We start from the raw sequence: 288,358 nt of genomic DNA, 5'->3' as shown, positions 1-288,358 counted from the left end.
TGTGGGACTTGAAGGGGAAGCACATGGAAAGTAATAAAGGAAATGGTCATTCACGCTGTGGTATATAAGGAAGGCCAGTGGTCAGTGACACCACTCTTTCCCCCAAGACCTGTATCCAGTGCCGGAAGAAGTTTAATGACCACACATGAGTAGTCAAGGTGAGTGAATGCATCAGCAAATGCCATATCCCACCAACTGCACCACTAGCCTCACACACTGCTCAATGCACCACACCCCCACTTACCAACAATCTCTAGCAATCACGACTCAGATCTCACAATCATAGCTTCCCCTCACCCTCACACACCTAACACTGTTGCAAGCCTCACACCCACATCTTGCACCTTGTATACAATGCCAGCTATTCAACCATGTCCAGCACATATTCTAAACACATTGCACCACTGTCACTGATACACTTCTCTTTCTCTTGTAGGCCAAGGTTACTGACAACCACATGAACAGGAGCTAACACGCCGGGGTCAGACACGGCTTCACAATCTGACCCAGCTGCAGGAGAGAAATCTAGAGATAATTGGAGGGGCCATCACTAAGGCCGTGGCAATGGGTAAGGCTGAAAGCATTCATGATAACGGTATGCTCACACCTAATCCTTCTTCTCACGTCTCACTTCCCCCTCATCTCACAATCTCTTCTCACTTACAAGCTGCTGATGGTGTATGCAGGGATATCTTGTGTTTTCCACCTTCCCTCAACTCAAACCTACACTTGAGCCTTTCTCCTTTCATATATCCAATAACTGCCATGAGCATAGCCAGTGCAGGAGTATGTGGAGAGACGGGAGATCACTGAGGCAGGCACATAAAGGCCCAACACAGCGGCAGTTCGGGGAGTGCGTGGAGAGGCGGGAGATCGCTGAGGCAGGCCTATAAAGGCCCAACACGGCGGCAGTTCGGGGAATGCGTGGAGAGGCGAGAGCAGCGTGAGTGAGGCCTATAAAGGCCCAGCTTGTGCAGCTGCAGCAGGGAGAGAAGGCAAAAACAAAGTAGAAAGAAATCGAAAGGTGACGTCACAGCCAAGGGGGTAAGTGATTGGCTGGTGATAGGTAAGTAGCTTTTCTTTTTCTTTTCTATTTCAGTAAGTAACCTTTAGCATTGTTGTTGCCAAATTAAGTTAATCTAGGGGTTAAGTCATGGCAGGAGAGCTCGGACACATGTTATGCTCTTCCTGTACCATGTGGGAAATCAGGGACGCCTCCGGTGTCCCTGACAACTACGTGTGCGGGAAGTGTATCCGCCTCCAGCTCCTGACGTACTACGTTGCGGAACTGGAGCTGCGGGTGGATTCACTCTGGAGCATGCATGATGCTGAGAATGATGTGAATAGCACATTTAGTGAGTTGGTCTTACTGCAGGTAAAGGGTCCACAGCCAGATAGGGAATGGGTGACCAACAGGAAGAGAAGTGCAAGGAAGGTAGTGCAGGGGTCCCCTGCGGTCATCCCCCTGCAAAACAGATACACCGCTTTGGGTAATGTTGAGGGGTTGACTCATCAGGGGAGAGCAGCAGCAGCCAGGTTCATGGCACCATGGCTGGCTCTGCTGCACAGGAGGCCAGAAAAAGAGTGGGAGAGCAATAGTGATAGGGGATTCGATTGTAAGGGGAATAGATAGGCATTTCTGCGGCCGCAACAGAGACTCCAGGATGGTATGTTGCCTCCCTGGTGCAAGGGTCATGGATGTCTCGTAGCGGGTGCAGGACATTCTGAAAAGGGAGTGTGAACAGCCAGTTGTCGTGGTGCATATAGGTACCAACAATATAGGTAAAAAACGGGATGAAGTCCTACGAGACGAATTTAGGGAGCTAGGAGTTAAATTAAAAAGTAGGACCTCAGAAGTAGTAATCTCAGGATTGCTACCAATGCCACATGCTAGTCAGAGTAGGAATTGCAGGATAGCTCAGATGAATACGTGGCTTGAACAGTGGTGCAGAAGGGAGGGTTTCAAATTCCTGGGACATTGGAACTGGTTCTAGGGGAGGTGGAACCAGTACAAACCATACGGTCTGCACCTGGGCAGGACCGGAACCAATGTCCTAGGGGGAGTATTTGCTAGTGCTGTTTGGGAGGAGTTAAACTAATATGGCAGGGGGATGGGAATCTATGGAGGGAGACAGAGGGGAATAAAATGGAGACAGAAGCAAAAGATAGAAAGGAGAAAAGTAAATGTGGAGGGCAGAGAAACCCAAGGCAAAAAACAAAAAGGGCCACTTTACGGCAGAATTCTAAAGGGTCAAAGTGTGTTAAAAAGACAAGCCTGAAGGCTCTGTGCCTCAATGCGAGGAGTATTCGGAATAAGGTGGACGAATTAACTGCGCAGATAGCAGTTAACGGGTATGATGTGATTGGCATCACGGAGACATGGCTCCAGGGTGACCAAGGCTGGGAACTCAACATCCAAGGGTATTGAGCATTTAGGAAGGATAGAGAGAAAGGAAAAGGAGGCAGGGTGGCATTGATGGTTAAAGAGGAAATTAATGCAATTGTAAGGAAGGACATTAGCTTGGATGATGTGGAATCGGTATGGGTGGAGCTACAGAATACCAAAGGACAGAAAACGCTAGTGGGAGTTGTGTACAGGCCACCAAACAGTAGTAGTGAGGTTGGGGACAGCATCAAACAAGAAAGAAGGGAAGTGTGCAATAAAGGTACAGCAGTTATCATGGGCGACTTTAATCTACATATTGATTGGGCTAACCTAACTGGTAGTAATGCGGTGGAGGAGGATTTCCTGGAGTGTATTAGGGATGGTTTTCTAGACCAATATGTCGAGGAAACAACCAGAGAGCTGGCCATCCTAGACTGGATGATGTGTATTGAGAAGGGACTAATTAGCAATCTTGTTGTGCGAGGCCCCTTGGGGAAGAGTGACCATAATATGGTAGAATTCTTTGTTAAGATGGAGAGTGACAAAGTTGATTCAGAAACTAGGGTCCTGAACTTAAGGAAAGGTAACTTTGATGGTATGAGGAGCGAATTGGCTAGAATAGACTGGCAAACGATACTTAAAAGGTTGAGAGTGGATAGGCAATGGCAAACCTTTAAAGATCATATGGATGAACTTCAACAATTGTACATCCCTGTCTGAAGTAAAAATAAAATGAGGAAGGTGGCTCAACCGTGGCTAACAAGGGAAATTAAGGATAGTGTTAAATCCAAGGAAAAGGCATACAAATTAGCCAGAAAAAGTAGCAAGCCGGCGGACTGGGAGAAAGTTAGAATACAGCAGAGGAGGACAAAGGGTTTAATTAAGAGGGGGAAAATAGAGTACAAGAGGAGCTTGCCGTAAACATAAAAAACGATTGCAAAAGCTTCTATAGATATGTGAAGAAAAAAAGATTAGTGAAGACAAACGTTGGTCCCTTGCAGTCAGAATCAGGTGAATTTATAATGGAGAACAAAAAAATGGCAGACCAATTGAACAAATACTTTGGTTCTGTCTTCACAAAGGAAGACACAAATAACCTTCCCAACGTACTAGGGGTCCGAAGGTCTAGTGAGAAGGAGGAACTGAAGGATATCTTTATCAGGCGGGAAATTGTGTTCGGGAAATTGACGGGATTGAAGGCCGATAAATCCCCAGGGTCTGATAGTCTACATCCCAGAGTACTTAAGGAAGTGGCCCTGGAAATAGTGGATGCATTGGTGATAATTTTCCAATAGTCGATCGACTCTGGATCAGTTCCTATGGACTGGAGGGTTGCGAATGTAACACCACTTTTTAAAAAAGGAGGGAGAGAGAAAACGGATAATTATAGACCAGCTAGCCTGACATCAGTCGTGGGGAAAATGTTGGAATCAATCATTAAGGATGAAATAGCAGCACATTTGGAAAGCAGTGATAGGATTGGTCCAAGTCAGCATGGATTTATGAAGGGGAAATCATGCTTGACAAATCTTCTGGAATTTTTTGAGGATGTAACTAGTAGAGTGGACAGGGGAGAACCAGTGGATGTGATGTATTTGGACTTTCAAAAGGCTTTTGACAAGGTCCCACACAAGAGATTAGTGTGCAAAATCAAAGCACATGGTATTGGGGGTGATGTACTGACGTAGATAGAGAACTGGTTGGCAGACAGGAAGCAGACAGTCGTGATTAACGGGTCCTTTTCAGAATGACAGGCAGTGACTAGTGGAGTGCCGCAGGGCTCAGTGCTAGGTCCCCAGCTCTTTACAATATATATTAATGATTTGGATGATGGAATTGAGTGTAATATCTTCAAGTTTGCAGATGACACTAAACTGGGTGGCGGTGTGAGCTGTGAGGAGGATGTTAAGAGGCTGCAGGGTGATTTGGACAGGTTAGGCGAGTGGACAAATACATGGCAGATGCAGTATAATGTGGATAAATGTGAAGTTATCCACTTTGGGGGCAAAAGCACGAAGGCAGAATATTATCTGAATGGCGGCAGATTAGGAAAAGGGGAGGTGCAGCGAGACCAGGGTGTCATGATTCATCAGTCATTGAAGGTTAGCATGCAGGTACAGCAGGCGGTGAAGAAGGCAAATGGTATGTTGGCCTTCATAGCAAGGGCATTTGAGTATAAGAGCAGGGCAGTCTTACTGCAGTTGTACAGGGCCTTGGTGAGGCCCCACCTGGAATATTGTGTTCAGTTTTGGTCTCCTAATCTGAGGAAGGATGTTCTTGCTTTTGAGGGAGTGCAGCGGAGGTTCACCAGACTGATTCCTGGGATGGCAGGACTGACATACGAGGAGAGGCTGGATCGACTGGGCCTGTATTCACTGGAGTTTAGAAGGATGAGAGGGAATCTCATAGAAACATATAAAATTCTGACGGGACTGGACAGGTTAGATGCAGGAAGAATGTTCCCGATGTTGGGGAAGTCCAGAACCAGGGGACATAGTCTGAGGATAAGGGGTAAACAATTTAGGACTGAGATGAGGAGAAACTTCTTCACTTAGAGTGTTGTTAACCTGTGGAATTCCCTACCACAGAGAGTTGTTGATGCCAGTTCATTGGATATATTCAAGAGGGAGTTAGAAATGGCCCTTGCAGCTAAAGGGATCAAGCGGTATGGAGAGAAAGCAGGAACGGGGTACTGGAGGAATGATCAGCCATGATCTTATTGAATGGTGGTGCAGGCTCGAAGGGCCAGATGGCCTATTCCTGCACCTATTTTCTATGTTTCTATGTTTCTAAGTCGAGGAGGAGAGTGATGGAGAACAAGAGACACCATCACTGGATCTGACACTCGCAGGCATGAGCTCAGAAACTGCGCGAACTTTAGAGGGTAGAATAGAGGCGGGATCTGCATTTGGTGACTCTCTAGGCATGTTATGAGTCACCGGGCACTAATGGGCTGCAGCCAGGCCATGAGGAAAGGGTAGCGCAGGTGCCAGTTCCTTAGAAGGCAAGGTTGCACACAAGTTCAGCTGCAGAAATCTCAGATGCGGACTTTGATGGGCTGCCTTCAGAAGAAGGGTGATGGGCATGCACACAGAATTGCTTGGTGCAGTGGGAGTCCTGCCAGAGAGCCTGTTGTCACTGTCAAGGAGCATGGAGGAGTCTGGCTCCAACATTGCATGGGTCTTTGCACAGAACTTGGAGATCTGATTTCTGGGATGGAAGTGATGGGCAATTCCATTAGTGCACTTTTAGACCCAATCCTGATGCTGGGTGTGAAGGCCAATGTCGCAGCTTCCATTGCAGCACAAGCGGAAGCGACCCAATGTCTGAGTGCTGCAGCGGAAGCTCAGACTGCTGTCATGCAGGCTCAGCTTGCTGCTACGCAAGATCAGATTGCTGCCATCGTGGCTGCCACCTGCAGGGTGTCATGGCAGCCCAACAATCTATCCTCCAACAAATGGCTAGGATTGCTGAGGCGCGCCCCGGGGGAGTAGCAGTGGCTCCATGTAGCAAGAACCTGCTGTCCACTCTCAGGATGACAGTATTCCTACTCCCACCACTGCCACACCACCACAGCTATTGCTGTAAATAAAAAATCAGACAGTAAGAGCTTCTACAGATATATAAAAACAAAGAGAGTAGTTAAAGTAAATGTTGCTCCCTTAGAGGATGAGACTGGGGAATTAATAATGGGAAACAGGGAAATGGCCGAGACTTTGAACAAATATTTTGTATCGGTCTTCACGGTAGGAGACTCAACTAAAAGTATCCCAATAATAGATAATCAAGGGGCTATAGGGAGGGGGGAACAATCACTATCACTAGAGCAATAGTACTAGGTAAAATAATGGGACTAAAGATGGACAAGTCCCCTGGACCTAATGGCCTGCATCTTAGGGACTTAAAAGAAGTGGCTGCAGAGATAGTGGATGCACTGTTTGTAATCTACCAAAATTCCCTGGATTATGGAGAGGTCCTAGCTAATTGGAAAACTGCAAATGTAACGTCCCTATTTAGGAAAGGAGGGTGACAAAAAAAAGGAAACTATAGACCAGTTAGCCTAACATCTGTCGTTGGGAAAATGCTGGAGTCCATTATTAAGGAAGTAGTAGCAGGACATTTAGAAAATCATAATATAGTCTAGCAGAGTCAGCATGGTTTTATAAAAGGGAAATCATGTTTGACAAATTTGCTGGAGTTCTTTGAGGATGTAACGAATAGGGTGGATAAGGGGGAACCAGTAGATGTCGTGTATGTGGATTTCCAGAAGGCATTCGATAAGGTGCCACATAAAAGGTTACAGCACGAGATAAGAGCTCACGGGGTTGGGGGTAATATATTAGCATGGATAGAGGATTGGCTAATCAACAGAAAACAGAGAGTCAGGATAAATGGGTCATTTTGAGGTTGGCAAACTGTAACTAGCTGAGTGCCACAGGAATCAGTGCAGGGGCCTCAACTATTACAATCTATATTAATGACTTGGATGAGGGGACCGAGTGTAATGTAGCCAAATTTGCTGATGATACAAAGATAGGTGGAAAAGCAAGTTGTGAGGAGGATGCAAATAATCTGCAAAGGGATATAAATACGGTCAGTGATTGGGAAAAAATTTACAGTTGGAATTTAATATCGGAAAATGTGATGTTATCCCCACTTTGGTAGGAAAAATAAAAAAGCTAATTATTATTTAAATGGAGAGAGATTTCCGTGGCGGGGGGGGGCACTGCAGATGGCCTTGCAAAATGATCTTGAGCATCTCTCAGCCTAGAAGGCCCGGCTGCAGACTGCACCACCTCCACATGGGCGGCAGCAGTTTGGGCTTGCTGGCTGACATATAAGAAATAGGAGCAGGATTAGGCCTTGAGCCTGCTCTACGGTTCAATAAGATCATGGCCGATCCTCCCAAGCGGTTAAGTCAGCAGAGCCATTGCTTTAGCACTCCAATGGTCTGCTCGATGATATTCCTAGTGGCAGAATGGCTCTCATTATATGAGCGCTGGCCGGAGTGGTGGGGTTGCGGAGGGGAGTCATCAAGTAGGTGTAGGGTGGATAGCCCTTGTCTCTGAGCAGTCACCCTTGGGTTTGACGTGGTGGCTGGATGATTGCTGGCACAGTGGACTGGCACAGGATGAAGGCATCATATCTGTGGCCAGGATATCGGGCATTCACCATCATGATGTGCTGGACCTTGGTCACACATCAAATGCACATTAAGTGAATGGTAGCCTTTTTGGTTATGGTACATCTCAGGATTGATGTGCGTCGCTCACAAAGCCATGTGTGTGCAGTCAATGGTGCCCTGCACCATGTGGAAGCCCGATATCCTGGCAAAGTCAAGTGCGCTCCTCCGGTTTCTCACTGTTTAGAGAGAAGACAATAAAGTTCCGTCGACTAGAGTACAGAGCCTCTGTAACTTTCCGGATTCAGCAATGACTGGCGAACTGCGGGATGTTTGCCATGTCACCTGTTCTAAACTGGAAGGATCCGCTGGCAGAAAAAGTTACGCCCACGATCACCTTGATGGCCACTGGCAGCATTGTCATGCAGCAGACCACTACAAAATGCTCTAAGGCTGCAGGTCTTGTTGCCAGAGGTGGCAGAGTTCTGTTATTACTTTCTTGGCTTAGGTGCAGGTAGGAGAAGTGTTTCCTGAAGACCCCAGGGAGGATTCACTACTGGCTCTAGTAATGGGATGTGAACCAGAGCAGATAAGAGAAATAAAAGTAGGAAACATCTAGTCAAAAACGACCGGAATATAATATGGTTTAGGATAATAATTGAGAAGGATATTAGAAATAGGAGAAATAGGAGCAGGCCATTCGACCCCTCGAACCTGCTCTGCCATTCAATAAAATCATGGCTGATCTTCTACCTCAACTCCATTTTCCTGCACTATTCCCATATCCCTTGATTCCCTTAATATCCAAAAATCTACCAATCTTTGTCTTGAATATACTCAATGACTGAGCCTCCACAGCCTTCTGGGGTAGTAAATTCCAAAGATTCACAACCGTCTGAGTGAAGAAATTTCTCCTCATCTCAGTCTTAAATGGCCGACCCCTTATTCTGAGACTATGACCCCTGGTTCCAGACTCCCCAGCCAGGGGAAACATCCTCCCTGCATCTACCCTGTAAGAATTTTGTATGTTTCAGTGAGATCACCTCTCATTCTTCTAAACTCTAAGAGAATATAGGGCTAGTCTAGTCAATCTCTCCTCAAGGAAAATCCTCCCATCCCAGCAATCAGTCTGGTGAATGTTCGTTGCACTCCCTCTAGGGCAAGTATATCCTTCCTGAGGTAAGGAGACCAAAACTGTACACAATACTCCAGGTGTGGTCTCACCAGGGCCCTATATAATTGCAGTAACAGCATGTAGAGCCTCTATGACTGGAAGCAAGTGATGTAGTCAGAGGCCTTCCAGTCGCAGCCAATGCCTTCCTAATGTCCAGCAGCACTCCCTGCACACTTTGGGCTGGATTTTCAGCTTTTGAGATTTTGGGGCGGTAATGGCAGTGGGGCGGTCCTGATACCGCTTGGAAAAAGTTTTGCACCCTCATCTGCAAAATTCGGCAAAAATTGAAGTTTCGTGATCGGGAGTGCAAAATCAGGTGTTACACAAGGAAGTTTTTGCACCCCAGCTGAAAATCGCGGTGTTAAAAGGGTTTTGTTGAGTTAAGAGACGTGGTTCAGTGCCATGCTACATAACTTTGTGTATTTTATGATGATGATGATAATGACATAACTTTGTGTATTTTATGGTTTTATTTTGGTGGGGGGAGTTTTTGTTACTTTGTTGCAGTAAGATATATGATTAATTCTTTGCCATTGGTGTCTTGTGTATCATTCCAACGTTCACCGGAGATATGCCTTTATGGAGGCACATAGCGTGTCCAGTATTAACTCCATCCCTCAGTTTCCTCCACTTAGGAGAACCGGTCGGTCCATTATGAGATGGCAATGTGCGACACTCGGTCCAGCAGCATCTCCACACTACCTCCCCTGTGACTGGTGTGGATATTCAATGGGGACCTCACCAGTCTCCTCTTTGTCGTCCTCCTCCTCCTGAGGTGGGCCTACAATCCCCACTGGCAATACCTGGCCCCTCATGATGGCCAAGTTGTGCAACATGCAGCACATCACAATGAATTCAGATGACTGTTGAGGGGAGTATTAAAGGCTACCTCCAGAGTGGTCCAGGCATTGGTCTGCCTGTAGGAGATGGCATAGCTCTATCAGCACTTCCTTTTGGATGCACAGCCTTCTCACACACTGCTTCTCAGAGAGTGGGAGGTATGAGTGTTGGTGCCTTTAACCCATGGGGGTTAAGCCCTCCTCCCCAAACGTCTTCAGCCTCTCCTCATCCGTGTGCCGCCATGACCAAGAGTTCTTCTTCTAGCTTGACGCCGCCTGGCAATAGCATGCAGCATTTAATGCTAGCGAACTAGTACGGCCCCCATTAAATTCTCCCACTGGCATTGTAAGGACATTGTAATGGCAGATAACACTGCTGCTTTCAAGTTGGAGCTTCACGCAGCATGATGTGCGCAACCATTGCAGTCAATGTAGGATCCTCATCCCTCCATTTAAATACACCACCAAGACCACCTGCTACACCCTGGGCATGCCTGGTTTTTCAGACGTTTCCTGGGGCAGGCGTTTAATGAGGCATTAGGGCCGAATTTTGCATCTGGAGCGCATGTGAAGCGTTGCACGATGCTTGACGTCATGATCTCAGTGAAACTAGAGGGCAAAGCGTTAAGTTTTTGCGCTGCCGCAAACCATGAGCTGAATTTGCCAGCCAAGCGTTAAAAGCTGGATGCCCGCCGTAACGCCTAGATACAACCTTTACCACCCCATCAGGATGCTAACTGAGGTGCAAGCGAGCCAAAAATCCAACCCAAATTTAAGAACTTTATAAATGTCTCCTAGCAAGCCAGTGTTGACATAAACTCTGCAAGGGCCAGTACAAGAAAAGTCAGCTTACCTGCAAGTTGGATGTATCCCTTTGATTGGGGGAATCCCTCGTGCAGCTCAACACACGTTCAACTGTGCGGGTTTAGTAGAGGGCATTGATTGGAGCAACAACGTCTAAAAAGGATGGTTGTGCATCAAATCAGACATCACGATCTGCCTTCTCTGCATACTGCCGGCACACACACGCTCCATCCACGTTATTGCTCTCACCAAGTTGGTGACCAGCGCAGGCTGCATCAGAAGTGGGTGAAAGCAAGGTGGCCACCATTTTTTTCTCAGCCTTGATTGCTGGTGCTAAGGTGCCAATTTAGCAGCCTTAGTGTTCCTATGGGAAATTAAGTTAGCAATGTATCTGTCTACTGTGCTAACTCTTGCAACAATGTTTAGGGTGCAGGAAAACATCTCAATTTTTTTTCTTCTTTCCCACCCCACTCCCAAATTTTCTCCCTTTAGCTGGAGTACAGTTCCACAGATACCTACAACCCTCTGGTACATCAAACAAATGGCCATTTTTCATGCATGAGCCTAGGCAGTGAGTATTCAAGTGGGTATTCAGTCATGGAGAGTATAACAGACAAGTCTACTCCTATTCTCACCTGATGCTCACACGCTTTCCAACAGGCTACTGATTTTTGGCTGATTTTCCCCTCCCTAGCTCAGGTACACCGAGGTCACCTTGACACCCCAATTGGTGAGTTCAGCTAGAGTTAACTGACCTCAAAGCTACGCAAACCTAATGTCCTTGAGTTACTCTGGGTGATCAACAGCAACAGAATTATATATCACTGCAATCTGAAACCTCAATACCCAGCAGATCCCCTACTCCTTATCATCAAGCAACTCTTGTTCAATGTAAATTATAGAAGGGTATACAAGCAACAGCACCAGGCATTCCTTAGCATGAATGCCAACCAGTTGAAGCCATAACAGAGGGTTATCTGCATGCTAAACACCACAAGCAGCAAGAGATAGCTGGTTTCATAACCAACAGCCTTGAATGCAAGAGTTAAATATCAGAGTAGAGGTGAGAGTAACTACTCTTGACATCAAGGCAGCATTGAATCAAGTATGGCACAAATGTCTTAATAACAAGGGGCACCATGCAGCGAATGTCCAGATTGTGTGACCAGATGCAAAGGATCCTTTCCACAAATACCAGATTTGCTGGAAGTCGCTATGATGCATTCATCCTGAGGAAGTCTGCCCTCTCTGAAGTCGTCAAGGAAGATAGTGAAGTGAACAGATGGCCTGTGGATGACAAGGTGCATCCCTTGCTGCCATGGATAACGATCCTGCTAAAAGTTACATGACCAGCACTTCAATGAGGCACATGCTGTTACCAGAGTGAGTCATTGAGAGGACCATTGGGCTTAAAGGGGCGATTTGACTGATTTCACAAATCAGGAGGGGCTCTGCAATATGATCGATTTTAAGTATCCTACATAGTTGTGGCTTGCTGTGCCCTATACAACTTTGCCATTCAAAAATGTCTGGGCACCAAAATTCCTGGAGAGGTGGCCCTAGCTGCTTTGAGACAAAATAGCATGGAGTAGAGCACCAAGAGGACTGTTACTGAAGGACTCCTCAGTGACAGCTGCAAGGGGCATCAGAACTCAACTTCACCATGAAGTGTTCTCATGTGTTTAACACAATATACTAAAGGCATAACTTCCAGAATGCCTTCTCCCCCATCTTCAAATAAATGACAAATCCTCAATCCAGTATCCTTCCTCCAAAATTGCATCACATCAGAGTTATTTGGCCTACATTACCATGCAAGTCTTAGTCACCTGATTAAATAACTCAACAGAACATGTGTACCTCTTCCTGTGTGACGATAATTTCCATGAAATCAGAGCATGACATAAGTGCACATTCTCCTTTAATACAAGCAGCCCCCAAAACTGACCTTAAGCAAATTTACTCTTTCTAAATGTGCCTTTCCTTCTCTTTTTTTAGAGCTTCTCCTAGTTATTACTTGAGGACCAGTATTGTGAGAGATAGTTGGCTGCTCCTCTGGTACAAAAGACCTATGAGAATGAAATGGCTCTCCTTCCATGGTAACTTGTTGTTGGGAGGGAGATGTTGGTATCATCCTGTTAAAGTGGAGGAAAAAGTGAAGGAATGGATTGTAAGATTCTGCATGCAAATAATTGTTGTTAAGGGAGATGGCAACTTTGAATTAGTGCTTCCCTTAACTACAATGCAGTGTAAAGGATGACTTGTGGAGTTAGTCATTTTAGAAGGTGAAGTGTGCTACTTGTCGATCTTATTGAATGGTGTTGCAGGCTCGAAGGGCTGAATGGCCTACTCCTGCACCTATTTTCTATGTTTCTATGAAGGAAGAAATGAGACAGTGACCAGTCTGTTATCTTTCCTGCCCTCAGCAGGCTATTGACCTTTGTGGGCACCCATTTGCAGTACTGGGCATGAGAGGTGGGCCACCGCTAACTCTGTCATATGAGACATTTTTCTCTGGTTTCCAACCATGGGCATTCAGATACCTTTCCTTTGCTGAATCTCATCCAGGAGCCTCTGTCGGTAGATCCCATTAGAATTGTGTGCTCTTCTGCCCTCTTACAATGCCCGGCTCCCTTCTTTGCGTGCCTCTGCCAAGTGCTTCTATTACAAACAACAGTCAACTCATCGTACGAAATAGCCTCTAACTTACCTGCTGCTCCTTGAACCTGTTATTGCAATCTTCAGTCATCCTTGACATTTTAAAAGCTGCCCTTTTAATTGCTAGCCCCTCCCCCAGCTCAATACTCCTGTCAAACAGGAGTTGAGCTACTGAACTACCACAGGATATTTAAATGAGTTCAGATCACAATTTACAGTGGAGTTAGCACTGGACAACAAATTTCTCGACTCAGTGCAACTGGCAGAAAGGACCCCATGGAATTTTGGGGCTTCGATATTAAAGGCAATTGTTTTCATATACTTTCATTTTTACATGCTTTTTTCAGATTGAAAGACTTGTTACGTTAAATCCTGAATGATTCCAATTGCATAAATTTGGAAAACAGCTTTTTCTTGTTTCATCCATGAGGAGAGAATAATCAGAGAAACACAAATAGAAAAGTTTGTGTATGGGAGCCAAAGGCTGTTGGAAAAAAAATTCTACACCAAAGTTATAACTTGAAGGTCTTGTCTGCGTTCCAAATCCTTATGTAAAGTGGGAGTCCTGGTAACATGATCTCTTCACATCTGTTGAACAAACCATGGTATTGTTTTGAATTTCACACCCAGAATTATCAACTTAACAGTTACAATAAAATAACCAAGTTTCATAAACTGGAGCCATATTAACCTTGGACCAAATATCTTTTTTCCCTGTTGAGTGCAATGTTTATTAATCTAGACACCTGCACGGATTATTACTATTTCTCTATCTGCTGCGGAGTTGGGGGCAGGGAGGGGTGGGGGTAGTGCAGAAGATCATGGATAATATTGTCAGCAACTTGTTAAATATATAAAACTGTTAACATCTAAAACATATAAAAGTTGAACATTTTGTAGAACTAAACAAACATTTTTTCTGTGAAAAGATCACAAGCTCAGTAGTTGCACCAAGGCAGCTCACAATTAAGGGCAGATCACAAGACTTTATAATTACAATACAACACGTACTTCATACGTTCTCTTTTGATGAAGGTTAAGAGCAGAAAGTTGTGTAATTAATGTGTTTGCATTTTGATTCTGTTTGAGAGTTTATCAAGAAAATAAGCTTTGTCGAACATAATATTTGTATTTGAGCAAGCAGAGTGGAAGGGAAAATGGGGTGGAGGGCAGGAAAGAACAAAGGGGATCTATGAGGGTAGAAGGCAGGCATGATTAAATCAACAACAGAACCATTACCACCACTGCTTTCTGAAAAAATGGGAAAAGAGGTTATGATCTGAAATTGTTGAACCGATGTTGAATCCAGAAGGCCGTAAAGTGCCGAATCAAAAGATGAGGTGTTGTTTCTCGAGATTCCATTGAGCTTCATTGGCAGGAGAACAAGGATAGAGAGGTCAGAATGGGCCAGAGAATTAAAATAGCAAGTGACCGGAAAGTCAGGGTCACGCTTGCGGACTGAACAGAGGTGTCAGCAAAGCGATCGCTCAATCTGTGTTTGGTCTCCCCAATATAGGAGACCGCATCACGAGCAGCAAATGCAGTATATTAAGTTAAATATGTACAAGTAAATCTCTGTTTCACTTGGAAGGGGTGTTTAGGGCTCTGGACAATGGGAATGGAGGAGGTGACAAATCAGGTGTTGCCTCTCCTGTGCTTGCATGGAAGGTGCTGTGGAAGGGGTGTTGGGATGATGGAAGAGTGGACCAGGGTGTCTAAGAAAGAACGGTCCCTTCGGAATGCTGAAAGGGAAGGGGAAGATGTGTTTGGTGCTGGCATCGCGCTGGAGGCGGCTTCTCTGCTCTAAGGAAAACAATCCCAGCTTCTCCAGTCCCTCCACATAACTGAAGTCCCTCATCCCTCATACCATTCCAGTAAATCTCTTCTGCACCCTCTCCAAGGCCTTGACATCCTAAAGTCTGGTGTCCAGAATTGGATAAAATGGTCAAGCCCAACCAGTGTTTTATAAAGGTTAGCATGACTGCCTTACTTTTGTGCTCCATGTCTCTATTAGTAAAGGCAAGGATCCCATATGCTTTTTGAACTGCCTTCTCAACTTGCATGGGAAGCTGCCACCTTCAAAGATTTGTGTACATACACCCCCAGGTCTCGCTGTTCCTACACCCCCTTTAAAATTGAACCATTTAGTTCATATTGCTTCTCCTCATTCTTCCTGCTAAAATGTACCACTTCACACTTCTCTGAGTTAACTTTCATCTGCCATGTGTCTGCCCAGTTTACCAATCTGTCAATGTGCATCGGAAGTCTGTTACTATCCTCCTCACTGTTTCATGGATGTCTGGGTTTCATGTCATCTTGAAAACTTTGAAATTCTGCCCTGTATACCTAAGTCCAGGTTATTAATATATATCCAAAAGAGCCCCGGGAATACCCCTGTCTACTTCCCTCCAGTCTGAAAAACAACCGTTCATCACTACTCTCTACTTTCTATCCTTTAGCCAATCTTGTATCCATGTCAATCACTGTCCCTTCAATCCATGGGCTTTAATTTTGCTAACAAATCTAATATAAAACCAGACTATTCGCAACCTTAGTGTCACATTTGACCCTGAAATGAGCTTTCGACCACATATCCGCAGCATAACTAAGACCACCAATTTCCACTTCCGTAACATCGCCCGTCTCCGCGCTTGCCTCAGCTCAACCGCCGCTGAAGCTCTCATCCATGCCTTTGTTACCTCTAGAGTTGATTATTCCAACACACTCCTAGCTGGCCTCTCACCTTCTACTCTATGTAAACTTGAGGTCATCCAAACCTCAGCAGCCCGTGTCCTAACTCGCACCCAGCCCTGCTCACCCATCACCCCTGTGCTCGCTGACCTACATTGGGTGCCGGTTAAACAACGCCTCAATTTCAAAATTCTCATCCTTCTTTTCAAATCCCTCCATGGCCTCACCCCTCCCTATCTCTGTAATCTCCTCCAGCCCCACAATCCCCCGAGATGTCTGCGCTCCTCTAATTCTGCCCTCTTGAGCATCCCTGATTACAATCGCTCAACCATTGGTTGTCTTCTGTTGCCTGGGCTGTTAGCTCTGGAACTCCCTCCCGAAACCTCTCTGCCTCTCTACCTCTCTTTCTTCCTTCAAGATGCTCCATAAAATCTACCTCTTTGACCAAGCTTTTGGTCACTTGCCCTAATTTCTCCTTTTGCGGCTCGGTGTCAAATTTTTAATCTCATAATACTGCTGTGAAGCGTCTTGGGACATTTCACTATGTTAAAGGTGCTATATAAATACAAGTTATTATTGTTGCTTTGCTACTACTATACAATAGAAGATGTACTCATTTAGTACCTGAGCCATGACCTCTGTCTCCACAGGAAGATCTGCCTTTTGGCGCCACCCTTCCTTTGACTACTCTTTTAATATTAAGGGGCTCAATTTTCCCTAGTTATCTGCGCCCTTTTTTTGGTGTGTGCCGCTTTTTTTGGCCTAAATTAAAATATCCAAGTTTTCCCAAAGATTGTGCGCCAGCGTAACTCAGTTACTTACGATGTTTTAGGATACATTTTTTTTGCGTCATAGGTAACCTGATGACTGTGCCAGTTTTGCAAATTTATGCAAGTTTGGCAAACTTACATTTTTCCTAGGACGGTGTATGTGACCACTCCCAAAAAACCTTCTGGGCACTTAAGAAAAATCAACGCACATTAAAAAACCGGCGCAGAAAGAAGCCATTGTTGTTAGGCGAAGTTTTGAAGGGAGTCAAGAACACTTTAATTATGCATCATGAAGCTTAATTTTTTCAAACTTAAAATGCAGAAAATGGAAGTTTAATGCAATTCTTTATTTTTGGATTTTTTTCAAAATGCCATGCCACCACCGAATATCTCCAAACTGGGCTCGAGGGTCGGAGCGTCAGCTGGCAGAATCGGTTCCTTGCCCGAACAAGGGCTCGGGGCTTGGCTTCAAAAGAAGCCCGGGAGGGTGGGAGGCTGTGAGTGTGTGGAATCCAAACTGAAGGGATGAGAACCCTTACACTATGCAACAGCATCAAAACAAGCCCGGGAAGTTGGTGATGGGGAGAGGGAGGTGGGAATGTGTCGAAGCTGAACTGAAGGGATGAGAACTCTTACACTATACAGCAGCATCAAAAGAAGCTGGGTTGGGGGGAGGGGAGTTGTTTGACGAGCCCCTGTGTCCGGACGAGGGAGCGAATCTGCCGGCCAACCCTTGAGCCGGATGAGGAGACGTTTGGTTGGTGGTGGGATGGTACTTTGAAAAAAATCTAAAATTAAAGATTTGCATTAGACTTCGTTGCCCCAAATGTCCTCATTTGAATGCCTAGCTTCCCGTTCTAAGTAAGCCTATTGCGCATGCACAGACCTAGGTGTGGTCCATACTATGGCGTCGACCTTTGGGAGAGAGAGAACAAATAAGCTTGCCCTGCTGTTTTGAGCTTCTTGCAAAGGTGCAATTTAATTATGGGGGCAATATTGGCAATGCCATACCTCGTGCAAGCCTTCTGCATGATGGTGCTGCGGAGGAGACAATTGATTCGACGTCATCGTATGAGGAACCTCAGAGCACGTAGGATGATGGACAGGAGGCCTTACCACACCAGGTATATCAAGACAGGCATTTGTACCTGCACCTGAGTGATGCAGACTGTGTGAGAAGGCTGCGTTTATGCAAAGAAGTTGTAACCGAGATCTGTGAGTGAGCAAAAACAGACCTGCAACCTAGAAGCGTCAGGAGGACTGCTTTGTCAGTTGAAGTGAAGGTTACAGCTGCACTTTCATTCTATGCATCTGGATCATTCCAGGCCACAACTGGGGATGTGTGCTCCATTTCTCAACATGAAACACACATCTGCATTTGGTAGGTGACTGCTGCACTATATGCCCGGAGGAGTGACTACATAAAGTTCCCCATGACCGCCCAAGCAATGCGTGAAAGGGCTGTGGGATATTCCAGGATTGCTGGCTTCTCAAAGGTACAGGACTGCATTGATTGTACTCACATCATCTTATGAGCACCTTTGGAGGATTCCGAGATGTACAGGAACAGAAAAGGCCTCCACTCTGTTAATGTGCCGCTAGTGTGCGACGACATGCATTGCATCATATCAGTTGATGCGAGATACCCTGGGAGCACCCATGATGCGTTCATCCTACATAAGAGTGCTATATCTGCTATATTTCTGCAGCAGCCAGAAGGGCAGAGCTGGCTACTGGGAGACAAAAGGTATGGCCTCGCCACCTGACTTATGATGCCCCTACACGTAACCCGGACGGAAGCTGACCGGGAATACAACATGTCGCACATTGCGATGCACAGCATAATAGAGAAGACCATTGGCATCTTGAAACAGCATTTCTGATGCCTGGACCATTCCGGAGCTACTTGCAATACTCCCCTGGGATTGTTGGTAAGTTCACTGTTGTGCGCTGCAAGCTGAATAACTTAGCCATCATGAGGCAGCAGCAGCTGGTAATAGAAGACCCACCTGAGGTGAGAGTGGCTGATGATGAGATGACGAAGAGGAGAAGGAGGAGGAGGACGAGGAAACCATGCAACTACCTGAACCTGGAGCATGACAGCGGAGGAGGGCGGGCCGTCTTGTCCCTTTAACGATTGCTCGAGCCTTGTACCAGCAGCTCATCCGTGAATGTTTTGCTGCTATTCCACATGGACCATGTTTACTGTTTGGACCTGTTCCGTAATGTTGTGTTGTGTTAATGGAACAAATAATGGAAATGATTCTTCTTTACTTCAAAAAGTTGTTTTAACAATGAAACAAATAATGGAAATGATTCAGTTATAATTTAAAATATATTTTATTCAAAAGTTTAAGAAACATTTGTTTGTACTTAACTTTAATAAAAATATTTCGTATCAAACTTTAAAGTTTTCAGTTAAGATCAATTACAAACTTTAAGATCACTTACAAACTCTAAGATCACTTCAAAACTTTAAGATCAATTAGAAACTTTTAAATTTGTAAATTTACATAACTTACAAAAAACTTTGAAATTGAGAACAGTTACAACAGTAACAACAATAATAAGAAGAATAACAACAACAACAACAACAACAGCAGCAATTCTAAGACCACCCACTGTGCTTGGTCTTGTTGACACTCCAACCCTGCCCGCAGGCGGTGGTGCAGTGTTTCACGGGTTGGTACCAAGCTTATTCTTTCGAACGTCTCGGGTAATGCACACTTCTTGATGGAGGGGGCGGCGGGGCAGGCGGTAATGTGGATGGCCCGGCTTGGGCTTCTTCAGAGGCTGGTCTGGGGATTGGAGTGGGAGTGGCAATTGATCTGTCAATGGACGTGGGGTCTGGGCGTGTTCCTTTATTGCAGCAGCTAACTCCAACATTATCTCCCTCATGTTCCCTAACAGTGTCTCAACTACCTGCAACAGTCCCTCCCTCATGTTCACCGACAGTGTCGCAACTACCTGCAACATTCCCTCCCTCATATGCACCGACCTTGTATCACTTGCCTGCAACATTCCCTCCCTCATATTCCCAGACGGTGTTGTTACTTCTCCTGACAGTCCCGATACCTCATCACCCACCCCACTGATGGTGTCCAGGAGTGATCATGTAAGGTCAATGCTCTCCGCACTCTTTGCCATCACCTGAACCACATCTGTTAGATCCTGCATCTCAGGAGAGCATTATCGAGCTCTTCTTCCTCTCCTCACCCTGGGTGTGGCTCGCTGCATCCCACTGGGACCCGCAGCCTCTAACGGTGGGGCCCTGGGTGTGCCTCACTGCACCCCACTGGGACCCGCAGCTTCGGACGTTGGGGCCCTGGGTGTGCCTCACTGCACCCCACTGGGACCCGCAGCCTCGGACAGTGGGGCCTTGGGTGTGCATCACTGCACCCCACTGGGACCCGCAGCCTCGGACAGTGGGGCCTTGGGTGTGCCTCACTGCACCCCATTGGGACCCGCAGCCTCGGAGAGTGGGGCATTGGGTGTGCCTCACTGCACCCCACTGGGACCCGCAGCCTCGGACGGTGGGGCCTTGGGTGTGCCTCACTGCACCCCACTGGGACCCGCAGCTTCGGACGTTGGGGCCCTGGGTGTGCCTCACTGCACCCCACTGGGACCCGCAGCCTCGGACAGTGGGGCCTTGGGTGTGCATCACTGCACCCCACTGGGACCCGCAGCCTCGGACAGTGGGGCCTTGGGTGTGCCTCACTGCACCCCACTGGGACCCGCAGCCTCGGACAGTGGGGCCTTGGGTGTGCCTCACTGCACCCCACTGGGACCCGCAGCCTCGGACGATGGGGCCCTGGGTGTACCTCACTGCACCCCACTGGAATACCCAGCCTCAGACTGTGGGAAACCATGGAATGTCCCAGCACTCCTACCACTCAGGAAATGACCTGGCCCCTCAATGGGCAGCACCTGCACCTCCTCCAGAATGAGTACAACAGTATGGGCTTCATCCATCACCTCCACCTCCCCCTCCCTCTTGAGTGAAATTCCGCTCTTTGGGGTTATTTCCCTCCGATCTAGAACTCGATCATAATGGGGGCGGTACAGCAACTGAGGGGCGGAAGCTGGAGACGGTGCGGAGTAACCTTTGGGATGACGTCATCATGGCGCCCCATCACCACGGCTCTCCCCTTCACTTAAAGGGGAGAGCCTTCGCGATTTTAAAACTTCGGGCCACTGGACCACCAAGGAGGGTTTTGGCTGGGCCTGCGGCCTGGCACCCAAGTGGGGGTGTCAGGCTGCCTGTTGGCGGCTCAGCCGAGCCCGGGGGCATATTTTTCGGGCCGACGTGGCAGTCGGCCGACAAAAGAAAACATGACGGCAGTGGCAGTCGGTTCCCTTTAAGGGAAGCCGCACCACCATTGCAGAAGGCCACAGCCTCACTGGACCACCCAGGAAAAAGCTGGTTTTGCCACTGCCGGGTGGGCCGAAGGGTTCCGGAGGGGAATGTCACCATCAGGGGGTTAGATCGGTGGTGCGCGCGGTGATGACGGGTCGGTTGGAGCGGTAGGACGGGGATCAGGGCACCGCCGGGAAATCCCGGAAGGGCAATTGGGCTATCAGTGATCATTCCACGAAAAGTCAGCAGCCACTCCACTCCACAGTGTGGCCACCAACTTGCGGTGGTAACAGGCCTTAAGGAAGGGGGCAATTTTGCCCTCTATATCTTTAGTCACCTTAGGAGCCCTTCCTTTCTCTCTCATAGGAATGTGTCTACTCTGACCATAAACCATCTCCTCTTGAAATACCTCTCATTGTTCAATTGCTGTTTTGCCTACCAATTTTTGATTCCAATCCACCTGGGCGAGATCCCATTTCAACTCACTGAAGTTAACCCTCCTCCAGTTCCACTTTGTATATAGAAACATAGAAACATAGAAAATAGGTGCAGGAGTAGGCCATTCAGCCCTTCTAGCCTGCACCGCCATTCAATGAGATCATGGCTGAACATGCAACTTCAGTACCCCCTTCCTGCTTTCTCGCCATACCCCTTGATCCCCCTAGTAGTAAGGACTTCATCTAACTCCCTTTTGAATATATTTAGTGAATTGGCCTCAACTACTTTCTGTGGTAGAGAATTCCACAGGTTCACCACTCTCTGGGTGAAGAAGTTTCTCCTCATCTCGGTCCTAAATGGCTTACCCCCTTATCCTTAAACTGTGACCCCTGGTTCTGGACTTCCCCAACATTGGGAACACTCTTCCTGCATCTAACCTGTCTACCCATCAGAATTTTTAAACGTTTCCATGAGATCCCCTCTCATTCTTCTGAACTCCAGAGAATACAAGCCCAGTTGATCCAGTCTTTCTTGATATGTCAGTCCCGCCATCCCGTGAATCAGTCTGGTGAACCTTCGCTGCACTCCCTCAATAGCAAGAACGTCCTTTCTCAAGTTAGGAGACCAAAACTGTACACAATACTCCAGGTGTGGCCTCACCAAGGCCCTGTACAACTGTAGCAACACCTCCCTGCCTCTGAACTCAAATCCCCTCGTTATGAAGGCCAACATGCCATTTGCTTTCTTAACTGCCTGCTGTACCTGCATGCCAACCTTCAATGACTGATGTACCATGACACCCAGGTCTCGTTGCACCTCCCCTTTTCCTAATCTGTCACCATTCAGATAATAGTCTGTCTCTGTTTTTACCACCAAAGTGGATAACTTCACATTTATCCACATTATACTTCATCTGCCATGCATTTGCCCACTCACCTAACCTATCCAAGTCACTCTGCAGCCTCAAAGCATCCTCCTCGCAGCTCACACTGCCACCCAACTTAGTGTCATCCGCAAATTTGGAGATACTACATTTAATCCCCTCGTCTAAATCATTAATGTACAATGTAAACAGCTGGGGCCGCAGCACAGAACCTTGCGGTACCCCACGAGTCACTGCCTACCATTCTGAAAAGTACCCATTTACTCCTACTCTTTGCTTCCTGTCTGACAACCAGTTCTCAATCCACGTCAGCACACTACCCCCAATCCCATGTGCTTTAACTTTGCACATTAATCTCTTGTGTGGAACCTTGTCGAAATCCTTCTGAAAGTCCAAATATACCACATCAACTGGTTCTCCCTTGTTCACTTTACTGGAAACATCCTCAAAAAATTCCAGAAGATTTGTCAAGCATGATTTCTCTTTCACAAATCCATGCTGACTTGGACCTATCATGTCACCTTTTTCCAAATGCGCTGCTATGACATCCTTAATAATTGATTCCATCATTTTACCCACTACTGAGGTCAGGCTGACCGGTCCATAATTCCCTGTTTTCTCTCTCCCTCCTTTTTTAAAAAGTGGGGTTACATTGGCTACCCTCCACTCAATAGGAACTGATCCAGAGTCAATGGAATGTTGGAAAATGACTGTCAATGCATCCGCTATTTCCAAGGCCACCTCCTTAAGTACTCTGGGATGTAGTCCATCAGGTCCTGGGGATTTATCGGCCTTCAATCCCATCAATTTCCCCAACACAATTTCCCGACTAATAAAGATTTCCCTCAGTTCCTCCTCCTTACTAGACCCTCTGACCTCTTTTATATCCGGAAGGTTGTTTGTGTCCTCCTTAGTGAATACCGAACCAAAGTACTTGTTCAATTGGTCTGCCATTTCTTTGTTCCCCGTTATGACTTCCCCTGATTCTGACTGCAGGGGACCTACGTTTGTCTTTACTAACCTTTTTCTCTTTACATATCTATAGAAACTTTTGCAATCCGCCTTAATGTTCCCTGCAAGCTTCTTCTCGTACTCCATTTTCCCTGCCCGAATCAAACCCTTTGTTCTCCCCTGCTGAGTTCTAAATTTCTCCCAGACCCCGGGTTCGCTGCTATTTCTGGCCAATTCGTATGCCACTTCCTTGGCTTTAATACTATCCCTGATTTCCCTTGATAGCCATGGTTGAGCCACCTTCCCTTTTTTATTTTTACGCCAGACAGGAATGTACAATTGTTGTAGTTCATCCATGCGGTCTCTAAATGTCTGCCATTGCCCATCCACAGTTAACCCCTTAAGTATCATTCGCCAATCTATCCGAGCCAATTCACGCCTCATACCTTCAAAGTTACCCTTCTTTAAGTTCTGGACCATGGTCTCTGAATTAACTGTTTCATTTTCCATCCTAATGCAGAATTCCACCATATTATGGTCACTCTTCCCCAAGGGGCCTCGCACAATGAGATTGCTAATTAATCCTCTCTCATTACACAACATCCAGTCTAAGATGGCCTCCCCCCTAGTTGGTTCCTCGACATATTGGTCTAGAAAACCATCCCTTATGCACTCCAGGAAATCCTCCTCCACCGTATTGCTTCCAGTTTGGCTAGCCCAATCTATGTGCATATTAAAGTCACCCATTATAACTGCTGCACCTTTATTGCATGCACCCCTAATTTCCTGTTTGATGCCCTCCCCAACATCATCACTACTGTTTGGAGGTCTGTACACAACTCCCACTAACGTTTTTTGCCCTTTGGTTTTCTGCAGCTCTACCCATATAAATTCCACATCATCCAAGCTAATGTCTTTCCTAACTATTGCATTAATCTCCTCTTTAACCAGCAATGTTACTCCACCTCCTTTTCCTTTTATTCTATCCTTCCTGAATGTTGAATACCCCTGGATGTTGAGTTCCCAGCCCTGATCATCCTGGAGCCACGTCTCCGTAATCCCAATCACATCATATTTGTTAACATCTATTTGCACAGTTAATTCATCCACCTTATTGCGGATACACCTTGCATTAAGACACAAAGCCTTCAGGCTTGTTTTTTTAACACCCTTTGTCCTTTTAGAATTTTGCTGTACAGTGGCCCTTTTTGTTCTTTGCCTTGGGTTTCTCTTCCCTCCACTTTTCCTCATCTCCTTTCTGTCTTTTGCTTTTGCCTCCTTTTTGTTTCCCTCTGTCTCCCTGCATTGGTTCCCATCCCCCTGCCATATTAGTTTAACTCCTCCCCAACAGCACAAGCAAACACTCCCCCAAGGACATTGGTTCCGTTCCTGCCCAGGTGTAGACAGTCCGGTTTGTACTGGTCCCACCTCCCCCAGAACCGGTTCCAATGCCCCAGGAATTTGAATCCCTCCCTGCTGCACCACTGCTGCACCATATCTCGGGTACACCTACACTGTAACTGTAATGGCCTGAATATTATCGGTATGAAATTGATTCACTTTGTATCAAAGCTGCAGTTATAATGTAATGGAGCTTAAATCCAGTGTGAGTGCTTGCCATAAATCAGGACGTGGGGATAGTTGAAATAATTACAATCTGACAGAGAACCAATAATATTTATCAGCCTCTGACTGTGCAGTAGTGATGCGTAACCTCTTTTGTCTCTTTTCCTCCACTCTCCTCTCCTCGCTGCAGTACTTTAAAATAATGGCATAATCCAAGGAATCTTGTCAACTGAAGTTTATATTTCAGAATCTGAAGCAGTTTTTCATTACCTTGGAACTCTAAAATTACAATGATACCTGCTTTTATATAGCATTGTATCACTTGAAATGCAGTGACAGTTGCTATGTGGGCAAATTGCAGCGTGAATTTCAGAGCACTCGTAACTGCGCATGTATAATTGTCAGAAAGTCACAATCACAACTTTAATTTCTTGCTGCGGACCATCACTAATGTAAGGGCAGCAATCACATTGTAAGCAACAACAACAACTTGTATTTATATAGCACCTTTAACATAGTAAAACGTCCCAAGGTGCTTCACAGGAGCGTTATCAAACAAAATATGACACAGAGCAACATAAGGAAATACTAGGGAAAATGACCAAAAGCTGAGTCAAAGAGGTAGGTTTTATGGAGCATCTTAAAGAAGGAGGGAGCAGTAGCAAGGCAAAGAGATTTAGGGAGGGAATTACAGAGCTTCGGGCCTTGGGAGCTGAAGGCAATGCCACCAAAGGTGCAGCAATTAAAATCTGTGATGTTGAAGAGGCAAGAATTGGAGGAGCGTAGATATCTCAGACAGTTGTCGGGCTGAAGAATACAGAGATAGGGAGGGGCAAGGCCATGGAAGGATTTGAAAACAAGGATAAAAATGTTAAAATTGAGACATTGCTTACCCAGGAACCAATGTAGGTCAGGGAGTACAGGGATGATGCGTGAACTAGACTTGGTACGAGTTAGGACACAGGCAGAAGAGCTTTGGATGGCCTCAGTTTACAACGGGTAAAACATTTACAGAGCGTTTAAACATTCAAGCTAAGAGTTCAGCCTCCCCACAGACAGAAACTATAATGTCCAGCAGCATAGTGTACCAACAGTGGTACCTATTTGTGTTTGGCACTGACAGTGTTGCATTTCCAGGTATATATGGAGGAATCATTGTGATATATTCTTTATGACATCAAAAACACACACATACACAAATACAAAAGCAAACTACTGCGTGTTATGTATAGAAGAACTCCACGAGGCTGAGTACTGTGAGCTAAACATAGTATGACCTTAGTCTTCTTTATTAAAGTTCCAGAGTGCCTAAACAACATGGCAGACAACCTTTTATACTGGCCCTGCACGTGTGTGCAGGTGACCATTCGGACTCCAACAGTCGCGCCCTCTGGTGGCAAGTATTACATAGTTACATACATAACATCACTCCCCCCCCCACCCCCAGCAAAGTCTTCGCTACAAGTTATTTACAAGTTGAGGCGATCCAGAGGCCGTTCACTCCCTTGATCGTCTAAGTCCAAACCCTGGCGTGTGGGAATTGGTCGGTCCATTGCTGCACTGCACTGCGCCAGGTCTGACCGGACTGTCAGGAACGGTGGGTTCATCCTCGTGACTGACAGTGAGGTCGATTGCTGGTTGGGTGTGTGTTGGTGGATCGTCGATGGTGATGTCCTCTTCAAGTCGTTCCTGGTTGTCAGTAAATTGCAATTTGGTCTGAAATAAATGTTTTCTGCATGTTTGGCCATTTAACAGTTTGATTACAAACACCTTATTCCCTTCCTTGGCCAAAACAGTGCCAGCAACCCACTTGGGACCATGACCGTAATTCAGGACAAACATAGGGTTGTTAACATCAATGTCGCGTGAAACAGCCGCGCCATCATGGTACATGTTCTGCCGGTGTCGCCGGGTTTCCACGTGACCTGGGTGGACTAGGGAGAGCCTGGTTTTGAGGGCTCTCTTCATGAACAATTCTGCTGGGGGAACCCCGGTGAACGAGTGGGGTCGCGTCTGGTAACTGAGCAGAATACGAGACAAGTGGATCTGCAAGGAGCCGTCCGTAATGCGTTTCATGCTCTGCTTGATTGTTTGGACTGCCCGCTCCGCTTGACCGTTAGACGTGGGCTTATATGGAGCAGACCTGACATGCTTGATGCCATTGCGGGTCATAAACTCGTTGAATTCCGAGCTGGTGAAACACGATCCATTGTCGCTGCAAGGACGTCGGGCAAGCCATGGGTGGCGATCATGGCACGGAGGCTTTCAATGGTGGCTGTGGACGTGCTGGATAACATGATTACGCATTCAATCCATTTGGAGTAAGCACCCACTACTACTAAAAACATCTTTCCTAGAAAGGGGCCGGCAAAATCTACGTGGATCCTGGAAGACAGTTTGGAGGGCCATGACCACAGACTCAGTGGAGCCTCCCTTGGTGCATTGCTCAGTTGCAAGCAAGTGTTGCAGTGATGCACGCATGACTCCAAGTCCAAGACAATGCCGGGCCACCAAACATGCGACCTGGCAATTGCCTTCATCATGACAATGCCTGGGTGGGTACTGTCTGTGGGGGGGGGGCAGGCCACATAGTTCTCATGCCAGATGCGAGACTCCCTAAGCAAGTGCTTTATGTGGAGCTCCGGCATGGTAAACGAGCCAAAGGTGGGCAACGGAAGCGTTACAAGGACACCCTCAAAGCCTCCCTGGTAAAGTGCGATATCACCACTGTCACCTGGGAGACCCTGGCCGAAGACCGCCCGAGGTGGAGAAAGTGCATCCAGGAGGGCGTTGAGTTCTTCGAGTCTCAACGCAAAGAACGTGAAGAGGTCAGGCGCAGACAGCAAAAGGAGCACGCAGTAAACCAGCCCCACCGACCCCTTCCCTCGACGAATGTCTGTCCCACCCGCGACAAGGTCTGTGGCTCTCGTATTGGATTGTTCAGTCACCAGAGAACTCACTTTGGGAGTGGAAGAAAGTCTTCCTCGATTTCGAGGGACTGCCTATGATGGACTGTGTAGGTCACGTATAAACATTTCCCTGCCTTTTTTTGGCAAAACCACGCGATTACCCCATAAGAAACAATCCGACTGGATGGACATTTCATCTTTGCGTCGGTGAAACGGCTTAATTTCATTTTGCATCTCCTTGGGAATGGCCGACCAGTTCCCATTTAGGGCACAACTCTTTACTATTGATAGCACAGGATCCTGGCTGGTCCAGGTCCTGATCTGACGAGCCATGACGGGTGAGCCCTCACTCTCAAAAGTATCCATGACCAGTAGCAAGTCTGTGGGCTGTGCCACTTCAACCCCGGTGGTGGGTAATGGTAGCCGGCTGAGAGCATCGGCACAGTTTTCAGTGCCTGGTCTGTGGCGGATAACATAGTCATAAGCGGATAATGTTAGTGTCCATCTTTGGATGCAGGACAAAGCATTGGTGTTTACACCTTTGCTCTCTGAAAACAACGAAATGAGCGGCTAGTGGTCAGTTTCAAGCTCAAACCGAAGTCCAAATAGGTATTGGTGCATTTTCTTAACCCCATATACACATGCTAATGCCTCTTTCTCGACCATACTATAGGCTCTCTCAGCGTTAGACAGACTTCTAGACGTGTGGGCAACCGATTGGAGATTGCCCGATACATTGGCTTGCTGTAACACACAGCCGACCCCGTACGATGAGGCGTCACAAGCTAGCACTAAACGTTTACATGGGTCATAGTGTACAAGTAACTTATTTGAACAAAGCAGGTTCCTGGCCTTCTCAAAGGCTGTGTCTTGAGATTTGCCCCAAACCCAGTCATCACCCTTACGTAGCAACATGTGCAAAGGCTCTAACAACATGCTAATCCCGGGTAGAAAGTTAACAAAATAGTTGAGGGGTCCCAGGAACGAACGTAGCTCCGTCACATTCTGGGTGAATTCTTCATGGCCTTTGTCATTGAGCCCTTGGGCCTGATGCCATCTGCTGCAATCTTTCTCCCCAGAAATTTGAATTCTGGTGCCAGGAAAACAAACTTGGAACGTTACAGCCTGAGTCCCACTCTGTCTCGGTGACTTAGATCCTCTTCCAGTTTGTGCAGGTGTTCGATGGTGTCACGACCTGTTATCAGGATGTCGTCTTGAAACACAACGGTGTGTGGAACAGATTTCAGTAAACTCTCCATGTTTCTCTGGAAAATGGCTGCAGCCGAGCGAATCCCGAAAGGGCACCTGTGGTATATAAACAGCTCTTTGTGTGCGTTGATGCACGTCAGTCTTTTCGAAGATTCAGCCAGCTCTTGTGTCATGTAGGCGGAGGTTCGGTCCAACTTGGTGAACGACTTCCCCCCACTAACGTTGCGAACAGGTCATCTGCCTTGGGCAGCGGGTACTGATCCTGTAGTGTGACTCGGTGAATCATTACCTTATAGATTCTGACCATGCCATCGCTTTTCAACACCGGAACAATTGGACTGGCACACTCGTTGAACTCGACTGGCGATATGATTCCTTTGTGTTGGAGTCTGTCCAGTTCGATCTCGACTTTCTCTCTCATCATGTATGGAACCGCCCGAGCCTCGTGATAGATGGGACGTGCATCAGGGCCTAGATGGATCTGTACCTTGGCACTGGTGAAGTTGCCGATGCCTGGATCGAATAGTGAGGGAAACTTGCTTAGCATTTGAGCACACAAGTCGTCATCCACTGAAGATAGTGCTTTGCTGTCGTTCCAAGTCCATCTATTCTTTTCTAGCCAGCTTCGGCCGAACAACATTGGGCCATTGCCTGGAACAATCCACAATGATAGGTCATGCACAGCTCCATCATACGATACCTTAACTGCCGCACTTCCAATGACTGGTATGAGCTCTTTGGTGTAGGTACACAACTTTGCATTAATCGGGCTCAGTTTGGGCCTTTGTGCCTGTTAAATATGTAAACTTGTATTTACTCTGTACAGGCACCAGAGGGCTCATTCCCTGGAGTCCCAAGGGATCCCACAATCCCTTGGGAGCACAGGTATTTAAGGAGGCCTCACAGGTTGGAGAAGAACTCCGGAGACTTGCAATAAAAGACTAAGGTCACACTTAACTTTGAGCTCACAGTGTTCAGTCTGACTCTTTCTCCATACATAACAACTGGCGACGAAATACAGATAGCGAACCCAAAGATGCAGAGAACAGTGGGCATCCTGGAGAAATTCTTGGAGGGAGATGATTGGGAAACTTTTGTGGAGCAACTCGACCAATACTTCGTGGCCAACAAACTAGATGGGGAAGAGAGCGCTGCCAAAGGAAGGGTGATCCTCCTCACCATCTGTGGCGCACCCACGTATGGTCTCATGAAGAATCTGCTCACTCCAGCGAAACCCATGGAGAAATCATACGATGATCTGTGCACACTGGTCCGAGAGCATTTGAACCCAAAGGAAAGCGTTCTGATGGCAAGATACCGGCTCTACACCTACAAAAGGTCTGAAGGCCAGGAAGTGGCGAGTTATGTCGCCGAGCTAAGACGCCTTGCAGGACATTGCGAATTTGAAGGACATTTGGAACACATGCTCAGAGACATTTTCTTATTTGGCATTGGCCACGAAACCCTAACCTAACCCTAACCCTAACCGCAACCTTGAGTAAGGTCATAGCGATAGCCCAGGTGTTCATTGCCACCAGTGACAATACTAAGTAAATTTCTCAGCACACAAGTGCTGCTGAAAGCACTGTGAGCAAAGTGATGTTGTTTTCGAATCGCAATGTACAGGGCAGGTCACACATGCCTGCAGCTGCACGTCCGCAGATGTCTCAGAGTCCACCATCAAGGGTGATGAATGCAAGGCCATTAACACCTTGTTGGTGCTGCGGAGGTGATCATCGTTTCCATTCATGCCGATTCAAAGGGTATGTTTGCAAGGGCTGTGGAACAATGGGACACCTCCAGCGTATGTGCAGGCTACTAATCCTGTTAAACCTGCAAACCACCATGTTGCATAGGAGGACAGATCCACGGAGGATCACGATGAACCAGAGCCTCAGACCAAGGAGGCAGAGGTAAATGGGATGCACACATTCACCACGAATTGTCCCCTGATAATGCTGAATGTTGAACCAAATGTACTCCCGGTGTCAATGGAACTAGACACGGGCGTGAGCCAGTCCATCATGGGCAAAAAGACTTTCGAAAGGTTGTGGTGCAATAAGGCCTCAAGGCCAGTCTTAACTCCAGTTCGTACGAAACTTAGAACTTATACGAAAGAACTGCTTCCCGTAATCGGCAATGCTACTGTAGAAGTCTCTTATGATGGTGCACAAGCTACCACTCTGAGTGGTGCCGGGCAATGGTCCCATGCTGCTCGGTAGGAGCTGGCTGGGAAAGATACGCTGGAACTGGGACGACGTCCGAGCGCTATCGCCCGCTGACGACACTTCGTGTGCCCAGGTCTTAAGCAAATTTCCTTCGCTGTTCGAACCAGGCATCGGGAAATTCCAAGGAGCAAAAGTGCAGATCCATCTAATTCCGAGGGCGCGACACCACCATAACAAAGGTGAGTGCAGTTCCATACATGATGAGAGAAAGGGTAGAGATCGAGCTAGACCGGCTGCAAAGAGAGGGCATCATTTCCCTGATCGAGTTCAACGAGTGGGCAGCCCGATCCTTCCTGTCCTCAAGGGAGACGGCACCATCAGAATCTGTGGCGATTACAAAGTAACTATCAATCGTTTCTCCCTGCAGTCCTAATACCCACTACCAAAGGCCGACGACCTCTTTGCAACGCTGGTGGGAGGAAAGATGTTCACGAAGCTGGATCTGACTTCAGCCTACATGACGCAGGAATTGGAGGAATCATCGAAGGCCCTCACCTGCATCAACACGCACAAAGGTCTTTTTATTTATAACAGATGCCCGTTTGGAATTCGATCAGCGGCGGCGATATTCCAGAGAAACGTGGAAAGCTTACTGAAGTTGGTCCCGCACACCGTGGTCTTACAGGACGACATTTTGGTCACAGGTCGGAACACAGTCAAGCATCTGCAGAACCTGGAGGAGGTACTTAGTCGACTCAACTGTGTAGGACTCAGGTTAAAATGCTCGAAGTGCGTTTTCCTGGTGCCTGAAGTGGAGTTCTTGGGAAGGAGGATTGCGGCGGATGGCATCAGGCCCATCAACGTGAAGATGGTGGCAATCGAGAACACACCAAGGCCACAGAATGTGATGGAGCTGCGGTCATTTCTGGGACTCCTGAACTACTTTTGTAACTTCTTACCGGGTCTCAGTACACTTAGAACGACTGCATGTCTTACTACGAAAAGGGGACGAATGGGTTTGGGACAAAAGCCAAGAAAATGCCTTTGTAAAAGCGAGAAAATTGTTATGCTCAAACAAATTGCTTGTGTTGATTGATCCATGCAAGCGTTTGGTACTAGCATGTGATGCGTCGTCATATGGCGTCGGGTGTGTATTGCAACAAGCTAATGATTTCGGGAAACTGCAACCAGTTGCTTATGCATCCAGGAGTCTGCCTAAGACTGAGAGAGTATAAAGCATGATTGAGAACTAAACATTAGCGTGTGTCTATTGGGTAAAGTAAATGCATCAATACCTGTTTGGGCTAAAATTCGAATTGGAAACTGACCATAAGCCACTCATATCCCTGTTTTCCAAGAGTAAAGAGATGAATACCAGTGCAGCGGCCCGCATCCAGAGATGGGCGCTCACGTTGTCCACATACAACTATACTATCCGCCACAGGCCAGACACAGAAAACTGTGCCGATGCTCACAGTAGGCTGCCATTGCCACCACGGGGGTGGAAATGGCACAGCCCGCAGATTTAGCCATGGTTATGGAAGCATTTGAGAGTGAGCAATTACCCGTCACTGCCCAGCAGATCAAAACCTGGACGAGCCAAGACCCCTTATTATCCTTAGTCAAAAAATGTGTTCTTCAAGGGAGCTGGTCTAGTGTCCCAGTGAAAATGCAGGGAGAGATAAAGCCGTTCCAGCAGCGCAAAGATGAAATGTCTATACAGGCAGACTGCCTTCTGTGGGGCAATCGTGTAGTGGTTCCAAGAAGGGCAGAGACAACTTCATCAATGATCTCCACAGTACCCATCCAGGCATCGTAATGATGAAAGCAATTACCAGATCCCACGTGTGGTGGCCCAGTATCGATGCGGACTTAGAGTCCTGCGTTCACAGATGTAATACATGCAGTTAAGCAATGTACCCAGGGAGGCGGCGCTAAGTTTATGCCCTCCAAACCGTGGTCTAGGGTACACGTCGACTATGCAGGCCCGTTCTTGGGTAAAATGTTCCTCGTGATGGTAGACGCATACTCCAAATGGATTGAATGTGAGATAATGTCAGCTAGCATGTCCGCTGCCACTACTTAAAGCCTGCGGACCATGTTTGCCACACACGGCCAACCCGATGTGCTGGTGAGCAACAACGGGCCATGTTTTACCAGTGCTGAGTCCAAAGAATTCATGACCCATAATGGGATCAAACATGTCACATCTGCCCCGTTTAAACCAGCAGAGAGAGCAATGCAAACCATCAAGCAAGGCTTGAAGAGGGTAACTGAAGGCTCACTGCAGACTCGCCTATCCCGAGTCCTGCTTAGCTACCGCACGAGACCCCACTCGCTCACTGGGATCCCACCTGCTGAACTGCTCATGAAAAGGGCACTTAAGACAAGGCTCTCGTTAGTTCACCCTGATCTACATGAACAGGTAGCGAGCAGACGGCTTCAACAAACTACATACCATGATAGCGCAAATGTGTCATGCGAGATTGAAATCAATGATCCTGTATTTGTATTAAATTATGGACAAAGTCCCAAGTGGCTTCCTGGCACGGTCGTGGCCTAAGAGGGCAGCAGGGTGTTTCGGGTCAAACTTTCAAATGGACTCATTCACCGGAAACACTTGGACCAAATCAAACTCAGATTCACGGACGATCCTGAGCAACCCACTTTGGACCCTACCTTCTTTGATTCCCCCAACAAACACACCAGTGGCAACCGGCACCACGGTTGGCCACGAAGCAGAACCCATCATCCACAGCAGGACGCAACACACCAGGCAGCCCAGCAAGGCCAGCAGCACAGCAGCCCAGCGAGGGCCCAACAAGTGATCCAGCAACACCAGCTTTCACATCAAGATGATCAACCAGGGCAAGAAGTGCCCCAGATCGACTCCCATTGTAAATAGTTACACTATTGACTTTGGGGGGGGGGAGTGTTGTTATATATGTAAACTTGTACTTACTCTGTACAGCCACCAGAGGGCTCATTCCCTGTAGTCCCAAGGGATTCCACAATCCCTTGGGAGCACAGGTATTTAAGGAGGCCCCACAGATTGGAGAGGCACTCTGGAGACCTGTAATAAAAGACTATGGTCACACTTTTCTTTGCGCTCACAGTGTTCAGTCTGACTCTTTCTCCATACATAACAGTGCCTTATTGCCCCACAGTTTCTCGAAAGCCTTCTGGCTCATTATTGACTGACTCGCACCCGTGTCCAACTCCATGGATACTGGAACTCCATTTAATTTGACTTTCAGCATTATAGGAGGGCTCTTGGTGGTGAAGGTATGTAACCCATACACTTCTTCCTCGGGTTGAGTTGTCTGTGCTGTGTGATCCGCCCGGATCGATTATCCTCTGCCATGTGGTGTGTCGCAGCACATTTGCACATTCGCTGGAAGTGCCCCATTATTGCGCAGCCTTTGCACACGTAGTGCTTGAATCAACATTGATGGGCCCAATGATTAACCCCGCAGCGCCAACACGGTGCTAATGGATTCACATTTACACCTGATGGCGGACTTTGAGTCATCACAGGTCTTACAGCCGCAAACGTATAGGCCCTGCCATATGCAGTTCGGCCTGCTAGCAACGTAACTTTATGCACAGTACTTGCCGGTGAGCTTCGATGTTGAGAAGATATCTGTTTGGTATTATCGTCCGTAGCCATGAATGCCTGGGTGATCGCGATGGCCCTGCTCAGGTCTAGGGTTTTGGCAGCCAGCAGCTTTTGAAGAATGACCTCGTGGCTGATGCCCAGCATGAAAAAGTCGCACAGCATTTGCCCCAACGCAGCTCCAAAATTGCAAGTTCCCGCGAGCTGTCTCAGGTCAGCGATATAATCCGCCACGTCCTGGCCCCCGGAGTGATGGTGCGGGTAAAAACGATACCTGGCCTGATGATACTCTCCTTCGGCTTGAGGTGGTCCCGAACCAGCATGCACAACTATGTATATTCCTTCTCCGTTGGTTTTGTCGGTGTGAGCAGATTCTTGATGAGGCCGTATATTTTAGGCCCACAGACGGTGAGGAGAACCGCCCTGCGTTTGGCCGCGTTAGTGTCTCCTTCCAGCTCGTTGGTCACGAAGTACTGGTTGAGATGCTCGACAAAGGCTTCCCAATCATCACCCTCTACGAATCTCTCTAATATTCCAACGGCAGCCATGGTTGCATGAAGGTTCATATTCTGTTACTCATCGCCAATTGTTAGGTATACAAGAACTCCACAAGGCTGAGTACTGTGAGCTAAACTTAGTGTGATCTTAGTCTTCTTTATTACAACTCCAGAGTGCCTAAACAACATGGCAGCCAACCTTTTATACTGGCCCTGCACGTGTGTGCAGTTGGCCATTAGGACTCCAACAGTCACGCCCTCTGGTGGCAAGTACATAACATGATACATACATAACACCGATGATTACCCCCGCAGCGCCAACGCGGTGCTAATAGATTCACATTCACCCCCAATGGCGGACTCTGAGTCATCACAGGTCTTGCAGTCGCAGACGTGTAGGCCCTGCCATATGCAATTCGGCCTGCTAGCGATGTCATTTTATGCACAGTACTTGCTGGTGAGCTTCGATGTTGAGAAGATATATGTTTGGTGTTATCGTCCGTGGTCAGTCATGCCTGGGTGATCGCGATGGCCCTGCTCAGGTCTAGGGTTTTTGCAGCCAGCAGCTTTCGAAGAATGACCTCGTGGCCGATGCTAAGCATGAAGAAGTCCTGCAGCATTTGCCCCAATGCAGCTCCAAAATCGCACGGTCCCGTGGGGCGCCTCAGGTCGGCGATGTAATCCGTCATGCCCTGGCCCCCGGAGTGATGATGCGTGTAAAAACGATACTTGGCTATGAGGATACTCTCCTTCGGCTTCAGGTGGTCCAGAACCAGTGTTCACAACTGTGTATATTCCTTCTCCATTGGTTTTGTTGGTGCGAGCAGATTCTTGATGAGGCTGTATATTTTAGGCCCACAGACGGTGAGGAGAACCGCCCTGCATTTGACTGCGTTAGTGACTCCTCCCAGCTCGTTGGTCATGAAGTACTGGTCGAGACGCTCAACGAAGGCTTCCCAATCATCACCCTCTATGAATCTCTCTAATATTCCAACAGCAGCCATGGTTGCGTGAAGCTTCATATTCTGTTACTCATCGCCAATTGTTATGGTTAGAAGAACTCCACGAGGCTGAGTACTGTGAGCTAAACTTAGTGTGACCTTCGTCTTCTTTATTACAACTCCAGAGTGCCTAAACAACATGGCAGCCAACCTTTTATACTGGCCCTGCATTTGTGTGCAGGTGACCATTAGGACTCCAACAGTCACGCCCTCTGGTGGCAAGTATTACATAGTTACATACATAACACTGCGGATACTGGAATCTGGAATAAAAACAGAGTATGCTTCCACTCCACAGATGCTGCCTGACCTGCTGAGATTTCCAGCATTTTCTGTTTTTATACACACATACACAAGATGGCTCTACAGGAACTTCTGTTGCTGTGCTGATACTGACGGCAGGGCTACTCTCCTTGGTAGCACTATGCAGTAGGAGGATCTTAACTTTCCCACTAAACTGGGTCTTTCTACTAAATTATTAACTGCTTTCAATTTTGTCTCTCCAGGTAACTTTCAAAATATCGGTGATTTAGATGGGGTGTTCAAGCTTCTATCTTGAAGGGCCACATAGGTTCATACTATGAAGTCTCTGGGCCACATATGATGTTTGAGTCAATGTTTACATGTATCTTAGGCCACTGATACTTAGGATTTATTAATCAATGAGGCAGAAATTCTAACAACAGTCCTTTCCAAACTTTCAGGTTCATAAGATTCAAACAGGGTAAATCAGCTGTCACATTTTGTGGTTTCAAACTATGCTGCCACATTGTGGGGGGAGGAACACTTAGGGGCTGAAATTGCCCCTTTCCTTAAGGCCTCTTAACACCGGAAAGTGGCGGCCATGCTGTGGAGTGCAATGGCCACCGACTTTTCGTGTAATGACCGCCATTATCAAAATTCCGCTCCCGTGTTATCCCAGTGGTGAGCCATTTCCCCCCCCCCCCCACCTCGCCACTGCTGCCAATCCGTGTTAAGTGCATCATCACAGTGCAGACCCCTGATCTACCCCCCCAAAGGCGAAATTCTGCTGTGAAAATCTTCGGACCGCCTGGCGGTGCAAAAACAAGCTTTTCCCCGGTGGTCCAGTGAGGGTGTGGCCTTTTGCAATGGCAGCGCGACGTCCCTTAAAGGGGAGGACCTACTGCCACTGCCGCCATGTTTTTTTTTGTCGGCCGACTGCCAGGTCTGCCCGACAATTATGCCACTGGGTTCAGCTGGGCCGCAAACAGGCAGCCTGGCACCCCCTCTTTGGCCCCTTGGTGTAATATATGTCAACAATACTATCATTGAGTTCAACTTCACCAAGTAAATTCACAGGATAGCAGGAATTAAAGGTATATATTCGGCTGTAGACAAGAATCTAAACCAGCATGCTGTAAACAATGATAGATAGTTTGGCATTCCAGTGACCATTCACACTCATTGCTGCTGCATCAGCTCTATTCATTTGAACTTAGCAGGGTTCATTGCCAAGTTAGGCTGGTGGATTCCATTATTGTGGGGTGTAATCAGTTTGGCTAAAAGCTGATACGATTCAGCCTTTTCACTTAGTGAGTTGCATAGGCAAGAGGCCTGTCAGGCACCTAGGTAGCTACCAGACCGATGGAATACTGAAAGGAGCAGTTAGAAAATTAGTTTTAAGTCAAACAAAGCAACCCACTGAAGTAGGGTAGCATAACATTTTCATTGTTTTTACATTATTACGGAAAGATAAGGGGTCCAAAATTCAGGGTCCCAATAAGGCCCGTTACCGCTGGAATGCGACGGCCAGGCGGTAGAATTTAATGGCTGCCGATTTCTGGTCGAATGGCCGCCGCCAGCCAAATTCAGCAGGGGGGGGTTTTCTGCTGGTCTCCATTTCCGCCCCGTTGTTGCCGAGCGGCTGTAAGTGCGTCGTCAGTGCACGCACCACTGGGATCCCCCACCTCCGTCGTAATTCAGGCCGAGAAATCTAATGCCCGCCGCACGGTGCCACCAACAGCTTTCTCTGTCGGTGCACTTTGTATTCTCTCCGTGAGCCATGGCTGCGCGGCGGCCATTAAAGTCAATGGCCCACTGCCGTGGCCACCATTTTATTTTTTTTACTGTCCGACTTCCATGTCGACCAGACTATTGTGCCCCCAGGTTTGGCCGAGCCACCAACAGGCAGCCTGGCACCCCCTCTTGTTACATGCAGGTTTTACTTTTCTACAAGTAGATATAGGGCAGCGTAAACTCAAACCACTTAAACAAGCAATTGACACCAAGGGCTCAACTTTCCCCAGTCATTTGCACTGTTTTTTGGGTGCGCGCCGTTTTTTATGGCCTATTTATTTTTTTCCAAGTTACCCCCTGAGATCTGCGCCGGCATAACTGACTTAGTTACGATTTTTCTAGGCCAGTTTTTTTACGTCATAGGCATTTCCTCATGTCTGTGCCGGTTTTTGTAAATTTTCACAGTTTGGCCAACATTTTTTCCTCCTAGGTCGGCGTATCTGGCCACTCCCAAAGAACCTTCTGAGCACTTAATAAAACTAGCACACATTGAAAAATCGGCGCTGAAAGACTCCATTGTTTTTAAATCAAAGATTTTGGAGGGAGTCAAGAACACTGTCAAAATCAATAATAAAGTTCAACATTTTTTACCTGTCAACGTAGTAAATTTGTTGGATTTCAGAAGTTTTCTCATTTTTTTACTCACTCACACGCCACCACCGAACATCTTGAAGCAGAGCTGGAGGGTCATAGCTTTGGCCGGCAGAATCGGCCCCGTGCCCGGATACAGGGGCTCAAGGGTCGGCTAGAAAACATGCCGTGAGGGGGGCAGGGGAGAGGAGAGAGAGAGAGCGAGGTGCCGATCGGAAGGCTTCTGAAGCCTGCAATGAGTGGGGGAGGCGGGGGGAGAGAGAAGGGGAGAAGTCATACGACTGCAATTAGTTATGTGGGCGGGAGAGAGGAGAAGTCACAAGACCTTGGGTGTGGTCCATCCATACAGAACGTGGGGAGAGAGAGAACTGCAAACCTATCCTGCCTGCTTTCCTGCCGTTTTGTGCATCTTTCAAAGGTTAAATTTAAATATGGAGGCAATACTGACAATGCCATATCCTGTGCGAGCCTCTGCACCATGGTGCTACGTAGGCAATAATTGATTCAACTTCATTGCATCAGAAACATTACAGCCCATACGATGCTGGGCAGGAGGCATTACCCACCTCGGGTATATCGAGACAGGCATTCGTACCTCCACCTGAGTGATGCAGACTGTGTCAGAAAGCTGGGTTTCCGCAAAGAAGTTGTAACTGAGATCTGTGAGTTAGTCAAAGCAGACCTACAACCTAGAAGCATCAGGAGGACTGCTTTGTCAGTTGAAGTGAAGGTTACAGCTGCACTTTCATTCTATGCCTCAGCTCGTTTCAAGCTACAACAGAAAAGGCTTCCACTCTGTTATAGATATAAACCTGTAAATACCTTGTTTAACCACCAGAGGCCTCATCCCCTGGAGTCCCAAGGGATCCCACAATCCCTTGGGAGCACCTGTACATAAGGAGGCCTCATAGGCTGGAGAGGCACTCTGGAGACCTGTAATAAAGGACTACGGTCACACATTACTTTGAGCTTACAGTATCTGGTCAGATTCTTTATTCAAGACACAACAACTGGTGACGAGATACAGATGACGATCTCCACCACAACAATGTAGAGAACTGTGGGCATCCTGGAGAAATTTTCGAGGGAGATGATTGGGAAACCTTCGTGGAGCGACTCGACCAATACTTCGTGGCCAACAAGCTGGAAGGAGAAGCGAACGCTGACAAACGAAGGGCGATCCTCCTCACCGTTTGCGGGGCACCAACGTATGGCCTCATGAAAAATCTGCTCGCTCCAGCGAAACCCATAGAGAAGTTGGCGATGATTTGTGCACACTGGTCTGGGAGCATCTAAACCTGAAGGAAAGCGTTCTGATGGCAAGGTACCGGTTCTACACGTACAAGAGGTCTGAAGGCCAGTAAGTGGCGAGCTACATCGCCAAGCTAAGGCGCCTTGCAGTACATTGCGAATTTGAAGGACACTTGGAGCACATGCTCAGGGACTTCTTTGTACTTGGCATTGGCCATGAAGTAATACTTCACAAACTTTTGACTTTAGAGACCTCAACCTTGAGTAAAGCCATAGCGATAGCCCAGGCGTTCATCGCCACCAGTGACAATACCAAACAAATCTCTCAGCACACGAGTGCTGCTGAAAGAACTGTGAATAAAGTAATGTTGTTTTCGAATCGTAACGTACAGGGCAGGACTCACATGCCTGCAGCTGCACATCTGCAGATGTCTCAGAGTCCACCATCAAGGGTGGTGAATGCAAGGCCATTAACACCTTGTTGGCACTGCAGAGGTGATCATCGTTTCCGTTCATGCCGCTTGAAAGGATACGTTTGCAAGGGCTGTAGAACAATGGGACATCTCCAAGGTTTGTACAGGTGAGCTGCAAACCCTGCTAATCCTGAAAACCACCATGTTGCAGAGGAGGACAGATACATGGTGGATCATGACAAACCAGAGCCTCAGACTGAGGTGACAAAGGTATATGGGGTGCACACATTTACCACAAAGTCTCCCCTGATAATGCTGAAGGTTAAATTAAATGGACTCCTGGTGTTAATGGAGCTGGACACGGGCGCGAGCCAGTCCATAATGAGCGAAAAGACTTTTGGTAAATTGTGATGCAGCAAGGCCTCAAGGCCAGTCCTGACTCCCATTCATACTAAACTGAGAATGTACACAAAGGAACTGATTCCCATAATCGGCAGTGCTACCGTAAAGGTCTCCTATAATGGAACGGTGCACAATTTACCACTCTGGGTGGTACCGGGCAATGGCCCCACGCTGTTCGGCAGGAGCTGGCTGGGAAAGATACGCTGGAACTGGGATGACATCCGAGTACTCTTGTCTGTCGATGACACTTCATGTACCCAGGTCCTAAACAAGTTCCCCTCACTGTTTGAACCGGGCATCGTGAAGTTCCAAGGAGCAAAAGTTCAGATCCACTTGATTCCGGGGGCACGACCCATCCATCACAAGGCGAGAGCAGTACCGTACATGATGAGAGAGAGGGTGGAGATCGAGCTGGACCGGCTGCAACGAGAGGGCATCATTTCGCCGATCGAATTCAATGAGTGGACCAGTCCAATTGTTCTAGTCCTCAAGGAAGATGGCACCATCAGAATCTGTGGTGATTACAAAGTAACTATCAATCATCTCTCCCTGCAGGATCAATACCCACTACCAAAGGCAGACGACCTATTTGCGACGCTGGCGGGAGGAAAATCATTCACGAGGTTGGACTTGACCTAGGCCTACATGACGCAGGAGCTGGAGGAATCATCGAAGGGCCTCATCTACATCAACACGCACAAAGGTCTCTTCATTTACAACAGATGTCTGTTTGGGATTTGATCGGCCGCGGCGATATTCCAGAGGAACATGGAAAGCTTGCTGAAGTCAGTCCCATGCACCGCGGTCTTCCAGGACGACATCTTAGTTACAGGTCGGGACACCGTCGAGCATCTGCAGAACCTGGAGGATGTTCTTAGTCGGCTTAATCGTGTGGGGCTCAGGTTAAAACGCTCGAAGTGCATTTTCCAGGTGCCTGAAGTGGAGTTCCTGGGGAGAAGAATCGCGGTGGACAGCATCAGGCCCACCAATTCGAAGACAGAGGCAATCAAGAACGCACCGAGACCACAGAACGTGACGGAGCTGGGGTCGTTTCTAGGACTCCTGAACTACTTTGGTAAGTTTTTACCGGGTCTTAGCACACTGTTAGAACCACTGCACACTTTACTGCGTAAAGGAGATGAATGGGTATGGGGTAAAAGCCAAGAAAATGCCTTTGAGAAAGCTAGGAAACTGTTATGCTCAAACAAATCGCTTGTGTTGTATGATCCATGTAAGCGTTTGGTACTAGCATGTGATGCATCGTCATACGTTGTCGGGTGTGTATTGCAACAAGCTAATGAATCTGGGAAATTGCAACCGGTTGCTTATGCATCCAGAAGTCTGCCTAAGGCTGAGAGAGCCTACAGCATGATCGAAAAAGAAGCGTTAGCGTGTGTTTATGGAGTAAAGAAAATGCATCAATATCTGTTTGGGCTCAAATTCGAATTGGAAACCGATCATAAGCCACTTATGTCCCTCTTTTCTGAAAGTAAGGGGATAAATACGAATGCATCGGCCCTCATCCAGAGATGGGTGCTCATGTTGTCCGCATACAACTACACCATCCACCACAGGCCTGGCACAGAAAACTGTGCTGATGCTCTCAGTAGGCTGCCATTGCCCACCACAGGGGTGGAGATGATTTAGCTATGGTAATGGAAGCATTCGAGAGTGAACAATCACCTGTTAAGGCTCAACAGATTAGAACCTGGACGAGCCAGGACCCCTTACGGTCCTTAGTAAAAAACTGTGTGTTCCACGGGAGTTGGTCTAGTGTCCTGTTAGAGATGCAGGAAGAACTAAAGCCGTACCAGCAGCGCAGAGATGAAATGTCCATACAGGCAGACTACTTCCTATGGGGTAATCGGGTAGTGGTGCCAAAAAAGGGCAGGGACACCTTCATTAGTGACCTCCACAGTACCCACCCAGGCATTGTAATGATGAAAGCGATAGCCAGATCCCACGTGTGGTGGCCCGGTATCGATGCAGACTTAGAGTCCTGCGTGCACAAATGTAACACATGCTCACAGTTAAGCAATGCACCCAGGGAGGCGCCACTAAGTTTATGGTCCTGGCCCTCCAAACCGTGGTCCAGGGTCCATGTCGACTATGCAGGCCCATTCTTGGGAAAAGTGATCCTTGTGGTTGTAGATGTGTACTCCAGATGGATTGAATGTGCGATAATGTCAGCAAGCACGTCTGCTGCCACCATTGAAAGCCTGCGGGCCATATTTGCCACGCACAGCCTGCCCGATATCTTTGTGAGTGACAATGGGCCGTGCTTCACCAGTGCCGAGTTCAAAGAGTTCATTACCCGCAATGGGATCAAACATGTCACATCTGCCCGTTTAAACCAGCATCCAATGGTCAGGCAGAGTGAGCAGTGCAAACAATCAAGCAGAGCTTGAAGACAGTAGCTGAAGGCTCACTGCAGACTCGCCTATCCTAAGTCCTGCTTAGCTACCGCACAAGACCCCACTCGCTCACTGGCGTTCCCCCCCACTGAACTACTCATGAAAAGGGCACTTAAGACAAGGCTCTCGTTAGTCCACCCTGATCTACACAAACAGATAGAGAACAGGCGGCTTCAACAGAATACATATCATGATCGCGCAAATGTTTCACGCGAAATTGAGATTAATGACCCTGTATTTGTGTTGAACTATGGACAAGGTCCCAAGTGGTTTCCTGGCACTGTCATGGCCAAAGGGGGGAGTAGGGTGTTTCTGGTCAAAATTTCAAATGGACTCACCTGCAGAAAACAAACTCAGATTCACGGACTATCCAGAACAACCCACAATAGACTCTACCTTTATCAACCCCCCAACACACACTCAAGTGGCAATCGACCCAGCGGTTGACCACGAAGCAGATCCCATTACCTGCAGCAACCCAGCAGGATTCACCACCCCAGCAGCCCTGCAAGGCCAGCTGTGCAGCAGCCCAGAGAGGGCCCAACAAACGACTCACCAAAACCAGCATTTGCACCGAGACGATCAACCAGGGAAAGGAAGGCCCCAAATCGACTCACATTGTAAATAGTTACACTATTGACTTTGCAGGGGAGTGTTGTTGTAAACCTGTAAATACCTTGTTTAACCACCAGAGGGCTCATCCCCTGGAGTTCCAAGGGATCCCACAATCCTTTGGGAGCACCTGTACATAAGGAGGCCTCACAAGCTAGAGAGGCACTCTGGAGACCTGTAATAAAGGACTACGGTCACACATTACTTTAAACTTACAGTATCTGGTCAGATTCTTTATTCAAGACACAACACACTCCATTAATGTACAGCTCATGCGTGACGACATGCATCATATCATGTCAGTCAATGCAAGATAGCCTGGGAGCACCCATGATGCGTTCATCCTACGTAACAGAGTTATATCTGCCATGTTTCAGCAGCAGCAGCCAAAAGGGCAGAGCTGGCTACTGGGAGACAAAAGGTACGGTCTCTCCACCTGGCTCATGACGCCCCTACACGTAACCCGGATGGAAGTTGACCATGAATACAACATGTCGCACATTGCGACACGCAGCATCATTGAGAGGACCATTGGCATCTTGAAATAGCGTTTCCGATGCCTGGACCATTCTGGAGGCTACTTGCTGTACTCCCCTGAGATTGTCGGTCAGTTCACTGTTGTGTGCGGTATGCTGCATAACTTAGCCATCATGAGGCAGCAGCAGCTGGTAGTGGAAGACCCACCTGCGGTGAGAGTAGCGGATGATAATGATGTGAACATGCAGATGACGAGCAGGAGGAAGATGACGAGAATGAGGAAGCCATGAAAGTGCCTGAGGCCAGAGCATGACAGCGGAGGAGGGCGGGCCATCGTGCCCCTTTAACGATTGCTGGAGTCTTGCACCAGCAGCTCATCCATGAAGGCTTTACTGATTCCCGAGGGCTCAGCGACAACTATTCCACATGGACCATGTTTACTGTTGGGAGCTGATCTATAATGTTGTGTTGTCTTAATGCAACAAATAATGCAAATGATTCAGTTTTAATGTAAAATATATTTTATTCAAAAGTTTAACAAACAGTTCTTTTGTTCTTAACTTTAATTAAATGATTCTTGTATCAAACTTTACTTTAAGATCACTCTTTAAGATGACTTAAAAACTTTACGATCACTTACAAACTTTTAAACTTGTAAATCTACATAACTTACAAAAAACTTTTAATTTGAGAACAGTTACAACAGTAATAATAATAACAACAACAACAACAGCAAAGAAAGGCTGCACCCACCCATCTCTCCTCCACCTTATTCTAAGACTACCCGCTGCGTTTGGTGTTGGACATTCCCCCAGCCTTGCCCGCAGGCAGTGGCGCAGTGTTTCTTCGCTTGGTACCAAACTTATTCTTTCTAACATAGCGGGTACTGCGCACCTGTTGAGGGGGTGGGTGGCGGGGGGGGGGCGCGGAGGCATCGGTGGCAGGCGGCAAGTTGGAGGGCCCGGCTTTGGGCTCTTCAGAGGCTGGTTGGGGATTGGAGTGGGAGTGACAGTTGATTCTGACAGTGGGCACGGGGTCTGGGCGTGTTCCCTTATTGCAGCAGCTAACTCCAACATGCTGTCCCTCATGCATCCTGACAGTGTCTCAACGACGTGCAACATTCCCTCCCTCATGTTGAGCAAAACTGTCTGAACCACCTGCAACATTCCCTCCCTCGTGGTCAGTGACAGTGTTTGCACTATCTCTGATCTTCCCTCCCTCATGGTCACGATTCCCTCACTCATGGTCCCGGACATCGTTCCCATTTCACGTGTCATTGCTGTTACTTCTCCCGACAGTCCCGCTACCTCATCACTCACCCCACTGATGGCTTCCAGGAGTGAGCGGGTAAGGACAATGCTCTCCGCACTCAATGACATCATCTGAACCACATCTGATCAATTCTGCACCTCGGGAGAGCGCAATCGAGCTCTTCCTCCCCACCTCCCATGGGTGTGGCTCGTACCTCAACACTGGGACCCGCAACCTCGGAAAGTGGGGCCCTAGGTGTGCTTCGCTGCACCACACCACTGGAACCTGCAACCTCGGAAGGTATGAAACCATGGAATGTCCCACCAACACTCAAACCACTAGTCACGGAAGGGGCTGTCACCGCAATGAGCGACACCTCCTCCAAAGTCAGTACAACAGTAGGGGCATCATCCAACTCCATCCCCTCTCCCTCCCCTACCCCCTCCGCCTCCCCCTCCCCCCCCCATGTTCTTGGTCTGGATTGGAAGATGTTTTCCTCTTCTGGCTCTTCCGCATCTGAATCTTTTTTTGCATTGTCAGGGTTGGCCTCAAGTTCTGCAAAATATCACAGAACAGTCAAATGGTTAGCAGCAGAGGAGGGGCAGGGTGGGTGGCATGAGTAGGCTCACACATAACAGGCCAGGCAGCAGCCTGATTTGAAGGACCACGATGAATTTGCAGGACCTACCCTCTCCCTCGAGTGTGGGCCCAGCTTGTGCAGTACTGATTGCTTTTTTCCAGGCAGGACCCATCAAAGCAGTGACCCTCCTGTTCGAGTTCTTTCCCTTTTATTATGTGCCACCTTCCTCTACATAGATGAAAACCTAACTTTTTAGAGAGGGTGTCTTTCTGCTGGGTGGGACGTACAGATGGTCACATTTACAATTGCAATTCCATTGAATAAATGAAAATATTACTTACACTAACTACTTGATCAAGGTCTTGCCACTTCTTTTTACACTGGCCTCCAGATCTTGTGATGGTCACCATTGCACAGTAATCTTCTGCAACTTGGTTCCAGTGTTTCTTCATTTCTTTGGTTGGAACTTTTATGTGACCACAGCTGGTGTCCAGCTCCTGCCATCGGTTCTCAATCACAGTAACGAGTGCCTCCACTTCTCCCTGTAAGAAATTCTTGGTCCTTGCACTGCGTTGCATCTTGTACTGGTGCAGCTGGGATTTTTCCAATGCTCTCACACAGCACAACTGGCACTTTAAAAATGGCCGATTGCCAACGAGGAGCTGTATTGCGCAAGCGCATCCATTGCAACGACGTCAGGAACGTAACTTTTTTTGTCGCACATGTGCGGAAGGTGCGGCATAGTTTTTGGGTGCAGACAGCTGGCTCCACTCCCCGAGGCGACTGGACACACTGCGCGGCGCCAAATTCGAATTATACATCCGGGAAACTTTGGCAAATTATTTCCGCTGCATTTCTGGCCTAGAAAAACGGGCGTAACTCTGGCAATACGCTAAAAAACGGGCTTGGGCAAAAATGAGCCCCAAGAAAGCACCTATGGCAGATCAGAATTTGTAAAATCAGTGAATTAGAAATAGAAACATAGAAACATAGAAAATAGGTGCAGGAGCAGGCCATTCAGCCCTTCTAGCCTGCACCGCCATTCAATGAGTTCATGGCTGAACATGAAACTTCAGTACCCCCTTCCTGCTTTCTCGCCATAACCCTTGATCCCCCGAGTAGTAAGGACTTCATCTAACTCCCTTTTGAATATATTTAGTGAATTGGCCTCAACTACATTCTGTGGTAGAGAATTCCACAGGTTCACCACTCTCTGGGTGAAGAAGTTTCTCCTCATCTCGGTCCTAAATGGCTTACCCCTTATCCTCAGACTGTGACCCCTGGTTCTGGACTTCCCCAACATTGGGAACATTCTTTCTGCATCTAACCTGTCTAAACCCGTCAGAATTTTAAACGTTTCTATGAGGTCCCCTCTCATTCTTCTGAACTCCAGTGAATACAAGCCCAATTGATCCAATCTTTCTTGATAGGTCAGTCCCGCCATCCCGGGAATCAGTCTGGTGAACCTTCGCTGCACTCCCTCAATAGCAAGAATGTCCTTCCTCAAGTTAGGAGACCAAAACTGTACACAATACTCCAGGTGTGGCCTCACCAAGGCCCTGTACAACTGTAGCAACACCTCCCTGCCCCTGTATTCAAATCCCCTCGCTATGAAGGCCAACATGCCATTTGCTTTCTTAACCGCCTGCTGTACCTGCATGCCAACCTTCAATGACTGATGTACCATGACACCCAGGTCTCGTTGCACCTTCCCTTTTCCTAATCTGTCACCATTCAGATAATAGTCTGTCTCTCTGTTTTTACCACCAAAGTGGATAACCTCACATTTATCCACATTATACTTCATCTGCCATGCATTTGCCCACTCACCTAACCTATCCAAGTCACTCTGCAGCCTAATAGCATCCTCCTCGCAGCTCACACTGCCACCCAACTTAGTATCATCCGCAAATTTGGAGATACTGCATTTAATCCCCTCGTCTAAATCATTAATGTACAATGTAAACAGCTGGGGCCCCAGCACAGAACCTTGCGGCACTCCACTAGTCACTGCCTGCCATTCTGAAAAGTACCCGTTTACTCCTACTCTTTGCTTCCTGTCTGACAACCAGTTCTCAATCCACGTCAGCACACTACCCCCAATCCCATGTGCTTTAACTTTGCACATTAATCTCTTGTGTGGGACCTTGTCGAAAGCCTTCTGAAAGTCCAAATATACCACATCAACTGGTTCTCCTTTGTCCACTTTACTGGAAACATCCTCAAAAAATTCCAGAAGATTTGTCAAGCATGATTTCCCTTTCACAAATCCATGCTGACTTGGACCTATCATGTCACCATTTTCCAGATGCACTGCTATGACATCCTTATAACAGAATATAGGATTGAAAGATTTGAGAGGCGGATTGCCAGGACGTAGGGCCTGCAGGTTGGAGACTCGACTCTTGGTTTAAATTAGAAAATGTAAACAGAATTGATCAGAAGTGAAATTTATTGCAATCGATAATTAAAGGGTTGTGAAAACATAGAGCTTTTCTGTGTTCATAGTATTCTCAGTGGATTCAAAACATTGCTGTTACATTTTTATGTTATATTGATTCCCTCACAGGGGTATAGCTGCAAATCTGTACAAGCAGCCATTTTGAGTTAAGACCTCTGGTAAAACAATAGACAAAGGAATTTGATACATATGCTAGTGTCAAACTATTATCACATAGTGTGATTTCCAAGTTATTGAAAACAAGATGAAACTATTCCTTCTACTCATCATCATAGACAGTCCCTCGGAATCGAGGAAGACTTGCTTCCACTCTTAGCATGAGTTCTTAGGTGGCTGTACAGTCCAATATGAGAACCACAGTCTCTGTCACAGGTGGGACAGATAGGCATTGAGGAAAAGGGTGGGCAGGGAGCCTGATTTGCCGCACGCTCCTTTCACTGCCTGCGCTTGAATTCTGCATGCTGTCGGTGACGATACTCGAGGAGCTCAGCGCCTTCCCAGATGCACTTCCTCCACTTAGGGCGGTCTATGGCCAGGGACTCCCAGGTGTCAGTGGGGATGTCGCACTTTATCAGGGAGGCTTTGAGGGTGCCCTTGTAACGTTTCCTCTGCCCACCTTTGGCTCGTTTGCCGTGGACGAGTTCAGAGTAGAGCGCTTGCTTTGGGAGTCTCGTGTCTGGCATGCGAACTATGTGGCCTGCCCAGCGGAGCTGATCAAGTGTGGTCAGTGCTTCAATGCTGGGGATGTTGGCTTGGACGAGGACGCTAATGTTTGTGCGTCTGTCCTCCCAAGGGATATACAGGATCTTGTGGAGACATCGCTGGTGATATTTATCCAGCGACTTGAGGTGTCTGCTGTACATGATCCACGTCTCTGAGCCATACAGGAGGGCAGGTATTACTATGGCCCTGTAGACCATGAGCTTGGTGACAGTTTTGAGGGCCTGGTCTTCAAACACTCTTTTCCTCAGGCGGCTGAAGGCTGCACTGGCGCACTGGAGGCAGTGTTGGATCTCGTCGTCAATGCCTGCTCTTGTTGATAGGAGGCTCCTGAGATAGGGGAAGTGGTCCACGTTGTCCAGGGCCACGCCGTGGAGGACCTTTATCTTACTAATGTTTAGCGTAAGGCCCATGCTTTCATACGCCTCGATAAATATGTCGACTATGTCCTGGAGATCAGCCTCTTTGTGTGCACAGACGCAGGCTTGGTCTGCGTACTGTAGCTCAACAACAGAGGTTGGAGTGGTCTTGGATCTGGCCTGGAGACGGCGAAGGTTGAACAGCTTCCCACTGGTTCTGTGGTTTAGTTCCACTCCAGCAGGGAGCTTATCAACTGTGAGGTGGAGCATTACAGCGACGAAGTTTGAGAAGAGGGTTGGGGCAAAGACGCAGCCCTGCTTGACCCCGGTCCGGACTTGAGTGTTTTCGACTCCATTCCATAGCATGCTACCCACCACCACTTCAGTGAGACCCCGACACTGCACGAGGTAGAAAAGGCCATAAGACAGTTGAAAAAAAACCAAGGCTACGGGAGCGGATGGAATCCCTGCTGAGGCACTGAAGTATGGCGGAGAGGCACTACTGGTGCGAATACACAACCTCATCTCTCTCATCTGGATGGAGGAGAGCATGCCAGGAGATTTTAGAGATGCCGTGATCGTGACCAACTTTAAAAAAGGGGACAAGTCCGACTGTGGCAACTACAGAGGATTCTCCCTGCTATCAACCACTGGGAAAGTCATCGCTAGAGTTCTCCTCGAGCGACTTCGCCCCGTGGCCGAGGAGCTCCTCCCGGAGTCGCAGTGCGGATTTCGTCCCCTCCGGGGCACAACGGACATGATTTTTGCAGCGCGACAGCTGCAGGAAAAATGCAGGGAAAAGCGCCAGCCCTTATACATGGCCTTCTTCGACCTTACAAAGGCCTTTGACACTGTCAACCGTGAGAGTCTATGGAGCGTCCTCCTCCGTTTCGGATGCCCCAAAAAGTACGTCACCATCCTTTGCCTGCTTCACGATGACATGCAAGCCATGATTCTTACCAACGGATCCATCACAGACCCTTATGCTAAGTTGGCATTCACTAAAGTGGGCATTGTCAGTACAGGCAGAATTTAAACCAACAGTCTATCAGTTATCACATTTATTGAAAATCCAATGATGCCTTTTTAAATGACTGAGCTGACAAGTAAACATTTATGGGCAGAAAAACGATACTTCTCAATGAAAATATTTTTCCTTGATGAATTCTGGTGACACCATGGCCGGAATCTTTACCTTGGAGTTGGATTGCGTGCATGCGGGCTGCGTAGTGGGCCAGGAGCCCAGAGATTTGAGCAGCGCATTCTGCATTACATGTTTAATTCAATGGCCCCAATTAAAACAGCCATGCATGCTTCCTGGTCCAATTAACTGATGATTCATTTCCAGATATTTAATGCAGCCTTGCACACATCTCATTTGAAGCTTGTTGTAGTAGTGTTGAAGGTGATTTCCAGAGCTATAAATTGCTGAATAAAATTGACAATTCTGTGGGTCATGGAGACACAAAGGCAGAGGGCAGCCCCAAGATTCCCAGATGCCTCCCTGGAAGTGCTGATCCAGGGAACAACAGCAGGCAGGGAGGTCCTCTTCCCTGTGGATGGAAAAAAAAGACCAGCAAAAGCGACAAAGAGGGCATGGCTAGACATCACAGAGGAGGTTAGCAACATGGATGTGGTGAGGAGGACATGGATCCAGTGCTACAAGTGAGTCAATAATCTCATGAGGTCAGGAAAAGTGAGTGCAATGCCACATCCACCTACATCCTGATGAGCCTGTCACCCCATCCCCATCACTCTCCTACCCAAGCCTACTTCTGCACATCACTCCTCACACTAACCACATTGCAGGTCTACCCTCCCTCTCTGTCTATGCACCTACTCACATCCCCATCTGACTAACCACCACTGACACTGACCCTCATCCTAATTCAATCATAGCAACACCACAGAAGGAAGCCATTTGCCATTGACACGTCACTCACTCCTAGTCACTCTCAACAGATGTTGCCCATCCATTCCTTACACTCATTCCATCACTCTCACTCAAAATTCTCTTCTTGCCCTCTTTGTAGGAGAAGAGAGCCCACAACAACAGGAAAGGGCAAAGAATGGGAGGTGGCCCTCCAGTCTTCACTAATTTGACTCTAGCAGAGGAGGAGGCGGGAAAGATCTCTGGAGTTGCAGATCTGCTAGCAGTGGGAGATGGAAAGAGGGAGATCTCCCAGTGAAATATCATCATCTGCATAATGGTAACATTACCCATTCTTAACATAGCACTTTAAATTCATCTCTTTACTCTCCTCCAGGTCCATCAAGTGTATCCAGCCCATTGTCTAGCGGAGGAGGAAGACGACTCCTCAGAGGAAAATTCAGCCTCTGAGGGTGCGGCGTCAGCAGACCCATGTGCACCCAGCCCCAGTTCAGGTACGCACATCTCAGTGGGTCCTGTGTGAGATAGAGTAGTGTTGTCACCTGGTGCCTCACACATCACAAGTGAGCAAGAGCAGGTGGTGTTGATAGGGACAGCAGTTTAGACTCCTCGCCAGATGCAGATGCTGAATCTCAGAGACCATCAACATTGAGAGTGATTTCGGAGGAGCAGCAACAATTGCATGAGGCTCTGACAGCTTTTGTAGCCGTGATGTTTAAAAATATACAGAGAATGGAGGAGTCCATCTCCAACATGAGCACCACCATGTCACAGGTGATGGCGACGGAGTGCTGTTCCATCGAAAGGATGGCCACCTGCATGGAGCAGCAAATGCGCCAGTCCAACTAGAACATGCTTGCTGTGAACATTAGATTGCGGAAACTCATTGACCTCATCTCGAGAAGGGATATTAACATAGACTTGGGTGTTTATGGCCCCACTGATGTGCAGCAGGGTGCTGTCCAGCTCCTTGCTACCAGGAAAGTGCGGTTCATCCATGAGAGGGGACATGGAAGTGGAAGGTCCTCTCAAAGCGCTCCGACTTCTCCCCCATTGCCTCCCCCTCAGTCAGAGCCCCACATGCTGCCTCAGATCCCGATGGCCAAGTCTTCCCCTGCACAGTTGCAGGAGGAGCAGTCTTTGGCGGGGCCCTCACAGGCTCCAAAAGTGTCTATGCAGTGCAGCAGGGAAGAGAGCAGGCTGCCTCTACCTCTGCTGAAGTCACAGGGGTTGCACCTCATAGAAGCACTCGGAAAAGAAAAAAGACACAGTCATAGGTGCACAAGAGAATGCACATGAATGTATGAAAAAATGTTAATGTTAAGTTTCAGTTATATTTATGACGCATATAAATTTATTTTTTTTGCACAAATTAACCAGCTTGTCCATTTTATGCCTGCTACCTGGGAAGTGGCTTTGTCACTTGGAGTGAATGATAAGACATGTCTTAACTTTGAGCAATGGGGATTTGGGTGACAGGAATGGTTTGGTCATTGTAGGACTGCTTTGTGGTGTTATTGCGGGGAGAATGTTAGTAAAGCATCTGGCAGCCATAAGGGTGCACTGGTGCAAGTTAAATAAATCTGGCCATTATGGGACCATTTCAGGCCTCTCAGGTTGCAATGTACCATTGCTGGTGCCATCTCCACCTCGCATTCCTCCTGCTCGTGCTCCACCTGTCTTCTTCCAGCAAGCTACAAATGTCTATGATGACCTGGAACAATAGTCTGAGCCTCATGAAGCACTGGTGTTCAATTATGTCCAAGAAGCTCATCCTCTGCTTGTATACCCTGTGTTGGGGGCATCGCTTCCAGTGTGGTGAGCCCTGTGCTGATCCCCTCTCTCCTGTGAAGAGAAGGCTGCTTATATAGTGTATGAAATTATACAATGAACTACGTATAGTGAGCCAATGACCAGTCTTTAATGGCTTCCAGAAGTGAAGATACAAAGCTGAAGTTCAGGTTATATACCGGGCCCAGCACGAGTGTACCTATGACCCTAGAATCTCCAACGGTAGTGCCCCATGTTGGTGGGCAGATCTTATGTACATACATTACATCATTCCCCCCCCCCCCCCCCCACCACCCCTGTTCTTGGCACAAGTCCATCTGGGCCCCAATCAGTTATCTCCAGGTGCTCGACTGTGTTCCGACCTGTGACCAAGATGTCATCCTGGAAGACCACGGTGTGCAGGACCGACTTCAGTAAGCTTTCCATGTTTCTCTGGAATATCGCCGCTGCCGATCGGATTCCAAACGGGCATCTGTTATGAACAAAAAGACCTTTGTGTGTGTTGATGCAGGTGAGGGCCTTCGATGATTCCTCCAGTTCCTGCGTCATGTAGGCTGAAGTCAGATCCAGCTTTGTGAACGTCTTTTCTCCCGCCAGCATTGCAAAGAGGTCGTTGGCCTTTGGTAGTGGGTATTGGTCCTGCAGGGAGAAACGATTTATAATCGCCACAGGTTCTGACGGTGCCGTCTCCCTTGAGGCCTGGGACGATAGGACTGGCCCACTCGTTGAACTCAATCGGGGAAATGATGCCCTCTCTTTGCAGCTGGTCTAGCTAGATCTATACCCTTTCTCTCATCATGTATGGTACTGCTTTCGCCTTGTGATGGATGGATCGTGCCCCCGGAATTAGGTGGATCTGCACTTTTGCTCCTTGGAATTTCCCGATGCCTGGTTCAAACAGCGAAGGAAATTTGTTTAAGACCTGGGCACACGAAGTGTCGTCAGCAGGCGATAGCACTCGGACGTCGTCCCAGTTCCAGTGTATCTTTCCCAGCCAGCTCCTGCCGAGCAGCGTGGGACCATCGCCCAGTACCAGCCAGAGTGGTGGCTTGTGCACCGCTCCATCATAGGAGACCTTTATGGCAGCACTGCCGATTACAGGAATCAGTTCTTTCATGTAAGTTCTTAGTTTCGTGCGAACTTGAGTTAAGACTGGCCTTCAGGCCTTGTTGCACCACAACCTTTCAAAAGTCTTTTTGCCCATGATGGACTGGCTCGCACCCGTGTCCAGCTCCATTGACACCAGGAGTCTATTTAGTTCAACATTCAGCATTATTGGGGGACAATTCGTGGCGAATGTGTGCACCCCATGTACCTCTGCCTCCTCTATCTGAGGCTCTGGTTCGTCATGATCCTCCGTGGATCAGTCCTCCTCTGCAACATGGTGATTTGCAGGTTAACAGGCTTTGCAGCTCAGCTGCACACTCGTTGGATGTGTCCCATTGTTCCACAGCCCTTGCAGACGTACTCTTTGAATCGGCATGAATGGAAACGATGTTCACCCCCACAGCGCCAACAAGGTGTTAATGGCCTTGCATTCATCACCATTGATGGTGGACTCTGAGACAGCTGCGGACGTGTAGCTGCAGGTATGTGTGACCTGCCCTGTACATTACAATTTGAAAACAACATCACTTTGTTCACAGTACTTGTAGCAGCACTTGTGTGCTGAGAGATTTGCTTCGTATTGTCACTGGTGGCAATGAACGCCTGGACTATCGCTTTGGCTTTACTCAAGGTTGGAGTCTCTACAGTCAAATATTTGTGAAGTATGGTTTCGTGGTCGATGCCAAGTACGAAAAAGTCTCTGAGCATGTTCTCCAAATGTCCTTCAAATTCGCAATGTCCTGCAAGTGTCTTAGCTCGGCGACATAACTCGCCATTTCCTGGCCTTCAGATCTTTTGCAGGTGTAGAACCGATACCTCGCCATCAGAACGCTTTCCTTCGGGTTCAAATGCTCTCGGACCAGTGTGCACAAATCGTCGTATGATTTCTCCGTGGGTTTCGCTGGAATGAGCAGATTCTTCATGAGGCTATACGTTGGTGCCCCACAGACGGTGAGGAGGATCGCCCTTCGTTTGGCAGCGCTCTCTTCCCCATCTAGCTCATTGGCCACAAAGTATTGGTCGAGTCACTCCACAAAAGTTTCCCAATCATCTCCCTCCGAGAATTTCTCCAGGATGCCCACTGTTATCTGCATCTTTGTGTTCGCTATCTGTATCTCATCGCCAGTTATTATGTATGGAGGAAGAATCAGACTGAACACTGTGAGCCCAAAGTAAAGTGTGACCTTAGTCTTTTATTGGTAGTTCTCCAGAGTGCTTCTCCAACTTGTGAAGCCTCTTTAAATACCTGTGCTCCCAAGGGATTATGCGATCCCTTGGGACTCCAGGGGATGAGCCCTCTGGTGGCTGTACAGAGTAAATACAAGTTTACATATATAACACATACATTACAACTGGTGTTGTTCCTACTGGTGCTGGTATTGTGGTTGCTGCTAATGTGGTTGGTGTTGGGGCTCATCTTGGTCCAATTCTGAAGTCCAAGGTGAGACAGCAAAAGTTGCACCCATGCTAGTCTAATAGATGGCAGGTAAAGTAAAAATCAGAGGTACAATTCTTCAGTGTTCTGATAGTGACTAGCAATGTGGTGAGAGTGGCTTCCACGATTACAGAAATGACCTGCAAACTGCTGACAGCTAAATCTCAGCACAAACTGGAGTCAGCAAGAGCCTTTTCATTTGGCAAGGAAGCAGTTGTAATGTGGGAGCAGTTACGTGTTTTTTCCAGTTGTCACTTAATGGACTCGCACAATTGTCACTGAGCTTCCACCTGGCCTTCACAGGCGAGGTTCCTGAAGTGCGTGAATACCGTGTGTCAGAAGTTAAAGCCAAAACCTGATGTTAAAAACGCAGTTAAGGGTCTCTCAACAAGCAGTTAATGACCTCAATGTGGGACGCCTCGAAACACGCTCAAGTTAAAGGGAGAAGACGGCAGGTTGACAGCAAATTGTGACGTACTGTCAATTTCCACGAATTTAACTGCCAATCTGCCCCCAGACACGCACGTTCGGCACTGGGAAAATTCTGACCATGAGCCAGGGTAGGCAGCTAATAGCTACAGCTGCCAATTTCTGTCTCTGAACCAAATCCACGGGCAATGTTGAAACAGCCTGCCTGCACCATTGCTCCAACGAAAGTGGCCAGAAAGCTGTCAAATGACCCTACATGCCCCCAGGTCCTTGGTTGGGACCCAATAAATCCTGCCCCATTCTCCCTCCACCCACCCCATCTCTTTGCTTAAGACCTATTCCTGCCCTTAAACTTGTTAACCATGAGCACTTGAAGCACCAGCACAGAGAAGTGGGCTACAGCTGTCTCCAACAGCTGTACAAGGAAAAGAGCTGAATTACAGTCACTCTTTCACGACAGCTGGCATCATAAGTGAGAACTGCTGCAGCTAATCTGCTAGCTTCTGGCCATTTAAACTCGCTGCTGGAAATACAGGTAACAAGAACAACTTGTAGTAAAATGCCAAGGCACTTCACATGAGCGTTATCAAACAAAATTTGACACTGAGTCACATAAAAAGATATTAGAACAGGTGAGCAAAAGCTTGGTCAAAGAGGTGGATTTTAAGGAGCGTCTTAAAGTAGAAGAGAGCAGTAGAGAGGCATAGGGAGGCAATTCCAGAGTTTAGGGTCTCACACAATTCAGACCACCTCACAAGGTTAGAAGGAGACCACAAGCCCCACAAAGGGCTGCAACCTTACCCAATATGGTCATAGGAACCTTGATATTATCATTTCAATCATCCCCCAGCAATTTGTCAAACCCGCTCACTGCCATACTAACTAATCTTAAATGTACAAATGTATTCTCCTATCTACCATGCGACAAAACTGTACAGTGACTTTACAAAATATATCTATGTATTATCTATTCTTTTAAAAGTACTCAATACCCTAGGTTACAAATTTCAATTCTGTCTTAGATATTCTCTTGGGTCTAGCACCACTCCTGTGCCTCATGTTTAGGAGCGTGTCTGTACTGTCCAATATCTAATCATATGAACCCCTTTGTGATCTGAACTGGAAGTCTTTCGCACATAGCCTCACATGTTCCAGTGTACTATTCCCATACAGCTACATGACTGGCATCTATCTGACAATGTGGAAAAATGCCAAGGTAGGTCCTGTCCACAAAAAGCAGGACAAATCCAATCCGACTAATTACCGCCCCATCAGTCTACTCTTAATCATCAGCAAATTGATGGAAGGTGCCATCAACAGTGCTACCAAACGGCATTTGCTCACCAATAACCTGCTCACTGATGCCAGTTTGGGTTCCGCCAGGACCACTCGGCTCCAGACATCATCACAGCCTTGGTCCAAACATGGACAAAAGGGCTGAATTCCAGAGATGGGGTGAGAGTGACTGCCCTTGACATCACAGCATTTGACCACAGTGTGACATCAAGGAGCCCTAATAAAACTAAAGTCAATGGGAATCAGGGGGGAAGCTCTCCACTGGCTGGAGTCATACCTAACACAAATGAAGATGGTTGTTGTGGTTTGAGGTCAATCATCACAGCCCCAGGATATCGTGGCAGGAGTTCCTCAGGGCAGTATCCTAGGCTAAAACCCTCTTCAGTTGCTTCATCAATTACCTTCCTTCCATCATAAGGTCAGAAGTGGGCTTGTTCGCTGATGACTACACAGTGTTCAGTTCCATTCGCAACTCCTCAGATAATGGAGCAGACCATGCCTACATACAGCAAGACCTGGACGACATTCAGGCTTGGGCTGATAAGTGGCACGTAACATTCGCGCCACACAAGTGCCAGGCAATGACTATCGCCAACAAGCGAGAGTCTAACCACCACCCCTTTACATTCAATGGCATTACCATCAACATCCTGGGGGGTCACCATTGACAAGAAACTTAACTGGTCCAGCCACATAAATACGGTGGCAACAAGAACAGGTCAGAGGCTGGGTATTCTGCAGAGAGTGTCTCACCTCCTGACTCCCCAAAGCCTTTCCACCATCTACAAGGCACAAGTCAGGACTGTGATGGAATACTCTCCACTTGCCTGGATGAGTACAGCTCCAAAAACACTCAAGATGCTTGACACCATCCAGGACAAAGCAGCCCGCTTGATTGGCACCCGACCCACCACCTTAAACATTCACTCCATCCACCACCGGCGTAATGTGGCTGCAGTGTTAACCTCTACAAGACGCACTGCAGCAACTCACCAAGGCTTCTTCGGCAGCACCTCCCAAACCTGCGACCTCTACCACCTAGATGGACAAGGGCAGCAGGCGCATGGGAACACCACCACCCCCATGTTCCCCTCCAAGTCACACACCATCCTGATTTGGAAGCATATCGCCCTTCCTTCATTGTCGCTGTGTCAAAATCCTGGAACTCCCTCCCTAACAGCACTGTCATCATCATCATCATAGGCAGTCCCTCGAAATCAAGGAATACTTGCTTCCACTCGAAAAGTGACTTCTCAGGTGACTGTACAGTCCAATGCGGCAATTACAGTCTCTGTAATAGGTGGTGCAGAGAGTGGTTGAAGAAAAGGGTGGGTGGTGAGTCTGGTTTGCAGCACCGCTGCCTGCGCTTGATTTCTGCATGCTCTCGGCGACGAGACTCGAGATGCTCAGCGCCCTCCCAGATGCACTTCCTCCACTTTGGACAGTCTTGAGCCAGGGATTCCCAGGTGCCGGTGGGGATGTTGCACTTTATCAAGGAGGCTTTGAGTGTGTCCTTGAAACGCTTCCTATGCCCACCTGGGGCTCGCTTGCTTAGGGAGTCTCGTGTCGGGCATGCAGACAATGTGGCTCGCCGAACAGAGCTGATTGAGTGTGGTCAGTGCTTCAATGCTGGGGATGTTGGCCTGACCGAGAACACTAATGTTGGTGCGTCTATCCTTCCAGTGGATTTGAAGGATCTTGCGGAGGTAGCGCTGGTGGTACTTCTCCAGCGCTTTGAGGTGTCTACTGTATATGGTCCACATCTCTGAGCCATATAGGAGTGCGGATATCACTACTGCCCTGTAGGCCATAAGCTCTGTAGACCATAAGCACCACTAACAGCACTGTGAGAGTACCATCACCTCATGGACTGCAGCGATTCAAGAAGGTGGCTCACCACCATCTTCTCAAGGGCAATTAGGGATCGGCAATAAATGCTGGCCTTGCCAGTGATGCCCACATCCTGTGAACAAATAAAATAAATATAAAAATGCACTTTTCCAATCATTCATCAATGCCAGATATGAATTGAAAAGGTCCTTTATTTTATGGGCAGCATGTTCAGAAGTGAACATTCAGAGCAATAATTAAAATCATTACATCATTTGACTTCAAATTCCTTATGAAGAAAAAGAATAAACTATGCCATCCTATTGCATGTTAGTGGCTAACTTAATTTTCTTGGTTAGCTTTCTGGTTCTGATCAGCTCTGATCTTAAGATGAACAACTTTCATCTCACTAAGCGAAGCTTCCTTCCAAGCCTAATTGACTGGTTTAGCCCATGTGTTTCTTGCTTTGTTTGGTCCAGGAAGTCAGAGGTCTTGGCTTCTGAACGCTCCCTTGTCCAGGTGTTGGTTAGTAGAGCTGCCGATTACACCAGTACCACCCTCAGCCCAGTGGACTTCTGCCACACAACCTCCACCGAGCTTGCAGCAAAGTGAAGATTTCAATGTACCATGTGTAAATACAGGCTAGAATCCTCTAAATTTGTTAACAGCTTATTTATTTGTCTCAACCTGATAAAGATAACTTTTTCGATAGCTAGCCTATTCTTTCCAAGAGAACCCTTTCTGGGCCCATATTGTTCAAATAACTCTAGCCTTTTCCTTTGTTGAATAAAATATGAAGCACTTTATACATTAAAATCTTAGACTATTAGATTTGACTTCTTATGGAGGCTAGATTGCAGCTTAAAATACCTCTGAAATAGACTGTAATCCAAAAAGCAACACTTGAGAATCTGATTTTACTTGAAGAAATATTACAGGCAATTGTTTGTTTTTGTAAAGTCTGGCATTTGCCATCAGTAGTGAACATGTTAAAAAAAACTCTATTAGACCAGTAGCCTCTGTTCTCAAGAGGGGCAGGATAGCCAGGCCTGTCTGGATAATATCCTCATTCAGCATAGATTTTACAAGCTCTATCATTTATTTGCTGAAGCACTCAATTTCCATCCTTCTATGTTGGTCTGGATAATGTAAAGATTGGAACATGATGCCACAGGAGGTAAATTTTGCTCTGCATTAGCTTCAGAAACTTATCAGAACAGAGAACATGCTAGTACAAATGGAAATATTCTCTCCTGTTTTGATCACAAAACCCCTCGAGTTAAGGCAAGTAGATTAGAAACTGGCTTGTGGTATTTTGACAGCTGCATTGATACACCAATATGAATTCACACACCTTCAAAAGTGTCTTCAAGATTAATTATTTATAAGGAGCAGATATTGTATCAATGATATAGAATCTCTATGGTGTTAATGTTCCTACACTAGGCTTACCTAATAGCATCCCAGGATATAGTGATGACCAATAAATGAGAGTCCTAACAGGTCTGCCTGGCCCCTCATTAGGAGCGGAAAATATTTTTACAACAATGTCTGGGTAATTGTTTTGCTGAGCTCCAGAAACTGGTTTACAATGACGCCTATTGATTTATTTAAACAAACTCCCAGTGGAAGATGTGTGTAATGTTTATTTGTAGCAAATTACTGCACATTTAATTGGGTTTCACGAAAGCTATCCAGAAGGTTTCTGAGTACCAGATGCATTCATTAGGGAACACCATGTTTCACATGGTTTTATGGTACTACATTAAAAATGTTGAAATTGCTATGCCGTATGCGGGCCCTTAAATCAGTGTAACTATTGTACTGATATAAACCTCTGTACAGCAGGTGTTCTAAACTCATACAGCATGAATCTATGTTTAAATCACCAGGAGCAAGTATTGATGGTTTTAGAATGATGGCTTAGTGGACACAATTCCTTAAGTTTGCAGAAGTGTATAAGCTTACATTCAATTCACAGGGGACCCTGGATGCATTTTCATGAAGCACAAACCCAAACAGATCTTATTTTATTCCATTTAGTAGCTTATGGATGCCTGAATGTTATCCCTACCAGTTTATACTGAGCTTTCTTGTATGTGAAGTCATTGCAATGTGTGAAAATTTCCCTATTAATTAGATCACAAGATAAACATAAATGAAGAAGGCTGTTCAGTCCATCTTAGCTAGATATTTATCTAGAAAAATGAAGTCACAGTATCCAACTGCCTCTTAAGGTGCTTTTATACAATATGAGTGCAGCCATCACAAGGTGACCTAGTCTTCCTCCATCACGTGCATCCCATAGTATAAACAAGTCTGGCTAGATCACCTGCATCATAGAGCCATGAAACTGGGGTCCAGGATTCTAGTGCTGTGGTAAGGATTTATGGTAGTGTAGTGGTTCCGTTACTGGACTAATAATCCAGAGATCTGGGGGCCGAATTTGGTCAAGGCCTCCACCCGCCCAAGTGCCGCCCAAAGTGCCGCTGATGGCCGCCAACATACCGGACAATACTTTCGGTGGGGTTTTCATCACCGAGGTCCCTCGAAGGTCAGCGGGCAACAAATGAACAACGTATGTCACCAATCTGGGTGGCAGCGGGCAGGAGGTCTCATTCTCGGCGGCAGAGGCACTTGCAGCCCAAGTGCCGCCGAGGATGGAGTCGGGCCCACAGAGGGTCAAACAGCTGAAAATAAAAATCATCAGGAAAAAAATTTAAAAATTATCGGAAGACCTTCAGGGGACCTCATCTAGGTAAGTCGCTGTGGAAAAAAAATGTTCACTAACCTTTTTTTTCAGGATCTTCAGACTTACCATCGGGGACAGACCAGTTTCCAACCAGCGGTCCACCCCCGTTCTGGCGTCGACTCCTGACTACTCCCACCCACATCAATATGGGAGCTCGGCGGGCGGGAGGTCAGTTGTGCCACTCAGCCGTCCGCTGACATCAGTGGTCGGTCCCAGTGGCTCTCTTCAAAAGTGGCACTTGGCATCTTCACGAGGAATGTCAGGGGCAGTGGGCAGTAAGTTGATAAATGGATTCATTAACCAGATGAATGTGAGTTCAAATCCCACTATAAAAGTCTGAGAATTCGAGTTCAGTTACAAAGAAAATCTGGAAATAAAAAACTGAAGTTGACCACAAAAAGTGACCAAGTGATCCTGAGAATTGAAAAAGGATAAGGGAAGGGATTGAGCAATATAAAGACAGGGAACCAATCTATTACATTAGCTTTCTGTGGGGCTCTGTGTAAAAACAAAGCTCAGTGCACTTACAGATACCATCTCCCCACTGCAAATTTAAAAGAAGTGCCAAAACTAGATAGTGTTTAAGTTAAAAGTGTGCTTCAGAATTTTCCCCTCCCCCACACCACCCGTCCAAATGTAGATCATTATTTGTGTGATGAAACATTTCCTGACATTGGTCTCTCACTTGTGTGAAACTTGCTCTTCTTTCATGATCTACCTCAAAGTAATTTTTCTATGTTATTTACTATCTTTATACTCCTCTATATGATACAGCTTACGGCAGGGCTTCTCAACGTTTTGCTTCTGAGCCCCCCCCTTCCATGTTATAAAAAATGAGACAAACCCCCTGTGACATAACACAAGTATTTTATAGCTGCTAAGAGAAGGGAGGGAAGCAGCAGAGGCAGCTGAACGAATGGTCCCAATCTTAGTGACAAGGAAGTCCATGAGCTCCTCGTACTTGATGTTGGAGGTGAGGGTGGAGGAGATAGCGGAGAGGGGTTTAAGAAGACTAATGGAGTGAATGGTTTATAGTGCAAAAGCCTATTTTCATTCATGCAGCAGAGAAAAAGAAACTACTGTAGATATTGTTTTTTTAATGTATTACTCGGGTAAACAGCTACCTCCTGTCATTTATTCCTGCTCTTTTTTCTGTTTTATCGCTTCTTCCTTCTTGTTTCCCATTAATTCAGTTCGATACACATTCAATGAGTCAATCAATCAGTGCTGAATTCTCTTTTGCTGGCTTGCACATTTTGCTCCTTTGAATGCCCAAACGCGGTTCGCAGTGGTCAAACCGGCTCCTCGTGTCCGCTTGGGTTTCTACCCGCTGATGCCGGGTCTTCTCATCTTATGTGTGCGCTGTGGGAGGCCGGGGGCTGAAATCTGTACGCACACAAGGCAGGATCTCATACATTTACTTCATGCTTCCTTGGCTCACCTTTTGGACCATGTGAGCAGAGGAAGGGAAAGGAAAGGAGCTCTGCGACTGATACCAAACGCGACTGATTTATGATGTAACTACAAAATCTTTCGCAGTCTGCCCAGTCTGGTTAGACTCTGTTTCAGTCGCTACCAGCTCCCGATACCCGCCTTTCATTTATTGTTAGGGAAGTCCGCTCCGAATGTTGCTGTCACTTCTGTTCTTAACAGTGGAGCCGTTACATTGTAGCGACAGAGTGAGATGCCGGGCTGCTGCTGTTACTACTGCTGCTCCTCTTGCCGGACCTGGACAACTCCCGGCCTCTCTCTCTCTCTCTTCCGGGACCTCCTCTCCCTTCTCCTATGCTAAAATGCACGGGCTCCGGATACTCATCATGTCTTGGAGGAAGGGACTGAGTGTAATGTAGCCATGTTTGCCCACGATACAAAGATGGGAGGAAAAGCAATGTGTGAGGAGGACACACAAAATCTGCAAAAGGACATAGACAGGCTAAGTGAGTGGGCAAAAATTTGGCAGATGGAGTATAATGTTGGAAAGTGTGAGGTCATGCACTTTGGCAGAAAAAAATCAAAGAGCAAGTTATTATTTAAATGGAGAAAGATTGCAAAGTGCTGCAGTACAGCGGGACCTGGGGGTACTTGTGTATGAAACACAAAAGGTTAGTATGCAGGTACAGCAAGTGATTAGGAAGGCCAATGGAATCTTGGCCTTTATTGCAAAGGGGATGGAGGATAAAAGCAGGGAAGTCTTGCTACAGTAATACAGGGTATTGGTGAGGCCACACCTGGAATACTGCGTACAGTTTTGGTTTCCATATTTACAAAAGGATATACTTGCTTTGGAGGCAGTTCAGAGAAGGTTCACTAGGTTGATTGCAGTGATGAGGGGGTTGACTTATGAGGAAAGGTTGAGTAGGTTGGGCCTCTACTCATTGGAATTCAGAAGAATGAGAGGTGATCTTATTGAAACGTATAAAATTATGAAAGGGCTTGACAAGGTGGATGCAGAGAGGATGTTTCCACTGATAGGGGAGACTAGAACTAGAGGGCATAATCTTAGAATAAAAGGTCGCCCATTTAAAACTGAGATGAGGAGAAATTTCTTCTCTCAGAGGGTTGTGGATCTGTGGAATTCACTGCCTTAGAGAACTGTGGAGGCTGGGACATTGAAAAAATTTAAGACAAAAATAGACAGTTTCTTAAACGATAAGGGAATAAGGGGTTATGGAGAGCGGGCAGGGAAGTGGACCTGAGTCCATGATCGGATCAGCCATGATCATATTAAATGGCGGAGCAGGCTCGAGGGGCCGTATGGCCTTCTCCTGCTCCTATTTCTTATGTTCTTATGTTCTTATTGTTATGTATGCAACACCTTGTAACCAGCATTCTACCGCCACCAGAGAGTGCACCTGTTGGAGTCGCAAGGGATCCCAGCATCCCTTGGGAGCACTGCATATAAGCAGGCCTCCCATGCTGTGCCAGCAATCTGGAGCCAGAATAAAGAGACTAAGGTCACACTTGCTGAAGTCTACAGTACTCAGTCATATTGCATTATTTGAGACATAACAACTGGTGACGAGTAATAGATAATGAACCATCACGTGAAAATGCAGAGAACTGTTGGTGTCCTGGAGAAATTCTCAGAAGGTGATGATTGGGAAGCCTTCATGGAGCGACTCGACCAATACTTCATGATCAACAAGCTGGAAGGGAATGAGAACGCTGCCAAACGAACGGCGATCCTCCTCACCGTCTGCGGGGTAACATAAAGAATCTGCTTGCTCCGGTGAAACCAACAACCAAATCCTATGAAAACTGTGTAATCTGGTCTGGGAGCACCTAAATCGGAAGGAGAGTGTTCTGACGGTAAGGTATCGCTTTTATACATGTCAACGGTCTGCAGGCCAGGAAGTGGCGAGCTATGTTGCCGAACTAAGGCACCTTGCAGGACATTGCGAATTCGGTGGATTCTTGGAGCAAATGCTGAGAGACTTTTTTGTGCTTGGCATTGGCCATGAGGTTATCCTTTGCAAACTACTGACTGTTGAAACACCAAACCTGAGCAAAGCCATAACGATAGCCCAGGCATTTATGTCCACCAGGTATAACACCGAACAAATTTCACAGCATAAAGATGCATCGGCAAGTACTGTACACAAAGTAACATCGTTTTCAGACAGGAATGCACATGGCAGAACGTACACACCTGCAGCTGCACGACCTCAGATGACTCAGAGTCCGCCATCAAGTGTGAATGCAAGGCAGTTAACACCTTGTTGGCGCTGCGGAGGTGATCATCGAGCCCATCAATGCCGCTTCAAAGGCTATGCGTGCAAAGTCTGTGGAACAATGGGACACCTCCAGCGAATGTGCAGATGAGTTGCAAACCCTGCAAACCACCACGTTGCAGAGGAAGACCGATCCATGGCGGATCAAACTGAATTAGAGACTCGAACCGAGGATGCAGAAGTGTACGGGGTACACACCTTCCCAACGAAATGTCCACCGCTCATGTTAAAAGTTGAACTGAACAGAATTCCAGTATCCATGGAATTGGACATGGGTGTGAGTCAGTCTATCATGAGCAAAAAGGCCTTCGAGAGACTGTAGTGCAACAAGGCACAAAGTCCCAAGCTGAGCCCTATTCATACCAAGCTGAGAACTGACACTAAAAAGCTGATCCCTGTAATTGGCAGTGCAGCAGTAAAAGTCTCCTATGATGGAGCGGTGCACGAACTACCACTATGGATTGTACCAGGAGATGGCCCCACACTGTTCAGCAGAAGCTGGCTGGGAAAAATCCGCTGGAACTGGGACGACAACCGAGCGCTTTTGTCCGTCGACGATGCCTCATGTACCCAGATTTTGAGTAAGTTCCCGAGGTTGTTTGAGCCAGGCATCGGAAATTTCTCTGCAGTGAAGGTGCAGATCCACTTGGTTCCCGGTGCACGACCCGTCCACCACAAGGCATGTGCAGTGCCATACATGATGTGAGAGAAAGTGGAGATCAAGCTGGACAGGCTGCAATGAGAGGGCATCATCACGCCGGTTGAGTTCAATGAGTGGGCCAGTCTGATTGTTACCGTTCTCAAGGGCGATGGCATGGTCAGAATTTGTGGGGACTATAAAGTAACGATTAACAGTTTTTTGCTGCAGGATCAGTACCCGCTACTCAAGGCAGATGACCTATTTGTGACGCTGGCAGGAGGGAATATGTTCACCAAGTTGGACCTGACCTCCACCTACATGACACAGGAGCTGATGGAATCTTCAAAAGGCCTCACCTGCATCAACACGCACAAAGGTCTGTTATAAGAACATAAGAATTAGGAACAGGAGTAGGCCATCTAGCCCCTCGAGCCTGCTCCGCCATTCAACAAGATCATGGCTGATCTGGCCGTGGACTCAGCTCCACTTACCAACCCTTATTGGTTAAAAATCTATCTATCTGTGATTTGAATACATTCAATGAGCTAGCCTCAACTGCTTCCTTGGGCAGAGAATTCCACAGATTCACAACCCTCTGGGAGAAGAAATTCCTTCTCAACTCGGTTTTAAGTTGGCTCCCGCGTATTTTGAGGCTGTGCCCCCTAGTTCTAGTCTCCCTAACCAGTGGAAACAACCTCTCTGCCTCTATCTTGTCTGTCCCTTTCATTATTTTAAATGTTTCTACACGACCACTCCTCAACCTTATGAACTCCAACGAGTAAAGACCCAGTCTACTCAATCTATCATCATAAGGTAACCCTCTCATCTCCGGAATCAGCCTAGTGAATCGTCTCTGTACCCCCTCCAAAGCTAATATATCCTTCCTCAAGTAAGGTGACCAAAACTGCATGCAGTACTCCAGGTGCGGCCTTACAAATACCCTGTACAGTTGCAGCAGGACCTCCCTGCTTTTGTACTCCATCCCTCTCGCAATGAAGGCCAACATTCCATTCGCCTTCCTGATTACCTGCTGCACCTGCAAACTAACTTTTTGGGATTCATGCACAAGGACCCCCAGGTCCCTCTGCACCGCAGCATGTTGTAATTTCCCCCCATTCAAATAATATTCCCTTTTACTGTTTTTTTTCCCAAGGTGGATGACTTCACACTTTCCGACATTGTATTCCATCTGCCAAACCTTAGCCCATTCGCTTAACCTATCTAAATCTCTTTGCAGTCTCTCTGTGTCCTCTACACAACCCGCTTTCCCACTAATCTTTGTGCCATCTGCAAATTTTGTTACACTACACTCTGTCCCCTCTTCCAGGTCATCTATGTATATTGTAAACAGTTGTGGTCCCAGCACCGATCCCTGTGGCACACCACTAACCACCAATTTCCAACCCGAAAAGGACCCATTTATCCCGACTCTCTGCTTTCTGTTAGCCAGCTAATTCTCGATCTATGCTAATACATTTCCTCTGACTCCGCGTACCTTTATCTTCTGCAGTAACCTTTTGTGTGGCACCTTATCGAATGCCTTTTGGAAATCTAAATACACCACATCCATCGGTACACCTCTATCCACCATGCTCGTTATATCCTCAAAGAATTCCAGTAAATTAGTTAAACATGATTTCCCCTTCATGAATCCATGTTGTGTCTGCTTGATTGCACTATTCCTATCTAGATGTCCCGCTATTTCTTCCTTAATGATAGCTTCAAGCATTTTCCCCACTATAGATGTTAAACTAACCGGCCTATAGTTACCTGCCTTTTGTCTGCCCCCTTTTTTAAACAGAGGCGTTAAATTAGCTGCTTTCCAATCCGCTGGTACCTCTCCAGAGTCCAGAGAATTTTGGTAGATTATAACGAATGCATCTGCTATAACTTCCGCCATCTCTTTTAATACCCTGGGATGCATTTCATCAGGACCAGGGGACTTGTCAAGCTTGAGTCCCATTAGCCGGTCCAGCACTAGCCCCCTAAGTGATAGTGATTGTCTCAAGGTCCTCCCTTCCCACATTCCTGTGACCAGCAATTTTTGGCATGGTTTTTGTGTCTTCCACTGTGAAGACTGAAGCAAAATAATTGTTTAAGGTCTCAGCCATTTCCACATTTCTCATTATTAAATCCCCCTTCTCATCTTCTAAGGGACCAACATTTACTTTAATCACTCTTTTCCGTTTTATATATCGGTAAAAGCTTTTACTTTCTGTTTTTATGTTTTGCGCAAGTTTACTTTCGTAATCTATCTTTCCTTTCTTTATTGCTTTCTTCGTCATTCTTTGCTGTCGTTTAAAATTTTCCCAATCTTCTAGTTTCCCACTAACCTTGGCCACCTTATATGCATTGGTTTTTAATTTGATACTCTCCTTTATTTCCTTGGTTATCCACGGCTGGTTATCCCTTCTCTTACCACCCTTCTTTTTCACTGGAATATATTTTTGTTGAGCACTATGAAAGAGCTCCTTAAAAGTCCTCCACTGTTCCTCAATTGTGCCACCGTTTATTCTGTGTTTCCAGTCTACTTTTGCCAACTCTGCCCTGTACAATAGCTGCCCATTTGGGATTCAATCAGCCTCGGCTATTTTTCAAAGGAACATGGAGAGTCTGCTAAAGTCGGTTCCGCGCACTGTGGTTTTTCAGGATGATATATTGATCACAAGTCAGGACACCATCGAACACTTGCAGAACCTGGAAGAGGTTCTAAGTCGGCTAGATCGTGTAGGACTCAGGTTGAAATACTCGAAGTGTGTTTTCCTGGTGCCAGAGGTTGAGTTCTTAGGGAGAAGAATTGCGGTAGATGGCATCAGCCCCACCGATGCCAAGACAGAAGCCATCAAGAACGCGCTGAGACCACAGAATGTGACGGAGCTGCGGTCGTTCCTGGGACTTCTCAATTATTTTCGTCATTTCCTACCCGGGTTAAGCACCTTGCTAGAACCTCTACATGTGTTGCTATGCAAGGGAGATGACTGGGTATGGGGGAAATCACAAGAGACTGCTTTTGATAAAGCCAGAATTCTGTTATGTTCCAACAAACTGCTTGTTCTGTATGATCCATGTAAACGTTTATTGCTAGCTTGCGATGCGTCTTCGTATAGGGTCGGGTGTGTGTTACAACAGCAAACAAATCGGAAATATTGCAACTGGTCGCTTATGCGTCCAGGAGTTTGTCCAAGGCCAAAAGGGCCTACAGCATGATTGAAAAAGAAACTCTGTCATGCGTTTACGGGGTGAAAAAAATGCACCTGTATCTGTTTGGGCTTAAGTTCGAGTTAGAAACTGACCATAAGCCGCTCATATCGCTATTCTCAGAGAGCAAAGGTATCAATACCAATGCTTCTGTTCGCATCCAAAGATGGACACTCACGCTGTCTGCATATAACTATGTAATTAGCCACAGGCCAGGCACAGAGGACTGCGCTGATGCTCTCAGTCAGCTACCATTGCCCACCACCGGGGTGGAAATGGCACAGCCTGTAGACTTGCTCTTGGTGATGGAGGCATTTGAAAATGAATAGTCACCCATTATGGCCCGGCAGATCAGGACCTGGATCAGCCACGATCCTTTAATGTCCTTTGTAAAAAACTGTGTCCTCCATGGGAGCTGGTCCAGCTCCCAGCGGAGATGCATGAAGAGATCAAGCCGTTCCAGTGGCGCAAAGACGAAATGTCCATACAGGCGGACTGTTTTTTGTGGAGTAATAGCATGGTTTTGCCTAAGAAAGGCAGGGAAAGGTTCATACGTGATCTACACAGTACCCACCCAGGCATAATAATGATGAAAGCTATAGCCAGATCCCATGTGTGGTGGCCCGGCATCGACTCAGATTTGGAGTCTTGCGTGCGCCAATGCAACACTTGCTCTCAACTGAGCAATGCACCCAGGGAGGCACCGCTAAGTTTGTGGTCATGGCCCTTCAAACCGTGGTCTAGGATCCACGTTGACTTTGTGGGCTTGTTTCTAGGCAAAAGGTTTTTGGTTGTTGTGGATGCTTATTCAAAATGGATTGAGTGTATAATAATGTCTGTAAGCACGTCCACTGCCACTATCGAAAGCCTACGAGCCATGTTTGCTACGCACGACCTGCCTGATGTCCTTGTCAGCGACAATGGGCCGTGCCTTACCAGCGCTGAATTCAAGGAATTCATGACCTGCAACGGGATCAAGCACGTCACATCTGCCTCATTCAAGCCCACATCTAACGGCCAGACAGAACGGGCAGTCCAAACCATCAAGCAAAGCTTGAAATGTGTGTCGGAAGGCACCCTGCAGATCCACCTGTCCCAAGTCCTGTTCAGCTACCGCACAAGACCCCACTCGCTCACTGGGGTTCCCCCTCTCGAACTGCTCATGAAAAGGGCACTCAAAACAAGGCTCTCTCTGGTTCATCCTGATCTCCATGATCACGTCGAGGGCAGGCGGCATCAACAAAGCATGTACCATGATCGCATAAATTTGTCACGTGATATTGAAATAAATGGCCCTGTATTTGTACTCAACTATGGACATGGTCCCAAATGGCTTGCTGGCACTGTCATAGCCAAACAAGGAAGTAGGGTGTTTGAGGTCAAACTTACAAATAGACTAATTTGCAGAAAGCATGTGGACCAAACCAAATTGCGATTCACAGACAGCCACGAGCAACCTGAAGAGGACACCACCAACTTCGACCCTCCGATACACACACAAGTGGCAACCAACATCACGGTTGACCACGAAGCTGAAATCATCATCCCCAGCAGTCTAGCAAGGCCAACTGCGCAGCAGCCCAGTGCAGGCTCAACCAACTCACCTGCACCTGTGTTTGTACCGAGACGATCGACTAGGGACTGGAAAGCCTCTGATCATCTCACCCTGAAAATAATTGTACTATTGATTTTGAGGAGGAGTGATGTTATGTATGCAACACCTTGTAACCAGCATTCTACCGCCACCAGAGGGCGCATCTGTTGGAGTTGCAAGGGATCCCGGCGTCCCTTGGGAGCACTGCATATAAGCAGGCCCCCCATGCTGTGACAGCACTCTGGAGTCAGAATAAAGAGTCTCACTTACTCAAGTTTACAGTACTCAGTCATATTGCTTTATTTGAGACAGAACACTTATGTCCCCCAATTCTGAGACCATGAACACATTATATCCCCAGGCAAGAAAATGACCTTGCGGCAGAGAGGTTCCATCTGGCCAAGGAGCTTCTCCTTGGTCAGCTGCTAGTGACTTTGACGGACGCCTTGAAACCGTCTCGCTTAACCCTAGCGAGCTACGGACCCCCAGTTAACAACCCCTAGCTTAGGGGGACTTTACCTGAGTTAACTATCAGGCAGTAAGCTAGCCACACATGTGGGAAGCCCACCCATGAGGCTCGGTCCATTTTAACATCCCACTGGCCAGCTGCCCGACCAAAACAAGCATCCAGGAACAACTCGCCGGCTTTGGGCCTATAAAGATTGGGTGGCCCTGAGGTCGCCAAGCGGGGTTTGGATTTGGGAGGGCGAGCCCGGGTTAGCTGCATCCTAAAATTTCTTTGTGTAGTCAAAAGGAGCAGTCCTGCACTGCCAAGCCCCACAAAGATAAATCTTATACTTATCATACAGGACCTCTGCTGTGGATCTGCCAGGTTTTACGGAGTGGGGCATCCACAGCAGACACCCCACTCAGTAGGCAGTTAAAGTAGCAACAGGGTTCTATCTAAGTAATGACTCCAATTTACATATACCCCTGCCTGAGTAAATAGCGGCTTTAAAATCATCGCGAGGTGGGAAACGAGCAATACATGTACGGCTTGCATGTTAACTCCTGTGCCACCCAGTTCCCGCTGGGTGGAACAGGAATTAAAATTCTCCCTCTTGTTTCAAGAATGAAGAGCCTAAATTTCTTCAGTCTTCATAAAGTAAATTTACTGATGAATATTATAAATATTCAGCAAAATGATTTAAATTCTGCTCCAAGTTTCAGAATGATAAATTCTCGTGTCAGCTCTGTTTAGAATTGCTGCAATTTTGGCATTGAACGTGAGGCCTTTGGGGATTTAAATGATCTCGCTTGAGATGAAAGGATTTGTACCATTAAGGCAGCCAACAAGTTGGGCTTAATGTGTTTAAGGGGAATGTAATTTGATGGAGAAATTTAGTAGCACACGTTGTGCATCATTTCCGGCAGATGGGTCTCCTCACCTTTGTTGGTTCATGTATCCAGGTTTTATTTGACAGAAAAGATGTTCAATGAAATACATCAAACAAGACTTGTGAGCTGCTTAAAATGTCAAACTTGTGCTCTGCAATAGTTTGTTTCACGAAGTGAACTTTCACAGTAGTCAATTTTATTGGTTTCTTATCTTTCAGATTTTATATTAAACTTGTCTGTTTTTAAAAGATTCTCTCTTCTCCGTCCCTTCCCGCATTACCTCCTGCTAGCTCAGTTGAAGTATTTGAAAAGAAATGTACTCATTCTGAACTCTGCAGGGATTAGAGTGATATGGGTTTGGAATAGTTTAATGCTTGGATCAGTGAGCTGGGGGCTAAATGGCCTGTTTTCATCCTATAATCTGGTTCATAAATCTTATTTTGAAACAATAGACACTTAAAGGGATTATTCCTGTCATTGACTTCAAAACCTCACGTGTGAAAATATTTAAATGATATCACATACCCTTTGTAATATGAATTGGTAGATGTTATGTATCTCACACCACTGTATATAACTGTATCTTACCATGCTATACATGATTGTAACTAGATATGACCTGTAACCAGAAGCATACTTTACCACCAGGGGTGCACTTGCAGGAGACACTGCATACCTGTCCCACACAGGTATATAAAGGCAGATCTCAGGCAAGTGTGGCACTTGAGAGCTGTGAAATAAAGGTGCAAGTCCAGAGAGTGACCTTGACTTCAGCATGTGCCTCGTGTAAGTCTGTACTGCAGGGTCAGGACTTTACAGTAGCACACTGCTTTGGATACATATTCCACAAAATGAGTTCTCTAGGTGCAAGTTCGGGGTGAAGACCAGGGGCAAGGATTTTCACAGAACTCTTCACCCCATGTTCCATTTCTGAGGAATCACCTGCCTACAGCTACCTGACTGCTCAACTGAGATCAGGAACCCACTATGTAGAATTGCACACATAGCCCACTGGACCTGGCTAGATAAGCAATAGGAAGCTTACTAGTAGTCCATGCTGGCAGGCTGTATGGATTTAAATTCCAGCAGTACCCGCCCTGAGGTCATTATCATCATAGGCATCATAGGCAGTCCCTCGGAATCGAGGAAGACTTGCTTCACTCTTAGCAAGAGTTTCTTAGGTGGCTGTGCAGTCCAATACGAGAACCACAGTCTCTGTCACAGGGGGGAGAGACAGTGGTTGAGGGGAAGGGTGAGTAGGGAGCCTGGTTTGCCGCACGCTCTTTCCGCTCTTTGCGCTTGATTTCTGCATGCTCTCGGCACATCCTCCATTTAGAGTGGTCTTTGGCCAGGGACTCCCAGGTGTCAGTGGCTATGTCGCACTTTATCAGGGAGGCTTTGAGGGTGTCCTTGTAATGTTTCCTCTGCCTGCCTTTGGCTCGTTTGCCATGGACGAGTTCCGAGTAGAGCGCTTGCTTTGGGAGTCTCGTGTCTGGCATGCGAACTATGTGGCCTGCCCAGCGGAGCTGATCAAGTGTGGTCAGTGCTTCAATGTTGGGATGTTGGCCTGGACGAGGACGCTAATGTTTGTGCGTCTGTCCTTCCAGGGGATTTGTAGGATCTTGCGGAGACATCGCTGGTGGTGTTTCTCCAGCGACTTGTGGTGTTTACTGTACATGGTCCACGTCTCTGAGCCATACAGGAGGGCGGGTATTACTACGGCCCTGTAGACCATGAGCTTGGTGACAGTTTTGAGGGCCTGGTCTTCAAACACTCTTTTCCTCAGGTGGCCGAAGGCTGCACTGGCGCACTGGAGGCGGTGTTGGATCTCATCGTCAATGCCTGCTCTTGTTGATAGGAGGCTCCTGAGATAAGGGAAGTGGTCCACGCTGTCCAGGGCCATGCCATGGATCTTGATGTCTGGGGGGCAGTGCTGTGTGGTGAAGACAGGCTGGTGGAGGATCTTTGTCTTACTGATGTTTAGCGTAAGGCCCATGCTTTCATTTGCCTCGGTAAATACGTCGACTATGTCCTGGAGTTCAGCGTCTGTTTGTGCACAGACGCAGGCGTCGTCCGCGTACTGTAGCTCGACGACAGAGGCTGTGGTGGCCTTGGACCTGGCCTGGAGACGGCGAAAGTTGAACAGCTTCCCTCTGGTTCTGTAGTTTAGTTCCACTCCAGTGGGGAGCTTGTCAACTATGAGGTGGAGCATGGCAGCGAGGAAGATTGACGAGAGGGTTGGGGCGATGGCGCAGCCCTGCTTGACCCCGGTCCGGACGTGAATTGGGTCTGTGATGGATCCATTGGTAAGGATCATGGCCTGCATGTTGTCGTGGAGCAGGTGGAGGATGGTGATGTACTTTTGGGGGCATCCGAAACTGCCATGTATTCAACCAGCATTGTAACCCATGTATAAACTGACCTAAGTTGTACACCGTGATCACACTGACCACTAGGTGGGAGACACTCCTAACCTGGACCTTCAGGTATAAAAGGGGAAGCTCCACCCACTTCCATCACTTGAGTGCTAAGGAATAAAGGATAGGTCACAGACTGACCTCCTCTCAAGCATGGGCCTCGTGTGCATTTATACTGTATAGTAAGGACGTATCAATGGCGACAAGAAACTGGGATTTAAACCACGCGAGCATGGCCACTAGCAGAACAAACAAGAGGTATTGTGTTAAGGAATGGTTGGGACAGAGATTCAACATTGTTAAAGCAGCACACAGTTCTCCAGGCAGACAAGGGCTGTCGGGCATGCCCCAACATGTAGTCGAACCCAGAGGGGGAGTAAGACAGAGACAATGGCAAGCTGAACAGCGATTCAAGCCATTGCAAGGGACAATGCAGCCAGTAATGGGGCCATCAACACCTGGTAATGGTGCACTCAAGGTCAATAACAGGGGCAGTCAGGGACGATCGACTGGCAAGGGACCTTTTGTTTCAAACCGCAACTCATGCTGAAGGGGTGGAGGCATACACTCAGCCGGAGTTTGCAGAGATGAGCAAAATACCTGCAGAAATTGCAGAAATGGACACTGGGGGAAATCGCTGGAAGCTGAAGTTCAGCGAGTTCATGTGGAGCACGTATACAGTTCATACACCAGGACGCCACCGATAATGATGAAAGTGCTGCTCAATGCCATCCCAGTATCAATGGAGTTAGACACAGGTGCCAGCCAGTCCCTGATAGGTATCAAACAGTTCGAAAAGTTGTGGGCATCCAAGGCCAGGAGGCCAAAATTATCGCCGATTGACGCACAGCTACGGACTTACACAAAGCAGATCATTCCGGTGCTAGACAGTGCCACGGTAGTCGTGACCCACAAAGATTCGGAGAACAGGTTGCCACTCTGGATTGTCCCAGGGGGCGGTCCCGCACTACTGGGGAGGAGTTGGCTTGCTGTCATGAACTGGAAATGGGGCGATGTCAATGCAATTTCATCTGTGGAGCGAGTATCATGCTCACAGGTCCTGGACAAATTTGACTCATTATTTCAACCCGGCATTGGCACTTTCATGGGGGCCAAGGTAGTGATTCACATAAACCCGGATGCCAGGCCAGTACACCATAAAGCCAGAGCGGTGCCGTACGTGATGCGGGAAAAGATAGAAGGCGAATTGGACCGCCTGTTGAGGGAAGGCATCATCTCGCCAGTCGAATTCAGTGACTGGGCGAGCCCGATTGTGCCGGTGCTCAAGGCGGATGGGTCGGTCAGAATATGTGGCGATTACAAGGCCACCATCAATCGGGTGTCACTCCAAGACCAGTACCCGCTACCGAGAGCGGAGGACCTCTTTGCGACGCTATCCGGTGGCAAATCTTTTTCAAAATTGGACCTGACCTCAGCTTACATGACCCAGGAGCTGGCGAGTGAGTCGAAGAAGCTGACCACCATCACGACACACAAGGGGTTGTTTGAGTACAACAGATGTCCGTTCGGGATTCGCTCGGCCGCCGCGATCTTCCAACGAAATATGGAAAGCCTCCTCAAGTCGATTCCAGGAACAGTGGTTTTTCAGGACGACATCCTCATTATGGGTTACGATACTGAAGAACACCTCCACAACCTGGAGGAGGTGCTACGCAGACTGGACCGGCTAGGTCTGCGACTGAAAAAGGCGAAGTGCGTCTTCCTAGCTCCAGAGGTAGAATTCCTGGGGATGAGGGTAGCAGCAGACGGGATCAGCCCTACTGCGTCCAAGACGGAAGCGATCCAGAGAGCACCCTGACCCCGTAACACGACGGAGCTGCGTTCGTTCCTGGGGCTCCTGAACTATTTTGGTAACTTTCTTCCCAAATTGAGCATGCTGCTAGAGCCGCTACACATGCTCCTACGCAAAGGTCGCGAATGGGTCTGGGGGGACAGCCAGGAAAGGGCTTTTAATAGAGCACGCAATTTGTAATGTTCCAACAATCTGTTAACGCTATATGACCCATGTAAGAAACTTGTGTTAACGTGCGATGCGTCGTCCTATGGTGTCGGTTGTGTGTTGCAGCATGTTAATGCCAAGGGTCAGTTACAGCCGGTAGCTTATGCCTCCAGGAGTCTGTCCCAGGCAGAAAGGGGCTACGAGATGATAGAAAAGGAGGCGCTCGCATGTGTATATGCGGTAAAGAAAATGCACCAGTACCTGTTTAGCAGGAAATTTGAGCTGGAGACAGATCACAAACCCCTAACGTCCCTTTTGGCCGACAACAAGGCCATAAATGCAAACACATCGGCCCACATACAGAGGTGGGCACTCACGTTAGCCGCCTATGACTACACAATTCTGCACAGACCGGGCACCGAAAACTGCGCCGATGCACTCAGCAGGCTCCCACTATCCACCACTGAGGGGGTTACCGAGCATGCTGCTGAGATGGTCATGGCTGTTGAAGCTTTCAGAAGTGAAGGCTCATCCATGACAGCCCGTCAGATGAAAGTCTGGACAAATAGAGACCCGCTATTGTCTCTAGTCAAGAAATGTGTCCTGAATGGGGACTGGGCAGCCACGTACAGGGCATGCCCTGAGAAATTTAAACCATTTCACAGGCGCAAGGATGAACTCTCGATTCAGGCCGATTGCCTACTGTGGGGAAACCGCGTAGTCATGCCCCAGATGGGCAGAGAGGTGTTCATCAGAGAACTCTACAATGGACACCCTGGCATTGTCACGATGAAGGCAATTACCAGGTCACACGTTTGGTGGCCAGGGATAGACGCAGATCTGGAACTTTGTGTTCGCAGGTGCAATACATGTGCCCAGCTGGGCAATGCGCCCAGGGAAGCCCCCCTTAGCCCCTGGCCATGGCCCGCCAAGCCTTGGTCACGCATCCATGTGGACTACGCAGGTCCTTTCATGGGGAAAATGTTTTTGGTTGTAGTCGACACCTACTCCAAATGGATCGAGTGTGACATTTTAAATTCAAGCACATCCTCTGCCACGGTAGAAAGTCTACGGGCAATGTTCGCCGCTCACGGTCTACCGGACATCTTGGTCAGCGACAATGGCCCGTGCTTCACAAGCACTGAATTCCAGGACTTCATGGCAGGCAATGGAATTAACCATGTTAGAACGGCACCGTTCAAGCCGGCCTCAAACGGCCAGGCAGAATGGGCAGTGCAGATAATCAAACAGGGGATGCTCAGAATCCAAATCCAAAGGGGTTCCCTACAAACCCGCTTATCGAATAGCAGCGAACCTGGGGACTGGGAGAAATTTAGAACTCAGCAGAGGAGGACAAAGGGTTTGATTAGGGCAGGGAAAATGGAGTATGAGAAGAAGCTTGCAGGGAACATTAAGACGGATTGCAAAAGTTTCTATAGATATGTAAAGAGAAAAAGGTTAGTAAAGACAAATGTAGGTCCCCTGCAGTCAGAATCAGGGGAAGTCATAACGGGGAACAAAGAAATGGCGGACCAATTGAACAAGTACTTTGGTTCGGTATTCACGAAGGAGGACACGAACAACCTTCCGGTTATAAAAGGGGTCGGGGGGTCTAGTAAGGAGGAGGAACTGAGGGAAATCCTTATTAGCCGGGAAATTGTGTTGGGGAAATTGATGGGATTGAAGGCCGATAAATCCCCAGGGCCTGATGGACTGCATCCCAGAGTACTTAAGGAGGTGGCCTTGGAAATAGTGGATGCGTTGACAGTCATTTTCCAACATTCCATTGACTCTGGATCAGTTCCTATGGAGTGGAGGGTAGCCAATGTAACCCCACTTTTTAAAAAAGGAGGGAGAGAGAAAACAGGGAATTATAGACCGGTCAGCCTGACATCGGTAGTGGGTAAAATGATGGAATCAATTATTAAGGATGTCATAGCAGTGCATTTGGAAAGAGGTGACATGATAGGTCCAAGTCAGCATGGATTTGTGAAAGGGAAATCATGCTTGACAAATCTTCTGGAATTTTTTGAGGATGTTTCCAGTAGAGTGGATAAGGGAGAACCAGTTGATGTGGTATATTTGGACTTTCAGAAGGCGTTCGACAAGGTCCCACACAAGAGATTGATGTGCAAAGTTAGAGCACATGGGATTGGGGGTAGTGTACTGACATGGATTGAGAACTGGTTGTCAGACAGGAAGCAAAGAGTAGGAGTAAATGGGTACTTTTCAGAATGGCAGGCAGTGACTAGTGGGGTACCGCAAGGTTCTGTGCTGGGGCCCCAGCTGTTTACACTGTACATTAATGATTTAGATGAGGGGATTAAATGTAGTATCTCCAAATTTGCGGATGACACTAAGTTGGGTGGCAGTGTGAGCTGCGAGGAGGATGCTGTGAGGCTGCAGAGCGACTTGGATAGGTTAGGTGAGTGGGCAAATGCATGGCAGATGAAGTATAATGTGGATAAATGTGAGGTTATCCACTTTGGTGGTAAAAACAGAGAGACAGACTATTATCTGAATGGTGACAGATTAGGAAAAGGGGAGGTGCAAAGAGACCTGGGTGTCATGGTACATCAGTCATTGAAGGTTGGCATGCAGGTGCAGCAGGCGGTTAAGAAAGCAAATGGCATGTTGGCCTTCATAGCAAGGGGATTTGAGTACAGGGGCAGGGAGGTGTTGCTACAGTTGTACAGGGCATTGGTGAGGCCACACCTGGAGTATTGTGTACAGTTTTGGTCTCCTAACCTGAGGAAAGACATTCTTGCTATTGAGGGAGTGCAGCGAAGGTTCACCAGACTGATTCCCGGGATGGCGGGACTGACCTATCAAGAAAGACTGGATCAACTGGGCTTGTATTCACTGGAGTTCAGAAGAATGAGAGGGGACCTCATAGAAACATATAAAATTCTGACGGGGTTAGACAGGTTAGATGCAGGAAGAATGTTCCCAATGTTGGGGAAGTCCAGAACCAGGGGTCACAGTCTAAGGATAAGGGGTAAGCCATTTAGGACCGAGATGCGGAGGAACTTCTTCACCCAGAGAGTGGTGAACCTGTGGAATTCTCTACCACAGAAAGTTGTTGAGGCCAATTCACTAAATATATTCAAAAAGGAGTTAGATGAGGTCCTTACTGCTAGGGGGATCAAGGGGTATGGCGAGAAAGCAGGAATGGGGTACTGAAGTTGAATGTTCAGCCATGAACTCATTGAATGGCGGTGCAGGCTAGAAGGGCCGAATGGCCTACTCCTGCACCTATTTTCTATGTTTCTATGTTTCTCCTGTTGGCCTATAGATCCCGACCACACTCGCTCACAGGGGTTCCACCCGCAGAGCTACTAATGAAAAGGACGCACAAAACCCAGTTATCCCTTATACACGCCACCATGAAAGAAATTGTCGAGAGCAGGCGCCAGTCACAATATCACTACCATGACAGGAATGCGAGGGCGCGATGTATTGATGTAAATGATCCTGTTTTTGTCCTCAACTACGCGCAGGGCCCAATGGCTAGCAGGCACTGTGGTTGCCAAAGAGGGAAATAGGATTCTGGTAGTTAAACTTACCAATGGACAAATCTGCCGCAAACATGTGGATCAAACAAAAAGGAGGTTCAGCAACCCCATAGAAGAAGCAGAGGAAGAACACGATATAGAGTTCACTCCACCACAGGTGACCGAACACCAGAACCAAAGGGAGGAGAGCCCAGTCACTGTGGGCAGTCCGGACAGGCCTGAGGCACCGCAAACAGCAGGCACTCAGGCCAGCGCCCAACAACCGGAGCCCCAACTCAGGCGCTCTACAAGGGAGCGTAAACCACCAGAGAGACTCAACCTGTGATCACAATAAGACTTTGGGGGGGGAGGTGATGTCATGTATTCAACCAGCATTGTAACCCATGTATAAACTGACCTAAGTTGTACACCGTGAGAACACTGACCACTAGGTGGGAGACACTCCTAACCTGGACCTTCAGGTATAAAAGGGGAAGCTCCACCCACGTTCATCACTTGAGTGCTAAGGAATAAAGGACAGGTCACAGACTGACCTTCTCTCAAGCATGGGCCTCGTGTGCATTTATACTGTATAGTAAGGACGTATCAGAAACGGAGGAGGACGCTCCATAGACCCTCGCGGTTGACAGTGTCAAAGGCCTTTGTAAGGTCGAAGAAGGCCACGTGTAAGGGCTGGTGCTAGGGCACTTAAGGACTCAGCTAAGAGAGCCCATTACAGTCAGCGCCTCACAGCTAACCTGGCATGCCTTGATGATCCCGAGACACAGAATGTCCACAGCGTTTGGTCTGCCCTCCAGGCCTCCATAACCAGTGCCTGCAAAGAGACGCTCGGTCACTCAACCAGGAAACACCAGGACTGGTTTGATGAGAATGATCAGGAGATTCAAGAACTAATAGATTGTAAGCACAGGGCATTTCTGAGCCTTGAACAGCAACCCAACTCGGGAATCAAAGCAACATTACAGACGGCTAAAGGCTAAGGCCCAACAAAAAACCCGGGACCTAAAGAACAGGTGGTGGTGGATGGAGAAAGCACAGGAGATACAGCAGCTGGCCGACAGCCATGGTGTGCGAGGATTCTTCACCGCAGTCAAGGCCACATATGGACCAAACTCCCAAGGCCCCACCCCACTGCTGGCCAAGAACGGGGAAACATTCATCAAGGACACCGAGGCAGTCAGGGCCTGCTGGAAGGAGCACTTCGAAGATCTCCTCAATCGAGACTCTGCCTTTGACTTGAGTGGTCTCGACTCCATTCCGCAGCATGCTACCTGCCACCACCTCAGTGAGACCCCAACACTGCACAAGGTAGAAAAAGCCATAAGACAGTTAAAAAGCAACAAGGCTACGGGAGCAGATGTAATCTCTGCTGAGGCACTGAAGTATGGCGGAGAGGCAGTGCTGGTGCGAATACACGACCTCATCTCTCTCATCTGGAGGGAGGAGAGCATGCCGGGTGATCTTAGAGATGCAGTGACCGTGACCATCTTTAAAAAGGGGGATAAGTCCGACTGCAGCAACTGCAGAGGAATCTCCCTGCTATCAGCCACTGGGAAAGTCGTCGCCAGAGTCCTCCTCAACCGTCTTCTTCCCGCGGCCGAGAAGCTCCTCTCTGAGTTGCAGTGCGGATTTCGTCCCCTCCGGGGCACAACGGACATGATTTTTGCAGCGCGACAGCTGCAGGAAAAATGCAGGGAAAAATAAGGTCATTAACCCTCGGCTCTGCCAACTGTGTCTAAACTCTCTGGAGTTGGTTGAAGTGGTGAGAGTGTGCACTCCATATTGGGCAAACAGAAAATCCAACTTTTGTCAGTTTCTCAGCAGCTTTCTGTGCTATAAACTTCTACTGTTTTATCCACTATTATAGCCCAAACATTTTCTTGATTCCTCTTAACAAGATTATTCTTCATTTATAACAATATTTTCTAATCTAAAAGGCGAGTTTATTATCATATATTTCTCAATATTAGATTCAAGTTTCTAAGTTTGGTAGAAATCTAAATGTTATCTTTTTCCTGTGCACATCTTGCAATTTCCACACAACATATTAGCATTGGAAAATCTACTTTTAATAGGTTCATCAATATTATTTGCAAATACTATGAACTGCAGAGGTCCTAGGATGGATCCCAGGGTATTCTATATGCTGCTTAATTAGAACTACTACCATTGATCACCCACCTTTCCTATTATTGCTTCCAATTTATTATTTTCTGTTTTATTGAGAGCTTTGCTTTCCCACAAGGCTTGCGATGCTCATTAACAAATGACTTCTGAAAGTCAAAGATACACTACACTGACAATAATACTAATTATGTTATATCCTCAAATAATTCTAATAAATTCATAAGGAATGGCTTGCCATTCATAAATGCATATTGACTTAGAATTATTGACATTGGATGTGGGCGTCATTGGCAAGGCCAGCATTTATTGTCCATCCCTAATTGCCCTTGAAAAGATGGTGGTGAGCTGCCTTTTTGAACCGCTGCAGTCCATGTGGTGAAGATGCTCCCATAATGCTGTTCGGGAGGGAACTCCAGCGTTTTGACCCAGCGATGATGAAGGAACAGTGATATATTTCCAAGTCAGGATGGAGCTGATGGTGTTCCCATGCACCTGCTGTCCTTGTCCTTCTAGGTGGGAGGTGCTGTCAAAGAAGACTTGGCAAGTTGCTGCAGTGCATCTTGTAGATGGTACACATTGCAGCCACGCTGCATCAGTGGTGGAGGAATGAATGTTTGAGGTGGTGGATGGGGTGCCAATCAAACAGGCCGTTTGTCCTGGATGGTGTCAAGCTGATTGATGCTGTTGGAGCTGCACTCATTCAGGCAAATGGAGAGTATTCCATCACTGTCCTGATTTGGGCCTTGTAGATGATGGAACACTTTGGGGAGTCAGGAGTTGAGACACTCGCCACAGAATACCCAGCCTCTGACCTGCTCTAGTTGTCACAGTATTTATGTGACTAATCCAGTTGAGTTTCTGGTCAATGGTGACCCCCCAGGATGTTGATAATGAGGGACACAGCGATGGTAATGCCATTGAATATCAAGACTCTCTCTTGTTGGAGATAGTCGTCGCCTGGCACCTGTACGGCACAAATGTTATTTGCCATTTATCAGCCCAAGCCTGAATGTCATCCAGGTCTTGCTGCATGCGGGCATGGACTGCTTCCTTATTTGAGGATTTGTGAATGGAACTGAGCATTGTGCAATCATCAGCGAATATCCCCACTTCTGACCTTATAATGGAGGGAAGGTTATTGATGAAGCAGTTGAAGATTGGGCTTAGATGATTGGCCTCCAACAACCACAACCATTTTCCTTTGTGGTAGGTATGACTCCAGCCAGTGGAGAGTTTTCCCCCTGATTCCACTGACTTCAATTTTACTAGGGCTCATTGATGCCACACTCGATCAAATGTTGCCTTGATGTCATGGGCAGTCACTCTCACCTCATCTCTGGAATTCAGCTCTTTTGTCCATGTTTGGACCAATGCTGTAATGAGGTCTGGAGCCGAGTGGTCCTGGCAGAACCCAAACTGAGCATCATGAGCTGGTTATTGGTGAGTAAGTGCCACTTGATAGCACTGTCAATGACACCTTCCATCAGATTGTTGATGATTGAGAGTAGATTGATGGGGCAGTAATTGACCGGATTGGATTTGTCCTGATTTTTGTGAACAGGACATACCTGGGCAATTTTCCACATTGTCAGGTAGCTGCCAGTATTGTAGCTGTACTGGAACAGCTTGGCTGGAGTCGCGGCTAGTTCTGGAGCTCAATCTTCAGCACGCAGCTGGGACGTTGTCCACCCCATAGTCTTTGCTGTATCCAGTGCACTCAGCCATTTTTTGATATCATGTGGAGTGAATTGAATTGGTTGAAGACTGGCTTCTGTGATGGTGGGAACCTCAGGAGGTGGCCAAGGTAGATCATCCACTCGGCATTTCTCGCTGAAGATGGTTGTGAAAGCTTCAGCCTTGCCGGGCTCTGCGATCATTGAGGATGGGGATAGTCATGGAGCCTCCTCCTCCCATTAGTTGTTTAATTGTCCACCACCTTCATGACTGCATGTGGCAGGACTGCAGAGCTTTGATCTGATCCGTTGGTTGTAGGATAGCTTAGCTGTGTCTATAGCATGCTGTTTCTGCTGTTTAGCATGTATGTAGTCCTCTGTTGTAGCTTCCCCAGGTTTGGCACTTCAGATTTAGGTATGCCTGGTTCTGCACCTGGCATGCTCTTCTACATTCCTCAATGAACCAGGGTCAGTTCCCTGGCTTGATAGTAATGGTAGCGAGAGGGATATGCCAGGCCATGAGGTTACAGATTGTGGTGGAATATAATTCTTCTGCTGTTGATGGCACACAGCGCCTCATGGATAAACCGTTTTCAGCTGCTCGATCTATTCTGAATATATCCAATTTAGCACGGTAGTAGTGTCACAAAGCATGATTGAGAATGTCCTTCGTGTGAAGACGGGACTTCGTCTCCACAAGGACTGTGCACTGGTCACTCCTACAAATACTGTCAGGGACAGATGGATCTGCGACAGATAGATTGATGAGGACGTGATCGAGTAGGTTTTTCCCTCCTGTTGGTTCTCTTACCTCTTGCCGCAGGCCCAGTATGGCAGCTATGTCTTTCAGGACTCTGCCAGCTCCGCAATAGTGGAGCTAATGAGCCATTCTTGGTGATGGACATTGAAGTCCCCCACCCAGAGTACGTTCCGTGCCCTTACAACCCTCTGTGTCTCTTCCAAGGGGCATTGCTCTTGAATTGCTCTTTTATAATAGACTAGGGGGTGAAATTGCCCACCGCTGGAAACGGGCCGCACCTACCCTGTTTCTATTGTTTTTACCGGCACGGGGATGTGGTGGGCTCTAGAGCAAAATTCCGTGCTTTGGTTTTTTTTCAGTGGACCGGAAGTCGGTCATAATGGGGGCGGATGTGTGGCGGTGAGCAGAGGTTCGCACACTAGAGGGGTGGAAGTTGGGAGCGGATGTAGTGACTGTCAGCGTAGTGCTGATGATGTCATCATGGCGCCGTGTCACCATGGCTTTCACCTTCACTTAAAGGGGAGAGCCTGCACGATTCTTTAAGTTCAGTCCACTGGGCCACCAGGGAGGGTTTCAGACGGGCCAGCAGCCTGGCACCCAAGTGGAGGTGCCAGGCTGCCTGTTAGCAGCCCAGCCGAACCCGGCAGCATAACTGTCGGCCCGACATGGCAGCTGGCTGACAAAAAAAAAAACATGGTGGCAGTGGCAGTAGGTCCTCCCCTTTAATGGGAGCCACAGCGCCATTTTAGAACTACTCCAAGCTCAGTGCACTGGCAGAAAAAGCTGTCAGTGGCACTGACCAATGGGAGCAAGATTTTTTCATTGGAATTTCGCCATCAGGTGGGAACATCGGCGGTGCACACTCTGATGATGCACTTAGGACAGATTGGCACCAGCGGAGTGGTAATGGGGGGAACGGGTCACTGCCTGGATACCGCAGGAGCAGAATGTTCAAAATGGCAGTCATTACACAAAAAAATTGCTGACCATTGCACTCCGCAGTATGGCCGCCGATCTCTGACAGTAACAGGCCTTAAGGGAAATGGTCCTATTCCTGGATAATAAACTAATGTCTTTGCAACTGTAGATGTCAGTTTATAAGCTTTGTAACTCCCAGGGTTGTATTGTTTTTTATTGGAATATTTCCAGCTTTCTGGTAATAAACCTATGTTTAACAAATTTCAAAAAAATGTCTCCCACTTCTTTACTAATTTCCTGGGTTAATTCCACTTACTCCTGTTGTTTTGTGAATATTCATTCCTTTTAAGTGGCCATTTGGTTACCAATCTTAATTTTGTTTTCAAACACAGAGACATCACCAGCCCTTCTCAGTACTATACTGAGAAGGTAATTCGACCATTCTCTGATCATTGAGGAACCTCACTTGTTTCGTATTCTGCTTACTAAAAACACAGCAACATTCCTTGCATTTTCTTTTCTCTTTCTCTCATTCTCCATTTCAATTGCATTTTCAATTTGTTTTGATTTTAAGTTTATAGTTCCATGCATTTCCATCTCATAATTTTCCATTTTTTAAATATTTGCATTTTTTATTTGAAATATTTTAATTTCCCTTTTTGGATTTAGGTTTTACTGTTAATCTTCTGGCTATCAAATAAATCACGTACATGTTATCAGTATCCTTTTCAACATTTCTTTAAATATACACTAAAAATATTAGGCCTGAGCACACTTCCTGTCAACAACCTTCACTTCTTGTTATCACAATTTTGTCACACTTTTATGTCAGCACGTAACATTGAAATACCTCCATTAAAGGTTTCACTTGAAGGCCTAAACCTCTCTCTAAAGTCGAGGATTCAATTGGATATTATTACCTCATAGCAGTTGGAGAGGCTTTAAGGCAAGAACATAAAAACAGGAAGGGGGTATCTTGAGGGTGTAAAAGTGACTGTGGAGGAGGAGACTGATGGACAGGAACCTGAAGGGAGTTGGAACCTGATGATTCAAAAGGGGCAAAGGTAGCTTGGGTCCCATTCTCCTAAAACATACTCCCATCCCACAAAGCTGTTATACCCTGAATACTTCTAAATCCAAGCAGCACCCAATACTGTCATACTGCCCACCTTGTGCATCAACCCCCGCCCCCCTCCCCCCTCTCCTCAGTCTTGCTGCACCCACCTTTCCAGAAATATTTCCACTTGGATCCCAGGACCGCAACTCCATGCTCACAAACCTCTAGACCTCATTTCCAGAGCTCCCAGAACAACATTAATTCTCATAGACCCCAAGACCTCTTTTCCAAATGCCTCTTGGATCCCAAATCCCAGGACTAACTCCAGTGTTCACTGAACCCCAGACCTACTCCTAATGCCCTTAGACCCTCCTTAAAATACTGCTTGACCATGAGATCCCATCCCAATATGGTCAGACATTGGATGCTCTTTCCACCCCTCCCTCAATGCTGATAATTCTCTGCCCCTAGTAATACTACTTAATATGTCAACCCGATACTCATAAAGCATCCCATACACCAGGAGCAATGTCACAGAAGAGCTGATATCATCTTTAAAAGCATACTACTTTCATAGGAATAGGAGGTCATTCAGCCTTTCAATCCTGTTCTGCCCTTCAAATAGCTCTTGGCTGATCTGTATTTTAAATCCATCTACCTTCCTTGGTTCAGTAACCCTTAATCCCCTTGCTCTTTTGGTGTTTTTTCCCTCTAGCAATTTTCCTTAGAGTGATCAGCAGCTGAATCCGATTGGGATGGTTGAGAACGGGTCACCAGACTAATTTAATAAACAGCTGCTTGCGGAAATGCAAAGGTGATAGAGTTGGTGGGCACTCGATCTAATGTTTGTTTTGTATTCCCTAAAAGAGTTGTGGTAGAGTTGGTATTCTGGAAGGATGAGATCAAATTAGCCTCCTTCATCCAAATCCTTGTGACCTTAAATACTTTCATACAAACCTTATATTGTATTTTAATATTAGTATATTACACACTGGTCCTCCAGATAACCTGAAGTGACAGAGCCACAATGATCATGTCTGTCACTGACAATGGTCTGGGTGCAGAGGAACGGGTTACTGCAGTCTGATCAGCACATCCACATTGTGTCCCTTCTACTAGCTGTGTGGATGATAGATGGCAGAAACACAATATTAACACTTCCACCTCCAACTCCAATTGATGCTTGCCACTCCTTTAAAGGGATGGTGCAAGTCCATAATATAAAGCTCTCCACAATTCAACACAAATTGGTAATTTTACTCAGAAGTCACAAATATAAAGGAACAGTTGTGAGAAATGGAAAAATTCACAGTACTGCAGAACTGTGTGATCTTTTGGGGTTGTGTTTGAGTCACTTCATTGTAGTGTATATTTCATTATAGGAAAACAAGATGAAATATGTTAACATATGCTGCAGTGAACATATAGTCCTGCTTAGAAATTGTACAAACCTGGTCACTTGAATGAACACTGATGATATTAAAAATATATATTGTGGGAGATGGGGGGGGGGGGCGGGGGGGAACCAAATGGCCTTCAGGAATTGGGAGCTCTGTCTGTTTACCTTGGACTTAGGTTTGATTCCAGCTCAGGCTCACAGAATAGTTGAAAGGGATGGTGCAAGTCCATAATATAAAGCTCTCCACAATTCAACACAAATCGGTAATTTTACTCAGAAGTCACAAATATAAAGGAACAGTTGTGAGAAATGGAAAAATTCACAGTACTGCAGAACTATGTGATCTTTTGGGGTTGTGTTTGAGTCACTTCATTGTTCCTGTTTAAAGGATTTTACTCTGCATATGGACCAGTGTGCTCAAAGCTGAGAGGCAAAGTGGTGCAGAATGGACCATTATTCCATTACCCAACACAGTAATTCAATGTAAATGGGATACAGATGTATTGCAACAGATTAAGTGCACTCCAAAACATGAAATCAATCAAAAGTTAATGTAACATTTTAGTAACCTTCAGGGCTCTGGAAGAATCATGACACTCAAACCAATAAATATACAGCAGAACAGTCTGTTTTATTACATTATGTAATAATTAAAGAGTTTTTTTATACAACATACAATTGAGTTGTGAATTGGATGTTAGGGATGTGGAGCTGAGGGAAAGAGATTGTGTCAACATCACAATATTTTACATATTACACAACCAGTATCTGACTGTTGTATCTAAGAGTGTATATCAAGGGTGAGCTTCAAAGGCACGCATAGGGGCAAAGAGGGGTCCACAAAGATACTGCCAGAAAAGAAAAGGCAGCAAATAGCATACTATTATTCATTTATCTCAGGGTATTACATTTTGAATCAAATCAATTCTTGTGAATACTACATTGGCCTTTCAATATGAACTTATCAGGTCTCTTTTTGCATCAAAAGTATTGTGGTGAATTCTTCAAGTTAAAATCCTAAGAACGTATTAAAATTGCACTCCGAGTTAACTTATAAACAATCACACAGCATGAACATAAAGACGGCATGAAAACAGCAAACATATCATTTGCCTGAAACACACACAGTTACATTTTTAAAAATCTGTCTTGAAGGAATGCATCAAGGCTAGCCAACATAATGAAGTACAGGTAATGCAAATGGAGGACATAGAAGTAGAATGTGTATGCACCCTTGTTACACACTTTGGTCTAGTTCCTTCTGGAATAATCTAGCTACCATTCTAAACACTAGCCAACTTGCAAGTAAGTGTCCAATTGAGGAAAAGAAAACTGCAAAAGCAAATAAGTACAAAAATAAAAAAAGAACATTCATACAGCTCAATAGATAAAAACCTTATTTCTACAACATGTTGACAATTATTTAACAGGTAAAAACACTCAGCGTGCATGACAAACTGAAAAATGTAAAGGAAAGACAATAATTAGAAACAGTTGTGCCAAAGGTTTTCACTATCCTTCTGGCTGTACCTATTATAGCAGTGTCACTCCAGCAGGAACCAGCCTGCTTTAAGACTGCCTTGCCAATTCACTAACATTTACAATGTAGGTTTCGTGGTGCCATCAACTGAGGCACTAGCCAATTGGATAATTTATCAGATCATTGCGATTGCCCACCTGTCACAAGTAAAAACATTATTAAAGCACATCCGTCTTTCTGAATTAGCCAGTGGGAATACATCATATTACAGTACTGAAATAAAGTAAAAATGAAAGGAAACATACCCAGAGAAATGTGGATGAGTTTCAATTTTTCTGTGATTACAGGGTGTTGGAAGGGCAAGATTGGCACGACTGTGGATGATCAAGCAATGTGATAGTACCCAGATTTCTCTGGGAATTGAGGAGTCAGAACTTATATATTCTTTCAGATAGCATTTATTCCAAATGGGCAGAAAATATTTAGCAGAAATAGATTTTTTTTAAAGGGGGAAAATGTTTGCAGTTTACTAGCTAGAACTGTACACACTTGATGTTGTAAGGCACAAATTTACACATGGAAGAAAAGAGGCTTGTCAGACAGATGTATTCCCAGCTAGAGCCAGCGTGATAGAAGTATGATTTATGCATGGTAACAGCACGCCCCATCCATTGCTATCATTTGCTGTGCCACGTGCAAAATTGAGTTGGCTAGCCCATGATGTGCCGGTGCCTGAATTGCAAATATCAATTACTGGCAAAACCAACAGGACTGTTAAATCCTCATACATCCTCTTCATAATAGATGGTGACTACACCTGTGTGCATGGTATCAGTCTTTCTTTCCCTCCCTCTCCTAGTCCTCAGGGGAACAATCCTGGACATTTTCATTGATGTACTCCCCCTTTTAGCTCGCCATGGACCATGAAATGAACCTGTCACAATAAAATAAATATCCCCCTTCTTTTCTTGTCTTCTCCCCTCCCCAAGCACTTTGATAACCCTGTCAGCAGCTGAATAGAAACACTGAGCTCAGTTTTCCACCTCCATATTGTTAGTGGACAGTTACTTTAAAAAAGAATTGAATGTCTCCAGTTAATTGACTTGACTTAAATAATTACAAACATTACATTTTAGACTTCTTTCTGATTTTTTGTAAAGAGATATCCATAAATTCATTTGAAGGAGTCAGTCATATTTTGAAATAGCACTTAAATAATAAATACCAGGAGCTATTAGTGTTAATAGTCACATTAATCATTACAAGAAGGACAATAGCAGAGATGTAGGCCAAAGCCTTGCCTAAATGGCAAATATCTGCTGTGACCAAGCGGATGTAACACTGAGAGGCATTTCACAGTATCTGCAAATAGTAAACTTCAGCTATCGTTAAGTCTGAGTCAACTTCTTCAGTGCTTTGTTTTTAAAACACATCTCCCTGGAGAATAATATGCTGTAGAGTCAAGGAGACATTACACGTTTGCCACAGTTTTGTGCTTTTGGCTCATCATTCCATTATCCTGTTCATGTGCATCAATCATTAACCCCCTCAGACAGAAGTCCAATAGCTGCTAACCCCACCTTTCAAATGCTGAGTTCAGTAGCTGCAGCAGTCTTAGAAAATATTCCACTTTTCCCAGGGAGGAGGGATAAATATCCTCAGCTTAACAACAGCTTTTTTTTAAAACACAAAACTAGTGTTGCAGTTGCAGAGCACTGACTCAGGAAGCAGGGTCCACATCATTTTCTACCTCCCACTGTGATTATGTACACGTGTCATTTGGCTTGATGGAAGCTGAAAGGGGAACAAATGTGGGTTTTGGTGGAACATCTGGTTTTATGGAGGGTGTGCGTTTGATCCCCGATCTTGGCAGAGAGTTGTATGGTGCAGTGATGCTAGATCTCCTAGATACGGTTACAGCCTGTGTCTGAGACTGACCTGCATTCACTAGCATAGAGTCTACTCTTTGTGGTGCAGGAGGGGGATTCTCTCCTCTGTTAAAACTCTGGTTCCTAGAAAGGTGAGAGGAATTGGAAGAGTTAGTATTGTGGTTTCTTTTGAATGCAGATGTTTGAGGATTTCTTTGCAATGAATTGCTGGGATAGTTTCTCTTATATTCAATTGCATATGAAGGAGAAGGAACATCCAGTCGCTTGCCCAGAGCATTCTGAGGCAGCCCAGAATTAGTGGATCCAAGTGAGGCTTCTCTCTGAGGAACTTTAGGTGGCACGTGAGCTAGGTTTGCAACTAATCCGTGACAGGGACTTTTCATACTTCTGTATTCCAGTGTGGCATTCTGATCTTCAATAGTAATTTGTGCCATTTCTGATCGGTGTCCTTGATCTCCATATTCATGCTGGAAACTCTGTTGAGTAGTTGGGAGGACCACAACACTTGGAATGTGGTTGGGAGAAGCATGAAGAGGAAGATCCATGGGTATCACTGGTGATCCCATAGAAGCCAAATCTTTTGTGCAGGCATTGATTAGATTCTGGTTCCTTTCCCATTGGCTGCTCCCACGGCTGAGCTTTCGTTTCTGCTGCAAGGTTGGTGTTGACTCTGGAGTGGGCAGAGCTGTCAGGTCCAAATGATGCTGGTCAGCTTTTATCAGCAGCTTAGTTGTGCCATTTGGTGTTACTATTTTACCATTATGCATTAGAGGAGTCAGCAGAGCTTCTGGTTTTGGTTCCTTTGTCTGAGCATCAAACAGACCACCGAGTTTTGTGACACTGGCCATGGAACCCCTGCGAGAATGAGGCAAGTCTTTCTCTTTTCTTTGGCCTACATCAATGTCTCTGCGCCGGTGATCACATATGCAGTAAACAATTATTCCTGAGAAAACTGCCCCCATGACAAAGGCGAGAATAACTGCAATAGCCAAAAGGGTGACTGGAACAAGCTGATCGTGACCTTTGAGGTAACTTTCACGGATTACTCCTGAAACATTAGATAGTAGACAGAATTTAGTTTACAGGAAAACTATTTCTAATCTCTTATAAACTTAGAGGCCATCATTAACTACATGATTTTAACTTATAAAACAATGCATTTTCTTCACCTTCCAGGATAACTGCTGACTGAAAGACATACATACCATACTGAATGACTACTTTATTTTCCAATCCATCAAAGTCAGTTATCTGGTAAGAAACAAATCAGCTAGGGTTTCATCACTGATAGTTATTTAATGACATGCGCTGTAAAATGTGTGTGCACCTGAACAGGATGGGCTTGGCTGCTGTGACACTTAGGGGGAGAAATTGGCCTGGTTTGCACCTCCCGTTAGTGCCTGGGGGGGGGCAGTAACGGGGAGCTAAGGGATTAGCGACTGGGCGTGGCAAAATCACCGATGCCCGCGAACATCTCTGGTGGTTTTGCGCTGGCGCTAATACTTACCGTCTCACTCTCTTGTGACGCCATCTGGTGTGCAGTGCCCCGTAACTACCCTGGATGTGATATTCACTTCCGCCCCCTGCAGCATCGCCGAATGTCAACAACGGCAGCTGCAGGAGGCACTGTCATCTCGGTTGGCCGCTTGGGGAGTGATATTTAACGGCAGTGGTGGTCAGGTAGGGCAAAATATATTTATCTCTCCATTCTGGTGCCTCTTGCTTTCTTTTGCCCCCGTGATTGCTAGGCCCTGCACTCTCTTAGAGTGCTAGGGGCTATGCATGTATCGCAGGTGCCATGGCCTAACAGACACAGCCTGAAGATTCATTCAAACCAACTCCCTTAATGGGAGGGAAGGAGCCTGTAAAGACAACAGTGCTGGCCCGAACATTGCTCAGTGTTCTGCCGATACCGCCCCCTCACTCCCTTTAGCGCTCTAAGGGAAGTTGTAGCGCTTGATTTACTGCTCCACTTACCTCTTGGAGCACTAAAGCAGAAGTTCCCGCAGAAGCAAATCTTTTCCGCCCAGCTCTACCTTTGCGCTCCCTGAAAGGTTATTGTCCCAAACGGTGCGCTACGCAATTTCTAGCTCTAACTGCCTGGACTCACAGCTGGAGATTGGTCACTTGTTAAGATGTTGGATAACCATTTGTATCTGTGGAACTATAGTTTAGTATGAGTAATCCTTTCGGGAGAAGAAGGGAAAGACACAAACCTTGTCCTTCTCCATCAACCACTTGCTGCTTTGTTGTGGATAGACTCAGCTGCAATTTCACAGTGTGCATGGAATAGGTGATTCAATGGCAACCAGAGGTTCTGATTCTACGTCAACCTACTTCCAATTCTGGAGTATTACCTGCTCATTATTTACCTCACTTCCACTGAACTATCATCCAATTTGTTATTACTTCAAAGGATAATTTCTCCAACATTATACTTGCTCGCCTCTGAAGCTCTAAGCTGCACAAATTCCCAACTCATCCAGATTTATGTGGCACACACACTATTCCACAAGCCTGTCCTTGTTAATCCCCACTGACCCCCTGCTCTTCCATATATTACTTTCAAAATCTTTACTTTAGTCTTTTCATCTCTCTGACCTTGTCCCACCTTACCCCTGCAATTTTCTCTTGCCCCATTTCCCTGTGTGTAACTTCAACTCCAACTCTTGTCTACTGTACATTCCTCGTGTCTCTGTGAGAGGCACTTCCTCCAGTACCACACCCCCTGCACACTGGAACCTTCTTCTTAAACCGCTTTGCCTTGCTGCCTCATTCCAAACTTTTAAACGCCCAAAAGTGTACACCGAGACCGTGCCTTGTGTCGTCTCCCTAACTTCTTTCCTATTTCTTAATGTCCACCACTCAACATGAAAATCGCCTTGGTGCATCTAGTTGGAGATGCTTTCCTTAGGATAAGACACGAGTGACAAATTGCTACTGCAATATTTTGATGTGAAAAGTGAATGATAGTCAAAAACTAGAATAGTGTTGGTAGGGATCAAGTAACAGATGTGTAGTTAAGAAAATCAAAAAACATGTAGGTACACCACAACAATAATTGTCCTGGTGGGGGCCAGATTCAATTGGCTAATCTGGCAGTGTTCAACAAGTAGCCTGTTACTCAAATGCAGCCCACACTTCTTACATTAAACACACAAAGCTGGTTTCCACTACAGTTTGTTTCATTGGAAACTGAAATTGGCTTTGTACACTTAACATGAGAAGGGGTAGGACCGGATGAACTGCTCAGCTGCAGTTCTTTTAAGTTCCTGGGGCTGGAAGACTAGAAAAGGCTGCTCCTCATTTGGGGAGCAGTGCAGTCTTTTTGCACCAACCACTTCTCCAGGAGGTTTAAAGAGTTAAATCTTCCCTGTTTTCAATCTTCAGAGAAGAGAGCATATTGGGTGGGGGAGATGGAATAAGGCCAGGTGGGAGAGGTTGGAGAGAGTAAGCAAACACTGGCAGTAAGGATAGAGAGAGGAGAAGTTGGTGGCAAAAGGAAAGGTGTTGAACACTGTCGGGGAGAAATTCAGCTGCTTTGTGCCTCCTGTTAGCAACTGTGGGGGTGGTAATGGGGCACCAAGAGGTCACCAACCAGGTGCGGTGAATTCAGCAACACCCACAAACTTCCCTGGTGGTTTTGCACGGGCATTAACGCTTATCGCCTTGCTCTCTTGCGTCCCGTAGATGGTGACGTTATCTGATGCACAGCGCCCCGTTACTGCCCTGAATATGATATTGGCTCCCGCCCCCTGCTGGGCATCAAAAATGGCAGCTACAGGAAGCATTGCCACCTCGGCTGGCCACTTGGGGAGCGATATGTAAAGGCAGTGGTGTTCAGGTAGAGCAAACATTATTACCAGCAGCAGTCTGATGCCTTCTGATTGATTTTGACTGCTAATTTCTGTGTAATTCACCAGCCCTCCACTCTCTTAGAGTGCTTGGGGCAATCATGCACAAAGCACAGGTCCCGTGGCCCCAGAGAGAGAGCATTAACATTGATTCAAACCAACATTGGCCTTTCCCTTTAAGCGAGGGAAGGAGTCTCTAAAAATGGCAGCACTGCACTGAACATTGATCAGCGCTCTGCCGCGACCGCCCCCTCACACACTTTAGCGCTTTAATGGAAGTGGTAGCTCTTGATTTAGCCATCATCATCATAGGCAGTCCCTCGAAATGAGGATGACTTGATTCCACGCCAAAAAAGGATAAGTTCACAGGTGTTCCAATGAAGGACCTAAAATTCCAGGTCCTGAACTAGATCCTGAAGGGTGGAAGATGCCTGTGTGTTGATTTTTTAACGTGTGGTGGCCATTGCACACCAGCCACCACACGGGCTTGACAGAGCTAGGTCTTGGTCCAGTGGCAAGGATTACCCAAGGCGACTGGAGACCTGCTCTGCTGCACGGACCTAGTGCTTGATTTCGCACTCCACTCTTGGAGCACTAAAGCTAAAGTTCCTAGGAGCAGCAAATCGTTTTTGCCCGGCGATACTTTTGCGATTCTTCTAAAGTTACCGTCCCAAATGAAGCGCTGCGCAATTTCGAGCGGTATGTGTTTGGGGCTGTCACTTTTTATGTTGGGGTGTCTGGATTTTTGTGTGTATTGCAGAAAAGGGTGTTTTCTGTGTCTGGCCTCCTTTGGTATGGTGGCCTACATAGCTAGGGGATTTGAGTATAGGAGCAGGGAGGTCTTACTGCAGTTGTACAGGGCCTTGGTGAGGCCTCACCTGGAATATTGCGTTCAGTTTTGGTCTCCTAATCTGAAGAAGGATATTCTTGCTATTGAGGGAGTGCAGTGAAAATTCACCAGACTGATTCCCGGGATGACAGGACTGACATATGAGGAGAGACTGGATCAACTAGGCCTTTATACATTGGAGTTTAGAAGGATGAGAGGGGATCTCATAGAAACATATAAGATTCTGACGGAACGGGACAGGTTAGATGCGGGTAGAATGTTTCCGATGTTGGGGAAGTTCGGAACCAGGGGACACAGTCTTAGGATAAGGGGTAGGCCATTCAGGACTGAGAAGAGAAGAAACTTCTTCACTCAGAGAGTTGTTAACCTGTGGAATTTCCTGCCGTAGAGAGTTGTTGATGCCAGTTGATTGGGATATATTCAAGAGGGAGTTAGATATGGCCCTTATGGCAAAGGGGATCAAGGGGTATGGAGAGAAAGCAGGAAAGGGGTACTGAGGGAATGATCAGCCATGATCTTATTGAATAGTGGTGCAGGCTCGAAGGGCTGAATGGCCTACTCCTGCATCTATTTTCTATGTTTCTATGTTTATTTATGGACGGTCTCGGTTTATGGGAATTTGAATTTTTGCGTTTGAAATTTTGCATGCATCAGGACTTGCATTTCTGTGAAATCACACCGCTCTTTCATTGGAATTGATGTGAATATCTGGCCCCAAGGTCCAAAGGTTGGCAATCCCTGATCTGAGTCACAAAGTTGCTTGTCAGAGCAGGGCAACTGAGATCAACAATTGACCCTTCACTGACATAGTCAATCGAAATGTTTAAAATCCAAATGTATACTGTTGTCAACTTCTTTCAATGCAATGTACTGTTAATGTTATGGACTGATCATTTGTGCAACTTAAGCATTTAAGTAGTTCACGTGAACAGCAACATAATTTTTTGTAATAAAGGTATAATTTCAGGGTTTCAAACTGTTGAACACTGCTGTTGAATAAAGGAGTCATAAGAATGTTAAAACAATGCTGTTAAGTGAAGAAAACTGGATGGCATTTGGATTTTCACCACAAGCATATTTTATAATGTAAATTACATTAAAATTAATGCTGACTGACATAAAATGGAATTACCATTATATGAAAACCATTGAATGTGTTTCAATTTAGACACCAGTAAATAACTGTTCAGAATTTTTAAAAGAGGTAAGAATATTCAGTGTGAGACTTTCATCTCTCTTCTACATACCGACAACCTCATTTGTGTTTACAGTGTTGAATCATTTTCAGGAACTATTGTAGACATAAACAATAATGCCGATCCTAATTGCACTGCAAGACTTCTTTATTTAAAAATGGAAACAGTAATAAAAACAAATTTTCTCTGCTAGTATTCCACGCCACGCACTAACTGGCAGTGAAGATGGGAATGTGCCCTCCTCCCAATTCCACTAGACAAAGTTTAAATGAGGAAAGAAATATTAAAGTTAACCAGAAATTCTTGGTAAAATTTTATCTAAGGGACTCCTATTAATGGCTTGTCTAGCTGCTCCAATTTTGAAAAAAAAATCTATTATCTTTAAATAGTATCCACTTCTAAAGACTCTTCTGAGGGTGAGATGGGCTCTGCCATTTGGCTGCGGTCAGCTAACTCAGCACAAGATGGGGGTTGAGCGTAGGACCTTCTTAGTCTGTACGGCTCAGCTGCTCACTGGCTTGACCAGCTGAGCCATCAGGGCAGCTAAAGTTACAGCTTCAAGCTACAGAGCTCCCCATCTCATAGAAACATAGAAAAATAGGTGCAGGAGTAGGCCATTCGGCCCTTCGAGCCTGCACCACCATTCAATAAGATCATGGCTGATCATTCCCTCAGTACCCCTTTCCTGCTTTCTCTCCATACCCCTTGATCCCCTTAACCGTAAGGGCCAAATCTAACTCCCTCTTGAATATATCCAGTGAACTGTCATCAACAACTCTCTGCCGCAGGGAATTCTACAGGTTAACAACTCTCTGAGTGAAGAAGTTTCTCTTCATCTCAGTCCTAAATGACCTACCCCTTATCCTAAGACTATGTCCCCTGGTTCTGGACTTTCCCAACATCGGGAACATTCTTCCCGCATCTAAGCTGTCCAGTCCCGTCAGAATCTTATATGTTTCTATGAGATCCCCTTCTAAACTCCACTGAATAAAGGCCCAGTTGATCCAGTCTCTCCTCATATGACAGCCCAGCCATCCCTGGAATCAGTCTGGTGAACCTTCGCTGCACTCCCTCAATAGCAAGAACTTCCTTCCTCAGATTAGTAGACCAAAACTGCACACAATATTCAAGGTGAGGCCTCACTAAGGCCCTGTACAACTGCAGTAAGACCTCCCTGCTTCTATATTCAAATCCCCTAGCTATGAAGGCCAACATACCATTTGCCTTCTTCACCGCCTGCTGTACCTGCATGCCCACTTTCAGTGACTGATGAACCATGACACCGAGGTCTCGTTGCACCTCCCCTTTTTCTAGTCTGCTGCCATTCAGATATTATTCTGCCTTCGTATTTTTGCCCCCAAAATGGATAACCTCACATTTATCCACATTATACTGCATCTGCCATGCATTTGCCCACTCACCTAACCTATCCAAGTCACCCTGCAGTCTCTTAGCATCCTCCTCACAGCTCACACCGCCACCCAGTCATCTGCAAACTTGAAGATATTACACTCTATTCCTTCATCCAAATTGTTAATGTATATTGTAAAGAGCTGGGGTCCCAGCACTGAGCCCTGCAGCACTCCAATAGTCACTGCCTGCCATTCTGAAAAGACCAGTTTATCCCGACTCTCTGCTTCCTGTCTGCCAACCAGTTCCCTATCCACGTCAGTATATTACCCCCAATACCATGTGCTTTGATTTTGCACAACAATCTCTTGTGCGGTAACTTGTCAAAAGCCTTCTGAAAGTCCAAATACACCACATCCACTGGTTCTCCCTTGTCCACTCTACTAGTTACATCCTCAAAAAATTCCAGAAGATTCGTCAAGCATGACTTCCCCTTCATAAATCCATGCTGACTTGATCCGATCCTGTCACCGCTTTCCAAATGCGCAGCTATTTCGTCCTTCATGATCGATTCCAACATTTTCCCCACTAATGATGTCAAGCTAACCGGTCTATAATTACCCGTTTTCTCTCTCCCTCCTTTTCTAAAAAGTGGTGTTACATTAGCTACCCTCCAGTCCATGGGAACTGATCCAGAGTTGATAGACTGTTGGAAAATGATCACCAATGCATCCACTATTTCTAGGGCCACTTCCTTAAGTACTCTGGGATGCAGATTATCAGGCCCCGGGGATTTATCGGCCTTCAATCCCATCAATTTCCCTAACACAATTTCCAACCTAAGGATATCCTTCTGTTCCTCCTTCTCACTAGACCCACTGTCTCTTAGTACCTTCGGACGGTTATTTGCATCTTCCTTCGTGAAGACAGAACAGAAGTATTGGTTCAATTGGTCTGCCATTTCTTTGTTCCCCATTATAATTTCACCTGAATCCGACTGCAAGGGACCTATGTTTGTCTTTACAAATCTTTTTCTCTTCACATATTTATAGAAGCTTTTGCAGTCAGTTTTTATATTCCCTGCAAGCTTCCACTCATACTCTATTTTCCCCCTCTTAATTAAACCCTTAGTCCTCCTCTGCTGAATTTTAAATTTCTCCCAGTCCTCAGGTTTGTTGCTTTTCCTAGCCAATTTATATGCTTCTTCCTTGGCTTTAACACTATCCTTAATTTCCTTTGTTAGCCACGGTTGAGCCACCTTCCCCGTGTTATTTTTACTCCAGACAGGGATGTACATTTGCTGAAGTTCTTCCATGTGATCTTTAAATTTTTGTCTCAGGTATGTTGATGTAGGAATGTATTATTTCGAGGCTAAGCACTTCCCCAAGAATGAAAGGAGGGACATAAGATTAATCCTTGACTTGCTCTCTTTCCTCCTAATTTCACACAGCTTTGGAAGAGGCCCAAGAGGAGGTCAGTGCCTATCTTGGCAGCCAGTTAATGTGTGGCCTTGGAAGAATAGAGGAGAAAGTACAATAATCACCTGCATTAATATAGTCCCTTTAACATGGCAAAAGCTTCCCAAGGCGTTTCATTCAGCTAGGCTCAAGTGGATAGAGACGGAAGATGGAAACAAAGTGGGAGATCTTTAGGAGGCTTTTAGAACATGAGAAAGGATAAAGCAAGTAGGAAGGATTTGGGGAGAGAAATCCAGATATGGGGGCCAGATGGCTGATGGCCCTACCACCAGTGATGGTACACAGGAAAGGGACAGATCAGAGTTGGATAGTATGAGCAGACATGTATGGATGGAGGGAAGGAGGAGGTAAACAGTGATGAGATTTTTAGATGAGCAGGAGCATGAATAATTTTGAAGTTGATGTATTGAAGGACAGAGAGCTCGTGGAGGTCAGCAAAGATTGAGGCAACAGAATTTTCTATTGGATAGGGTGGCTGCATTGGAGATATCTATAAGTTGGTGTCTACAAGAGTGGAGATCAAGAAGTCAGCAAGAAAAGCAGAGCCTGGAGAAAGCAACGGCATGAATGAGGTTTCAGGGGCAGTGAGTCTGTCACTAAGTACCTCCACGTCTGAAATAGGAGCTAGATGTGGAGTTTGAAACTCTGTCCACCATCGAGCAGGATACTGAGGTTCTGCACTGTCTGGTTTAGGGGAAAGATTGTCCTTTAGAAGGGAAATATCTTTTTATTTAAATTATTTTGCAATACAGTTGCAGAGTCAGGATTATATTTTAATTAAACTGTGCGATCACAGACCAGGCCACAGGATTAGTTGCAACAAAGAATATTCCTATGTATGTGGACCTCCCAAAGAGGGTGGAATGTATTCATATAGAAAAGTGTGATTAGTAGTAGACGTTTCTTTTTGGTATGTGACTTGTGCTTGCAGGTCTTGTGAACAACTGACCAAGTAACTAGTTTGTCTTATATATGGGTTGAAGAATTTCTTAAATAGCAAAAAGCTGAAGAAGAGACAATTATAGAGTTTGGATATGCCTACAGTTATCTGGTAACATTTGTGGTTCATTAGTTTGGGGTGGTTTAAATGCTGAGATTTCTGGCTTCATGCAAGTATTACCATGGAATTTTCAAATAAGGCCGCATTTTTGCATCAATTTGCAATTGGACAAAATTCAATATTTGTGAATGTGGCAGTTATAAAGGATTATTTAAATTAGTTAGCAGGTTAAGAGAAGCTGCGATAGCATGATGATATAAAATTTATCCAATGATTTCACCAAGCCAATCAATTGTGGAGGTGAAATTCAATTTTCAGCACAAAATGGGCACCGCGATCCAAACCTGCGCCGGAAGATGTTGGCAAATGGTCCGAGCCAAATCAGGTATCGCTGTTTCATTTTAATTAAACTGGTGAAATGTGGAGTATAATTGGGTATTGCTATGCAGATCGCCGATTGGGGCCTTAGGAACTTTGGTTCTGATGCTGAGCTGATCTTCAGATAGTTCTGGGGAGGCAGGGGGAGAGATGGCGATAAGGAGGGGAGAGAGCCTGCGCCAGCAGAGGCGCGCAGTATTTCGTCGATCCTTTTTGTGGGCAGCAGTCCGTTTAAAAACCACTGGAAACCCAGAATAATGGGGCAGAGCAAGCTCGGCCCACGTGATGACCAATTTTGCATTGGGGGTCCTACAGTTGCTGTGATGGCCTTCATTTGCATAGGTATTGTTTCTAATAGCCTGTGTCCAATCAGTAAGAGGCCGACGGCTTCCAATGTGGCAGCTGACACATACCATGGAATATTGAGCGTGGCTGATTGTAACCCAAAATTCGTTCTCTCAACACGGATCCTTTGCCCAAAAAATTGACCTGATGATGTTCAATTTCTCCCCCTGTCTTGAACTCAAATGTTTCTTCCCCCATCCTAATGGCTAAAACTCAAAACTCACGCACTTAATTCATCTTTAACTTATAGTTTGCTGAAGTATTATCTAATCACTGCTAGTTTTAATTAACCAAAATCTGCAATCCATTAAACACCAACTGTGAGATGATGAACAGGCTGATGTTGATTTTACTGAGGGAAGGTCAAAGAGATCTGAAGAAATATGACCCCGCTCCATCTTGGTGTCAGCCACTGAACAGAGATTATTTGTCAGGCATTAAGACACAACTTTTAAAACAACACAGTACAAAAAAAGGCCCTTAGAGGAATAAATTACTTCCTGGAAGCCAGGCTACCCCTGTCACACAGCTAATACAGGCTTGGTGCCACCTTATATACATCTGTATAGTTTCCATTTACTTCATGTTCCAAATAGAATAAATCAAAGCAGATAAGCAGACTTGTCATTCGAGTGTTTCCCAACAAATTATATTTGAATCATAGATCATAAACACATTGACTCATGAGGCAGTGCTCTGGTGACAACCTGTAATAATTATAATGAATAATCCAAGACTATAAAACAATAATGCACTTTTGTTACACTTTTTCATATTAATCGGAGGCTGACAGCCTTGACTAATATTTGTCACCTTAAGTTACAAACAAAATGACTGAGCATGTGTCTTAAACAACTCACAAATCCAGTGAACAGAAAATGTATTAAATGTAATAGTTGTAAGGGAAAAAAGCCTAAATAGACTACAAAAACCTTGTATTTTACAGTTTGCTGAATACAACATAAGAAAGGGAAAACAAATTTTGGCAAAGTGCCTGCAAAAACACATTTCTATCGTACAGCAGCAACCCAAACTGTAAACTGTACACTAGACGTTTGTTTGTAAGAGCACAGCCCTCAATCTTGAGGCCAGAGGTTTTAATCTTTGCCCAGACTTCAGCCTCTCTTTTCACCAGCCTCCTAATCAGTGAGGAGATATTAACATCAGGCACAAGATGAAGCAACGTCTGTGGCAAAAAACAGTTTCTCACGTCTGCCTGAATAATTAAGTACAGATGGCTTAGCAATGCAGTCCCGAATGCAGATGTGACAGAATTCAAGACAAAATAAGATGAAAATATCGTGATACCTGTACTTTGCAGTTGGGAACTTTATCTGGAAACCTACGTGTTCAATACTTTATGATTATGAAGAGACACATAAATAAAAATTGCAAGTGTAAAAGCGTAAGAGTTAATCTGCCAAACCAACAATTCTAAGCTATTGCCTGTATGAACTATAATATTCATATCATCGAGACAGAGACTGTACCGGCTCCAGACATCTGGCAGCTGAGATAAGGGGGAGCAGAGAAGAAGGGCTATCCTTGACTCAGGCAATTGAAAGATATCAGAAACTACTAAACAAGGGTCACAAGGACATGCAGACATACAGCACAAGGAGGAAAGAGGGAAGGGTCAACTCCTGAAAGGGGAAAAAAAGGAGAGCTAGTTTATGTTCTACAGTACTGCTGAGTGATTGTTCTTTCCTCTATTTCTGTTATTAGTAATGAATCATACTACATACTGTAAGGCCTTGGATCATTTCATACAAGGAGATGAAATGTTCAGTGGGGTGGGGGGTGGGGGGGGGGGTGGGGGGAGGGGGGGAGGTCCTCAATACAATGGCAGCAGAAGGGAAGGTTAGACTGGAGGGTTAAATTCATTTTCTGCTAAGGTGAGTCATACAGTTAGCTTACCACACAAAAATACAGCAGAAAGAAGTATACTCTGAAAGATTTTTTTTAATAGAAGTAAAAATGTCCAGCCAATATGGTTGTATTTGAATAAATAAAAGCAATTTTTATTTTTGTAGCCGCTTTGAAAATGTTCCAGAGTATATTTAATATCAGAAACTGCTGCACACACACAATGTCTCGCCCACATGAATTGGCCTGTCAGGTCATTCCATAAATCCTGCAACAACGGGAATAATTTTTTTTAAAGTGCAACTCAAAGGAAGCTGATCATGTGGGTGTGACATCTCCAACGAGCCAGCGCGTAACATAGAAAGCAAATGGTTAAAAAGAGCAGTATTTAGCAAACCAGCAGAGGCGCAGACACAACAGTGGATACAGCCACATCACACGTGTTTATTCTTTTAAAAAATAGTGATGGGAAGCAAGTCAGCAAAGTAAGAAACGTGAAGTTCTAACACGGAAGAACTCCATGCGGCATTGTGCAAAATAAACTGAACTGAATTCTCAAGTACCAACAGAAAAATCACACCACAATAACCATAAAAAATAAACGAAAAAATAAACAAACAAACCAACCTATTTTCCAATAAAACCATAAAATACAGTCGAAACCAAGCTTTACAGATAATTTAGTGTATTAAAAAGCACACCCACACACCAGAATGTCAGATCCATGCAGTACCCTCTGCTACCATTGTTGTTCACAACGAGGTAAACTGCTTCCAGCTCTGTCAGTACTAATCATAATGATGCCCCACAGTGCACCAAAAAATTAAAATGACCTTGTTAGGTGCTAATAAGGCTCTTGGGTCACTGCCATTCTCTGTAATAATCACAACTGAGCATAACGAGAATTAAAACCAAGTGAACACAAAGCTTTGAAAGGAAATCAAGTTGGACTCGGGCCAGTTACCAGTAAAGCCTGTCTGTGGGTCAACTTTTGTCTCCATTCATAATGAAGTTACATTTTTTGTGCAAATTTTCTTTTGTTTCTACCCCCACTGAAGGTAATCTTGCTGAGGTGCAGCCCAAGTGGCCACTCTTCATCTATAAGCTAAGACATTGTAAGCTAATAATCCATGAAGGGCAGCACACAGCAGCCCTGATCATGTTCTCACCCAAGGTCCACATGCAGGCCCAACAGGCTAGAAACAAATCACTTGCACTCAGCTGTAAATTTAGTACTTTTGGGTAGAGGTGTGGTGGCAGGAAACTAGGAACAAATTTTTTAAAATATTTTAAAATCGTTCAATAAACTTACACTACCCTTTAAAATGTTTTTATAGTTGAATAAAAATGTCAGACTATGAATACAGCAGGTTTAATAAAAGGAAAAAATGGATGAAATATTAGATGTGCTTTGCTCATAAGAAAATGATGTATAAAATACTATTCTTGAAAATAAACTATCTTATGCATGAACTGTCTGGTTCAGATATTTGGGAGTGACACCAAGAACCAATTAAATCCCTATATATATATTTTTTTAATGAGATGCCAATTGGTTATATCCAGCTGGAAGCAGCTACACTGCTGTTTACCCCCACCACAGGAAATAAGTGCTTCCAAGGCCTTACCGTTGGTATCATGGTGATTGTGTGGAGGGTTGGCCATGTACGGGTCTATGTTTTCTGAGGATGCAACAACATTCTTCCGATCCAGAATCCGCCCTTGGGCATCATAACCCTCCTTAATTGCTGTAGGAGGGGTGGTAGTGGAAAAGGCAGAACTGAAGTGGCCTGTCGTTATTGTAAACACAGTCAAGGTCATTCTATTCTACTCAGACTAAGAATCTGAACTTTTTGTTAAGTCAGGAGAAAAAAGAAACATCTGCTGTAGTACAACTCAACTGTCATTTAATTTTACATTAAATAAACTCAATCTTTTTCCCTTTCACATTGAATCTGCAATGAGATACGTAGGCAAGAGTGACAACTTATACCCAGCGTCTGGCACAGTGCATCTGTGTGACAGGAGTTCTGAGTAACTATGACAGCAATAAAAGTTCTCTTTGAGAGACTATCGGGTGGCTACCTTAAGGATTGTTAACTATGATTTTGCCACAGGATCGTCCCTCAGTCTGCAGGACCTAATCATTAAAAGGGATTTATTTTGCTTGACGCTACAGGCTGAAAGATTGCTCTGACAGGAACATTTCATTACTCACCATCAATTGTGACAGGAAGTATTGCTTTAGCAGCTGACATTATTAGTGCAACCCGAGGGTGCGTTTATATTACAAGGAAAAAAATCAGGGGGGCGGGGGGTGAGGAGGGAACAGCTTGCACTGTTAATGCCTCATTTTACAGAGGAAAACTATTCTCATGGAAATAAATGGCTGGGAAAACTGCACATTGTGGTTAAAAGACAATTGTTTGAAATGTCTTAATACGAGCACGCTATAATTATCTGAAATGATTAATTGCACAATAAAACATTTAAGCATGCAGAAATGTTGCATTGTCACAGCATAAAACTATTACTTGAGGTCAAGGGCAATATGGTTATCTATTAACGTTAACCTGCCTTTAACATTGTTGCTCAACATTCCCCCCAGAGTTTCTCCAACATTATATGAGAATTTGTCCATAGTTATCTTCTCTCCATCCCTTTTCACCCCCTCCAATTATACAAAATAAAAGGTTCAGAAAGCCCGAGATATTCACAACAGGGAGACTTAAGAAATACAACCTGCTGAATTTGCATCAACACAGAAACTTGTATGCAATCTAAAGGATGCTCCAAAAATCAACAGAATAGGTAAGAAAGCCATGACATACTGAAATTGTTAAGCTCTGAACTTCCTCAATGGGCAAATGCGGTATTGAGCCCTACAGATCAGGGCAGCCCAGGTACAGTCCTTGTCCTATGCTCAGTTAATGTAGATTAAATCGGGGTGCTACAATTTTCCTTATTGCCATTGGGTTGGGAAGGGCAGAAGATGAATGAAAAGAAGGCAGGATACTGGCTCCTGATAACTAGTCAGTAGCTCCTCTTAGACAGTATAATGTGTGTGAATGTCAGGGGAGGACAGCATTGGATTGTCTTTGCTGTTCTCCATGAATGAATCGGCTGCCAACCGTCTAGACTCACACATGAAGAATGAGCACTTGAGCTGGAATCATCGTCGAGCAAGAATCTGTGCTTTCAGGAGAGGCAGGAGAGGAAAAAGAAAGAAAACGATTGGACAAGGGAGGGATAATGAAGCTTAATATATCTCAATCTCTACTGGACAGAGAAACTAAACTCATGTCTTCACTTCTTATTCTTCCGCTAATTTCTGGAACAATCCACAGATAAGACCTTTCCCAGGACTTTCTTTGTGTTAAATTTTTACTTAGACAAATCTCTGTTTGAGGCGCAAATCTTATCCAAAATTTGAGAATGCAGTCAGACACAAGGAAGGGTCCAACATTGTAGAATGCAGGATATCATATGCAGGTGTATGCAGCCCGCTAGACAAGACAGTCCTGTTTATCTTCAATCAAGTACAGACACTATGATTAGGCACTACTATTGCTCTAATCAGCAAAACCTTGGACCTTGTATCATGCTAGTATCTACAAAATGCTAATTAGAAATGTTGAATATTAAATACGAAAGACAGACAAAGAAACCAGGTAAAGAGCAGCTAAATTCGTAGATGGATTGATTTTAAGATTAAAATAAGTGCATACTAGAGTAGAGTAAAGTCAATAAAATTGGGTTAAAAAACACACTGACCATGTATTGTATCACGAGACATTTCATGTGGAGTGGTTGAAAAGTCTAAGAAGAAAACAACGGTGGAAATGAAAAAAAAGGTGCTTCAAAAGAAGGAAGGGGAATAAAGAATAACAGTAATAAAACATCTTGAATGCGAATACCAATGTTAAAATGCAGTTAGGAGTTGGGAAAGGTGCATCATTAACTGAATGTTTATGGCACCAATTAAGCGAACAATAGAATCACAGCAGGCTTACCATTCAGTGCCACAAAGGAGTCTGCAAAACAGGGGAAAGGAAAAGGTGTCAAAATGGTAATTTCGACACAATAAACTTACATAATAAGGGTTACATAATTTGGTAACAATTTGTAAGGATTCTTTTACAAATAAAAAGCTATGGAATAATTAGATATAATTTTCAAAGCAAATTATAAATAGTATTGTGTTACAAGAGGCATTTCAAAAGCAACAGGGAATATATCAATTCAGAACTAGCAAAAGGCAAGAGGCGACACCATTGTACTGAATGCATTGCCTGTACAGTCTACTCCATATATAACATGCCTTACAGATATCGCATTAACCCCATTCATTTCAACAGGAGCCATTCAGCTAAGTGAATAATATTAATAATAATCTTTTTGTAAAATCTATAAGATTTTGTCATCTATTTTCACTCTCATTATTGTAAATGTTAATCCTTTATCTACATACCAGCATCTGGTTAGACAATAATCAGAGTCTGAGGATTATATAAGAATGGATTGCATAGGAATTATTCCTATACAGTATCAAGTACTCCTCAATACCTAGATATTTAGAAAAAGTGGTAAAAATTATCTCCCATTTGCTATTAGATTTTAATCACTTTTTCTGAATATTTATATAAAGATATTTATATTGAAGATATTCCCAAAGAATCTCCTTTAATTTGACTTAATATTTACAATTATGGGAAAGATTAACATTATTTCTGCACTTATTGCCGTTGTGTATTTCACTGTTACTCTTAAGTTTATCATCCAGACAAATGTTTAATAAATTGCAGAAAATTATAATAAGAACTTAAGAAATAGGAACAGGAGTAGGCCATACGGCCCCTCGAGCCTGCTCCGCCATTCATTAAGATCATGGCTGATCTGATCATGGACTCAGCTCCACTTCCCTGCCCGCTCCCCATAACCCCTTATCCCCTTATCGTTTAAGAAACTGTCTATTTCTGTCTTAAATTTATTCAATGTCCCAGTTTCCACAGCTCTCTGAGGCAGCGAATTCCACAAATTTACAACCCCCTGAGAGAAGAAATTTCTCCTCATCTCTGTTTTAAATGGGTGGCCACTTGTTCTAAGATCATGCTCTCTAGTTCTAGTCTCCCCCATCAGTGGAAACATCCTCTCTGCATCCACCTTGTCAAGCACCCTCTTCTGAATTCCAATGAGTAGAAGTCCAATCTTTCCTCATAAATCAACCCCCTCATCCCCGGAATCAACCTAATGAACCTTCTCTGAATTGCCTCCAAAGCAAGTATATCCTTTTGTAAATATGGAAACCAAAACTGCATGCAGTATTCCAGGTTTGGCTTCACCAATACCCTGTATAGCTGTAGCAAGACTTCCCTGCTTTTATACTCCATCCCCTTTGCAATAAAGGCCAAGATTCCATTGGCCTTCCTGATCACTTGCTGTACCTGCATACTATCCTTTTGTGTTTCATGCACAAGTAGCCCCAGGTCCCGCTGTATTGCAGCACTTTGCAATCTTTCTCCATTTAAATAATAACTTGTTCTTTGATTTTTTTTCTGCCAAAGTGCATGATATTGCACTCCCTTGAGGGAGTGCTCTTATTCAGAATTAACAATACACTTTCCTGTGTTGTCCATTGGATTGCAAAGCCAGCAATTCAATGTGTACTTGGCACCCTATAATAATGTGGCAAGTGCCAATTACAAGGCTTGTGTTGATGAGTGAGCCATTGATCTTCAAAGATTTCAACTTGCACGTCAATATATTTCTCTTATTGCACTTCCGTACCGTTAGAAATGACGTGTAGTATAAACACTATCCTTTTGAAATAATATTGCTGCTAGGACATCAAAAACGTATTTTAACCCAACAAAAATACAGGATTGCTTACTCTGGCAGTCTCCCAGACCATCTGTGTTGCCATGCTCGATGTCTTGCTCAAATGCTGATCTATGTTAGAGAGAGACACATCTAAATGGTTACGAACAGTAAAATGATACATATTAGCACGTGAAGCTCTGACATGTAGAACTCAGCTGATGGTTCAGTTGGGATTGACAGTGTCCAGCATGGAGCACACACAGACCAAAAAATCACAGGGGCGAATCGCTGGATAGCTAATCTCAGATTAGGCGGAGGTAAGAGTACAACTATTCTCCTAGCTTCTAGGCTAGAGAAGGGGTTGGGGCGGGAGGGAGGGCGGTGGGGGTCGAAGAGATAGGGGACAACAGTTAGGATCCTTGCTTGTGAATGGACCTTCACGACTTCCTACATCTGACCTCTGAAATTGGGTCAGCTAGCAGATGCATTAAAATGTTCGATTGCTGCTGCACCTCACTGTTTCAACATTTACCACACAGCTTTGTTCTTCCCCACTGGTTGATGTAAAAATCAGGCAGCAAATTGCCACCAGACCACCTCGTATTGACTGTTTCAGCAGCAACAGTGCTATGACCTGGCAGAATATTTTGCCTGCCCTGCTGCTGCTGTATAGCCTGAGGAAACCTGAGAAGATAAAGAAAAACTTGGGGGAAAAGGCTACGCACCCACAAAAACATGTTTTTTTATTGCTCTGTATTATGATCAACAAATGTATTCTATAATTTTATCAAAATCACCACCTTTTCAGTTTGAGTTCTAATCTCAAGACCACCAAGAAGTGAGTGTTCAATTAGAATAAAAGAGGGCAACCAGCCAATTTGCCTGCTATTAGCAGATGGCATTCAACGCTCCAAGAGAACTCTGGGGAATATGCAACAAACAATTTCACAGTATTCACTTCGACAGTGAACATTTGCCAGAAAGGCTCAGCCCTTGAGCTTATTTGGTCACCCTCACTGTTACTTTAACTTCTCTGCTCACCTCTTCTTCTTTATTTAAAGGGGACCACTTACGTAGTTGCTGGTGACAGCTGCGCACAAGATCCCTCCTTCAGCCAACCACAATAAGGGTCTCGAGATGCAACACAAGTCCTGGGGAAAAAAAAAAGCTTCAAATGCATATCCTGGACATCATCCATGTAAATCACAGAAGTGAAATACTGCCAACCTCCACCCCAAATCACTTCACTATGATTTATTTTACCTAACCTTCTTGCTGCTTCAAAAGTTAATGGTCTGCAAAACACTTTTGAAAAGCAATTTTTAATATACACGTGTGCCGGTGGAACACCCTCAACTCACTTTTTGCACTTGCTATAACGTTCACATCGAGCAAGAGGCACCCTCACAACACAAGTGGAGAATGCCACAAAGAGAGAGTTGCTGGGCTTATCGAGCTGCATACCCACAATTCTTCTGTCTTCCACACCATCAACACTGCACCTAACACAGAAGGGCAAAATTTACATTAGGAGAGTTACACCAATCTACTTTTGTACAAAATATCTCTGAAGCAGCACTGCTCTAATGAGGGCAACGTGTTACAAGCATTCAAGCAGCACTTACCACATACGTTTATCTGTAGAATTAAAAACTTGATTTGCAACAATTTTCTCCCCTTCTCTCCTGAAAGCACTCAGCTGTGCGTGGTTACATGTCCATGGGTGTCAGTGGCTCTCCAGTTCCCTACCCTAAGGGATTATTCATTCACATATTTGCCTGGATAATGAGTGTCACTGACTATTCAACCTCAGGGGGAATAACAGCTAAGCCTGATCCTGTCTTCACCCAATATCCACACACATACACCAGAAGCGGGACTCTTGGCTGATGTTCACCTGCCAAGTCCAAAGATTGCTGAGGTCAACTGTAATCCATGGTCTCGACTGGGATCAGTTACCTTAGCATAGATCAGAAACCAAACTTGGCATCTTACTCATCTAAATGGCTGAGTACCACACCAGGCAGTGCATTCACCCACTAAGCTATTGAGGAAATTATGCATAAAACTTCAAGACATTTCACTCAATTTGATGCAACAGTTAAGGTATAGTAATGTTTGATTTCCTGTTTTAATTAATAAAACAATCTCTGTCTAATGCAATTTAGTACTGATGTGATCATCTATCCTATTTTGATTCAAAGACCAAAGCCTTGCTTTTAACACGGGGCATGAATTCAACAAGGGGGTGGCGGGGCGAGCGCCACGTTTGCATGGCCCCTCTGGATTGAGGCCCGAAACATTTTACCTCCGGGCCTCATCCCCATCCTGCTAGTGCGTCTGCTGCATGATGCTGGCAGGAATCAGTCCCTTGGCCAGTGGGCAGGAATGAGATATCAGGGTGCTGCTCAGGATGAGCGGGAATGGTCCCCGGGAGTCAGGTAGATGTGCTTGGGGCCGGGAGGGTCCAGTAGCGATTGAAGTCAGGGGAGTGGGGGGGAAGCCCAGGTTCCTCCCAGTCCACAAGGAAACGTAAACTTTAAAAAAAAATAGCTTCTCAGCCCACTCCTGCTTTGCAAGGTTTTGCTGATGAGGCACTGCTGCTTGTTAAAATTGCTTCGGGGTCCTATTAACATAATAGGTCCCTGATATTTACGAGTCCCTCACTGGCCTGCAGAGATGGCTTCAGATGCTGCCCAAACTTCGCCTGTAAAAATGGTGCACAGCGCAAGTGCAGCAAGGTGAGTAACACGTGGCCCCGATTTTAACTGTCCCGCCCGGCCTGTTCTTGTCGGGCGTGGGGTTTTAAAATTGGGCCTGAAGAATCTTTCTGCTTAAATCGCAGCTGTGAACTGATGCACCTACTTTTCTACATTGTAGATATTAATCTCTTCCAGGAAGATGCTGTCATTGATGAATCCCGTGTTTGCTTTGGCCAGAAACTTTAAGACAATTCCTTTTTCTGACCCCAGAAACACCACAGTGTAATTCTGGTAGGGACCTGCAGCATTGTCCACGGCAATTTTGGTCAATCGGTACCTATTAAAAAAGAAGCAAATGAGCAGGTTTAATTTAGTTTATTATAAAACTCAACTATATTGTAAATCTGATCATGCAGAACATTATGAAGGAACAATTAAAAAAAAAATTTACATTTCAGTATCATCTCAAAAGAACATTTATTTTATTGCATGGAAATAGAACAAAAGCAAACCAAAGGAATGCTGTCCTGCCCAGGATGCATTGGAAAAAGGAGAAGCGGCAGCAAGCTCTCAATGGTAAAAGCAAAATGTAATGGGTTTCTTCACAATGTAACAGAAGGCTTTTGCTTATATGTAAACTATCAAGTTCACTCCTTTAACCAGTTAGTTCCCATTCAACAGTAATATGCAGACTGCTTCAAGAAACAGACAAGCTCCCCTTTGTTTACCTACACTGGCAGATCAACTGAGCTTTTAAAAAAAGCTATTCTTTAAAAATGCTAAATGCATCTATACCAAGGGCTGCATTATTCAACCCATGAAGTATGATTTTTATAGAACTGTTCTTTCTCTATATATGGGCATAACAGTGCACTCACTGTTAAACTCTTAACAGCTGTGCTGCCTTCACCCAATTGCTACAGAAAGTCACGCACTAAACAAACATTTCCCCAGCAACCACACTGCTACCAATGAACAGGAGTTCACACAAGCCAATTGAAACAAGTATCTGTGCTCCCAGCCAGAACAAAAGAACCACTTTTGAAAAAAAATGAAAATGCCAGAAATGTATACCAGGTCAATCAGATCCTGAAACGAGAAGGATAAGTTAATGTCTCAAATATGCCCTTCGGAAGGTTAACCCCTTTTTCTTTTAGATGCTGTTTTCAGCATTTTCTGTTTTTGAATTTCAGACTTCCAGCACCTGTAGTTTTACTATGTTTGCTTTGAAAGGTGTCATTTCTTTTTTGATTGCATGGCATCACCGTAATCCATATCAAATCTCATTGCAAACACTTTAGAAAGTATCTTTGCTGGTTGTGATTAAACCATAAAAACAGAAAACATATTAGCGAGCCATTCTATTTCAATAAGTATGCACAATGGTTCCTGCCGTGCATTGGCTATTTAATAAAATATACATAATATTGAAAGAAATCATCCAAAAAAAACTGCAGACAAAATAAAATTCTTCTCAAGCACTGAAACTGGTTTAATTTTCTTTGGGAATAATGCCAGAACAAGCCAATAAAAAGGGATGGTGGCACTTTAAGTTAAGACCGAATAAAGGGGACCACCAACCTGACCATCGTCCTCAAAAACCACGGCCTATTGTCAATTGAAGGTACAGCTTCATCCAGGAGAGGATGCGTTTTAATGAAGTTGAGGGTATCATCCGGGAATCTGTTGGAGGTCCCATATCTTTCCAGTAATACTGAACCTGCACAACAGCCAGGCCTGTGCAAGAGAACAAAGATGAAGATTGTTAAAGAGGGAAAAAGCAGCCAGAAGCACCAGCTTTGTAAATTTGGTGCTTGGAAAAATTTTTGAGGATTATGGTGGCATTCTAAGATGAGGTGGTAAAAGAAGTTAAACAAGAGCGTCTTGCCCACTAAACTATTCATGCGCTTCCTTTGGGTGCTTTAATTTTTCAATGGGACTTGAAAACTGCTTTCTTCTACAGCATTTGGATCCCTACCAACTGCTCAGCTAATCCACACAAGGGTGGCTGTGCTATAAAAAACGTACAACCCAGGGATTTTCTCATGAACAATCACAGAACTTCCATCCACTATGTACACTATTTTCTTTTTAAAATGTTTATCCATGTCCCCATTTCTACTGTAAATTATTTATCAAATAAACTTAATTATTCCCATTGTGAATCATAATTAGAGTCCTATTTTATATATGAAGCTGAAAAGGGACTAATTGCTTGATAAATACTGTGGGACACTAGTGCACACTTATGCAACTGTAGTAATCATAAGAACATAAGAAATAGGAGCAGGAGTAGGCCATACGACCCCTCGAGTCTGCTCCGCCATTTAATACGATCATGGCTGATCCAATCATGGACTCAGGTCCATTTCCCTGCCCGCTCCCCATAACCCTTTAATCCCTTATCAGTTAAGAAACTGTCTATTTCTGTCTTAAATTTATTCAATATCCCAGCTTCCACAGCTCTCTCAGGCAGCGAATTCCACAGATCCACAACCCTCTGAGAGAAGAAATTCCTCCTCATCTCAGTTTTAAATGGGCGGCCCCTTATTCTAAGATTATGCCCCCTAGTTCTAGTCTCCCCTATCAGTGGAAACATTCTCTCTGTATCCACCGTGTCAAGCCTCCTCATAATCTTATACGCTTCACATTCTCTCTGTATCCACCGTGTCAAGCCTCCTCATAATCTTATACGCTTCAACAGAAGACATTAACCTGTTTTAAGTTAAATAGGTTAACACTTCTGCTAAAACAGCAGAGTGAGGAAATTCAGACAAATATACTGAGTATTTGTACATACGTTTTCCACAGCGTATTTTTACAGCCTAATTACCTATATTTAGGGGTTGTACTTCTGATATATTAGCTAATATATTTTATATGGTCAAAATGCTAAAATTCCCTCAAAATGTTGGTCTGGCATGTTTATAGGAAATCTTTTTCTGTTGTTTATTCAATGGTGCCCTGGCCAATATTTATCCCTCAACCAACATCACTCAAAAAACAAATTATCTGGTCATTTATCACATTACTCTTTGTGGGATTTTGCTGTGCAAAAATTGGTTGCTGTGTCTCCTATATTACAACAGTGACTACACTTAAAGTACTTTATAGCTGAAAAGCACCTTGGAACATTGTGAAAGGCACTATATAAATGCATGTTCTTTCTTTTCTTTATACTGTTACAGATGTAATGGTAGGGGTTACTTGGCATCTGGTGGTAGCGTAGTGCACCTGGAATGAACCCTTGTTTTAGCTCCCATTCTCTCGTGTGCGCCAGGGTTCGACAATTTTCAGCTGTCAGCAGATACAGTGCTGCACAACAGCTAAAAACATCATTTCAAGCAGAAGGCAAAATGGAAGAGCTAAGTTCTGTCCCAAAGCAACACACTTCCCATCAATAGTCCATGGAGCAGAATTATCAGTGGTCATTGAGCCTAGAGTCTGACCTATCTCAGCTAAAAGGCAGTGATGTCAAGTGGAAACAACAAAACATTTTATACACAATTTGAATTCATTTTGTTTCAAGGCTCAAAGATCAGAGTTAACCACATTGCTGTGGGTTCGCAGTCACATATAGACCAAGTAAGAACAGCAGATTTCCTTCCCTCAAGGACTTTAGTGAACCAGATAGGTTTTTACGGCAATCTGGTAGTTGCATTATTGATTCTAGCTTTATATTCCAGATTTTAAAAATGTAATTAACTGAATTTAAATTCCCCAGCTGCCATGGTGTGATTTGAATTTGTGTCTCTGGATAATTAGTCCAGACTTCTAGATTACTAGTCCAGTAACATCACCAGTATGCTACCGTTCCGATAAAGTGCAGATGTCTAATGGAAAAAGAACCCAGATAAAATTAACTATCATAGAATCATCGAATGATACAGCACAAGCCATACGGCCCATCGTGCCTGTGTCTTTGAAAGAGCTAGCCAACTAATTCCGCTCCCCTGCTCTTTCCCCATAGCACATCAAAGGTTTTCACTTCAAGTATTTATCCAATTCCCTTTTAAAAGTTATTATGGAATCTGCTTCCATCACCATTTCAGGCAATGCATTCCAAATTGCAACAACTCGCTGCATTATTTTTTCCCCCTTAGTCTTTTATAAACATAATGGATAGTCAAAAGAATGAGTGGTGCTAATTATGGGCCAAAAATGAGATCTTATAGAGGCAGAGGGAATAGCTGAGGTACTAAGGGCTCAATTTTCCCCAGTGATTTGAGCCGCTTTTTTGGAACTTTTTCTGGCCTAACTTAAAAATCTGCAGTTTCTCCAATCAATTTGCACCAGCGTAACTCATTTAGTTACGTTTTTTTTCATCCACCAGCCACCTATGCCAATTCTGGCCATTTAGTGAACGTTGGCCAGCTGATAGTTACTCCATTTCTGCTTTGGCCAGCGTATGTAGCCTCTCAAGAAAACCCTTGTGGAGAGTTAAAAAATAGGCGCAGGTAAGTAAATTGGAGGCCATTCGGCCTGGGCTAGGGGCAGGAAGCAGAGCGGTCCGGGACCGGCACTCACTTGGGACCAGAGAGGCTTGGCGGGGGAGGGAGCGCACTGACTGGTACTCACTCAGGGCTACAGCGGACCGGGAATGCACGCACTCGGGGGACACAGCGGACCGGGACCAGCACACACTCAGGGACTGGAGAGGCTCAGCTGGGAAGGGAGCAATATGACTGAAGGGAACACCAAAGGGCAGAAAATGCTAGCGGGAGTTGTGTACAGACCACCAAACAGTCATAGTGAGGTTGGGGATGGTATCAAACAGGAAATTAGGGGTGCATGCAATAAAGGTACAGCAGTCATCATGGGTGACTTTAATCTACATATAGATTGGGTTAAACAAACTGGTAGCAATATGGTGGAGGAGAATTTCCTGGATTGTATAAGGGATGGTTTTCTAGACTAATATGTTGAGGAACCAACTAGAGAGCTGGCCATCCTCGACTGGGTGTTGTGTAATGAGAGAGGATTAATTAGCAATCTTGTTGTGCGAGGCCCCTTGGGGAAAAGTGACCATAATATGGTAGAATTCTTCATTAAGATGGAGAGTGTAATAGTTAATTCAGAGACTAGGGTCCTGAACTTAAAGAAAGGTAACTTTGACGGTATGAGATGTGATTTGGCTAGGATAAACTGGCAAATGATAATTAAAGGGTTGATGGTGGATAGACAATGGCAGACATTTAAAGATCACATGGATGAACGTTAACAATTGTACATCCCTGTCTGGCGTAAAAATAAAATGGGGAAGGTGGCTCAACCGTGGCTTATAAGGGAAATTAGAGATCGTGTTAAATGCAAGGAAGAGGCATATAAATTGGCCAGGAAAAGCAGCAAACCTGAGGACTGGGAGAAATTTAGATATCAGCAGAGGAGGATAAAGGGTTTAATTAGGGGAGGAAAAAATAAAATATGAGTGTAAGCTTGCAGGGAACATAAAAACTGACTGCAAAAGCTTCTACATATATGTGAAGAGAAAAAGATTAGTGAAGACAAATGTAGGTCCCTTACAGTCAGAATCAGGTGAATCAGGGAACAAAGAAATGGCACACTAATTGAACAAATACTTTGTTTCTGTCTTCACTAAGGAAGACACAAATAACCTCCCGGAAATACTAGGGGACCGAGGGTCTAGCGAGAAGGAGGAACTAAAGGAAATCCTTATTAGTCAGTAAATTGTGTTAGGAAAATTGATGGGATTGAAAGTTGATAAATCCCCAGGGTCTGATAGTCTGCATTCCAGAGTACTTAAGGAAGTGGCCCTAGAAATAGTGGATGCATTGGTGGTCATTTTCCAACATTCTATAGATTCTGGATCAGTTCCTATGGATTGAAGGGTAGCTAATGTAACACCACTTTTTAAAAAAGGAGGGAGAGAAAACAGAGAATTATAGACCACTCAGCCTGACATTGGTGGTGGGGAAAATGTTGGAATCAATTATTAAAAGATGTAATAGCAGCGCATTTGGAAATCAGTGACAGGATCCGTCCAAGTCAGCATGGAGATATGAAAGGGAAATCATGCTTGACAGATCTTTTAGAATTTTTTGAGGAGGTAACTAGTAGAGTGGACAAGGGGGAGCCAGTGGATGTGGTGTATTTAGACTTTCAAAAGGCTTTTGACAAGGTCCCACACAAGAGATTAATGTGCAAAATTAAAGCACATGGTATTGGGGGTAATGTATTGACATGGATAGAGAACTGGTTGGCAGACAGGAAGCAAAGAGTAGGAATAAATGGGTCCTTTTCAGAATGGCAGGCAGTGACTAGTGGGGTACCACAAGGTTCAGTGTTGGGACCCCAGCTATTTACAATATACATTAATGATTTAGATGAACAAATTGAATGTAATATCTCCAAGTTTGCAGATGACACTAAGCTGGGTGGCAGTGTGAGCTGTGAGGAGGATGCTAATAGGCTGCAGGGTGACTTGGACAGGTTAGGTGCATGGGAAAATACATGGCAGATGCAGTATAATGTAGATAAATGTGAGGTTATCCACTTTGGTGGTAAAAACAGGAAGGCAGATTATCTGAATGGTGACAGATTAGGAAAAGGGAAGGTGCAACGAGACCTGGGTGTCATGGTACATCAGTCATTGAAAGTTGGCATACAGGTACAGCAGGCAGTGAAGAAGGCAAATGGTATGCTGGCCTTCTTAGCGAGAGGATTTGAGTATAGGAGCAGGGAGATCTTACTACAGTTGTACAGGGCCTTGGTGAGGCCACACCTTGAATATTGTGTACAGTTTTGTTTTGGTCTCCTAATCTGAGGAAGGACATTCTTGCTATTGAGGGAGTGCAGCGAAGGTTCACCAGACTGATGCCTGGGATGGCAGGACTGACATATGAAGAAAGAGTAGATCGACTAGGCTTATATTCAATGGAATTTAGCAGAATGAGAGGGGATCTCATAGAAACATATAAAATTCTGGCGGGATTGGACAGGCAGGAAGAATTGTCCCAATGTTGGGGTAAGTCCAGAACCAGGGGTCACAGTCTAAGGATAAGCGGTAAGCCATTTAGGACCGAGATGAGGAGAAACTTCTTCATTCAGAGAGTTGTGAGCATGTGGAATTCTCTACCGCAGAAAGTTGTTGAGGCCAGTTCGTTAGAAATATTCAAAAGGGAGTTAAATATGGCCCTTACGGCTAAAGGGATCAAGAGTTATGGAGAGAAAGCAGGAAAGGGGTACTGAAGTGCATGATTGGTCATGATCATATTGAATGGTGGTGCAGGCTCGAAAGGCCGAATGGCCTACTCCTGCACCTATTTTCAATGTTTCTATGTTTCTCCACTCTCCGAGACGACTGGCCATGCTGCACGAGTCCGGATTACAGCAGAAACATTGGGGAAAGTTTGGACATGTTTTTCTGGCGCATTTCTGGACCTAAATAAGTGGCGTACCTCTGGCAATATGCCAGAAAGCGGGCTTGGGGAAAATTGAGCCCTAAATGAGTACTTTGCATCTGTCTTCACTAAAGAAGAGAATACTGCCAATGTAGCAGTAAAGGAGGTGTAGAGAAATTGGATAGCATAAAAAAAATCAGTAAACCTTGGTTCAAGAGACAAAGCAGTGAACTAATCTGTTGACCCTCTCTTTAACTTTTACGTAGTGTATTTTGCATGATAAGATGTTGTCATTTGAACTATATTAAAGTGAGGATGAAGTCATATTCATTCAACAAGTGTGTATGGGGGTTAGGGGTGGTGGTGGAAATTGTGAATATGTTGCTGACTGAATTAAGGACAAAATCTTGTGTTCTTTCTTCAAATCAAATACTTATTCTCATCTCATCCATTCATTCTAGTGGAAAATTAGAAAACTTTCAGGGTCACTGCCAAGAGACTTTTACACTGTTTGAACATTTCTGGCTGTTTCTTAAAGAATTTTCTTTGAAAATATTTTTTAAAGACAGCCAGCATACCTTGGCTTAGGAACTCGGTCTTCAGGGACTGGCGTCCACGTGGAATCAGAGGACTTCTGCTCTTTGAATCGCCCCGTGAAAACAGTGGCAATGTCCTCCATATCATACACGCAGACAGCTGAGCCAGGGATGCTGCAATGTGACATTCACCAGAAAAGCATTGTAAACTCAATAGCTATGCAGCAAATCAATCCTTAACACATTCTTCAAAGTTGGCTTCCTGTTCCCCTACTAACAAGCTACTCCATAATGAGCTCCCACACAGCTTGAGGGGTTTCTCTACCCACTCCCCGCCCGTGTTGCCCTTCCCCGCCATCCCTGTAAACACAGCCCCATGCAGAGGACATTGGAGTACTGTAATAGTACATATGCTGTGACAGGTTATGCTTGTCCCACAAACTTTTCCAGCCTTTTCGGCTTTTAATTTATCCTTGCTTTAGTCAGAAAACGACGGCCAATAGAAAAAACTTAACAAGATAAACTACTACTAGTTCTATGATCAAAACAGAACAAAGCAGTAATAATGAGACTAAACATTACAGATTCTAGTCACGCTTGGAAAGAGATGCTGTGCTTTTGTTCATTGTGGCAGTTAATGCAACCCAAGAAAAAGCCTCAGAGATATAACACTATCGACATATTCATAAATATCAGCCATTTTGTAGAGTAAAAATGCAAGTGCATGCAATTAAATTTTCATTTAAAATAACAAGTCCCTAAAAGGAAAGAAATTGCACAGAATTATCATGTGTGTTCCAGAAATGTTATTGTGGGACCCCAGTAAAATTACATTTGACCTACACTTAATAGCAGCCTTCAGCTTACAGAGAGTTCTGCGCTGATAATTTAAACAAGCAATGTGATTTCAAGATATTCATTCTAATAGCTTTAGTCTTGCATCTCAAAGGCTCCCTACAAAACATTTACCTGTTATAAGGGGTAGAAAACGTTGCTAGAATGACATCACGGCCGTTAATATGGACAACATCCGTCACGGACTGCAGGATGTTGAAGTAAAAGTGCGAGTCCCCTGGTACGGAACAGTTGAGCCGAGCCTTCACGAAGGATGTCCATTGCTTCTCCAATACTCTTTGAGAACCTCCCCTGTCATTTTTACAGACTCGGGCAACTCTCGGGAAAAGCACCTGAAAGAGATATAGGCATGAGTTTTGAAACTCCCTTCAGCTCTTAAGCAACCACTTTAGAACATCACTACACAGCCCCTGCACTTAAAACTGAAGTCTGTACAATAAAAATATTAGACAAATTGAATCAGGTCTCCAGTGGAGCAGCATATGAGTACATGAATATGCTTTGCCAAAGAATGCCTTATATGGATTTAGCCTCTACAGACGCCTGCAAATTAAATTAACAATTTCTGAAGGAGATGGTAACTGGAAGTTAGTTACTTTTACTGAGTTTAAACAAATTTAATTAACACACATTCCCAGGTCTTTACCAGCAGATTGGAGTTAGGGTGGGCTGCCTTCCCCACCCTAATTCCAAACTGCTGGCAGAGGCCTGGGAATGGATTGGTTGCCCCTAGCACAGTTGGCAAAAATAGAATATAGAGAAACCACATGGATTATGCAGAGAAAATGAATCATTAAAAAGGACTGTTTTTTAAAATCAGACAGGAAGTAATATACAACTTGAAATTAAGATCTCTGTTGTTATTCATCATAAGCGGTCCCTCGAACGAGGATGACTTACATAGAAACATAGAAAATAGGTGCAGGAGTAGGCCATTCAGCCCTTGCTTCCACATGAATTCACAGATGTTTCAATGAAGGACCTGATGTTCCAGTCCTGAACTCCATTTGAAGGGGTGGAAGATGCTTGTGCGTGGATTTTTTTAACGTGTGGTGACCGTTGCACATCGGCCCACACGGGCTTGACAGAGCTACGCCTTTAAAATCATGACATCAAACTGAGATGAGGAGAAATTTCTTCTCTCAGAGGGTTGTAAATCTGCTTCAGAAAGCTGTGGAAGCTGGGACATTGAATAAATTTAAGACAGAAATAGGGTTTCTTAAACGATAAAGGGATAAGGGGTTATAGGGAGCGGGTGGGGAAGTGGACCTGAGTCCATGATCAGATCAGCCATGATCTTATTGAATGGCGGAGCAGGCTCAAGAGACCGTAAGGCCTACTCCTGTTCCTATTTCTTATGTACTTATGTTTATCCAGTGGCAAGGGTTAACCAGGAGTGACTAATGGGCTGTGCCAGATACTGCAGCTTTGTAGCAAAGTCCAAACATTATTCCGGTTAGTGTTAAATGACAAATCCAGCTCCAACCCCACACGTAAGGTAATAGCACACTGAAATTGGATTTAACTTTAGGTCAGAATTATGTTCAAAGAGCAAAATGTGGATTTTGTGTCATTTTTCCATTATTCTGTTTGTTTTGAGTTATACTCTGACCAATTATAAAGCTCACAGGAGCAATGCTGCAGACCATTCATTAACAGAGACACTGGAGATTAGCTAATATTTGAATAGGGAAAGTCAGCGGGAGTGATACTGGGAAGGAAGTGGGAGCACTTTTTGTATTAAAAGTACACCTGGCTTTTATAGAAGAAAATTACAAACTCATCTGAAATTTGACAATTTTTTGTGCTCTCCCGCCACCCCCTGCCGCCCTCCCCCTCCCTGCCCTCACCACCAGCAGACTGTTCCAATTACATTATTTATAGGGAGCACCCTGGAATGACTTGATTGAAACAGCGAAGAGGGACAATTGGCTGCTATGGACCCACCTAGCCTGGAAAATGTAAGTTTCCAACCTGTAGCATGGTTTAGAGGGGTCAGGTGGCTCCAGAGCAGTTCTCATGCAATCATGCTTCATGTTGTAGATGATGGAGCCCCTCTACAATAGTCCCATAACTGATCCCAGATAGACTAGCAGTGAAGGAGAGACTAAATGCTTACAAGGAAAACCAGTGTGTTTTTTTAAAGTGAAATAAATTTCAGGTTAATTTATCATTTTCTTCTACCAAAGGGAATGGGGAATATTTCTCCCAAACTTGCTTTCCTCCTTCAATCTGAACCTAACCAAGAAAAAATGGATTTTAGCTGGCAAAAGGAAATAAAAGTGATGAGTTGTCAGCTGTGAAAAGTTAATTCCTGCTCATGTAGGGTGGGGAAAAAAGGCTCATAAAGTCTTTTTTTATAAACATAAATTCCATCTAAAAAGACAAGATGCCATTTTTATTTTTGTTTCCCTACATTGCAACAATGACTATACTTCAAAAGTACTTCATTGGCTGTAAAGCACTTTGGTACATCTTGAGGTTGTGAAAGGCGCTATATAAAGGCAAGTTCTTTCTTTTTTCACCACAGTAAAAATCTTAGTGTGTATTTAATCTGCTAATGATTCAGTCTTGATTTACAACAAGAATGTAAGATATCAGCTTCTTCCCCATAGTAGCTTATTTTCTGCTCTTCCATAGTTTACATTTCCCTACCCTGGCAGGTTAACTTTGAAGTAAATGCAAGTCCTTCACATGGCATCTTATAACGTGTTCTTACAGGCCCTAGGGATATTTAAAAATGAGTTGTTGTGGAGAGCACAAAAATCTTTTCTAGATGCCAAAATTAAATCCAGAATTCTTTCCTTGGTGATTAAAAGTCAAACTGATCTTGCCAATTCAGCCTTGTTTATGAAAATGTAACATACAAACATACCAACAATGACAGACCGGTAAGGACCCTCTGGTCCATCCAGCTTGTCACGCGCAATACTCTCCACCCCACCCGAAACCATCGTATCGCCTGGGAGAGGCGAAAAAACAGCTCAAAACCCCAGGCCAATTTTGAGGGAAAATCTGGGAAATTCCTCCCCAACCCAAGTAAGCGATCAAAACTAGTCCAGGAGATCACGCAGATCATCCCAGTGTCAGCAACTCATTTGAATATCTCAGCTTTAATAGGTTTACTAAGAAGGTGGTAAAGATGGCAAAATCCCCATTGATGGGTCAGTATGCCACCTGATATGGTAATGAGTCATAAGGACAAGGTTATATTTCTGGTCTTCCTGGAGTAAGCTAATCTCCATCAGGTTAGTGGTTGGGGTATTGCTCCAGTTGCGGGTGTTGGTAACAGTTCCCTGTGATATGCTCCTTTTGTGAGGTATTGGTAAAGAATCTTGACCTTGAGTCAGGGCCTTCAGGAATGGAAGAAAATTGGGATAGAGTGGGGCAGTCTTCTCCAGTTTGGGTTTATACACAGTGTAGAATCAACATAGGGGAGCACCTTTTTTTAAAAAAAATTGATTTTAAATACCACTTTTACAAATAATACTAATGTTTCATCCTAATGCAATACTGTATTAACTATTTCCCACCTACACATTTCTAATTTTGTATGGGATGTTTTCATGTTATGGGTAGCACAGAGTTACTATATAACAATATATACTGATGTAGATACAAGCATCAGACAGGGTGCAATGAGCATGGCATTATCTTAACTTGTGTCTAATGAATTAGAAGTTCTTACTGCCATTTCTCAGGGCAAAAATAAATGATGTTTCAGTGTTTTGTAATGTCATCTTGTGCTTTAATGAGCACAGAAGTTGTACTTCATCATCCTTTCATTTGCTGATTAATCATATTACAAATCTGTTCCTTTGAGTTTCATATTTACATACAAGGAAAACAAGTCCTCTATTTAATTCAATCCACTGATTTTTTGAGAGCTGATAAAAAAGAATAGTTTCTTTCTCTTCATTACGAAGGCCCATGTGGGCTGATGCTGCAACTCCTCAAGGCTGACATTTCAGTACAACCATTGAAATCTCTTTGGAGCTCCATACACTATAATTGCCTAGTTTCAAATGTTGGAAACTCATTTCATGTCGGTTGCTTCGCTTTCAGTATAGGCCCTGGCGAACTCAAACTCTGCCCGCCATGTAGGATTGACTTTGACAAATAAACACACTGAGAAACAAAAGCAATATCACATCCGCAATCTCGGTGACCCTCTTTGCGTGATGCTGGATTTTTGGTGTTATTATCACTTCCTAAATAAATACACAAGCTATTCCAATTTTTTGTTCTTGTACTTTTCCTCTGTTCACCGTCAGAGTTCTTCCTGTTTATTCAGAAACTTTGTACAGCTGTCAGCATATTTCATTACAATACTCTTTTGTGATAAGGTAATATTATTAGGATTCTTGCGAATAAATGAGGTCTTCCCTCTCAGTTATGTGTGCACTGATGTACAGCTATTAATTAATAGCCAGTGATGCTGCCTCACTGTACAACCATCAATTGTTCTTTTGTCATCTTCGTGAATTAGTTTGAAGCTTCTTTTCAACAACAAGTATTTTAGTTAGTAAAAATGCATTAAGCTTTGCTCAATGGTAGCACACTTGCCCCCCGAGTCAGCAGGTTGTGTGTTCAGGCCCGATTCCAGCACTTGCAACATATAACCTATGCCGACACTTTAGTGCAGTACTGAGGGAGTGCTGCATTGTTGAAAATGCCGTCTTTCCAATGAGACGTTAAATTGAGGCCTAGTCTGCCTGCTCAGGTGGGTGTAAAATATCCCATGGCACTATTTGTCGAAGAGCAGGGGCGTTCTCTCAATGCCCTGGGCACCACTTACCCCTCAACCAGCACCATGTAAAACAGATCAACTGGTCATTTACCTCACTGTTGTTTGTGGGACCTTGCTGTGTGAAAATTGCCTGCTACATTTGCCTACAAATAAGTGACTACACTTCAAAAGTAATTGATTGGTTCTGAAATATTTTGGGATGCCCTGACATCACGGGCCGGATTTTCGGCTTTTGGGGTTTTTCGCCGAAAACGGTAGCAATACGTGAAACTTACCGTTTTCGCTGCGCTACCATTTTTAGGCCAAACTTTCGGCCTTTACATCCCAGTAAGGGAGGCATTGCACAAGCATTCGCGGCGCAAAACGCGAGTTTCGGTAACTTTAGTCTGAGGTCGTTTGCGCTGAGAGAGAGGCCTTGGGTGTTGGGGGGTGGGTGGGGGAATGTCCAAAAAACATTTACAAGACCCTTAACTAAGTAATCACTGCAAAAAAATAAAAAAATAAAAAAATAAAAACTTTAACTTACCTTTTTTGCAGGTTTTCATACTTACTGCTGCTGGCCGGGCTGCACCGACGGGTTTGACCTGTCGCTATTCTGGGCGCGGCGTACGGGTCAGGAGAAAGCCAAAACTTGGATGCAAATGCAATCCGAGTCGTTGCACGTCATCGCACCTCTCCCCAGCGGTACTTGGAAGCGCCGCTGCAAACAGATACCCGAGGATCCCGCCCAGGCTTTGCAATCGGGTTTTCATCGTGGAGGGTCAAATCGCGGCGAAAACCCAGTTGCAAATCTGCCGAAAGTCCAGCCCAATATTATATAAATGCAAGTTTTTTCTTTAAAACATAAGTGTAAACAATACAATTCTATGCAGCATGGAGAATGCCCCATTTTTTTAAAAAAAGAATGCTTTCACAAGGTTCTTTTAAAGGATGAGCATGTAGCTTATTTGGAGGTTGTACAAAGCATCCCAACAAAAACAATATAAAGTGAATGCAAGATATTTAGAATTGTTGTGTCAGAGCTTCCTAGTGGGTAAAAACAATACCTTATGTACTAAGTCCTACAAATAGGTTACAGATTTAATCGCCAGTCTGCTGAGTGAAACAGGAATCAGGGTGCTACAGCCTCAGCACGCTCGGGTTGAGAAAGAGCAAAAAAGTGATAGCCACGGTTTCTGCTCCTGATCATTATGAAGTGATCCTACTGAACATAAGGTGAGCTCAGATTGGGCTCAGTTGTGATACCCGCCATTACTACATCACCTGCTGACACTATTGAAGCATACACACCAACAGTAGGCAATTAGCCCATGGAACGATATCCGAGCAAGAATCACCATCATTCGGAGAGATGGGGAGATGGAAGGGAGGGGTAGACCATCAGATCAATACACGTATAGTAACCTTCCCCTTTTAGGGATGGATCTTTGTGACCTGTACAGCTACCATGCCAAGAGACTGGTGGCTGATAAAAAGGATATTTGTACACTTTTCTGTTGGATAAAAAAAAACACAACAATCAACGGTCCCGGTACATCAAGCGAGTCTTACTGGTTATAACCCCATGTCATTCAATAAAGTTTTGATTCCTACCTTTCCCATGGTGTTATACTCTACAGCTATTTCCCGAAAGAAGAAGTAGATATAATCATCGTAGTTGACAGTCTGGACAAAATAAGGTTCTGTAACAGAATAAGGAAGCACACATTAAATCCTTCAGCTATAAACATAGTTCAGACTTTGAGGCAGGAATTTTCCCAACCTGGGTGGATCCGGTGCAGGCAGTGGCCATGGCAGATCATGACCAATTACTGGCTCCATCACGCTGCCCAAAATTACTTTACATCAATAGGGCCTATTAAGCCCGCCCTGTGCATTATCCGGCCCAATTAAATGGTGCAGGTCTGCTGATATCATCTCTGACATGTTTTCAGCTGGGATATTTAAAGTGGCCATGGCCACATTACTTTTCAAGGCCAATATAACATAGTTCTGTCAGTGTACTACAGCATTGGAGTGCTGCACCCAGGTTTTCCAATGATTCCCTGTGTATGGAGGGAGTCAGAGCATGCAGGCAGGTCCTCTTCCCTTCCAATGGGTGGAAGAGCCCTCCCCAGGAAATTGAAACAGCCTGGTTGGAGATTGCAGAGGAGGTGCACAGCAGGGATGTGGTCAGGATGACCTGGGTGCAGTAACACAAACATTTCAATTATCTTATTAGATCAGAAAACTAAGCGCAAAGCCACACTCAACTTTATTCTGCTGCACCTCTCATCACATCCCCATCACTCTGCCTTCCCAACCCTGTTCCTGCACATCCTTACTCACACCAACTTACCTTGCACGTACATCCATCCCTCTCTCTCTATCTATGTTATGACATCCCTTTCTGACGAGCCGTCCCTCACACTCACCCTCATCCTAATGCAATCATACCAACGAACAACATACAAGGAGGCCGCTTGACTTTGGCACCCAATTCCATCATAGTCTCGCTCTAAAGATGTAACCCATCCATTTCTTACACTCATTTCATCACTCTCACTCAACCTTCTCTTCTTTCCCTCCTTGCAGGAAAAGAGAGATCACAATAAGAGAAAGAAAGAGAGAGAGAATCAGCAGTGGTCCTCCATCATTTGCAAACCGTACAACAGCAGATGGTTTAGAAATATCAGGAGTGGCTGAGCAACTGGAGGTGGAAGATGGAGAGAGGGGGGCATCTCAGCAACCTGGTGACAGAATTACATGTCATACAGCTACATGGCATACATCTGTCACTCATATGTTAACTGATGTCAGCAGCCACTGAATGGTCATCATGTGCAGGATATAACATGTAAATGGCATAACTAACTCATCTCTTTACTGTCCCACAGGCCCATCAAGAGCACCCTCCCCCACCGTCCAGGAGGAACAGGATGACTCCTCAGAGCAGCCTCCAGCCTCTGAGTGTGCATCAGACATAAACGCACCCAGCACCAGCGCAGATACACACACCTCGGTGGGTCCCACATGACATAGAAGAGTGCTGTCACCTGGTGTCTCACAACTCACGAGTGAGCAAGAGCAGCTGGTAGAGATAGGGACAGCAGTGCAGTGTCCTTGCCAGAGGGTGCAGGATGCTCCCCGCTCTGCTCAGCTGCATGCAGACGCTGAGCCTCGGGGGCCATCCAGCAAGAGGGTGATCCTGGAGGTGCAAGAAGTGCAAGAGGCTCTGACAGATTTTGCGAATGCGATGTTGGCAAATATTCAGAGAGTGGAGGAATCCATCTCTAACATGAGCACCACTGTGTTGCAGACGATGGCGACTGTAGGCTTCGCCATGGATAGAATGGCCACCTGCATGGAGTAGCTAATGCACCACTCACAAGAGCACATGGGCTCTATGGAGAATAGATGGCTCTCTATGGAGAATAGCTGACAGAGGCTCATAGACTTCCTCTCTGGGAGGGATGTCAGCATAGACGTGGGTCCTCATGGCCCCACTGGTGCAGCAAGGTGCTCCCAAGCTAGTTTGCAGCATCGAAGTGAGCAGGCTACCTCTGCTGAGCCACAGGACTAATACCTCGTAGAAGCATGCGGAAGAGAACGATGACACGCAGGTAGATTCACAAGGGTAGCCACTTGGATGTTTTATCCAATGTTTATGTAAAGTTTCTGTTAATGTGCTGTCAAACATAAAAATCTTTATTTTCAACACTTTCCAGTCTTGGACAGTTTTGTGTGTACACTGCTGATTCTCTGTCTCTCTCTTTCTCTCTTATTGTGGGCTCTCTTTTCCTTCAAGGAGGGAAAGAAAAGAAGGTTGAGTGAGAGTGATGGAATGAGTGTAAGATCTGGATGGGTTACATCTTTAGAGGGAGACTATGATGGAATTGGATGCCAAAGTCAAGCGGCCTCCTTGTGTGTTGTTAGTTGGTATGATTGCATTAGGATGAGGGTGAGTGTGAGGGACGGCTCGTCAGAAAGGGATGTCATAATATAGATAGAGAGAGAGGGATGGATGTACGTGCAAGGTAAGTTGGTGGCTTAATGAGTTGCTGTGAATGGTGAGACAAAACGGTACCTCCAGCAATGATGGTGAGTTTGAAAGGAATGGCTTGGTCATTGTAAGGATGCTTTATGGTGTTGGTGTAAGGTGGTGCCAACCTGGCACATCATGTGGCAGTGATATGGGTGTACAGCATAAAGTTAAGTAAATCCGGCCATGATGAGGCCATTCCTGGCCTCCCGGGCAGCAATGTGCTGATGCCCTCTGTCCTGTACAGCATCAGGAGATTGCAGAGGAGTTTGGTGGTGTTGTTGTTGGTGCTGCTGGTGTGCCTGGTGCTGCTGGCGTTGGTGGCTCATCGTGGTCAGATTCTGAGGACCAAGGTGAGAGAGTATAAATGGCACCCATTTCGATGGAAGACATGGCAGATGAAGTAGAGATGACAAAAGCAATCTGTCAATGGTGAGAGAGGTTCTTCCAATGAGGTGACAGTGAGTGGAGATTTTTCTGGAAAGACTTACAGACAGCAGAAAGCTCAATCTGAGCTAGTAATGCGGTCAGCAAAAGCTGCTGTCTGAGGAAAGTGATCGGCTGTCAGGTGGGAGCTTTTATACTACATTTGATGCTGTCAACTAATCAACTGCTGCCTAAGGTTGACAGACATAGTCCCTGAGCAGCGGGAGTCCTATGGGCATCCAGTAAAATTGCAAATGTAAGGTTAAAAAGACTCTTCAGGGTCTTACAAGCTAATAGTCCTTTAAATTGGATCGCCCTCCTCTGCCGGTCGGGTCGCTGTCGTGCTGACAAGACGCGCCCGTGGAAAGTCTCGTGGGGGTGGGAATGGCGGCATATCCCGACCTGCTGCAGGAAATTTCAACTTTCACACGTGCACGAGCCTTGGAAAACTTTGGCCTGAGTCTCAGAGTGTCACAAATTACACGGCACAATCCAATGTTTCTATTTAATGCTCGTGCACAGTCCTATTTCAGCTGTGCATTCGATGTGTAGGATAACTGCCAGAGTTAGTTCTCAATGGCACTGGTGTGGGATTCCCCCAGGGGCAGAGCTTGGCAGTTAATGTCAGATGGTACAGTGTGCGCAATATCATCAGCACCTTCTGCAAGTGCTTTTGTGCCAAAGAATGGATTTTGAAAAATCAAAGATGTAAGATGGAGATATGACAAACATTCCACAAGGAGCCTGTGGAGTATTTCTATATCCTATGACATCCTGAGGTGTGCCTTACTAGTATTCAGTGACACCACTTGGAGTTCACTCGAATCAAACCACAAAAGATAAATCCTGCCTCGCTCAAAGAAAATAAAAACCACAAGATCTTTAGAAGTAAGAGATAATAACTTTTTGGAATCTTGACAACACAGTCATCAAACACAATCTGTTTACTCACCTTTCAACCATTTTGAGTCATGTTTTACTGTCCGCAGTGTTGGACTTTCTCCAAGGCTCCGATAAATAACAGCATCAATTGCAAGGAAGTCTGTTACAGTTGCTGAATAAAGCTTGCCTTCTGGAAGGAATATAATAAAAAAAAGACATTCTACATTAACTGGTATCATTTTGATGGGAAATATGCAGTAAGAACTTTAGATAAAATTGGAAAAGGGCACCAGTTATTACACTGAATCACAGTTGTTTCAGGTACATCTTAAGTATGTTGTCCAGGTAATAGTTAACTTTGCTCAACAGGTTAGCCCACACATAAACTCTAAATTATTTACCTAAGTTGGCAATCACACTACTAATCAATAGTTACAAATCAACAGTGACTACTAACAAATCAGCCTCAAGAAAAGCAACAATACTATTATCGTACAGATATCTCAAAAATGCCAGGATGTAAGGTAACTGTTATAACTTAAGTCTGATTTGGATATTTTCTCCAGTACAGCTGTACTCCTATAAGTAGCCTAAACTTCTCGCAAGCACCATTCCCGAGAGCAAGAAAAATAATAACAACTACACGTTACCAATGTTAGAAAATTGCTTAACTTTTCATGGTTAGCTTTCTGATTCTGACTAGCTCTGGACTAGAGGAGCGAGTTTCCCCGCCCCAGGTAATACTCCCCCGCCCCCCCAGACCTATCTGGCTATCGGTCCTGTGTCTCTTTTTTTCTACACGCTTGAGTATTTACACAAAATGGAAGGGTGGGGCATCAGATTCCTTCCCCGTTCAGGGTTTCACCGGTAGGCCAATCAACCTAATCTTTCAACAACAGACACCTCATGTTGGGCTGACAGAAACAGAAACATCCCTCCCCTCCCCCAGCCCCCCTCAATAGATGTGGAGGTGTGGGTGTTCACTGTTTCGCATTTTTATTGTTTAGAGCCTTCTGATTCAAAAAGCTTGTCTGAAAGCTAATCAAAATTTTCCAGCTCAGCTGTTGCCTAATTTTAACCCCTTTCAATCTACATTTATCTCAATAGTAGCAGTTTTAACATACATTACACCAAGCTCCCCCCATAGGGCAAAGTCAGAATTCCCAAAAAGGTCACAAGGAAAACAATGTGATACAGAAATACAAAATTGTGTGCCAAACAAAAACAGGATTTTGTGTACAAGTTCCCTTCAATCCTTGAATGTAAACAATTTGCTTTTATATAGCACTCTGATAGTCTCTGAATATAGAAACATAGAAATCTACAGCGCAGAACGAGACTTTTTCGGCCCATTGTGTCAGTGCCAGCCGACAAAGAGCCACACAGCCCTCGGGCAACAGCCCTGAAGATTACATATAAACCTATGAACAATGAACAATGGCAGAAAGGTAAAGAGCACCCAGCCCAACCAGTCTGCCCCACACAACTGCGACACCCCCTGCACCGCAACATTCTACACTCCACCCCAACCGGAACCATTTGATCTCCTGGGAGAGGCAAAAAAAAAACAGATAAAAAATCCAGGCCAATTGGGGAAAAAATCTGGAAAAATTCCTCTCCGACTCATCCAGGCAATCGAAACTAGTCCAGGAGATCACCCTGGCTGTATTCGATTCCCTGAAGTAGTATCTGCGCCAGCCAGCAAGAGGTTATCCAGTATAATCTCATTTACCAGCTGTAGGTCCGTAACCCTGCAGGTTATGGCACTTCAAGTGCCCATCCAAGCACCTTTTAACTGTGGTGAGGGTTTCTGCATCCACCACCCTTCCAGGCAGTGAGTTCCAGACCCCCACAACCCTCTGCATGAAGAAGCCTCCCCTCAAATCCCCTCTAAACCTTCCACCAACCACCTTAAAACTATGCCCCCTCGTAATTGACCCCTCCACCAAGGGAAATAGATCCTTGCTATCCACTATATACAGGCCCCTCAAAATTTTATACACCTCAATGAGGTCTCCTCTCAGCCTCCTCTGTTCCAATGAGAATAAACCCAGCCAATCAAATCTGTCCTCATAACTAAGATTCTCCATTCCAGGCAGCATCCTAGCAATCCCCTCTGCATCCTCTCTAGTGTAATCACGTCCTTCCTATAATATGGCGACCAGAACTGCCTAACCAGAGTATTATGCAATTTAAGCATAACCTCCCTGCTCTTGTATTTTATGCCTCGGCCAATAAAAGCAAGCATTCCATATGCCTTCTTAACCACCTGGCCTGCTACTTTTAGGGATCTGTGGACAAGTACTCCAAGGTTCCTTTGTTCATCTGCACTTTTAAGTGGCCTAATGTGTATATCCTTTCCTTATTAGCCCTTATAAGTGCATTACCTCACACTTCTCTGAATTAATTTCCATTTGCCACTGTTCTGCCCACCTGCCCAGTAGATTGATATCCTCTTGCAGTCCATGACTTTCCTCTTCATTATCAACCAGCCAATTTTAGTGTCATCTGCAAACTTCTATATTCAAATCTAGATCATTGATGTATACCACAAAAAGCAAGGGACCCAGTACTGAGCCCTGCGGAACCCCACTAGAAACATTCTTCTAGTCACAAAAACATTCACCAACCATTAACCTTTGCTTCCTACCTCTAAGCCAATTTTGGATCCATCTTGCCACTTTGCCCTTGATCCCATGGGCTTTAACCTTCGTGACCAGCCTACCATGTGGGACCTTCTAAAAAGTTTGCTAAAGTCCATATATACTACATCGTACGCACTACCCTCATTGACCCTCCAAGTTACCTCCTCAAAAAATTCAATCAGGTTAGTCAAGCACGATCTTCCCTTAACAAATCCGTGCTGACTGTCCCTAATTAATCCTTGTCTTTCTAAATGTAGATTTATCCTGTCTTCCAGGAATTTTTCCAATAATTTTCCCACTGCTGAGGTTAGGCTGACAGGCCTGTAATTACTCGGCCTATCCCTTTTTCCCTTCTTAAACAAAAGTACCACATTAGCAGTGCTCCAGTCCTCCGGCAGCATGTCCAAATCCAAAGAGGACTTTGCCCCAATAGCTTTTCCCCAATTTGGGACTTTTATTCCTGGTCTATCCTTGTCCTTATCCATAACTAATTTGAATCTGACTGAATTATGGTCACTGGCACCCATGTGCTATCCCACTAATACCCCTTCCACCTGCCCAGCTTCATTCCCCAAAACTAAATCAAAAATCGCCCCCTCTTGTGTTGGGCTTGCTACGTGCTACATACTGACTAAAAAAGTTCTCTTGAATGCATTTTAAGAATTCCGCACCCTCTATATCCTTCACACTATATTTGTCCCAATCAATATTAGGATAGTTAAAATCCCCTACTATTACTGCCCTATGGTTTTTGGACTTCACAGAAATTTGCCTACATATTAGCTCCTCTATCTCCCTCCCACTGTTTGGGGATCTATAATAAATGCCAGTCAGTGTGATCGCCCCTTTTATATTTTACAATTCGACCCATATGTCCTCATTTGATGATCCCTCTAACACATCATCTCTGCTCACCGCTATAATAGTTTCTTTAATCAATACTGCGACACGCACCCACCTTTTTACCCCCTCTCTGTCTTGTCTAAAAATCCTGTAACCAGGAATATTGAGCTGCCAAACCTGCCCCTCTTTCAGCCATGTCTCTGTAATGGCTATAATGTCATACTCCCAAGTGTCTACCTGTGTTCTTAGCTCATCCGCCTTATTCGCTATACTCCTTGCATTAAAGTATATACCATTTAGCACAGGAAGACCTCCTTGATTACTACTTACTAACCTTTCGTCTTACAGATTCACTTTCAAAATTCTTGCTATCCAATTTCAGCTTTACTTCCTTCCCTATTGAATTTGTTCTCAGGTTCCCATCCCCCTGCCAAGCTAGTTTAAACTCTCCCCAACAGCACTAGCAAAACTCCCCATGAGGTTATTGGTCCCGGTGCTATTGAGGTGCAACCCGTCCGGTTTGTACAGATCCTATCTCCCCTAGAAGTAGTCCCAATGCCTCAGAAATTTAAAGCCCTCCCTCCTACACTAACTCTCCAGCCACGCGTTCATCCTTTCTATCCTTCTATTCTTATACTCATTAGCACATGGCACCTGTAGTAACCCGGAGATTACTACCTTTGAGGTCCTACCCTTTAATTTTTCTCCTAGTTCCCTAAATTCTACCTGCAGGACCTCATCCCTCTTTCTACCTATGTCGTTGGTCCCAATATGGACCACGACCTCTAGCTGTTTACGCTCTGCCCCCAGAATGCCCTGCATTCGCTCTGTGACATCCTTGACCCTGGCACCACGGAGGCACCATACCATCATGGAGTCACGTCTACGGCCAGAGAAACGTCTCTTTGTTTCCCTAACTATTGAATCCCCGATCACTATAGCTCTCTTATTCTTTGACCCTCTCCCCTGTGCAGCTGAGCCACCCATGGTGCCTTGGACTTGGCTCTGGCTGCACTCCCCAGAGGCACCGGTGCTCAGAAGAGAATATCGGTTGGAAAGCGAGGTGGACTCATGGTGGGACTCCTGCACTACCTGCCTAGCATTCTTACTCTGTCTGGTGGTCACCCACTTCCCTTCTAGCCGCATGCTTTTAAGCTTCGTGGTGACCATCTCCTGAAAAGTGCTATCCATGTAGCTCTCAGCCTCGCGGATGCACCGTATTAACTCCAGCCACTGCTCAAGCTCCGAAACACGGAGCTAGGTCATGCGAAGCATCCAGGACTTCCCACATCCCACAGGACATGCACTCCACAGGACTGAGCTGCCCTGCCATCCCTCTAATTAGACTTATCTAATTAAAATATAAATAATTTCCAAAGGCGTTTCACAGATGGGCATATGAAAAACGGGCACTGAGCCAGAAAAAGACTCATTAGGAGGGATGATCAAATGGTTGGCTGAAGAAATGGGATTTGAGAAGGTTTTAAAGAATAGATGGGTGGAGAGTTGAAGGGACTAGGGAAGGAATTTTGGAGAATAGAAGCCAGGCAGTTTAAAGCTGTGCCGCTAACGGTAAGACAAAGAGAGGTGCACAAGAGGCCAGAGTCAGAGGCCCAGAATGTTGGAGTGGGGACTGGGAGGGGTGGAAAATATAGGGTTTGAAGTGGTTGCAGATACAGAATAGAATGAGGCCATGGACAGATTTGAAGATGAGAATGAGAATTTTGAATCGGAGGAGCTGGGAACAGGTAACCAGTGCAGGTCAGTGACAACATAAGCATGTGGTAATTTCGGATAGAATACAAGCAGCAAAGTTTTGAATAAGCTGAAGTTTAATGGGTGGGGGTGGGGTGGCAGTAAGAGAATGGGAACTCAGCAAGGACAGCACTGGAGTCATAAAATCTACTGGTAATGGGCTGGGGGTTTGCTGTATATTAAAGGCTGGAATATTCTGTCTACATCTGAAGATGTCTTCCCCAGTGATTGATAGGATGACCAACATTTGCTTTTCCCCATTGTGAATCTTCCACATTATGTGCTATTGTAGTGGTGACAGTGTGTACTGGGATACCACACTGCTGTGAGATGTGTATTTCATGGTGGGAGTGGAGCAAAAGAATAAAAGCTTTTTGACTGAATATTTAAATGAATTACATTGTGTCCATTGGACCCATCACAAAGTCTAAATAAATGCTTACCAGCAAAAAGTGCAACGTTTGCATGTTTTGGATCATAAGGGCACCTTGCCATTCCACTAATGTTGTCGTCTCCAAGAATGTCCAGGGTGTCCAACTGAAACAGACAGGAAGAATTCATGTTCAAGTTCTTGAGCAAGTGGCCAATGATATTATTTCAGAACAGTGTGTCATTAACTTTTCACAATACATTTTACTCAACTAAGGCATCCATCCACTGCTACAGCCACCATCTCAGTTTAAGGCAATATGTAAAGGAATGATTCCACAATCACCTGAGATGTAGGGGTTGTCATATGAAGAAAGATTGAGCAGGTTGGGCCGATACTCATTGGAGTTTAGAAGAACGAGAGGTGATCTTATTGAAACATATAAGATTCTGAGGGGTCTTGACAGGGTAGATCCAGAGAGGATGTTTCCCCTCATGAGGGAATCTAGAACTAGGGGCCATAGTTTCGGAATAAAGGATCGTGGATTTAAGACAGAAATGTGGAGGAATTTCTTCTCTCAGAGGGTCGTGAATCTTTGGAATTCTCTACCCTAGAGAGCTGTGGAGGCTGGGTCATTGAATATATTTAAGGTGGAGATAGATTTTTGAATAATAAAGGAGTCAAGGGTTATGGGGAGCGGACCGGGAAGTGGAGTTGAGGCCAGGATCAGATTAGCCATGATCTTATTGAATGGCAGAACAGGCTCGAGGGACCAAATGGCCGACTCCTGCTCCTATTTCTTATGTTTCTTATGTAATCAAGTGCTCTCAGTGAGCAATGGAACACTCACAGAGAGAAAGTCTTGGGAAAACATGGTACACACCCTTTACTAAAGTTAAAAGATAGAAAATTGGAGGCTGCGCACCCACAAAGTTCCCAAGATCCACTTCCTATGAGCATTGTTCCCCAATAGGAACATGGAATACCTTGGAATGACCCCTATAGACTTCTCACATCACCTCCTTTACAGAGTTAAAAAAAGTGATTCATGTAGTAGCAGAACATTTTCTAGCAAACACAACAGCAATGAAAGAAAACATGGAAATAACATAGTTGTAACACACGAATAAATGAATATATACATATCAAAACTATCACATTTTGAATTAGAATAATAGTAATATATGAATACTTAAGGAAATGTGATTTCCCTAAATGAGTTCACAAAGGAGGGAGAACGTTAGAGTGATCTAACAGTGTGCTCATCTACAAACATATAATAAAAGGCTTAAGAACAGGTCCTCTTTTTGGAGGCAATTTTGCAAACTACAGGGAGGGGTAAGGTTTAAGTAAATTTACTTAAAAAAAATTAGAAAGTTGCCATAATATACTGCATAAATTGTCTCCTTAAAGCAGCCTGCAAATTTGTGCTTTTATTGCTTGAACAGTTGGCTTCTGGTCGGAAAGAATGTTATCTGGAAGTGTGGCCAACATCCAAAAATGTTTCTATTTTTACTGATCTTCCCCCAGTAGCTGGAGCATTCTAACTGCCATTGCTCTCTTTGTAGCATTTGAAATGTGCTTTTCCTTCCCTAAAATGACTGGTGCCTATAACTTGCCCAATGGTTTAAGAATAAATGTACTGCTCATGTCGTATCAAACTGCACAAACCAGGAAAGTTCTAGGTTTGACGCCTGAGCTGTGGTGAGTTAGGTGATCTCAGCTGGTGCAGCAGTATAACTGCTACAATTGATATCTGCACCTCTGGGTTGGGGAAAACATTCAGCCATGGGTTTTGTTTCTAATCATATCCAGTGACCATGCCCTCTGGTTAAAATAACCTGCTGGCACTCATTGGCTAGGTCCACTTGTAAAGAATGGCCACTTGGGGTGAAGTACTAGATGTTGTCCCAACAGGAAGCAGCGTCTTCAGAAGAAGAGGAGAAATTGAAACCAAGACTAAAACTGCTGGTGCTGCATCAGCTAAAAAAATGAAGCCTTTTAATTTGTCTTAGCCTTGGCTCAGTGGTAGCACTCTCACCTTTGCGTTAGAAGGTTGTGGGTTCAAGCCCCACTACAGAAACTCAAGCACATAATAGAGGCTGATGCTTCAGTGCAGTACTGAGGGAGTGTTGCACTGTCAGAGGTACCATTTTTTGGATAAGATGTTAAACAAAAGCCCTATCTGCCCTTTCAGGTAGACAAAAAAGATCCCATAGCAATATGTACAGAAGAGCAGGGAGGTTTTTGCAGTGTCCTGACCAACATTTATCCTTCAAACAACACCACCTAAAACAGATCATCTAGTCATTTATCTCATTGCCATTTGTGGGACCTTGCTGTGCACAAATTGGCTGCCATGTTTCACTAGATTACAACAGTGACTACATTTCAAAAGTACTTGGCTGTAAAATGTTTTGGATGTGCTGCAGTTAAGGACAGTTCTATATAAAATGCATGTCCTTTCTTTTAATTTCATTTTGAAAATATGGAAATATGAAAAGAGTTATTATGGGATTAAGTTAATTAGTAAACCAAAATGTTTATACATTCCAACCCTTATAAAGTTCTAACTCATGTGAAAAGTATTGTTTTCTCTATAATGTCCCTCGTGGTCGACTATAAACTTGGTTACGTATTTTGCTGCATTTATGTAAGTGAGAATACAGACAAGTCACGAAAGAGCAGACAGATACAATTACAGTGTGTTGGCCAATCTGAGACATTTGTAAGATATTAGTAATGCTGGAAAACAAAAAGAAGTATTAGAACATTCATTACAGGTGCAGTATCGACCAATGAACCTTTGCCAGAATCTGCACTATTCCCATGTGTGGAATGATAAATCAACAGGTGTGGTAATCAATATCCCTTACACGGTAGACATGAAGCAGATGGAGAAAGCATTAAAAATATGTATAATTGTCAGTAGTAAACCGGTCCCAAAATGTTGTGACACTAAAAATGTGCACTCTATTGGAGTCATTTTTGTGACAAGTTTCCAAACTCCGATACACACTGTTGAACTTAAAGTAGTGTTTGAATGGTAACTGTTGGCATGAAATTGGATCAGAATCACCAGGAACAGGGTAGTTAGTGTGGGAGACTTATCTGAAGAGCTGTTGTACTGACTTTCATTCCACTAGATCAGGTAACTCTGATTAATGTGAAATCAGCTTGTCTGTGAAACAGAAAACCCATTTGAGTATACTGCGTAGGAGTAGGAAAACAAAATTCAAGCCAAGCTGAAGAGACCACGTGCTGGAGCTGCTTCCAGGTATTAAGACTCAACAGCTGGCAAACCAATGAGATTAAAAAGGTTGTCTGCTGCTCTCTTGATATGAAGATGACGTTGACTGCAGATGTCTCTTTTCCTGAGGTAATCTTGGAAAATTAAACCAGCAATGGTAATTGAATTTCCATGGCTTCACTCCAGGTAACTCTCCAACATTTATTATACTTCTGCAGTTTGAGCTCCACAGAGTGCAGCAATCATAAAAACATAGAAGTTTACAGCACAGAAGGAGGCCATTTGGCCCATTGTGTCTGTGCCGGCCGAAAAAGAACTATGCAGCCTAATACCACTTTCCAGTTCTTGGTCTGTAGCCTTGTAGGTTATAGCACTTCAAGAGCATATCCAACTACTTTTTAAATGCAGTGAGGGTTTCTGCCTCTACCACCCTTTCAGGCAGTGCATTAAACACCCCCACCACCCTCTGGGTAAAACAATTGCTCCTCAACTCCCCTCTAATCTGTCTACCAATTACTTTAAATAAATGTTTCCGGTTAATCTGTTGCTTGGAGGCATGTGCTACAGATCAATGGCAAAGCTCAGCATCGCATTGGATCAGTGATGCACTAGCAGAAGTTCTGCACCATAGTCCGCTCTACCCCTAACAATAACTTCCTATATCCATGCTAGTCCCATTATGATGGACAGATGCTTCTTCAGGTGCTGTTCTCAAATAATGCAAGCAGAAAAGGGACAGATTGGACAGTTTATTTAGCCTTCCAGCTGACCTGGCAAAATCTCCTCTCTGGACAGTCTGAATCAGTTATTATTTGAGATTCAGGCCTTCTCCTCCGGAATACAATGCTCCAGCATGTTAGCTATCCATGGGCTGACTTCAGCTTTATACTACAAGATATATTTTACTCCAATTGTTTATAGTACATACAGCACAGAAACAGGCCATTCAGCCCACGTGGTCTATGCTGGCATTTATGCTCTGCTGGTCGAGTGTGGTCAGTGCTTCAATGCTGGGGATGTTGGCCTGATTGAGAACACTGACGTTGGTGCGTCTATCCTCCCAGTGGATTTGCAGGATCTTGCAGAGGCAGCACTGTTGGTACTTCTCCAGCGCTTTGAGGTGTATACTGTATACGGTCCATGTCTCTGAGCCATATAGGAGGGTGGGTATCAATACTGCCCTGTAGACCATAAGCTAGGTGCCAGATTTGAGGTCCTGGTCTTCAAACACTCTCTTCCTCAAGCAACCGAAGGCTGCTCTGGCACACTGGATACGGCGTTGGACCTCGTCATCGATGTCTGCCCTTGCTGAAAGTAGGCTCCCGAGGTATGGAAAATGGTCCATGTTGTCCAAGGCCGCGCCATGGATTTTGATGACGGGGGGGGCAGTGCTGTGTGGCGGAGGACCTTTGTCTTATGGATGTTTAGTGTAAGGCCCATGCTTTCGTACGCCTCGGTGAAGATGTTGACGATGGCTTGGCATTTGGCCTCTGAATGTGAGCAGATGCAAGCACTGACCACACTCGACCAGCTCCATTGGGCGGGCCACATCGTCCGCATGCCCGACATGAGACTCCCAAAGCAAGCCCTCTACTCGGAACTCCTACACGGCAAGGTGGGCAGAGGAAACGTTTCAAGGACCCCCTCAAAGCCTCCTTGATAAAGTGCAACATCTTCACCGGCACCTGGGAATGCCTGGCCCAAGACCGCCCTAAGTGGAGGAAGAGCATCCGGGAGGGCACTGAGTACCTCGAGTCTCGTCGCCGAGAGCATGCAGAAACCAAGTGCAGACAGTGGAAGGAGCGTGCGCAGACCAGACTCCATATCCACCCTTTTCTTCAACCACTGTCTGTCCCACTTGTGACAGAGACTGTAATTCCTGTATTGGTGTGTACAGTCCACCTGAGAATTCATTTTTACAGTGGAAGCAAGTCTTGATTTTGAGGGACTGCCTATGATGATAATGATGATGATTATGCTCCGCACGAGCCTCCTCCCACCCTTCTTCATCTAACCCCATAAACATATCCTTCTATTCCTTTCTCCCTCATGTGCTTATCTAGCTTCCCCTTAAAGGCATCTATACTAGTCGCCTCAACTACTCTTTGTGGTAATGAGTTCCACATTCTAACCACTCTCTGGATAAAGAAGTTTCTCCTGAATCCCCTATTGCACTTGTTAATAACTATCTTATAATCATGGCCTCTAGTTCTGTTTTCCCCCACCAGTGGAAACATCTTCTCTGTGTCTACCCAATCAAATCCTTTCATAATCTTAAAGACCTCTATCAGGTCACCCCCCCCAGCCTTCTCTTTTCCAGAGAAAAGAGCCCAGCCTGTTCATCCTTTCCGCATAGGTATATTCTCTTAGTTCTGGTATCATCCTTTCCCGATAGGTATATTCTCTTAGTTCTGGTATCATCCTAGTAAATATTTTTTGCACCTTCTCCAGTGCTTCTATATACTTGTTTTAATATGATGACCAGAATTGTTCACAGTACTCCAAGTGTGGTCTAAACAAGGTTTTATGTAGGTTTAACATAACTTCTCTGCTTTTCAATTCTATCCCTCGAGAAATGAACCCTAATGCTTTGGTTGCACTTTTTATACCCTTATTAAACTGTGTCACTACTTTTAGTGATTTGTGAACCTGTACTCCCAGATCCCTTTGCTCCTCTACTCCATTTAGACACCATTTCCAAGGAGTATGTGGCCTCCTTATACTTCCTACAAAAATGTACCACCTCACACTTATCTACATTGAAGTTCATTTGGCAATTACACGCCCATTCTGCAAGTTTGCTAATGTCTTCCTGTATTTTGTCGCAGTCCTCCTCTGTATTAACTATACCCTCAAATTTGATGTGTCTGCAAATTTTGAAATTGCACTTCTAATTCCAAATCATTTATGTAAATAGTGAACATCAGTGGTCACAGCACCGATCCTTGTGGAACACCACTTTCCACCCTTTGCCAGGATGTTAATGTGAGTGAAAAAATTGGTAGGAATTCTGTTGTACTTGCACTGACTTTTTTTGCTCATAATTCAACGTGTAGGATTACACTATTAGTCTCATCATAAGCCAGATTCACAATTTTTCATGGAAGCAGGATTCCATGCACTGTTTCTGGCAGAGAAAGAAGTGAATGTACACTGTCAAAGAGCTGTAGCGAACGTTTTTTCCTTTAGGACAACAAACGGTCTAATCACATGCTTAATTAGTTCAATTTTAACTTGTTTCCAAGAAACTTGAACAGGAATCTCATGTTACACTGGATTAAGTAAACCTAGTACTTAACATTACCCAAAGCCTTTATCAGGATCATGGATCAGCCATTACTAAGTTAGGGTTTTCCATTACCCATCCTATACTAATTGAACACAAAAAGCAAGGATCCTGTTGTACAATCTGTGGAGAATATTTTAAAGGAAAGCTCGCCATTATATTTATACTTGCATCAACGGCCTTTTGGTTAACAAACAAATGTCACTGCTCCACTTCTTCCCATCAGTTCTCTTTGTTCATGGTTATGGTATCCAGTTAGCATCACTCATGGCTATACTCATTGATCTGATCACTGGGATTCTCTCTGAAAACAGTCCTTACATAAATTTCCTGAACTTCTTATTTACACTCCCATCAAATAAATGTGAATGTTTGGAAAAGAAAGCATGATTTTTTTCAAAGTGTGAAGGAAAGCATTGGAACCAAATGGAAGAATCAGCTATTCAGAATGTGTTCACTCTCCAGTTTCCATATTGCTAAATGGCAGCAGCTGCACAAACACTTAAGTAATCCGTCTCACTAGAAATCACGACAAAGGAGATCCTTCTGATTTCACCTGATGCTAGCCCTTTACTTTTTCCAGTATATTCATATTCTTTTGGGAAATCAACCAGAAAAAAATATTACAGGGATCAAAATTTGGTGATGGTCATATGTACTCTAAAGCTGGAGATACTAGCCAGAAAATGTTCTTCAAAGCCACCTATTGCAAAATCTTGTTTCTACCGGGTACAGTCAAATATAAGGTGTAGTCAGTCTTTTTGACATCAGCTCACTTTCTACATAGGGCAGACATTTTGGGGTATTTTTAAATCTTCTTTCCCCAATTATTTTGTATCTCCTTAGATCACTCTCGTGGGCAAGTGTCAACTCCTCAAACCTTTGAGAGTGTCTGCCCTTGCCTTAAGATCTAGGCAAGCTTTTGATAGCATGCCTGGCAGAACAAACTACAAACCTTGTTTGGTCATTTCTTTTAAGTACGGGACTGCCTTATGCCTCCATACAGATCTCCTTTTAAAAATATACACACCGCAAATTTCCTCATGGATCCTCCTGATCAGCAGCCATAACTTTGCCGAAAAGCCTGGACAGATGCATAAACAGGGTTTACCCTGATCTTCCGCTGAAGTTACAGCAGTTGATTGGGAAAACCCTTGTGGAAGTTTCCAGTGAGTGCTAGACTTCCTCACTTGACAAACTACATTTTCAAATATATACAGAATTTGTGAGCGGTTAAGTTTGTATTTGACCATTCCTTACTGAATTTGAATGGCTACTCATTCAAAACTCCAGGAAGTACCAGTAACTCTTTATCACAGCAATCAAGAATTACAGACAAAGTGACCAACTGACCACCTCGCTCTAATGGAATCTGGATGAGAATTACAACCTTAGTTTTCTCCGGCACTTTCATGTATCCTCTATCCATTTATGATACTATTAATATTGTGCTTGATAGTACTCTCACTTTGTATAGTTCTCAAAAACTGGGGTGGGTTTAGATAGATGACTTCGTTGCTAACATCCCCTCGCACTGCCATCCTGCCACTCCATGACCCAAGACCTCGATGGCCTAGCTTAAATAATGCATCTTTCAGTTGGAACCTGGAGAGACCTGTATGGAAAACACTATCAATCGGCTGTGACACTGCTGAAAAATTCAGGCAATAATAGTGTCCCTTTTAAACACAACACAAAACAAGGATGTAAATCTTGGACAGTTGATGAGTTCAGCATGGTTTGGATCCATATTACTGTTGTGTTTTGTATGATCAAAAGACTTTTATGTACAGCATGTAGCATTCTTTGAAAACAAAATTCAGGAAACATACAACTGATTTTAAAAAGTGAAATTCAAACAATGAACCACAGTAAGGTTACAATCACTTGATGTTGTCTCCCAGCATAGTAAATGAGAATGCTGAATCATTCTACTCAGAAAGGCATTTCAAGGAACATACCTTATAGTTTCTGCAGGATGGGTTGAAAGCATTTGTCCCACAGACGAATAAGGTGTCATCATTTCTTTTCAGAAGCAACTTAATGAAATTGTGACATTCATCCTAAACCAGCAAAAAATTGCCATGTTATGGTCAGCTTACAATACAAGTATGTTTCATTACACGATTGTGAACTGTGCCTCTAAACCTTTATGCACAGCTGAACAGCAAGATGTTATTTCCCTCCTCTAAGGATTCACCATTATAGCAAATAAAACCTTCAACAGGGGAACCCATTAAGAGTTAACTGATAAAGCCAATGAATCACATTAATGATAGAATCAGAGGTCGATCAGAGATCGTGTTATATGAAAGCAGACACAAAATCTACACTGAAGTGGCATCCATTAGGGAAATAACACCTGCTTACCTTATGCTTTCCCTTCATTCTGCATATGTCTATGTCAGCTTGTTTAGATCGCCATGTTAACTTCTGTGATGATAAACAGAACCAGCTCATTAGAACTAGGTAACGTCTTACACATCTTATTGGTTATCAATACAGAATACAAAACATCATATTCAGCTTTACGGCTGCTGCAAAAGAAAGGTAGCATGGTACCTCTAACAAACAGCAATATGTAAAAGTGCAGCCAAACAGCCATGTTGTTAAGTACGACTGTCTGTGTTGACTCATGTTTAACATGTCTTGATATTGCTGTAGATGAATAAATTACTGCACAATATTCTATTTAATGAGATTTCATTTCCACTGGATTATTTGTTTTACAAACAGTGCAAAATAATCTAAAAGTTTGAGGGGCCGAAATTGGTGAAGGCCCCCGCCTGCCCAAGTGTCGCCCAAAGGATCGCCGATGGCCGCCGAGGTACCTGACGGTACTTTGGGTGGGGTTTTCATCAAAAAGGTCCTTGAAAGGGCGGCGGGTGGCAAAAGAGGGACTTACGCCGCCAATCTGGGCAGCAGCCAGTGGGAGCTTCCAATCTTGGCGGCAAAGGCGCTTGCCGCCCAAGTGCTGCCGGGGATGGAGTCGGGCCCATGGAGGGTCAAAGACCTCAAAAGGGGAATCATCAAAAAAGAATATTGAAACACCTTCAGGGGACCCCATCCAGGTCAGTCGCTGTAAAGAAAAATTAAAAAAAATGTTTATTAACCTTTTTTTTCAGCTCTTCATACTCACCATCGGGGATAGACCAGCCTCCAGCCAGCAGTCCTTCCCCGTTCTGGAGCTGACTCCCGCCGACTCCCGCATCAATATGACATATGAATGGGCAATCTCAGTTGCGCCACTCGGCCGTCTGCTGATGTCAGCGGGCGGTTCTCGGCGGCTTTCCCCTCCCGCCCGCTCCACACCAAATGGAAAGTGGCACTGGGAGCAACTTCAAGAGGAATGTCGGCGGCAGTGGGCGGCAGTTGGCGGCAAGGCCATCAATTTCAGGCTCAGAGATTTTAATTTTGTGCACACTAAACTGAATAAATAATTTTTTTTAAACTTATGCCTGTGCCTTATAAACAGACCATAAGGTCCTGTGCAGTTCAACTCTGACATTTGCAAATACGTAGTGTGTTTGCCAAAATGTGTTCCACTTGAATAAAGCCATAATGGCAGCTAATTGGAATGTTGCTTTGAAATTTAATGTCAGGATTTATCTAAAACTTGCTTATACTAAAGATTTTAGTTGTCTCCGTCTAGCCCACACTTTACTGCCAGTTGTTTTAACTTACAGTAGTCAAGTCTTATCTGGGTTCTGCACATGGGGCCTCATGTTTAAACTGTGACAGCGTCGTCACAGAAACAAAGAAAACACACACTACTTACTTTGTTAAAATTAATCTGCTCTGTGAAGGATGTATCCATTTCAACAGTGTAAATATGGTCTCTATAAATAGAACAAAGAATTGACATGTTCATTTCAGGCTTCAACCATCGTTTGCAGAATCTTATCACACTAAACAGACAGCAAGCCAGGAGGAGCAAATCATTCAATTTTAAATGCTTCACCACATAATAATGCAACTATTACAAATACATTAGAAAAGACTTTAGTCAATGGATTATTCATAAAAAAAGCAAATTGGTTTCCCAATAGCTCAGTTTACCCAGTGAGTAGCTGAGCCATACAGAACAGATGGAGCCCAGATTTGATCCCTGATCTGTGCTGGAGAGTTCCTGGTCTTGCTCGCAACCCAGAAATCCCTGTTAGAAGTGCACATGTATGACTATCAGCTGAGGATAGGATCAGCTTCCTCGCCTCCTACCCTGACCCACCTTGCCACCGGACCCCCACCCACTATGGTCAAAATGCCTGCCAATACTCACCATCCAGGCTCACAAATGAATAATGAGCATGTGAGGCGAGCTAGTTAAGGCATGTATATTGTGTAGAACACTATCACAGCGAGGATATCACAGCAAGGATCAACATCTTCAGAAGAGGAGGGTAAGCAAAAAATATTGAACAGAAAATGTTCTTTTAAAACAATATTAAATGTTAAGACAATTTCAAATGTATCAATTGTGAATCAAAAAGTGTGCAGATTCCTATGCTCCCATTTTATGGATAAAATAACAATTAAAGATCTTTGTGGTCGTTAATGATTTAATAGAAGCTGTGTGTCTTCCATCTCATTAGTGTCAGAGTTACAGCAGAATTTCAGTTTTACAACGTGTTCCGCACTTTCCAGCCACTTTTTCCAATCTCCACAAATGGAATCATGTGATCTATATATTCTTATCAGCCAAATTAGAAACTCTAAGTACTGCTGGAAAGTTCCTAAAGGTTTTAATGTTAACCTCTGAAGGTTAAACACAGCGGTCTCTGCTGATAAGATCGTTTCTACCAATGTAATAGTAGAAAAGGAGAGTCAGTATACAGCTGTACATCATATATAGAATGGCGAGAGATGCAATTTCTAGCACCTGCAGCACACCAAGTCTTTCCAATACAGAACACTGACAAGTACAATTAGATCTCCGTAATGTAATTGTATATGGAGAGGTGGACATAGGATACCAACCTGAAAGGAAGACTAACAGCGAATTTGAAACCCTTGGCTGTGCATTTTTAAAATTCATCCTTGCATATACCCTTAACTTGAAACCTTTCCTGAGGCGGTATTATCTGACTTTAAGCAATAAACAAAACACTGTTTATACTTGACAAGGACATGCTCAAAGCGGCACGTTTCTTTATTCTAAACGTTAAAATAAAATTGCAACATCTACAATTACAAAGCATTTTAAATCATGCTTTTGAGCTTAATGCATTTCATCCACTCGTTCAAAACCATACACAGACAAGTAGCTCATTGTGTTTGCTAAGTTTTCCTTTGTGAAATGTCAGATTGCTTACATATTGCTGAGAACTGCATTTTCTTTACAAATACCCACCAATCTTCCTACAGGAGGAAACCATTAGCACATCAGGTGCAGGGCTATTTTTGAATTATTCTGCATACATTCCCACCGTGAGAGGAGAATAGGCAGGCAGGTTTGCCTGGGAGGGGAGAGTGTAGCTATCTGGATGCTAAACACATTTCCTTACTTTCTTTTTGGGTATCATTAAATGGATATCTGTGCGGACTCTTGACTGACAAATGTATTTCAATGGTTACAATTTAGAAATGCATTTGGTTTCAGGCACTGTAATTTGTAGCTCTCTCATCATCCACTCTGTACAGAACTGTAGCAAACCTATTCAGCATAGCCGATTAATGAAATGGTCAGTTCTATATAGCACAGGCGATTCATTAACTGTGTAGTCTCAACAAAAATAGTATTATTGTTACATGAAACTATACAATGGAAAATGCTTAAAAGGGGCACAACCTTCATTAGACAAGAGTTTTCTTTTACAAAGCATCAAAAAGGTTTATTATCTAATCATGATGATATGAATATGATCAAAAAGTCCTGGTTCTGCTATCAGCCAGGGCAGCGGCAGAGCTGCTAAAATTGCTGTCAGCATTCTTGGGCTGGGTTAATGGGGAAAGGGGCCATGAGGGCAGGGGAAAGAGAAGAGGAAATTGATCGGGTTCCTATTCCTGCTCACAAATGAAGAATTGCCACATGAATGAAATACTGGAAGGGAAGCAGTATCCATGGAATGGTACCTCGGTCAGCCCTTCAGAAGAGGAGGGAAGGGAAATGGGCAGAATGGATCATGACACTGGTTTGTGATTTCACTTTAGAATAAAAAGTGACACATGGATCTTCTTTTCAAAAAGCTCGGCAAACAAACACTTTTTTCATCAAAACCTTTGTAGATGAAACACAAACAAACTTCAAAAGATAACTCAAGGCCCTTCTGTGCCTTTAAAACTGATAATTTAAGACGATTAACCTGCTTCTTTATAATATGTTGCAATATGCAGTCCACTGGAGATTAAGGCAAATTTGTTTTCCTTTCATTTGTGTGCTGCCAGTATTCACCTGCTATTAGTATTCTTGGATAACTAAAACTATAGAACTTAAAAAGACACGATCATCACAAATGATTGTTTGGAAAGCATGGTTTGTAAACACAGTGCAATGCTTTAAATTATGCTGAACAGCATCAACTTATGGGTGACATCATTACGATGAAAGTGAAATGGCTTCTTCCTTCCTAGATCAAAATGAAAGCTTGCTCCCTTTTTTACATGATAACAGTGCCTGATCAAGTGTTGATGAATACACTGAGCAGGTTATCTTTGCCCTAAAATGGTTTCCCTTAAATCTGCCATTAATAAAACCAGATATTAACTTTCATATAAAAAAACACCTTTTCAAACTGTCATAAGGCCAGTGCATAAACCTGGTTACCGTCTTGCCGAGAGAAAGATTAATTATTTGTCATCCTTCCCTCCATTTTCTTTTTAATATTCTTTTTAGCTGTCCAATACTAATTGAGTTATGGGATCTCTCACAGTCCAAATAACTTTGCTTTTCTAGTCTCCAGCTTCAAAATTGAATTTAGTTTCCTTAGTTTTATCTCAGGCAGTAAATTACTGTCATTGTGCAAAAATGACCTTCTACAGCTGGTATACATTCCCGCTACACCCGTGTAAGTTTAAAAATTGTATTGTGTCCTTATTTAAACGGGCAATGTCTTCATGAAACTTGAATTTATGTTTGGGGTGGAAGGAGTACCACAGTTACTTTTGGCATGATGACATCCCATGCAAGTGGCAGAACAGGCTTGAGGGGCTGAACTGCCTATTCTTGATCTTATGTATGTGTGTATATATGAAACAACACTATAGTATCTCTGCTGCGATCAGAGACTCACCTTGTACGATATATTGGGCACAAACCCATCTCTTACTGTCACATGGCACAGTGCTACTAGAAACCCACTGTCAAACACTGACAACCAAGAGTTGTGCTTAAATTGTTTTCTTTCTATGACACAAGCAGCCAAAGCCACTTTCTTTGAATTGGGAAACTTCAGAACAGTGGTCAGTAAATTAAGCCCCAAGGGTTTGACAATTAGTGAAATAATACTGACCTAGCAGCAATGTAGAGTGTTCGATTCATTTTCACAATCAGCTGGATGTCCAGCTTGTGTCTTTGTGTGTTATTTCGTCCTGGTTTGTGACCCAAAAATATCGGATATTGTTTTGTATCTGTTAAGGGAGAAAGAATATAACCGCATTAACCCAATCAGCCTGAATTACAATTCCCACACTCAATGCATCACTCTTTGTACCCCAAGGCAATGAAGTAACATCACAGCAGATTTCACAAGCACTCATTCCTGTAATCCTTGTTACAAGTCAGCAGGGGCACTAATTCAGTCACATGCTAAAAATTCTTGCTTGGGAGGAAATTACATTTTTTTTTCACTGTGCTGTGTTAAGAGGCATTTGACTAGCTCCAGACAGATGCATCATTTTTCAAAGTTCACTCATTTATTTTTGGGTCTACACTTAAGTCAGCAAATGACAAATTTTATTTGCAGACTTACAGTTGCCATGTGCAATACTGATAGGCTCAGAGTCTTCGGGGAAACCAGCCCCAGCAAAATGTAGTAGCGAAAAATATAGCATCAAGGCCTCAGACTTCATAGTAGCACAGCTAGCTTGCGTCTTTTATTTTCACTTAAGCCTGAAGAAAAAAGGAAAAAAAGCAGATGTCAGCTTTGCACCCATTGGTTCATTTTGATATTACTGTGAAATACTTGCAACAAGTAATAGTAATATTTTGCACTCCACATACACAGCTCAGAGATTAACGGAGAGAGAGAGAAAGAGAGAGAAAGAGCGGGAGAGATCAAGACTGAAAGAGAAAGCGAGGGAAATAGAGATAAAGCTTAGACTGCATTCCAAAATTCACGGAAAGCATTCCCAACTGCTGTAAAAGGATAGAGACTGAGAAAATTATTGCCCTCTGTAAGGGGTATAGAGTTGTAGCAGGCAAAGAGCAGACAGATTAAGAGGGCTTATCAGTATTAGGAGGGTCTGAAGAATGGGTGAAGTTCCTCTACCTTATGGTATGGATTATTGCCTATGTAGGTAAAGCACACTTATAACGAATTAAGCCTGATGGTTAATTCATCCTTAGCCTTAGTAACACATAACAAAGACAGCAGAGGTCAGCAGTTACAATACATAACATTTTGGCTAGAAGTCTCTGAGGAAGAGATAAAAAAAGCTAATATTTTGGGAACAGAGCTACTAAGAGACTAAAGCAAAGATCGCATCACAGAACAACATGATTGACAGTGCATGTACCACTCAGAGCCAGTCTGATAAGAGACAACAAATCAATGTAACTTTGCTGATAACAGTAGACCTATCGATGATTTTGTAGAAGAGTAGCCCCCTCCAAAAACTGCATTGTACTTGAAACCTCTTGTACTTTGAAGGTTCCACGATTGAACTTTCCCTTGCATTTGCTCGAAATAAAGCCGGTTGAACCGAAGGTTTCAGTTGTTTGATTCCGTGGTCGTTATACGGAGGGCGAGGGTGAGGTGTCGATTACCTATATCAGGTAGTCCACTTCGAGGAAGAGAAATCTTCCTATTACCTCAACATTCTCAAATTCCAAATGCTTTTCGGATACACATAGTTGTTTTTATATCAGACAATTCACACTGCTGCAAAATAAACCAAGTGGAAAGGAGTAAGAAAAACTGAAAATGGAGTGAAATGGACCAAACCTAGTGCCATTGTCTTGCTGATGCTAACTGGCCCTGAAGAAGGCACTCTTTTGTGCCAAATTTATATTATCAATTCAGAAACAGTATTTCATTTAAATTCTTTTGGGCCCTGTACAGTTACGTACCTAAAACCAACACTGCAACATATTCAACAATTGATTCATTATGTATTCAAATCTTGTGTAACGGTGTGAACTGCACAGTCCAGAATTATGCCTGCATATAAACTTACCTATCTGCCTTGGAATGACTATAGAATCAGCACAAGAGACTGTCCAAATGCTACTCTGATACAGACTGTAACCTCCATGGTTTGATAATAAAAGGTGCTAATGAGGCATTGACGTCTGATACCACTGAAATTCTATTATCTTAAAGCAATATATGCAAGTACGGCTCAATAGCTGTCATTTAAGCTCCTGCATTGCAAGGACTATTGTAAAGAGGGCAGATCTGATACTTATTGCAAATGACACCCAGAGTAGACTTCAGTCCAGCAGTCAGTGGTTAATAATGTAAACAAGACCTTCCTGAATTCATTAAATAACTCAGTTAGAGTTTCAAAAGGACATCAGGAGTCGCACGACCTTGACTTGGAATGTTACTTGTTCTAAACTCCGTGACCCTATAACTTCTCCTTAGTTATCTCAAGCCTTGCTCTTGAACCAAAAACTGCTCTGATCCCTGGTCCCTAAGAAGGTGTGTGAGCTCTGCTCTCAAATACCACAAATACCTTCTCAAGGACAATTAGGGAAGGTCAATAAATGTTGGCCTTGCCAGCGATGCCCACGTCCCATAAACGAATAAAACAAATATGAAAACACACTCTGCCTCCAAATGACTGCTCCTGCCCTCACTGATATGGTTTGTCTTCTGCTTAGTGGTGTTTCCCCTTCCTACCATGGCCCTGTACAGGAAGCACAAGAGGAAATATGGATTTATAAAGAAATGAATAACAAAATAGTAGATACATGTAGTGTGATTGTGTTTTTAAAATATTGCATTTTTAATTCCATATTTATTTTGCTGTTCCCCAAACTGCAGCAAATGAATAGGGGAATGTCCACTGTGTGGGCAGCTGATAGCAGGAATGGTCAGGGAAGTGATGGCCATTTATCACTACCAGCCGGCTCCAAAAGCCCAGCTTTTTAAGAAGCAATGTCCCAAAGTTGGTTAAGTACACAAATATCAGACACTTATGAAAATTCCTTTCAACCCATTGTGGATTTACTTATTAAGCGTATCATTATTTCAGCTCAGATCGTTTTCACACTAAACCTGAAGTACGGTAAAACTTAACATTATTGAGTTGTGATAATGATGCGCTAAAATTCCATGTGTTCTTCAACTTGTCTTCATGAGAAGATAGAAAGAACTTGCATTTATATAGCACTTTTCACGACCTCATGCCCGTTGCAACCAATTAACTCCTTTTTGAAATACAGTATAGACGCAGTCAATAGTCTCTGTAAGTGGCACTTTGTTCTGCATGACCTGTTTCTTTTAATGCGCAGTCCCTTTAAATTTCTGCGCATGCGTGGTATTTACAATGTACAAGCCGGTGAGCGCCGTACGCAGGACCTTTCAGATTACTGTGTGGCCATGCAGAGGGAACATTGGTCACAGTTGTAATGTAGGAAATGCCTTGGCCAATTTGTGCATAGTGAGGTCCCACAAACAGAAATGAGATAAATGACAAAATAATGGGTCCGAATTTGCCCCCTGCCCGAAATAGGGCGCTCCCACCCCGTTTTGTGTGGTTTTACCGCCGCGGTTGTGAGGTCGCCTCTTGAGCGAAATTCTGCTCTTTGTTTTTTTTAAACTCGGATTTGGAAGTCGCTCTTAATGGGGGTGGATACGTGCCGTGTCACCGTGGCTCTCCCCTTCACTTAAAGGGGAGAGCCTTCGCAATTTAAAAACTTCGGCCCACTGGGCCACCAGTGAGGTTTTCAGCCGAGCCAGCGGCCTGGCACTCAAGAAGGGATGCCAGGCTACCTGTTGGCAGCCCGGCCGAACCCAGGGCCATAACTGAAAGACAGTCGGCCAACAAAAAAAACATGGCGCCAGTGGCAGTAGGTCCTCCCCTTTAAGGGGAGCCGCACCGCCTTTGCAGAAGGCCACAGCCTCACTGGAAACACTGGGAAAAAGCTTGTTTTGGCACCAGCAATACACACTGTGATGACGCACTTAACACGGATCAGCAACAGCAGGGAACGGTCACCGCTCGGATAACACGGGAATGGAATTTTCATAATGGCGACCATTACACGAAAAGTCAGCAGCCATTGCACTCCACAGCATGGCCGCCGCTTTCTGGTGTTAAGAGGCCTTAAGGAAAGGGACAACTTCGGCCCCAATATGTTTTATTTATTTTGTTTGAGGGATAAATATTGGCCTGGATATCGGGAGAATTTCCTGCTCTTTTTCAAATAGTTCCATGGGATTTTTTTATATCCAGCTGAGAGGACAGATGGTATCTTGGTTTAACATCTCATTTGAAAGATGACATATCCAACAGTGCAGCATTCCCTCAATACTGCACTGAAGTGTCAGCCAAGATTATGAGCTCAAGTCTGTCATTTTCATACATTCGTAAATCTCTGGAGTGGTGCTTGAACCCATGACATTCTGATTCAAAGGTGAGAGTGTTACCGCTGAGACACAACAAGACACAACATTACAAAGGGCCTTCTGAAAATCCCCGCAAATTGTACTGCTGCTAGTTTAGCGCTTTTAGTGGCCAGAGATAAACTAACAGCAGGCACTGAGTAGCCTCCTCCAGCATACAACCCGCCGAGACATCTGCGCTCCTCCAATTCTGGCCTTTTGAGCATCTACGATTTTAATCGTTCCACCATTGGTGGCCGTATGTCAGCTGCCAAGACACTGAGCTCTCGAATTCCTTCCCTAAACCTCTCTTCCTCTCTCTTCTTTTAATACACTCCTTAAAACCTATCTCTTTGACCAAGCTTTTGGTCATCTGCCCTAATATCTCCTTATGTGGCTTGGTGTCAAATTCGGTTTGATAACGCCTTAGAAACATAGAAATTAGGTGCAGGACAGGCAATTCGGCCCTTCGAGCCTGCACCACCATTCAGTAAAATCATGGCTGATAATTCAACCTCAGTACCCCTTTCCTGCTTTCTCTCCATACCCCTTGATCCCTTTGGTCATGAGGGCCATATCTAACTCCCTTTTGAATATATCTAACGAACTGGCCTCAACAACTTTCTGCGGTAGAGAATTCCACAGGTGAACCACTCTCTGAGTGAAGAAGTTTCTCCTCATCTTGGTCCTAAATGGCTTACCCCTTATTCTAAGACTTTAACCCCTGGTTCTGGAACTCGCCAGCAATGGGAACATTCTTCCTGCCTTTAACCTTTCCAATCCAGTCAGAATTGTATATGTTTCTATTCTTCTAAAACCCAGTTGGTCCAGTCTCTCCTCATATGTCAGTCCTGCCATCTCGGGAATCAATCTGGTGAACCTTCGCTGTACTCCCTCAATAGCAAGAATGTCCTTCCTCAGATTAGAGGACCAAAACTGAACACTATATTCCAGGTGTGGCCTCACCAAGGCTCTGTACAACTGCAGTAAGACCTCCCTGCTCCTATACTCAAATCCTTTAGATGTGAAGGCCAACATGCCATTTGCCTTCTTCACTGCCTGCTGTACCTGCATGCCAAACTTCAATGACTGATGTACCATGACACACAGGTCTCGTTGCAGCTCCCCTTTTCCTAATCTGTCACCATTCAGATAACAGTCTGTCTTCCTGTTTTTGCCACCAAAGTGGATAACCTCACATTTATCCACATTATACTGCATCTGCCATGCATTTGCCCACTCACCTAACCTGTCCAAGTCACCCTGCAGTCTCTGAGCATCCTCCTCACAGCTCACACCGCCACCCAGATTAGTGTCATCTGCAAACTTGGAAATATTACATTCAATTCCTTCATCTAAATCATTGATGTATATTGTAAATAGCTGGGGTCCCAGCACTGAACCCTGCGACACCCCACTAGTCACTGCCTGCCATTCTGAAAAGACCCATTTGTCCCGACTCTCTGCTTCCTGTCTGCCAATCAGTTCTCTATCCACGTCAGTACATTACCCCCAATACCATGTGCTTTGATTTTGCACACTAATCTCTTGTGTGGGACCTTGTCAAAAGCCTTTTGAAAGTCCAAATACACCACATCCACTGGTTCTCCCTTGTCCACTCTACTACTTACATCCTCAAAATGTTTTATTATGTTAAAGTTGCTATATCAATACAAGTTGTTGTTGTTGAGACCCAATGAAGATACGGCCTTCCTCCCCACCAGTCTAACAAAATCTGGTAGTTTTAGGTTCACCTGCAGGAAGCCCAGATTAGGGGAACTTGATGACTAAAGGTTAATATAAAGCCATATTAGTTGTCTTATGCAAGCATTGTACACTGTATCAGGCTGAGTAAAAGGATTCATATTGTTCAATCTGCTGTTACATGACAGGACATAGTACACTTCTATTTAAAGCAGTAGTCAGATAAATAATAAACATTCCATCACACCTTACATTGGAATCGGGATAAGGAATGAAGGATGTGCAAGGTTTCCTTACTTGTACCATTCACAGATGGTTAAGATTCAAAGTGTGATGCATTACTGTCACTTGGCTTATTCAACATAATGGTAACAATGCATAATGAGAAAGAAAACGTTCCTTACTGTCATACCAATATGGTTCTCAGTGTTGTCACCAGGCTTATGTAGCAGATTGCTAACAATATAAGAACCACTTAAGCCAGTACTCTTTAACATTGTGTAATGCTCTGAATTAATCATCTGAATTACTCACACCACTTATTACCAGTGGTATTCCTGCAACAGCAGTAATTCTCCTTAATTTTATGTAGTCCAAAATCCTTTTCCAGGCACAACCAAAGTTTGGCAGAATGAAAATCAATCTATAAAATTGTACTTTTCAGAATACACATAATATTACATAGGATTACATAGGATATACGACACAGAACAACTAGTCTATGCCGGCATTTTAAGCTCCACTCGAGCCTCATCTATCATGTCTAAACGCTAAGAAAATCTCACATGCTCAAATTACAATTTACTGAAATCCTTGTGACACCACTGTTCAAAAAATGGAAACATTTTACCACATATTTAGAGCCACTGTCTCAGCCATTAGGTAGATTGTTCTCAATGTGCAAACTATTTGCTCTTGTCTATTTTGGCACAATAACGAACAACAGTAGTATTCGCCACAGCAGAAAAGATTCAATGAGTTCAGGGGTTAGGACGGGCACTGAAAGATTATTTCTGTTGGTCAATGAATTGGTAACCAATGGGCATACATTTAAGATGAGTATTAACAGCATAAAGTGGAGTATAGAAGAATGTTGTCCCTCACAAAGAATTATTAGGATATGCCACACAAAAAGTGACTATTGGGATTGAGTCAATCACATGTTTAAGGGAGAGTTAGACATGAAGAGCAAAAATATTTTTTAAAGTACAAGGAAGAAGGAGAGGAATGGGATTAGGTTAGATAGCTTCATTTTTGAGCTAACGCTGGCATAGCATGATAAATTACCTCCTTCTGCGCTGAAGTTTCTAAGTAGCGGTTGCCTCAATTTGGATACATGAATGATTATCTCATCCAATCTTGTAATAATTTTTCATTTAATAGAGCATTATATTAATTACAAATTAATTCTGCACTCAAAAAATTAATTATTAACCTTAATATATCTTACTCAAGTATCATTACAAGCTTTCCTTTCTTAATGTAATTAGTGAAAAGCTAAGACTATTTCCTAGTTAGTCAGTATTCAATGGCCGACATAGTATTTGCTTTCCTCAGATGAAGCGCACTTGATCTCTTGACCATTTTTAAAAATCAGTGCTTGAGTACAGAATCATTGTTATAAAATTTAAAAAGAAATTCTAAACGTTTAATTAGTAATATTTCCAATATTAGATAGATTATGGCATTGCATTATCTCAAATTTTCCACTGCTTCTTAAAAAGTGTATTAAGTTGAACCCTTTGACAGTATCATTATCAGCATCATTGTCTGGGGGCATTCACTCAGTTTCCGTAGTGTTGTATGCAACAACACTGACTTTTCTACTTCACCTCCAACTTTGACTCCATGACTATCTCCTGTTGTCAGGGTGCTCATCTGATCAAGTTGTGAAGGATCCAGAAATTCTGACAAATGAATATTGGGAAGGCGGCAGCCATCTTATTAGACTCCTGCCAAAAATTCTGTACTGTTGCCTGATGGCATCCTTCTTTCCAATTGTTTGCTTAGGCTGGAGCAGATGGTACAAAACTTCTCTGTCCTGCTGTCTCTGAGCTGAGCTTCAAACCCCATATTCTGTCCATCAACGAGACGGTTTATTTCCACCGCCGCCCACATTCCATCCGCAGTATCACAAACTCTTGTCCACATTTTTGTTACCTACAGACTTGACTTTTCCATGCCCTCCTCGCCACCCTACAGAACCCTGCCAGAAACAAACTAACTCATCCAAAACTTTCCTGCCAGCATCCCATCCTACATTAAGTCCTGCTTGCAAATCACTTCTGTTCCCACCAATCACCCAAAATATTGAATTCAAAGTCCTCACCCTCATTTACAAATCACTCCACAGCCTCACTCCACTCTATCTCGTCAACTTCCTCCAGCCCCTTGCCGCCGTTTTTCGAGTCTGCAATTCTGACCTTCTGCGTATCTTCACCTCCCATTACTCCATCACTGGTGGTAGAACCATCAGTCGTATCAGCCCTACTCTGTTATCTCCCTAAACCCCTCCCAGCTCCTCCCCGGCTGCCTTGCCATTTCTTTTCAACTTGCTTTTTGTTATCTCTCCTCTATTCTTCGACCATTGCTCAGTGTTTGTTTCCCCTCCATGAAATACCTTAGGATGTTTACTATATTAAAATGTGTCATATCATTGCAAGTTTTTATTATACACTGAAACAGCAATTATTACAATTGTGATAGCTAACAGAAGAGAGACTTACACCCAGTTTCTCCCTATATTTGTGTCAGAAATCACCTCTCCTCTTCAGGGGGTTGAAATTGTCCCTTTTTATAGCCCCGGGAGGCGCAACAGGGCGCTAATGATTTATTGCCCGGGGGCTGGCAGTGGAAGCAACCCGCCCGGAATTACCCCCGGGATACCATGGGCGAAAGCAGGTTTATGCTGCACTCCTTATTTTTTGCCCTGGGTGGGAACTTCTATAGCGATGATGTCATCGCTGTGCACTCCGATCCCTTATCGTCCCGCCCCAATCCCTTTGTGCCTCGCGGGGGAAATTGCTCCGTGGGACATGAGATTGGCGTGGGCCGATGCCAACAGCCGGGGCACCCTGGCCACCCTTAAAGGGTATGGCTTTGCGCCGCCATCATTTTTTTGTCGGCTGCTGATTCAAATGGGCCGCAATCATGCAGTCCGGCAACCCTTTGAGTGCCGGGCCGCTGGTCCGGCCGAAAACCTCTAGTGGGCACCACGAAAGCGGCTGCAGAGTTCACAGCAGCATTCCCCTTTAAAAGGAGGGCGTTGTGACGCTCTGAGCCTCGCGCCCCGTTAATGCTGTGCTACCGTCCCGCTTAATTTTTTTCAAAGACCACAACTCAGCAACATTAAGCAACCCTTTTCGCCAGGTGCTAAAAATTCATTTAATTCAAATTGTGGCAATTTCGCCCCCAGGTGTCTAAGCATCAATGGGAACACCCATCATTTCAGAAGGTAAAATAGATGAGTACTCTCTTTTTACTTTATCTCACCCAACCCCATCCTCATCCTGTCCAATTGTTTTAACAACCCCATAGTCTCTTTTCAAGTATCTGTGCAGCTCCTACGTAATTCCTCCCCTCATCCTATACTGACAGGATCCATCTTCTTTAAAACCATCGCAGCAGAAAAACCTGTGCAGTACTTACAGAGAAGTGGAAGGAAAGGTTGCTGCTGTTCCACCTCCTGTGTTGTAATTCCAGCTTTAAATTGCCATGAAAAGTGTTAAACCATAGCTTTCAGTGCAAAGACAGTAGGAAATACTGTTAGCAGCTTGAGAGAAAATTGAAGGGGGGGGAAATAATCTGCAGAAGGAACTTAAGTGCCTATCACTTGTGCAAGAGCAGCTGTGGTGAACGGAGGGAATAGGGTTGAAACAGAGCTCAAAGGAGATGCCACAGAATAAGTTACACAACAGAGGCAGAGGTCACTGTCTAGACTTCACAGTTAAGAATTACTCGCATTAAAATTCCACTGTCATATGTGGTATTTTAAACCTTTATTCGACAGTGTGATTATGGTTTTAATAGTACTCTAGAAATATGATGGAGTCTATTACTTCTTCCCCTTCCCCCTTCATTTACAACCCTGAAGGCATTGATTTGTGCAACGGTAACTTTCTACAGGTGCCACCAGTCCTGCATTATTTCATTCAACTGGCCATTGTTCAAGTGTAGAGAGTGAATGGTGACAGACAATTCAACTAGGGGGGCATCACAACCAAAGCTGATGTTGTTCTAATCCAATCCAGCTACACGCACAGGTACTACTGAATACTACAGCAGGAACTGGTGAATAATGATCACAAGCATAAACTCTGATCCAGAAACACAGAAGACAACTAAAGTTCCAAAGCAGAGATCAGTTAACAGCATGAACCAAGAATAGAAGCTGGGGCCTACCTGTTCTGTTTGGTTCATTTAACAACTGAGCATTCAATGACATAGTTCTAAACCAGTGCTCAAGACAGTTTATACCAGTAATTATAGCTGTAACCCATTTCAAGCTGCTACAAGTACCAAGCAGAATAACGTTAAACTGCTGCCACTGATTCAGCTTCACTTTATGCTGAGGATCCAACGGCACTGAAATTGGAACAGGAGCCAGAGTGTTGGTTGGGCTTTTGCACTAGTTTTGGATTGCATAAGCTACTCCTCAGTGTTTACATATGTGCAAGCAGTGCTAACACCTTTCCTCTCAATGTAAGCAAACACTGTACCAATCTGTCACCACACGGACCATTCAAAAGCAGCAAAAAAACCAGAACCAATCACACAAGAGTTAATCCTCACAAGAACTATATTAGACAGACAATGCCTCCTTTGTCACCATCTTTTGACTGGACTCGGCTTTCTATACAGTATGCTCTTATCTCAATCTTTTCAGAAAGTTCAAAGAATTTGAACCAAATTAAGTCAAACAGATGACAGCTACACTTTGGCATCTTTGCCAATTATTAAAATGTTTTTTAGAAAGTGGACCTTTAAAGAATTAAAAAAGCAATAATTTATAATTTGATCTCCGGCACTTTTGAATGACACTATCAGTGGTGCAGAGATATTTCCCTCTTTAAAATACAGATAACAGGGAGCTTTAGAGAGATCTTTTGCTAGAAATGATAAGCTAATGTAGTTGAGAGGGAAATCTGACAGGGTCTAATGTCATATCTGGAGGGTAAAAACATTACAATACAATACTGTAAACCTGTCACACACATCAGCATCAACCACTGGGCCAGCATTGCTCCAGGGGTTAGCACAACTTTGAAGCACAAATGAGTGTTTAAATTGAACCAACCCTCTCCTGACCTACACAGCACTTTTAATAACTACACCCTAAATAGGAAACCGTCTATTATGGCGTGGTCTGTTAGATTGAAGTCCAATATCCCTGCTGTACCAGTGAGGCTCAGCGAGCCAATCAATTCTGTTTGTAACCTTTACTGCAAATGGTCCTCTGAGATCTCACAGGACACTTGTTCAGTTCAGTTTGCTGCACTAGTAAACAGGCTGAGACAGACAGATGGCCACTAAGAAATGAGTGTCAAGATTCCTCCTGCTGTATCTGTCTTAGCATATTTCAGTAGGAAGAAATTCTACCATTCCCTTATTTCTTACAAATCACTGTCTATTCTCTACTCCAAGGCCACAGAATGATCATTTCAAAAAAATACTTTGATATCCAAGACGTAAAGCCAAGAGTGGTGCAAGGAATGGATATATTCCATGCCCACCAATTCCTAACTTCAATCGTTCTCTCAAAATTCCTCGGCTAGTATGATAGGATATCCCACCTCATTAATATCTTCACAGATGGTTATACTCCTTTTTAATTCACCCTCCCCCCACCTTCCACAATTAATAATGGAACTCCTCTCCATTGACAACCCAGGCCAAGTTCAAGAATTGAACAGAAATCTCCCAGAAAATTCTCCAGTGCTGAAACTAGAAGGGATGTGTGCAAACAGTTATTTTATCTGTTTGCTTTCCAACAAATTTCATTGAGCTTTACCTTGTGGTCAAAATGTACACAAAGTACTCTTTAAGTGCAAACAAGAATGTGATAGTTTTAAAAATCAGTCCTCTGCACCTGCTCAATTCGGTTCAAGTGCCCTCATGGAAAATAGGCCTCAAATCTTCCCAGAAATCTGTGTTGGACTACTTTAGTTTCCCATTTATATATAAATGATTTGCACATAGGTACAAAGAATAATATTGAGGTTTCTGATTATTACCAAATTAAGGAGCATGGTACACGCTGAGGAATAATGTTGGAGATCTTAGATATAGGTAGATAGTTCCAGTTGAAGAATTCACACAAGTAAAGCTTCAATGGGCTTGAAAAATAATCGAAAGATATAGAAGATACATTAATCTTTAAATGGTGGGAGTGTAGGTAAAAGGCCACAACAATAGGATTCTGAATGTTATACCCAAGAGCCTTGAATATAAAAGAAAGTATGTTAAATTTATAAAAGACATTAGTTCAGGCTGTTAGGAATTAATGTGTGGAGTTCTGGACACTCAACTTTAGGAAGGTTATTAGAATCGTGGAAAGGATACAGCAAAGATTCACTTGAATGACACCACGAATGAAAAGTTTTAGTTATGAAGAAATGCTTGAAAAATTGGGAGCTTTTTCACTGGAACAATGCCGTTTAAATGCTGATTGGAAAATTAGTAGCAAGGTGGCATGGACTCCGAATTACAAGAAGAATAAATGGGGAAATTAGAATTTTTTTTCCACATGCAGAATTATTAGACCATGGAATGTTTTGTCACAAGTGGCTATTGAAACCGAGACAATATCATCATTTCAGAAGGGAATTGAATCAGTAGTTCAAAAGGAAGATTATAAAAAGGATATAGGATAGGTCAGGGAAATTGAATTAGGGTACAATTTTGCACAATTCGCACTAGCACGGCCATAATGGGACGAATAGCCTCTTTCCTTCTGTGCTGTATTTCCTATGATTCTGGTCTATAGGCCAGAGAAACTAAAAAGTAGTAACATTTAAAAGGAGCATTGCCTTCAACAAAACGTGCTTGGCATTACTGTTATTTGGGGGAGGGAGGTGCACATTCTTTCATCATGACAGCATCACACACAGTGGTGCATTTCAATGTTATTCCATTCTGTGTTTGTAAGTTAAAATTGCCAAACCCCACTCTTGAAGAGTCTCTTTAAAACAAAGAAAGCACAAAGGCACTTTGCTTATTGATTAAAAATTTTAATTTTATTTCCAAGGAAGTTGAATATGAACTAAAAGAGGTGCCAATTCTGGTAAAACACTATAAAGCAATCTAAAATAAGGGACCTGCAGAACACATTTGTAAAACAGTTCAACTCTGCTTCAATTATTTAATAGGATTATGCTGTCTTTTTACAGTTTTAAGTCCTCATATAAGAGCCAAAGCCGGCAGAAGGATGACTTGTTATAAGTTGTTTTCACGTATCCCATTTTGAGAAAGCAACCTGCATATATCATAGCTCTGCTTTTCTATTTCAAGTGGGACGCCAGTCTCTTAAGATACATTGGGTTCTGTTGTTAATACAAAGAGCCAGAGAGCAAACATGCAGGACTAACTTCTAACAGAAATTGGCAGCCATATTTTACTAGATCTTCAAGGACACTGATTTCTGGAACCTGGGCTGGTTTACACTGTTGAGTGGACCTATCAGGAGACCCACACATCTGTACTCCTGTACTGTTGTTTATAGCATTACATTGTGCAAGAGAAGACTAGCCAAAAGATCAATTTATGTTGGCAGTGAGATAAAGAGCAGAAATCTCAGACAATCTCTAAACACTAGCTTTACCATAATGCTGTGCAAAGTCAGGCTTATTCCCCTAATCCACAATATATGCTATATTTCTAAAGTACTGCTTTTCAGACTGAATCAGGGATATGCCAACACACATCACTGTGTATCCACAATAAAAGCCTCAGCAAGCTGTAGGAAACAGTGCTGACATTATGTCCTCGTTACTGAAACATGGCATTTCTGGACTGTCTGCAATTCATTAACATAATTGCAAATGACCTGGTTTTTACTGCACTGAGGAGTGGAATAATGCCACCCATGGAACACAATATTTCTGATCTGATCTTCTGTCCTGTACTCATGCACTCAGCATTATCACCATGATCTCCATGAAACTGCATTGTTAGTGCGCACTAGAAAAACACATCACAGTAATTCTATATAAACATACATCTGATCCATGCACAAAATCAAAGTTCACCAATCCACCTCCTAGTCCCACTCATCGTGTAAAATTTCAGTTCCAGCCAAGTATTCCACTGAACAGAAATGTTTTTTTACAATTAATTGCATTCACAGAGGGCTGTCAGTGCAGTAATTCCAAGCATCTTTCAGTATCAAATAATTAATTGTTTAAAGATCAAGTTTTAGAGCTATGTGTTTAATTCACATCCATTGCAACAATTACACAAATAGATGTACAAATACTGAAAAAATAGCTTTTATTTGAGTTAGTCCCTACAAATCTGTCCAAAGATGACTTGTTTGATCAGTATTTATGATCCATCACTACACTAATATTTAGCATCATATTGAACAAATTAAACATTTTATAACAATTTTAAGCACTAACCATACATTACAATCAGAATAAGATTTTTGGAATGAATCATTTATGCTATCTTAGTTGACTTAAACTTTGTCACACACTCCATCCCAGTTATTTAAAGAGGTAAGCAAAAAGTACTTGAGGCTTGTGGAGATCTTGGGCTGGATTTTCGGATTGTAGCTGTCTCTGTTTTCGCCCCGGAGGAGTGGTAATGGTGACAGAAAGCACTTCCGGGCGGGCAGCCAGTTTCTAGCATCCTGCTGGGACATTTGGTGCCGGATTTGTGGGGGCACCTGGTTGCAACACGTCTCTAAAGTTCTTTTGCGCCCGATCCGTAGCGCGCCCTAGTGGGACCACCTGGGAAAGCTGGAATTCCGAGCTGTATCGGCCGCAGTGAGGGCAGGAATGTCGACCTGAGGTAAGTGTGATTGTTTTTTACTTTTCAATTTATGTTGATGTGGCGACAGTAAGATATTGGTAATGTCTTTGGTTGGTTTTTTTCACGATTTTGTTTTTCCACCGAAGCCTCTCTTCAGGTGCTCCAATGCCAGCTGCTTAGCTCGGGATTTTCAGTTGCTCAGCTGGTCTAGCACCCTAAGAGAGGTGTGGTCCAGCTAGTGAATTTTGCGGCTGGAGACGCAAACCATTTCCCATCGCAACAGAGGCGCGACCGAATTTCCACCCTATATTTCAGCTCAGTCACAGAAGCTAATACTGGTCCCTTCTAACACAGCACGGCGATACATTTCCATAAACAACCAAATACAAAGAACCCTTGAAGTACATCTCTTACAGACCTGAATGTCAATGTCCTCTACTTGTGAAATGGCTGACTTCTAAAATCCTTGGTAATCTACAATAGCTTTATAGAGGAAGCAATATACTGGAAATCTGAAAGCAAAAACTGAAATATAAATGTTTTTTAAAAATAAATTGCAAAAAGCGAGAATAAAGCATAAAAGGCTGGACATACTCAGGAGGTTAGACAGCATCAGTGGAGAAACAAAAGTCAGTCCGTCAAAAGTTCATGTCTAAAACCCTCTGAGCCCAGAAACATCGGTCGATAGACTTCTGTTTCTCTGCAGGTGCTGCCTGACCCGCTAAGTATTTCTAGTTCCTTTTCTGTTTTTGTTTGTAGTTTTACACTGTTCTGTCAAATTTGTTTTACTTAATCCATGGGACTTGCTTCTGATAGTTGTAGAATTTATTCATTTATTAAAGAGCAAGTGAATTTATTTCAGACAATATCATGGATTGGTTGTGCACTGAGCCTTGAATGCACACTTTCCAGAAAAAAGCAAAGTTATAAGAAGTCTTTTAGTGTTGGCAGCAAAATGCTCTTTTCCCAAACAGATGGCTGTGGGTCAAACCCCAGGTTTGTCCGTCGCTCCAATTTGCCTGCTGCAGTTGGGACAAGCATTGGCAGCTGTTGGCCACACTAGCAGGTGAAGGACATACAGAGACCGACTAGTCCCACCAAAAATGTGGTTGTTGTCAAGCGGATGATAGAACAGAACTGGTAGCAGTTGCGGGGGAGGGAGGGGGGGTGTATGGGGAGTCCATTGCCAGGACAAAGCCACCTTTCTCCCGAAAAAACCTGCAAAGAGAAAGAAGCTTTGAATTCAAAAAGAGAGCAACAAAAATGTAAATTTAGGTCAGAGTTTTAATTGCAGGTTTGCTGCATTGCATCAGACATTAATAGTTTGGCCAATTCAATACTTTAGTCCAGTTTTCAAATAAGGAGTCAAGTTGACCACTTCCACCAGTAATTTTCTCATTAAAAGCAGTGCTTGAGAGGCTTCAACATCTCAAAAATAAGTCATACAAGTCTTATATGGTCTCCAAAAATTGAATATCTATATTATAAATTTATACATATAAAACAATTTGCAAACCATTGTATGTATAATATTGACTGATGTGTATCACTACATTGCAGTGCCTATACAGATAAACTGTGGCATTAAATAGGAATATGAGGGGGAGATCATCCAGCCTGAAGCTGACAAGCCAGATGGTGTCATCAAATAAGCCAAGGGTGCTCAGCATGATTCAGCAGCTTCTGGATGACCTGCTCTACACCAGGCTGGCATGATCATATAACATTCAGTTTACTGCAACAAACACAATAATGAGAATATACTCAAGCAAAAGCCAGCTTTTAAAAAAAGCATTCAACAGCACTGAATCAGGCAAAGAGCATGACAAGAATCAACCAATAATTCTCAACCGTTAAAGCAGTCAACCACACTTACAGGAGAATGTCAGTCATGTCTTACTCTGGCCATTCAAAGTAACCTAACTAGGGGGAAATTGAGCTTTATTCATTGCTTCACTCTAGTTATTGGGCTCATGTATCCACTTGGTTAATAGCTATACCAATACCTTAACAGCTGTTGAATGCAATACTGTAGCTAGCATGACAGCAGCACTTTATATGGTTCTCTGGTTATTCATCTGGTCCCTCAAGCCATTACCAGAATAAGAGGCAGGCTTCCAACAGCACTGTTACCAAACATCAGCAGCAGTTAACAGCTTGGACCAGTCTACCAGCCCTATCATTGTTGTAAATTCTCCATGTAATTCCAGTCCTGAAGGCACAAAGAACATAAGCCCTCTTGTCCCCGGCTTCAGATCACACAAACCTCTGTGATGGGAATTTACTCAAAATGGTGACATCGTGCACCTTGCACAGACTGCACCCAATCAAAGTTCATCATGATCTCATTGAAGGCAGTGAAGGGAGAGAGAGTGTGTCAATGTACTGTTGCTGAAACTGTAATAAAATACTGAATAACTTTTTATTTCTCTCTCTGGCACTAGGACAAGCATTGTAACGGATCCAGTTGATAGCCCAACACTACTCAATCAATTGAACAGGCTAACAAAACCATTTGCATTCACAGATGCTGTTGCAGAAAAGTTCTGTTAATGTTTACTGTGAGGCTACATGAAGCATGCATTGGAAGTCTTCTAAATAGCACATAAATACAGAAATAGTAAGAAATCCACAGGTTAAGAAATCCATATGGTAAACCTGGAAGAAAGAAGTACCTTCCCACATCTGGTCAGTCAAATTTCACAGAGGTTAAAAGACGGGTTTTCAAAATCCATACCGAGTATTTCGAAATCAGTTTGAGAAAAATGAACATTATTTGAATTGAACAAAGTAACAAAGTGCTTGGCAAGTTTGGGGTTTGGGGGTAACACAAAAGCCAGAACAGCCATGCGTGGGTTTTTTAAAACATAAATCATGCATTTAGACTTGAATTGCATCCCATTGTGTGTTTGTAAATAAAAATTAGATGAAGGTTTTCTGAGCAACTTTTCATGTTCCTTTAACTTGACAGCAAATGTCAGCAGGATTCGCTTGACCGTGAAGGACATCACAGCTAGACTTGACCTTATCTTCGCCAGGCATTCACTTCAGCAGGAGTCACTAACTAACAGTCAGCAGTGGGATCTTAACTGATTTTTAAGTAATTCAAAATTCAATTCTGATCTGTCAATCTTATGATCAGAGAAACAAAAAGAGAAAACAAAAACTAACACTTAATTTGGAACATTACTTTTTAATTATCAAACCGAAGCAATACCGAAGCAGAACAGTGACAAATGGAATTTAATCCAGAGAAGTGTACGGTAATACATTTGGGGAGGGCTAACAAGGAAAGGCAATACACAATAAATGATAGGGTACTGAGAAGTGCAGAGAAACAAAGGGACCTTGGAGTGCATGTCCACAGATCCCTGAAGGTAGCAGACCAGGTAGATAAGGTGGTTAAGAAGGCAAAAGGAATGCTTGCCTTTATTAGCCGAGGCATGGGATACAAGAGCTGGGGGGGGTGGGGGGTGTGGGGGTTGTGCTTGACATGTATAAAACACTGGTTAGGCCACAGCTGGAGTACTGAGTGCAGTTCTGGTCACTGCATTACAGGAAGGAAGTGATTGCCCTGGAGAGGGTACAGAGGAGATTTATGAGGATGTTGTCAGGAGTGGAGAATCTTAGCTATGAGGACAGATTGGATAGGCTGGGTTTGTTTTCCTTGGAACAGAGGAGGCTGAGGGGGGACCTCATTGAGGTGTATAAAATTATGAGGGGCCTAGATATAGTGAATAGAAAGGGCCTATTTCCTTTAACAAAGGGGGCAGCAACCAGGGGACATAAATTTAAAGTAATTGGTAGACGGTTTAAAGGGGATTTGAGGGGAAATGTCTTCACGCAGAGGATTGTGGGGGTCTGGAACTCACTGCCTGAAAGGGTAGTAGAGGCAGAAACCCTCACCACATTTAAACATTACTTGAAGTGCCATAACCTACAGGGTTACGGACCTCGAGCTGGAAAGTGGGATTAGGCTGGTTAGCCTCTTGTTGGCCCGCACGACACGATGGGCCGGAATGGCCTGCTTCCGTGCTGTAAACTTCTATGATTCTATTCATCGCCATCTAGTAACTACACTAAGTACAACGCTATAAATAAACTCAGGTAGAGCTTACACATGAATGAGTATCTCGGTCACGAATACCTAACGCTTCAGAATTGAAGTCTCCACTTTACTCAGTCGGAGGCCTCATGGGAGGGGGATGCACTTTAATATAAACTGCCAGCACGGTCGTCATTGCGGTTGGTTTATTCTTTACTGTCCTGGTCTTCCACATTACATGACCACCTTAAACTTACAAAATTCACTTAGCTGTCAGGCAGAAGTACTAATTATTAATGGTAGAGTCAAGAGGAGCCCTACAGAGACGCGTAATAAGTTACTGTGACTGACAGTGGTGCCTTTCAGGCGTTTGGTATTGTTCCTATCAAAGATCGATCGAAGCAACTGTAACTGGTTTAGTTGATCTTGCTTGTGGATCGGGGCTCCCCCCAAAATTCAAAGAACACGTTTTTAAAAGCCCGTAAAAAGTCCTTGCGCACTCTCCTTCGGGGGTCGCTTCATTTTGGTATGCATTCGCGTTACAAAAAAATTGCGCGTCCCAAACCCTTTTTCCAGATCTAGAAATCCACCATGGAACCTTGAATCTGGAGAGATGACCAGTATTGCTATAACGCAATTCAGTCTCTTACTGCATAGTGGCTTTAATGATTTAACAGGGTTCCAAATTAGTTACCTTGCGAGCAACAGCCTTTAGACGATTAGATGTTTTCGAAATATGTTGCATTAATTGAAACCATATAAACCTCTAAACAAGCAACTCAAACTTGTTTACATGCCTTAACCGATATTAAATGTCGTATTAACAGCAAATTTAAGAAGTCAATCTAGCTTGATACAGAAGGGTAGAGTCCTGTGAGAGGCTCTATTTCCCGAACAGCACGTGCAATTGGTCTATGTTTAATGTTTACATTTGTCTTTTCCCTATTCAATTTGTGTGGTACACAGCACAGTATTCAACAAACTGTCGGATGCAAAGAACCGGCAGAATATTTGGCTATTACTTCTACCGGATTGAGTAGTCTGTTGAAACTCATTGGTACAAGTTTATGTTAATCCACAGTAAGACCAGAATAATTCGTTGCACCATTTAGCTACACAAAATTACTGCAACCCTGTTCACTTGGGATTTGCAGCATAGTGTAGATGAGACTGGTGATCGATTTATCACAGTTCTGTCCTTCTCTCCCCTCCTCCCGCGGATACGTGTCAATTTCACATCAGTTTCAGAAGTTCGAATAGTGCGCCAAGGAGTTTTACAGTATTTAGAACTTGAAACTTTTTAACAATCAACTCCAAAGAGCTTGGGGGAAAAAAGGCTGACGAAATAAATCGAGAATTATCTGCAAGAAACAAGAAAGGGACAGTACAGCTGGCGATTTTTCCTTAATCTTTCTCCGCGTTGCAGTTCCACCAGATGAAGCCGATTCAAATTAATATGAATAGTATTTGGGAAAAGAGACACAGCTTAGGTCATCTAGTCAGGTTAACTGTTGACACAATCGCAGGCACTGTGATTTTTAATGAGGCAATGCTGTAAAGGATGCTTTTTGCGCACAGTGAAAGGATGGGGTCGAGCGAGCGCAGTGGAGCTGAAGCGTGCAATGAGTATCCTCCTTGTTTTACTGTTTGGACTACACTGATGAATGAAGAGTATCGAGGTTTACGAAACATCATTATTTATTTAGTTTTCTTATTGTGCAAAAACAATGTGTAAACAGGATTAAGGTGATGTACTGTCGTTCTTATTTCTGATAACAACCAGATCCTAAAACACACAGGGTTTTTTTTCTCCCCTCTTTTCTCAATAATTAATGAGTGAACCAGTCACAGCGGCTTTTTTGTGTCTACCTGCGACCTCCCACCGCTGCTTTCAGCCTTGGGAGGTTTGGGACTTTCGTGCAATTCACGTTCAGAAAAAGCCTCCCAGCAAAGCAGTAGACAAAGGAAGCGGCAGCGCCCAGTGTTACAAACCACGCAGTTTTACCGCCTCGAACCAGTGCTGTCTCTCTTCCCAGCGAGGCCCTCCCATTGCAAGTGTTGTCACATTTCACCCAGCACTGCGCCCACAGTGACAACTTGGATCAGATGAAACATATTGAAAGATGGTGTTGGTTTGGAAACAATCGAAAATTAACATATGAAAAGGGCCTTCAGAAACCTTTCCTACTCAAATAAATTCTGCTCAGCACACAGGCGACTTGAAAAAACAATGACTGGCTTCCAGCGATGCGGCAGGAGCTCGTGGTGCAAAGCGGAATAAGACTTATTATTATAAGTGAAACACTTATCTGTTATGATTTGCGACCGCACCCCACGCCTATGGATCGCACATCCAGGGTATGGCAGCTCAGAAATACCCCAACCCCCAGGAACAGTTCACACAACTGGGTGTAGATAGTGTGAGGGGGTAAATAGTCCAAAAAGGACATGGCACTGGTGGCGGGATGTTACCACCGCACTTTTTTCAGAAGACTGGAAGACCAGAATCCCCAAACCTTACAACACGAGGTGAGTTCTGCAAGCCCTTGGGAGACTGGGTTTGGGTTCCGTTTTAGATGGGTAGTACTTTATCTTTCCTGCTCAACGCATTATTCAAGAAGCACCATCCCTATTGTACTACAGAATTGCTTCCAATTGTGCGAACGGATGGGGTGGGGTGGGTGCTGCTCAGAGTGTGGTACAATTTGTCCACAGTGGCTCAGTGGGTAGCACCCTCGCTTCTGAGTCAGAAGGCTGTGGGTTCAAGTCTCACTCCATAGACCTGAGCACAGAAATCTAGGTCGACACTCTAGTGCAATACTGAGGGAGTGCTGCATTGTTGGAGGTGCTGTCTTTCAGATGAAACGTTAAACTGAAACCCCGTCTACTCTCGGGTGGCCGTAAAAGATTCCATGGCACTATTTTGAAGAAGAGCAGGGGAGTTATCCCCGGTGTTCTGGGCAATAGTTATCCCTCAATCAACCTCACTAAAACAGTTTATCTGGTCATTATCACATTGCTGTTTGTGGGACTTTGCTGCATGCAAATTGGCTGTCGCATTTCTCACATTACTACAGTGACTACACGACAAAAGTACTTCATTGGCAGTAAGGTGCTTTGGGATGTCAGGTGGTTGTTAAAGGCACTATATAAATGCAAGTCTTTTTCTATTTAATTTGCCCATTTATACTGGTGGTAACTGAAACTATGTGTGTGTAGTTTGGTCTGGCACCACCTCGATTTTTTAATTTTCATTCTAGTTTTCAATTCCCTCCATGGCCTCCTCCAGCCTCTTTGACCAAGCTTTTGGACACCTGTCCTAATATCTCCTTAAGTGTCAAATTTTGTTTGATAACACTCCTGTGATGTGCCTTGGGATGTTTTACCATGTGAAAGCTGCTATATAAATGCAAGTTGTTGTTGATAAGTTTGTTGTTGATAAGTCGTGAGCAAGAATTTCACATTCTGGTCTTACTGCCTTACCAGCATTATGGAAGCTGTATTGTTGGCCTGTATATGTAAGTGGAACACTCTGCCATTGGCTGTAAATGCCCTCTTCTACCCGGCTATAGACTAGCAATGTGAATCCGGCGCTGCATCGAACAAACAACCCTTGAAGTGGTGTACTGGAGGCACCTCATTGACATTACAGAATTGCTGCTGGCGAGGCATCCTAGCAAATGATTTTTATTTTTTACCAGTGTGATGTGATTTCCTTCAGGCATTGAAAATACTAATAGCATGCCAAGTAAAGCTGCTTTGATGTTGGCCTTGTTTTTAAGTTAAATCCTGAGAGATTGGCACTTGGTGAGCCTGCTCCTATTTTTACATTGACAAATCTGAACTTGCTGTTTGGACCTGGCTTAGTCGTGTCAACTGCTAGTAGTCAGAGTTGGTGGCTACCTGACTGACTCCTAGAACTTAATTCAAACAAGGCAGGTATAAAAGCTTAAATCCTTCATAAAAAGAAACAACACTAAGGCAAACAATTTATTAACCTGCAGTTACTTCCTGTCCTGTGCACATGTGGCTCCCTGAACACATAATTTTGCTTATCCTCAAACATATTTACATGATAACCATGCTTTTATGCAAAGCGCACTGATAAATAATTGATTAAGCAATGAAAATCCCAGATTATACTTTGCTCGATATCTGTTTACATAACTGTAATACCCAATTAGCGTGCCAAAAGGCACTTTAGAATGGAAGCACAAGGAGGATCTATGTGGCCAGAAGACATAAGACCAAAAAGGTCTCATATTACATTGGTCACTGTAAATGTGGACACTTGAACCCACAGTAACTAATTTATCCAGCGAGTAACTAAGCTGTATAAGATCATGTAGGCCCCAGGTTCAATGTCTGCTTTAAGTGATTCAGCTGAACTCAGCCAGTGAGGTCATCAGGATGCAATAGTTGGCCTCTGCCTGTCCCTAGATAACCACCCACTGAAAGTGCACCTGGACATCAAGTGGACAGGGTCAGGCTTGGCTGCGCTGCCACTGTAGTCAAATACCTTGCTGACACTCAACATTAAAGCTCACACACAAGTAATGGACACTTGAGCAAGGTATCAGAGTGCCTCTGGTACAATATTCCAGCAAAGAGTTAACGCCTTCATTAGAGGAAGCAAACAATTAAAAAAAAATACTGCAGCAACTCTTTGTGCAGAGCTATATTGCTTCTAGTACATGAACATGAAGCAAGTCTACAAGTATTTCTCTAGTTACAGCAGGAGTTTTCTTCTGTGCATCAATTGTAGCAAAATAAGAAGCACTTACAAAAAACATTTTATAATTTTGCTGCAGCCAAGGAAATCTTCTCCCAGTATCCACATTCAGACAGCTGCATCAACAGAAAGTGGAATTTTGCACAAAACATAAATACAACTTTGACAACCAATACAGACCTTATCAAGTTGAGTATAAGATAAAGCAGACTTCAAGCAGCCACTTCATGTTCCATACTTCCTTACACTACTGACATTTAGATTGTCTCTACACTTTTCCAGCTCAGAAAAAACTGTTTTTTGCTAGAGCAATTAGAATGATTTTTTGAGCTGGCTCTCAGGATGCCTTTAGATCCCAAGTAATGACTCGGAATGAAGGTTAAAAGTGTTGATGCATTTAAAATTAAAGTCATACTCAGCCTCGCTCCTCAGAAATTCAGATTACCTGATGTTCAAATCCTGCCACCCCACCCAACAAAAACAGCCAGTGCACAAAGGGTTAGTTAGGGTTTCTAGAGAAAATTATCGCAAAGCACCAGCTTCTATGTTTCAAGTCTACAAAGGATGAAGTCGTTGATTGATTTCACCTACTCCCAGACACTACACAACCACTGAAATTAGATAACCATCTGCAAGACAAATTTGCCTTGACAAACAAGAGACTTGCCAGCTTCCAGGTACCAACATTAGGAGCCTGAGAAATATGGAAGTATACAAACAAGCATTTGGTGCTTTAGTGCCAATATGGTGGGTGTCATTTACATGAACAATAGACCAAAAATGGCTAACTGCCCCAGTGTACATGCATGAGGGGCTGCTATCAATGGATTAAGGGATACATCTATTTTAATCCTCCAATGTTTGAATTTTTCTGAGAACATCCAATTTAGATTGATTACAAATCAAAATTCAGATCAGCTCTTAAATCCAGTGTGAACGATCGCAGGGGTAAAACGTCACCTCAGAAACTGCAGATTATGTGTAGATTGAATTATTAATTGCAGGCTCTGCTCTCCTCTTCACTAACTTTTGTGTCACTCAGTAATTGATGGATTTATGGTGGAGCAGAGGTTCCAGCTCATAGCAACCATGACAATCTTTTAACTCTATAATTGCCACACTTCAGAGGCTGCACAAATTCTCTAGACGAACTTACATATATCTAGTCAGTTTGTGGATCTGACATATTCTCAGTTCAGGCAGAGAGAATTAGTGTCTTCCCAACTCGTAAACCAGAATGAATTTATTGTAAACAGGGATGCTTGTCTGTAGTATTAGATGCTGACATCTAGGACTAAATTTTCTGGTTGGTGTTAACTCATCTATTTTAAACAGGTTAGAACTGTCGCTGAAATGGCACTGATCAGAAAATCTAGGGTCCAGTGTCTGAATGAAGCAATCAAGCTGCTTATCATAGCATGTGGGTGTTGCAAATTGGAAGTGAGCTGAAGCCTAGCTGAGTCAGATGGACTAAATCTTAACATTAAAAAAATGTAAACCAAAAGTCAGGACCACTTGCATGTACAAACATAAACATATCCTGAAAGAACCACAACAAATCCTGTATGATTTCATTACTGGACATTTTCAAATTGTCAAAAGGTAATTGTTTTATTTTTCAGTTCCCTGCTCTTTCCTTCCTTAAAACTCAATGGGGTAAATTTAAATTTGTTTTGCCTGGTGTTAAAGTGACTGAGTGGCAAATGCAGTGGCTTGTTTCCGATGACGGGCCCCTTTTTAATATGCAATGTTGGGTCCAAGAACCCTGAGTGCCATTTTAGATTGGACATGGAAAATGTGCCACGCACACTTCAATCAGTTTCATGGGCAATACAGTTGAAGAGGCCCAGAAAAGGTCAACTATAAATTATTTTTGTGTGACCCGGAGCAGCAGGAGTGTTCCTCCAAGGCTCACAAAAATAACCAGTTCTGACGAAAGGTCATCGACCTGAAACGTTAACTTTGTTTCTCTCTCCACAGATGCTGCCTGACCTGCTGAGTATTTCCAGCATTTTCTGTTTATATTTCAGATTTCCAGCATTCACAGTATTTTGCTTTTGTGAATAAAAGAGGTGTTGTTTAACGTCGTCTGAAGCAGGCGTTAGGCCATTAACATATTCAAATAAGGGGCTTAATGCCTGCTTCTGCGCACTTTTGCAAATTTGGTGTATCTGAGGCAGCCAACGCCAGCGATGTTTACTCCTGGGAAAACAAATGTTAAACAGCGCCAAGTGAAAAATAGCTAAGTACTTACCATTATCATCTCTGTCCTCACTCTCAACTCTGACCCAGGCCTTCTCCGATCTCTCCTCGCTCCTGTCCCCGACCTCCAGATCCCCGTGATGCTGGCACCGAGTCCCAACCTCCCCCACAGTCCTTGCTGGGCATTCAGCGATGGCCTGAACATGACAATAATGATAATCAGCAGGCAGCACGAAAATAAAGGCACTGCCTGCAATCTTTTTACGGGTGTGAGCAAGCCTCGCCCAAGGGTGGCATTTTTCGGGCCATAACGGATTTCTAGGCCCTCATGTGTGGCCATTAGGTGAGAGTATGATTGGCCTCAGTGGTGATGGTTCCCCCACCCACAACTTTCATTTTCTGAGATCCCATATCACCAGCCCTTTGGGCAAAGTATCAGAGGTCTGGTTATGCCTGTGGAAATGTAGCCAACAAGGGTTCCATTCCCATCAAAGTGGGAAGAAAATTGGGAGATTGGGGCGAGAATGGAAATATTGAAATCAAACTGGGTTGATGTGTGCCATACCCATTTTCAGGCAACATGCATTTTGGTAAGTGCTAATATTTAAAGAAATGATAACAAATAATGTCCATGATTGGAGTCAGAGTTCATTCATGTCAGTATCAAGTTTTTTTTATTAGTTCATTAGATATGGGCGTCACTGGCAAGACCAGCATTTATTGCCCATCCCTAATTGCCCTGAGAAGGTGGTGAGCCGCCTTCTCGAACCACTGCAGTCCTTGTGGTGAAGGAATTCCCACAGTGTTAGTGAGGGAGTTCCAGGATTTTGACCCAGCGCTGATGAAGGAACGGCAATATATTTTCATCATGTCAGGATGGTGTGTAACGTGGAGGGGAGCTTGAAGCTGAAGATATTCCCATGCGCCTGCTGCCCTTGTCCTTCTAGATGGTAGAGGTCATGGGCTAGGGAGGTGGTGTCGAAGAGGCCATGACGAGTTGCAGCAGTGCATCTTGTAGATGGTACACACTGCAGCCTTGGTGTGCCGGTGGTGGAGGGAGTGAAAAGCTTACGGTGATGGATGGGGTGCTAAAAAAGCGGGCTGCTTTGTCCTTGATGGTGTCGAGCTTCTTGAGTGTTGTTGGAGCTGCACTCATCCAGGCAAGTGGAGAGCAATCCATCACACTCCTGACATGCCTTGTAGATAATGGAAAGGCTTTGGGGAGTCAGGAGGTGAGACCTCGCCACAGAATACCCAACCTCTGACCTGCTCTTGTAGCCACAATATTTATGTGGCTGGTCCAATTAGGTTTCTGGTCAATTGTACCTTCCAGGATGTTGATGATGGGGGATTCGGTGATGGTAATGCTGTTGGATGTCAAGGGGCGGTGGTTAAACTCTCACTTGTCAGAGATAGTCATTGCCTGACAATTGTGTGGCACGTATGTTACTTGCCACTTATCAGCCCAAGCCTGAATGTCATCCAGGTATTGTGGTATGTGGGCATGGACTGCTTTATTATCTGAGGAGTTGTGAATGGAACTGAACACTGCAATCATCAGTGAACATCGCCACTTCTGACTTTTTGATGGAGGGTAGGTCATTGATGAAGCAGCTGAAGATGATTGGGACCAGGACACTGTCCTGAGGAACTCCTGCAGCAATACAAGGGCTGAGATGATTGACATCCAACAACCACAGCCATTTTCCTTTGTGCTAGGCATGACTCCAGCCAGTGGAGAGTTTTTCCCCCTTAATCCCATTACTTACATTTTACTAGGGTTCCTTCATGCCACACTTGGTCAAATGCTGCCTTGATGTCAATTGGAAGTCACTCTCACCTCACCTCTGGTTTGAGGTCTGGTGCCAAGTAATCCTGGCAGAACCCAAACTGGGGATCAATGAGCAGGTTATTAGTGAGTAAGCGCCGCTTGATAGCACTGTCAACAACACCTTCCATCACTTTGCTGATGATTGAGAGTAGACTGATGGGGTGCTAATTGGCTGGATAGAATTTGTCCTACTTTTTGTGGACAGGACATACCTGGGCAATTTTCCACATTATCAGGTAGATACCAGTATTGTAGCTGTACTGGAACAGCTTGGCTAGAGGTGCAGCGAGTTTTGGAGCACATGTCTTCACCACGACAGCCAGTATTTTGTTGGTGTCCATAGCCTTTGCTTTATCCAGTGTGATCATGTGGAGTGAATAGAATTAGCTGAAGACTGGATTCTGTGATCTTGGGGACCTCAGGAGGAGGCAGAGATTGTACATCCACTCAGCACTTCTGGCTGAAGTTGGTTGCGAATGCTTCCTCCTTGTCTTTTGCACCCATGTGCTGGAATTGTTCATTCATAACACTGTAATCATCATTATATAGCACCTATCATAGTGAAACATCTCAAAGCGCACCAACAAATTACTTTTCTGAATTACAGTTATTTATGTAGGCAAAATGGCAACCATTCTGTAGCTTATGCACAACAAATCTTTCGTTATTGTTGTAAAGTAATTTTTTCGATCTAAGAGGACGTTAGGATAAAATCATCTTTAACCTTTTATAGCACTGTGCGTGCGCTTCAGTGCCAAGAGTCCCAACAAGCAGTTGCAGTACATAGGCTCAAACATTAGATGGCAGTGTGTCCGCTAGCAGAATCTAACTAAAGTATTACAAATCCCTTCCCCCTCTCTTTTCATTTACTGCTTCCAATTCTCAAGGTCTACATTTTATTAACAGCTACAAATGTAACTAACATTTGTCTGACATCTTTAATGTGAATAACACCAATTGAGAAATTTTCTTTTCCACTCGTAACCTGCAAACTATTGAAACACATCCTTGACAGGCATATTCTTTACAGCAATCTGGGGAATTGTGTTTTTGCAGTTGTCTTTACGATTAAGAGAGTCCCTTCTCCAACATTTATACTGCATAGCATTCTATAAAGTTTGCAATTTTCATCCCGAACTGTATTGGTTAGGCAGACATATCAGACAGAGCAGACTACAGAATATTCAATGCTGTGCTGCCCCAATAAATGTTCCCTTTCTCTTTTTTCCCCAATACACAAAGACATTGGATACTTGCACCAACACAGATTCACAAGTGCCAGTTGCCATGTGGCCATTAATCAAGTGTGCACCCTGACAGCATTGGCATGATATTTGAACATGAGAGGCATCACAACTGAGCCCAATCCAGTCCCACCACATGACCAAACCCCTTTCAGATTGTCCTCTTCCTAACTCAGGGCATTGAAGCCAATTGAAACACCCCTAGTACCATCATAGGTAGTCCCTCGAAATCGAGGAAGACTTGCTTCCACTCTAAATGTGAGTTCTTAGGTAACTGAACAGTCCACTACGGGAATTGCAGTCTCTGTCACAGGTGGGACAGACAGTCGTACAACCTTGTACCACCTCATCTAAGATCAGCTAACTCAGCTTCAACTGGGCAATTAGCCTTCACATCTTCAAAGAAAGTATGGCTTAATTTATAAAGGAAGCCATTTGTGCTTTGCACTGTTCAAACTAAATTAGATCTTCTGAACTACTATACCTTTTAGCTTACCATAAAATCCGAACTTTAAAAAAAAATTATACTTCTATTGTTGGATTGTTACTTGAGTATCTTCCATTTGAGTAGCCCAGGCAATGTGGACTTCACTGAGCTTAAACAAAATTTGAACAAAAACCTGTCTATGTAATGCAATTTTATTAATGGATTCACTTATTTGGCTGAATGTTTTTTTAAAAGACAACACAGAAGTAAAAATGCTGCTGATAATTGATCTTAGTGGCAAGTCATTTATCTGCTATTCTCTTGTTCGTGTTGCCGATTATCTCACTTATTTTTTTGTTAAAAGCCCACAAGGGATTTTATCATTTGTAGGAAAACTCGTGATTTTCTCTCAGTTGTACCATATTTTTGTGACCTATATTTTGCATGTACTGTGCTGGACAGGGACTGCATTAGTTACAGCATTTGCAATAACAACTCAAGTACATAGCACTTAAAAAAATGTGTTTAAAGATTTCTTGTGCTGTGACTTTGCAGCATCTCACACGCAGATGGGGTGAATTCTTTCATTTTGCCAGTGAATTGGTTCTAGTTCATTGTGTGATTAAAATTCTCATTCAGTGGGATGTTAAAATGCTTTGCTCTGCTGCTGAGGATTCTGCCTGGTGATGTTTGGTAAATCTGATTTAGCGATGCTTGCATTTGATTAAAAATGATCTGGTGCCAAAATGTAGCATTTAACAAATGAACAAAGTCACAGAGTCACAGAAGCTTTGACTAAATCTCATCCTCCTAGTGTTGCTTGAAAGAGAAGCCAAAAGTAGACTTATTTAAAGACAAGGTACATAATAAGGTAAATTAATCACACTGAAGCTTGTCAAAGAAATATAGTTCTATTAAATCATATGCTGCAATTTCATTATGAATAGTAAATGAAGCATCAAAGAAAAATACTCAACAAAACAAAACATGCTGACATTAGCCATTCATTTTCACACATACAGTCCTGTTTTCATAGTGTCATAAGACTTTCCTTCCATCTCTAGGCTGAAGAAGCAGTTTTTGCAGTCTTACTGAAATGTTTACAGATGGCACATTCCCTAATGCAATCTGTCAGAGTGCAGTACCAACACTCAGCAGTACTCTTGCAATGTTATGTAACAAGCAAAAAACTAGTAACTTTCCTATAACTAATAATTAAAAGGACATGCGTGTTCCACTTAAGATATTAATGTGGGGTAGGTGGGGGGAGGGGGGGGAGAAGAATCCAACAAGGGAGCATGAAGGAAAGCTGCTTCTCAAAACAATGTAAATATCACAGACTTCAAGTTCTTCCTCAAGAAGATTTTTAATTACCCATGGAATACATCTGAATTTTTACGCTCTTTATTGTCTGTATTTTAACAAATAATAAGGAAGTCAAAACAGTCTGAAGGTAAAGCTGACAGTTTTAGGCATCTCATTCAATGCAGCAAAATATCACTGCAAGGATCAGAACACAGAAGTGCCTTACATTCAAGTGCAGAGTAAAACAAAGGTGTATCGAGCAATCATTAATTAAGCTTAGCAAACAGCTGTAAGCTTCAAATGAAGAAAGCATTCAATGCAGCTATCAGATATACAAAAGCCCAACTTACTTTTTGATAGCAGCAATGTTTTGTCTGTCCTACTACATTCCAACACAAGCCCAAGTCCTTGTAGTGCAGCTCACGAGCATTAAACAATCAGATATGTGTAAGCAACCCCTATGAGCATGAGCAGCTTTTGATCCAGTAATGTTTCACTCATATCAGATCACAACATTACAGTTTTTCCCCAAGCAGATCACAATGAAAGGATTACAAGGACACATTTTATTGCACCACTGCAACCCAATATATCAGCACAATGCTCGGATTGGTTAACACATTTCTCGCTAAGGTAACGTGATATCTCAAGCAGCATAGTTCAACAGTCCCACTAACGGAGGGTCGCACCTTTGAATCCTTGTCTCGACTGACATTTGAACTCCGCTGGCCTTATTGGTTGCGACAATTCTTGGTCAGTCCACCAGATGGAGCACTGAACAAAAAGAGGGCAAGGGAAGGAAAACTGGAAGAACCAGCGAGCCCCACTCTCGGCAGAGCATGGGGAGGGGACTGGATGCTGACGGCAGCTCATACTGTCACTCAAGGAGAATGAGAAATCATGATTCCTGGATCAGCATTGTGACAAGAACGTAAAAGTGTAAACACCCTTTCATGTACACAAACATCAACATACTCACCCACACCTATGTTGCTCTGCTGAGCAAAATGAGGCAGTGTCACTCAGGAGTGGCCTGTGGGAAAGCCACAGAGCATCAAAAAACTGGGATAACACTTCTAAGTGCCAGACACATCCATATGGAATATCTGTTTCCGGCATAAGGTTGCAATGAGAAAACATAGCATCTGCTGATGAATAATCATGAAAGCAAGACTGCAATTTGCAAATGTTCAATGCTGATTGGAGAGGCCATCATTTTACTCTGCATGTGTCGTTTGATAAATAAAAACCTTCTGCTGCCCAAACTAACCATTACCAGTAACATTTAGCAAATGACAATCAAGTCTCTGTACCCAAAGTTCACATGAGAGACAGGTACAGAAGGAGCTAGGCTGCCTGAAAGACTGAAGCTTTTTTTAAAGTTCCGTATTGCTGCCAGAAAGGCTGGTGAGCATGTGGTCCTACTGTATTTCCAGCCATTCCCAAGATACTAAAACACTATCAGAGGCTTTGAAACTATGGAAACTGAATAAGTAAGTAGCTTCCATGATTAATAGATGAAGATCCCTAGCTGAGCCATAACTCAAGACTGTAGGATCCACACGCACACAAAGCCAATTTGAAAGTGCAGATTTTCCCCGTTCAGTGATTGAAAGCTTTTTTGTGGTTCCACAGTCCTGACCACCATATCCATTTAATCTTCCTCTACGCAAAAAGATAAAGATGTGCTCGACGATACAAACAACGATCAGAGGTATATACCAGCTCAGGTCAATTTAATTCTGACACCAGTTTTGTGAAGGATGGGAGCTGGTCTCTGGGGACTCCTTCCATTCCAGTCAAGGTATCCCGCCTGACACACACACTTAAAATGCAGATTTCACCAACCTACTGCGGTTCATCCCTCCTTCACAGCAGATAGACGATAGAAGCCAAATAACCGCGCCTCCCCCCCCCCCCCATGCTGCATTAAATTTGCTCGGTGCCGGTGGTGTTATTGCACACAGCATTTTGCCTGCTAAAGCAGCTGTTGGACACTAACCCCTGGCCTGACCCCATGCTCCACGCTTCAGAACATCCACCCCCAATTCCGAGGACACTCCCGGACTCTTGTCATGCAGGGCAAGCAGATCGAGCAGCTGGGCAACCAAACTTCTCTCTCCGTTTCCCTCGCCCTCACACAGGGGACCCTCCTCTTTCCAGGTGTTTAATGTACCAACCAGACTGCTGTCGACCCAGACAAAAAAAGCACGTGGGGAATTTGCAGACTTACGCTCTGGTATATGCAGATTACTTTCAACGGATTTGTTTTTAATGCTGGTCAGAAGAATATCTCTTTTATCGGCAAAGAGGGAGGCTGCAGTCCCTTTGCCCCCCCACTCTGGGAGCGGAGAGTAAAGAGTCCACATACATACACACACTGCACGCTTGCTCTCCGATCCTGAGCAATTAGATCGTGCAAAGCTCTTTGTAAACACTCGGGCTGCTAACTGATGTTGCTAAGTCTTTTCGAAAAGTCTTTGTACGCCCAGCATTTAAAGCAACTGTTAAACTGTGGTACTTTATAAAAAGCGAACGAGGATGAAAGAATTTTGAAGGCAACTTTCGCAAATGATAAAAAGCCAAGCATCGGAACACCTTCTTAAATATGTGCAGATGATATGGTTCGTGCACGATCGTCATTTGCGAGATAGACATTCGTTGAAGGTCTAACATTGAAACCAGACTCAGCATTTAACAACAAAAAGAAATCCAGAAGCGATATTTAATACCAGTAGACAGCTAGCACCAGTCCTCAGGAGCCTAATGTTATGAGCTGAGAAATCGAATCCAAACACACAGGTTCCAGCCCCGCTACATACACGCGGCTCCCTGTAGATATGATCACTGTCGAGGGTGAACAATTAGCAGAACAAATCTCAAGGAAAGACACACGCACAATAACAAAGGACCAGTGCTCGCCACATACAGAAACAAAAAGCTGCTAACCCTTGTTCTACCAGAATAAACAGAAAGGCACTCTACCTTCTCGGTTTGCAAAGGCAAGCGAGGGAGTCGAACCAGCGGCACGAATGTCTCATTAGTAATCCATTTAAGGCTCTCTGTGGCCAACTTGATCCACACACAGTGGGTGTCAGCCGCTGTGAGGGCAACACATGTGCCTTGTCTTGACAAGGGGGAAAGTAACACGGCTGTCCCCCAACCAGCCCAACTGCATGAGCAACTTTTGCTGCTTCAAAAATCTTTTTCACGAAAATCCACCAGAAATCCACTCGGGAAACTCTCGCCGACCCGACACGGCTACCAAGGGGGAGACTTGGCTCAAGTAAGAGCCGCTCTCTTCTCCCACAACCGGCCGTGTAATGTTGTAAGCCTATCTAGCTCCTTGTCCGGTGTCCTGTCACAGCAGGCAAACGCGGCGCTGGCTACACAAGCTGCGAGTCATCTTATTTGGAGATGTGCAGGGCAAGCAGCCTGTCTTACGAGTGAATGCCCTAGTACTACCCCCATCCTTGCCTTCAAACTCCAGCTGTCACTGGCTATCCGCTTTGGAAGAGACAGGGCTCAAAACCAGGACTGGATTATTTTTCTTTGAACGGATCTGGCGCTTTTGCACTCGGCAGTCGGCTCGCTGCTCTCCAGTCGCACCCACATCAAATTCAAGGTAATCTATTAAACATTTATGCAGGCATTTTAAGAATTAAATTCCCACTCCATGCCAAGCGAATAAACAGAGATCCTTGAGAGTCCGTACACCCACTAACACTTTGGAAACGACTTCCTGCTTGGGATTAGTTTAAAAGCCAATCCGTTTTGAATAGTCAGGACCACAGAGATATATCCTATTCATTTGCTGTTAACGATTTCAAGGTATGCGCCACAATCTGTCCTTAAAGAATTCAAAACAATATGTTGCTTTATTAAAAACAGCTTTTGTCTTTTCATTCAGTCCAGAGAACAGAAAAGCATTCATATCGGAAAAAAAACATTCATTTAACAGTGACTACACCAAAAAAAAGTATTCATTGGCTGTAAAGCGCTTTGGGACGTCCGGTGGTCGTGAAAGGCGCTATATAAATGCAAGTCTTTCTTTTATCTACTCCCAGTTCCACTTTCCCATTGCTTCAATTGGATTTACATGTTTGTGCTACATGAGCTTTCCTGAATTGATGAACTAAAATTACAACATATTACTGGTATCCAGACAGAACAACTCTTGTAAAATGAAAAAGAAAAAAAAACTGCAAATGTTGGAAATCCGGAATAAAAACAGAAATTGCTAAAAATGCACAGCGGGTCGGTCACCAGCTGTAAATAGAAAAATAGGCTATTAACTATTTTATGCCTGTTTTCGTTTTAATTGACATTTGGGTGTATAACATTTCATCAGACTAAAACATAAACAGACTTTAAGGTTTAAAAATAGAGAAGGGGTGGGGAGAATCAACAGGCTAAAGACAGAGACGCGGTAACTGAATGAATGACCTGCAAACTGCTTAATAAAAGACTGAGGTGATACACCGCTATAAAAAGACAAAAGAATGAGCAAATCGTGGAAGGTGGAAAGAAAGACAAGGGAAACACACAAACAAAAAGACAATAACATTGGGAAGAAGAGAGAAAGAGAGCCAACAAAGGCAATTTGCAAATTCAACAGACCCGAAATTAAATTCTAATGTAAAGTTTTACTTTGGCACCATTTACAACGAAGAGGACTGTTTCTTTTTAAGTGCACAATGGTTTATTTTTAATAGCCTCGCCTTCCTGTCTACATTCGTTCTCTGCAAACCAATTATACTGGTACGTGCTGCTGTTCTCTTTCAGATTGCTGCAGGTACCTCGGCCGGTTTGCCCATTGTAGCACACAGCAGGGTGGCTAGTCAAGTTAATGGCTGCATAAATACACCTCAACATGCTCGAAAAACACTGCTAATAAAGAGCACTTAAAATCCCATTCTTAAAAATGTACAACCCCCCCCCCAAAATTATTCATTTGGCCTCCCTGGATCTCTTCATCTGTTAAATACTGAAGTTACATTTTCATTGTCATGCGATACTTAATTTGGGGCAGTTTAAAAATATCAAGAATTCAAATAAATCCTATCCATATACAGATACCAAATAACGCAATACCAGCTTCCTTGTTCGGGATTTCTATTACTTTCAATGCAAATCCACCACCCTTTTTATTTGCTTTGAGTAGGAATGAAACATTCAATACATTTATGTTCATTAAATAATACATATTTGCATGGAAGACATAATTCAATTATGTATATATGTGGGTAGCTACATAACAAAGAATGCATATATGCATCACTATTTGCTGACAGGCAGTATAGATCAGACCCTCTCTGGTCCCCAATTCTTGATGATAATGATTTTGTCCATTGCAAACTAGGCAGATATTCTCACATACAGCATGAATTGGAGAGCAAACAAAAGAAAGAAGATTTGCATTTATATAGCATCTTTCCCAACACCTTTACAGCCAATTTTGGAGTGTAGTCACTGTTGTAATGTGGCAGCCAATTTGCACACAAGCAAGCTCCCACAAGCAGCAGTGTGATAATGACCAGATAATCTGTTTTTGTTATGTTGATTGAGGGATAAATATTGGCCAGGACACCAATGATAACTCCCCTGCTCTTTGAAATATTGCCATGGGATTGTTTACATTCACCTGAGAGAGCAGTCAGGGTCTCAGTTTAGATGAATAACTGGAGTGTCAGCTTAGACTTGTTTTGTGCTTAAGTTCCTGGAGTGGGACTTGAACCCACAGCCTTCTGACAGAGGCAAGTGTGCTATCTATCCACTGAGCCACAGCTGCTTGAGTGCCTGGAATTAGTTCCAGGACTCAGGCAGGAATGGCACAGAAAGGAGCAGTGAGAGAAAAGGGAAAAGCAATGGCATTGAGGGGAAGAGGGGAGGGGAGAATAGATGTCAATGAAGGAGGGAATGGTTGGCAATGGAGGGTACAGTGAAGGGGTAGAACCTGAGAGCGCTCCTTCAGTATTTCATTGAAGTGCCAGCCTAGATTATATGATCAAATCTCTGGACTGGGTCTTGAACTCATAACCTTCTGACTCAGTCAAGAATGCTAACAGAAGGGATAAAGTGCCTTTGTAAATTGGTGTGGGTGTTTGGATATCGAGAGTGACTGTTGAGGTCACTTTTGGGAATTTATGTTTTTGTTGGTCAGTTGAAAATCCAAATGTCACTTTGAATTTCCTTTTTTTAAATTAATAGTTTCATAAATTTTGAAATATAAAAGTGTTCAAAATGAACTAAAAAGTAAAAATTCACAATTTATTGTTGGAGCATGCTTATGGACTCATCTAAAAATGCACCACTGATTCTGTATCTTCAACATTTCCCTTTCAAACTTTCATGGCCTTCTGTTTGTTTTCCTTGAGTATGTGAAGGAATGTTAGATACACCTAGCGTTTACCTTACAAAGCCCTGTAAACTATTTATTCCCACATGTCATAAGATTTATTATCAGGACCATTGTTGGATTGTTAGCTTTCTGGAGGCTGTATTAGCTCTTTGAAGCTATTGGTCAACCTTTGCTAGTTTTCTAGGTTGGCCTATATGGGAATGACATTGAAGATGTATTGGTTTTAAATTGGCAATGGATTAAGATCCTGTGGACTGATCTGCTTTTTTACTTTGGTTAAATCAGTGACATGACCTGATTTCAGTATACTAAATCTATGTGGTTTTATAAATGGAGCTGCTTAATTATTAATTTAGGCATTTTCCCTCCAATTTTCTCTCTTTCTTTCTGGAAGGCAATGAATCACACTGTGATATAGTTCTATGTGTGCCCAGGTATGACCTGTCCAAAAAAGCAGGACAAATCCAATCCAGCCAACTACTGCCCTATCAGTCTACTCTCAATCATCAGCAAATTGATGGAAAGAAAGACTTGGATTTATATAGCACCTTTCATGATCACCGGATGTCTCAAAATGCTTTACAGCCAATAAAATACTTTTTGGAGTGTATGCACTGTTGTAATGTAGGAAACACGGCAGCCAATTTGCGCACAAGCAAACAGCAATGTGATAATGACACAACGGCAGATAATCTGTTTTTTGGTTATGTTGATTGAAGGATAAATATTGACCAGGACACCAGGGATAACTACCCTGCTCTTCTTCGAAATAGTGCCATGGAATCTTTTATATCCACTTGAGAGAGCAGACAGGGCTTCGGTTTTATGGCTCATCCAAAAGACGACACTTCCGACAGTGCAGCACTCCCTCATTTCTGCACTGGAGTGTTAGTCTAGATTTGTTTGTGCTCAGAGGTGAGAGTGCTACCCACTGAGCCACAGCTGACACTGTGTTGTCAACATTGCTATCAAGCGCCACTAACTCATCAATAACTTGCTCATCGATGTTTAGTTTGGGTTCCGCCATGACCACTTGGCTCCAGACCTCATTACAGACTTGGTCCAAACATGGACAAAAGAGCTGAATTCCAGAGGTGAGGTGAGAGTGACTGCCCTTGACATCAAGGCAGCATTTAACCGAGTGTGGCATCAAGGAGCCCTAGTAAAACTGAAGTCAATGGGAATAGGGGGGAAAACTCTCTATTGGCTGGAGTCATACCTAGCACAAAGGAAGATGGTTGTTGGAGGGCAGATATGGGAATGTTCACTGATGATTGCACGATGTTCTGTTCCATTCGCAACTCCCCAGAAAATGAAGCAGTCCATACCTGCAGACAGTAAGACCTGGACAACATTCAGGCTTTGTCTGATAAGTGGCACGTAACATTCATGCCACACAAGAACCAGGCAATGACTATCTCCAACAAGAGTGAGTCTAACCACTGCCCCGTAATATTCAACGGCATTATCATCGCCGAATCCCCCACCATCAATATCCTGGGAGTCACCATTGACCAGAAACGTAACTGGACCAGCCACATAAATACTGCGGCTACAAGAGCAGGTCATAAGCTGGGTATTCTGTGGCGAGTGGCTCATCTTCTGACTCCCCAAAGACCTTTCCACCATCTACAAGGCAAGTGAGGAATGTGAAGGAATAATCTCTACTTGCCTGGATGAGTGCAGCTCCAACAAAACTCAAGAATCTTGCCAGCATTCAGAACAAAGCAGCCAGCTTGATTGGCACCGCAGCGGTGTACCGTGGCTGCAGAGTGTACCATCTACAAGATATACTTCAGCTACTCACTAAAGCTTCTTCGACAGCACCTACACAACCTACGACATCGACCACCTAGAAGGACAAGGGCAGCAGGCGCTTGTGAACACCATCACTCGCAAGTTACACACCATCCTGACTTGGAAATATATCGCCAATCCTTCATAGTCGCTGGCTCAAAATCCCCAAACTCCCTCCCTAACAGCACTGTGGGAGTACCTTCACCACACGGACTGCATCGCTTCAAGAAGGCAGCTCACCACCACCTTCTCAAGAGCAATTAGGGATGGGCAATAATTGCTGGCCTTGCCAGTGATACCCACATCCCGGGAACGAATGAAAAAAACACCCAAGTGCCGATTGTTAAGCCAATTTTTCACTGGTACCATTTAACTTAAATTCTGAGCAGCTGGCATAAGCTAACATTTACACTGTTAAATCAGGCACCCGCAACACAGTTGCAGAATCACGGACCCAGAAAAAACTGGACCTATGAGTCTGCCTAATTGGTTGATAATCAAGATAGATTTAGTAATGTAAATGCCAAGAGCTGATTCAAGGACTTTAGACTCCTAGAATCTGAACTAAAACAGTGCCTGTATAAAAGTGGCTTTAATGTATAATCAGAGATGCTGATTGTCAGCAGACTTGGCATGACAATCCAGCTCAGTTACTTCCTTGCCCACTGTCCACAGACAGTTTATTTTGCAACAGGGGCATCACTGGACAGTAATCAGGAGTGGGAAATCTTGCTGATTTGCCCCTCCCTAGTCTAAGAATTTTGCAGTGATTGTAGCATCCCTATTGTCTCTTGGCTAAAAACAGCTAACTCAGCAAAGAGCAGGAATTGGTCTGGTCTAAATGGCTTTAATTGCTCCTAGTTCAAATTTTCAACAACAGAACAATCAGATGTAGGAGATCCACTAGTTCTGATAGTGGGGTCAATTCACTGACTATTTACTCATTTGTTATTTTTGCAAAGGTGTAATTGAAGCAGGGCAACTTCAAATGTGAGTGCACAACACACTATAAGTAGAGGTACCAAGGGAGAAAAGGGGGTGGGGTGGTGGGATTTGATGGATGCTGTCAACTGTGCCAATTTGTTCAAACCAGACCTGACATGAGCTCACTGATGAGGTGGGTGTAGTGGCAGCTATTCGAGTGCATAAATTAGACCAAATATACTGCATTTTGGTCAGATTGTATGCAATTTTAGATCTGATTGTTCAAAGCACAGTACAACCATGGTATTTAATACAGTGTTAGCATTAATATAAGAACATAAGAACATAAAAAATAGGAACAGAAGTAGGCCATACAGTCCCTCGAGCCTGCTCCGCCATTTAATACGATCGTGGCTGATATGATCATGGACTTAGTTCCACTTCCCTACGCGCTCCCCATAACCCCTTAACCCCTCTCTTTAGGTGAAGTCCTCAGAGAACTCCTTTACCAAGATGGCATTTTGAGCTAGACCAGGGTTGCAGCTCAAGACCCTATCATATCTGGGAAAAATAGACCCCATAGAACTTTATAGCACGCAAAACTATTCAGCCCATCATGCCTTTGTCGGCTCCCTGAAAGAGCTATTCAGACACTGGTCTTTCCCCATACACTTTAAAAATGTTATTTTTCAAATATTTATCCACTTCCCTTTTAAAATCTATTATAGAGTCTGCTTCCACTCTTGCTTCTGGAAGGGTATTCCATAAAAACATCAGAAATAGGAGCAGGAATAGGCCATACCGTCCCTCAAGCCTGCTCTGCCATTTAATAAGATCATGGCTGATCCAATCATGGCCTCAGGTCCACTTCCTTGCCCGCTCCCCATAACCCCTTATCGGTTATGAAACTGTCTATTTCTGTCTTAAATTTATTCAATGTCCCAGCTTCCACAGCTCTCTGAGGCAGCGAATTCCACAGATTTACAACCCTCTGAGAGAAGAAATTTCTCCTCATCTCAGTTTTAAATGGGCGGCCCCTTATTCTAAGATCATGCCCTCTAGTTCTAGTTTCCCCCATCAGTGGAAACATCCTCTCTGCATCCACCTTGTCAAGCTCCCTCATAATCTTCTACGCTTCGATAAGATCACCTCTCATTCTTCTGAATTCCAATGAGTAGAAGCCCAGCCTCCTCAACCTTTTCTCATAAGTCAACCCGCTCATCCCTGGAATCAACCGAGTGAACCTTCTCTGGACTGCCTCCAAAGCAAGTATATCCTTTTGTAAATATGGAAACCAAAACTGTTTGTAGTATTCCAGGTGGCCTCACCAATACCGTGTGTAACTGTAGCAAGACTTCCTTGCTTTTATACTCCATCTCCTTTGCAATAAAGGTCAAGATTCCATTGGCCTTCCTGATCACTTTCTGTACCTGCATACTATCCTTTTGTGTTTCATGCACAGGCACCCCCAGGTCCTGCTGTACTGCAGCACTTTACAATCTTTCTCCATTTAAATAATAACTTGCTCTTTGATTTTTTTCTGCCAATGTGCATGACCTCACACTTTCCAACATTATACTCCATCTGCCAAATTTTTGCCCACTCACTTAGCCTGTCTATGTCCTTTTGCAGATTTTTTGTGTCTTCCTCACACATTGCTTTTCCTCCCATCTTTGTATCATCGGCAAACTTGGCTACGTTACACTCAGTCCCTTCCTCCAAGTCGTTAATATAGATTGTAAATAGTTGGGGTCCCAGCACTGATCCCTGCGGCACACCACTAGCTCCTGTTTGCCAACCAGAGAATGAACCATTTATCCCGACTCTCTGCTTTCTGTTAGTTAGCCAATCCTCTATCCATGCTAATATATTACCCCCAACCCCGCAAACTTTTATCTTGTGCAGTAACCTTTTATGTGGCATCTTGTCAAATGCCTCCTGGAAGTCCAAATACAGTTTAACAATGACAATTTACACAGGAGACATTAAAAAAAAGTTACACTTAAAAAATTGTACAGTCTCCAATGTAAAAATGCGACGTAATGTTTCACAGTTCATTCTATGTTTCAGGGAATAGAGTTCAAAAAAAGGAATCTAACTAAAATAATTACAATTGTTTAATCTCAGCGGGTCAGGCAGCATCTGTGGAGAGAAACAGAGTTAACGTTTCAGCTTCACAGATGCTGCCTTACCTGCTGAGATTTCCAGCATTTTCTGTTTTTATTTCAGATTCCAGCATCTGCAGTATTTTGCTTTTGTACAATAATTTAATAATCAAATCATAGAATTCTGCCATCAATTAAAGAGGTTTAAAATAATAAGTAAACAGCAGAGTATAGATTTGGTAGTGTACAAAGAAAAGAAAGATCTTTGCACCATTACCTCTGGATCTGTCCTTGGCCCTTCCTATTTCTCATCTACATGCTGCCCCTTGGCAACATCATCCAAAAATAAAGTTTTAGTTTCCACATGAGGCCGACGACACTCAGCTCTACCTAACCACCACTTCTCTCCACCCCTCCACTGTCTCTAAATTGTCAGACTACTTGTTCGACATCCAGTAATGGATGAACAGAAATTTCTTCCAACGGAAGACCGAAGATCCCCGCCACAAACTCCATTCCCTAGCCACCAACTCCATCCCGCTCCCTGGAAACTGTCCGAGGCTGAACCAGACTGTTCGCTATATTGATGTCATATTTGACCCTGAAATGAGCTGCCAACCATATATCTGTACCATCACAAAGACCGCCTGTTTCCACCTCCATAACATTGCCCATCTCCACCCCTACCTTAGCTCATTTGCTGCTGAAACCCTCATCCATGCCTTTGTTAACTCTAAACTTGACTATTCCAATGCATTCCTGGCTGGCCTCCCACGTTCTACCCTACATAAACTTTAGGTCATCCAAAACTCTGCTGCCCACATCCCAACTCGCATCAAGTCCCGTTCACCCATTACCTCTGTATGGACTGACTTACATTGGCTCAAATGTTTCCCCTAAGGTGCACGGCCGACCGGGAGGTCCTGTGCACTTTACTCACCAGCTGTTGCAGGAAAGATACCGCGCATGCACGGCCATGCAGCAACTCTAAAGGAACCGTGCACCCCAAAAAATTAGAGGGAACATTGATTGGTTCCTGGTTAAGCACGCCTCAATTTTACAATCCTCATTCTTGTTTTCAAATCCATCCATAGTCTTGCCCCCTCCCTATCTCTGTAATCTCATTCAGTCCTGCAACGCTGCAAGATATCTACGTTCCTCTAATTTTTACTTCTTGAGCATCCTCGATTTTAATCGTTCCACTATTGTCGGCCATGCCTTCAGGCTCTAAGCTCTGGAATTCCCTCTTTAAACCTCTCCGCCTCTCTCACTCTCTTTCCTCCGTTAAGATACTCCATAAAACCTGCCTCTTTGACCAAGCTTTTGGTCATCTGCCCTAATATCTCCTTACGTGGCTTGGTATCAAATATTGTTTGATAAAACTCCTGTGAAATGCCTTGGGACATTTTACTATGTTGAAGGTGCTATATAAATACAAGTTGTTGTTGTTGTTGTGAGAGAGCTTATATTCAAAGAATGAAAAAAAATTACAAAAGAAGACTCATGCCTGTTAATATTGTACAAAATAGTTCTGTTTGTCTTCATTACTTGTAATCTGGAAGTCATCCTGTTTTCATTGTGCAGTAAGTTCAGAAGTACTGATAGAAGCACAAAAACAAGGGTGTTGCAGAGTTGTTGCAACGGCATAAGCATGACATTCATTTTCTGATCAAGCATCTTTCTCAAATTCACAGGTAAGGTTTGATTCTCATGTTCTGCTGCCAGAAGTTTTGTGGGGCAAGGACTTATATCTGCTCAATGGGCCCAACACTAACCTTGGCAGTGGTCAATTACAGCTCATTACAATATTGATGGCTGGGACAAAAGCACAAGTCCCACAAGCGCTGCGCCTGGGATGTTTGGAAAATATGTGAAGAGGGGGTTACAAGAAGTCCTCATGAGGGCAGAGCTGCAGCCATTAAAGGTGGACTGCTCTTAAAGCATAACTAGTGTGCAGGAAAATAAAAATGTTGGCTCAAGCAGGAGCAAGGAGAGAATGATAGAAAGAGTATTCTTACTGGCAATTGGCAATTGACAGGGGTGGGAGGGAATGCAACAGTGGAAATAAATGCAACAGTAGGAATGAGTGGCAAGAGACTTGCCAGTTCCATATGGAAGGAAGTGGTATAAGTAGTAAGTGGCAACATCCTAATCCCCACACTGAATTTTAATGATCCCACAAGGTCAGTAAAGTAAGTGTTGATGGTTTCTCACAGGTCGGGGCCTCCACGCTCCTCGCCGCTCCTTTTATGGCCCCGACCTGTGAGAAACCATCAGCGGCAGGTCGGGGCCATAAAAGGAGCGGCGAGTGGCGGCCGGAAGCAGCGTGGAGGCGTACCATTACAAGGTACAGCGCTAGCTGGTACAGGAGGGCAACGGCAGCAAAGAGTGATGTCAGCAAAGTCCAGGTCGGTGATTGGCGCGTGGGCAGATGCAGCAGGAGCGGCGAGATCGGGGTGAAGGAGCTGTGAGAGACTGTGGAGGGATGTGATCGAGGCCAGGGGCCCAGTGGCTGCACGGCCAGCTCACACTGCGATATGTACGCGCACTAGATCCGTGCAGCAGAGCAGGTATCCAGTTGCCTTGGATAATCCTTGCCACTGGACTAAGACCTAGCTCTGTCAAGTCCGTGTGGTGGCTGGTGTGCAACGGTCACCACACGTTAAAACAATCCACACACAGGCATCTTCCATCCTTCAGGATGTAGTTCGGGTTCTTCATTTGAAACACCTGTGAACTCATTCTTTTTTTTGGCATGGAAGCAAGTCATCCTCGTTTCGAGGGGACTGCCTATGATAATGAAAGTAAGTGTAATGGTTGCAAGTTGTTATTAATGCATATTTGAGACATTTCAGATAGTAGATCTATATTTATCCTGGACATTCTTTCGCTAATCTAAAGGTATCACCCCATGCGCTAAACAATCTGTAGTGACACCTACACATGGAATATTTCAATTAGATGGATGCAGCATCCTACAATGCATGCTTGCCTATTGAAACCTGTGTAAATTCGGTAAGAGAAGTGATGAGAATTCTCAGATAGTTATCAAATTCAACAGTCTGTGACTGACAATAACAAGCATTCTTATTTCATGCAGGAAAATATTGCATACAATTTCCAAGAAGGACAGACGACAGGAAGAAGATTATGTAAGGGATGGAGAGGTGGGATGGTTTGTACTGACTAACCAATAATGGTCAAAGATCAAAAATGGTTTCTCTGAGGCTTATACTTTGAGGAGATCATTGAGCCTAAAAAAAGGAAAGTATGGATACCAGGAATCTTGTAGCATTTCTCATTTCTCTTATCTCCACAGAAGATAGAAGCAAGTAGATTCTGCTGAGAGAGAGAAATGGAACCAATGCCAGAACCTTCAATCTCTGATAGTGCCTGTAGAACTTACTTCACTCTGTAATACCCCGGTTGATCGCAGGGATACTGCCATGAAGACAAATGCTTGCATCAGAACTATATCAAGGCACTGCAAATACTCTACAAGGATGTGTGACAGATGGCAGGGAGGAAGCAAGGTCCAATTCCATCCTTCAAGGTACTATCAGAGAAGGCTCCTCTCAATTTTTGACTTCAATGGAAAGGAAAATCAGGAGAGCTGTTTAAAAGGTGGCCGAGATTGTAATGTGCATTTTACGCTGTCACCAAATATCAAAGTTACACCCTCAGTGTCAAGTCTAATACAAGAGCAATGGCAAGGTAGCAGAGAATCAACACCATCCATGCAATTATACCCCAGTAAGGCAATCAACAGCTTCAAGAGAGAAGCACAGGGATTGGGAGAATTTAAAAAAAAACATCTTTATTGCTGTTGATATTATGCTAAATTACAAGATGCTATCCAGGTGGAAGTTTTAACCAGGTACTTGATCAGTAAATGCTTTGTTCACAGGCATGAAGAAAGCAAAGGTCAAACACATTAAAATCTTCTCATATGAAATAAAACAAGAATAACTTGTACTGTAGATTACAGGAACAAAAGTGAACTTACAATATCCTTTGGAATCAGCACCTCCGATAGTTCAATTGATATGTGCATTGCCCATTGTGGAACTTTTTTTTTTTGTTCATTCTTGTCAGATCAACTCCAGCGCCAAAGATCACTTTGCGCTACTACATTTGATCTTAGCCAAAAGGCTGAGAGGGGAAGCTGCACCGTTCCTGGAAACACTGCAATACCAGGTCGGTGCGTGGAGTGGACGGAGCTAGCCCCTGTTTTTTTTTTAAAATCCAATTTCGTTCCAGATCAACTCTAACGCCAAAGATCACTTTGCGCCAATGTGTTTGATCTTAGGCCAAAAGGCCGAGAGGCGAAGTTGCACCGTTCCTGGAAATATTGCAATACCAGGTCGGTGCATGGAGTGGACGGGGCATGCCCCTGATCCAGCTCCCTGTCCAAAAATCAATTCAATATCATGTCCCCATAGGGGATATTAAACTGATAAGAACAGATACTACACTTGATCTTAGCCAAAAGGCCCCTGTTCTTTTTTAATTCGTAGCCAATCTTTCCAATTCTTTGTCAAATCACAAACGCCAGAGGTTACCTTGCACACATCAAGGATCACTCTGCGCCAATGCTCTTAGCCAAAAGGCCTAGAGCCACTGCACCGTTCCTGGAAGTACTGCAATACCAGGTTCGTGCCATGGAGGTGGATGGGTCAGGCCCCCCACACACCTCCGTGGAGGTGGATGGGTCAAGCCACCCCACCCACCTCCTATTTCCAAAAAGCATAGGAGAACCACCTTCCTGATCCAGGGAGAACCACTTTGGGGTCATGGTTACTCCCCTGTCAGGTCAGTTACGCATGATCTTAGCCAAAAGGCCGAGAAGCAAAAGGCCCCTGTTTTTTTTTATTTATTTATTTATTTATTCGTGTCCAATCGTTCCAATCGTTCCAATTCTTTGTCAAACGCCAGAGGTCACCCTGCACCAGTCAAGGATCACTCTGCGCCAATGCTCTTAGCCAAAAGGCCTAGAGCCACTGCACCGTTCCTGGAAGTACTGCAATACCAGGTTCGTGCCATGGAGGTGGATGGGTCAGGTCCCCCACACACCTCCGTGGAGGTGGATGGGTCAAGCCATCCCACCCACCTCCTGTTTACAAAAATGTAAGCATATACCTTCCTGACCAGGGAGAAACCACCCGGAGGTCATGGTGGCTGGTCAGGTTAGTTATGCAGATCTTAGCCAAAAGGCCGGGTTCCATCAGACCAGGAAGGTCCCATGTCTGATGCCTGGTCTCAATTAGCTGATCTCACTTGCGTGGTGATTGAGGTTCTCACCACCTCATATCTAGGATGGAGAAAACTTGTCCAGAATTCTTATATCTGATCGCTAATCAGTGACCCTGACTGAAAGCATCTTTGTGTAGATGTCAAGTGTGCACAAGATTAGGCTCAGGCATGACATTCCAATCCCTGCCATGATCAACTAGCCTGCCAGCATTTGCAATCTAGGCTGACACATACAATCATACCCCAGCAAGGGATACTCTCAGGACAGGTTAACAGACAGTTAATGGGATTTAACAAAATGCTAAAATAATTTTAAAATACATTCCTTGGCAGATTAAATTGAAATAATAAACACAGAAATAGCAATCCTATATCTCCTTTAAATAACACATTCCATTAACAAATACAAACACCATCTTTCACCTCTTTAACAAAGAACATACAATTATACTTTTAGAAACCTTTTCATGTCAGATTAAGCAGAAGTATTAACAAGTACTTATCGGCAGAAATAAAGTAGGAATTATTGGTGGAATAATAGCCTTTTGTTCACTGCTGCATAAGATCGCAGGGCACCATGACCCTGTGAAAATGATAAAACATTTGGTTAATAGTTAACAATTTCCATTAAGTCTGTAGGTGAAACGGCTCATCACTTCCAGGAGAAACTCTGATAAAGTTAAGAATGACCAGTCAAACTGGAAGATAGCCCCTATAGAGCCATACTGATACAGCATTCCTGTAAAAGAGAATAAACTTCCCACTAACCCGCTGAATTTGCTGTGATTTCCATGGTTGAGCTGGATGTTATTGACGAAGCTTGTGATGGAAAAATCTTTACATCTGAACCAATGTTCTTCAAAGCTCACTGAGTCAGCCGTTAAAAGCTTGAAAATGATGACATCACCAGCCCACACTGCACTATCTCCAATTTCCAATTTCTGGTGGTAATGACGATAATGATATATCTCACCCACCCCAGTCAAATAGCCAGCTTACACTAATTGCCTGGACTTCCACATTGTAGAATGATTATTTGGCTAAATGATCAAGAACTGCCAGTGCTTGTGGAGCACTATCCCGAGGTAAGGAGAGATAATTGAAAAAGAATTCTGAGTCCTTTTGAAATTGTGTTTGTTACAACTTCGCGATGGTTGTTATTTGCCCTTGCATTCGTATTTGTTCTATAGCTAGGTATACTTTGATTTGTTATTAGCCACACTAAAGGCAACTTTACTCTACATCTGACCATACTATAACTAATCTGAACGTGCTTGATGGTGATAACGTGTGACAGCATTGACATCTCTCACCTGGAAGAAATTAAACAATTCAAGAAAAGCAACAAAAGATATTCAACAATTACTAATACAATATACATTCGGATAATGTGATGATTTATTCCTCTTAGTGCAGAGCTTCAGGCAATGGGGTATATATCAAGAATTTGAGCTTTGAGGTCAGTGCATCTGATTTGCAGCCACATGATTTTCAGTCCATTAATGATCAAAAAGTCACGCAGGCTGCCCTTTGGGTGCACTGAAGCTCTGCTGCTGAAGCTCTGTGCTGGAACAGTAAATCTTTAAATTCAGCCCATTACAGATAGCTCTGTTAGACACAGAGAAACCATATGTAAAATCTCTTCATAAGGTGCCTGAATCCTGCTTCCCTTTGTGCTACTTGTGCGGACCCCAAAGGCCCATTTATAATTTATTGAAATTTAGGTCCAATTACTGAATATTGGAATACAAATGTATCAGTCAAAAGCCAAACTGGGGAATGTTGTGATCGGTCATTACTTAAATTATCAAAACTTTAATAAAATATAAGCTTGAAAAAACGAACAAGGAGCTTCACACATATTGGGAAATTAAAGAGGTCCTTGTTTTTACCTTGAAAGTTTTATAGTGCAGGATTAAGTGGAACAGAAATTCATCAAACTCTTCTCCCATAATCCCTGAAGCTGTCAACCCAAAGGTACCATGGGCAAACAGAAATAATGATAGTGGCTCACTCTCAGGGTCTTCCAGGGCACGCGTGGGCCTCAAATATTGTATATAGATTTCAATGACCCCAATAAATATTTTTTGCATTGTTCGCAAAAATCACATAGTGATTTATTTTCTCACATAAATCTGTGGTCTATTCAGATATTTAATAAGCAGCAAGGCCCACTTAACTCCATCAATACTGGCTTCTCTGTACCTCCAAGCTTGCTATCCCCAGTGATTTCTTCACTGTCTCCCTGTAATAATATAGAAAGATTACTGGTGTGCCCGGCTGTATGTGGGGAGATTAGGTGTAGCTCTTTTTTGTTGAAGAACTAATAATTAGAGCACCAGGAAAGAGGAGAGTGCGAGCAAGCATCCTAAAACAACCCTCATCTGCACTTATTTAAAAGACCCGTTCATGTGGAAAGGAAATTACAGTTTGCCATACAAGTGAAATAGTCTCCTTGATTGTCCTTTTCCTGTGACCACATTAAATGCTGAAACACAACCCCACGGGAAAGGAATATAGTTTCTAAACCTCATAACTACACTACCTTCTCACCAAATACTGCCCCCCTCTGCCTCCGTTGCACACCAGTCACCACACGGGCTTGACAGAGCTAGGTCTAGGTCCAGTAGCAAGGATTAACCAAGACGACTGGAGACCTGCTCTACTGCATGGAGCTAGTGCGCACACATATTGCAATGTGGGCTGGCCCGTGCTGCCCCTGAGCCCCTGGCCCCGAACTCACGCCTCCCCTGGGCCCCGATCACATTGCTCCACAGACTCTCGTCGCTCCTGCTGTACCTGCCCATGCTCCAGTCACTTTGATGACATCACTCTTTGCTGTCGTCGCAGCTCGTGCTGCTCCCTGAAGCAGTATGCCTCCCCGCTGCTCTCAGGCCACTGCTCGCTGCTCCTTCCACTTAGCTTGTCACAAAATCACTGGTGCAAATAGTATTCAGATTCTTCTTTCATTTAGTAAGGTAAGGGTTAAACATTGATTATTTCTAAATTATTACCTTTCCCTTCATTCCAGATAATTATTAACATCAAAACTTTATGGCCATCCAGGGACTCATATTGTCACCAATGTTTGAGATAAGAAAAATAAAACAAAGGCAAACATAAAACTTCACTAATTGTAAGTTGCGGATTCTTCAGGATAACTGTGCAAAATATGAAGCCCACCATTATTATTCAGTGGGAATAAGAATTAATGTTAATCGTTGACTTAAATACAATGGTAATATTTGGAGATTCTTTTGTACAGTGATTCCTTAAACCTACTGCCTCATCTGCCAGCCTTGGCTCAGTGGTAGCACTCTCACTTCTGTGTCAACAGGATGTGGGTTCAAGCCCCACACCAGAGACTTGAGCTCATAAGGTAGACTGGCACTTCATTGTAGTACTAAGGCAGTGCTGCATTCCTGCAGGTGCTGTATTTTGGGTGATATGTTAAACTGAGGCCCTGTCTGTCCTCTCAGGTGGATGCTTTAGACCTGGATCACATTGTTTCCTATCTCCATTGTTCTCTCCGTGCTCCCCCTTATGAGTTCCTGACCTTCCCCACCCCTGAGTTCCGGACCTTCTTCCCTCTGAGCTCTTGACCTTCTCATCCCCGAGCTGCTGACCTTCTCCCAACCAAGTTCCTAACCTTCTCCCCCCGAGTTCCTGACTACCTCGCCCCCTGAGTTCCTGAACTTCCCACTCCCAAGTTCCTGACCTTCCTCTTCGAGTTCCTGACCTTCTCTCCCCGAGTTCCAGAACTTCTCCCCCCGAGTTCATGAATTCCTCTGCCCCTGAGTTCCTGAACTTCCCACTCCCAAGTTCCTGACCTTCCTCTTCGAGTTCCTGACTTTCTCTCCCCGAGTTCCTGACTTTCTCTCTCCCCGAGTTCCTGACTTTCTCTCCCCGAGTTCCTGACTTTCTCTCCCCGAGTTCCTGACTTTCTTACCCTGAGTTCCTGACTTTCTCTCCACATGTTCCTGACTTTCTCTCCCCGAGTTCCTGACTTTCTCTCCCTGAGTTCCTGACTTTCTCCCCGAGTTCCTGACTTTCTCTCCCCGAGTTCCTGACTTTCTGCCCCTCGAGTTTTTGGTTTCCTTGCCCCCCAAGTTTCTGACCTCTCTCCCACTGTGTTCCTGACCTCTTCCCCTGAGCTGCTGACCTTCGCTCCCTCCATCACCTCTACTCTCCCTCTCCGATCTCTCTGCTCTGCTAGCGATCCACTCTCCTCTCCCCACTATGATTCTCCATGAAAAAAATGATTGGCAACAGTGAGTAAACGTGGTTCAGGCTGTAGCCCTGCAGCTAGGTGCGTGCGTGGGCACAACATAAGGTGCGTATGCGTGGGGCGGGATGGTGTTTGGGATCCGTCCCTCATACACGTGTGCATGTGCAGAACAACTTAAACCTGTTCGTGCAAATAATCTCTCAATTATTTTATTGCTGTTTGTGGGAGCTTGTTGTGTGCAAATTGGCTGCCGCATTTCCTACATTATGACAGTGACTACACTTCAAAAGTAATAGTTGGCTATAATGCTCTTTGGGATGTGCGAAGGTTGTGAAAGTCGTTATATAAATGCAAATTCTTTCTATCATGTGTTTGTAAACAGCCGAGAAAAGAGTTGCCAAACACCGTTTCAAGTTAATATGCGCTGAATAAACAACATCACAAAAATGCTTCAATCCCTGCTCCAGCTTTCCATCGATCAACCATAAAGTTCTGACATCGATTTAATTATGGTGGCAGGTAAGGAATAATGAATTGGCTAAGATTCAGTTCAATAGTTCAGCAAAAAATTCCATTGTATTCTGTTCCACAATTGGATTGCTAAATGCCTATCCCTTACTGCTGCTATTAAATGTGCTTATATTAGTTGTACCATTGTAAAACGCATTGAGATATTTAACCTACACACTAGGCTTTAATACTGCATCCTCCCTCTTCCTCACACCAGGTAAAATGGGATGTTGTATCTATAGTGAGGTACTGAAACTGAAGGGTTACGTGTTACATTAAAAGAAATCTGGTGGTTTTTTAATTTTAAACTGAGGTAAGAAAAAACTAGGCAGAATTGTCTAATTATTGAAGATGTGGGTTATCAGCATTAAGGGACATATTCCATATGGTAAGCTAATGTTAGTGCTGTTGTGGGTTTTCCAATGCAGCATAATGTGATATATTTAGAAATTATTGCTGGGTTAATTCTAAAACCAGTTATTAAGACATAGGAACATAGCATCAGGAGTTGGCCATTCAGTCCCTTGAGCCTGTTCTGCCATTCTCCTGGTATCGGGCTCTGGAACATCGTGTGCCGTCCGACCTGTGTGAAACATAGAAACATAGAAAATAGGTGCAGGAGTAGGCCATTCGGCCCTTCGAGCCTGCACCGCCATTCAATAAGATCATGGCTGATCATTCACCTCAGTAGCTCTTTCCTGCTTTCTCTCAATACCCCTTGATCCCTTTAGCCGTAAGGGCCACATCTAACTCCCTCTTGAATATATCCAATGAACTGGCATCAACAATTCTCTGCGGTAGGGAATTCCACAGGTTAACAACTCTCTGAAGAAGTTTCTCCTGATCTCAGTCCTTATCCTTAGACTGTGTCCCCTGGTTCTGGACTTCCCCAACATCGGGAACATTCTTCCTGTATCTAACCTGTCCAGTCCCGTCAGAATTTTATATGTTTCTATGAGATCCCCTCTCATCCTTCTAAACTCCATTGAATACAGGCCCAGTCAATCCAGTGTCTCCTCAAATGTCAGTCCAGCCATCCCGGGAATCAGTCTGGTGAACACCACCGCAGGTTGGGGCTATAAATAGAGCTGGAGCGCCGGGCCCTGGAACATCGTGGGCGAAGGTGCGGCGAATGAGGGTACGGGGCCCAGATGGGCCCAGAGCCCAGGGGCAGCACGGGCCAGCTCACACTGCGATATGTGTACGCAGTAGATCTGTGCAGCAGAGCAGGTCTCCAGTCATCCTCGTTCAACCCTTGTCACTGGATAAAGACCTAGCTCTGTCAAGCCCGTGTTGTGGCTGATGTGCAATGGTCACCACACATTAAAACAATCCACGCACAGGCATCTTCCACCCCCTCAAATGGAGTTCAGGACTGGAACATCGGGTCCTTCATTGAAACATCCGTGAACTTTTGTGGAAGCAAGTCATCCTCGTTCGAGAGACCGTCTATGATGATGATGATGATGATGATGATGATGATGATGATGACCTGATCCATTTACTTGTCTCTTCTCTATATTCCTTGATACCCTTAACTGACACATCTGAATTGATCCAGCATTTATTGCCTTTTGGGGTTGAGAATTCCAGCTTTGCACTACCCTAATGTATGCAAAAGTCCTTCTTTATTTCATTGCAACATGGCCTAGCTCTAATTTTCAGAATATGTCTCCTTGTTTTGGATTCCCCCACCAGAGGAAATCATTTCTCTGTATTTAGCCTATTGAGTTCTGTTACCATTTTAAATATCTTAATTACATCACACATCAACCATCTAAACTCAAGGGAATACAAACCAAGTTTATATAACCTGTCCTTATAATTCAACCCTTTAAGCTCTAAATGATTCTGGTGAATCTGGGGAATACCCCTTCCAAGGCCAGTATATCTTTCCTGAGTGTAGATGCTAAACTGAACATAGATAGGGTCTGACCAAGGATCTGTACAACTAAAACAATGGGGTTATTGTAACCCCCAAAATGGGAGGGTTTTGGGTCAGGTGGCAAGTAAAAATGTTAAAAATTTCAAACACAAACCCAAGCCACCTCAAATCGACCCACTTCCAGTTTTAGCAGAGGCAGGATGAGGGGCCAACAACCAATCCGCTTTCAGGAGACGGGTTGGTCGTTGAAATCTTTTAAGGGGCTGCATGTCTTTATTTTGAGAAGGTTTCTATATTTAACTCACGTTGGTCGGGTTTCCTCCAGAAACCCAGCAGGTGAAAGGAGACAAGAAGGGCTGGATCCATCAGCTACGTGCCTTTACAGCACTGCTTGGTGGGTCAGGAGAAGCAGGAGTGTTTCCTCCAGGCCCACAAGCTAACCCTGTAAACCACTCTCCGCCCCCCGCCCCCCCCTCCCCGCCACCTTCACGACGTACCCCCCGAACTTTCCCAATCTCCCCCCGATATCCATCTCTCCCCGCTGTGCTCTCTCCCCCGCAATCTGTCAGCTTAGCTCATCCAATCACTGAGCCCCCCAACTAAGCTGTACCTATTACCGCTGCCCCCCCCTCCACATGATCTTTCCCCTCGCTGCCACCATTAAACCTACCTGTTCCTCAGGCAGCAGCTTTCTATGTCCAACAGGCAGTCATGCCCGTCAATCAATCTGGCTTTTGGGCAGGGAACCTGGGGAATAGAAAATCACACACGTCTTGGAGTTAAAACTCCATGACGTTCAGGGAAAGCCACACTTCCAGGTTTCCCAACCAGAACTCATTATTCCCCACTCCTAAGCTCCCTCACAGTAAATATAGGGGCCATCCCTTCCTCACTTCCTGGCGGGAATCTTCCCAGCCCTGTGAGGCGGGCTCTCTTTCAAGATGGTTTTGATTGACAGCAGGTCAGGATCCCGCTCTGAACCCGCCTCCGTTTGAGTTTCTGACCTGTCAGGCTGGTGTTCGAATTGCCGACCCGACAGCAAGAGGCGGGACAGATAATTAACATCATTAAAAAGTACTTAAATGCTAATTAAGAGACTTAAAAACAAGCACTTACAATTTTACCAACCTTTTGACAGCTTTGCTCTCCATCGGGTTTCACGCCAGGTAAGTGTGTCGGGTTCTCAGTGACCCTCTGTTGCTTTGGCTAGTTGACAGCTGCAGAAATAAAGCTACCATTTCACAGCTGTTCACTTTCCAGTGTCAGAAGATGAAGCCTTAGGCTTTGGAAAAGATTTGTGAGCTGTATGAACTTTGGAAGTGTTTGCAGTGAATTCACTGTCACCTCCTTGGAGCAACCTCTCTCACTATTGACAGAGTGCTTCTGTCATCTCAACCTCATCTGCCATCTATTCCAGCAGCATCGGTGCCCTTGAAAAAATCTTACCTTAGTCCTCAGAATCCCACCACGATCAGCCCCAACACCAACATCACTAAACACACCAGCATCACCAACAGCACCAACCTTCTCCGCAATCACCTGATGCTGCACAGTACACAGGGCATCAGCACCTGACCACATTGCTGCCCGGGAGGTCAGTGATGGCCTCACCATGGCCACATTTACTTCACTTCATGCTGTACACCCTGACTGCCACATGATGTGCCAGGTTGGCACCACCCCACACCAGCTCCATAAAGCATCCCTGCAATGTCCAACCCATTCCTTTCACACTCATCACCACTGTGGGGGTACCCTTATGTCTCACCATTCACTACAACTCACTATGCCACTTCCAAAGGTGTTCCCAAATCTGTCTAAGAACACAAAGTCCTGAAAATAACGATTTCAATGTTTGATAAAACATCAACATTAACTATACATGAACATTGACTAAAGGACCCAAGTGCCTACTGTTGTGTGATGCTAGTTGGTATGATTGGACAAGGATGAGGGTGAATGTGAGGGGTGGTTAGTGAAATGGGGAACTGATAATGTAGATAGAAAGAGAGAGGGATGGGTGGAGGTGCAAGGTAAATTGGTGTGAGAAAGGATGTGCAGCGGTAGAGTAGGGAAGGCAGAGTAATGGGGATGTGATGAATATAAGAACATAAGAAATAGGAGTAGGAGTAGCCCATTTGGCCCCTTGAGCTATTCAATAAGATCATGGCTGATCTGATCTTGGCCTCAATTCCACTTCCTCAGCCGCTCCCCATAACGCTTGACTCCCTTATCATTCAAAAATCTGTCTATCTCCACCTTAAATATATCCAATGACCCAGCCTCCACAGCTCTCTGGGGTAGAGAATTCCAAAGATTCACAACCCTCTGAAAGAAGAAATTCCTCTTAATTTCCCTTTTAAATGGGTGACCCCTTATTCTAAAACTATACTCCCGAGTTCTAGATTCCCCCATGAGGGGAAACATCCTCTCTGCATCTACCCTGTCAAGCCCCCTCAGAATCTTATATGTTTCAATAAGATCCCCTCTCATTTTTCTAAACTCCAATGAGTGTAGGTACAACCTGCTCAACCTTTCTTCATAAGACAACCCCTTCATCTCAGGAATCAACCTCGAGAACCTTCTCTGAATTGTCTTCATTGCAACTATTTCCCTCCTTAAATAAGGAGACCAAAACTGTACGCAGTACTCTAGGTGTTGACTCACCAACAGTTGTAGCAGGACTTCCCTACATTTATATTCCATCCCCCTTGCAATAAAGGCCAACATTCCATTTGCCTTCCTAATTACTTGCTGTGCCTGCATGCTAACTTTTTGTGTTTCATGTACAAGGACCCCCAGATCCCTCTGTACTTCAGCATTTTGTAATCTCACCCCATTTAAATAATAATTTGCTTTTTTATTTTTCCTACCAAAGTGGATAACCTCACATTTTTCCACGTTATAAGAACATAAGAACATAAGAACTAGGAACAGGAGTAGGCCATACGGCTCCTCGAGCCTACTTCGCCATTCAATACGATCATGGCTGATCTGATCATAGACTCAGCTCTACTTCCCCGCCCACTCCCCATAACCCCTTATCCCCTTATCGTTTAAGAAACTGCCTATTTCTGTCTCAAATTTATTCAATGTCCTAGCTTCCACAGCTCCCTGAGGCAGCGAATTCCACAGATTTACAACCCTCTGAGAGAAGAAATTTCTCCTCATCTCTGTTTTAAATGGGCGGCCCCTTGTTCTAAGATCATGCCCTCGAGCTCTAATCTCCCCTATCAGTGGAAACATCCTCTCTGCATCCACCTTATCACACCCCTTCATAATCTTATATGTTTTGATAAGATCACCTCTCATTCTTCTGAATTCCAATGAGTAAAGGCCCAACCTACTCAACTTTTCCTCAAAAGTCAACCCCCTCATCCCCGGAATCAACCTAATGAACCTTCTCTGAACTGCCTCCAAAGCAAGTATATCCTTTCGTAAATATGGAAACCAAAACTGCACGCAGTATTCCAGGTGTGGCCTCACCAATACCTTTTATAGCTGTAGTACGACTTCCCTGCTTTTATACTCCATCCCCTTTGCAATGAAGGCCAAGATACCATTGACCTTCTTAATCACTTGCTGTACCTGCATATTATCCTTTTGCATTTCATGCTCAAGTACCCCCAGGTCCTGCTGTACTGTGGCACTTTGCAATCTTTCTCCATTTAAATAATAACTTGCTCTTTGATTTTTTTCTGCCAAAGTGCATGACCTCACACTTTCCAACATTATACTCTATCTGCCAAATGTTTGCCCACTCACTTAGTCTGTCTATGTCCTTTTGTAGATTCTTTGTGTTCTCTACACAACTTGCTTTCCAACCTATCTTTGTATCATCAGCAAATTTGGCTACATTACACTCGGTCCCTTCATCCAAATCATTTATATAGATTGTAAACAGTTGAGGCCCCAGCACTGATCCCTGTGGCACCCTACTAGTTACAGTTTGCCACCGGAAAATGACCGATTCTCTGTTTTTTGTTAGTTAGCCAATCCTCTGTCTATTACCCGCAACCCCATGAGCTCTCATCTTGTGCAGTAACTTTTTAAGTGGCACCTTATCGAATGCCTTCTGGAAATCCAAATGCATGACATCTACTGGTTCCCCTTTATCCACTCTGCTCGTTACATCCTCAAAGAACTCCAGCAAATTTGTCAAACATGATTTCCCTTTCATAAAACCATGCCGACTCTGCTTGATTGTATCATGATTTTCTACTTCCTTAACAATGGACTCCAGTATATTCGCAATGACAGATGTTAGGCTAACTAGTCTATCGTTTCCTGCTTTCTGTCTCACTCCTTTCTTAAATAGGGATGCTACATTTGTGGTTTGGGCATGAGTGGCACAGCAAGATGAGGTTGAATGTGGTTTTGCAGTAACATTTCGTGATCTGCTGAGACCATTAAAGCGTTTGTGCCACTGCAGCCAGGTCCTCCTGACGACATCCCTGCTTTTCTTCTCCTGTGCAATATGCAACCAGGCTGCATAGGTGTCCTGTGGAGATCTCTTCCACCCATGGGAAGGGAAGAGGATCTCCCTGCATGCTATGGCTCTCTCCATAAGCATCTGGAGGGAGTCATATGAGAGCCTGGGTGCAGCCATGCACCTTTGTGCAGTGCTTCCCAGTGTTTACAGCCCCTCAATGCTGCAGGACACTGACAGAAATACTGTCAAAACCATTGTTGACATGGTCCCTTTAAGGAAACCGGCTGATGACGCGTCATCAACTGATGTAATCGGACTGGCTTCCTCTTAATTGGCGCCTAACTGAGTGTCATCTGCAAACTTGAATATACAATTTTCTATTCCTTCATCCAATAAGTCTGCAGGCCGGGCTTAACAAGCCCAATCATGGGAAGATTCCGGAGAGAGAGTGGGTTTGAGTTGGGAGCGGGCCTTCCACCGCCAGTAACCCCGGCCGCATCGATCCTGCCACGTGTGGAGAAACCGCGGCCTTCTAACCTCCATGAATTAATGGCCAACATTCCATTAGCCTTTTGAATTACTTTTTGTAACTGTACACTCATGTTTTTAGTGATTTGTGTACCACGACTCATAAATTCCTTTGCTCTTCCACAGCTCTTAGTCTCTCACTATTAAGATTTGTCTTTCTCAGATCCAAAGTGGATAGCCTCTCCTTTTCCCACATTGAACTCCATTGGCCATAGTTTGCCCACTGATGATGACTTAGGTCCGTGGGGCAGAGCAGGTCTCCAATTGTCTTGGTTAATCCTTGCTACTGGACCAAGACCTAGCTCTGTCAAGCCCGTGTGGTGGCTGGTGTGCAACGGTCACCACACGTTAAAAAAATCCATGCAAAGGCATCTTCCACCCTTCAAGATTTAGTTCGGACCTGAAATTTTAGATCCATCATTGAAACACTTGTGAGCTTTTTGACGTGGAAACAAGTCACCCTCGATTCGAGGGACTGCCTATGATGATGATGATGAGTCTGTCTATGCCACCAGTAACATCCTGCTCCCATCCACACAACTCCCAACAGAGTGTCATCTGTAAACTTGAATATACAACTTTCTATTCCTTCATCCAATTCATTAATATATATTGTGAAAAGTTACCTCCAATTCTATGCACTTTAATTTTTGCTGACAATGTCTTGTGTGGAAGCTTATCAAATGCCTTCTGGTATAACCAACATCCATAGACAATCCCCTCTCCTCAGTGAGCTTCTCAAATAGTTCAACCATATTAGTCAGACATGACCCACCCTTCACAAATCCATACTGGCTCTCTCTGATCAGCTCATACTTTTCCAAGTACTCAAGTCACTCTGGGGGAACTTTAGTCCCCAAAAGTGGATGGGTTAGATATGCCCCAGATCTCCCCCTGAACCCCCCCCACCCCACTCCCCAAGGCCACCAATCCTCCCTACAAGGCCTCCGATCTCTCCCCGCAAGGCCTCCGATCTCCCTACATGAGGCCTCCAACCTCCCCCATTTGGCCCCCGATTGCCTTCTCGGCCTCCACCCTCCAGCCCCGATGCTCTTCCTGCCCCCAAACATCCCCCAATGCTCCTCTGGCTCCTGACCACCCCACCCCCCCCACTGATGCTCCTCCAGTTCCTGATGCTTCTCTGGCTCCTGAGTCCCGACCACAGCTCACCCCCTCCGCCGATGCTCCTCCAGCTCCCAACCACCCACCAATCCCTCCCTCCTCTCTGTGACCTAATGCCACAGGCCTACCCACCCGCAGCCTGGAGCCAGCCTCTCCATCTGGCTAGTCCTTTCCTGTTGTTAAATTCGGCAGCGCCTGCAAGAAACCCATTCTCTCGGGTTTCCTGACCGCTTTCTACTTTCCCCCCACTCCCAACCCATCTCTAGATTAAAATTCTGGCCTCTATCTCTGATGTTCAGCCATGAACTCATTGAATGGCGGTGCAGGCTCGAAGGGCCGAATGGCCTACTCCTGCACCTATTTTCTATGTTTCTATGTTTCTATGATAGATTCATGTAACTTTCCCACAACGGATATTAAACTAATAAGTCTGTAGTTACCTGGTTTCGCTTTCCCTCCCTTCAGTGAGATATAATTTCTCATTAACTGTAAGGAGTGCTCTATGACACCTATCACTATCAAAAACAACTCCAACAATAAGGCAATGCATTCAGGAGAGGAGAAGGGAAGAAAATATATGAAAAAAGTAGAAATGCATAGGACGTTTTGGAGTTGGGAAGATGGTTGTATACCATTCAATTTCACTTCTGTGGGTTATAGCGTAATCTGAACTCCTTGCTGAAATTTCTGCCTTTAATCTCTCTCAGGTATCCACTGTTATTCACATCACTCCTATCTTTCAGCATATCTCCTTTCCACATCTATATTGCAAATTTCATCTGGCACCACAATTTGTAACATTAAGAAATTATTGGAGCTTGCTGCACAAACAATTGTACTTTTGATCATTGACAGTGTTATGTCCAAAGTATTCAGATTTCTGAAATGTTAGCCGAGGAGTATTCAGAGCTACAGTATATGCCAACAATGCATATAATACTTGGACAGATTAGGGTGATCAACAGCTCGCTGAAAGGAGTAAATGTGAATTCATTGTTCAGTATTTAGTGACCTGCCTGGTACTGCACAGCTCTCTTTCTCTCTCTCTCTGTTTCAGCAGTTTGAGAAATTATCAGAGACAAGCCATCGCTGGCTGATTTGTAAGAGGAAACAAGCACAATAAAGGCACTGAAGATTAATGTGAGAAGTATGTGTCTCTGTACGAGAGCATCAACAACATGACATGAAAAACGATATTGTTTCCAATCACTTGTCACTGCCACGTTATTTTCAATACTGAATGTCTGGCAGATTTTTCATACTTCCTGAGAAAGGCAAAGTAAATGTAAATCTCTCATCAACAGTCAGTGACTGTTCTATCAGTGGCTTAAGATTGGTAACAATTCAGCATCATTTTGTTGCATTTAAGAGGGTAGAGTGCAAAATGTTAGGGAGGCTATGCTTCCTAAGGAAATGTTTCATCAGCGCTGCAGCAGATATGAAACGCAAAGCACGGATGTAAGAGAAACACAAAGGAACCTGTCCAAGTGATTAAAGTCAGGCATTTAAGGGCCTCTAAGACTTACAAATGCAAGAGCCATGTTTACTCTGTTGAGCTGAATTGCATGTAAAAGTGACTATTGTGTCTCCAGTCAGCACGAGTCAATACTTTATGAGTAAAAGATGAGTAAGGGAAGCACATTAGAAAAGAGAAGTAGTTAAACAATAAGGAAATAAAATAACTGTACACTTATCTGATGCAGGTAAAAAATCCATTTAATCTGTTGCAACATGCAGAAAGATCAGAGAATAGCGTTGTATAAGTATTGCAAAAAACTTTATTCTGAATCATTTACTCTTAAAAAGGTTTTAGGCAACAAAGTTTGATGAAGTTTAGTAAAGTTTGAATTAGTGATTAAGTATACCAGTTGGAGTGGAATTGTGCAATAAAGACCATACTGCCTTTGTTAGCTCCAGACTTAACTATTCCAATGCTCTCCTAGCTGGCCTCCTGCCTTCCATCCGCCATAAACTTGAGCTCACCTTTTCTTTCTTTTCTTTCTTTCATCCAAAACTCTGCTGCCCATATCCCGAGTCCTGTTCACCCATCACCCCTGTGCTCGCTGACCAACATTGGCTCCTGGTCCAGCAATGCCTTGATTTTAAAATTCTCATCCTTGTTTTCAAATCCCTCCATGATCTCTCCTCTCTCCATCTCTGTAACCTCCTCCAGGCTTACAACTCGCTGAGATCGTTGCCCTCCTCTAATTCTGCCCTCTTGCACATCCACGATTTTACTTGCACATCTATTGGCAGCTATGCCTTCAGCTGCCTAGGCCCTAAGCTCTGGAATTCCCTCCCGAAACCTTTCCGCATTTCTATCTCTCTTCTCCAATAGGACACTCCTTAAAACCTACCTCTTTGACCAAGCTGTTGGTCACCTGCCCTCATTTCTCCTTATATGGCTCGGTGTCAATTTTTTGTCTGATTACGCTCCTGTGAAGTGCCTTGGGAAATTTTACTTAAAGGTGCTATATAAGTGCAAATTGTTTTTGTAAAAAAAGAGATATTAATCTAGTAAACAAACCTTTGTTTGCCATGTTTCTGCTTTTCTCCAATGGCTTGGGCTGGGGTGTGGATCCAGACCTAATCATTCTTTATATATATGAGCCTAAACTGCACCCAGCAGGATTCCCATTGACAAGGGAAAGCCTGCCAGCATCACTGAGGAACATCGACTGGTGCTGCAGCATTGTAGGCCTTGGTAGAGACTGAGGCCTACAAAGGTAGGTGCCTTAGACCAGTTTGGAGGGAGAGGAGACCTTAACTAGTCCATCACCCTTCATTTGTCCATCTCCCTTCATTTATGGACATCAGGACATTCAAGCTGCTCCCTTGGGCCTAACCCCACCTTCCATCAGGAAGTCCGGGAGCAGTAGTAAGAGGGATGCACTGCAGGGAAAAGGGATGAGAGGCCAGGTCCCATGACTCCTGTTATATATGTGGACTTGTATTTACTCTGTACAGCCACCAGAGGGCTCAGTCCCCGGAGTCCCAAGGGATCCCATAATCCCTTGGGCGCACAGGTATTTAAAAAGGCTTTACAGGTTGGCAAGGCACTCTGGAGACCGACAATAAAAGACTAAGGTCACACTTTACTTTGAGCTCACAGTGTTCAGTCTGACTCATTCACCATACACAATAACTGGCGACGAGATACAGATAGCGAACCCAAAGATGAAGAGAACAGTGGGCATCCTGGAGACATTTTCGAAGGGAGATAATTGGGAAAGTTTTGTGGAGCGACTCGACCAATACATCATGGCCAATGAGCTAGATGGGGAAGAGAGCGCTGCCAAACGAAGGGCGATCCTCCTCACCGTCTGTGGGGCACCAACGTATGGCCTCATGAAGAATCTGCTCACTCCAGCGAAACCCACGGAGAAATCATTCGACAATTTGAGCACATTGGTCCGAGAGCATTTGACCCCGAAGGAAAGTGTTCTGATAGCGAGGTATCGGTTCTACACCTACAAAAGATCTGAAGGCCAGGAAGTGGCGAGTTATGTCGCCGAGCTAAGACGCCTTGCAGGACATTGCGAATTTGAAGGACATTTGGAGCACATGCTCAGAGACTTTTTCGTACTTGGCATTGGCCACAAAACCATACTTCGCAAACTTTTGACTGTACAGACCCCAACCTTGAGTAAGGCCATTGCGATAGCCCAGGCGTTCATTGCACCAGTGACAATACGAAGCAAATCTCTCAGCACACAAGTGCTGCTACAAGTACTGTGAACAAAGTGATGTTGTTTTCGAATCATAATGTACAGGGCAGGTCACACATACCTGCAGCTGCACGTCCGTAGATGTCTCAGAGTCCACCATCAAGGGTGATGAATGCAAAGCCATTAACACCTTGTTGGTGCTGCAGGGGTGATCATTGTTTCCATTCATGCCGATTCAAAGGATACGTTTGCAAGGGCTGTGCAACAATGGGACACCTCCAACGAGTGTGCAGGTGAGCTGCTAAGCCTGTTAAACCTGCAAACCACCATGTTGCAGAGGAGGATCACGACGAAACAGAGGCTCAGATAGAGGAAACAGAGGTACATGGGGTACACACAGTCACCACGAATTGTCCCCCGATAATGCTGAATGTTGAACTAAATGGACTCCCGGTGTCAATAGAGCTAGACACAGGGGCAAGCCAGTCCATCATGGTGCAACAAGGCCTCAAGGCCAGTCTTAACTCCAATTCGCACGAAATTAAGAACGTACACAAAATAACCGATTCCTGTAATCGGCAGTGCTACCGTAAAGGTCTCCTACGATGGAGCGGTGCACAAGCTACCGCTCTGCGTGGTACTGGGCGATGGTCCCATGCTGCTCGGCAGGAGCTGGCTGGGGAACAATACACTAAAACTGGGACGACATCCGAGCGCTATCGCCCGCTGACGACACTTCGTGTGCCCAGGTCTTAAGCAAATTTCCTTCGCTGTTCGAACCAGGCATCGGGAAATTCCAAGGAGTAAAAGTGCAGATCCACCTAATTCCGGCGGCGCAACCCAGCCATCACAAGGCGAGAGCAGTACCGTACATGATGAGAGAAAGGGTAGAGATCGAGCTAGACCGGCTACAAAGAGAGGGCATCATCTTACCGATCGAGTTCAGCGAGTGGGCCAGTCCTATTGTCCCAGTCCTCAAAGGAGATGGCACCGTCAGAATCTGTGGCGATTACAAAGTAACTATCAATTGTTTCTCCCTGCAGGACCAATACCCACTACCAAAAGCCGACGACCTCTTTGCAACGCTGGCGGGAGGAAAGATGTTCATGAAGCTGGATCTGACTTCAGCCTACATGAAGTAGGAACTAGAGGAATCATCGAAGGCCCTCACCTGCATCAACACACACAAAGGTCTTTTTGTTTATAACAGATCCCCGTTTGGAATCTGATCAGTGGTGGCGATATTCCAGAGAAACATGGAAAGTTTACTGAAGTCAGTCCCGCACACCGTGGTCTTCCAGGACGACATCTTGGAACACAGTCGAGCATCTGCAGAACCTGTAGGAGGTTCTTAATCGATTCAACCACTCAGACTAAACCGCTTGAAGTGCATTTTCCTGGCACCTGAAGTGGAGTTCCTGGGAAGGAGGATTGCGATGGACGGCATCAGGCCCACCAACACGAAGACCGAGGCAATCGAGAACGCACCGAGGCCACAGAACATGACAGAACTGCGGTCATTTCTGGGACTCTTGAACTACTTTGGTAACTTCTTACTGGATCTCAGCACCCTGCTAGAACCACTGCATGTCTTACTGCGAAAAGGGGGCGAATGGGTTTGGGGCAAAAGCCAAGAAAATGCCTTTGTAAAAGCGAGAAAATTGTTATGCTTAAACAAATCACTTGTGTTGTATGAGCCATGTAAGCATTTGGTACTAACATGTGATGTGTCGTCAAATGGCGTCAGGTGTGTATTGCAACAAGCTAATGATTTCGGGAAACTGCTTATGCATCCAGGAGTCTGTCTAAAGCCAAGAGAACCTACAGCATGATTGAAAAAGAAGCATTAGCGTGTGTCTATGGGGTAAAGAAAATGCATCAATACCTGTTTGGGTTAAAATTCGAATTGGAAACTGACCATAAGCCACTTATATCCCTGTTTTCTGAGACTAAAGGTCTAAATACGAATGCATCGGTCTGCATCCAGAAATGGGCGCTCACGTTGTCCGCATCTGCCACATGCCAGGCACAGAAAACTGCGCCGATGCTCTCAGTAGGCTGCCATTGCCCACCACGAGGGTGGAAATGGCGCAGCCCGCAGATCTAGCCATAGTTATGGAAGCATTTGAGAGTGAGCAATCACCCATCACTGCCCGGCAGTTCAAAACCTGGACAAGCCAGGACCCCTTATTATCTCTAGTCAAAAGCTGTATGCTTCACGGGAGCTGGTCCAATGTTCCATTGGAAATGCAGGAAGAGATAAATCCGTTCCAGTGGCGCATAGGTGAAATGTTTATACAGGCATACTGCTTTCTGTGGGGCAATCGAGTGGTGGTCCCCAAGAAGGGCAGAAACACCTTCATCAATGACCTCCACAACACCTACCCACGTATCGTAATGATGAACGCGATAGCCAGATCCCACGTGTGGTGGCCCGGTATTGATGCGGACTTAGAGTCCTGCATTCACAGATGTAATACCTGCTTGCAGTTAAGCAATGTACCCAGGGAGGTGCTGCTAAGTTTATGGTCTTGGCCCTCCAAACTGTGGTCTAGGGTACACGTCGACTATGCAGGCCCGTTCTTGGGTAAAATGTTCCTTGTGATTGTAGACACGTATTCCAAGTGATTGAATGTGAGATAATGTCGGCTAGTACGTCCGCTGCCACTACTGAAAGCCTGCGGGCCATGTTTGCCACTCACAGCTTACCCAATGTCCTGGTGAGCAACAACGGGCCATGTTTTACCAGTGCTGAGTTCAAAGAATTCATGATCCGTAACGGGATCAAACATGTCACATCTGCCCCGTTTAAACTAGCGTCCAATGGTCAGGCAGAGAGAGCAGTGAAAACCATCAAGCAAGGCTTGAAGAGGGTAACTGAAGGCTCACTGCAGACTCGCCTATCCCGAGTCCTGCTTAGCTACCGCACGAGACCCCACTCACTCACTGGGATCCCACCTGCTGAACTACTCATGAAAAGAGCACTTAAGACAAGGCTCTTGTTAGTTCATCCTGATCCTGAACAGGTAGAGAGCAGGCGGCTCCAACAAAGTGCATACCATGATAGCGCAAATGTGTCACGTGAGATTGAAGTCAATGATCCTATATTTATTAAATTATGGACAAGGTCCCAAGTGGCTTCCCGGCACTGTTGCGGCCAAAGAGGGGAGCAGGAAGTTTGGGATCAAACTTTCAAATGGACTCATTCACCGGAAACACTTGGACCAAATCAAACTCAGATTCACGGACTACCCTGAGCAACCCACCTTGGGCCCTACCTTTTTTGATCCCCCAATATACACACCAGTGGCAACCGACCTCATGGTTGACCATGAAGCAGAACCCATCATCCACAGCAGCCCAGCAGGGCCCAACACACCAGGCAGCCCAGCAAGGCCAGCTGCACAGCAGCCCAGCGAGGGCCCAACAAATGATTCAACAGCACCAGCTTTCACACCGAGATGATCAACCAGGGCAAGAAAGGCCCCAGATCAACTCACATTGTAAATAGTTACACTATTGACTTTGCGGGGGAATGTTGTTATATATATGGACTTGTATTTACTCTGTACAGCCACCAGAGGGTTCATTCCCCAGAGTCCCAGGGATCCGATAATCCCTTGGGAGCACAGGTATTTAAGAAGGCTTCACAGGTTGGAGAGGCACTTGGGAGACCTGCAATAAAAGATTAGGGTCACACTTTACTTTGAGCTCACAGTGTTCAGTCTGACTCTTTCTCCATACACTACAACCCCCTCCTCTGACATTTATACACTGCAGGTGGGGAAATTGCAGCCAGTGATGATCCTGGCATGACCGGGGAGGGACATTTTGTCCAGGGTGGGAATGCAGTGCTCGGATGTACTGCCCAGTTTTGCCTCTTTTTCCTCCGCTCTGTTACCTGATAGCAGAGGAAAATCTAGCCCTGAATATCACCAAGCTATTTGACTGCTGACGTTCAAATTTGTGTGTCTCACATCCAAATGAGGAACTGGAATCTAAATTTCCCCCTACCATTCCAAGTATACCAAGGCCAACTGCAGAACCTGACCCAGTGCCCAAGGCTCTGAGGTCAGCGAACTCAGCAAAGATCAGAGATCGAATCTGGGATCCTCTGCTAGGTATCAGTCCCACTTCATATATTTAGCCATCAGCCTTCAATGTAGCTGATTAAGTATTTGTTCATTAGAAGAATGATACAATAATTTTCAAACACAGGTTCGAAACACTGCTGTGAATGACAGTCAATATTGTTAGCTCCCTCTCCTGGACTGCACTTTGAGTGCTTAGCAGACTGTTTTAGTTTGTGGAAGAAACATAATTTGTCATATCTGTCTTGATGACATTTGGCAATGATTTATTTTGGTCTTATTTACATCATTGTGTTTGTGTTTCTAAATAAATGCAAACAAACAAAATATGCCAATTTTCTTCCTGCCTTCCCACTGCTATTTTCTCCCCTTGTCTCCTGAATTGATTCTCTGCTGGAGCATTGCTCCACAGGTATTGGCTGCCCTTCAGTATCTCATCCAAATGGCAATTACTTTATGAATGTAGACAGTTAGTGTTGTCAGACTATTTGACTGTGAGGGCATCATACCCTGTCCTCCCTGACATCCATAGATTTTGTTCTTCCGAGCAGAGGACACTTTACAGTAATTGTGAGTGAGAACAGAAATTGATTTTCCCTGTCTTAAACCAGTGGCACTGAGGCCAATTGTTGCATGTATCATTGCAGGTAAAATCAGCCGACAACAACTGAACCTTCCTGGGAGCCTCGCCACACAATTTTTATGTAGACAGTATACTTTTAATCATTATTTTCTCACTCTAATGTAATGGCAATTTTGAATGAATTGCATTTATTTTTCCAGTCAAGCTTTTGTGTATGACTTCAATTAATTTATGTCAAGTTTATTGCATCATTAGCTCTTAGTGGAAGCATTATAATATAATGCACATTATAAAACAATACTGCAAACTCAAAATTGAATACAATTACAAGACAAGCTTTTCTCATGTTCATGTTATTTCATTGAATCTATGATGGCTGGTTATAAACAAAACTGTTCGTTCTGTAAAACGTTTAATAGACACACAGATGCTCTGTTTTAAGATTTGATAGAAAGTAGACATGTACATCAATCTAAATACCATCCTTTGCTACCTCCCACAAAGCAGGATTCTGATAGAAATACATTGTATTTAGCACTTAACAACTAAATAATAATATTTAAAATTGCACTTAACTCACACATAAACATTAACAGCTATAGACAAGTAACTATTGAGCATTAAATGATTGTAGAAAATTCCAATGATAGTTAACTGTTTCATTCCACTGTGCAAGTTACCTGAGTACAACAAAAGGAACATGTCTACTGAATTTACAAGGAGCTCCCTTCTCATCTGATAGGCAATAACAACAACTCTTAACATAGTAAATTGTCCCAAGGCGCTTCACAGGAGCGTTATCAAACATTTGACACCAAGCCATGTAAGGCGATATTAGGGCAGGTAACCAAAAGCTTGGTCAAAGAAGTGGGTTTTAAGAAGAGTTTTAAAGAAGAAGAGAGAGGTAAAGAGACTTAGTGAGGGAATTCCAGAGCTTAAGGTCTGAGCAGCTGAAGGCACAGTCACCAATGGTGGAACAATGAATATCGGCGATGCACAAGAGGCCAGAATTGGAGGAGCACAGAGATAATACAGCTGCCCTGACACTCCTTGCCAATACCCATTCAACCACAAGATTTGCACATATTTATTGCAAGCACAGCGAAAGCTGTCTATAAAAATGCTAAATTTGTAGTGTCCAATCTTTATTACTTATTTGTCTGACAGGGGATTTTGTTAAAAGATCACAAACTGGTTACTGATTATAAAATGAATCTTTTCTTATGAAAATGGACAACAATTGTTGGTCTTTATAGTTTCCTATCACAGCAAGGGCTAGGAATGAGATTATTCAAATTGAATCTATAATAACTATAAAGCACCAGATAGTCAGATTTATGTTGATGCAAATCTGTTTGTAATGAGTGGGATTAATAATCCCATAAATGTTAAAGTTCTTAGGACGATGAAAGTCCAAAGCTTGATCTTTCATTTAGCTGATTGGTCAATGGAGCTATTGTTGATGTCACACAGCCATCACTGACAACTATGACGATCAGTACAGCGCAGAGTTTCTCAGCAATGAAAAGTAATGTTTTCTTCACTTCTGGTGGCAACTCCATTGCTCTTCGCTGGCATTAACTGCTGCTTTCCTTTGGTAGTAACTGATAACTAGTGTAGTTGGCCACATTCCATTCTCTATGTTTTGTGATGGATGGAGCCAACTAGGTGATTGATACCAGGAAATATTTAGGGATAAGGCTTTGAGCTTGTACGTGGCAAAGTATTATGGTAAATGCATAATATCACTTAGGCTACTTTCAGCAGAAATGCATTCTATATCATTTTGCAGTGCAGTTACTGTGCAGTTATTCATTGATAGTCACTATTGTATCATTCGCTGTATCACCATCACATCATTCCCTACTTCACTACATCGTGGGCTGCCCCGACCTGTGTGAGAACACCACCGCAGGTCGGGGCTATAAATAAAGCTGGAGCGCCGGGCCCTGGAACATCGTGGGCGAAGGTGCGGAAAATGAGGGTATGGGGCCCAGAAGAGCCAAGGGCCCAGGAGCAGCACGGACCTGCCCACACTGCGATATGTGTGCGCACTAGGTCCGTGCAGCAGAGCAGGTCTCCAGTCATCCTGGTTAATCCTTGCCACTGGATAAAAGCCGAGCGCAACAAGCCTCTGTGGTGGCTGATGTGCAATGGTCACCACACGTTAAAAAAAAATTCACGCACAGGCATCTTCCATCCCCTCAACTGGAGTTCAGGACTGGAACTTCGGGTCCTTCATTGAAACATCTGTGAACTCTCGTGGAAGCGAGTCATCCTCGTTCGAGGGATCGCCTATGATGATGATGATGATTCTGTCATTTGCTGTATCACCATCACATCATTCCCTATATCACTATCCCGTGATTCCCTATATTACTATCCTGTGATTCCCTATATTACTATCCTGTGATTCCCTATGTCACTATCTTGGCACTTATTGGCGGTCTATTTTTAAAAATTAGTTCCTGGGATGTGGACGCCGCTGGCAATGCCAGTATTTATTACTCATCCCTAATTGCCCTTCAGAAGGTAGTCATGAGCTGCCTTCTTGAATCGCTGCAGTCTGTGTGATTAGGGAGGGAGTTCCAGGATTCTGACCCAGCGACGATGAAGGAACGGCAATGTACTCCCAAGTCAGGATGGTGTGTGACTTGGAGGGGAACTTGCAGGAGATTGTATTCCCATGTGCCTGCTGCCCTTGTCCTTCTTGGTGGTAGAGTTTGCAGGTTTGGGAGGTGCTGTCAAAGAAGCCTTGGCGAATTCCTGCAGTGCATCTTGTAGATGGTACACACTGCAGCCACGGTGCGCCGGTGGTGGAGGGAGTGAATGTTGAAGGTGGTGGATGGGGTGCCAATCAAGCGGCTGCGTTGTCCTGAATGGTGTCGGCCTTCTTGAATGTTGTTAGAGCTGCACTCATCCAGGCAAGTGGAGAGTGTTCCATCACACTCCTGACTTGTGCCTTGTAGATGGTGGAGTCAGGAAATGAGACACTCGCTGCAGAATACCCAGCCTATGACCTGCACTTGTTTCCACATTATTTATGTGGATGGTTCATTTAAGTTTCTGGTCAATGGTGACCCCCAGGATGTTGATGGTGGGGGAATCAGTGATGGCAATGCCATTGAATGTCAAGGGGCGGTGTTTAGATTCCCATTTGTTGGAGATGGTCATTGCCTGGCACTTGTGTGGTGTGAATGTTTCTTGCCACTTATCAGCCCAAGCCTGAATGTCATCCAGGTCTTGGTGCATGTGGGCATAGACTGCTTCATTATCTGAGGAGTTGCGAATGGCACTGAATATTGTGCAATCATCAGCGAACATCCCCACTTCTGACCTTATGATAGAGGGAAGGTCATTGATGAAGCAGCTGAATATGGTTGGGCCCAGGTCACTGCCCTGAGGAGCTCCTGCAGTGATATCCTGGGGCTGTGATGATTGACCTCCAATAACCACAACTATCTTCCTTTGTGCTGGGCATGACTCCAGCCAGTGGGGCATTTTCCCCCTGATTCTCATTGACTTCAGTTTTACTCGGGCTCCTTGATGCCACACTCGGTCATATCATCATCATCATCATAAGCAAGTCGAGGATGACTTGCTTGCACTAAATGTGAGTTCTCAGGTGACTGAAGAGTCCAATGCGGGCCGACAGTCTCTGTCACAGGTGGGGCAGACGGTGATTGGAGGAACGGGTGGATGGGGTGCCTGGGTTGCCACGCGCTCCTTCCGTTTTCTACACTTGGATTCAGCTAGCTCTCGGCGAAGAGACTTAAGGTGTTCAGTGCCTTCCCAGCTGCTTTTCCTCCACTTTGGACGGTCTTAGGCCAGGGATTCCAGATGTTGATGGGGATGTTACATTGTTTCAAGGAGGCTTTGAGGGTGTCCTTGAAGCATTTCTTCTGCCCACTTGGGGCTCGCTTGCCATGTTGGAGCTCCAAATAGAGCGCTGGTTTTGGGAGTCTCGTGTCAGGCATGCGGACGTTGTGGCCCATCCAGCAGAGTTGATCGAGTGTGGTCAATGCTTCGATACTGGAGATGTTGGCCTGAGCGAGAACACTGATGTTGATGCGGCTATAGCAGGAAAGGGGTACTGAGGTAAATGATCAGCCATGATCTTATTGAATGGTGGTGCAGGCTCGAAGGGCCGAATGGCCTACTCCTGCACCTATTTTCTTTGTTTCTATGTTTCTATCCTGCCAGTGGATTTTCAGGATCTTGCAGAGGCAGCGTTGGTGGTACTTTTCCAGTGTTTTGAGGTGCCTGCTGTACATAGTCCATGTCTTTGAGCCATATAGGAGGGCGGCTATCACCACTGCTCTGTAGACCATGAGCTTGGTGCCGGGTTTGAGGTCTTGGTCTTAGAACACTCTTTTCTCAGGCAACCGAAGGCTGCGCTTGGACACTGAAGGCGGTGCTGGACCTCGTCATCGATGTCTGTCCTTGTTACATAAGAACGTAAGAAATAGGAACAGGAGTAGGCCATACGGCCCCTCAAGCTGCTCTGCCATTCAATAAGATCATGACTGATCTGATCATGGACTCAGATCCACTTCCCCGCCCGCTCCCCATAACCCCTTAGCCTTAACCTTTAAAAAACTGTCTATTTCTGTCTTAAATTTATTCAATGTCCCAGCTTCCACAGCGAATTCCACAGATTTACAATTCTCTGAGAGAAGAAATTTCTCCTCATCTCAGTTTTAAATGGGCGGCCCCTTATTCTAAGATCATGCCCTCTAGTTCTAGTCTCCCCCTTCAGTGGAAATATCCTCTCTGCATCCACCTTGTCAAGCCCCCTCATAATCTTATACGTTTCGATAAGATCACCTCTCATTCTTCTGAATTCCGATGAGTAGAGGCCCAACCTACTCAACCTTTTCTCATAAGTCAACCCGCTCATCCCCGGAATCAACCTAGTGAACCTTCTCTGAACTGCCTCCAAAGCAAGTATTTCGTAAATATGGAAACCAAAATTGCACACTGTATTCCAGGTGTGGCCTCATCAATACCTTATATAGCTGTAGCAAGACTTCCCTGCTTTTATACTCCATCCCCTTTGCATCCCCTGTTGACAGTAGGCTCCCGAGGTATGGAAAATGGTCCATGTTGCCCAAGGCCTCGTTGTATTGGGGAGGGCAGATTGGTAGAGGACCTTTGTCTTACAGATGTTTAGTGTAAGGCCCATGCTCTCGTACGCCTCAGTGAAGGTGTTGACGATGGCTTGGAGTTCAGCATCCGAGTGTGCGCAGACGCAAGCGTCAACTGCGTACTGTAGTTCAATGACGGAGGATGGGATGATGGCAGGAGGCTTATCAGATTCCCGTTTGTCCTGTAATTTAGCTCCACTCCTGCGGGCAGCTTGCTGAGCGTCAGATGGAGCATTGCTGCAAGGTAGATCAAGAAGAGCATTGGTGTGATGACACAGCCTTGCTTGGCCCTGTTCCGAACATGGAATGGGTCTGTGATGGAGCTGTTGGTCAGGATCACAGCTTGCATGTCATCGTGGAGCAGGCAGAGGATGGTGACAAACTTTTGAGGGCAGCCGGATCTGAGGAGGACGTTCCATAATCCCTCCATGGTTGACAGTGTCACTATGGACCAATCATATCACTTAGCTCATGCTAACCATATGAAACCACAGGACAATAACATTGCCGGTTAAAACATTTCAACCAGTTTTAGTTGCCATGAGAGTTCCCAGTTTCCCCTTTGCTAATCCTTTAGCCCTGGCTAATACAGGCATAGCCGGACCCCACCTCTCCAAATCCTGGCTCAGTGCTCCTGGAATTGCTTCACTCTCTTCTTCCCACCATAGCCTTAATCAAGTATTCCAGTCCCAGCTCTTTTTTCGCCAGGCCAGTCCTGTGTTCCAGTTCTAGCTTTTCCTTTCACTCCCATTGAGCCCTATTGCAAGTACTCCCATCGCCTTCTTTTGTACCTGTCACCAGAGAATGTAGGCAGCATGGAGTTTGCTAATAAGCTGATAGTTCCACTTCTCTGGGCTTCCATACATCTCAAGAAAAGTATCAAGTGTTAGAAAGGTGATTCGATACTGGACCAATACTGGAGTAATATAATCGATGGGAAGAATGGAGCTTCCCCATGGGTTCTGATTTTGTCATGATTTTGCATAGAATAGTGTGTAGAATATTGAGTTTGGTAATCATTAAATCATAGGGTAGTAGAATAATACAGCACAGAAGGAGGCCATTTGGCCCAACATGCCTTTGCCGGGTCTTTGGTAGAGCTATCGAATGAGTCCCACTCCCCTGCTCATTCCGCACAGCTCTGTAATTGTTTTTCCTTTCAAGTATTATCCAATTTCCTTTTGAAAGTTATAATTGAATGGGCTTCCACCATCCTTTAAGGCAGTGCATTCCAGATCACAACAACTCACTGCTAAAAAAATGTTTCCTCATGTCACCTCTGGTTCTTCTGCTAATCACCTTAAATTTGTGCCCTTTGGTTACCAATCTTTCTGCCACTGGAAACAATTTCTCCTTATTTACTCTATCAAAACCAAACACATCTATCAAATCTCCTCTCTTAACCTTTTCTGCTCTAAGGTGAATAAGCAGTCTCTCCAGTCTCTCCAAATAACTGAAGTCCCTCATTCCTGGTAATATTCCAGCAAATCTCTTCTGCACCTTCTCTAAGGCCTTGAAATCCTTCCTAAAGTGTGGTACCCAGAATTGGACACAATACTCCAACTGGGGCCTAACCAATGTTTTATAAAGCTTTAGCATAACTTCCTTGCCTCTATTAATAAAGCTAAGGATCTCATGTGCTTTTTTAACAGCCTTCTCAACTTGTCCGACCGCCTTCAAAGATCTATAAACATAAAGCCCCTGGTCTCATTGCTCCAGCACCCCCTTTAAAATTGTACAATTTAGTTTATATTTCCACACCTCATTCTTTAAACCAAAATTCATCACTTTACACTTCTCTGTGTTAAATTTCACCTGCCACGTGTCTGCCCATTTCACCAATCTGTCTATGTCCTCCTGAAGTCTGTTACTATCCTCCTCACTTTTTACTACATTTCCAAGTTTCATGTCATCTGCAAACTTTGAAATTTGCCCTGTATACCCAAATCCAGGTCAAAAAGAGCAGTGGTCCTCATACCAAACCCTGGGAAAAACCACTGTATACATCTGAAAACAGCCATTCATCACTACTCTATGTTTTCTGTCTCTTAGCCAATTTCATATTCACATTACCACCGTCCCTTTAATCCCATGGGCTTTAATTTTGCTAACATAAGAAATAGGAGCAAGATTAGGCCATTTGGCCCATTGAGCCTGCTCTGCCATTCAATAAGTTAATGGCTGAACTTCTACATCAAGTCCACTTTTCCATCCTAGCACCATATCCCTCGATTCCCTTAGAGGCTGAAAATCTATCAATCTCAATCTTGAATATACTCATCACCTGAGCATCCACAGCCCTCTGGGGGAGAGAATTCCAAAGATTCTAGACCTTCTGAATGAAGAAATTCCTCCCCATCTCAGTCCTAAAAGCCCCTTATCCTGACCCTATGACCCTAGCTCTAGGGCCTGAAATTCAGTACCACTGGAAAGCTGGTGCTCCCCCCACATTTTTGTGGCCATTAGCGGCAACATTTTTTCATGGCTGGCCACCCCATATTCAGCTCCAAAAAGTGAACAAATGGATTTCAGTGCTAATGAAGCCTTTCGATTGGCCGCCCAAACCCCGCGGTAGCCGTCCCTTCGGGGACAGTGAATTTCGGTCCCCTAGACTCTCCAGCCTGGAAAATCAGCCTTTTAGCATTTACTCTGTCAAGCCCTCTAACAAGTCTATTAAGTACTTTGTAAAATGCCTTTTTCACAATATCAATTGCACTACTTTCAACAACCCTCTCCATTACTTCATCAAAGAACTAATGTGATAGACTAAGTACAATATTAATTCATGGATTGTAAAATACTGAAGCACAATTTTACGATGAAGAGAAGTTGGAAGAATAATTGTACCACGTACAAGTGGCACACTTATGTAACTGTGACACATGAATGATATCCATTTATTTAGCCATTTTTCGAACTTTGGAATACAATAGGCAATACATTTCTTTCTTCATCGACCTGAAATGGGGGAGAAGCACACTATTTGTTTATATACTCAAATTCATTTAATTTTATTTTAACTGAGAGCAACAACACAGGAGATCCATTTGTTTACATTAAAAGCTCCATGTTATTTACATAACTAACTGTTATTTATACTAAGCATTCACCATTTACATTAACTACATCCCATCATTTACATTTGCAACTGTTTCATTTACATTAATAAATTCATTTTTTTGTCATTAATAAGCCTGCTGTTAATGAGCAGGAAATTTTTTATACAATACAATTGAGCAGCTGTAGTGAAAGCGGGGCTTCAACTGCAGTAATTCGAGGGGTTGGCTCTTTAGAAACCTAAGATTTAAGAGATTTTGGCAGCTAGTCTTCTAATAGAAGCTTTTTTTCTTTTAGCACGACACCATCTGTGTTTGTTTTGTCTGATGTTTCACTCACAATATTCTGAGCCACTTCAGAGACTGAGATTCAAAGCTAGTTTTTATTCTTTTGAAGATGGCAGTCTGGCCCTGAATGAAACTAAATTTGCCACTATTCTAGAGTATATGCTGTGTGTCTGAGGACAAATGGTACTCCAATTCAAAAAGGAAAAAAAAAGAGTCCACTTTAAAATATAAATCTTCAGAGCAGAAATTTGAAATCCAGCAAATTAATAAGAATAATATTTCCTTATTTTTTCATCTTCTGATGCTGGGGTACAATTCCATTACCTCACCAATCTGAGTGGCCCTGTTGTTACACTGGCTAAGATGAAAATATAATTTGCAGGTCATTTTATGTACAAGGGATAGGACAACACTCTTTCAAAGTTCAAGTGTTGATGGAATTGCCAAATTACTTTTGCCACCTTTATATTACAGGGTTGTCTCCTATGACAACAGCACAACTGATGGCTGCCCTGCAGTATAAGTGCTCTGATGTTCCGTGTCGGAGCAATAGAAATGTTCTGCCACATGGCTATACCTTCCGATCTCTGACTGAAAGTGCAATTGGTGCCAGCAATAAATATTTTGAGCCAATGCATTTGCTAATTTACAATGTTGGTTTCACTGGCCTGTACAGGCTTTCCCCCTGACAACAGGAAAGGTTCTGTGGCCAGAACGAGAAAGTGGCAAATGCTGCCTTGCACAAATTGTGCATCAAATTTGTGTTCACTACTCAGAGAAACTGCGCACATTCAGGTTTAGTGTCTGTGCAGTTCTACATTAACGATTTAGACGAGGGAATTAAATGTAGTATCTCCAAATTTGCGGATGACACTAAGTTGGGTGGCAGTGTGAGCTGCGAGGAGGATGCTATGAAGCTGCAGAGTGACTTGGATAGGTTGGGTGAGTGGGCAAATGCATGGCAGATGAAGTATAATGTGGATAAATGTGAGGTTATCCACTTTGTTGGTAAAAACAGAGAGACAGACTATTATCTAAATGGTGACAGATTAGGAAAAGGGGAGGTGTAATGAGACCTGTGTGTCATGGTACATCAGTCATTGAAGGTTGGCATGCAGGTACAGCAGGCGGTTAAGAAAGCAAATGGCATGTTGGCCTTCATAGCGAGGGGATTTGAGTACAGGGGCAGGGAGATGTTACTACAGTTGTACAGGGCCTTGGTGAGGCCACACCTGGAGTATTGTGTACAGTTTTTGACTCCTAACTTGAGGAAGGACATTCTTGCTATTGAGGGAGTGCAGCGAAGGTTCACCAGACTGATTCACGGGATGGCGGGACTGACATATCAAAAAAGACTGGATCAACTGGGCTTGTATTCACTGGAGTTCAGAAGAATGAGAGGGGATCTCATAGAAACGTTTAAATATTCTGATGGGTTTAGACAGGTTAGATGCAGGAAGAATGTTCCCAATGTTGGGGAAGTCCAGAATTAGAGGTCACAGTCTAAGGATAAGGGGTATGCCATTTAGGACGGAGATGAGGAGAAACTTCTTCACCCAGAGATTGGTGAACCTGTGGAATTCTCTACCACAGAAAGTAGTTGAGGTCAATTCACTAAATATATTCAAAAAGGAGGTAGATGTAGTCCTTACTACTAGGGGGATCTAGGGGTATGGCGAGAAAGCAGGAATGGGGTACTGAAGTTGCATGTTCAGCCATGAACTCATTGAATGGTGGTGCAGGCTCGAAGGGCCGAATGGCCTACTCCTGCACCTATTTTCTATGTTTCTATGTTTCTATATACATTGTTGCCGAATCCACCTTGCCATATAAACAGGGTACGTTCAACAAAATGGAAACTGGCATGATTACTGAGCCGCTGTCGAAAAAGTACATTTTATTCATCTTTGGTCCTTTGTTTGTAACAATCCTAATGAGTCCCTCTAGTAGCTCATTGGTAAATGCATCACATAGCCAACAGGCCAGGAATGTCCCAGATTCCATCCTTAGCCTGTGCTAGAAAATAAGAACATAAGAAATAGGACCAGAAGTAGGCCACACGCCCCTCAAGCCTGCTCCACCATTTAATACGATCATGGCTGATCCAATCATGGACTCACGTCTACTTCCCTGCCCTCTCCCCATAACCCCTTATTCCCTTATCAGTTAAGAAGCTGTCTATCTCTGTCTTAAATCCATTCAATGTCCCAGCTTCCACAGCACCCTGAAGCAGCAAATTCCACAGATTTACAACCCTTTGAGAGAAGAAATTCCTCCTCATCTCAGTTTTAAATGGGTGGCCCCTTATTCTAGTTCTAGTCTCCCCTATCAGTGGAAACATCCTCTCTGCATCCACCTTGTAAAACCCCCTCATAATCTTATACGTTTCGATAAGATCACCTCTCATTCTTCTGAATTCCAATGAGTAGAGGCTCAACCTACTCAACCTTTCCTCATAAGTCAAAGTCCAAATTACTTTTGCCACATTTATATTACAGGGTTGTCTCCTATGACAACAGCACAACTGATGGCTACCCTGCAGTGTAAGTGCTCTGATGTTCCGTGTCGGAGCAATAGAAATGTTCTGCCACATGGCTATACCTTCCTACCTCTGACTGAAAGTGGGAGTTGGAGCGGCAGCGGCCGATAAAAGGCCCAGCAGTTCGGGGAGTTCGAGGTGCATCAGAGAGGCGGGAGTCGGAGCGGCAACGGCCTATAAAAGGCCCAGCAGTTCGGGTAGTTCAAGGTGCGTCAGAGAGGCGGGAGTCGGAGCGGCAATGGCCTATAAAAGGCCCAGCAGTTCGGGGACCAGCGTGGTGAGTCGGAGAGGTGGGAGTCGGAGCGACAGTGGCCTATAAAAGGCCCAACGTTCGTTGGAGAGGCCAGCTGGTGCAGCTGCAGCAAGGAGGCAAAAAGAAGTAGAAATAAATTGAAAGGTGACATCACGGCCAAGGGGGTAATTGATTGGCTGCTAATTGGTAAGTAGCTTTTCTTTTTTCTTTCTTTTTCAGTAAGTAACCTTTAGCATTGTTGCAGCCAAATTAAGTTTATCGAAGGGTTAAGACATAGCAGGACAGCTCAGACACATGTTATGCCCCCCCTGTACTATGTGGGAAGTCAGGGACGCTTCTGGTGTCCCTGACGACTACGGGTACGGGAAGTGTATCTGCCTCCAGCTCCTGACGGACCGCATTGCGGCACTGGAGCTGTGGGTAGATTCACTCTGGAACATCCACGATGCTGAGAATGACGTGAATAGCACATTTAGCGAGTTGGTCATAACGCAGGTTAAAGGTACACAGCCAGATCGTAAATGAGTGACCAGCAGGAAGCGCAGTGCAAGGAAGGTAGTGCAGGGGTCCCCTGTGGTCATCCCGCTGCAAAACAGATAAACGGCTTTGGGTACTGCTCAGGGGGATGACTCATCAGGGGAGAGCAGCAGCAGCCAAGTTCATGGCACCATGGGTGGCTCTGCTGCACAGGAAGGCAGGAAAAAGAGTGGGAGAGCTACAGTGATAAGGGATTCGATTGTAAGGGGAATAGATAGGCATTTCTGCAGCCACAACCGAGATTCCAGGATGGTATGTTGCCTCACTGGTGCAAGGGTCAAGGATGTCTTGGAGCGGGTACAGGACATTCTGAAAAGGGAGGGTAAACAGCCAGTTGTCGTGGTGCATATAGGTACCAACGATATAGGTAAAAAACAGGATGAGGTCCTACGAAATGAATTCAGGGAGCTAGGAGCTAAATTAAAAAGTAGGACCTCAAAAGTAGTAATCTCAGGATTGCTACCAGTGCCACGTGCTAGTCAGAGTAGGAATCGCAGGATAGCTCAGATGAATACGTGGCTTGAGGAGTGGTGCAGAGGGAGGGATTCAAATTTCTGGGACATTGGAACCAGTTCTGGGGCAGGTGGGACCAGTACAAACCGGACGGTCTGTACCTGGGCAGGACCGGAACCAATGTCCTCGGGGGAGTGTTTGCTCGTGCTGTTGGGGAGGAGTTAAACTAACATGGCAGGGGGATGGGAACCTATGCAGGGAGACAGAGAGAAATAAAATGGCGGCAGAAGCAAAAGATAAAAAGGAGAATAGTAAAAGTGGAGGGCAGAGAAACTCAAGGCAAAAAACAAAAAGGGCCACATTACAGCAAAATTCTAAAGGAGCAAAGTGTGTTAAAAAGATAAGCCTGAAGGCTCTGTGCCTCAATGTGAGGACTATTCGGAATAATGTGGACGAATTAACTGTGCAGATAGCAGTTAACGGATATGATGCAATTGGCATCACGGAGACATGGCTCCAGGGTGACCAAGGCTGGGAACTCAACATCCAGGAGTATTCAATATTTAGGAAAGATAGACAGAAAGGAAAAGGAGGCGGGTTGGCGTTGCTGGTTAAAGAGGAAATTAATGCAAGAGTAAGGAGGGACATTAGCCTAGATGATGTGGAATCGGTATGGGTGGAGCTGCGGAATACCAAAAGGCAGAAAACGCTAGTGGGAGTTGTGTACAGACCACCAAACAGCAGTAGTGAGGTTGGGGACAGCATCAAACAAGAAATAAGGGATGTGTGCAATAAAGGTACAGCAGTTATCATGGGTGACTTTAATCTACATATTGATTGGGCTAGCCAAGCTGGTAGCAATGCGGTGGAGGAGGATTTTCTGGAGTGTATTAGGGATGGTTTTCTAGACCAATATGCAATATGTTGAGGAACCAACTAGAGAGCTGGCCATCCTAGACTGGGTGATGTGTAATGAGAAGGGACTAATTAGCAATCTTGTTGTGCGAGGCCCCTTGGGGAAGAGTGACCATAATATGTTAAAATTCTTTATTAAGATGGAGAGTGACATAGTAAATTCAGAAACTAGGGTCCTGAATTAAGGAAAGGTAACTTCGAAGGTGTGAGGCGTGAATTGGCTAGGATAGACTGGCAAAGGATACTTAAAGGGTTGACGGTGGTTAAGCAATGGCAAACATTTAAAGATCACATGGATGAACTTCAGCAATTGTACATCCCTGTCTGGAGTAAAAATAAAACGGGGAAGGTGGCTCAACCGTGGCTAACAAGGGAAATTAAGGATAGTGTTAAATCCAAGGAAGAGGCATATAAATCGGCCTGAAACAGCAGCAAACCTGAGGACTGGGAGAAATTTAGAATTCAGCAGAGGAGGACAAAGGGTTTAATTAGGAGGGGGAAAATAGAGTACAAGAAGAAGCTTGCCAGGAACATACAAACTGACTGCAAAAGCTTCTATAGATATGTGAAGAGAAAAAGATTAGTGAAGACAAACGTAGGTCCCTTGCAGTCGGATTCAGGTGAATTTATAATGGGGAACAAAGAAATGGCAGACCAATTGAACAAATACTTTGGTTCTGTCTTCACGAAGGAAGACACAAATAATCTCCCGGAAGTACTAGGGGACCGAGGGTCTAGTGAGAAGGAGGAACTGAAGGATAGCCTTATTAGGTGGGAAATTGTGCTCGGGAAATTGATGGGATTGAAGGCGGATAAATCCCCGGGGCCTGATAGTCTGCATCCCAGAGTACTTAAGGAAGTGGCCCTACAAATAGTGGATGCATTGGTGATCATTTTCCAACAGTCTTTCGACTCTGGATCAGTTCCTATGGACTGGAGGTTAGCAAATGTAACACCAATTTTTTAAAAAGGGAGAGAGAAATTGGGTAATTATAGACCGGTTAGCCTGACATCAGTAGTGGGGAAAATGTTGGCATCAATCATTAAGGATGAGATAGCAACGCATTTGGAAAGCAGTGAAAGGATCGGTCCAAGTCAGCATGGATTTATGAAAGGGAAATCTTGCTTGACGAATCTTCTGGAATTTTTTGAGGATGTAACTAGCAGAGTGGACAAGGGAGAACCAGTGGATATGGTGTATTTGGACTTTCAAAAGGCCTTTGACAAGGTCCCGGACAAGAGATTGGTGTGTAAAATCAAAGCAAATGGTATCGGGGGTAATGCACTGATATTGATAGAGAACTGGTTGGCAGACAGGAAGCAGAGAGTCGGGGTAAACGGGTCCTTTTCAGAATGGCAGGCAGTGACTAGTGGAGTGCCGCAGGGCTCAGTGTTGGGACCCCAGCTCTTTACAATATACATTAACGATTTAGATGAAGGAATTGTGTGTAATATCACCAATTTTGCAGATGACACTAAACTGGGTGGCGGTATGAGCTGTGAGGAGGACGCTAAGAGGCTGCAGTGTGACTTGGACAGATTAGATGAGTGGGCAAATGCATGGCAGATGCAGTATAATGTGGATAAATGTGAGTTTATCCATTTTGGGAGCAAAAACACGAAGGCAGAATGTTATGTGAATGGCGGCAGATTAGGAAAAGGGGAGGTGCAATAAGACCTGGGTGTCATGGTTCATCAGTCATTGAAAGTTGGCATGCAGGTACAGCAGACGGTGAAGAAGGCAAATGGTATGTTGGCCTTTCTAGCTAGGGGATTTGAGTATAGGAGCAGGGAGGTCTTACTGCAGTTGTACAGGGTCTTGGTGAGGCCTCACCTGGAATATTGTGTTCAGTTTTGGTCTCCTAATCTGAGGAAGGACGTTCTTGCTATTGAGGAAGTGCAGCGAAGGTTCACCAGACTGATTCCAGGGATGGCTGGACTGACATATGAGGAGAGACTGGATCAACTGGGTCTTTATTCACTGGAGTTTAGAAGGATGAGAGAGGATCTCATGGAAACGTATAAGATTCTGATGGGACTGGACAGGTTAGATGTGGGAAGAATGTTCCCGATGTTGGGGAAGTCCAGAACCAGGGGGCATAGTCTTAGGATAAGGGTTAGGCCATTTAGGACTGAGATGAGGAGAAACTTCTTCACTCAGAGAGTTTTTAACCTGTGGAATTCCCTGCCGCAGAGAATTGTTGATGTCAGTTCATTGGATATATTCAAGAGGGAGTTAGATATGACCCTTACGGCTAAAGAGATCAAGGGGTATGGAGGCAAAGCAGGAAAGGGGTACTGAGGAAATGAACAGCCATGATCTTATTGAATGGTGGTGCAGGCTCGAAGGGCCGAATGGCCTACTCCTGCACCTATTTTCTATGTTTCTATGTAACCCCCTCATCTCCAGAATCAACCTAGTGAACCTACTCTGAACTGCCTATGGAGTAAATATATCCTTTCTTAAATATCGAAACCTAAACTGTATGCAGTATTCCAGGTGTGGCCTCACCAATATCGTGTATAACTGCAGCAAGCAAGACTTCCTTGCTTTTATACACCGTCCCCTTTACAATAAAGGCCAAGATTCTATTGGCCTTCCTGATCACTTGCTCTACCTGCATACTAACCTTTTGTGTTTCATGCACAAGTACCCTCAGGTCCTGCCGTACTGCAGCACTTTGCAATTTTTCTCTATTTCAATAATAACTTGCTCTTTGATTTTTTTCTGCCAAAGTGCATAATCTCACAATTTCTATTGTACTCCATCTGCCAAATTTTTGGCCACTCACTTAGCCTGTCTATGTCCTTTTGCAGATTTTTTTTCACACATTGCTTTTCCTCACATCTTTGTATCATCAGCAAACTTGGCTACGTTACACTCGGTCCCTTCTTCCAAGTCATTCGTATAGATTGTACATACTTGGGGTTCCAGCACTGATCCCTGCGGCACCTCACTAGTTACTGGTTGCCAACCCGAGAATGAACCATTTATCCCGACTCTCTGTTTTCTGTTTGTTAGCCAATCCTCTATCCATGCTAATATATTACCACCAACCTCGTGAACTTTTATCTTGTGCAGTAACCTTTTATGTGGCACCTTGTTAAATGCCTTCTGGAAGTCCAAATACACCACATGCACTGGTTCCCCTTTATCCACCCTGTTCGTTACACCCTCAAAGAATTCCAGCAAATTTGTCACTAATTGCTGACTTAGTTGATCTCTCACAGGCAGTATACAAGTGGCTTCAGCACATTTGGAATAGAAAGGAAAAAGATAAGATAGGGTTTGCTCCCCTGACTGCTGCATTGTACATGCATGAGAAAAGAATCAGGCCTGGCTGTCCTTATTGAATATTCTTCCAATACTCCCTGGTGTAAAGTTTGATCTTCACCGCATGGGTGGTTATCTGGTCAAGCAAATTGCCTGCCTGTTAGAGAATATGTCCTGGTTTCATTCCATTAAAATCAAGATGCATATTTACCCTATAGTCTCTTCTCACACAAGGTGAATGGACACATTGGCAAGACGATTGACGATGTCTATGGGATTGCATTCCAGCATGTATCAATGCTTTCCAGGAGACAGCAAGAGAAAATTGGGAAAAGGCAATGAAGCTGGTGGGGATTTGGGGATTTAAATATGTATTCAAAACTAATTATGAATTAGGTCATAATATAAAGGGTGATTCCATGGTCCTTCTCCCAGTGATAAAGCTGCCCTTGCAGGAAACATGGCGCAAAGGCAGGGCTACAGAATTGTATGATTTTCTGATGCAGACTTTACCGCAAGCGTGGCTCCGTCCTATTAGTGTGGGATCACAGAGTCACCTCCATATTACAATCACAGTGTAGGAACACAGAGTCACCTCCATATTACAATCACAGTGTGGGAACACAGAGTCACCTCCATATTACAATCACAGGGTGGGAACACAGAGTCACCTCCATATTACAATCACAGTGTGGGAACACAGAATCGCCTCCATACTACAATCACCTCCATAACAATTTCTGCATGTTTGTGTGAACTTTGCTGAACGTGTTTCTGGGACCCATCTTTAATTCTCCCTTATGTACTTTGCTACTAAAACTATTGGGTAAGGTAGCATAGTGGTTATGTCACTGGACTAATCATCCGGACACATCGCACGCAGCATTCGAAATAAAGTAAATGAGTTGACGGCACAAATCATTACAAATGAGTATGATTTAGTGGCCATTACAGAAACGTGGTTGCAGGGTGGCCAAACTGGGAATTAAACATACAGGGGTATCTGCCAATTCGGAACGATAGACAAGAAGGGAAAGGAGGTTGGGTAGCTCTGTTAATAAAGGATGATATCAGGGCAGTTGTGAGAGACGATATTGGCTCTAATGAACAAAATGTTGAATCATTGTGGGTGGAGATTAGAGATAGTAAAGGGAAAAAGTCACTGGTGGGCGTCGTTTATAGTCCCCCAGAAAATAACTTCACGGTGGGGTGGACAATAATCAAGGAAATAATGGAGGCATGTGAAAAAGGAACGGCAGTAATCATGGGGGATTTTAACCGACATATCGATTGGTCAAATCAAATCGCATGGGGTAGCCTTGAGGAGGAATTCATAGAATGCATACGGGATTGTTTCTTAGAACAGTATGTTACAGATCCTACAAGGGAGCAAGCTATCTTAGATCTGGTCCTGTGTAATGAGAAAGGAATAATAAACGATCTCCTAGTAAAATATCCTCTCGGAATGAGTGATCACAGTATGGTTGAATTTGTAATACAGATTGAGGGTGAGGAAGTAGTGTCTCAAATGAGCGTACTATGCTTAAACAAAAGGGACTACAGTGGGATGAGGGCAGAGTTGGCTAAAGTAGACTGGGAACACAGACTAAACGGTGGCACAATTGAGGAACAGTGGAGGACTTTTAAGGAGCTCTTTCATAGTGCTCAACAAAAATATATTCCAGTGAAAAAGAAGGGTGGTAAGAGAAGGGATAACCAGCCATGGATAACCAAGGAAATAAAGGAGAGTATCAAATTAAAAACCAATGCGTATAAGGTGGCCAAGGTTAGTGGGAAACTAGAAGATTGGGAAAATTTTAAACGACAGCAAAGAATGACTAAGAAAGCAATAAAGAAGGGGAAGATAGATTACGAATGTAAACTTGCGCAAAACATAAAAACAGATAGTAAAAGCTTTTACGATATATAAAATGGAAAAGAGTGACTAAAGTAAATGTTGGTCCCTTAGAAGATGTGGTGGTGCAGGCTCGTAGGGCCGAATGGCCTACTCCTGCACCTATTTTCTATGTTTCTATGTTTCAAATCCTACATCGGCAGCTGGGGAATTCAAAATTAAATTAATAAATAAATCTGGAATAAAAAGCTAGTATAGGTAATGGGGACCATGTAACTTCTGGAATGTTGTAAAATCCCATCTGGTTCACTATTGTCCTTTAGGGAAGGAAAGTTGCTGCCCTTACCCGGTCTGACCTACATGTGACTCCAGTCCCATAGCAATGTGGTTGACATTTAATTACCCTCTGAAATACCTTCTCACGGGCAATTAGGGACCTTGACTCATTAATGAATAACATTTCTTGAAGTCTATGTTGCTTTATTTTTGTACAACTTGTTGCTGGAAACATTTACTTTTCCAATTCAATTAAAAGTGTTTCTGGTTGTCTCTAAAAGGAGGCAGATATCTTTTTTTTAACCGATTTTCTCCTCTCAGCTCCTCTGCTGGAGGCATTGCCACCTTGCTAGGGTACAGTTCCATAGTGGTGCTTCAGTATCATGGCCAATTATTTATGTGTGAGTCTTGACTGTGAATACTAACAATAAAGCATCACAGCGGAGTCCAATACTGTCCTTGCCTAATGAATAAATTCCCTTCCAGCAGGAGTCACTAAATAATTGTCCAAATGTCCTCTCCCTAACCTGTGGTGCAGATTGTCATCTTCACTGTCTGGGATCGCATACCCTTTGCAGAACCTGCCTGATTTTCACTCTATTGGTCGTGTAAAGAGCAATCTGCACTGATAGATTACTGCCCGGGCAGTGGATATGAAAATCTACTCCCATGAGCACTGCCTCCAGTTCCCCAGCAGCAATTAGCAGGGATTACATCGAGGGCCTACCTGGTCTGTATGGTTTAGCTAGTTACTGAATAAACTGAAATGGGAGCAGAGACAGATATCTTCAATTAAACAGTGCAGGAGGCTGCAAGAGCTAAGAATAACACCTGGTCTGATCTGAGACGCTCAGATGGTGATGTGGTTGACAATTTGCAGATGCTTCTTTATTAAGCCTTTAGGTACATATAACACAGAGCAGGTGTAAGTGTGTGTAACCAGCACAGAAAAACAAAATATTATACCAATTCTTGCAACAAAAAACACAGACATTTGTCATAAAAAACAGAAAATGCTGAAAATACTCTGTGGGTCAGACAGCATCTGTGGAGAGAGAAACAGAGTTAACATTTCTGACAAAAGGGTCATTGACCTGAAACATTGGGCCTGAAGTTTCGGCCTTAGCGGGACTGCACGGAATGTGTATGGACCCAGCAAGGCCCTGCAAAAGATGCGCATGTGCAGAAAACCAGCTTTTCCAATCTGTCAAGTTCTGGCTTGACAAATCCAACGCATCTTGGCAGCAAGGACATTCACATGGGCAAGATTATACTATGTGTCCATCTCTTGCCCAGCGAATGTCCTTAAAACTCTTGCACTTGGTAGAAGCAGGCACTTAGTCGCCTTTTACCAGCGTAAGAGTTTTAAAACATATAAAAAACATAAATAAATAAAATTTAAAACCACATTTTTGTGTTAAAAGCCCTGCCCACTAAGGTAAGTTTATTTTAAACCCTAATTAAAAAACTTTTTTAAAAATCCAAAAAATATATTTTTTTCTAGCACATTTATTAACTTTAATTTAAATTAATGTGATTCTTTTGTTCTATTTTTTTATTTGTGTTTGGGTGTTTGGGGGTGTGTTTCTCATTCATAATAATGAGAACTCCTACTTACGGTGTTCCCATTATTATGAATGAGAATACTGTACCTTGATTGGCTGTTCACTGCCACGTGACTTTAGCTTCTCCCTGCGCATCTGCAAGATGTGAACACGCTCCGATATGCGGGGAGAGGAGGCCTCCGACTGGGATCGCTGGAGGGCTCAGCACCAAAAGGTAGGTGCGCATCTTTTTTATGATTTTCTGGCGCGCGCCCGCGGGAAGCCCAGCACCAGGATTTCCGGCTCATTAACTCTGTTTCTCTCTCCACAGATGCTGCCCGACCTGCTGAGTATTTTCAGCATTTTCTATTTTTCTTACAGATTTCCAGCATCCGCAGTATTTTGTTCCAGACGTTTGTCACATTGTTATAGTTGACAGGTTTTCTAAGTTCTTCCCTCTTCACTGACAATCAGTTGAGATTTATTTTAATGCTTGTGCTAATCTAAGAAGCACTAATGTTACAGTAACGTATTCCTTTGGTACTCTAACACTGTGTTGCTAAGTGTTTTTGGGCCCATCATGCAGCGAAGGCCAAAATAAGGTCTTTTAATCTTTCCAGCAGTATTTCCTGAAAATGATTGCAATTTCCTTCCTGCAAAGAGAAACGTTTCCTTTTTAGTTCGACAAAGGATGAATTATAACCTGGAGATATTATTGGTGCTTGCACATTGCGTGTGTATTGCATTGGAATCTTCAGCATCAGTGACTCTCTATAGTGCATTAGATTGAACTACATAGTACAACAGTTCTCAACCCCCTTTTGCAAAACAAGAAATGTTCTTCATCCTCTTTTCTCATAGCTGCAATATATCTGAGGCACTCTCCAATCCCCTATAGGTGCTCCTCCTGCCATTCGGCTCTCTCCTCTTCAGGTGCTCCTGCATGCTTTACTCCCACAAGCACGTTTCTTCCTCCCATAGTGTTTCTTCCTGTCACCTGCCTGATGATATGTCCTTACTATGCAGTATAAATGCACACGAGGCCTATACTTGAGAGAAGGTCACTCTGTGACCAGTTACCTTTATTACCAAGACCTCAAGTGATGAAGGTGAGTGGAGCTTCCCCTTTTATACCTGAAAGTCCAGGTTAGGAGTGTCTCCCACAAGTTCACCCCCTTGTGGTCAATGTTCTCAAGGTGTACAACTTAGGTCAGCTTATACATGGGTTACAATGCTAGTTGAATACATGACATCAGCCCTCCCCCCCGCCCAAAGTCTTATTGGGATCACAGGTTAAGTCTCTCTGGTGGTTTCCGCTCGCTTGTAGAGCGCCTGAGTTGGGGCTCCAGTTGTTGGGTGCTGGCCTGAGTGTCTGCTGTTTGCGGTGCCTCAGGCCTGTCTGGATTGCCCACGGTGACTGGGCTCTCCTCCACTTGGTTCCAGTGTTCGGTCACCTAAGGTGGAGTGAACTCTACGTCATGTTCTTCCTCTGCTTCTTCTATGGGGTTGCTGAACCTCCTTTTAGTTTGATCCACGTGTTTGCGGCAGATTTGTCCATTGGTAAGTTTAACTACAAAAACTCTATTCCCCTCTTTGGCAATCACAGTACCTGCAAGCCATTTGGGCCCTGCAGCGTAATTAAGGACAAAAACAGGGTAATTGACATCAATATATCACGCCCTCGCATTCCTGTCATGGTAGTCACATTGTGACTGACGCTTGCTCTCAGCAATTTCTTTCATAGTGGGGTGTATAAGGGATAACCTGGTTTTGAGCGTCCTTTTCATTAGCAGCTCTGCGGGTGAACCCCTGTGAGCGAGTGTGGTCGGGATCTATTGGCCAACAGGAGGCATGATAAGCGGCTTTGTAGGGAACCCCCTTGGATTCTGAGCATCCCCTGTTTGATTATCTGCACTGCTCGTTCCGCCTGGCCATTTGAGGCCGTCTTGAATGGTGCCGTTCTGACATGGTTGATTCCATTGCCTGCCGTGAAGTCCTGGAACTCAGTGCTTGTGAAGCATGGGCCATTGTCGCTGACCAAGACATCCGGTAGACCATGGGTGGCGAACATTGCCCGTAGACTTTCTGCCGTGGCAGAGGATGTGCTTGAATTTAAAATGGCACACTCAATCAATTTGCAGTAGGCATCTACTGCAACCAAAAACATTTTTCCCATGAAAGGACCTGCGTAGTCCACATGGATGCATGACCAGGGCTTGGCGGGCCTGGACCAGGGGCTAAGGGGGGCTTCCCTGGGTGAGTTGCCCAGTTGAGCACACGTGTTGCACCTGCGAAAAACAAAGTTCCAGGTCTGCATCTATCCCTGGCCACCAAATGTGTGACCTGGCAATTGCCATCATCATGACAATGCCCGGGTGCTCATTGTGAAGTTCTCTGATGAACACCTCTCTGCCCCGCTGGGGCATGACTACCTACTGTGGGAAAACCGAGTAATTGGCCTGTATCAAGAGTTCATCCTTGCGCCTATGAAACAGTTTAAATTCCTCAGGGCATGCCCCATACGAGGCTGCCCAGTCCCCATTCAGGACACATTTCTTAACTAAAGACAGTAGCGGGTCTTTATTTGTCCAGACTTTAATCTGACGGGCTGTCACAGGTGAGCCTTCGCTTTTGAAAGCTTCAACAGCCATGACCATCTCAGCATCATGTTCAGTTGCCTGGTCTGTGCCGAATTATGTAGTCATAGGCGGCTAACGTGAGTGACCACCTCTGTATGCGAGCCGATGCATTCGCATTTAGGCCTTGTTGTCAGCCAAAAGGGACGTTAGGGGTTTGTGATCTGTCTCCAGCTCAAAATTCCTGCCAAACAGGTACTGGTGCATTTTTTTTAACCGCATATACACATGCTAGATCTTCCTTTTCAACCATCCCGTAGCCCCTTTCTGCCTGGGACAGTCTTCTGGAGGCATAAGCTACTGGCTGTAACTGACCATTGGCATTCACATGCTGCAACACACACCCGACCCCATAGGACGACGTGTTGCACGTTAGAACAAGTTTCTTACATGGGTCATATAATGTTAACAGTTTTTTTGAGCATAACAAGTTGCGTACTCTATCAAAAGCCCTTTCCTGGCTGTCCCCCCAGACCCAATTGCGACCTTTGCGTGAGAGCACATGTAGCGGCTCTAACAGTGTGCTCAATTTGGGAAGAAAGTTACCAAAATAGTTCAGGAGCCCCAGGAACAAAAGCAGCTCTGTCGTGTTACGGGGTCTGGGTGCTCGCTGGATCATTTCCGTTTTGAACGCAGTGGGTTTGATCCCGTCTGCTGCTACCCTCCTCCCCAGGAATTCTACCTCTGAAGCTAAGAAGACACACTTCGCCTTTTTCAATCGCAGCCCTACCCGGTCCAGTCTGCGTAGCACCTCCGCCAGGTTGTGGAGATGTTCTTCAGTATCGCAACCCGTGATGAGGATGTCGTCTTGAAAAACCACCATCCTTGGAATTGACTTGAGGAGACTTTCCATATTTCTCTGAAAGATCGCGGTGGCTGAACGAATCCCGAACGGACATCTGTTATACTCAAACAACCTCTTGTGTGTCGTGATGGTGGTCAGCTTCTTCGACTCACTCGCCAGCTCCTGGGTCATGTAAGTTGAGGTCAGATCCAATTTTGAAAAAAATTTGCCACTGGATAGCGTCGCAAAGAGGTCCTCCGCTCTCAGTAGCGGGTACTGGTCTTGGAATGACACCCGATTTGATGGTGGCCTTGTAATCGCCACATATCCTGATCGACCCATCCGCCTTGAGCACCGGCATGATCAGGCTCGCCCAGTCACTGAATTCGACTGGCGAGATGATGCCTTCCCTCAGTAGGCGGTCCAATTCGCATTCTATCTTTTTCCGCATCACGTACGGCACCGCACTGACCTTGTGGTGTACTGGCCTGGCTTCGGGTTTATGTGAATCACTACCTTGGCCCCCATGAAAGGGCTGATGCCGGGTTGAAATAACGAGTCAAATTTGTCCAGGACCTTTTATACCTGAAAGTCCAGGTTAGGAGTGTCTCCCACAAGTTCACCCCCTTGTGGTCAATGTTCTCAAGGTGTACAACTTAGGTCAGCTTATACATGGGTTACAATGATAGTTGAATACATGACATCTGGTGTTCCCAGATCTCTGATAGCTCTAAGCTTCAGCTCCTGCCTCCCTAATGAATCCTCACTGATATTCTGGCTCCTCCCCCACCTGAAACTATTATTCTGTTGCAGCAGCAGCTCTTTTCAATGCATCAGAAGACAGAATTCCTGATCTGGCAAAAACGATTATGTTATCATGAATCCTCACTGGGTGCAGCAGAAAGCCCACTGTTGGAATAAAGTGAGAGCTTCAGGTCAGATTTAGTAAATAATTGGGTTTTAAAACCTTTAAATCAGGTTCCAAACACTGTTGAAAAGTTTTGTGAGTTACTTATGATTTTGTTCGACAACCATACAAGTATAGCTTGCAAAATTATATATTTATGTCAGAAAGCAGTGCCTATCAACAAGGTTTATTTCCAATGTTTTATTACATATTACTGACCTAAATCATTCAATTGTTGGGGAAGTCGACAAAATTGAATGATTTATAATACATCATACCCCGTGTAAACTTGAACCTGAAATTTTTAGTTAAGATGAAGAATTAAAGTGTAGCTTCTCAATTGGCTTGTGGATAAAGTCACTCCTCATTGTGACCTAAGGTATTCAGGCCAGCAGGTCCCAGGTTTGACCATGGTACTGAGTTAGTTGTGGCAGCAGCTGTGGCACTGTCACTTACCTCAGAAGAAAAAAAATAAGGCAGGATCCTTCTTTGGAGAATCTAGTCAAAGGACTGCCATTGAATAAGATCTGAAGATATAACTACATAGAGCTGCGAACTCGTAAATTCCAGGAACTGAGCTGTTTTACATTTTCAACTTCATATTACTAATTCTAATTGGAAGGAGCTGTGGCATATTTAGCAGAAATTAAAGCAGGTGCAGAATAAATGCTTTTAAAAATCCAAATGATATTTGCAAGATCCTGCAAATCCCCTGGGAGGACAGACGCACCAATGTTAGCGTCCTCGATCAGGCTAACATCCCCAACATTGAAGCACTGACCACACTCGACCAGCTGCATGGGGCGAGCCACATTGTTCGCATGCCTGACACAAGACTCCCAAAGCAAGCGCTCTACTCAGAACTCCTACATGGCAAGCGAGCCCAAGGTGGGCAGAGGAAACATTTCAAGGACACCCTCAAAGCCTCCTTGATAAAATGCAACATCCCCACTGACGCCTGGGAGTCCCTGGCCAAAGACCGCCCTAAGTGGAGGAAGTGCATCCGGGAGGGCGCTGAGCACCTCGAGTCTCATCGCCGAGAGCATGCAGAAAACAAGCGCAGGCAGCGGAAGGAGCATGCGGAAAACCAGTCCCACCCTCCCTTTCCCTCCAACGACTGTCTGTCCCACCTGTGACAGAGACTGTAATTCCCGTATTGGACGGTTCAGTCACCTAAGAACTCATTTTTAGAGTGGAAGCAAGTCTTCCTTGATTGCGAGGGGCTGCCTATGATGATATAGGATATTTTTGGAGAAATTCAACATAGTTGGGTAGCAATCTTCCATGCCCAATTTCCCCTGAAAGTGTACCGGCTGCCAGATTGCCAGCTAGCAATCTCTAGGTGTGCAGCACCCCCACCTGGAACAGCCACGAGATACCTGGAAATTTTAAAATTGGGGTCCTAACGCCAGTTGTCGGATCCCAATTGAAATTAGACTGCAAACGGTTGGAACCTGTGTTGCGCATGCTCTGCATAGTCATTCCGAGCCCTGAGGGATAATTGGAGGCCGCTTAAAAACAGCCTCCTGTGCTTCACTTCTCCCCTCCAGGAACTACCTGTGGGCCGTCTTGGCCTTGGCATCAATGGTGGCTGCAATTCCCAAGACTCTAACCAGTGAGCTGCATCAAGCTGCTTGATTGACGTCCGCAGCTCACCTATTTTGTTCAAATAAGCCCATATGGCAAATTTGACTTGGGTATTCCATCAACATCTTCGGAGCACATTTGTATCGTGTCACCTATTTTGCCCCAGTAACTGGCGTGAGGTAAATTTCTCCCTCTTTATCTCACTCAGTGGTAAAATATTTAATGCTTGACCTGGATGCTTGAATGTCAATTTTCACTTTAGATGTGGTCAGTTGAGAACCTATTTTACTCCAGTCAGCAGAAATACATAGAAAATGATTTAAATGATTTATACTTGTTCACCATATATTGTTTGGAGAGTTAATTTTTGGAAAATTCTTTTCCTTTTAAGCAGTTTTAAAAAATAAACTACTGAATTATTTTAGGCTGCAGCTAATAATTTTATGGTGCATTTTAACATAAAAAAATACATCGTGAGTGTCTCAATTATAGTATTAAATATGTCTTGCAGCACAACTTTGCCAATTTAAGCTTTACATTAATAGCATACAAAGTAAATAGAAGAACAGAGCGAAAATAAAACTTTTCTAGATTTGTCAGTTTCGGGTTGAGTTGTTCTTTTAAGAGTTTAGCGCACAGTTTCTCCTAAGTTCCCAGGTGGCCTAAACTTACCCTCCCACATTTTCCCCAGATGCTGTCACTGAGACTAGCTGAGCCTCTCCTCTCCTCCCCTCCCTCCCCCACACACACACTTTCCATGAACATTGCACGTCATCATGCCGAGGCCCCTTTCATATCAAGACAATAGCATCCGTAACTAAATGTTGCCATATGTCCTTAACTCTTCAATCCCATTGTCCTTCAGGTTTTATTCAGTATTCTCACTAAAGGCTTCGGTCGATGTACTTACCTCCATCCAGCTGAGAGAGACAGGAGAGGAAACTCCAAAATGTCCCCAGTCAATCTCCATTCGAGTGATCAGAAAAGCCACATCTGTTGTATTGTTACTGTACAGTAGTTTCAGCCTAAAGTATTGTCAACCTCTTCTTTTGTTTATTGATTTCATTCAGCAATGTGCTACAATCATTACTGACTAAACCCAACAAAAATGACTGAATTCCCAATTAAGCCACCTGACTAGTGGCTTTAAGTATTTATAATTTCTAAGTAAATGTTAAAAACATTAATAGCTTTGAATGCTTTATACTTTAATGAGAAGTATCTGTCACCATCGACTATAAAAGTGTTAAATATGTCTTGTGATCTGCTTTAGAAAAGCTGGATTGCACTGCAAGCAAATTATGATTTTATGAAGGAATTGTTTCAAGTGTGGAATTTGTTTTTCTGTTGCCAATTTTGTCCCCTCTTTCTCGATTGGTGAGGTTGATATCTTGCTGGGATCTGGCTGGCACTCTCTAGTAGTACGTCACCCTACTACCCATTATTCATTTGTGAGCTTTAGCAATCTATCTCAGTAGGTTGCCCAGAACTGAATGGGGCATCACCACTGAGTGTTTTTCATGCTCAACCATGTCCACATATGGACACTTCTGGGAGACATCTGATTCTTATCCATTGATTCCTACTGGAACATTATTGGGAGTAAATATAACCTAACCTGTCCTGCAGGAACTGACAGATTTAGATCAGATGCCTGTTTTACACCCTGTCCCATTTTCTTTCCATTAACCGGAGTCAAATAATCAGCTGATCAGATCCCGTTAGTTTCCCGCTGGACAGATTTGCTTAAAATTATCCATGTATATTTGCATATATGTGGATGAACATTGAGTTGCCCTCCATGTGTTGAATAACCTGCCACTACTCATACCTGTACAATGGCACTTGGGTGGGACACAGGGCCAGATTAACCCATAGGCTAATAAGCCTTAGGCCCTCATATTTTTTAGGCCCTCGACTTTAGAAAAGATGTAAAGATACTGAGTGATGCAATGCATAACTTGGAGACTGGTATTTTGTGTGAAGTCTGGAGTGATATATTTCAACCATTCAACAGATCTAAGTTTGCAAAGTGCCCAAATTGACCTTTCCACTGCTGTAAACGTACTGAGGATTCTTGGAACTGTTCTTCAACAAATGCAGGACAGTTTTGATGAGTACGAGGCTCAAGGGGTTGCAAGGACAGCGAACCAGGAGTATAAATCAGCCAAATGCCGCAAAAGACAAAAGACATGCAACTTCACACACATTCAGTGACAAGGAAGCCTTCAGAATTAATACATTTCTCACAACCATTGACAAAATGAAGAGTGCATTAGATTATCGAATCAAGGTCTATGCCGATATTGACAAGACCTTTAGTGTCCTGGCAAATTATTCACATAATATGTCAAGCTCCCAACTCAGTGAAGATATCAGAAGCTTATGTCAGAAATATCCAGATTTTACAAAAGAATTCCTCCAATTTGTTCAATTTTCAACCAATATAGAAAGAAAAGAGAATGAGAGTAGGTCTATTTGGATGTACCATGTAATCATTGAATCCAATGTGATGGAATGTGTCCCAAATGTAGAAACTTCATTATGGCTGTATTTTTCATTAATGGTCACTAATTGTAGTGGAGAACATTCTTTCTCTCTTCTCATAAGGATAAAAAATGTCTTACGATCCACCATGAATCAGGAGCATCTCGCTGTTTTGTTTCTTTTGAGCATAGGAACATAGAAACATAGAAAATAGTTGCAGGAGTAGGCCATTCGGCCCTTCAGGTCTGCACCACCGTTCAATATGATCATGGCTGATCATGCAACTTCAGTACCCCATTCCTGCTTTCTCCCCATACCCCTTGATCCCTTTAGCCGTAAGGGCCACATCTAACTCCCTTTTAAATATATCTAACGAACTGGCCTCAACAACTTTCTGTAGTAGAGAATTCCACAGGTTCACAATTCTCTGAGTGAAGAAGTTTCTCCTCATCTCGGTCCGAAATGGCTTACCCCTTATCCTTAGACTGTGACCCCTGGTTCTGGACTTCCCCAACATCGGGAACATTCTTCCTGCATCTAACCTGTCCAATCCCATCAGAATATGTTTCTATAAGATCCTCTCTCATTCTTCTAAATTCCAGTGAATATAAGCCTAGTCGATCCAGTCTTTCTTCATGTGTCAGTCCTGTCATCCCAGGAATCAGTCTGGTGAACCTTTGCTGCACTCCCTCAATAGCAAGAATATTCTTCCTGAGATTAAGAGACCAAAACTGTACACAATATTCAAGGTGTGGCCTCACCAAGGCCCTGTACAAATGCAGTAAGATCTCCCTGCTCCTATACTTAAATCCTCTCGCTATGAAGGCCAACATGCCATTTGCCTTCTTCACCATCTGCTGCACCTGCATGCCAACTTTCAGTGACTGATGTACCATGACACCCAGGTCTCGTTGCACCTCCCCTTTTCCTAATCAATCACCATTCAGAAAATATTCTGCCTCCCTGTTTTTGCCACCAAAGTGGATAACCTCACATTTATCCACATTATACTGCATCTGCCATGCATTCGCCCACTCACCTAACCTGTCCAAGTCACCCTGCAGTCTCTTAGCATCCTTCTCACAGCTCACACTGCCACCCAGCTTAGTATCATCTGCAAAATTGGAGATATTACATTCAATTTCTTCGTCTAAATCATTAATGTATATTGTAAGTAGCTGGGATCCCAGCACTGAACACTGCCTGCCATTCTGAAAAGGACCCGTTTATTCCTATTCTTTGCTTCCTGTCTGCCAACCAGTTCTCTATCCACGTCAATACATTACCCCCAAAACCATGTGCTTTAATTTTGCACACCAATCTCTTGTGTGAGATCTTTTCAAAAGCCTTTTGAAAGTCCAAATACACCACATCCACTGGTTCTCCCTTGTCCACTCTACTAGTTACATCCTCAAAAAATTCTAGAAGATTTGTCAAGCATGATATCCCTTTCATAAATCCATGCTGACTTGGACTGATCCTGTCACTTCTTTCCAAATGCGCTGCTATTACATCTTTAATAATTGATTCTAACATTTTCCCCACTACTGATGTCAGGCTAACCAGTCTATTATTCCCTGTTTTCTCTTCCTCCTTTTTTAAAAAAGTGGGGTTACATTAGCTAACCTCCAATCCATCGGAACTGATCCAGAGTCTATAGAATGTTGGAAAATGACCACCAATGCATCCACTATTTCTAGGGCCACTTCCTTAAGTACTCTGGGATGCAGGTTATCAGGCCCCGGGGATTTATCGGCCTTCAATCCCATCTATTTCCCTAACACAATTTCCTGACGAATAAGGATTTTCTTCAGTTCCTCCTTCTCGCTAAACCCTCGGTCCCCTAGTATTTCTGGAAGGTTATTTGTGTCTTCCTTAGTGAAAACAGAACCAAAGTATTTGTTCAGTTGATCTGCCATTTCTTTGTTCCCCATTATAAATTCACCTGATTCTGACTGCAGTTGTCACTAATCTTTTTCTCTTCACATATCTATAGAAGCTTTTGCAGTCAGTTTTTATGCTTCCTGAAAGTTTACTCTCATACTCTATTTTCCCCCTCCTAATTAAATCCTTTGTCCTCCTCTGCTGAATTCTAAATATATCCCAGTCCTCAGGTTTGCTGCTTTTTCTGGCCAATTTATATGCCTTTCCTTGGATTTAACACTATCCTTAATTTCCCTTGTTAGCCACAGTTGAGCCACCTTCCCCGTTTTATTTTTATGCCAGACAGAGATGTACAATTGTTGAAGTTCATCCATGTGATCTTTAAATGTCTGCCATTGCCTATCCACCGTCAACCCTTTAAGCATCATTCGCTAGTCTATCCTAGCCAATTCACGTCTCATACCATCAAAGTTACCTTTCTTTAAGTTCAGGACCATCGTCTTTGAATTAATTGTGTCACTCTCCATCTTAAAGAAGAATTCTACCATATTATGGTCACTCTTCCCCAAGGGGCCTCGCACAACAAGATTGCGAATTAGTCCTTTCTCATGACACATCACCCAGTCTAGGATGGCTAGCTCTCTAGTTGGTTCCTCGACATATTGGTCTAGAAAACCATCCTTTATGCACTCCAGGAAATCCTCCTCCACCGTATTGCTACCAGTTTGTTTAGCCCAATCTATATGTAGATTAACATCACCCATGAAAACTGCTGTACCTTTATTGCACGCGTCCCTAATTTCCCTGTTTGATGCTGTCCCCAACCTCACTACTACTGTTTGGTGGTCTGTACACAACTTCCACTAGCATTTTCTGCCCTTTGGTATTCCGCAGCTCTACCCATACAGATTCCACATCATCCAAGCTAATGTCCTTCCTTACTATTGCGTTAATCTCCTCTTTAACCAGCAATGCTACTCCACCTCCTTTTCCTTTCTGTCTATCCTTCCTGAATATTGAATACCCTGGGATGTTGATTTCCCAGCCTTGGTCACCCTGCATTGAGAGATTGTCAGATCTTTAAATTTTGATGATATTATTCACGACTTTGCGACAGCTAAGACCAGGAAGAAACCAGTCTTTGTTTGATGAAACTTATTCAGAGAATTTTTTGTTTGATATTGCAGTTGAAACAAGGAAGAAACCAATCTCTGCTTGAACTGTATGCTGTTTTTGCTGTTTTTTTTAATGTACATAGCTTTGATTTTTGTAATTTGTTTGCCACAATCAAGGCCAGGAACTTACCAGTCTTTGTTTGAAAATTTATAATCAGAGAACATTTTGTTTGATATCTCAGTTTAAAGTAAGGAAGAAACCAATCTCTGTTTGAATTGTATGCTGTTTTTTAATGTACATAGCTTTGATTTTTGTTAGTTGTTAAATTTGGATAAATATACAATTATATTTGTTTGATGACAGCCTTAATCCTGCACGGGTGGGACATCTGAGTTTTATTGGTTTATACTCTAGCTTATCAATGCTTTCAGAAGAGCAGTGGAGAGATTTGTGTGGTTGGGGGGAAATTATACTAAATTGAATTTCACTGCTTCCACACAAACAAGAATATTAGGGGAAGGGTTTCCTGTGTGTGCTGTCTTTTATAAACAGGTTTACAATTTCGTACTAACAAAATCTTCACCCAATGTTTTTACCAGCCAACATTTAAGAACATAAGAATTAGGAGCAGGAGTGGGCTATACAGCCCCTCGAGCCTGCACCACCATTCAATGTTCATGGCTGATCGTCGACCTGAACTCCACTTTCCCGCCCGATTCCCATATCCCTTGATTCCTCTAGAGTCCAAGGAGCCGAAGTTGCCCATTTCAGAAAGACCCGTTAACGTCTCTGGGATGCGCTAAAGGGTTTTCGCCTGAGCGCGGCAGCCAGAGCGCCCTCTCTGGAATTGCCCCTGGGGCTCTGGCAGCGAAAAGTGGTTTACGCGGCACCCTGCGCTGAAATCTTATCGCCCCGCGCTAACCCCTTTGTGGCACTCGGGAGAAATTGCCCCGCAGGGCGCGAGGTCGGCGTGGTGAGAGAAGCTGTGGTGGCTGTGGTGCCACAGCCTCCTTTAAAGGAGAAGTGGCAGCCTGGCGGCCACCATCTTTTTTCTGTCGGCCGACTTTTCAGTCGGCCTAACGATGGCGACCACTGGCATGTCCGGGCTGCCAACATACAGCCCGGCAACTATTGGGCGCCAGGCTGCTGGCCCAGCCAACACCCTCCCTCATGGCCCAGTGGGCAGCACTAAAGAGGCTGGAGAGTTTGCAGCCGCCCTCCCCTTTAAAAGAAGGGGAGAGGACGTCGGCGTCGTGCTGAGCGCGGAGCCATGGGTCAGTGCGGAATGGCCGACAAGTCTCCGCAAAGGCGCCGCCATTTTAAAATTGCCCTTTCTCAGATTTGTAGTGGTCTAGGGGACCGCTCAGCACGTTTCCCTGTCATGGCGTGCACGCTCCAACACCTTACCCACCGGCGGCGACCCCTTCCCGAAATTGCCCCGTGGGAAATTGCCCCTTTCCCCGAATTGACCCGCGGGAGCAGCACTGCCGCCAGTCGGCACCACTGACAGTATTTGCTGTCGGTACCCTTTGTGTGGCTTGGCAATGCAGCCGCCGTTAAAGGCCAGGTCGGCCCGACAATGGTGGCCACAGGTTTAGCCGGGCCACCAACAGGCAGCCTGGCACCCTGTCTTGGCCGAAACCCTCCCTGGTAACCCAGTGTATGCCACTAAAGTGGCGACAGCGTTCGCAGCGACTCTTCCCTTTAACTGATGGGGGTGGATGTTGTGACACGCCAGCACGATGATGTCGTCAGTGCGGCGCTGATGAATTCGAGCGTTGGCTCCTCCACCCCGCCCCCGCTTCCACCCCGAAAGTTGAGGCCACTTCTGCCCTGCAAAAAAAAAATGCACCAACTCCTTAATTTCTCCGGATTGTCTGGCCCATACATTGGGGCAGACGGAACCGTTTGAAAATGGTAGGTGCGACTTGTTTGGGGCCGTGGGCTATTTTGGCCCATATATGTTTTAATGAGATCATCTCTCATTCTTCAATACTTCACATAGTATAGGCCCTATCTACACCATCTCTCCTCGTAGGACAACAGGTATGGTAGCATATATTACCGGATGAGTAATCCATTGGACTAATGATCCTGAGACACAAGTTCAAATCCCATTACAGCAGCTGGAGAAGTTAAATTCAATTAACTAAATCTGCAATAAAAAGCTAGTATCAGTAGTGAAACTATCACATTGTCGATATCAATGACCTTCCATCCATGATAAGGTCAGAAGTGGGGATGTTCGCTGATGATTGCACAGTGTTCAGTTCCATTCACAACTCCTCAGATAATGAAGCAGTCCATGTCTGCATGCAGCAAGACCTGGACGGCATTCAGGCTTGGGCTGATTAGTGGCAAGTAACCTTCACGCCTCACAAGTGCCAAGCAATGACCATCTCCAACAAGACAGTGTCTAACTGCCGCCCTATGACATTCAACGGCATTACCACCGCTGAAACCCCCACCATCAACATTTTGGGGATCACCATTGATGAGCAATTTAACTGGACCAGCCACATAAAAACTGTAGCTAGAAGAGCAGGTCAAAGGCTGGGTATTCTACGGCATGTGTCTCATCTCCTGACTCCCCAAAGCCTTTCCACCATCTACAAGGCACAAGTTAGGAGTGTGATGGAATACTCTCCACTTGCCTGGATGAGTGTGCAGCTCGAACAATACTCCAGATGCTCAACACCATCCAGGACAAAGCAGCCCGTTTGATTGGCACCCCATCCACCACCTTAAACATCCACTCCCTGCACCACCAGCACACCATGGCTGCAGTGTGTACCATCTACAAGATGCATTGCAGCAACTCGCCAAGGATTAGAAACATGGAAAATGGAGTAGGCCATTCGGCCCTTCGAGCCTGCACCACCATTCAATGAGTTCATGGCTGAACATGCAACTTCAGTACCCCATTCCTGCTTTCTCACCATACCCCTTGATCCCCCTAGTAGTAAGGACTACATCTAACTCCTTTTTGAATATATTTAGTGAATTGGCCTCAACAACTTTCTGTGGTAGAGAATTCCACAGGTTCACCACTCTCTGGGTGAAGAAGTTTCTCCTCATCTCGGTCCTAAATGGCTTACCCCTTATCCTTAGACTGTGACCCCTGGTTCTGGACTTCCCTAACATTGGGAACATTCTTCCTGCATCTAATCTGTCTAAACCCGTCAGAATTTTAAACATTTCTATGAGATCGCCTCTCATTCTTCTGAGCTCCAGTGAATACAAGCCCAGTTGATCCAATCTTTCTTGATATGTCAGTCCCGCCATCCCGTGAATCAGTCTGGTGAACCTTCGCTGCACTCCCTCAATAGCAAGAATATTCTTCCTCAAGTTAGGAGACCAAAACTGTACACAATACTCCAGGTGTGGCCTCACCAAGGCCCTGTACAACTGTAGTAACACCTCCCTGCCTCTGTACTCAAATCCCCTTGCTATGAAGGCCAACATGCCATTTGCTTTCTTAACCGCCTGCTGTACCTGCATGCCAATCTCCCCTTTTCCTAATCTGTCACCATTCAGATAATAGTCTGTCTCTCTGTTTTTACCCCCAAAGTGGATAACCTCACATTTATCCACATTATACTTCATCTGCCATGCATTTGCCCACTCACCTAATCTATCCAAGTCACTCTGCAGCCTCATAGCATCCCCCCCACAGCTCACACTGCCACCCAACTTAGTGTCAACCACAAATTTGGAGATACTACATTTAATCCCCTCGTCTAAATCATTAATGTACAGTGTAAACAGCTGGGACCCCAGCACAGAACCTTGCGGTACCCCACTAGTCACTGCCTGCCATTCTGAAAAGTACCCATTTACTCCTACTCTTTGCTTCCTGTCTGCCAACCAGTTCTTAATCCACGTCAGCACACTACCCCCAATCCCATGTGCTTTAACTTTGCACATTAATCTCTTGTGTGGGATCTTGTTGAAAGCCTTCTGAAAGTCCAAATACACCACATCAACTGGTTCTCCCTTGTCCACTCTACTGGAAACATCCTCAAAAAATTCCAGAAGATTTGTCAAGCATGATTTCCCTTTCACAAATCCATGCTGACTTGGACCTATCATGTCACCTCTTTCCAAATGCGCTGCTATGACACCCTTAATAATTGATTCCATCATTTTACCCACTACTGATGTCTGGCTGACCGGTCGATAATTGCCTGTTTTCTCTCTCCCTCCTTTTTTAAAAAGTGGGGTTACATTGGCTACCCTCCACTCCATAGGAATTGATCCAGAGTCTATGGAATGTTGGAAAATGACTGTCAATGCATCCGCTATTTCCAAGGCCACCTCCTTAAGTACTCTGGGATGCAGACCATTAGGCCCTGGGGATTTATCGGCCTTCAATCCCATCAATTTCCCCAACACAATTTCCCGACTAATAAGGATTTCCCTCAGTTCCTTCTTCTTGCTCGACCCTCTGACCCCTTTTATATCCGGAAGGTTGTTTGACAGCACCTCACAAAACAGCAACCTCCAACGACTAGAAGGACAAGGGCAGCAAGTGCATGGGAACACCATCACCTCCAAGTTTCCCTCCAAGTCACACATCATCCTGACTTGGAAATATTTCGCCTTCATCATTGCTGGGACAAAGTCTTGGATCTCCCTCCCTAAAAGCACTGTGGGCTCAATTTTTCCCAATCATCTGCGCTTTTTTTGGCGTGCATCGTTTTTGTTTGAGTAAATTAAAATCTCCAAGTTTCTCCAAAGTTTCTGCTCTAGCGTAATTCACTTAGGTAGGATTTCTTTAGGCTATGATTTATTTTTACCTCACTGGGGACGTAACCTGCCACCCGCGCCAATTCTGGCCATTTAAGCAAGTTTGGCCATCTCCGATTTACTCCAATTTTTCTTAGGAAGGCATATATGACTACTCTGGAAAAAACTTTCTGTGCGGTTAATAAAATCGGAGCAGGTAAGAGAATCAGCACAGTCGATGCAGTTCCACGGCCCGGACAATAGCAGCAGAGGGGGAAAGGAGAGCGAGAGGAGGAGAGGAGAGAGAGAGGGGCAAAGGAAAGAGAGAGAGGAGAGGAGAAAGAGAGAGGGGGAGAGGAGAGAGGGGGAGAGAAGAGAGAGGAGAGAGAGAGAGGGGGACAGGAGAGAGAGAAGGGGAGAGGAGAGAGAGAGAGGAGGAGAGGAGAGAGATGAGGGGGAGAGGAGAGAGAGAGAGAGTGGGAGAGAGGGGGGAAGGCCTTTTGGCCAAGATTAGGAGCAGCACCTGGCACTAAGAGGAGAGAGGCCTTTCGGCCAGGGCTAGCAGCGGTAACCGGCATGGGGAGGGGGCGGGGTGGGGGGGGTGGATAGGCTTTTGGCATAAACTCTTTAATAATTTCATGCTGGTAAGCTGCTGAAATGTGCAAGGTGCTTGTGCAGGTTGTTGTGAGCTGGTCAGAATGTGTTGTATGTTTCACTTTCCAGCCTCAGCCCGCAGTGTGTCCCTCGTTACCCTGGCAACCCGATCTTTTTGGCGCAGATCTTAAGCTCCACTCCCAAAGCTAAAGGATAGGCTAGGCAGTGCCAAAATTAACAATTCAAACAGGGAAAGTTGGACGATTTTTTTTTTGGTGTAGCTGGGCCTCCAAAAAACGGGTGTAACTCTTCAAGTACGCCAAAAAAATGGCTTTAGGGATAAAAAGTACCTTCAACACAGGGACTGCATTGGTTCAAGAAGGTGGCTCACCACTACCTTCTCAAGGGTAATTAGGTTTTGGCAATAAATGCTGGCCTTGCCAGTGATGCCCACATCCCAGGAACGAATTTAAAAAAACCTTTCATCCCAAGAATCAATCTTGGAAACCTTCATTGTACTGTCTCTAAGGCAAGTATATCCTTCCCTAGAGAAGGAGACCAAAACTGTGCACAGTACTCCAGGTGTGGTCTGCATGCTAACTCTCTGTATTTCTTGTACTAGGACACCAAAATCTCTCTGAACACCAACATTTCATAATTCCTCCTCATTTAAAAAAATTCTGTTTTCCTATTCTTCCTATCAAAGTGAATAACCTCACATTTCTCCATATTATACTCCATCTGCCACCTTACTGCCCACTCACTTAACCTGTCTATATCACTTTGCAGGCTATTTGTGTCCTCACAACTTACTTGCCCACCTAGCTTTGTATCGGCAGCAAACTTGGATACATTACACTCGGTCCTTTTATATAATTCATGAATGTAGATTGCAAATAGCTGAGGCCCAAGCACTGAGCCTTCGGGCACCACACTAGTTATGGGTCTAGATCTTCCATTATTTTGCCATGCATAATGCCCACTTAAACTCCATTTTAACGCTGAAATGAGGTGTAATGGCAGATATCGCCCATTTAGCCACAAAATGGAAACTTACACCCATTTTTTGGACCCTTTTTGCCGAGCGTTACTTTTGCCATGTACGTAACGCCGGGAAAAAATAATACCGCCCGCTCATTTTTTTGGGGCGGAATCATCAGAATGGGTGAAACCAACGCCCATAATATCGCCCAGCGTTACTTTTGGCATGTAATTAACACCGAGATTCAATAATACCGACCGCCCACTTTTTTTTGTCATAAAGATCGCATTTGCCGAAGCTAGTGCCCAGTATAGCGCCCATCCGTACTTTCGGCACCTCCTCACATCTCGGCGACAATATTGCTTGCCGAAAAAAACGCTGTGAAAATGTTGAACTAACCGGAATTACTCACAGTGGTATGCACGCCATGTTCTAAATGGCACGTCACATCATTTAAAAGGCTGCTCGGCTTCAGCCTTGGGGGAGTTCGGATGTACTCTGGAGGTGTTTGGAGGTGATGTGAACATCTGAACAAACATCTTATCATACTGTGGACGATTGGAACTTAATAGGTGTCTTAGTGGGGACATTTATTCTTTGTGACCAATCGGTGGAAAACAGATAGCTATTGGAATGGGGCCTGTCATTTCTCACCCTCTCTTGATGACCACTTACATGCTGCAGACTCGAGATGGCAGAAGGTATGCTCGACAGCATCATGTGCCCAATGTAAGACGTGACAGACTGATGAGGAGGACCAGACGTTACACCCCCCGCAAGTACAGGGAGAAGCGGTTTTAACTCAACTTGTCAGACACCACCTACCTTCGGAGACTGCACTTCCACAAAGAGGTTATCAGTGAGATATGCCAGCTCATCAGGGGAGATCTGCAGCCTGCCAGCACCATCAGCACTGTCCGTCGAGATCAAGGTCACCGCGGCACTGTCGTTCTACGCGTCGGATTCCTTTCAGGCCACACATTGCTGCATTAGACAGGTCACTGAAGCTTGTACACATGCAGGATGGACTTTATCAGCTTCCCTATTATTACGCTCATAATAAAGGATTAAACTGAGTACTGTAAGCAATGAGTATGTGTGACCTTAGCTCCTTTAATTAGACTCCAGAGTGCAGGTACCACGTGGGTGGCCTGCTTATATACAGTGCTTCCAATGGATGCTGGGATCCCTTGGGACTCATAGATATTGTGGGATGAGGGGAAACACAGAAACATAGAAACATAGAAAATAGATGCAGGAGTAGGCCATTCGGCCCTTCGAGCATGCACCACCATTCAATGAGATCATGGCTGATCATTCCCTCAGTACCCCTTTCCTGCTTTCTCTCCATACTCCTTGATCCCTTTAGCCGTAAGGGCCATATCTAACTCACTCTTGAATATATACAATAAACTGGCATCAACAACTCTCTGCGGTAGGGAATTCCACAGGTTAACAATTCTCTGAGTGAAGAAGTTTCTCCTCATCTCAGTCACAAATGGCCTACCCCTTATGCTAAGACTGTGTCCCCTGGTTCTGGACTTTTCCAACATCGGGAACATTCTTCCTGCATCTAGCCTGTCCAGTCCCGTCAGAATTTTATATATTTCTATGAGATCCTCTCTCATCCTTCTAAACTCCAGTGTATAAAGGCCAGTCGATCCAGTCTCTCCTCATATGTCAGTGCAGCCATCCCGGGAATCAGCCTGGTGAACCTTTGCTGCACTCCCTCAATAGCAAGAATGTCCTTCCTCAGATTAGGAGACCAAAACTGAACACAATATTCCAGGTGAGGCCTCACCAAGGTCCTGTACAACTGCAGTAAGACCTCCCTGCTCCTATACTCAGAACGCCTAGCTATGAAGGCCAACATACCATTTGCCTTCTTCACCGCCTACTGTACCTGCATGCCAACTTTCAATGACTGATGTACCATGACACCCAGGTCTTATTGCACCTCCCCTTTTCCTAATCTGCTGCCATTCAGATAATATTCTGCCTTCGTGTTTTTGCCCCCAAAGTGGATATCCTCACATTTATTCACATTATACTGCATCTGCCATGCATTTGCCCACTCACCTAATCTGTCCAATTGTGAGTGAGGAGAAACTTCTTCACTCAGAGAGTTGTTAACCTATGGAATTCCCTATTGCAGAGAGTTGTTGATGCCAGTTCATTGGATATTTTCAAGAGGGAGTTATATATGACCCTTACTGCTAGAGGGATCAAAGAGTATGGAAAGAAAGCAGGAAAGGGGTACTGATCTTATTGATCAGCCATGATCTTATTGAATGGTGGTGCAGGCTCGAAAGGCCAAATGGCCTACTCCTGCATTTATTTTTCTATGTTTCTATGTTTCTAAGTGCTGTCAGCTACCTGTATTAATAATCAAAAAGAAGTGTAACTGCAACCAAGCAGTGCAGTAAAAAATAATCGAGGCTGAACTCTGTGCTTTCTATTTACAAACAGTAGTTTCCCCAGTGAAACTACTCAGCAAAAAACATCAATATTGTTACCTTCACTACAGAGCTCTTGCCGTGTAGACAACCAACAAATTATTTTCTGCGTGTTAGCCAAAATGTTTGAACCTGTTCCAATAGATTAGTAAGTGAGAATTTTAACAATAAGAATATATGAAATACGGCCCCTCAAGCCTGCTCCGCCATTTAATATGATCATGGCTAATTTGATCATGGACTCAGGTCCACTTCCCTGCCCACTCCCCATAACCCATTATTCCCTTATCGGCTAAGAAACTGTTCATCTCTGTCTTAAATTTATTCAATGACCGAGCTTCCACAGCTCTCTGAAGCAGTGAATTCCACAGATTTACAGCCTTCTGAGAGAAGAAATTCCTCCTCATCTCAGTTTTAAATGGGCGGCCCCTTATTCTAAGATTATGCCCCATAGTTCTAGTCTCCCCCTTCAGTGGAAACATTCTCTCTGCATCCACCTTGTCAAGCCTCCTCATAATCTTATACGTTTCGATAAAATCATCACTTATTCTTCTGAATTCCAATGAGTAGAGGCCCAACCTACTCAACCTTTCCTTAGAATTAAACCCCCTCATCTCCGGAATCCAATCTAGTGAACCTTCTCTGATCTGCCTCCAAAGCAAGTATATTCTTTCTTAAATATGGAAACCAAAACTATACGCAGTATTCCAGGTGTGGCCTTACCACCCTGTATAACTGTAACAAGAATTCCCTGCTTTTATACTCCATCCCCTTTGCAATAAAGGCTAAGATTCTATTGGCCTTCCTGATCACTTTCTGTACCTGCATATTATCCTTTTGTGTTTCATGCACAAGTACCCCCAGGTCCCGCTGTACTGCAGCACTTTGCAATGTTTCTCTATTTAAATAATATAAGAAAATAAAAACATAAGAATTAGGAACAGGAGTAGGCCATCTAGCCCCTCGAGTCTGCTCCGCCATTCAAAAAGATCATGGCTGATCTGGCCGTGGACTCAGCTCCACTTACCCGCCCGCTCCCCATAATCCTTAATTCATTTATTGGTTAAAAATCAATCTATCTGTCATTTGAATACATTCAATGAGCTAGCCTCAACTGCTTCCTTGGGCAATAACTTGCTCTTTGATTTTTTTCTGCTAAAGTGCATAGCCTCACACTTTCCAACATTATACTCCATCTACCAAATTTTTGCCCACTCACTTAGCCTGTCTATGTCCTTTTGCAGTTTTTTGTGTCCTTCTCACACATTGCTTTTCCTCCCATCTTTGTATCAAGAGCAAACTTGGCTACGTTACACTTGGTTCCTTCTTCCAAGTCATTAATATAGATTGTAAATAGTTGGGGTCCCAGCACTGATCCCTGCGGCACCCCACTAGTTACTGATTGCCAACCAGAGAATGAACCATTTATCCTGACTCTCTGTTTTCTGTTAGTTAGCCAATCCTCTATCCATGCTAATATATTACCCCCAACCCCGTGAAGGTTTTGTGATGTTTTGTTTTTTATTTTTTGAAAATTTTTTTTGTGTGCGTTCCCCCCTCCCTGAGCCCGATTCCAGCCTTGGCGTAACTTTCTCCAGGATTGCATTTGGAGCCCAGAATCCCACCTACCACCCTCTACCGCCCAGAATCGCCGTGTAACACCCATTTTTTCTGCTGGCCGCTTTTTAACTTCTTTTCTCACCAAACTTCTGCCCAAAGTACCATCAGGATCTTAGCAGTCTTTTCAAAGGTAAATGGGCGAAACTTGCCTTTGATCAATTTCGGGCCCTAGGTATATAGACAAATAAACTGACATTTACTAAGTTTGCTTTTCATCAGTTTGAACATGTGCCCCTTGTTGAACTTTCAAACACACCACAAATTAGCACTCTGGATTTACTTTTTCTATACTATTTAAAATATTTTATAGTTTTATATTCTCCCCTATCAATCACCTCCTCATAAATTTCTCCAGTCTTTCCTCATACTTCAAATTACTGACACGAGAAGTCAGTCTTGTGGCTCTGCTATATATCACCTTCAGCGTTGGAATGTTTCTCCTGTGCCTTGATGTGCCAAGCCATTAGCAGTCACTCTCTTTTTGAGGTGTAATCCTCACACCTGCCAATTGCTCCCATTAAATGATCTCCTCATTCCAAAGTACTTATTCAAACAAACACCAACCATTTAATAGCTTGGCAGACATTTTACTTTATCTCAGTGCTTAACTCGAGAGCATACTGACATTTCTCTTTCATGGTTTTTCCTACTTGTCATTGTTACATTGTGAGCCAGGTCAGTCATCTCATTTCATTTTTCACAGTGCATAATGCACTTATTCAGAATAAGAAATCTGCACGACTCATTACAATGAGAGAACTCAGTGTAATGATAACTTAAACATCTCCACTGAAATCTATCTGTGCCTGCACCTGTTAGTCGCGCACAGCAGGACTGCCCATCAGCAAGGCTGATGGCCTCAATTTCAGCAGAGAAATTACCATCCCACCAGGATATGGTAAATTAGAAAATTCTACCAATGTTTGCACAGCAGGTCCACCTTGCACATATTGTATGTCTCTCAGATGATTAATGACAGAATGCAGTGCTCAAGTATCTTCAGAAACTACAAGATAAATAATAGCTTTAACTCTTTTATTTCTAATTTCCTACATTACAACAGTGACTACACACCAAAAGTATTTCATTGGCTGTAAATCACTTTGAGACATTGGATGGGCATGAAAGGCACCATATAAATGCACGTCTTTCTTTAATATTGAGTCAATACATTGGTGCTTGATATTAATGAAAATGTAGCTAAAATCACTCCAGCAGCTCAGTTCTGGCACAGAGGAAGAAGGATGCAAAGGCCATTTGTGAATTTGCAGTTGCTGGGCACCTCCCACCACCTGGTATAACTGGTGAGGGATTCTTTACAATCATACTTTTGAAGTAAAAGCTCCCACCTCTGACCCTGGTGCCAATTCAGGTTGTGAATCAGAGTTTTCATAAATAACCATCCTGCAAATCCTCGACTGGCTTTAACCAAGTATATCACAGCATGCAGCAGGCAGTTAATTTAATATTTTCTGGAGCACATTCTGGTGGCTCAGAATCAGGTCCCAGTATAAATTCTGAGAGTCTGCATTCAACTCGGCCCATCTGATCCAAACCAAATACAACCCATGTGGGAAACTATACAAATGGGATATAGGAAAGATCTGGCCTTCTCAGATAACAATTTCTCTCCCCGTCATTTTAGTTTTGAAGTGCAATATATTTTTAGACTGAATAGAACAGGGACCCTGCTTATGGCACGTGAGGATTTTGGTAAAAAAAAACAGAATAAACGGTGAGAATGCACCAAAGGGTGTGAAATCTTTACCAAGAAATCTTAAAGTACTGTTGTTTTTTTTAAGATTTTATCAGATCCTATGAGACAACTAATACCCTGCACGATTTACAATGGGTCCCAAATAATTATACGGGACTTCTTTGAAAACAATCAGATTATCCCACTGGATATCCTACCAGTTATTTTAGTATGTTTAAAATCTGTCATACAGAAATACATTGAACTATATATTTAAAAAACACACCAAATGTTGGAAATCATAAACAGGTTACAACATCCAGATCTCCATAACTCACAATGTTTTCTGTTAAACACTGGATATATAGCTTAACTTCCCCAGAATAAGTGGTTTGACATCATTTCTATTCTATTTTAAACTTTTAAAATTCAGATTCCGCCAAAATAATGTTAGATTAATTTTATCCAGAGATACACCTGCTAATACTTCCTCCAAAACAATGTTCTTTTCCAGTTTGGTTTCATCATTGCACACATCACAACATCTCCATGTTTCCTTATCTTACTTAATTTTTGATTGTTTTATATATAATACATATATGCAAAGGTTTGATTTAAAAAACATAATTTGCTTCTGATAAATGTTACAGAAAATAACATACCTTATTTTATCGTCCTAAAAACCTTATGTTGAACCCAGTTCAACACTGCAGCAGTCCACTATTCCTGATAGTAACCCACTGCCTTACTGATGAAAGGTAGCTCTGGCCAACCATGTGCTGGAATATACAAAGGAACTACGCACAGGATGGGTGACACGGGGAGGGCTTTTCACATAGCCAATGGTTCCACAGGATTTTACGTATATTCTATACATTATAAAAGGAAAATTAGATGCTATCAGCTGAAGTCAGCCATCCTGGAAAAGGAAGCTTGTGATTTGCAGCAGGAAGGGATCTCCCATCCTGCGGAAGAATGATTAGGATCAGCTCTGCGTGTAACAGCTTCCCAAATTGGCCAAGAGTTCTCAATTTAGAAATGGTGAGAAGCAGTTACTGCTAAGCAGTGTATGGTATACCAAACCTGTTCAGCAGTATTATTAATGAACTTATTGTTTGATAAAACAATTATATATTGTAACAGAGGTGTATGTCAATATCTTAGAAAAAGTTTCATTTTAAAGATTTTGCTTTCCTGTACCTCATTGTGTGAACAGTTAAAATAGGTTTCGAGGCAAGGATTGGTCCTGTGAAGTGTTTTTTTATAATGCAGGGGACATTGACAATGAAGGTTAGCTTTTTTTACTAAAAGAATGACTGCTTTTACTTAGATTTAATCTTTCCCTGAGCCCAATTCCCTTGGGATCTTCTTGCGGATTCCTATGGACTGGATTCTTGTCTAGGTTCAAGAGGAGAAGACGACTTTTAGGCTAAACAATAGTCTTTGTCTTAGCCATTAAAATATTCATACCTGACTTACTTTCCAGGGTTTCCTTTAATGGCAAGAGCAGCATCTGTGGCAATCCTGGAAACCAAACAAAACAATGGTAATCAAAGACACCAAACTTCCATTGGAAAAGGTTTGTATCTGGTGTTTCTGACCGCTTAGAACTGACTCCGTTGGGCAGGCCACATCATCCACATACCCGACATGAGACTCCCAAAGCAAGCACTCTACTTGGAACTCCTACACGGCAAGTGAGCCACAGGTGGGCAGAGGAAACATTTCAAGGACACCCTCAAAGCCTCCCTGATAAAGTGCAACATCCCCACTGGCACCTGGGAATCCCTGGCCCAAAGACCGCCCTAAATGGAGGAAGAGCATCCAGGAGGGCGCTGAGCATCGTGAGTCTCGTCGCCGAGAGCATGCAGAAAACAAATGCAGGCAGCGGAAGGAGCGTGCGGCAAACCAGACTCCCTTTCCTTCAACCACTGTCTGTCCCACCTGTGACAGAGACTATAATTCCTGTATTGGACAGTACAGTCATCTGAGAACTGACTTTTAGTGTGGAAGCAAGTCTTCCTCGATTTCGAAGGACTGCCTATGATGATGACTGAAAAATGAACTGCTGCTGCCAGTGGCACTTAGGTTGGATCTGCTATTTTGATTCTGGCCATTGGCAGACTGACCTCTCAGGACAGGACTATTGTGGGCAAACTCTTGAAACCAGAATAAAAGCAAAGGTGTTCCAAGGGCTGAGACCAGGCATGGAGGCATTTCTGTGCTGTGATTGGAAGGAGAGGTGTTTCTGGACTGAGGATGGGATCATGGGAGTGGAGTTATTCCTGAGCTGAAGATCCAAGCAGAGACACAGGCCCCAAAATGCTTTTGCTCAGCTCAAACCCATGGCCTTTTTGCTACCAGTTGCCAGTTAACTGGAAAATGACCACACTGCCTCCTACTTTGTATCCTGTTCCAAGTCCCATTCCCATTTCATTCGCCTGCTCACCTGCTCTCTACCTGTGCTCCATTCTCCACTTGACTGCTCCACTCTCTCATGTCCAGCTGCACTCATGAGCCACGCCAAGCGAGTTTTACCAGTATTTTAGTCATTTGGAGGCATCATATGATCACAGTGAAACATCCTGAATTAGTAATAAAAAAGGAACAGGCAACACTTAAATCAGTTTGTTAGCTCTGAAAGGACAAATCAATGATTATCAGTTGTAGCATACTCTGCAAGATGAAAGGAAACACTTCTAATTATTTTTTACCAAGTGATTTACGACGCCCAGTTTGTGCTTCCTATTGTACAATGGGAAAGTATACATGCTTGACAAAAGCAGCTTTCATCACATCCTGGACACTTTGGTTCATATGTTTGCACTCCTGGATTATTTCTCAATGCTGAGTGCATTACAAACTCAGAGCACTGGAACAGAAGCCTCTTATGGGCACTTTCTCTAACAGGATTGCAGTAGCAATTTTGTATCCAAAATATATTTAAGAAATCTAGCAAATAATGTTATGTAATTGTATTTTTCCTCTAATTTCGTCCCCTTCTCTCCTGAAGGTACTGACTCATGTCTGAATATGATTCCATATATGCCAGTAGGTTCCATCCAAGTGGCCATTCTTTATATGTAAGTACCTGTATTGTCAATAAGGCTCTGATATTTAAGGGGATACGAGGAGGGAGCGTGGAGAGGGGGGTGGTGGGGTGTCATCATCATCACCATAGGCAGTCCCTCGAACCGAGGATGACTTGCTTCCACATCAAAAAGTTCACAGGTGTTTCAATGAGGGACCTAGAATTCTTGAAGGATGGAAGATGCCTGTGCTTGGATTTTTTTAACGTGTGGTGACCGTTGCACACCAGCCACCCCACAGGCTTGACAGAGCTAGGTCTTAGTCTAGTATCAAGGATTAACCAAGACGACTGGAGACCTGCTCTGCTTCACGGACCTAGTGCGCACACATATTGCAGTGTGAACTGGCCCGTTCTGCCCCTGGGCCCTTGCCTCGACTGGGCCCCAAACTCGCGCCTCTCCTGGGCCCCGATCACGTCCCTCCACAGTCTCTCGCCGCTCCTTTGCCCCGACCTCGCTGCTCCTGCAGTATCTGCCCACGCTCCAATCACCGATCTGGATCTTGGTGACGTCCCTCTTCACTGCCGTTGCTCTCCTGCTCCAGCACGTGCTGCTCCCTGGAGTGGTAAACCACCACGCTGCTCTTTCTGCTCCCCGGCCTGCTCTGATGGTGGGGTGTCACAGCAGCCAGGAAACCCAGAAATTCAGGTAATGTGGAGATCCTATCAAATTTAACGGCAGGATCTCATTTGAATTTTTTCTCTGTTTCCTGGTCAGCATCCAGACAGAGTGAGAAGTGGGAAGCCTTGGGCTGGATCCCATCCTCCATCCAGAAACACCTCTCCTTCCAATCTCGGCACAGAAATACCTCCTGCCTGGTCTCAGCTGGGGACTGGAGAGGAGAGAGGAAAAGATCACGGAGTGGGGAGGGGCGGGGTGGAAGAGATCGCGGGTCAAGGGGGGGACTGCGGGGTAGGAGGGAGTTTTTGTGATGCTGGTTGGGGAGATTGCGCATCAGGGAGGCTTCGGATTGCAGGGATGGAGGCAGGTTAGCTTGGTGGGCTGGGGGAAGCACTCCTGCTCCTCCTGGTCCACAAACAGTGCTGGAGAGGCATTTACCTGCTGGATCCGGCTATTCTCATCTCCCTTCAGCTGCTGGATTCCCGAGCTCTTGAAAACCCGGCCTGCAGCCGCTAAATCTAAAAGTTTGTTAAAATTTGAAGTGTGCATAGAAACATAGAAACATAGAAAATAGGTGCAGGAGTAGGCCATTCGGCCCTTCGAGCCTGCACCACCACTCAATATGATCATGGCTGATCATGTGCAGCCTTATTAATATATTTAAATAACTGACCTGACTCTTGAGAGCAGGTCAGTCGCCCATCCCCCAACCCAAGTTTGCAACAGTAGTACTCCCCCTTTTGACTTGACTGGATATTCGTGTCTTTCATACATGCACTCGTTCAATTTCTCCAAGGGTGGACCGAGTGAACGTTTGGTAAGACGAGGCTTGACGCGGATATTGAAGTTGCATTATCTCACAGCACATGAACATATAGAGTACCAGTTAGAATTAAAACCCACTTATTCAACTCGACTTCACTTTGCTTTCTGCACCTAAAGAAAACAATGACCTTGCCACATCATTGCACATTGGTGAACTATCTTACTCATGTTCAAAATTATTTTTCTTTCTGTACAATTACTGCATTTTTAGCCTTGAGCCCCAGATAGAACTTACTCTTCCTGCAGACTGCTATTTTTATCCAATCATGCTAACTCTCGTGTGAGCTTTCAGTCCCTCTCTATTTATCTCCCTCTATTCACAGGCAGATATTTTGGTCGAAGACAGGCACAAAAGCACCAGTTTCACTGTGCTATCTCCCGAGCCCCAAGAGCACCTGCAATACGTCTGCTTGGGTCGGTTGATTTATCAGGTGCCCCTGGCGGCTGCCTAAAACTTAGGATTCTTCAGCAGTCGCTGCGGCACAACAGCAGCTGCCAATGGAAATGTAAGTAGATATTTTTTGAGTTCAATATGGAGTCAGAAGGAGCAGGAGTTGTCCTCTCAGCTCCACAGCACTCCTGAGGGCTGCTGCCGGCCTGCAACTGTCCCCTTCACAGGACTTACCTGTGTTCCACTGCTGGTGCTGCAAGTGGCTCAAAATTGATCTCCTTGAAACGAGTGAGCTGCCTCCGGAGTGGCGACAGACACTGGCAGCGCGCCTAAATGATTAAAATGAAGCTCGAGGCCCAATTTACGGCAGGCCTTGGGCCTTGTGGTTCAGCTGTCTGTGTGCTGTTGGAGATGTGCCTGAAAACGGTCCATAAGCAATTTCTACCTCAAAGAATTTCCCAACATAGTGAGTATGAGATGTTTTACAATCACGTAGACAAGCTACTAAATTGTTGATTGTCTAGGTTATGGGGGAAGCAACTTCCATTTAGCACTTTATATATCTTTTGTGTAAGTGTCTCTTTTTTTAAAAAAAGACTTGTGTGAATACACTTTGTTTTAAACACAACATTGAAGTAACCCTTTTTTCAAATTATTTCTGTTAAAAAAAGTCAAAAAGATCCTGAAATGTGGCAGTGAGCCGTGACAGTAAGCATCATATTCAGTGGGGTTGTGGGGGCGCGAGAGTGCGTGATTATAGCCAAGTCTGATTGGATCCTATTCTCACCTGATATTCACACATTTACATATATTAAAAAGGGGATGGTTTTACATGGTACCTCTGACCATTGAATGCCAGTGGTGGCAAAAATAACCAGCTGATGAAATGTAGATCCAGCCCTCATTATGGCTCTGGCTGACTCTAATAGGCCAGCAATGTCCATACATTTAAGGCATGCACTTTCTAACAAGGACCACTGGATAGTGATCAGGAGCAGAAACCCAAGCTGAGTTTTTTTTCATTCCCTAACCCAGGGGTGCTGAGAACAATTATAGTGACCCTCTGGCCCCTCCCCGGCGGAGATCTGCACCAGTGTCAAATGATAGAAAATTATATCACCAGGCATCACAAGACAGAAAACAAAATGTTTTATGGTTTGAAAACCAAAATGGAAGGGCATCCGACACTTAATGGTAAAGCCATAGAAGAGTGTTCCATAGAGACTTGACAACACAGCAGATCCCATTCCCAAAGGCTCTGTCTATCAATATTATGGTGAGCTTGATAAATTGAGATTCTATCAAGTAGCGATCGTTAAATACCTTTTCTGAAGCAGGAAGATAATTAATTAGCTTACTGAAATGACATTCAATGTTAAGTACCTCAAAGCAGAAAATGATCTGGGGAAAGTCATTAAAGAAATGGCTGGTAAACATTAATTTTTTTGGTTTGTGCTGTGGGCTTGATGTGGATAGTAGTTCTCAGCTCTGGTTGGATCTCCTTGAACATTGTTATCGCAGAGGGCAGGGCTGCATCTCCTCCTTCCACTATGTGCAAGTCATTAAGAACAGCTGGCAAAGTAATTGGCATATTAATCTGCACATATTTTATAAACTGCCCAGATTTTCACCTGTTCAGTGTTCATTTAGAGAAGACTTTGGCAAAATATCCTCACAAACAATGGCTGCAGATCCATGCTTCTTTGAAATTGAGGTCTGTGGTAAATGTTTTTCTATCACATTTTCATTGAATAAAGTTGAATGCACTCTGCTACTAGATGAAGCACTCTGAGTTAGTCAGCATCCCGGAGACAGCATACACGACTAATTTCACAGAAAACAGTCCAAGATCCAAACAGGTCACCCCACCCTCCTGGACGAAGGAAGACTGTGACAGTAATAGCAGGTTAAACTGGGGAAAAATCAAAGATAAACCACTGCCGCCGACACTCCTCCTCGAGTGCCAGTTTCAATTTGAGCTGGAGTGGGTGGGAGGGGAGAACCGCCAGGAACCGCCTGCTGACATCAGCGGATGGCTGAGTGGCGTAAGTAGACTCCCTCCTGCCGAGATGCCAGATTGGTGTGGGCGGGAGTCGGTGCCAGAACGGGGATGGACCGCTGCGAGGAGGCTGGTCTATCCCCGACGGTGAGTATGAAGAGTTTAAAAAAAGGTTAGTAAACAATGAAAAACATTTTTCCTTACAGCGACTTACCTTGATGAGGTCCCCTGAAGGTCTTCCGATGTTTTAAAAAATGTTTTTGCTGCTTTTTATTTGCAGCTCTTCGACCGTCTGTGGGCCCGACTCCATCCTCGGCGGCAAGTGCCTTTGCTGCCGAGAATGAGAGCTCCCGCCTGCTGCCACCCAGATTGATGGCGTAATCTCTCTTTTGTCGCTGGTCACCCTTTCAAGGACCTTTTTGCCGAAAACCCTGCCTAGAGTACCGTCAGGTATCTCGGTGGCCATCAGAGGTCCTTTGGGGTGCACTTGGGCAGCCCTTGCCCTTCATCAATTTCGGCCCCAAGAGAACTGTGGCTCAATGCATCACAAGGTGTGAAACTAACCCAGAGACCATTGAGCTCCGAGTTTGATCTCTGATCTGCGCTGAATTACATGATCTCCACCTGCTGTCTCCAGGCTATGAATGGAAAAGTCAGTCAGAGTTCCTGCTTCTGATCACTGTCTGGAGGCACCTGCTGGAAAAGTGTGGATATTTGCCGAACACAACATCCAACTCAGTTTTGATAATGGACATGGTCAAATAGTCTGACAACACTCGCTGCCTGAGCTCCCACTACTTGGCAAAATGCCAGAGTTCTGTGACACTTCAGCAGGAGTCAAGTAAGTCAATGAAAATAGGAAAAAACTGAGGTAAAACTGTCAGGAAACAGACAATTCTCACAAAGCTCTGTGTTGGCTATCCGAGTTACAGGGGTGGTATAAGATGCATATATTTCCTTTGCTTGTTCAGACACGATTCGATATATGAAGCAGATAGCCAAAAAATTCACATCTGAACACAATCCTGTCTGTTCTGCCTTGAGATGTACTATAAGGCCAACTACATACGACAATAGTCAACCTTATAAGTTGATACAAAAATCATATAAAATGGGCAAAATTTTAATAAAAACAGTAGTTGTTGCAAAGAGATTTATTTATTTATGCAACTGAGAGAGCTTCTAAAATGAATACACCTTGCAGATGAAAAAAACTACCAGATCACGATAACTCGTTTTATAATATGTACCTAGATGTTACAAAAAACACTTAATGAAACACGTTTCAATGCTGTGTCAATATTTTTTTATTCGTTCCTGGGATGTGGGCATCACTGGCAATGCTGAGAACATGGTGGTGAGCCGTCGTTTTGAACTGCTGCAGTCTGTGTGCTGAAGGTACTCCCGCAGTGCTGTTAGGGAGGGAGTTCCAGGATGTTGACCCAGCAATGATGAAGGAATGACGATATATTTCCAAGTAAGGATGGAGTGTGACTTGGAGGGGAAACTCGAGGTGATGGAATTTCCATGTGCCTGCTGCTCTTGTCCTTCTAGGTGGTAGAGGTCGTGGGTTTGGGAGGTGCTGTTGAAGAAGCCTTGGCGAGTTGCTGCAGTGCATCTTGTAGATGGTACATACTGCAGCCTTGGTGCGCCAATGGTGAAGGGAGTGAATGTTTAAGGTGGTGGATGGGGTGCTTTGTTCTGGATGGTATCGAACTTATTGAGTTTTGTTGGAGCTGCACTCATCCAGGCAAGTGGAGAGTATTCCATTACACTCCTGACTTGTTCCTTGTAGATGGTGGAACAGCTTTGGGGATTCAGGAGCTGAGACACTCGGCACAGAATACCCAGCCTCTGACCTGTTCTTGGAGCCATAAAGGCCAAAATTGCCCCTTCCGATAAGGCCACTGACCGCCTGAATACCGCGGCCACAGGGTGGCGCGGAATGGCCGTCGAGTCTCCGCGGAGGGGCCGCCATTTTGGAAATTGCCCTTTCTGAGTTTTGGAGCAGTGTCTGGGATCGCTCTGCCTGATTTCCTGCCATGACGTGCACGCACCGACCTCTTACCGACTGGCGGGGGCCCCCTCCCGAAATTGTCCCTTTGGAAAATTGCCCCGTTGGAGCAGTCCTGCCACAGGTCGGTGTCCCCGACAGCTTTTGCTGTCTGTACATTCTCTGTGCCATGGCGGCGCGGCCGCCCTTAAAGGAGAGGGCGCACTGTCACGGCCGTCATGTTAATTTTTTTTGTCGGCAATTATGGCCGTAGGTTCGGGTGGGCCACCAACAGGCAGCTTGGCACCACCTCTTGGGTGCCAGGCTGCTGGCCCAGCCGAAACCCTCCCCTGTGGCACAGTGTTTGCCACTAAAGTAGCTGCAGAGTTCGCAGCGGCTCTCCCCTTTAACTGACGGGGAGAGACGTTGTGACGCGTCTGCACGATGATGTAATCAGTGCGGTGCCTCGGCTACTCTGCCCCGCCCCCAACTCCGCCCCCATGTTGAAGCCACTTCCGTCCCACTCAAGAAAATCCCCAAAATGCTGAATTTCGCCGGTTAGGCATTAGGGCAGCCAGAACATCTCGAAAACGATGGGTGTGCCTCGTTTCCGGAGGTGGGCAACTTCAGCCCCACAATAATTATGTGGCTGGTCCAGTTAAGTTTCTGATCAATGGTGACCCCTAGGATGTTGGTGGTGTTGGTTTCAGCGATGATAATCCTGCTGAATGTCAAGGAATGTTGGATTCTCGCTTATTAGAGATAGCCATTGCCTGGCACTTGTGTGGTACAAATGTTACTTGCCACTTATCAGCCCAAGCCTGAATGTCGTCGAGGTCTTGCTGCATGTGAGCATGGACTGCTTCATTATGTGAGGAGTTGCGAATGTCACTGAACATTGTGCAGTCATCAGCGAACTTCCCCACTTCTGACCCTATGATAGAGGGAAGGTCATTGATGAAGCAGCTGAAGATGGTTGGGCCGAGGACACTGCCCTGAGGAACTCCTGCAGCAATGTCCTGGGGCTGTGATGATTGGCCTCCAACAATCACAACCTTTGTGCTCGGTATGACTCCAGCCAGTGGAGAGTTTTCCCACTAATTCCCATTGACTTCAATTTTGCTAGGGCTGCTTAATGTCACACTCGGTCAAATGCTGCCTTGATATCAAGGGCAGTCACTCTCGCCTCACCTCTGGAATTCAGCACTTTTGCACTTTTGTCGATGTTTGGACCAAAGCTGTAATGAGGTCTGGAGCCGTGTGGTCCTGGCGGAACCCAAACTGAACATTGATGAGCAGGTTATTGGTAAGTGGCATTTGGTAGCACTGTCGACGACACTTTTCATCACTTTGCTGATAATTGAGAGTAGACTGATGGGGTGGTAATTGGGTTTTTATGGACAGGACATACCTGGGCAGTTTTCCACAATGTTGGGTAGATGCCAGTGTTGCAGCTCTACTGAAACAGCTTGGCTAGAGGCACAGCTAGTTCTGGAGCAGAAGTCTTCAGCATGACAACCGGTATAGCCATTGCTATATCCAGTGCACTCAGCCATTTCTTGTTATCTCATTATCAGTTGGCTGAAGACTGGCTTCTGTGATGGTGGGGACATCAGAAGGAGGCCGAGATGGATCATTCACTTGACACTTCTGGTTGAAGATGGTAGCAAATGCTTCAGCCTTATATTTTGCATGCGTGTGTTGGGCTCCACCTTCATTGAGGATGGGGATATTCATGGAGCCTCCTCCTCCCATTAGTTGTTTAATTATCCACCACCATTCATGACTGGATGTGGCAGGACTGCAGAGCTTTGATCTGAACTGTTGGTTGTGGGATTGCTTAGCCCTGTATATAGCACGCTGCTTCTGTTGTTTAGCATGCATGTAGTCCTACGTTGCAGCTTCCCTAGTTTGGCACCTCATTTTTAGGTATGCCTGGTGCTGTTCCTGGCTTGCTCTTCTGCGTTCCTCATTGAACCAGGATTGGTCTCCTTGCTTGATGGTAATAGTAGAGTGAGAGATATACTGGGCTATGAGGTCACAGATTGTGGTGGAATACAATTCTGCTGCTGAAGATGGTCCACAGCGCCTCATGGATGCCCAGTTTTGAGCTACTGGATCAGTTCTGAATCTACCCCATTTAGCACAGTGGTAGTGCCACACAACACGATGGAGGGTGTCCTCAGTATGAAGATGGGACTTCATCTCCACAAGGATTGTACGGTGGTCACTGCTACCAATACTGTCATGGACAGATGCACCTGCAACAGGTAGACTAGTGCAGACGAGATCAAGTAGGTTTTTCCCTCATGTTGGTTCTCTTACCACCTGCCACGGGCCCAGTCTGGCAGCTATGTCCTTCAGGACTCGGCCAGCTCAGTCAGTCGTGGTGCTAACGAGTCACTCTTCGTGATGGATTTTGAAGTCCCCTACCCAGCATGCATTCTGTGCCCTTGCTACCCCCATTGCTTCTTCCAAGTGGTGTTCAACATGGAGGAGTACTGATTCTTCAGCTGAGGAAGGGGGTAGGTGGTAAGCAGCAGAAGTTTTCCTTGCCCATGCTTGACCTAAAGTTGAGACCTTGTGGGGTCCGGAGTGAATGTTGAGAACTCCCAGGGCCACTCCCTCCCGACTGTATACCACTGTGTGCCACCACCTTTGGTGGGTCTGTCCTGCTGGTGGGACAGGACATACCCAGAGATGGTGATAGAGGTGTCTGGGATGTTGGTTGAAAGGTATGATTCTGTGAGTGTGACAACATCAGGTTGTTTCTTGACTAGTTTATGGGACAATTCACTCAATTTTTGCCAGGTGTTAGTGAGGAGAACTTTGTAGGGTCGACTGGACTGGGTGTGCCTTTGTCATGTCCGAAGCTAGTTTGGAGGTCGATGCTGGGTGGTCCATCTGGTTTTATTGTTATTATTGTTTTCGGTAGCAGTTTGGTACAACTGAGTGTATCAGTGAGGTCATCTAATTTGCATAGCTGTTTGCATTGGGTGAGTTCAATTCCTGTGTAACACAGGAGTACACTGTTGGGGGAAAGGAAATCGCAACCTAGAATGGTAGAAGATTTTAGCAGCAGTCTGGGGTATGATAAGTAAATAGTGAGCATTTTGCCAAACTGAGGTTACCATCAGGTATGTATCTTCGATGGTTGATGTAAGATTTTATGGTACTTTTATATCATGTCTACAGTGGAGGATTTGGCAGAGGTCTCCAAAGAAGTGTGTAGGGGAATGGAAGGAGGCAGAAAAGAGCCCACAATTTTAATCAGGCAGACATTCATCGCTCCTGGATGAGAGGGAGAAAAGGAAGGAAAGAATGCTGAGTGCCAATGGGCGGAAGCTGCAAAATTATATGTCGCGTGCCATGTGAAAGGAGGGGCAGAAGGAATGAAATAATAATCCTTTGCTCATCATGAATGGCAGCTCAGCTATCACTGTATTGTCCTATTAAAAATGAGGTAATAGCTCAGTTACATTCCTTTAGTGAGTCATCAGCTCTCACAGGATAGTTCTGTAAACATTTTACACTGCCTATTGAAAGACTTCGTTGTTTTTCTTATGTAATGGTTCCCGCAATGTATTTACTTTTCAACAATTATGGACTAAGCATTATATATTTCTTCAGCATCACAACTCAAAAAGCATCAACCTGTGACAGAGACTGTGGTTCTCTTATTGGATTGTTCAGCCAGCTAAGAACTCATGTTAAGAGTGGAAGCAAGTCTTCCTCGATTCCGAGTGACTGCCTATGATGATGATGATTGGAGTTTTCCACTTCACTTTATGAAAGGTTCCTGACAGAAAGATCCCTGTTCTCTCCTGGTTTTTTTTACAAAAAAGTATTTACATTTCTACATCAGCTTTTATGTTCTCTGGATGTCTCAAAGTGAATGACAGCCAATGAATTCATTTTGAAGTGTAGTCGCTGTTGTTATGAACCAATTTGAGACAGCAACGTCCTACGTACAGCAAATAAGATGAATGGCCAGTTAATCTGTTTTAGGTGGTCTTGATCGAGGGAGGATTGGACATGGGGGAAAAGTCCCCTTCTCTTCTTCGAATAGTGCCATGGGATCTTTTCTGTCCATCTGAATATTGAAAGATAATGCAGCACTCCCTCAGTACTGTACTCCTGTTCCAGCCTAGTTTGTGTGGTCAAATCCTGGATTAACTCTTGAAGCCCCAGCTTTCTGACTCGTAATCTTTAATTGGACTATAGGATCTTACTGGGGAGGATAAGGAGCTGAGTGTTGCTTAAAGCAGCCAAATCTGTTACCACCAGCAATATGCCTATTTGGAATTGTGCAATATGGTGCATTACTGCAGATCCAGGCTTCTATGTTTGTCATGATCCACTGTCGATTACGCTAAATTTGTAATGTTCGATTGATTGAAATTCCAAAGTTTGCTGCTGACTTCCACATTATGGGGAGTCACATACTGTCGCCTGCCCGCTATATGTCAACTTGGATTAGTGATCACATTTTTGCCTACGAAGCTGGGGCTTCAAGAGTTAATCCAGGATTTGACCACACAAACTAGGCTGGAATTCCTTCTCATCTCAGTTTTAAATGGGCGGTCCCTTATTCTGAGACTATGCCCCCTAGTTTTAGTTTCCCCTATGAGTGGAAATATCCTCTCTGCATCTACCTTGTCGAGCCCCCTCATTATCTTATATGTTTCGATAAGACCACCTCTCATTCTTCTGAACTCCAATGTGTATAGGCCCAACCTACTCAATCTATCTTCATAGGTCAACCCCCTCATCTCCGGAATCAACCTAGTGAACCTTCTCTGAATAGCCTCCAATACAAGTATATCCTTCCTTAAATACGGAGACCAAAACTGTATGCAGTACTCTAGGTGTGGCCTTACCAATACCCTGTACACTTGTAGCAGGATTTCTCTGCTTTTATACTCTATCCCCCTTGCAATAAAGGCCAACATTCCATTTGCTTTCCTAACTATTGTGTTCCTAACACAGATGAGGCTGCACACAGGGAGGTTAAAGTAACAGTGACCTCAGTCTTTAATAAGACACTCCAGAGTGAGGAACAGGCCTTAGGGGCCGGCTTATATACAATGCTCCCAAGGGATGCTGGGATCCCTTGGGACTTCAGAGGATGAGCTCCCTGGTGGTGGAACATGGGAGTGCATGCTTTACAGATACACAACACTAACTTTTTGTGTATCATGCACAAGGACCTCCAGGTCCCTTTGTACTGCGACACTTTGCAATTTTTCTCCATTTAAATTGTAATTTGCTTTTCTATTTTTTCTGCCAAAGTGGATAACCTCACATTTTCCCACATTATACTCCATCTGCCAAATTTTTGCCCACTTACTTAGCAACTTAGCCTGTCTATATCCCTTTGCAGATTTTTTGCGTCCTTCTCACATCTTGCTTCTCATCTGCAAAAGGACATAGACAGGCTAAGTGAGTGGGCAAAAATTTGGCAGATGGAATATAATGTTGGAAAGTTTGAGGTCATGCACTTTGGCAGAAAAAATAGAAAAGCAAATTACAATTTAAATGGAGAAAACTTGCAAAGTGCTGCAGTACAGCGGGACCTGGGGGCCCTTGTGCATGAAACACAAAAGGTTAGTATGCAGGTACAGCAAGTGATCAGGAAGGCAAATTAAATCTTGGTCTTTATTGCAAAGGGGATGGAGTATAAAAGCAGGGGAGTCTTGCTACAGTTATACAGGGTATTGGGGAGGCCACACCTGGAATACTGTGTACAGTTTTGGTTTCCATATTTACGAAAAGTTTTTCTTGCTTTGGTGGCAATTCAGAGAAGGTTCACTAGGTTGATTCCGGAGATGAGGGGGTTGACTTATGAGGAAAGGTTGAGTAGTTTGGGCCTCTATTCGTTGGAATTCAGAAGAATGAGCGGTGATCTTATCGAAACGTATAAGATTATGAGGGGGTTTGACAAGGTGGATGCAGAGAGGATGTTTCCACTGATCGGGGAGACTAGAACTAGAGGGCATAATCTTAGAATAAGGGGCCCATTTAAAACTGAATGAGGAGAAATTTATTTTCTCAGAGGCTGTAAATCTGTGGAATTCGCTGCCTCAGAGAGCTGTGGAAGCTGGGGCATTGAATAAATTTAAGACAGAAATAGACAGTTTCTTAAACGATAAGAGAATAACGGGTTATGGGGAGTGGGCAGGGAAGAGGAGCTGAGTCCATGATTAGATAGGCCATGATCTTATTGGCGGAGCAGGCTCGAGGGGCCATATGGTCGACTCCTGCTCCTATTTCTTTTCTTATGTTTCCCAACCGGAAAATGACCCATTTATCCCGACTGTTTTCTGTTAGTTAGCCAATCCTCTATCCATATTAACCCAACCCCATGAACTTTTATCTTGTGCAGTAATCTTTTATGTGGTGCCTTATCAAATGCCTCCTGAAAATCCAAATACAACACATCCACTGGTTCCCCCTTATCCACCCTGCTCGTTACATCCTCAAAGAACTCCAGCAAATTTGTCAAAGATGTATTCCCTTTAATAAAACCATGCTGACTCTGCTTGATTGAATTATGCTTTTCCAAATGTCCCACTACTGCTTCCTTAATAATGGACTCCAGCATTTTCCCATCCACAGATGTTAGGCTAACTGGTCTATAGTTTGCTGCTTTTTGTCTGCCTCCTTTTTTAAATAGGGGCGTTACATTTGCGGTTTTCCAATCCGCTGGGACCGCCCCAGAATCCAGGGAATTTTGGTAGATTACAATCAATTCTTCCTCCACTATCTGGACCTGAATTGGGCGTTTTCTGCTTGTAAATCCTGTTTAACTATTTCTAATGAATCTAAATATTGAAAATCACTCACAGTAGCTTCAAAATGAAGATCACGCTCTTCATAAACAGAATTACGAAGTTGTACATCAGAATCACAGTCTATCACCATACAACCATAGAATCATAGAATGATACAACACAGAAGGAGGCCATTTGGCCCATCGTGCTTGTACTGGCTCTTTAAAAGAGCTATCCAAGTAGTCCTACTCCAGTGCACTTTCCCCATAGCCCCGCAAATTTTTCCCCTTTAAATATTTATCCAATTTTCTTTTGAAAGTTATTATTGAATCTGCTTCCACCACACTTTCAGGCAGAGCATTCCAGATCATAACAACCCGCTGTGCAATAATATTTCCTCATGTCACCTCCGGTTCTTTTGCCAATTATCTTAAATCTATGTCCTCTGGTTACCGACCTAGCTGCCACTGGAAACAGTTTCTCCTTACTTACTCTATCAAAACCCTTGAAGATTTTTAAAACCTCTATCAAATCTCCCCTTAACCTTCTCTGCTCTAAGGAGAATCATCATCATCATCATCATAGGCAGTCCCTCGGAATCGAGGGAGACTTGCTTCCACTCCTGATGTGAGTTCTTTGGTGGCTGAACAGTCGAATTCGAGAGCCACAGACCCTGTCACAGATAGACGTTGAGGGAAGCGGTGGGTGGGACTGGTTTTCCGCACACTCTTTCCACTGCCTGCGCTTGATTTCTGCATGCTCTTGGCGTTGAGACTCGAGGTGCTCAGCGCCCTCTCGGATGCACTTTCTCCACTGAGGGCGGTCTTTGGCCAGGGACTCCCAGGTGTCGGTGGTGATGTCGCACTTTATCAGGGAGGCTTTGAGGGTGTCCTTATAACATTTCTGCTGCCCACCTTTGGCTCGTTTGCCGTGAAGGAGTTCCGGGTAGAGCGCTTGCTTTGGGAGTCTTGTGTTTGGCATGCGAACTATGTGGCCTGCCCAGCGGAGCTGATTGAGTGTGGTCAGTGCTTCAATGCTGTGGATGTTAGCCTGGACAAGGACGCTGATGTTGGTGTGCCTCTCCTCCCAGGTGATTTGTAGGATCTTGCGGAGACATTGTTGGTGATATTTCTCCAGTGACTTGAGGTGTCTACTGTACATGGTCCATGTCTCTGAGCCATACAGGAGGGCAGGTATTACTATAGCCCTGTAGACCATGAGCTTGATGTCAGTTGAGGGTCTGGTCTTCAAACGCTCTTTTCCTCAGGTGGCTGAAGGCTGCACTGGCGCGCTGGAGGCGGTGTTGGATCTCATCGTTGATGCTTGCTCTTGTTGATAGGAGGCTCCCGAGATATGGGAAGTGGTCCACGGTGTCCAGGGCCTTGATGACTTGGGGGCTGTGCTGTGCGGCGAGGACAGGCTGGTGAAAGACCTTTGCCTTTTGGATGTTTAGCGTAAGGCCCATGCTTTCGTATGCCTCAGTAAATACGTCGACTATATCCTGGAGTTCAGCTTCTGTATGTGCGCAGACGCAGGCATCGTCCGCGTACTGTATTTCGACAACAGAGGTTGGGGTCGTCTTGGACCTGGCCTGGAGACAGCGCAGGTTGAACAGGTTCCCACTGGTTCTGTAGTTTAGTTCCATTCCAGCGGGGAGCTTGTTGACTGTGAGGTGGAACATGGTGGCGAGAGAGATTGAAAAGAGGGTTGGGGTAATGACACAGCCCTGTTTGACCCCGTTCCGGACGTGGATTGGGTTTGTGATGGATCCGTTGGTAAGGATCATAGTCTGCATGTCGGCGTGGAGCAGGCAGAGGATGGTGATGAACTTTTGCGGGCATCCGAAATGGAGGAGGACGCTCCATAGACCCTCGCGGTTGACAGTGTCAAAGGCCTTTCTAAGGTCGAAGAAGGCCATGTATAAGGGCTGGTGCTGTTCCTTGCATTATTCCTGTAGCTGTCGCGCTGCAAAAATCATGTCCGTTGTGCCCTGTAGGGGACGAAATCCACACTGTGACTCCGCGAGGTGTTCCTCGGCCACGGGAAGTAGACGGTTGAGGAGGACTCTAGCGATGACTTTCCCAATGGCTGATAGCAGGGAGATTCTTCTGTAGTTGCCGCAGTCAGACTTGTCCCCTTTTTTAAAGATGGTCACAATCACTGCATCTCTGAGATCTCCCGGCATGCTCTCCTCCCTCCAGATGAGAGAGATGAGGTTGTGTATTCGCGCCAGTAGTGCCTCTCCACCGTACTTTAATGCCTCAGCAGGAATACTATCCGCTCCCAAAGCCTTGTTGTTTTTAACTGTCTTATGGCTTTTTCTACCTCGTGCACTGTTGGGGTCTTACTGAGATGGTGGCGGGTAGCATGCTGCGGGATGGAGTCGAGAACACTAAGGAGAACACTAAGGAGAGTAACTCCAGTTTGTCTAGTTTCTCCACATAACTGAAGTCCATCCCTGATACTATTCTAATAATTCTTCTCTACACCGGCAAAAAGACCTTGACATCGTTCCTAAAGTGTGGTGTCCAGAATTGGACATAAGAACATAAGAAATAAGAGTATGAATAGGCCATACGGTCCTTCAATTCTGCTCCATGATTCAATAAGATCATGGCTGATCTTTGACCTCAACTCCACTTTCCTGCCTAATCACCATATCCCTAGATTCCCTTAGAATCGATGGGGCCGATTTTTATCAAGGCCTCAACAGTAAAAAATAAAAAAAGTATCGGAAGGCCTTCAGAGGACCCCATCCAGGTAAGTCGCTGTGGAAATTTTTTAAAACAATGTTCACTTACCTTTTTTTCAGGTTCTTCAAACTTGCCATCGGAGACAGACCAGCCTCCTCACAGCGGTCCACCCTCGTTCTGCCGCTGAGTCCCGTTGATTCCCGCCCGCAGGAATATGGGAGCTCGGTGGGCAGGAGGTCGGTTGCGCCACTTGCCATCAGCAGGCTGTTCCCGGCAGCTCTCTCCTCCCGCCCGCTCCAACTGCTCCAGGCTACCTCCAAAGTGGCACTGGGTGGATCTTCATGAGGAATGTCAGCGGCAATGGGTGGCAGTCGGCGGCAGCAGGCGGTGAGTTGATGCATTTCGGCCCCCAAAAATCTGTTAATCTCCACCTTGATTGTACTCAACGACTCAGCACCCACTACCCTCTGGGGTAGAGAATTCCAAAAATTCACAACCCTATAAGTGAAGAAATTCCTCCTCATCTCAGTCCTAAATGACTATGCCCCCTAGTTCTAGACTCTCCAGCCAGGGGAAACAGCCTCTCAGAATCTACCCTGTCAAGCCCTTTCAGAATCTTATTTGTTTCAATGAGATCACCTCTCATTCTTCTATACTCCAGAGAGTATAAGCCCATTCTACTCAATCTCTCTTCATAGAACAACCCTCTCCACCCAGGAATCAATCTAGAGAACCTTAATTGCACTCCCTCGAAGGCAAGTATGTCCTTTCTCAGGTACAGAGACCAATTGGGCAAAATGCTCCATAACTAGCCAATGTAGCATAACTTCCTTGCTTTAGTATTTTATGGACCCGAACTTGGTGGCCGCTGGCTGCTGCTGAGGTTTTTGGGTAGTCTCCCCTCGGTGGCATTTTTCACTAGGCCTCCCGCCGGCGGGAGGGGAGGACCGCTGGGAACTGCCCGCTAACGTCCACTGGCGTGCAAGGCAGGTACGTGTCCTCCCGCCCACCGAGCTGCTAGATTGGTGTGGGCAGGAGTCAGCGACAGCAGGGGGAAGGACCGCTGTGTGAAGGCAGGTCTAACCCCAATGGTAAATAAGAAGACCTGCAAAAAAAGGGTTAGTAAACTTCTTTTCTTATTTTTTTTCCAGTGATTTATGTGTATGGGGTTCCCTGAAGGTCTTCCAATGGTTTGTTTTTTTGGTCAAAACATTTATTTTTATATGCTACCCCTCCCTGGGGCCGACTCAATTCTCAGCGGCACTTTGGCGAGGATTGCATTTGCCGCCAAGATTTGGAGCTCCAGCCCGCTGCCGCCCAGATTTACGGCGTAAGTCCCTTTTGTGCCGCCGGGTGGTCTTTCAAGGACTTTTTAATGAACTCCCGCCTAAAGTACCGTCAGATATCTCGGCGGTCCTTTGGGCGACACTTGGGCAGAACGTAGCTTCCATCAAGTTCGGACCCTATATCTCTATTTATAAAACCATCTTCACTACTGCACTATGCTAGGTTAAAACAAGGCAATTGCATCTTTGCAAATGGCTCAGTTGAGTTTATCAAGTGATGATCCAGGTCTGTGCTGAATTCGCTGATCTTAGTTGGAATGGCAGCACGGGTGCTACATCTGGATTCAATGCCCCTGTAATAGCCAGAAAAAAATCAGGACAGTATTCCCATTCTACTGAATGTGCTTGTGTATGGATGGATGTTATAAGAGGACAGGATCAGCCTCAGTTGTGATGTCCTCCTCCCCACAGACAAGTATCCTGCTAACATTCACTGCCCAGGTACAAACATGAAGAACTCACAGTTAAGCAATGCCTTGAACCAATGGAACTGTGTTCCACCAAGGAGTTAGTGCCTTGAAAGGAGGGGAGGGGAGAAAATTGCCTGGTTGGGAGCTAGTTGCTGCATTCAGACTTAGATTATGTCAGGAGCTGGCTGCTGTAATCAGGGTCAGGCCAGTGCAGCTATTGGCTTCTGCATTCAGCATAAGACCAGATGGGGACCTGGCCACTGCACTCATTGTAGGGACAGGCAGGAGGCTGACTGCTGACGGAACAGCCTGCTGTACTTAGGGTAGCATTGGGTGGGAAGTTTGCTGCTGCAATCAGGATTGAATCAGGGGAATGGACATGCCATGCAGCTTAGCTGGAACATTGGTCATGATGCCTTCATCCTGCGCCAGTCTGCTGTGCCAGCAAACTTTCAGCCACCATGTTGAATCCAAGAGTGGCTGCTAGGTGCAAGGACTATACACTCTACACTTGGCTGATGACACGCCTTCGCAAACCCACCACTCGTTGCCAGCACTCATATAATGAGAGCCATACTGCCATGAGGAATGTCATCAAGCAGACCATCAAGGTGCTCAAGCAATGGTTCCGCTGCCTTGACAGCTCGGGAGGAGCCCTCCAGTACTCGCTGGAGCGGCTGTCCCATTTCATGATGGCCTGCTGCATCCTCCACAACTTGGCCATCATGAAGGCACAGCCTTTGCCACCACAGGTTCCGGGACCACCTCAGAAGGAGGAGGAGGAGCAGGTAGCAGATCCACATTCCAGGCTGGCTGTCCATGAATGCCTCATCAGATTCTGATTACAGTGAATGAAACCCCAGATTCCTGTTGCTCACCACTTCTCCACCTTACCATCCCTTTGACCCATAGCATCACAGCATCCTCCTGGGCACAAAGCTGAAATGTGAGCCACCACAAAACAAACATTCCAAACATAATTTATAAATTTATCAAATGCAAATCAAAAGAACAACTAATCACCCTTCTGCATGCCTTTAGTGTCTGTCTTTCATGGACTTTTTCCTACTCTAGTGCTCTGATAAAGTGCTCCCCCAGTGACTGGTGGAATGCTGCTGACTTTCAGTGGGGAAGACTACAGATGGCCTTGAGAGATGACCTCAAACAGCTCTGGGCCCAGCTGTAGACTGCACCACCTCAGCATGGGCATGGGCAGTCTGGGCTGACTGGCTGACAGGCAAATGCAAGGGCACTGGCGGAGTGGCAGTGGTGGGAGTATCAATGCTGTCATCCTGAGAGAGGACAACAGGTTTTTGGTCCATGGAGCCACTGCCACTCCCCCGGGGCGGTGTCTCAGCAGCCCTAGCCATTTGTTGGGGGACACATTGCTGACGTGCTGTGAGACCCTGCAAGCCTCTTTCCACACTTATAATCCCAGCCATGATGGCAGGAGTCTGAGCTTCCACTGCAACATTGAGATGTTGGTTTACTTCTGCCTCCTGCAATGGAAACTGCAACATCGCCCATCACACACAGCATCATGACTCTCTCATGGAGTTACCATCATTTCCACCCTGGAAACCATGATTCCGAGCTCCGCCCAAAGCCCTGTGCAATGTTACGCCAGACTCTTCCACTCTCCTTGACAATGAGAAGAGGCTCTCTGGAAGGCTTGCCATTGCAGCAAGCATTTCTGTGTACATGCCCATCACTGTTCTTCTGAAAGTCAAACCATTGAGGTCATCATCTGAGTCCTGTGCAGCAGAACCTGTGCACAAACTCGCCCTCTGGGAAGCAAGCACCAGGTCTACCTTTTCCCCCTGACCTGGCTGCAGCCCACTTGTGCCCGGTGACTCACCATGTGCGGATCCCATCTCTATACTACCCTCTAAAGTACATGCAGTGCCATTTTCTGAGCTGGTGTCTGCGAGTGTCAGATGCAGTGCGGTGTGTTTTCTTCTTCTCTATCACTATCCTCCTCCATCACTTCAGGGACAGGCTGTGCTGCTGGCAGTTCTTGGGTATCTGAAAGGAGAAAGGCACAAGGGTCAGGCTGTGGTGAAGGAGAGCAGGGGAAATCAAGATGCTGTGTGTGATGTGTGATGGGCGATGTTGCATATACCATCAGCAGCTAGTAAGCGAGAAGAGATTGTGGGATGAGGGGAAAGTGGGATGTGAGAAGAAGGATTAGGTATGAGCATATCATCATCATCAGCAATGCTTTCAACTTCCCCACTTGTTACAGACTCTGTGACTACCCCTCCAATTAGGTTGAGAACTGCTTACTCTAGCTCAGTGGGGTTCTCTGGCTTCTTCTCCACCTATCATCTGGTGTTCATGGCAGCAGTGAGCCATCTTCGCCTGCAAAAGAAAGGGAGGTGTGACAGTGAATGTGGTGCAATGTGTTTGGGTGATGTGCCTTCCATGATTGAATGGCTGGCAGTGTGTGCAAGTTGTTGGATGTGGGTGTGAGTCTTATAGCAGTGGTAAGTGTGTGAGGGTGAAGTGAAGCTATGATTGTGAGGTATGAGTGGTGATTGCTTCAGATTGTTGGTAGGTGAGTGATGGGTGTGGTGCATTAAGCAGTGTGTGAGGTTTGTAGTGCAAGGTGGGATATTGCATTTGATGATGCATTCACTCACCTTGACCATTCGTGTGAGATCATTAAACTTTTTGTGACACTGGATCCAGGTCTTCAGGATAACACTTGTCGCATTGATGGCTTGAACGATCTCCTCCCACAGTCTTTTGGTGTTCAGCCTTGTGGGCCTCCTGCCCCCCTGCGGGTAGAGTCTTTGTACCCCCAGAACCAAGGCCTCCAGTGCCGCATCTGAAAATCTCCTTTCCCTTTCCCTTGGCTGTTGGGCCATAGCTCTGATCACAATTGCACCCAATATAGACCCCCTCCCCCCTGTTCAGCACTAAGCCAATCAGCAGCACGTTTAGCTTTGAGATAAGGCTGCAACCATTATAATGAGCAGGCAGCACGAATTTTGTGTGCTGCCTGCACCACTTTGATCAGGCACGGGCACATAGCGCTGCCTGATGCCTGTGGCCATTTTCTGGTCTTTTCTAATTTCTAGGCCCAAGTGTTATGAGAGCCCCTCCTCAGCTTCATCTCTCCTGACACTAGTGCCCAAGTAAGCTGCAGTTAGAGATTCACCCTTTACTATGTCCTATGGGATCTCCTATCCACCTCCTGCTAATCAGCAGATCTTGATTCCAGCGGAGTTTACGGCCATTCCAATAGGAATCCGTCGGAAAGACTGCACAATTTTGGTTCCCTAATTTTCAATAATATAGATTATTACATTCAAAATTGGAAAGAATATTGTTCTGGGCAAGGTAGAATTTCAATTCCCCTAGATAAGTAAGTAATTTTGCTAAATAATAATATAATAAGTCAATAGGTTTTTTTTATTGTGTAATTCCCACATCTTCACTTGAATCTGTTCACGGTTCTATTAAGTTAGAAATTTGGCTGGGGGACTTGTTAGTCCCATTTCTATAACTGCACAAACCAGATTATTATGTCAAATGAAGATAGCTGATTTTACAGTTGAATGAAAATGCAATTTTCTGTACAATTGTGCATTAAGGATTAATCTAAATTCAAAAAGAATGATTTTAGTTTGACCTTTAAATTAAAACTTTTACGAAGTAAAGCCTGTATTTATTTACATTTTGGGACCTGAATCTGAATAACTTTGTGAACTGCATCCAGGTAAATAACTCATGTGGAACTGTCTGTGCTGAAATTCAGGTCCTTTACTGGCCAGAAAGTAGTTTAGTTTTAGAGTCTATCTTATTCTTAATTATTTGCATGGGCTTTGAACATAATTAACTCAATTTGTTTCTAAATATGGATCAGGCTAGTTCTTGGCCATTAATATGCTAGTTGCTTGTTGCAAGATGAACAGTGCAACCAGAAATGTTCTATTGTAATGTTTGTACTGTCTGGACAATTTTGGGGTAATTTTGCCTTTTGGTGAGAGTGTAAAACAGGCAAAAATCAGATTGCCCACTTGTTTTACACCTCTCCCGTTTATGATGCCATTGAAGTCAATGGAAATGAAAATCAGGAGAGATGTACAATGGGTGGTTGATCCGATATCAGCCATTTTACACTCAGCAACAGTAAAATTTTCCGTGTTTTTCATGCCATTTCAAAACCACTTGATGTAAGGTTTCACTGTTGGGGGTAACAATGCAGTTCGTTCATCTCTACAACGACAACAACTTGTATTTATATTGCGCCTTTAATGCAGTGAAACATCCCAAGGGGCTTCACACGAGTGAGATAAAAATTTGACAGCGATCCGCATAAGTAGAAATTAGTGCAGGTGAGCCAAAGCTTGGTCAAAGATGTTTTAAGGAGCGTCTTGAAGGAGGAAAGAGAGGTAGAGAGGTGGAGAGGTTAGGCAGGGAGTTCCAGAGCTTGGGGTCTAGGCAACAGAAGGCAGAACCACCAATGGTTGAGCGATTATAATCAGGGATGCTCAAGAGAGCAGAATTAGAGGAATGCAGATAACTCGATGGGTTGTGGGGCTGGAGGAGATTACAGAGATAGGGAAGGGCAAGGCCATGGATGAATTTGAAAATAAGGATGAGAATTTTGAAATCGAGTCATTGCTTAACCGGAAGCCAATGTAGTTCAGTGAGCCCAGCGGTAGTGGGTGAGTGGGACTTGGTGTGAGTTAGGACACAGGCAGCTGAATTTTGGATCACCTCTAGTTTACATAGGGTAGAATGTGGGAGGTCAGCCAGGAGTGCATTGGAATAGTCAAGTCTAGGCACTCTTAGTTATGCCGCGGATATGTGGTCGAAAGCTCATTTCAGGGTCAAATATAACACCAAAGTTGCGAACAGTCTGCTTCAGCTTAATACAGAAGTTGGGGAGAGGGATGGAGTCAGTGGCTATGGAATTCTGGAGAAAGAAAAAAGAAAGACTTGCATTTATATAGCACCTTTCATGACCACCGGATGTCTCAAAGCACTTTACAACCAATGAAGTACTTTTGGAGTGTAGTCACTGTTGTAATGTAAGAAATACAGCAGCCAAATTGCCCACAATCAAGCTCCCACAAACAGCAATGTGATAATGACCAGATAATCTGTTTTTGTTACATTGATTGAGGGATAAATATTGGCCAAAACACCAGGGATAACTCCCCTGCTCTTCTTCGAAATAGCGCCATGGGATATTTTAGGTCCACCTGTGAGAGCAGACGGGGTCTCGGTTTAAAATCTCTTCCGAAACACCGGACCTCCGACAGTGCAACATTCCCTCAGT

General features: G+C 44.5%; 1 protein-coding gene and 2 pseudogenes across 10 annotated transcripts; all 3 read right to left on the bottom strand.

Annotated features, from left to right (window-relative positions):
• Positions 1 to 89,092: 89,092 nt before the first annotated feature.
• LOC139265886 (semaphorin-6A-like) lies at positions 89,093 to 263,669 on the bottom strand. 10 transcript variants are annotated; one of them, XM_070883435.1, is made up of 21 exons: positions 184,810 to 185,247; positions 177,070 to 177,214; positions 151,561 to 151,700; positions 151,102 to 151,219; positions 147,432 to 147,492; positions 146,024 to 146,086; positions 145,615 to 145,716; positions 137,191 to 137,284; positions 131,575 to 131,694; positions 127,769 to 127,857; positions 121,540 to 121,757; positions 120,613 to 120,744; positions 114,255 to 114,410; positions 112,837 to 113,010; positions 111,333 to 111,473; positions 111,045 to 111,122; positions 110,042 to 110,100; positions 108,165 to 108,185; positions 107,926 to 107,970; positions 105,780 to 105,941; positions 89,093 to 92,882 (listed from the first exon to the last, which is right to left on the bottom strand). In XM_070883435.1, exons 3-21 carry the CDS (start codon positions 151,658 to 151,660, stop codon positions 91,708 to 91,710), a joined length of 3,108 nt encoding a protein of 1,035 aa, XP_070739536.1. In that variant the 5' UTR covers positions 151,661 to 151,700; positions 177,070 to 177,214; positions 184,810 to 185,247; the 3' UTR covers positions 89,093 to 91,707. The 10 variants fall into 10 exon arrangements, with proteins under 10 accessions (XP_070739536.1, XP_070739545.1, XP_070739527.1 ...); XM_070883444.1 differs by lacking the exons at positions 177,070 to 177,214; positions 184,810 to 185,247 and adding an exon at positions 263,588 to 263,669; XM_070883426.1 differs by lacking the exon at positions 177,070 to 177,214.
• Positions 197,338 to 197,514, bottom strand: LOC139278778 (U2 spliceosomal RNA; annotated as a pseudogene).
• Positions 197,627 to 197,864, bottom strand: LOC139279388 (U2 spliceosomal RNA; annotated as a pseudogene).
• Positions 263,670 to 288,358: the final 24,689 nt, after the last annotated feature.

The sequence above is a fragment of the Pristiophorus japonicus genome, chromosome 1 (genome assembly GCF_044704955.1).
Source record: "Pristiophorus japonicus isolate sPriJap1 chromosome 1, sPriJap1.hap1, whole genome shotgun sequence".
Taxonomy (NCBI): Eukaryota; Metazoa; Chordata; class Chondrichthyes; family Pristiophoridae; genus Pristiophorus; species Pristiophorus japonicus.
The sequence above is the reverse complement of the archived record's forward strand: the minus strand, read 5'-3'. Positions and strand labels throughout refer to the sequence as shown.

Excerpts from the sequence above, each read along its gene's own strand:
- LOC139265886 (XM_070883444.1), bottom strand. The coding sequence starts at position 151,660 with ATGAAGTCTGAGGCCTTGATGCTATATTTTTCGCTACTACATTTTGCT. Across the intron at positions 111,474-112,836 it reads AATATCTACAATGTAGAAAA|GTGCAGTGTTGATGGTGTGG; the intron begins GTAGGTGCATCA and ends CTTCTGTGTTAG. Across the intron at positions 107,971-108,164 it reads CTCCTTTGTGGCACTGAATG|ACTTTTCAACCACTCCACAT; the intron begins GTAAGCCTGCTG and ends TTTTCTTCTTAG.